Raw genomic sequence first — 283,800 nt, 5'->3', positions numbered from 1 at the left:
TTTTATATCGGACTAACAACCCATGATCTCATGGGTTGAAATGTGGATTACCGGCGGCTGTGATCTCATGGGTTGTCATTTCAGAGAGATTTCCTTACAAGATCCCTCAATTCGTTCAACAATGGCAGAACTTGTAACATACTTGAAGAGTTCTTTAAAAACTCTGGAATTTTCCAAAGCACCCAAAAGGCAAGATAAGAAATGGATGGAAACTAGCCAAGGAGAGAAGCAACCTAGAACTAAGGAGAAAATCCCTAATGGTGAGAGCAATCTCAACAAATGCTTGTCTTCAGAAGATGTGGGTGCTCCATCACTAGAGGCTTTCAAAAAGACAAAGCAACCCCAGAGGTGCTTTTTCAAGAGGGAACTGGACTTGCTGGTTTTTCTTCGAAGATGTTTCACTTCTCGTCCAAGAAACTTCTTCAGCTCTGACTGGATGGTGGGGAATGGAAGGATTCTGACCATCCAGTCAGAGCTGAAGAATCTTCTTGGGCGAGAAGCGAAACATCTTCAAAGAAAAACCAGAAAGTCCAGTTGCCTTTTGAAAAAGCACCTTTGGGACAACCATGTCCTGGATAGCTGAGAATCTCCATAAACAGATGAGACAACCATTTGTCTAAAATAGCATAGGGTCCCCTGCTTGAGCAGAGGGTTTGACTAGAACAGTGTTTCTCAACCTAGGCAACTTGAAGATGTCCGGACTTCAACTCCCAGAATCCCCCAGCCAGCATTCGCTGGCTGGGGAATTCTGGGAGTTGAAGTCCGGACATCTTCAAGTTGCCTAGGTTGAGAAACACTGGACTAGAAGACCTCCAAGGTCCCTTTCAACTCTATTAGTTATGTTCTCGATATATCTGCCTTGAAAGTAGCCCATATGAGGTTGTATAAAACCATCATCAGACGCTGCCTTCGGGAGATGCTTTATGGCACTTTGGCACTTTGTAGTGTGTTTCCCCGAAAATAAGACAGGGTCTTATTTTCTTTTGACCCCCCCCCGAAATAAGCACTTGGCCTTATTTTCGGGGAGGTCTTATTATTTTTGAGGTGCAGGAGGCGGTGACCGTGGCCACCTCATGGCTGCTGCTGTGTTACAATATTTTCGGGGGAGAGCTTATTTTAGCGCATGTGCTCAAAAGGGCTTATTACAAGGGAGGTCTTATTTTGGGGGGGAAACCGGGTATTATGTCATAAGATGCTTCCCGATCATTTTACGTCATCAATTTTTTTAAAAATTTTCCAAATTTCAATTCCACAGGAATCATAGGTCCATAGATTGTGGGTACATTCTGTAAGTTAGCCCACTTGAGGTATTTAGGTTCAAAAACTTTTACCCTCTGACGTACCCTTTCACCCGGTTAATGGTTACAGACCCGAGAGTTTTAGTAGCATATACCCTGTTTCCCCAAAAATAAGACCTTCCTGGATAATAATCCCAATCAGGCTTTTGAGTGCATGAGCTAAAATAAGCCCTCCTCCAAAAATAAGCCCTCTCCAAAAATATTGCAACACAGCAGCAGCCATGAAATGACCATACTCGCCACCTCCTGCACCTCAAAAATAATAAGACCCTAAAAATAAGGCCAAGTGCTTATTTTGGGGGTCAAAAGAAAATAAGACCCTGTCTTATTTCCAGGGAAACACGGTAGATTAGATGAGGCTTGGTGTGTGTGTCTCCCCCCCCCTGCACAGCACCTTGTAAATCCCCTCTGATCTCATCTGCCCATGAAAACATCTGCTAAAGAGGTTAAGTCCTTGTCAGAGGCAAACACATCTGGGAAGGGGGAGGGGAGGGAGAGCGAGAACACCAAAACGCACCAGCTTGAGGAGATTTCGTAGCATGCATGTCTTCTCTTCTCCGAGAGGAGATCATGGCACATACCATTAACATTGGGACAGAGGGGACCCATGCGGCTATGCCTATTTTTCTAGGTCCACCTGCAGAGTTACCGCTGGAGCGATAAACTGGGATGACGCTGGGAGCGCTTTAAGGATTAAAGAAGAGCAGTGTTTCCTTGCCAGCTGGCTTCCTATCAGGCTGGGGGCTTGAACTGCATTTCTAAGGCTGGGCTGTGTTGACTCTCTCCTGAGAAAAGCAGAATAGGGGTGGGATGGGGGAGGCTAAGCCTTGAAGAGGCCCCTCTTTCTTTGGTGGTGGAAGATTGGCAAGAGCAATGAAAGGGCTAATTGTTGCCCAACACGGATCCTTTCCGATTGGGCTACCCTCCTGGCCATTCACTGCCCTCCCCCACACCATTCAGCCTTTTAGGAATTCGTTTTGCCTTCCAAAGGGATCCGATATCTGCAAATTCCCCTCTTGCGGGCACTCCCAACAAAGATTGGGTGGACAAGTGGAATAATAATCCTGAGCAGCGGTCACCAACTGGTGGTCCGTGGACCTCTGGTGGTCCATGAGAAAATGTTGGCAGTCCGCAGAAAAATTATTTGCATTTTTAATATTGCATTAAATCAGGGGTCCTCAGGACTACGGCCTCTGGGATGGATACGTGCAATGAACGCTTGTGTTGCTCCAGAGAGCCTCCCACATCTGGGTCTTTTTGTGCGGGTCGGAGGGGGGGCAGAAATTCCAACTTGAGGTCTGCTTCAGTCTCCTGGTGTGGGGCTTTGGGAGAAGGCTGGAGGGAAGTGCCACTGGTAGAGAAGAGCTGGAGGGCCTCGTTCCAGTGGGACTGCATCATGGCCTGGAACTGGCTGACTATGTCAGCCCGCTGGTACTTGGCCTTGCACTCACGCGGATCTTCCTCTGCTTGGAAAGCCTATGCTCATAGTCCTCAGTGAGGTGTTTCTGCTGAGCCTCCTTCTCAGGATCTGTCCAATTTGAACTGAGGCAGCTGTACAGCCAACTCTTTCTCGTGGTGGCTGCTTAGCTCCAACAACTGCTTTCTGTTGGGGCCCTAAGGAGCCCGGGCGGGGAAGTAAGCAGTGGCTAGGAGGGGAGGGGCGAGTAGAGGCCGGTGAGGTGCCCCTCAACAAGAGTGACATTGAACTGGCCACGCCCACCCAGTCACATTACCACCTGGCCACGCCCACCCAGCTGGTCATTAGGCAAATCATATTAGTGGTCCACAGGATTTAAAATTATGAATTTAGTGGTCCCCGAGGTCCGAAAGATTGGTGACCCCCGATCCTGAGGATGGCTGCACAAGATGGGTCCCAAACTGTTTTGGAGAAATCTGGGGATTTCCCGACTCATTCTACATGTTCTCAAGGGAATTCTGGGACTTGTAGTCCTCTCGTGGTGAAGTTGCCAAGGTGGAGAAAAACTACTCTAAGCCATTAAACAGGGGCTCTGGATTTATCTTGCTGTGTAAACCCAACCATGCTAGCCTGCTGGTTATAAGGTTTACAGTGGTGGAAACCAGAGGTGGGTTCCTACCAGTTCGCACCTATTCGGTAGAACCGGTTCGTCAAATCTACCGAACCGGTTAGAAGAGGTTCCACCAGTGGACCCGGAAAGCAGGCCACACCTACAGAAGAGGTTCCAAGATTTTTTGAAACCCACCACTGGTCCTTGGATATGATTATTCTACACTACCATGCTCATATTTATAAAACTCAGGGCCTCTGTGAAAGGTAAGGATGACTATTGCGTTTGTGGTGCAATCAGAACATTGCGTGTGTTGAAGTTGTTTTAACGCAAACCAAAGACGCCTTTTAAAAAACAAGTTTACATCATATTCTTATCCATGCCAGTGCTGTGTGTGAGGTAATTTAAGGTGGTTCTGACAAGTGTCGTCGGCATCTTCATATCCGGTCACATGGGCGGCAAGCCACTCCCATCCGGTCACATGGGCGGCAAGCCAGTCCCATCCGGTCACATGGGCGGCAAGCCACTCCCATCCGGTCACATGGGCGGCAAGCCACTCCCACAAAGGAGGCCACACTCACAGAGTAGGTTTGAACAATTTTTGAAACCCACCACTGGTCCTTGGATATGATTATTCTACACTATCATGCCCATATTTATAAAACTCAGGGCCTCTGTGAAAGTAAGGATGACTACTGTGTTTGTGGTGCAATCAGAACATTGCGTGTGTTGAAGTTGTTTTAACACAAACCAAAGATGCCTTTTAAAAAACAAGTTTGCATCATATTCTTATGCACGCCAGTGCTGTGTGTGAGGTAATTTAAGGTGGTTCTGACAAGTGTCGTCGGCATCTTCATATCCGGTCACATGGGCGGCAAGCCACTCCCATCCGGTCACATGGGCAGCAAGGCACTCCCACAAAGGAGGCCACACCCACAGAATAGGTTCCAACAATTTTTGAAACCCACCACTGGTGGAAACCCAGGCTCCCATTGTCATTAACCATGGACCTTGTGGTGCTTTGAGCCAGTCATTGACTTCCCCTCTAGCCTGTAGCCCAGCTATTCTAGTTTGGAAAGTAGAATCTAATGTTTAATCATGTGAACCACCCAACTATGTCTTATTAGATATAATGGTGCCTGGGTGTTGCTAGAAAAATCACCAGAGAGGTTCCTATGCAATAACCCATAATAAGGTTTGTGGCTTAGTGTGCCAGTTGGAATGGCATACTAAGCCACAAACCTTATTATTAGCCACAAACTGGGAGAAATATCAGCAACCTCAGATATGCAGATGATGCCACTCTGATGGCAGAAAGTGAAGAGGAACTAAAGAGCCTCTTGATGCGGGTGAAGGAGGAGAGTGCAAAAGTTGGCTTGAAACTCAACCTTAAGAAAACTAAGATCATGGCATCCAAGCCTCTCAATTCCTGACAAATAGATGGGGAAGAAATGGAGGTAGTGACAGATTTTATTTTCCTGGGCTCCAAGATCACCGCAGTTGGGGACTGAGTCAAGAAATCAAAAGAGGCTTGCTCCTGGGGAGGAAAGCTATGGCAAATCTAGACAGCAGACTAAAAAGCAGAGACATCACCCTGCCAACAAAAGTGTGTATAGTGAAGGCTATGTTTTTTTTCAACTGCAATGTATGGCTGTGAAGGTTGGACCATAAGGAAGGCTGAGGGCCAAAGAATGGAGGCCTTTGAACTATGGTGCTGGAGAAGACTCCTGCGAGTCCCTCGGACTGCAAGGCGATCCAACTGGTCAGTCCTAGAGGAGATCAACCCTGACTGCTCTTTAGAAGGCCAGATCCTGAAGATGAAACTCAAAGACTTTGGCCACCTAATGAGAAGGAAGGACTCACTGGAGAAGAGCCTCCTGCTGGGAACGATTGAGGGCAAAAGAAGAAGGGGACAAAAGAGAATGAGGTGGCTGGATGGAGTCACTGAGCTTAAAATGGACTCCAGAGGATGGTAGAGGACAGGAAGACCTGTAGGAACATTGTCCATGGGGTCGCGATGGGTCGGACACAACTTCGCAACTAACAACAACAAATGCCAGTTGAGCTCAGCTGCTTGTGATTGCCTAAAAACCAGGATTAAGCCACAATTTAGGCTGATCTGGAACCAAGGAACTTGCAGCCGTCATAAATATGAACCAGTTGCCAAGCCTTTGAATTTTGATCAGGTGTTCTTCATGGAGATGCTGCAAAGGGCTTAACTGTGAAAAAACGCTCATAAGCCCTTTTTTCTGAGTGCTGTTGTAACTTTGAACGGGCACTAAATGAATTGTTGTAAATCGAGGACTGCATGGACTTGTATTGGCTTCCTGCAGTTTATACCCCCCCCCCACCACCAAACTCTTACTCAACCACCCGCAGCTGGAGACCCCAACTTAGCCGCTTGGCCCCTTCTCCGACCATTTCCCGCACAGCCCCCCGCCCTCAAAAAACAGGCGCTCCCACGTGGTGGGCGCCCAACTTCCCAAAGGACCGAAAGGATTCCGGGATTCCGTCCGCCCGAGGCTCCCAGCGGCGGGGCGGGGCAGAGCCGGGGGCGGAGCGCAGCGGCCGCCCGGAGCCACCGCTCGGCGTTTCTGCAGCCCGATTCCCTCCAGAGCGGGCGGCGGCGGAGGCACCATGGGCTGCGGGGCGTCGCTGGGCGCCTGGGCGCTGCTGCTGTTCACCTTGCATTTGGGTACGTCTGAATCCCGCGGATGGGAGCTGGGGTGAGGGGGGGGGGAGAGATCAGACCCGGACCGGGACGGGGGAAGGGGAAAGAGGGAGGGGAAGGGGAGAGGGAGAGGGAGGGGAAGAGGGAGAGGGACAGAGAAAGGGAGAGGGAGAAAGAGAGGGAGAGGGAAAGGGGGGAGGGAGAGGGGAAAAGAAAGGGAAAGGGGAAGGGAGAGGGAGAAAAAAGGGAAAGGGGAGAGGGAGAAAGGAAGGGGAAGGGGAGAGGGAAAAGGGAGAGGGAGAAAGAAAGGGAAAAGGGAGAGGGAGAAAGAAAGGGGAGAGGGGGAGGGAGAAAGAAAGGGAGAGGGAGAGAGAGAAAGGGAGAGAGAGGGGAAGAGAGAAAGGGGACAGGGGACGAGGACCGGGAAGGGGGAAGGGGAAGGGGAAAGAGGGAGGGGGGAAGGGGAGAGGGAGGGGAAGAGGGAGAGAGACAGAGAAAGGGAGAGGGAGAAAGAGAGGGAGAGGGAAAGGGGGAGGGAGAGGGGAAAAGAAAGGGAAAGGAAAGGGGAAGGGAGAGAGAGAAAAAAAGGGAAAGGGGAGAGGGAGAAAAAAAGGGAAAGGGGAGAGGGAGAAAGGAAGGGGAAGGGGAGAGGGAAAAGGGAGAGGGAGAAAGAAAGGGAAAAGGGAGAGGGAGAAAGAAAGGGGAGAGGGAGAGGGGGAGGGAGAAAGAAAGGGAGAGGGAGAGAGAGAAAGGGAGAGAGAGGGGAAGAGAGAAAGGGGGCAGGGGACGAGGACCGGGAAGGGGGGAAGAAGGGAGGGGAGGAGAAGGGAAAGGACCGGGACCGGGAGGCGATCTTGTCTCCGCGGGACGGCAGCCAGCGCGCAAAGCGGAGTTCCGAAGAGCCGCAAGGCTGCCCGGATCAAAGCAACCGGCGGGGCATCCATCCCAGGACTCGCACGTGGGGACGGCTGAGGTCCTCGTTCTTTGCCGGCTGGAGGCTTAACGGGCTGTTTGCGGCGCCCCCTGAATTGCAACCTCTGCTGGAAGCAGCTTCTCTTTCCCTGCACCGGGTGGGCCGAGGGATTCGTGCGTGGGGAAGGCGGCCGGGTCGACCCAGCCAAACCGGGGCTGTGCAAGGGTGGGCGGGCGGTGAGAAAAGGGGCGCTCGTAGGAAGCCGCAGGCGGCCCCCGAGCAGAGCTGGACCTCCGGCGAGGGGGCTTTTCCGAGGGCGTTGAAGCCCCCGCTTCCCCCCCCCCCCGGTGTGCCAGATCTGGAGGCCCCTGGCAAGTGCCGCCTGTGGATGATGGGGCTTGGAACTCTGCGCGTCTGGAAGACCCAGCGGGCGGGGGAAGGGGTCGGGGCTTTCAGCGCGTCTCTCTCCGTCCGTCTGAACCGTCAGAGCTTCGGGAGTGTCGTCCCCCCCCCCCTTGGCTGGAAGTTGCAACTGTCGGCAAGACTGAGGGTTAAAGCAACGGCTTCTTCTTTCTTTCCTTCCTTCTTTCTTTTTTTTCTTTCTTTCCTTCTTTCTTCCACCCTTCCACCCTTCCATCCTTCCTCTTTCTTACTTTCTTCCATCCTTCCTCTTCCTTCCTTCCCTCCTTCCCTCCTTCCTTCCTTCCCTCCTTCCTTCCTTCCTTCCTTCCCTGCCATTACAGAATGTTCTCCCCTCTCTCCAATGACTTTTCCTTGCTCTTTGGCAAGTCAACCTTTTCACCGTTCCAAAGATCCTGTAAGTTGAGGCAAGACACCCTTCTGCTGACTTTTCAAAACTCCTTCCCCAACTGAATCGGGGAGCCCTCCAGGGTGTAGGGGCTGGATCGACCGCACCCCTAACTGTGTCTAGTGGCACCGGCTGCCTTCTTCTTGCTGAAAATTAGGAGCTGTTTGCTTCGGCCCCTAATTTGCCTCTGTCTCTCTCTGTCTGTCTCTCTGTCTTTCTCTCTGTGTCTTTCTCTCTCACTTTCTCTCTCTCTCTGTCTGTCTGTCTGTCTCTCTCTTTCTCTCTGTCTGTCTGTCTTTCTCACACACTTTCTCTCTCTCTGTCTTTCTCTCTGTCTCTCTCTCTGTCTCTCTCTCTGTCTCTCTCTCTGTCTCTCCGTCTCTGTCTTTCTCTCTCTGTCTGTCTCTGTCTGTCTCTGTCTGTCTCTCTCTGTCTCTCTGTCTGTCTGTCTCTGTCTCTCTCTGTCTCTCTCTGTCTCTCTCTGTCTCTCTCTGTCTCTCTGTCTCTGTCTCTCTGTCTCTCTCTGTCTCTGTCTCTCTCTGTCTCTCTGTCTCTGTCTCTCTCTCTCTCTCTGTCTGTCTCTGTCTCTCTGCTTCTCTCTCTGTCTCTGTCTCTGTCTCTCTCTGTCTCTCTCTGTCTCTCTGTCTGTCTCTGTCTCTCTCTCCCTCCCTCTCTCTCTCTCTCTCTCTGGATGTTGCTTGCCAGCGGAAGAAGGAACCTCAACATGTCCTCTTCACAAACTCCTGCTCCTGTCTTTCCTTCTTTCTTAACACACACACACACACACACACACACACACACACACGCTTCCTCTTACCCCTTGCAAAACAAGGAAGACACAATTCCGCTTGATGCTTCCCACAGATGCTCTATTGGCTGTAGTCAGTCTCCTTCCCTACCCGACCCTCTTCACCCCCCCAATATCTGAGGGAAGAGATGCTCAAGATAAGGAGATTGTTTTCCCCCCACCCCACGCGCAATTTAAAAGCAAATGAGTTTTGTGCTAAAAGCTTGCTGCGGCTCAGAAAAGCTGGTTGCCTTTTAATAAAATGCATTACTGTCCTCTGAGAATGTCCTGAAGACTTCACAAAGATTCTCCCTTTGGGTCCAATCCTCTGCAGGATCCTTAAAAAAAAAAAAACAGATTCCGTGAATTTTTCCTCCTGCTGATGTTGGGGATGGCTCTTATCCAGCTGGGGAGATTTAGGTTCAGGGGATGGGATGTGAGGTTGCTCTTCTCCTTAATTCAGGGAAGGATGGGATGGCAGGAGGAGGAGGATTTCTTGCGTTTGAAAACAACTTTATGCTTGATGTTATTATTACATTTTTACTAGAAGATACGCTAAGAGGGGAAAAACGAACAGGATTGTTATGTTCAGTTGTTTAATATACTTTAATTCTAAGATTAAAGAATTAATATCAATGTCAATGATGTTGTAATTTTTTTTGCATATTAAGTTTTTTATTTTTCCATTTTCATAACATATAATCACATGTATACTATTACATAGCCAACATCATATTGTATTATTAAATGTTTACATCAATTCACCTTACCATCAACTCCCCAAAACAATTATTGGCTCTTCTGCTCTCCATGCACCCTATTTGTGCCTTATCTATCACTTTCTTCTCCCTCTCTCTTCTCCCTCCCTACCTCCTTTCTTCCCTCCGTCATCCTTCTCTTCTCTACTTCCCCTTCCTCTCTCCTCCTCCTCTCCCCCCTTTCCACTCCTCCTTTCTCTCCTCCTCTTTCCCCCTCCTCTCTCCTGTCCCTCTCTTTTTCCCTTACCTCTCTCCTATGTCACACTCTTCATCTCATTTACTTGGTATATTTCAGCTTCTGAACAAGCTCCATTTTATGTTGATGGTATTTATCATTCCTTTTCAATATACATATTTAATTTTAACGTATATCTTCTTCCTTCTTTTTTTTGATAAATAGAACAAAAAAGTATACATATATAGTCATTGTGCTTTTAACACACAACACACGCCTAGTTTTGGCCGAGATGTAGACCTGGTTACAATTCCCCACTATTCTCATCATTGTATTTATATAATTATACATCCTTACGCGCCCCCAATTTGTGATTCTGTCTTTAAATCTCATTAGTTTCCCATGTTGTAAATCTTGATGGTTATTGCATAGAGATATTTGTACCCAGACGACACACTGTTTAAGGAAAGAGGGAAGGTTCATATTTTTAAAAAAGTAAATAAAAACTTTTTAATTTAAAAAAAAGAAAAAGGAAAGAGGCAGGACAAGGCTTCGGGTGAGGTGCTGGGTCAGGTTCTGCTTGCCTCTGTATGGGGAAAAGGATGGCAGGAGAAATGTCAGAGAAAGGTTGCTATAGTTATATTCCAGATAAAACTTTTTCCCTTCTCTGGAGGGTGAGAAATGTGTTTAACTGGAAATTGGTCTGTGTAATACATTAGAGATCGACAGAACTACTTGTCTGCTGATACAGGTAGTCCTCAAGATACAACAATTTGCTGAGTGACCTTTCAAAGTTAATGATGGCACTGGGGAAAAAAGTTACTCGTGACCATTTTTTACACAACCGTTGTAGCATTCCTATGGTCTCTGATCAAAATTCAGATGCTTGGCAACTGATTCATATGTACGACAGCTGCAGAGTCGTGTGTGTGTGTGTGTGTGTGTGTGTGTGTGTGTGTGTGTGTGTGTGTGTTTTTGACGTAAACAGCTTTTGTGGCCTTCCAACCAGCAAGGTCAGATTCACTTAACAGCCATGTTCCTAACTCAACAACCGCAATGATTCAATTAACAACTGTGCCTTAGAAAAGTTGTGAAACGGGGCAAAACTCACTTAACCAATGTCTCACTTAGCGACATAAATTGTGGTTGTAAGTCAAGGACTACCTGTACAGCCAGTGTTGGGTGTTGCTGGAGGGCCACAGGTTTCCCAACTCCAGCTGGTACTTTTTAATTTATCCTTATCGATTGTGTTGTCTCCAATGTCCTTACAACCATCCTCATCACCAGTCCAGAAAGGGAGTGATTTGCACAGATGTCCCAAAGTTGTGTATGTGTTTCACCAAGCCCTCCATTTTCCTCTTTTACTCATGAAGTAGAGAAAAATACAAGCTGAATGCTAAATAAAGTGGGTGAGGAGAAGAGGCCAAGATCTGAAAAGGGTACCTTTTGGTAAGGAAACTGCAGGTATCCCAAGGTACATGATATTATTACCTTCTGTGGTACCCAGAAGAAACCCTTTTATTGTTCTGCTCTATTTCTATTTATTTCTACTTATTTTTCTGCTCTTTTAATAAGCTTCTTCTGCTTTACATTTTCTGGCCCCAGTTGAACTGGGTTTCCTTTTTGTCTTTCAATTATTATTAGAAGTAGTACGGCTTCATCAGAACATGACCGGCAATATTAAGATAAAATTAGCAATCGGTTAGATTGAAAATGTTTAATTTCCTGTTCCATTCAAAGTTTTTTTTAAAATCCAAAAGTGGGAAGGAACACCCAAGCCGTGTTGTTTTCCCATATGGAAACGTCTCTTATTTTTCCCCTGTCTTATTAAAAATCTGTTAAGAAAATTTTAAAAAACCCACGAATGAGCTCTTTAGAATCCTGATCAAGCCATTTTTCTGAAAGCCCTTATGGAATTGTAATTTCCTTCCTGTCTTGGTTTTGGGGGAAACTCATCCGTGCTTGTTTAATATCAGAGAAGATGCTCAAATCCTAATGGGTTGAAAAAAGCCTGCATTGGAACAAAGAGTCTGCCTTGCCTATGATTTGATGATAGAATTAGCATAATTAATCCTAATGCTTCTTATCTGATGCTATTGGTGGACTCAGAGTTGTGCATATCTGTGTCTCTGTGTGTGTGTGTGTATTTAAATTCTATCAATTTAAATAAGACATAAGGCTGGGTGATTGGCATTTCCTAGGGATCTGAATACAAAATGCCATGTGTTTCCCTCCAGTTTTCTCCAACCCGCTGTCTTCCAAATGATCTTGAAAACTCTTGCATTGCCTGTGATTAGGATAGGTTTGTTACACATGTAAAAGGGCCTTCTTAGGGAAAGATTGGTATAGTATGGTCCAGATAAAAACTTTTCTCTGTTGAGAAATATATCCAAATGGCAGTTTTGTATTGTTGTTGTTAGTTGTGAAGTCGTGTCTGACCCATCACGGCCCCAGGGGCAACGTTCCTCCAGGCCTTCCTCTCCTCTACCATCCTCAGGTGTCCATTTAAGCTCACATCGACTGCTTCGGTGACTCCATCCAGCCACCTCATTCTCTGTCGTCCCCTTCTTCTTTTGCCCTCAATCGTTCCCAGCATCAGGCTCTTCTCCAGTGAGTCCTTCCTCCTTCTCATTAGGTGGCCAAAGTCTTTGAGTTTCCTCTTCAGGATCCGGCCTTCTAAAGAGCAGTCAGGGTTGATCTCCTCTAGGACTGACCAGTTGGATCGTCTTGCAGTTTATATACATTTTGAACTTCCAGATTCCATGCAAAAGATTGCAATGGTGAACTCTCTTCCTACAGGCTTGCAAGATCCAACATAATAATCTGTTGTAAGTTCACCCATAGCACATGTATATTTATTTATTTAAATATATGTGTGTTCAATTTTGATTATATGGTTTATTGTTGGCTTGACACTTTTAGGTACAAACTAGCACAGGGTTCTATAGCTAATTAATAGAAACGGTGATTTCAATATGCACCAGTGGTGGGTTCCGGATCCTGGTACAACCGGTATGATGCAGTGGGGCTTGGCATCCACCACATGAATGTGTGCAGCACACATACACATGTGTGCAGCATGCCCATGCGTCCTTATCTCCTGCGACGCCTCCGCAACACTCCAGCTGCTCGCTGAAGCATTGCGCAGGTGCCGTATGCTCCGTGCGTGTGTGCGGAAGCGCCAAAGAGCTCAAATACAGGTAAGGAGGGTGGGCGGGCGGGCCCTCCAGAACACCGTACCAGAACGGTACCTGGTGCTCCCGGTACGCACCGGTACCCCCGTACCAGGGCGTACCGCTTGCAACCCACCACTGGCATGTACCCTTTTAAGAAGAGATTGGACATTTGTCTAAAATGGTATAGTTTCCTGCTTGAGCAGGAGGGTTAGACTAGAAGACCTCTAAGGTCCCTTCCAACTCTTTTATTCTTTATTCTGTATACGCATTGATAAGAGGGACAGAATTGGAGTTGCTTTGATTGACAAAGGCCTTTGGTGTTTTTTTTGTTTTTGCAATCACTGAGGCCCTAAGACAGTAAGTCTGTTATTTCCTAAATATACAGCTAAGTCAGCCATGTATCTCCAACAGCTATTTGAGGCGGTACTTATTGATATAGTATTAGACTTTTATGGGTAGTCCTTGACTTACAACAGCTCATTTAGTGACCATTGAAAGCTGCAATGGCACTGAAAGAAGTGACTTATGACCATTTTCGCACACTTATGACTGTGGCAGCATCCCCATGGCCACATGATTTACATTCAGATGATTATAGCAATAGCAATAGCAGTTAGACTTATATACCGCTTCATAGGGCTTTCAGCCCTCTCTAAGCAGTTTACAGAGTCAGCATATCGCCCCCAACAATCTGGGTCCTCATTTTACCCACCTCGGAAGGATGGAAGGCTGAGTCAACCCTGAGCCGGTGAGATTTGAACCGCTGAACTGCAGAACTGCAGTCAGCTGAAGTAGCCTGCAGTGCTGCATTTAACCACTGCGCCACCTCGGCTCTCTCCTGACTCACATTTATGATGATTGGAGAGTTGTCTGGTCCCCTTTTGCGACCTTCTGACAAGCAGAATCAGCAAGGGAACCAGATTCACTTAACAACTGGGTTATACATTTAAGAACTGCTTAACCACTGGGGTAAGAAAGGTCGTAAAAGGTGCCAAAATTCACTTAGCATGTGTCTCACTTAACAACATAAATTTGGGGGACAATTGTCATCATGCATTGAGTAGTACCTCTTTAAGATAAGATACGCGGTTTATCTTTCTGAGTCCTCAAGAGATGGCCATAGTTTGCCATGCAAGACAGCTACCTCAATTCAATTTGGGGCGGTCTTAACTCTGCATTATAATTAAGTCCCTATTACATTCAGTCTTGTTGTCTAAACAGAAATGTGCTTTGTGTGTGTGGGGGAAATGCTAAAGGTGGCTCAGTGGCTAAGATACCGATACCACTCACTATGGATTCGAACCGCCGAACTGCTGACCTTCCTGATCAACAAGAAGGTCAGCAGTTTGGCGGTTCGAATCCATAGTGCCGCATAACGGAGTGAGTGCCCGTTACTTGTCCCAGCTTCTGCCAACCTAGCAATGCAAAAGTATGTAAAAATGCAAGTAGAAAAATAGGAACCATCTTTGGTGGGAAGGGAACAGCGTTCCGTGCACCTTCGGTGTTTAATTATGCTGGTCACATGGCCACGAAGATGTCTTCAGACAGCGCTGGCCCTTTGGCTTTGTAACGGAGATGAGCATCGCCCCCTAGAGTCAGGAACGACTAGCACATATGTGCGAGGGGAAGCTTTACCTTTACCTTAGGGAATGCTAGCCAGCTGCTTTATGTACAGGCAAATCCTTTGTCTTTCTAGTCTGAAAGTGGGTGCTTTCCCTCCCTCTGAAGTCTTTTGTTGAGGGTGTATTTCAGTGATGGGACAGGTTCAAAGCAACAAAACAAATGAATTCAGCCCAGAATGTTGGGTAGCCTACTTTAGTAAAAATTTCCACATAAGGTTAAACCACATTGCAATTAGGGCATCGTGCAATCTCAGTTTTGATCATTTGAATATCAGGCTTTGTATGATGCATGAATTTGGGAATTCAGATTCCTCCTGGGTAGTTTTAACTTTCTTGTTGAAAAGTTGTCCTTGGTATTTAAGCTCAAAGGCAGTCTCTCTCCCAGAGCTTTCTAGGAGCTGTCCAGAGTTCTGAAGTCCTAGTTTTCTTTGTCTTTTAAAATCACCGTCTTGCATTCTAGCTTTTAGTGTCTTGGATAACAGAAGTGCTGGTGAATGCTTGCTTATACCCAGCTAAGTCACTAAGGGTTTTTATACATCAAACCTTTTTTTAAATGCCCTTTGAGTTAATTTTGACTTCTAATGACTGACTGAACTAGTCCTTGCCAGTTTTCTTGGCAACTTCTCAGAAGGTTTAGGTTTAGGTTTATTAGATTTATATGAAGTGGCTTGCCCTAATGCCATTGCCTACTTTGTAGGACTGAGAGCGAGTGACTGGCCCAAAGTAACTTAGCTGGCTTTGTACCTCTAGCAGGACTAAAACTCACAGTCTCCTGGTTTCTAGCCTAGAACCTCAATTCCTACATCAAACTGGTTCTCCATATGTCAAAACCACCATCTTAAATTTTACACATCGTTAAATAAGCAACCCTATCAAACAGTCTTAGGGTGCTATTCTCGGTTGTTCAGAAATCAAACCCGGCTATATATGCAAAATATTTAAACTAAGGAAAGCCAGAATGTACAACTAATTGCTTCTTTTCTGGCCCCCTAAAATAACTTATTTTATCAGAATTGGATTGCCCCTTTACAAATGCTCTTCGGGAAATACAGAAAATTGCCTTATCATTTTTGGAATAATCATTACCATTATCCAATGCCTAAACATTTCAATAGAAAGAGGTCAGGGGTGAAACAAGGGTTCCACCACAAAACCGCGGTAGACTAAAGCACGCTCGACGAAAGCGCGTACCTGACGTCATCACAGCGCGACGAAAACATCACGCTGTGAGCGGTAAAGTTAAAATTAACACTAAAACCTTACCCTAACCCACCCAAACCTAACCCTAACCCTAACCCTAACCCTAAACCTAACCCTAAACCTAACCCTTAACCTAACCCTAAACCTAACCCTAAACCTAACCCTTAACCTAACCCTAAACCTAACCCTTAACCTAACGCTAAACCTAACGCTAACCCTTAACCTAACCCTAAACCTAACCCTAATGCTTAACGTAACCCTAAACCTAACCCTAACCCTTAACCTAACCCTAACCCTAAACCTAACCCTTACCTTTACGTGAATCGGCTTGCTTTAAAAGCGCTTTTTAAAGCGCCCTTTTTTCTCCGTGGTCGTATTTGTCGCGCTGCTGATGACGTCAGGTACGCGCTTTAATCGGGCGTGCTTTAGTGGACCGCGGTTTTGTCGTGCCACGGAAACAAGTACCCTTTCGACATGAAGTACGTGCTTCACCTCTAGGCGATGATCGCTTGCTGTTGTATTAACTTAGCTAAAAATACAGAGCTTTGTACCAGCATAAATTTATCTCCAGTGCTGAGATTTAGAGAAAGATGAAAGTGCTTCAGGATGCTTTAGAATTCTTGAATAGCAATAGCTTTTGAAGCTATCCCGAAATATATATTTTAATTTTATGAGGTGTTTTGTCTCTAATTTTTCAACTTGCCACTCTGGCCTATAACGGCAAACACTGGCTCTGCTGGCTATTTGATGAATGCTGTCCTCTAAGACCTGATCCTCAGGGACGGGGTGGCTCAGTGACTAAGATGCTGAGCTTGTCGATCAGTAAGGTCGGCAGTTCGGCAGTTTGAATCCCTAGTGCCGCGTAACGGAGTGAACTCCCATTACTTGTCCCAGCTTCTGCCAACCTAGCAATTTGAAAGCATGTAAAACTGCAAGTAGAAAAATAGGGACTACCTTTGGTGGGAAGGTAACAGTGTTCTGTGTGCCTTCAGCATTTAGTCATGACCATGGAGACGTCTTCGGCAGTGGTGGCCCTTTGGCTTTGAAACTGAGATGAGCACTGCCCCCTAGAGTTGGGAACTATTAGCACATATGTGCGAGGGGAACCTTTATCTTTATCCTCTAAGATAGGGGTCTCCAACCTTAGCAACTTTAAGATTGATGGACTTCAACTGTGGTGGACTTCAAGCCTGGTGGACTTCAATTCTGTGAGTTGAAGTTCTCCAGGCTTAAAGTTGCCAAGGTTGGAGACCCCCGCTCTAAGACACATTCCAGGAAAGTTTAACTATGATTCCATCACCCCATCCTGCATGCTTCCCAGGGATTATGGGAATTATAGTCCTACACAATTATCAAGTTGTGAGCTTGGGAAAGCTATTGAAGATAACACAGTCTGAATATCTCAATTTCAACTTCATTGCAGTGCTGGTGGGGCAGCCCGTGAATGCGGCTGGCTGGAAGTGCAACACCATCTATAAGGGGTTTGCAGAGTGCCTGGTTAGCCTTGGAGACAGCATGGCTCAAAATGTTCAGAAGGATATGGAGGATGACACCATCCAGGATCAAGAGGAGTTGAACACCATCTGTAGGTGAGTGCAGGTTCCTCATTTCAGGCACCCATCAGTAGTAAAGTTATCATGGAGCTGCCTCAAAAGCTTGCGAGAAGATTCCTCGAGCTATTCATCCATCTGAATTGGTATTGCTGACTTCAGCTTTCCCAAGTCTGATACTTCAGCACAGAACTTTAAAAATAGGAACACTGGTTTTGAGAAAGAGACCAAGCAAACGCCTTGTTTTTCTCAGTTAGGAACTCAAAGGTCATCCATACGTCTAAGGAAGGTAACACTACCTTCCAAACATTGGACTTCAGGACCATCTGGGCCCTAGAACTGCAATGTTCAGTTTACCCACATCCACCTCTTAAAGATCAGGTTATAAGATTGGGTTAAAATATTGCCCAAGTGAAGGTTTATTATTTGTTGAATAAGCCTTCAACAGTTTCATATGTTGCAAAGCCATAACCATAGATTGCAAACTGCAAAGGATGATATGGCAAGCAAATCATTTTGTGGCTAAACATGATTTGGGAATCCAGCCCAAAACTCTTTGCATAATACTTAGTCAGCCAGGCAAAGTTAAGGAAACAATCTATCTACGGTATATATATATAAATGGCTGTGTGCGTGTATGTTCCAGCATAACTCTGGAATGCCTCGAGCAATTTCAACCAAACTTGGTATTCAGATGACTTACTCACTGGAAACAAATATTGTGGGGGTAAGACACCCCTAACACCTCTCGGGGGGGGGGGTGTTCTGTTAAGATACAGCCTGTTGTGCCTTAAAATGGCTTCTACTGTACTGCCATACAATGGACTCTACTGTACAGTGCAGTGGAGTTGCCATGGTAACAGCTTCACAGTACTCCACAAGGAGGCTCCCTCTGGTAAGGGGGAAAAGCCAACATTATAAATTACGTTTGGTATTTTCCCCCTATCAATAAATACCCGGGCAATGCGGGGTTATCGGCTAGTAGCTAATAACATATATGCACCAGAACAGCCACTTCCAAGGAACTGTTGGATTATATTGCTCCCTGAATGCAGACATGGTTTCTTTGAGTTTTCATGTGACACACTAAATCCCGTATGATCTGTCCCGGGTCCTGCATGGATTTACCCGAGGTTTGTTTTCCACCAGCAGCCCTACTGATAATTTTCATCTGACGCAAAATTGACTTAGATCTTGTTTCGGTAAATTTGAAGATTAAGATCCACCACTGAATTTCAAAGGTGGGCATGAGAGGCCATTTGTGGCCTTTTGAAAGGTTTTAATAATGGCAGCAGGTAAGGCATTTGCAAATTGCTCTGGTGTTGACACACGTTGATAGACATCCTACAACCCTCCTCGTATAGGTGGTGTCAGGGAAGAGGTGTGTGCATTTGTAGGAGTTGCCTCTTCATAATTAGGATGATGAAAATCCTGAGCAAGCATAATACTTCATGTTCTCCCAATGCAGTTTTAATACATCCCTGAAGATCAGATCAGAACACTAGAATGAAATACAGGGAAATGCCCTGCAAACTGAATTTTAGATGTCTATGCTAGTCTAGAGCCACTTTGCACCACAGTTACAGTAATGCAAATGATTCTTCTTACTGGTGTTCCAGTGGTGGGTTTCAAAAATTGTTCGAACCTACTCTGTGGATGTGGCCTCCTTTGTGGGAGTTGCTTGCCGCCCATGTGACCGGATATGAAGATGCCGATGACACTTGTCAGAACCACCTTCAATTACCTCACACACAGCACTGGCATGCATAAGAATATGATGTAAACTTGTTTTTTAAAAGGCATCTTTGGTTTGCGTTAAAACAACTTCAACACACGCAATGTTCTGATTGCACCACAAACACAGTAGTCATATTTACCTTTCACAGAGGCACTGAGTTTTATAAATATGAGCATGATAGTGTAGAATAATCATATCCAAGGACCAGTGGCGGGTTTCAAAAAATTTTGGAACCTCTTCTGTAGGTGTGGCCTGCTTTCTGGGTCCACTGGTGGAACCTCTTCTAACCGGTTCAGTAGATTTGACAAACCGGTTCTACCGAATTGGTGCAAACTGGTAGGAACCCACTTCTGTGGTGTTCCCTTTGTGACCTTCGCCAATGCTACTTTCTGGTGCTTGTAGTCATGTAGCCAAGGCTGTTTCTAACACTAGCCCCTTCTTGTGGGGGGGGAGGGGAACCCCAAACTAAAATAGAAGGGAATGTCGTGTAACCATTGACCCATACAAATAGAATCATGCTCCCACTTTGTTCTCTATGGCTTCAGCATAAATTGAGCTTAAAAGAGCCGAGGTGGCGCAGTGGTTAGAGTGCAGTACTGCATGCCACTTCAGCTGTCTGGTAGCTGCAGTTCAGCAGTTCAAATCTCACCAGCTCAAGGTTGACTCAGCTTTCCATCCTTGGTAAAATGAGGAGCCAGATTGTTGACTCTGTAAACGGCTTAGACAGGGCTGTAAAAGCACTATGAAGCGGTGTAGAAGTCTAAGTGCCATTGCTGTTAATCCTCACTGAGCCTTCTCTTCCTACAGGTCCTGGGATGACTTCCACATCTGTGCCACCAAGGTTTTGTCCAATTGCCCTGAAGAGGCAGCCAACATTTGGGAGTCCCTTCGGCAAGAGTCCCGAAAGATCCAGTTCCAAGGCAACCTACATGACCTCTGCAGCTCACGAGCCCAGCTGGCTGGTGATGGGAAGGCTTTACGCGTAGATGAGACCAACCAAGAGACCTTGCGGGGGGCAGCTCCCCTTCTCTGGCCCAGCCTCATGGGTAGATTGACTCTTGTAGCTCTCGTGGCTCTGGTACCCTTTGCTTAGTCTAGGAGCAGTGGAGAAGCCCATCCCTCCTCTATTGTCCACCACAGTATGGATGGACTGGGGACCTTGTTCTGCTTCTATCTAAGGAATATTGTCAAGCTTAGGGGTTGATGGCAATGCCTGGTATGCCCTGATTACAGGGCATCTGGTCTCTTATGTAGGAGGACAGGAGGTGATGGGGCTGGAAGCTGCCTAGGTCAAATCACATCAGGTGTATGTATTTAGTCCATTTATTCTCTCAACCTATGACTCAAGGCAGCACACAATCAAAACAACACTGTAATGTACATGTAATTAAATGCAATACAAATTACACTAGAGGCAATATAATAACTAAGCATAACTAACCTGGACAGGTCCAGAAGACCTCCTGACCCAATGTCTGGGGAGAAAACCTTACCAATGGTAGTGGGGCAAGTCATCTAGATCTTGGGGGAATACTATTCCATAGGGCAAGTGCAATAACAGTGAAGCAATGACATCCATCGGATGTCATTGCGTAAGTGATGGGAATTGGAGCATGCCAACTCTCTTCAATCTTACTGGAGATGCCAAAATAATCGGAGACAGGGGATCTCACAAAAATCCGGCTCTATCATGAAAAGCTTAAAAGTGATAACCAGCACCTTCAATTGTATCTAGAAGTTCACCAGCAACCAATACAGCTCACAAAGTCAGTGTGTTATTTGAGAATATAAGCTACATTCATGACTGTGTCCACTGCTGCGTTAAGGACCAGGGGTAGCTTCTACGTGATCTTCAAGAGTGGGTACCACGTGGGTTGCGTGGCAGAAATCCAGGCAGGAGGTAGCCAAGGCATGGCCATGAATAGGGCCTCCCAATTCAGGATTAGTTGCAATTGTTGCACAAATGAACAGACAAAAGAACCCCGAGCCATGGCTGCTACCGCCTGCTCTCTAAGCAGGAGTTGTGAGTTTGAGAGGTTTCCCCAAATCATGCAGAAGAAGAGTTGGAAAAGTCTCAAAAAAATCCATAGTCCCTTCATCCTACGAAGGTTGAACCTAAATCTGTTCCTCCCCATCCAAAACTCCCACAGAACTCCAGATACTGACCTGGAATCTAGGTGGCATGAAACACAACCTTTGAATGTGCTAAAGGTGCACCTTCTTTCCTTACACATATGAATCATGGAAGCTGCCTCCTAGTAGGAGTTGCAGGTTCCAATCTCAGGTCTCTATCTGGTCTCATCCCTCTATCTTCTCTGCTTCATGTTTCTCGCCCTCTTCTCCTTCGTCCTGGACTGGGCTATGAGACCCTCTCCCTTTTGTCATGTCCATATGGATTGGTGGAAGGCAAAGCTTTCCCTAGAAAGAGTAGGGATTAATTCCAGAACATGCTCCATGGCAAGCAGGTGTGGACTCACAACCATGACCCTACTCAAGAGAACTTTTCTCAAAGGTGCTCAAATGTGTTCCGGTGTCCCACAGTCCTTGTGTCCCATGTTCTTGGCAGTATCTCATTAGGAGAGTCAATCTGGGCCAGGTGAGATGACATGGAGGTGTCGTGATCCTCAACAGAGCTCAGCCACTTCAGTCTGTGCGCTAGTCACAGAGGTGAGTTCCTACCGGTTTGGACCGGTTCAGCCGAATAGATAGTAACTCAGCTGGACACGTGACCGAACTGGTTCTATCTTTGGCAGTGCCATCTTGATTTTTCTCTTCTGCACATGTGCAGAACAATCTTCATTGAAAAACGTAATTTCCCCCCTTTTTTAATGTTGTGAAGCGAGCGTGCTTCACAACATTAATATTTCGGCCGCCAAATCGTTAGTAATGCTGGCGGGAACCCACCCCTGACTAGTCAGTATGTGTGCCCTGACATCTGTTTGGTGGCTACTTCATTTGGGAGATTTCCCAGCTCATCTGTTCAAGAAGACAGCATCTGTACTTGTTTCTTCTTCTTCTTCTTTTGTGGAAAGCCATTATTTTACTTCTGCCCACTTGGTACTTTTATGTTTCCCGTTGGGTTCTCCCATCTTTGGCCATCGTGAAGGCAAAATGAATCCAGTGCTGTGTGTGTTTGTGCATTTTTTTTAAAAAAAGATTTTTTTTCCCCCAGACCTCCTCCCTCCCCACTGGACATAGCTAGTTGGGAGCCTCACCTGTATGGTTGATGACCGCAGAGCTTGTGGATTGAGCTTGCGACCAATCGGAGGGTGCATGCAACATTTGTAGCACTGCTGTTTGCAAGCCTAATTTTGACCATTCTGCATTCTCCGTTTCCTTGCTGACATGGGGTAATTATGAAACTATGGGTGAAATGGGATAGTCTTCACTGTTTTGTTGGCCAAAAAAAATCTTTTTGGGAAGAGCAGATGCAAAGGTATCTTGTCAGCCTGGCCTATCTTTCTTACAAAGACATGTCCATGTCTTGTCACTCCTCACTGGATTAGAGAGAAATCCTCAGCTCTTGTCCATTCATACCTGCTGTTTAAATGTGTATCTATATTTCTATTAAAAGGCATTTTTGCATTTCTTCTGTCTTGCTCTGGGTGTTGTCACCCGCCAGCAGAGCTGGCAGGAGATTGGGACAGTGAGGAGGTTGGGGAGTAACATGGGGCAATCCTGGAGTCTGGGGAAGGCTCTGATGAGGGCTCTTGTCGGAGGCAGAGAGGGGGCCAGGGCCATATGCCAGTTATAGCTGCCTTCAAAGTCAGACATCAGTGAGGCAGACAAACAGCTGCAGCCTGTTCCCAATGTGTGCACATGTGCAGAGTTCCCAGACAAAGGGATCAGCTAAAGAACAGGGGTCGACTTGGGAGTAAGGCCACAGGTGGACAATGAATGGCCCCTCCCAGAAGAAATAAAAGAGGACTAAAAGGGGGGTGCTGGAGACAATTAGTTTGGTTAATTGGTTCCTGACTCTCTGGGACTCCTTGCCAAGTTTTGCAGATATCAGCCTGGCAGCTTTCCAAGCCAGATAAGGTCTGTGACTGTAAATCCTCCCTTGAAAGACTTTGCTGGATGGGAATTAAAGGAATTCACAGTAAATTAATAAAAGGGTTTTTGTCGGGACAAGGAGTTTGCCTCATGCTCTTAGGAAGCATTGGTTAGAACACCAGGCTGCGCACCACACTTCATATACTTCACTTTGTGCACCACACTGCCAATCTTCATTTTTTGCTTAGGAGCATAGGAAAAAAAAATGCATTTTTCAAACATTAGAAAATTCAGCAAAGCTAGCACTGATCTCACGGTCAGTTTGCTTTCTCTCTTTTGCTCTTGACATAGTTGGTCATAAAGAAAGAAAGCCAGCAAAAAAAAAAAAAGTCAGAGCAGGAGATCTTATCCTTCCTCCTGTTTCCAATTTCATGATCTCAATGTTGTACTTACAACCAAAACCGCACCAGCCAATAACCCGAAGATATCAGCAAGCTTGGGGGAAGCCCAAAGTTTGCAACACACACAGAAAGAGGCTTTGAGTTGAGTGAAGAACTTTTAAGGGGGGAATGCAGCATGTAATCAGCATCCTTAGTTGGTAGATTCTGGAGAAAGAAGGAAAGTGCATCTCAGATAAGTTGCACAGGAAGTTGCTTCACTGTGAGTCCATCTAGTAGCAATAGCAATAGCAGTTAGACTTATATACTGCTTCATAGGGTTTTCAGCCCTCTCTAAGCGGTTTACAGAGTCAGCATATCGCCCCCACAGTCTGGGTCCTCATTTTACCCACCTCGGAAGGATGGAAGGCTGAGTCAACCCTGAGCCGGTGAGATTTGAACCGCTGAACTGCAGATAACAGTCAGCTGAAGTGGCCTGCAGTACTGCATTCTAACCACTGCGCCACCTCGGCTCTAGTAGTACCAAATCAAGCCCATCAAACCCTTAAGCCGTGGTGGCACAGTGGTTAGAATACAGTACTGCAGGCTACTTCTGCTGACTGCCGGCTGCCTGCAATTTGACAGTTCAAATCTCATCGGACTCAAGGTTGACTCAGCCTTCCATCCTTTCAAGGTGAGTAAAATGAGGAGCCAAAATTGTTGGGGACAATATGCTGACTCTGTAAGCTGCTTAAAGAGGGCTATAAAGCAGGTAAAGTGGTATATAAGTAAGCGCTATTGCTATCATGGTCTATATTATTTTCAAATAGCTCTCTGGTGGTGCAGTGGTTAGAATGCAGTATTGTAGGCTAACTCTGCCCACAGTCTGGAGTTTGATCCTGACGGGGCTCAAGGTTGACTCAGTTTTCCATCGTTCTGAGGTTGGTAAAATGAGGAGCCAGATAATTGGGGGCAATATGCTGATGTTGTAAACCGCTGTTTACAACAAGAACTATGGGGCGGTATATAAGTCTAGGTGCTATTGCTAGGCAGGACTCGTTCCAGAGGTGGTATTGAGCTGGATCTCTCTGGTTTGGGTGAACCAGTAGCGGTGGCTGCAGGAGGCTCCTCCCACCCACCCTGATGTTATGCGCAAGCACTGCACATGCGCAGAAGGTGGTGTGCACGTAAAGATGTGGTGTACACACACTTACATTTGCGGACCAGTAGGGAAGGCAAGTGAATCCTACAGCTGACTCATTCTCAGCTACATCTGAGTCTGAGGGACCCAAGGGAGCATGATCATGTATGGAACAGATTTCAGAATGGCATGTCCATCGTGGAAAACTCTACATTTTGTAAATTTGGATCTTGAGTCCTGAAGATCTTGTAGGTCACACATTTTAGCGAGTCTCATACGGTCAACATGATTTCCTGAGAAAGCTACTCTTCACGGTGGCCTAGAATAAGGACCTCCATTTGCTGAACTGTAAGTATGAGAACGCCGTAGACTTCCAGAAGGTCTTAAGCTGCACCTCCCACCTGTCATTTACGGTCAGAAATGAAGGGAGAGAAAGCAGCTTCTGGAGAAGCCGCTCACCCATGCGTTATGTAGGGCTTGGAGACACAGCAGCAGAACATCTGTGCTAAACTTCTTTTAAAAGGTCCTTGCCCCCTTTCTACTCTGGAATGCAGGGCGCGAAGAATGCCATTCTAGCACCAATTTGCAAGGGAAGGCAAAAGTTAACTCGCAGATGCCTTCCTCCGCACCCGAGTATTAACAGTTTGGCTTAATTTCTTGCCTGGTCCTGCCATTTCTCCCTTCCATAATTTAATTAATCTCCCTATTTGCTTAAAACCTTAACACCTGTCTTGGTCCAATTAAATCCATGCCTTTGGTCTGCAGCCATGCTGCTCATTTCCAAGCACCTTCTGGGTGTGAGAGGGTTTTCTTTTTTTTTATTTTTTGCTGGCATTGTTTGCCATCCGTTATAACAAGAATCTCAAGTTTTATTGTCACTGATGATGAGTTAGTTTGGAGGGCGTTGAGAGCCTCCAGGAAATAATCAAACCAAGTCGAAAGCATTTTTCTCTTTTTACCGCTCAGGATACCTGCTTAACTCTGTCGAGGGTAGATCTTATTTACAGAATGTTTCCCTTTCTAAGCGGATGGCTGCATTTCTCCCAGTAGAATATTGCAAAATTTATTGATGCGTTCAGATGTAAACACCTGAATTAGACAGAGCATATATACAGGTATTGTTGTAAACTTAAGAGCGAGCGTCATAAACCTGGTTGTGAGGTTTTAATGGAGCAGGGAGTAACTATTTGGGATGTGTATTTTTTTTTCATTCTCTTTCTTAATCGTAAAGTTGGCTTCCCTTGGATACACAATTAGAAAAGCAATCGAAAACACGGAGGGCTTGCCTATGGAACCTGGCTTGGGAATCAGCTGATTCTCTCCCCCCACTAGAAAACAATGCAAGCCTATTATTCTATTATCTATTATTGCAACAAGCCAAGCAATAAAAATATTGCGATGTGGTATCAGCAGTGAATTTAGAGTAGCCATTTAGAGAAATGGTTTCTTCTGCATCCTTGGGATGTTAATTCTTTCACCCTGATAATTTGGGCTAAGAGGCAGCTCCTTGTACCCTGTTTCCTCGAAAATAAGATCCAATTGGAAAATAAGCCCTAGCATGATTTTTAGGATGCTTGTAATATAAGCCCTACCCCCAAAATAAGCCCCAGTTCAGATTGTCAGCAGACGGAGGCATTTAGTATTGTATTCCCATCGAAATAAGATCTAATCAGAAAATAAGCCATAATGCGTCTTTTGGAGCAAAAATTAATATAAGGCCCAGTCTTATTTTTGGGGAAATACGGTAGTTCATCACATGGCAACTTTAAGACTTGTGGACTTCAACTCCCCAAATTCTTGGAGTTGAAGTCTACAGGTTTTACATTTGTCAAGTTTGGAGACCCCTGCTCTAGAGACAAATGCAAGGCACTTGCCTTCTTCTAAGCAAGCTTAGGTAGAGACAAGGTAGAGTTCTTCTCCCTTCTTCCACTTATGGAAATCATGCATAAAGACAGTTGGACTGCCAATGGCACAGCATCTGGGCCATTGGTACAAAATACTATATTTGCAATCCTAGCAGAGAAAAGCCCAGTGTTAAAAAAAAGTGATCCTTGCAATTGTATTCATGCTGTGCTTTGTGTAGACCTGAAGAATAGAATAGAATAGAATAGAATAGCAGAGTTGGAAGGGACGTTGGAGGTCTTCCATTCCAACCCCCTGCCTAGGCAGGAAACCCTATACCGTTTCAGATAAATGTCTATCCAACATCTTCTTAACGACTTCCAGTGTTGGGGCATTCACAATTTCTGATTAATAGTTCTGTCAGGAAATTTCTCCTCAGTTCTAATTTGCTTCTCTCCTAGATTAGTTTCCACCCATTGCTTCTTGTCCTACCCTCAGGTGCTTTGGAAAAGAGCTTGACTCCCTCTTCTTTGTGGCAGCCCCTGAGATATTGGAACACTGCTATCATGTCTCCCCTAGTCCTTCTTTTCATTAAACTAGACCTACCCAGTTCCTGCAACTATTCTTCATATGTTTTAGCCTCCAGTCCCCTAATCATCTTTGTTGCTCTTCTCTGCACTCTTTCTAGAGTCTCCACATCTTTTCTACATCATGACAACCAAAACTGAATGCAGGATTCCAAGTGTGGCCTTACCAAAGCATGATAAAGTGGTATTAACACTTCACATGATCTTGATTCTATCCCTCTGTTTATGCAGCCTAAAACATGAAGAACCACACTGGCAGTCCCAGAAACACCTACATAAGAGGCCAGACGCAGTGTGAGCATCCAGGTTGAGCCAAGAGGGGTTTCGTGTTGTTTGATTGCCTGGCAAACTGCCCACCAATCCTTGGCTGTCACCAGCTTGCAGTCTTTGGGTCCGAATGTGTGAGAAGTATGGACTTGGAGGATGATCCCTCTGGAGGCCATGAGCTCAGTGTTTGCTGAAAGCACAAACAAGATCTGGAGGCCTCCAAGGAGCTCAAAGCTTGCTTATTTCCATCTCTCGCTCTGTGCTGGCACGCTTCGGGGAGAAGGAGTCTCTTCCTTGTTAGGCCTTATTATAGAATCAGGTGTGTTGGGACAAGCAAGGGAGACGCAGGTTTTCTTCGCCGATAGTCACAGAGTAGTTTCAAAGCCTGGAAGCTCCAGGTTGCCTCTGTGTGTGCGTGTGTCAGTGGTGGGATTCAAATAATTTCACAACCAGTTCTCCAGTTGGGTAGGCGTGGCTGGGTGGTCATGTGACTGGGTAGGCGTGGCCAACATAACATCACTCACATCGAGGGGCGCTTCTCCTCGCCTGGCCTCTCGTGACTATGGGGATGATCATAAGGGTGAAAAATGGCCATACGTCACTTTTTTTTCAGTGCCATTGTTACTTTGGATGGTCACTAAGTGAACTGTTATAGGTCAGGGATTACCTGTACAAAACTACAAAAAAGCTTCTTTGCTTGCAAAAAGCTGCCCTAAAGAACCAATGATTAGATTAGAAATACCTGTAAGCCAGAGTTACAAATCAGGCAGGGTGCCAGAGAACCTTGAGGAATTGAAATAGATAAAATGCAATGATTTCTTCCAACAACCGGTTCTCCAGACTGCTTAGACAGTTAACAACTGGTTCTAGCGAATAGGTGCGAACCGGCTGAATCCTACCACTGTGTGTTTTGTGTGTGTGTGTGTGTGTGTGTGTGTGTGTGTGTGTGTGTGTGTGTCAGTGGTGGGTTTCAAAAATTGTTCGAACCTACTCTGTGGGTGTGGCCTCCTTTGTGGGAGTGGCTTGCCGCCCATGTGACCGGATAGGAGTGGCTTGCCGCCCATGTGTCCGGATATGAAGATGTCGACAACACTTGTCAAAACCACCTTAAATTACATCACAAACAGCACTGGCACGAATAAGAATATGATGTAAACTTGTTTTTTAAAAGGCATCTTTGGTTTGCGTTAAAACAACTTCAACACACACAATGTTCTGATTGCACCACAAATGCAGTAGTCATCCTTACCTTTCACAGAGGCACTGAGTTTTATAAATATGAGCATGATAGTGTAGAATAATCATATCCAAGGACCAGTGGTGGGTTTCAAAAATTTTGGAACCTCTTCTGTAGGTGTGGCCTGCTTTCCAGGTCCACTGGTGGAACCTCTTCTAACCGGTTCGGTAGATTTGACGAACCGGTTCTACCGAATAGGTGCGAACTGATAGGAACCCACCTCTGGGAGGGGTGTGTGTGTGTGTGTGTGCATCCGTGTGCATGTGTTTCTTTTAGCCAGCCCTGTCCCCCAAGTCCTGTTTTGGCTTCCAGGTTGGTGCAGGAGGCCTCCCAGACCCAAAACGGTGGTGGGTGGGCGCACACACGCCTTCCCCCACACCCCATTTTGGGCCTAGAAATCCTCCTGCACTAACGTGGAAGCAAAAAATGGGTGAAGGGGCAGGGTGCATGTGCAAGGCGGCGGGGGATCCCGGGAGTCATGCATGCATGCATGGGGGGGGGGGCGGGAGGCAGGAGGGGACCCACGCATGACACACAATGACAAAAAGGTTAGCCATCACTGACCTAAGCCCTGTCCTCTCAAAATAGAGCAGCTCCAGTGTTTCAAAGGTAGCCTGCAGACCAGATAATCTGCCTGTTCTTCACGTACCCGGCGGACGATCCTGTGTTTAAGAGTGAATTAATCTGAGGTCCCTGCAGGATTCAGCTAAGCTGCAAATATGGGTGAACAACAAAGGGTACAACAAGCTCACTGAAAAGTTCCTAGACGTATTTACTCATTCAGGCTGTTCTCACGTTTGCTTCGTATGAATTAACAACTGATGCGATCAGTCAGTTCTCCAAATGTGGCTTTCGGGCTGGTTTGAACGGTTGTTGACATTGGCATTTGGATGAAGGAACTCAGAGAAAACATGTCCCCGGCTCTTCTTCAGGAAGGAGAAATATCTGGGCGTTTACACATCATGAAAGAAAGAAAAGGAAGGAAAAAACATATTTAGAATAGAATAGAATAGGGTAGGGTAGGATAGGATAGGGTAGGGTAGGATGAATAGAATAGAATAGAATAAGGTAGAATAGGGTAGAATAAGGTAGGGTAGGGTAGGATGAATAGGATAGAATAGGGTAGAATAGGGAAGAATAGAATAAAGTAGGGTAGGGTAGGGTGAATAGAATAGGAAAAAATAGAGTAGAGTAGAGTAGAGTAGAATAGAATAGAATAGGAAAAAATAGAGATGAGTAGAGTAGAGTAGAGTAGAATAGAATAGAATAGAATAGAATAGAATAGAATAACAGTTGGAAGGGACCTTGAAGTTCTTCTAGACCAACCCCCTGCTCAGGCAGGAAACCCTACACCACTTCAGATGAATGGTTATCCAATATCTTCTTAAAAACGTCCAGTGTTGGAGCATTTACAACTTCTGGAGGCAAGCTGTTCCACTGATTAATAGTTCTAACTGTCAGGAAATATCTCCTTAGTTCTAGGTTGCTTCTCTCCTTGATTAGTTCCCAACCATTGCTTCTTGTCCTGCCCTCAGGTGCTTTGGAAAATAGCTTGACTTGATTCCCTCTTTTTTGGGGCAGCCCCTCAAATATTGGAACAGGAGGATGTTAAGATGGTCACCATAATAACAGAAAATCTGTGCAAACTTCGGGAAAGAATCCAGTGGCAGGAAAGGAAATAAGAGCTAATCACTGTGTACAGAATATCAGGGTCTGAAATGTGGTTTATAACACCTCCCATCGTGCCTATCTAGATCCAAGCTCCATTTTACTTTCTAAAATGAAAATTCATTTTAAATAAGAAAACCAAGAAGCACCAACTTCCAGCACAACTTTATTCCCAATCATGTCCTTACACCCCACATGAGACTTACATTCTTATAAAATAATATCAGCAATTGCAGCCTGGACTTTTCTTTGGAAAATCTACCTTCTTGCTCGGTTTTAAAAAAATCCTATTGGCTTGTCTCCAACGAAGCAGATACTCCAGGAGCAGCCAGGCTTCCATGTGGCAGCCATTTTGTCAGTGTACCCACTGGATCTCACTGTGACTCACTGAAGAAGAGCCTCATGCTGGGAAAAATTGAGGTCAAAAGAAGAAGGGGATGACAGAGAAGGAGGTGGCTGGATGGAACACCTTTCTTCAGTAGTGTGAAATTTCACCTGTAATCCTGCAGACTTAAAAGAAGTGCTGTTACATTGTATTAATGCCATTTGTCAGGTGGAAGCAACGACACAAGGAGATGATCAGTATTTATTGCTGCTCGCCTATCGATTGGAATCTTAACTAGATTGATCTACTCACTCCAGAACTACTACACAAACACTGTGGAAGTTTTAGAGAGAATCTCCTTTCAGCTGCTTCCTCCCCATTACCGATTCAAGGCTAGGTGACCAGGAACAAAGAATCAGGATCACATGATTGATAGTCTATGGTTCATGCCTATACACAGGAATCTACTCAACGAATGGTTAGCGCTATTTCGGTGCTAGGGTTAAGGCGGTCGAACTTAGTCCCTTTGTGGCTATATAGAGATTCTAGGCTGGTTTCTCTTTTGACTCCACCCCCAGATTCTGTCGTTCCTTCTCCTACATTCCCTCAACTCAGCTCTAGATTCCACCACATCTTAGATGATTTTAGATTGCAATGCTCTTCCCACTTTTAGTCTGCCAGTCTTTTCAATGGGCATAAAACTAATTCAGTGGCAGTTGAGGCTCTGCTCATCCCAATCTGCTGACTATCCCAAACGCCTGCCAGGCATTTGCTATGGTATCAGATCTCTTGATACATGCACACAACAACTCGTAATGCTTTCAATTCACCCTTATTGGTATCTGATACTTGTTGGGGGGAAGCAATATGTTTCTGCAGCATTACCCAAGTAAAAAAATCTTATAAGAACCTGACAAGTTGGAATTCTTGACAGTGTATTGCAGGAATGTCAAACTCAATTTTTTGGGGGGCCGCATCAGGGTTGTGTTTGACTTCGGGGGGGGGCATGGCCAGGCTGAACATGGCCATCTCAATGTCACTCATGTCAGAGGCCCTTTTGATAGCCTGAGTGCTTGCGGTCCTCCTGACCTCTGTTTTCACTGGCGGAGAGGCACTGCGGGCCGATCCTTCACTGTTTCCAGGGCAGCCCTGCAGGTCAGATCTAAGCACTCCGTGGGCTGGATCTTGCCCCAGGGCCCTGAGTTTGACACCCTTGGTGTATTGGATGTAGCATCTCTGGGCTGTAGGATCTTCTGGGTAGAATTTTGAGTAAAGAAAGAAGATGGTGATCAACTATTGTTGAGATTCCTAAATTCTGGATATTAAATCAAAGCTCAACTGATGCTGATGCCCTTGTTGCCTAGACAAACAGAATCTTATCTGGAGTCATGACGATCCTTTCCACTGCCTACTCATCGCTCTTCATAGTTGCTCCCTCTGCATTCCCATCAGACATTGTTGACCACTTATCTGAGAGCTCTCATGTTAGCTATTCTAGTAGTTCCGTTTCATTTGGATCCAGCTGTATATCGATATACTCAGAACGCACTGTGTCTGAAGCAGGAGGATTTGAGAGAGGCTATTATGCAGTAAGGATAGGGCAACCTGGGGTCTGACAGGGCTTAATTAAATCACAACAAAAGGGCCAAATGTATGCTTGTATAATGAATGCCAAGTGCACAACCTGAAGACACTGTGCTGCAACAAATATGCAGCTGCTCCCCTCAAATCATCTGCAGGAAGTTTAGAAAGGGGTGCTTTAGGAGCACAGAGATGAGAAAGTAAGAAACCTTTCACCGAATATATGCTTATCATCCCAAGCTGTAGTTTGTTAAAAACACACTTGATTGGATGTGTACAATGCACATAGTCAGCATCCCCAAAATATGTTTTCCATATACCAGCGTAAGAGTGAAGCTTGGAAGGAGTCCCAACTTGGTGGAACAGGAATATACGTGAATAAGGTTCAATTTGCTATTAGGGAGCTGTCCAAGGTGCTGAGGCTTGTTTACTCTTTGCTGATGTTATTGTTAACACCTTCATCTACACAAGAGCAACCATCACCCTGCCATCTTATTCATAGTTCTAGGCAATTTATAACTTCTCAAAGCAGCGGGAGTCACCAAAGCTCCTGAAACAAAACTACTCGAATCCAAATCATATTTTTCCTCTAGTTTCTTATGCCTTAACTTTTGAAACGGCAGTGAATGCAGAATCTGATGTATTTGGAATAAGCCAAATTTTAAATTTTCTAATTTTATCTTTGTGATAAATGCATGATGGACAGATTCCTTATTGGAATATTGTTCTGACCCCCCTTCCTCACTCGTTCACGGACGACAGTCAGACAGACTTAAAAGGAAATAACTTTATCAGTCCTGGCTCACGCTGGCTGCGAGCCCAAAAATAAACATAAATAAAGTCTCTGGCAAGAAGGTTATGCAGCAGAATGCAAAAACAAAGAGCTCTTACAGCAAAACCAGGTTTACAGAAAGAAAGCAAATCACTTCTCCAAGTGTCTCTTTGAATCAGGGTTACAGAAAGCAAATCACTTATCCAAGTGCCTCTCACAAACAAACCACGACCGATGAACGACGAACCACAAACGAACGACGAACGACGAAGGTTGACTTCTCTTTGGGGAAAGAGCCTCTTGTAATCCCAGACCAAAGGGAATGCAGGCGTAGTCCTACCATCCAGAGGTGGGTTGCTACCAGTTCGCACCAGTTCAGGCGAACTGGTAGTGGTATTTTGGCCTGGGTCACAGAATTGGCAATGACACAGGCTGGCCACGCCCCTGAACCGGTTCTCCTATCTCTGCTGCCATTGTCAGCAAGGTTTTTATTAGTTTTTAATGGTCCTTGTGCATTCACAGAACAATTTACATTGAAGTGCGCATGCGCAAAGCACACACAAAGCAAACCAACAGCAACGCCGGCAGCCACCCAGCCCTGCTACCACATATCTCATTTTCCTATTGCCCATTTATACTTATTCCTTCCGACTTTTCTTACTTAAATCCACACTACAGTAAGCGAAGTCTGTATTTGAATGAATAATTCAAATCGGGCCAGAAAAACAGGTCTCCGAAGAGCATCGTGTAGATGCTACAGAAATGAATCCCCTTCCTGGACCATTAAAAAAAAAAGAGAGAGAAAATCTCCCGTGACCTACTTTATCCTCTCTGCCTTTTCCTTAATTCTTAGAAATGGCTCCATTCCAGATTTTGCCCATCAAGGCAAATTAATTGGAGTCAATCCTAATTTGCTCTCTATTGCTGCTTAGGCAGAAGATTAAATGCTTTGTAGACATTATCCCTTTCTCTGTCCCCTTGTCTCTTCACTCAGGGGCAACCTCTTTCCGAACTGGAAAGGATTGTGGATGCTAGACTGGGGTGGGGTGGGGGGAGAGGGAGGATAAAGGAAGAGGATGATGCTCTGATTCAGAATTGGTAGTTGTGGGCAGAGGGTGGGGGAGATAGAGGCTGTGCCATGGCTATTATTCAGAGATTAGGCACCAGATGGTATAGAGTGTATTCCGGGCAGCTGTGTAAAAGCAGTTAGTAAACACTTCAAAAAGGTGAAGGCCAAGGCTGTGTGAATTACAAATTATACTTTGAATGTTGGAATGCTTTCTAGCACCACCAGGTCTTCGCAGGATAGCTAAATTCAAGGATGAATGTCAGTATCTCATATTTGCCCGTATATCAAGTTCACATCATCCAATGTTTATATATATATATATATATTTCTTATATTTATGCTGATAAATAAATAAAGGGAGACTAGTATAGATCTATTTCAAGCTATTTAGCTCTCATCTTTAGCTCCCTTTATTTATTTATCAGCATAAATATAAGAAATGTAACAAAAAGGCAACAGTAAAAAATATTGGGTTTCTGTCTGGATGGTCTCTTGTGACGAGCCGAAGACAGAGAGTGGAAGTGTGACCTTCCTCCCATATTTGGGCATACCAGGGGTTGTGACTTTAAATATGTGTGTGTGTGTGTGTGTGTGTGTGTGTGTGTGTTTATTTGTGCTGATAAATAAATAAAGGGAGACTAGTATAGATCTATTTCAAGCTATTTAGCTCTCATCAGCTAGCCATACCCTTACTGGGATTTGAACCTGGGTATGGCTAGCTGATGAGAGCTAAATAGCTTGAAATAGATCTATACTAGTTTCCCTTTATTTATTTATCAGCACAAATAAAAAAACACAAATATAACAAAGGCAACAGTAAAAATATTGGGTTTCTGTCGTGATGGACTCTTGTGACGAGCCGAAGGACAGATGATGGAAGCAGTTAGCTTCCTCCCATAATTGGGGCTTACCAGGGGTTGTAAAAAATCTAATAGATACCTTTCACCCTGGCTTCGCTGATAAACGGATAAGAGCCTGTGGCCTAATGGCTAAGATCTCTGCCTAGTATGCCTAGTGTGCAATATAGCCCAGGTTCAAATCCCAGTAAGGGTATGGCTAGCTGATGAGAGCTAAATAGCTTGAAATAGATCTATACTAGTCTCCCTTTATTTATTTATCAGCACAAATAAAAAAACATATATATATATATATATGTATAACCAATCTCGGTCAGACACTGGGTCAGAGGTTAAGTCTTCCGAGCTTTTGGCCTTGTGCTGGAGCCCATCCAGAATGATCAAGAGAAATTCCTGGAAGACGGGCCCCAACATGGCGTTCAGAAGACTAAAGCTTTGGTTCTGGTAACTGACACAGATTGGATCCTGGGACAGGAATATTCTCCTTCATTTGCAAGATATTTTTTTAAAAAAATAGAATCTCTAAATTCTGTGTTATTTTTGGTGCATGGGGAAACATTTGCCTGCGCTTGTTTATCACATCTGTAGTGTAATTTCCACCCAATGTAATGCATTTTTAACATACTTGTGGGAATCTGCCCAGTCTTGTATAGTTATTTTTTCTATTGTAGCCTTTTTTAAAAAAAGTAATTTTGCATTATAAAATTTGGAAAATATTATAGTTTGAATATGTTTATGGAGATACTCAGGCATCCTGTCCCAAAGGTGCTTTTTCAAAAGGCAACTGGGCTTTCTTTGTTTTTTCCTTGAAGATCTTTCGGTTTTCATCCAAGAAACTCTTCAGTTCAAAGTATTTTGAATAATACTAACACAAAATTCAGTGTGTATGTTAAATTATTTTCTTCCCATCCCTAGTGAAATTGAGAGGCCAGAGGTGACTGATTTATTCCCTTCTAATTTTCTGAGTCTTAAATAAAATCTCAGACTTCTAAATCTTTGTCACCTGCCTAGAAATTCCCAATCTGAATAGAATAGAATAGAATAGAATAGAATAGAATAGAATAGAATAGAGTAGAATAGAATTTTTTATTGGCCTAGTGTGGTTGGACACACAAAGAATTTGTCTTTGGTGCAGATGCTCTTAGTGTACATAAAGTAAAATAAAATACATTCACCAAGAATCATAATATACAACATTTCGTGATAGTCATAGGTTACTAATAAGCAATCAAATTGTACTAAGAATAAAGAAAACAATATAAATTGTAAAGATACAAGCAACATGGTTATAGTCATAAGTGGGAAGAGATAGGTAATAGGAAGGCAGAGAAGAATAATAGTAATACAGTTTTAGTAAATAATTTGACAGTGTTGTGGGAATTAGTTGTTTAGCAGAATGACAGCATTTGGGAAAAGCTATCCTTGTGTCTAGTTGTTCTGGTGTGCAGTGTCCTATAGCGTAAATTCAGAGTCTCATTTCTGGGCAAAGAAACTAGCAGCTGGACTTTATAAGAAGTCAATTTCAGGCACCAAGACTGAATGTACTTAATTATCATGTTTGCTAGGTTTATTGCGTGTTAACAACTGCTGCACATCATGGTCCTTTTGCTCTGGTTCTCCAGTTCTTATTACCTAATTTGAAGTCCAAGATACAAATCACTTACAGCCAAGTGTTACTGCAATATTAGCCAACTTGGTTGAATTTTTCTGTTTGGCTCAGTGGCTAAGATGCTGAGCTTATCGATCAGAAAGGTCGGCAGTTCGAACCCTTAACAGGTAACAGTGTTCCGTGCGCCTTCAGTGTTGAGTCATGCTGGCCACATGACCATGGAGACATCTTCGGACAGTGCTGGCTCTTCGCTTTTGAAACTGAGATGAGCACTGCCCCCCAGAGTTGGAAACGACTAGCACATATATGTGAGGGGAACCTTTAGCAATAGTTAGACTTATATACCGCTTCATAGGGCTTTCAGCCCTCTCTAAGCGGTTTACAGAGTCAGCATATTGCCCCCAACAACAATCTGGGTCCTCATTTTACCCACCTCGGAAGGATGGAAGGCTGAGTCAACCTTGAGCCTAGTGGGATTTGAACAGCCGAACTGCAGAACTGCAGTCAGCTGAAGTAGCCTGCAGTGCTGTATTTAACCACTGCGCCACCTCGGCTCCTTTACCTTTACCTATAATCGTTTACCAATCCCTTGAGCTGATACTCCTGGAGCTACTGATGGTTTGGCCCTGCTGAGGTTACTAGATAATTTGCTCCTGAGAGCTTAAGACTTTCCATAATTTATTTTCTGCAACATCTCTCACTATTCGGCCTTTGTGTTATGAGACAGCAGAAAAATCTACTTTTGCAGGACACTGGGGAGAAAAAGGAATAGGACGAGATTTTCCATCCTAATTATTTCTGGTAGCTCAGTTTGAGAAATAGATGTGGGGGAATATTCAGCTATTTCAGTGGGTGAAAGTGGGCCCTTGTGCAAGATAAGAGTCCTAGAAAACCTTTTAGAAGGATTGATGTATACATACCAACCTTATAAAAAAAGCCTTCTTTGGGTTATGTCTATCTGCATGTCTCTTTGTATGTCTGTGCAATACCATATAAAGGTAAAGGTTCCACATGTGTGCTAGTCGTTCCCGACTCTAGGGGGCGGTGCTAATCTCCATTTCAAAGCCAAAGAGTCAGCGCTGTCTGAAGACGTCTCCGTGGTCATGTGGCCGGCATGACTAAACGCTGAAGGTGCACGGAACACTGTTACCTTCCCACCAAAGGTGGTCTCTATTTTTCTACTTACATTTTTACATGCTTTCGAACTGCTAAGTTGGCAGAAGCTGGGACAAGTAACAGGAGCTCACTCCGTCATGTGGTGCTAGGGATTTAAACTGCCAAACTGCTGACGTTTCTGATTGACAAGCTCAGCGTCTTAGCCACTGAGCTAATGCATCCCTCCATACAGTTCTTAATTTACATTTTGGGGAGAAGCTCAGATTTAATATTTCACCTATTGTGTCCATGTTTGTGTTGGAATTCTTCAAGTTTTAATCTTTCTTCTTCTTCTACAAATGAGGATGAGGATTGAGATGGAAGGACTCTTATGACCATTGCACCAACCCTGTGGTTGTTTGATCAAAATACAGACACCTGACAAATGTGTCATATTTATGACGCTTGCAGTGTCCCGGGGTCCTGTTAATTGGGAAGCCAGAGTCACTTAACAGCCATGTTACTAATGTAACCATGATTCACTTAACAACTGTGGCAAGAAAGGGTTGTAAAATGGGGCAAAACTCACTTAACGAATGTCTCACTTATTTTTATTTATTTATTTGGTTCGGCAAACATGTACAAGATAACAGGTATAAGTATAAACATGGCCATGAACAAAAGAAATGAGTACAAATAAATGGGGACAGTAGGACAGGGAAGGTAGCCACGCTGGTGCGCTTATGAATGCCCCCTTTACGGGCCTCTTAGGAATGGGGTGAGGTCCACGGTGGACAGTTTGAGGTTGAAACTGTGGGGGTTTAGGGATGTAACAACAGAATCAGATAGAGCATTCCAAGATTTGACCATTCTGTTGCTGAAGTTGTATTTTCTGCAATCAAGTTTGGAGCAGTTTACCTTGAATTTGTATCTATCGTTTGCCTGTGTAGTATTGTGGTTGAAGCTGAAGTAGTCATTGACAGGTAGGACGTTGTAGCATACAATTTTGTGTACTAGACTTAGGTCAGACTGCAATAGAAATTTTGGGCTCAGTTGCAGTTGTAAATCAAGGACTACCTGTAAGAGAATTTCTGCCAACAAAGCGCTCTTGATCACCATTTCCTTTGAGGATGAACCTGTGGAAAAATCATTTGAGCTAGTAATAATCACACATTCAACCTTTTAGAATGGGTGCTCGTGGGTGGAGCTTAGCCCTTGTAATAAATCCGTGCTGGGAGCCCTTATTATAAAGATGTCCACAATCTGATCTGAACACGGAAATGTAGAACACTACAGAAAATGGAAAAAGGAAATATGCCACAAGAATATTCTTACACATTTACCTCTTCCTCTCCCCCCCCCAAAAAAGTCTGAGGGGGGCAGATGTGAGACTGGCAAAAAAATGATGTTTTGCAGTAAAGAATCTGGAACCAATCATTTTATTATAAGCTGCCTGGAGTCGCTCAGGAGAAGTGGGCAGTGCAGAAATGTGATGAATAAAGGAATAAATACTTTTTATAGAAGCATGCAATAAAAGCTTTCTACAGCATCAATAAGTATTCCCAGCCTTTTTTTTTTTTAAAGAAGATACGGTATCAGTGGGATTACAAACTGCTTTTTACTAATTATCATGGGAATATTGGAGTATATTAAAGGCATTTTTCCAGCGGTGCCACAGGAGGCTCTGAAGTTTACCATTTTCCATAAAGAAATTAACCGCATCAATTAACTGAAGGATGTCAAACTGGCATGTATGGAAAATAAAGCCTTCCTCTCAATCAAAAGGATTTTAACAAGGGATTTAAAGCAGGACAGGTGCCAACTTGATGCCAATGATCTTTGAAAGACAAATAAGACAGTCTACGTGTAAAAAAAAAAAAAAAAGGAGGTCTGTTAATTGGGCATTGTAGTTCAAAGAAATCAGAGGAAGGATTTCCATCATAAAGACTGCGTGGCCACAAAAATAATTATTTTAAAAGAGAGATTTATTGGGCTAATAAATGGCATTTTCCTAATATCACAGCATCCAAATTAATTTTTCCCCCACAGTTGTTTTTGTTTTCTACCTTTTTGTTGTCCATTCATTCATTCATTCGCTGCCTATTTCACATTCGTAGCTCTGGATGGTTTATAATTCAAATGTTTTAATTATTATTAAAACATAAATAATACCTCCCCAAAATAAAGGAACCATACAATAGCAGTAGCATTTAAGACTTACATACCGCTTCACAGTGCTTTACAGCCCTCTCTCTAAGTGGTTTACAATGTTAGCATATTGCCCCCAATAATCTGGGTCAAAGAAACAATACAAATGTTTAAAACAGTAAAAAAAAGTGTTCGTCCACTCATTCCAAAATTGCAAGGTTTCTTTTAAAAGGGAAGCAGAATCAGGTTTTCAAAAAGGCGTTTTAAACCAACGACCATCAAACGATGCAGAAAACTATTTTGCGGATGGATAAGGCAGGGCAAAAAAGAATGACAGCCCTCTACAGGCGGGGCTTAAGTTTCCCTAGCAACCGTCGCCAACTGTTCCTTCCTCTCTCTCTCTCTCTCTCTCTCTCTCTCTCTCTCTCTCTCTCTAAGGACCAGGGAAAGTCCCGCCCCCGCTCGGCTGGTCTGGTCCAATCACAGTAGAGGAAAGCGGCCTGTGGTACCTAGCGTTGTGTTCCCCGAGCGCGCGTGTTGATGACGTCATGACGGCCGCGCCAGGCCAGGCCAGAACCTCCTGTGGGCTTGGGCTGGACCCGGCGCCCCACCGGCCGCGGGTTGAGGTGAGTCCGTTCGGGACAGCCCGGCGAGTTCCGGTCCTCGCCCCGCTCCTCTTTCTCTGCCTGGCCTCGACGGGGCTGGGATAGGAGGCCTCGGTCCTCCCGGGCCTGCGCTTGTTTTCCACCTGGTCCGCATGCCAGGCCCGTTTTCGATCGCCCCCTGCGAGCGCGCCTGAGGAGTCTGGGCCTCCGTCAGGCTTCTTCTTCTCCCCCGGGCAGAGTTTGTCCATGCCAGGCAGCGAAGGGTCTGGGAAACGCAGCGCCGCCTTTGGACAGCTGGTTGCCCCCCAGCCCGTTGTTGTTTGGGGTCCCAGGACCCATAATTCCCAGCTGACATGTTATCCCAACCCATCTGGAAAGGAAATACTTAAGGAAGCTGAGATATGACGTGGTGTAGGGTTTCCTGCCTTAGCAGGGGGTTGGACTAGAAGACCTTCAAAGTCCCTTCCAACTCTGTTATTCTATATAGAGCTTCAGTGGGCTGGATAGGAAATATCAGTAAAGGAGAAAGATGAGGTCCCCACTGGGGGACAAAAAAGACTAGATTTGCTCTCTCTCTCTTTTTAGATATAGAAATCCTATATATTTTTATACAAAATGTTCTACAGGGGGCATCTACTCGCAGCAAGACTGACAAAAATGTTTAGTAACCTGTTTACAAAATGCTGGAAATGCAATCAGTCCCCAGGGACATACTATCACATGTGGTGGGGGTGCAGCAAAACAAGAAAATACTGGGAGAAATTATGTAATTGGCTGGAAGAGATAACTAAACAGAATATAGATTCGAAGCCGGAATGATATCTGTTGGGAATAATAACAGAGGGTTACAATAAAGGGACTTTATATTTAGCTTTGCATATACTAACAGCAGCAAGGATTATATTAGCCAAATACTGGAAAAATGAAAACACTCCACCAGACAATGAAGTAATTCGGAAAATTTTACAATGTGCTGAAATGGATAGGTTAACTTTTAAAATTAAGGATAAAGAAGACTTCAGAATATTACCTGACATGGAACAGTTTATATGAGTGGGTAGAGACAATGGGTAGGAATAAGGGGGGGGGGGAGAGACTATGAATGTATTAAAATAGAGATTGTTTTTAACTATATGTATGATAACCTATAAAATGTAAATAGGCCAAGATATAAGAAAACCCAGTTTTAAATTATTTGGTTATACTATTACAATTATATTTAATACCCCTGTTATCATATAATTATTACATTATCATATGTTAATATTTACCATGATTTTTTTAATTCTGCTCTTTGTGTAACTGACATATCCTGTATTCATTCATTCTCTCTCTCTCTCTCTCTCTCTCTCTCACACACACACACACAGATATCCTATATTTTAGTAATAGGCATCTGCCCCAAGCACCTCCCCCATCCTTTCATCTAGCCTGATCTTTTAAACAGCTAGCAGCAGCTGAAGTAGCCTGCAATATTGCACTCTAAACACTGTGCCACCTCAGCTCTGAAATGCTAATGCTTTCTAGTAATAGAAACCAGGTATTATCCGATTACAACATTTTTGATATTTCTAAAAAGTTCCTGATGTTTGAATTAAGCTGTAAATGCAGGAAAAATAACTGAGCCAACTCACTGACTATTTTTCTTTCTTTTCAGCATCATCTTGGAATATTGCAATGGTTGGAATTGTTCCAGGCATGGTTGCTGTGGTGCTATCCTGGGAGACCATATTGATGGATGACTAGTACCATTCAGTGATGGGCTGTGGGACTAGTAAAGTCCTTCCCGAGCCTCCCAAGGATGTTCAATTGGATCTTGTTAAAAAGGTCGATCCCTACACTGGTTATAAAACGGACATATATAAACATTTCATCAAAGGTGATGGAGATGCCATCAAGTCTGCTATTCCTTCTCCTCCGTGTCACACCAATCCGTATGTGGAACAGCAGGAGCCCCGCAAGAACAGAGTGGCAAAGTACCGTGCCAAATTTGATCCCCGAGTGACAGCCAAGTACGACATCAAAGCTCTGATTGGCCGGGGTAGCTTTAGTCGGGTGGTACGAGTGGAGCACAAAGCTACCAAGCAACCTTACGCAATCAAGTTGATAGAGACCAAATACCGCGAGGGGAGAGAAGTATGCGAATCGGAGCTGTGCGTGCTACGCCGAGTGCGGCACACCAACATCATCCAGCTCATCGAAGTTTTCGAGACTCAGGAGCGTGTCTACATGGTCATGGAGCTGGCCACCGGAGGTGAACTGTTCGATCGGATTATTGCCAAAGGGTCTTTCACGGAAAGAGATGCCACCCGAGTGCTACAGATGGTATTGGATGGGGTTAAATATTTGCATACATTGGGCATAACTCATAGAGACTTGAAGCCAGAGAACTTGCTCTACTATCACCCAGGTATGGACTCTAAAATCATGATCACCGATTTCGGGCTGGCGAGTGCTCGGAAGAAAGGAGATGACTGCTTAATGAAGACGACCTGTGGGACCCCGGAGTACATTGCCCCAGAGATCTTGATCAGGAAGCCTTACACTAACTCTGTGGACATGTGGGCGCTCGGGGTGATCTCGTACATCCTACTAAGTGGGACTATGCCTTTTGAGGATGATAACCGCACCCGCTTGTATCGGCAAATTCTGAAAGGAAAATACAGCTACTCGGGGGAGGTGAGTAAAGGGATGATGATGATGTGCTATGATGAGAACGTGACAGAAGAGAAATAAACACACACATACACACACTCCATGTAATTATAACTAATACTTCTAAGGGTGTGTGGCAGTGGCCTCATAACTGGACGTCCAATTCACCTATCCAGGCTATCGCCTCTGGCGTTGCTTCATGCACATCTAGGGAACCAGGGAATGCACATTGTGGGCAATCTTGCACAATATGTTTAATGGTTTGTATATCACCACCACACTCGCAACAAGGGGAATCTTTCCATCCCCACTGATACATGGAAAAGGCACTTCTTCCAGTATCAAACCTAATTAAAGGAAATAAAAGAATGGCAAAGGACTATAATGTTATTGCAGTGCCGTCTTCAATATTTGAATCACTTCTCAAAGAGGATAATCTGATTTTTGTGAATTACTCTGCTCTGAAAAGTGGATCTATTGTAGGAATATGCCTGTTGCTAGGGAATGGCCCAAAGTGCTGCAGTGTGACCTTACCAGAAGAATAGTGACAGAAGAAACTTTTAGCACTGCACAGCTGTAATAGCAATAGCGCTTATATACCACTTCACAGTGCTTTACAGCCCTCTCTAAGCGATTTATAGAATCAGCATATTGCCCCCAACAATAATGTTCTTAATACTCCACCAGTGAAATATGGATAAGTACTATTTCTTAATTTGACCTGTTGTTTCTCTATGTATGTTTTGCTGGGTTATGTCATGCAGACATCTTTTATAGATGACCTCCAGTTCCTCTTGAGAATGGTAACTTGAATTAATAATATATGTTGACTTGTAAATGCTTTTGATGAGACTTAAATCCTAATTCCATCAGATGTATATCAAAAAGGCAAAGCGGCAGTGTCTTGCCAAAACTGTTTGATTATTGAGTTTGTCTCTCTTAGATTCAAGAGCTGACTTTTCTCACTACCTGTATTTGCGCATAATAACAAGAACAACAACAAGAGGTGCATGACTTTGCAAACCTAAGTGGAGCCTCGGATTTCTTTACTGTCCATTTCCTTCTCTTCCGGCCTGAGAGTCAGAAGAGGAATTAAGTACAACTTAATTTAGCTGTCCACATTTCTTGTTTCTAAATCAAAACATGATTTAAAACAAAGGATTAGTTACTGGCTTTCTTAGCAGTGGGCAAAACATGATTCCTGTTTAATTCACAATAACCAGCCAAGAATGGAAGAAAGATAAACACAATCTATTAAGAGTCTTTCTTTTAGCATGCACAAAGCTGAATACCCCACCCCCCGTGTTCTCCCATATTTTCAAAGAATTGACTGCAGATTATACTAAATTCTGGTTTAGCGCTACATAAAATTAGGCATAACACTTAATATCTTTCAAAGGATTATTGTTTGCTTGTTCCCAGCATCTTTCCTATTTTGTGTTGCAGAGTTAACTTCAATGCACTTGTCCCAAAAGTGCTTTCTCAAGAGGCAGCTGGACTTTCCGGTTTTTTCTTTTTCTTCATTTTTTCTTTTTCTTTCTCTTTTTTTTTCTTAAAAGAAAAAAAAAACAGAAAGTCCAGTTGCTCTTGAAAAACCTTGACCTGGATGGCTGAGAATCTCCATGTGCACTTTTTGTGAGGAAAAAAAATCAGGAGGTTGAGTTCTTCTGTCAAAGAAGTATTTCAACAGCAGGGATCTTTCTCCTTTTCCACTCTTTCAAACCCAGTGCCTTTTCAAAACTGAGGCTGGGGCTCAATTTCGTAACTAAAATCGCTGAGAGGCCGTTGACAGCGAAAAGAAAGTCGACAAGAAAAATCTGACGCCAGCTACAGGTAGCCCTCGACTTAGGACCACAATTGAGCTGAACATTTCTGTTGCTAAGTGAGGCAGTTGCTTAGTGAATTTTGCCCCATGTTACGAACTTTCTTGCCACAGTCGTTAAAGGAATCCCTGGAGTTGTTAAGTATGAGTCAGTTGCCAAGCGGCCAAATTTTAATCACGTGGCCATGGGGAGGCTGCAACGGTCGTAAGGATGAGAAGTTTGTGACTTTGAATGGTCACTAAACGAACTGTTGTAAGTCGAGGACTACCTGTATTGCAGTTGCTGCCTGCCAGTACAGCAGCAGGTGTCTTCCTTATGTGGTTCCATTCTGTTTTCCAGAGGCTGTTAAGCGATCAATGGCCACGCTACTCTAATAACTCATTCAGGTTCTGCTGACTTCAACTGCTCTAATTATTATTCTTTGCCTCCTGGATGATGTATAGTTGATGACCAAGAAGGGAAATTTAATGCAGTTTGGAGAGACACTCAAAACACTTCTGATGATGTTAGCTTCCTGCGTTACAGGGCTGATCAGAGCAGGATCAGCTCAATTTATCTGTTAGGAACTAATTGTGTTTTTCCCTGCACTCTGCAGCTTCTTTGCTTTATCGGGGCTTATTTAAATAAGCAGAAGGCTTTGTTTTGCCGTATAAAATGAAAATAAAAATCGGGATACACAGCAGAAAACGCTCCTCCTGATGTGTCTGGTGATTCCAGATGAGAAGTCAAATGATTTGATATATCCCATTGTTCTGCTCACTTAAGGTTGATAAAGAAAAACTCCAGGTAAAAGTATCCCCCAAATTACCTGCCTGCATCTTTGACTAATTTATGAATAGGGCCACATCACAGGAAGCGATGGGAGAAGAAGGCATCCGTGTTTTACATTTTTTTACGTGCAGGTTTTAAATATGTACTTTTAAATTTTCATGTATTTCACACCTCAGAAGTAGCAGGACGTGATGCTGTTAATCTTCTCAAACCATCCGAGCAGCCGGTTTTTTGTTTTTATAGTTACACTTAGACCGTCCTTAGATTTTCCCCCAAAGCTCAGCAATAAATCTTTGTTTGGGAACTTGGATAGGTAGGTTGCTTGTATTGCAAAGTACAAGAAGCCCTAATGACAATAAGCTGCTGTACAATACTGAACCCTCTTTAAAATTCTTGAAAGAGTTTCTTTCTCCTATCTTTACATGGCAATAGACTTCTGCCCACTTGTTTCTCAGCCTTGCCTCCAGGGGTGGGCAATTTAGCAAGGGGTTCTCTGGCATGGCCTAGTCGGCCTCCTCCACCACAGTGGGGGGGAGGAACGTTTTTGTCCTCCCTGGGCTCTGGAGGCTTTATTTGAGCCTCCGGGAGGACAAAAAGGGTCTCCCCAAACTCCGGAAGCCCTCTGGAAATGGGCACATTTCTGGGCTTCCGAACTTCCAGTAGGCCTGTTTTTTGCCCTCCCCGAGTCTCCGCACACGCCCTGCGCTTACCTGCATCCAAAACGGGTTGCGTCGGGACTCCTGGGAGGAGTGGGGCAGGGTCGGCAGGGCCAGTCAGGGGTGGGATTTGGGGTTCTCCGAACTGCACATAATCTTAGCTAGAGGTTCTCCCGAACCCCTGCGAACCTCCAGCAGCCCATCCCTGGTTGCCTCCTATTTTGATAACATCAGCTCTAAGGTTTTGTTAGTTCCCGGCCCTCCCAGCTTCACAATTGCACAAAATGTTTTCAATACATGCAAACCCTCAATACGTTCTACCTGTTACCAAGGGCAGATGGAACTTTAGTAGCAAGCCTGCAGTTATTTCCACAGTTTCCTAATTGAAGCGCTCCCGTGCATTGCTCTGTTATGTCATCCTCCAGGATATTCCATTCTGTTCAGTCATTTCATTGTAGGTTTTTCCTTTTCTAATTAACGCAAAGTATTGTGTGGTTTTCTCACTAGAATGCAATTATGAGCTCCCCCCCCCCCCTTCTCATGTCTGCAGACCTTAAATTCCCTCTGTGCTTGGTCATATGCCCCTGTTGAAGCTCAGTGACTGCGGTGGTTCTAGCTGTCTTTTGTCTGTCTACTTCTCACTTGCAAAAGCAAAAGTTGGTTGACAAGCACGGATGGAGCCCAAGATTGTCTGGAAAGGCACTGTAATTTAGAAGACTATTAAGGTTAGAGAGGCCTGGTTTCAGATCTCAGGAAATATGAAACTCATTGGCCGACCTTGAAGAGTCCCTTCAAGTAGTCCTCGACAGGGATCAGAAAGGAAAATGCTACCCAGGCAATGGAAATGTTTATTGCTAAGATATGGAGCAACACACAGGCAGAACACAATTGAATTTGCACATGCAGGTAATCCTCAACTTACAACAGTTCATTTAGTGACTGCTCAAAATTAAATGGCACTGAATAAAGTGACATGACCATTTACATTCAGATACTTAGTAATTGACTCGTATTTATGATGATCGCAGTGTCCCGGAGTTATGTGATCTCCTTTTGCGACCTTCTGACAAGCAAAGTCAATGGGGAAACCAGAGTCACTTAACAACCAGGTTACTAATTGCAGTGATTCACTTAGCAAATGTGGCGAGAAAACCCGTAAAATGAAGCAAACTCACTTAACCAGTTTCCCACTTAGTGACATAAATTTTGGGCTCAATTGTGGTTGTAAGTTGAGGACTATCTGCATTAAACCTTGCCAGTTCCTTGACTCTTTTTTTACATAAATATTTTTATTGTACTTTTTTTTTGTAATACAATTCCAGTTTTGCAACGGCAATGTCCTGGCTGTATCCAGTCCTTTTTGAGTATGTATAGTTTTATACACCCTAGTTATAACCAATATTCTCTTAGTCATACATTTATAGTCTCTTTTAAATACATAATGTTGAATGTCATAGTTGTAGACATTATTTTCATAATTATCATTCTATATATATATTAATCTCTCTCCCCTCTCTACTTTCTTCTCCTCCCTCTCTCCCCTCTTCTCTCTTCTCTCTCCTCTTTTCCACTTCCCTCTCCTTTTCTCTCTCCTACTCCTCTTGTCCATTTCCTTCTCTCCTTTCCCCTGTCTACTTCTTCAGTTCCTTGGCTCTTATTTAATAATGATATTAAGAGGAAAATGCTGTGAATAATGCATTAAGCTTAGAAGGCGAAATAAAGCAAACACATTGGTCCTGCCTTTCCTTTTCATTCAGGATTTGTTTTTTCTGTATTGCTAAAAACTGAAAAGGGAAGAAAGCCTATCTGGAATGTTTCTCAGGGTAGAGACGAAGTAAAGCAAAATGCAGTTTGTAAACTTTCCCCCATCATTTGAAAGGTAGAGGATGCACCACCTGCCTGGAAGAGTGGCTGAAATTTGTCGTTTACATTTGTCAGCTTGCCTGGGAAAATGGTCCAACAGCGTCCCTCCCTCCCTGTTGCTTTGTGACTCACATCAGCTTTTAATTTCTAACGAATAGCACTTCCACTTGATACAAAGTTTAATGCACCTTGACGCAGAACACACTTCAGAAAGGTTTGATGCGGATGTTGCCTTGAACACACTGTGGTGCGTCACTGATGAAGTATTGACTTACTCGTTGGTGTAATGCACAAATGTTAAAATTTGTAGAAAAGATTAAATACTGTGAGGAAGGCTGCCTTAAACATCTTACATAAATTGTGCCCCTTTTGATAATTGTAGTCTTAAATTGTGAGACTGGATTAGGTTTTTTAGTATTCCAGTTTTCTTCTAGATCAGAAGTGGAGAATTCTGGCCCTTTTATGATTGGTGGACTTTCAGCTCTCAGAATTCCTGAGCAGTGTGTTTGGCTCAGGAATTCTGGGAATTGAAGTCCACAAGTCTTAAAAGTGTCCATGTTTCCCCATCTTTGTGCTAGATGCCTAAGGTGTCTTGGAGGTTTCCTCTCATTTTACATTAATAGCAACAACTCTGTTTATTATTAAGCCCAAATTCACTCTTTGAGATTTAATGATTGAGAATGGGGTGAAATCTGGGGCGCAGTGTTTAGAATGCAGAACTGCAGGCTACTTCTGCTGCCTGCCGGCTGCCTGCAATTTGGCAGTTCGAATCCCATCTCAGGCTCAAGGTTGACTCAGCCTCCCATCCTTCCGAGGTGGGTAAAATGAGGTCCCAGATGGTTGGGGGCAAGAGGCTGACTCTGTAAACCGCTTAGAGAGGGCTGTAAAGCAGGGGTGGGATTTTACCAGTTTGCGCCAGTTCGGGCAAACCGGATTGCGCCGATAATCAGATGGGGGCCACCCATCTCCCTGCGCTACTTTCCTACCTTCTCAGCTGATTCATGTGGCAGAGTGGATTGCCACGCCTCAGCTGTGTTACTCCCCAGCAGTAACGCAGAAGTGAAGATTTCTTTAAACTTTGCGCGCTCACACGCAAAGCACACCTTCACTGAAGTGGTTGTTAAACCGGCAGGATCCCACCACTGCTGTAAAGCGGTATATAAATCTAAGTGCTATGGCTACCTGTTCTAACCTGACTGCTTTCTCACAATGCCCCTTCCCCTGTAAGATACTTTTAATTCTGGATTGAGAAACAATTATTGCAGGTCTGGTTGGTTTCCAATTCCTAGCAGCCAGCAATCAGTGTGATGGAGTTGGCGTCCATCAGGAGTTGTAGGGCCTTTAATTTCTACCCCTCATCAGTGTTACAGATACTTAGCACCAAGGCTCAATTTTCAAGTGCATGCAAGAATGAAGAAACAAATCTTGGATGGAAAGGAGACTACAATATTCTTACTCTTTAAGAGGACCTTAAGAGCGGTCCTACCCTTTCTTAGAAGAGAAATCCATTTACCAAGGAATGTGTTTTTGCATCAGAGAGATTGAGCCAGTGATGGTGAGGCTTCATGTAACTTCAAGGGGCTCTGTTGAAAAGGCAGAGTGTTCTTCCTTTTTTATTTCATTTTTTTTTTAAAAAAAGAGAAATATTGAACGGAGTTTGAAATAAGATGCTTCCATCCCTGAGGTCAGCCTGACAAATGCACACTCTGAAACTCTCTTTTCTTTTCTCCCCCCTGTTCTTCGCTCTTTCCCCCTACCCTTAATGCAGCTGTCCAGCTGACAACTTAATGTACCTAGAGTTTGCTCCCTTTTGTGCTGATCTGATTGCCTCAGCTCTGTGGCCAGATGTGATGCAGTGGGCAGAAATGTTCACAGAAGTACAGATTCATTTGGCATTTGCTCTCTTTCAAAGTTGAAATGGCCACGGGCCTCTTTGCTTGCAACCTTGACTATACTGTAGCTAATCAGAAGCCTCGTACGCAAGATGTTGCGGTGAAAATAGAGAGGGGTGTGTTTGGGCTAATAACCTTTGTGGACTTGAATTTTGCCCACTGCGTATTGACCACGAGAACATAGACTATTTGATTGTGATTAAGGTCATTTATTTTATTTTCAACTGCTTAGATTCAGGTTGATGTACCTGGAAAAATAGACACAGACTGGATGGTGTCAGCAAAATTTCTCTACTTAATTTTTGTAGCGGTATGGTAGAATGCAGATTAGACTCAGGGAAGGAAGAGGAGAATGCCCAACCACTACAGAAAAGATATTCGTATTCTAAGAAAGTAGAAAGTGTGAAAAAACCCAACTCTTTCTTGATTGGGTTAGGTGTAAATTGAAGCCTAGAGAAGCTCTGACAGGCTTTCAGGATTCTGTTACAGAATTTGTTATCCACAATTCAAGAATGCTTGATGGACACATTGTCTCTTAAAATTTATGCATCGTAGAATCATAGGGCTGGAAGGGACCTTGGAGGTCTTCTAGACCAGTGGTCCCCAACCTTTTTATCGCTGTGGACCAGTCAGCCTTTGATAATTTTACCGTGGCCCGCTGAGCGCGCGCAGGGGTGGGGGGGCGTTGTTCGCGACGACACATTGATTGCGTACCTGCGCGGGGCTCTCTTCCCTGGAGCCTTTGCGCATGGCTCAGGAGCTTTTGCGCACGGCCCAGGAGGCTTTGCGCTGCAGCAATCATGTCCCCCGGCCGCTGCAGCGATCATGGCCCCCGGCCGCTGCAGCGATCATGGCCCCCGGCCACTGCGCGGCCCGGTGCCAGGTACTCCACGGCCCGGCACCGGTCCGCGGACCGGGGGTTGGGGACCACTGTTCTAGACGACCCTGTGCCCAAAACAGGACTCCTTATAAAATCCCAAATGGACGTTCACAGTTGGTCTCCCCATCTGATAAGTGTCTGCGAGTTTCTTTTTTTCCAACCTAGTGTCAAATTGTTCTTGAAGCTTGCAGCATTTATCTTTGAAAAATGTGAATATTGTGGCTTTCATTCAAATTTTGGACTCTTGGGAATATTTTGATGTACCGTATTTTTCGGAGTATAAGATGCACCTTCCCCCCACCAAAATAGGGTGAAAATTTGGGTGCGTCTTATACACTGAATGTAACCCCATTTACCCACCATCCCCAACCCTTTGGCCTCTGCCTCCCAGCAATTTACTTGTGGGAGCTTGCCAAGGCTTCAATAAGCTATAGCAATCCCTGCAGCCTATTAACAGCTGATAATGGAGAGAAATTGAAAGTGAAACTTGCTGTTTGCTCCATATGGCAAATTGCTGGGAGGCAGATTTTTTTCCCCTTGTGCTAACCAGGCTGTTTGCTGCAAGGAGGTAAATCAACAACTATAAATGCCTATAGAATGTTCAAATTATTAGACTTATTTTTTAAAGACTGCTTTATTATTGTTCTAGATAATTTAACAAAATGAAGAAGCTTTTTAAAATAAATGCTTGCTCTGAAGAGGCCCCGTGCTATTGTTTTAAAATGTGCTATTCTTTTAAATAGCAGAGAATAACTATACTTCCAAAAAGCACATCACTTTCAACAGCATCTGTACAAGTATAGTCTGAAATCTAACACTACGAACACTGTATATTGTCTGTACTGTTTGTTGCAAGGAGGCAAATTGCTGGGAGGCAGAGACAGATATTTTCCCCTTGTTTTCCTCCCCAAAATCGAGGTGCGTTTTGTACTTCGGAGCATCTTATACTCCGAAAAATACGGTATATGTTTCTAATAGCTTTTGTCATTTTTTCATTTGTATGAAGTATGTACTAAGTTTGTTGAAAAGCACTGGAGCAAGATGACCATGTCAAAAGTCATTTCATTACTCTTCCAGTATTTGGCAATGATTTCTTGGAGAAACAGGAGACAAAGAAAAAGGTGTCTTATAAAAATGAGTTCATGAAATGGCATATAGAACCACAAAAATAGATTTATCTCCCTCCCTCCCTCCATTCATATCTCTGTCTTGTCTGTGTCTATGTCTTTCTCTTTCTCTCTCTTTCTCTCTCTTTCCCTCTTTCTCTCCTTCTCTCTCTTTTCTTTCTCTTTCTTTCTCTTTCTTTCTCCTTTCTTTCTTTCTTTTCTTTCTTTCTTTCTTTCTTTCTTTCTTTCTTTCTTTCTTTCTTTCTTTCTTTCTTTCTTTCTTTCTTTCTTTCTTTATCTCCTTGATTGTTCCAGCATATCGACCATTTGTTCAGGGTCATCCTTTTGCATCTCCTTTGCCACACACCCCACCTCCAGTCCATCACACCTGGTACATAGGTTTCAGTCTACCCACCCTAGCTGGTGTCAATGGGTGATTTTGTCTCTTATCCCTTCCTTTCCTGGGAGAGTGCCAGGACTGGGTTTAGAGACATGTTTCCCAATTAAGGCTGTTTTGCTTTTTGGACTTGAATGCTTTTCTGGGGTATTGTTAGGCTTCTTCTGAAACCGATCAGTGTTGATTGGTAAAATTGTGCACGTAGCTGATTGTGCGGAGGAGGCTTCCAGTTGTTAGTTTTTAGGAACACCTGCTGCTGCTGTTGCATTCACTAGCTGGGATGTATAAATGCAAAATGAATGAGTTGTATTGACACAAGCCTGCAGATTACATAGCAAGTGCACAGAACTTCCATCCCTACAGTGGAAATCAATGTTTTGAGATACTTCAGGTGATCAATTTAGAAGTTATTTGGTAGCTGTTGGAAAATGAGCTTAGCAAAGACTAAGGAAGTTCCACGTTGTTACGAATTGGATCATAAATAGTACTGAAGGATTCATTCAGCTTCATCACTTTTTAGTGCGAGAAAACTGTATTTATACAATAAGGTAAAGGTAAATCGCATATATGTGCTAATCGTTCCTGACTGTAGGGGGTGGTGCTCATCTCTGTTTCAAAGCTGAAGAGCCAGCGCTGTCCAAAGACGTCTCCGTGGTCATGTGGCCGGCATGACTAAATGCCGAAGGCACACAGAACGCTGTTACCTTCCCACCAAAGGTGGTCCCTATTTTTCTACTTGCATTTTTACATGTTTTCAAAGTGCTAGGTTGGCAGAAGCTGGGACAAGTAACGGGAGCTCACTCCGTTATGTGGCACTAGGGATTCGAACCGCCGAACTGCCGACCTTTCTGATCGATAAGCTCAGCGTCTTAGCCCCTGCGCCACCGGATCCCTATTTATTTTTATTTGTACAATAAAAGAGACCAAATTTTATTTACTGATCCAAGTTATTATCTTTTCAGTTCCTGAGAAAGAGAAAAGAAATTTTGAAAACTTTCCAGGTTGAAAATATCTGCATGTTCTTCCATTGTGTGGGAAAAGGGTGATTACTGTAACTGTCCAACGTTTGTTACCAAGAAAATGAAACTGCTAGATGCATTGGGTCTTAAAAACAAATGCATTTAGTTGTAGAAACATCAAGGAATGCCCTGTGTCCTCTCCCCTAAGGAAGTTCATCTAATGAGACCAAGAAGAGGGGCCTTCTCTATGGTAGCTCCCTCCCTGTGGGACTTCATCCCCAAAGAAATAAGATTGACCCCCATTTTAGTCCTCTTTCACAGGGACTGGTTTTGCCCGTGGAACCCAGAGTGTGGTGGAGCCACTCAAGTGGCTTGTTTGATTGATTGTTGTCGCAGGGGTTGGGGTGAGGTAGTGGAGCTTATATCTCTTCATTATTTTTTATATAATTTTTTTTTTAATCTTTGAAAGCCACCCAAAATTTAAGGACGATGAGTTGGGTAGCCGTATAAATTTTCTTAAATAAATATCCTAATCTTTCCTCCCTTTTAATACATATGGTTGGAGAATCCTTTTGAGAAAATCTCATTTTGGTTTGTTTGGCTGTTAAAACATTCACAGACTAATAAGAGTGGCACACACACACACACACACACACACACACACACACACAGTACTGTGCAAAAGTTTTAGGCAGGTGTGAAAAAATGCTGTAAACGAAGAATGTTTTCAGAAATATAAATAATGATTGTTTATTTCTGTCAATTTTCAAAATGCAAAGTGAGCGAACAAAAGAAAAATCTAAATCAAATCAATATTTGGTGTGACCACCCCCCCTTTGCCTTCAAAACAGCAACAATTCTCATAGGTACACTTGAACAAAGTCTTTGAAGGAACTCGGCTGATAGGTTGTTCCAAACATCTTGGAGAACTAACCACAGATCTTCTGTGGATGTAGGCTTTCTCACATCCTTCTGTCTCTTCATGTAATCCCAGACACACTCCATGATGTTGAGATCAGGGCTCTGTGGGGGGCCGTGCCATCACTTCCAGTACTTCCTGTTCTTCTTTACGCTGAAGATAGTTCTTAATGACTTTGGCCATATGTTTGGGGGTTCCACCACAATACCGCGAAGCCCTTATCCGCGGAAACATAAGCGCGAACCCTAATCCGCGCCGTCCGAATCGCTAAAGCAAATGCGACCTTACCGCATTGACATAAGGGCGGAGGGCAAATCCGCGCCTTCCGAAGCACTCAGCACCCTAAACCTAACCCTAAACCTAACCCTAAACCTAACCCTAAATCTAACCCTAACCCTAGCCCTAAACCTAACCCTAAAGCAAACCCCTAAACCTAATCCTAACCTTAATTTAAATTATTAAATTTTCTGCCGCCGCGCTGTTTTAAAGTGCCCTTCTGTCGCCGCGCTTTTGTCGCCGCGCTTTTGACGCGCGGTGATGACGTCGCGGCTTTAGCGATGCGGTTTTATCACCGCTATTTTGACGAGCGCGGTTTTGTCGTGCCACGTGTTTGGGGTCGTTGTCCTGCTGCGGAATAAATTTGGGGCCAATCATACGCCTCCCTGATGGTACTGCATGATGGATATGTATCTGCCGGTATTTCTCAGCATTGAGAACACCATTAATCCTGACCAAATCTCCAACTCCATTTGCAGAAATGCAGCCCCAAACTTTCAAGAACCTCCACCATGCTTCACTGTTGGCTGCAGACACTCATTATTGTACTGCTCTCCAGCCCTTTGATGAACAAACTGCCTTCTGCTACAGCCAAAATTTTCAAATTCTGACTCATCAGTCCAGAACACCTGCTGCCATTTTTCTGCACCCCAGTTCCTATGTTTTCATGCATACTTTAGTCGCTTGGCCTTGTTCCCACGTCGGAGGTATGGCTTTTTGGCTACAATTCTTCCATGAAGACCACTTCTGGCCAGACTTCTCCAGACAGTAAATGGCTGTACCTGGGTCCCACTGGTTTCTGCCAGTTCTGAGCTGATGGCACTGCTGGACATCTTCCGATTTCGAAGGGCAACAAGCTTGATGTGTCTTTCATCTGCTGCACTAAGTTTCCTTGGCCGACCACGACTGCGTCTATGATCCTCAACGTTGTCCGTTTCTTTGTGCTTCTTCAAAATAGCTTGAACAGCACATCTTGAAACCCCAGTCTGCTTTGAAATCTTTGTCTGGGAGAGGCCTTATTAATGTAGTATAACTACCTTGTGTCTTGTTGCTGTGCTCAATCTTGCCATGACATGAAACTCATCTTGGTAGCAGAGTTTGGCTGTTCCTCATCCAGTTTTAAGCAGTTAGCAGTTATAGCAGTTAGACTTATATACCGCTTCATAGGGCTTTCAGCCCTCTCTAAGCGGTTTACAGAGTCAGCATATTGCCCCCAACAACAATCTGGGTCCTCATTTTTACCCACCTCGGAAGGAGGGAAGGCTGAGTCAACCCTGAGCCGGTGAGATTTGAACAGCCGAACTGCAGAACTGCAGTCAGCTGAAGTAGCCTGCAGTGCTGCATTTAACCACTGCCTCCTATACAGTTGTTTCTGTTTCAGTTCTTGACTGGATGTCAACCTATGTGTGACGTTGATGATCATTAGCACCTGTTTGGTATAATTGGTTGATCTTATACCTGATTATAATCCTACAAAATCAAGTGTACCTATGAGAATTGCTGCTGTTTTGAAGGCAAAGGGTGGTTACACCAAATATTGATTTGTTTTAGATTTTTCTTTTGTTCTCTCACTTTGTATTTTGAAAATTGACAGAAATAAACAATCATTATTTATATTTCTGAAAGCATTCTTTGTTTGCAGCATTTTTTCACACCTGCCTAAAACGTTTGCACAGTACTATATATTTTATATAAATATATATAAAACCCATTCTGGATGATGTTGCCAAGTGAATTATACTATAGATCAGGGGTCTCCAAACTTGGTGACTTTAAGACAAGTTTGGAGACCCCTGCTATAGATTGTTTCTTTAAATGATTGTGACAATTTTGGATGTTTAATGCGGCTACTCTACAGCATGGTCCTTTATTTATTTCCAAATATATGTATTGTTAAAAGTGAGCTGAGCAAAATGGATACGGGACTCATTAGAAGAGAGTGCCTGAGAAGCCCCTGTAAATATCTGCTATAGCTTCAAAATGCTCTGGGCAGTACATCACCCAATTTCTCCCTGTTTAGCTTGCTAAGTCTTTTGCTGACAACGGCCATTTCACTGGCAATCTGTTACTTAGCAGTACTTATTCCTTTTCTCCGGTGTGCAGAACAAGAATATTGCTTGTTTCAGTCGGCTCAATATATTTAAGCCTGTGCTTTCCCCAAAGGCCTGAGTCTATACTTGGGACTCCTTGAGCTGTCCAATCACACAAACTGAAATAGAGCAGCAATTTCTTGAAGCTCTACTCCAGGGGTGTCCATCTCAATTTCATTGAGGGCCGCATCGGGGGTGGGGGTGGGGAGAACTTGACATTACTCATGTCACGGGTGCCTTCAGCATTTTGGGTGCTCTACCAGCAAAATGGGCTCCTGAGCTCCTTTTTCCAGCTGCAATGATCTCCTGCAACCCTCTGCCAGTGAAAATGTCGCTTGGGGTTGCCGTGCATAGCTCTCCCAAGCTCTGTTTCCAGCTGTGACAGCTTCCTGCAGCCCTCTGCCAGTGAAAATGTCGCTTGGGGTTGCCGTGCATAGCCCTCCCAAGCTCTGTTTCCAGCTGTGACTGCCTCCTGCAACCCTCTGCCAGTGAAAATGTAGCTTGGGGTTGCTGTGCATAGCCCTCCCAAGCTCTGTTTCCGGCTGTGACTGCCTCCTGCAACCCTCTGCCAGTGAAAATGTCGCTTGGGGTTGCCGTGCATAGCCCTCCCAAGCTCTGTTTCCAGCTGTGTCAGCCTCCTGCAACCTTCTGCCAGTGAAAATGTAGCTTGGGATTGCTGTGCATAGCTCTCCCAAGCTCTGTTTCCAGCTGTGTCAGCCTCCTGCAACCCTCTGCCAGTGAAAATGTAGCTTGGGGTTGCCGTGCATAGCCCTCCCAAGCTCTGTTTCCGGCTGTGTCAGCCTCCTGCAACCTTCTGCCAGTGAAAATGTAGCTTGGGGTTGCCGTGCATAGCCCTCCCAAGCTCTGTTTCCAGCTGTGACAGCCTCCTGCAACCTTCTGCCGGTGAAAATGTAGCTTGGGGTTGCCGTGCATAGCCCTCCCAAGCTCTGTTTCCGGCTGTGACTGCCTCCTGCAACCCTCTGCCAGTGAAAATGTCGCTTGGGGTTGCCGTGCATAGCTCTCCCAAGCTCTGTTTCCGGCTGTGACTGATGTTTGATGTTGATGTTTATTGGTCTTGTATGCCGCCCACTCCCGAAGGACTCCGGTCGGCTTACAATAAACAAGGGAAGGGGATAAATAAACAAAACAACACTTTAAAATACACAACAGTCACAGTTTCCGTGGGGCTGGATATTTCGAAAGCTATTATTTTTTTATTTAGAAAATTTATACTGCCCCCCCCCTCACTCTCAGTGACTCCTGGCGGCTTACAAAAAAATAAAAACCCAACATACAACAATAAAAGCAATAACCCCCTGATATGTACACACACACACACCCTCCGCGACAGCAGTCAGTCACCTGATGGCCTTCATCCCTCTCTAGGTTCCTCAAACCCATTGGCCAAACCTTGCATTTTAAAGAAGATACATTAAAAAAAAAAAGACAGAAGAGTAAAATAGAAGTGAATTAACCAAGGATTTAGGGGTGTCATAGAGGTTAGAATTTCTAGGATATCATTCTCGGATTGTGACAAGTCCTACAAAACTTGGCAGCAATGCAAACAAACTCTGGCAGCAATCCAGCCTGCCAAGTTTGTTTCTTGTTAGTCCTTAACATTGACTTCTGCAGAAAGGCGTGGCACAAGCAGTCTCTTTTATAATCAGGAGAGGATCTTAATGAGCATCAGCTGAGCATAATCACCTCTTGTAATTACGCCGTTCTTGACGCCGAGTAGCCCTTCGACGGCGTGCATCCCAGAACAACTCACAGGTGTTTTCTGGATCACTCTTGTCTCCTCCCCACTGATCCAAGGCTCTGGCGCCACCTGGTGGCCAACCAGTCTCTCCTCGCCCTGCTCGGAGTCGGCACCCTGTCCAGGGTCCTCCACCTCCTCCAGGGCCGACTCATAAGACCCCTCGCTGTCGGAGTCTGGCGGCAGCTCCAACGGCTCCTGCCGGGCCACAACACATTCCATTGTTTTTGAAAAACTGGAAATAGTCCTTCAGGAAATCACTATGAAGCTTTAACCAAAGCATGACTATTGGGAACAATGACCAACCACAGTATAAATCACCAGGCAAAATAATTACTTTCAAGCCTCCTCTGTCCTTGGTGCTTGGGTTTGCTATTGGAGCGGTATCTCCACACAAAAGCCCACGAAGGAGGCTCTGAATGTCTATAGCAACAGCTATGGATTTTGTCTATTGCTGCAGTTACCTGCGGAGTCCCATTTAGCTCCAGCTCTATTGCTGCTGCTTGCTTGTTCTACTGGTTGAGCTTGGAACAATAAAGAGGAAGAAAGGAGTCAATCTGGGGGAAATTGGAATCCCAGCTGAATGGAACTTTATCTCAAATATACAAATACTGTAGCACATTTCTTTCCCTGCGGATTTTACCTGCTCCAGACTAAAATGGATTAAACCCGTGCAAGGTTGACGACTAGGTGCCATGCTACACCTAGCTAGGCAAGGATAAATTGGCACTGAATAACCTGTGGTTCTGCTTTTGGAACCAAAACCTTTGCCTTGGCAAAGGATTTGACGTCCTTTCGCGCTGCCGTTGTTAAGTGAATTAGAGCGGTTCGTAAGTTAGTAACCCGATTGTTAAGTGAATCTGGCTTCCCGCCTTGACTTTGCTTGTCAGAAGGTTGCAAAAGGGGAATCACGTGACCACAGGACACTGCAACCTTCATAAATATGAAGCAGTTGTCAAGCGTCCGAATGGGAGTCATGTGTGACCATGGAGATGCTGCAACAGTATCCGTGTGAAAAATGGTCTTAAGTCACTTTTTTCCAGTGTTGTTGTAACTTTGAACGGTCACTAAATGAAGAGTTGTAAGTTGAGGACTACCTGTATAATCCTTTCCAGTACAGTAGCTAAATGAATGTCAATACCAAGAACATTTTTGAATTCTATGCTTTAGATCAGGGGTCTCCAACCTTGGCAACTTTAAGACTTGTGGACTTCCAACTCCCAGAATTTCTCAGCCAGTTTTGTTGGCTGAGGAATTCTGAGAATTGAAGTCCACAAGTTTTAAAGTTGCCAAGTTTGGAGACCCTTGTTTTAGATCATCCAAGCAATCATTAGTGTTGGGTCTGACTTGGTTTAGGACTCAGTTGGGGGGGGGGAGATAAGCCCACCCTCTTTCCTGTCCATGAACTTGTTGTATACCAATCATCTTTTTTTCCTTGCTTTGACATTTAAGTGATACCCTAAGAATTGAGTTCAAACGCAGGTTTTTAACATTGCATCCAATGTAACTCTCCTTGAGCAAATACTGAAAAAAATTAATATAAAGAAGTAATATGAAGCTCATGAAATTGAGATTCTGCGGCCAGCATTCCACGTTATTCTCATTTCATCCTAGGAAATGAAAGTGATCATTTTAATGGATGGTAGGCAAAGAAGCTAGTAAGCTCGTTTCACTTCTAACCTTAATAGGGGTGTATATGTCTGTCTGTCTGTCTGTCTGTATATGTGTGTGTGTGTGTGTGTATGTATGTGTATATATATATATATATATATATATATATATATATATATATATATATATATATATATATATATATATATATATATATATATATATATCTTCAGAAGGGTAGCTTAATTAAATCAAGCCAAAGATACATACTGTACAGCAGGTGAAGCCTCCAGCAAAATAAACAGATCAATAAACCAATTTGTGTTTGCTGACTAGAAGAGATTTCTAATTACTAGTGCTCTCTGCTTACCATTTCAGAAGGTGGCAGAGTAATTGAAAGGATAAGAAATCCAATTCCTTGTTGTTGGAGAATTTGTTCCTGTTTAGCGCCCCTTAACTGAGCTGGTAATGCTGACTCACTTGTCAGATTGAAGGTGATAATTTATTGCTGCCTGTCTCAGTTCCCCATTCAGGAATTGCTTCACATTATGGTTAAAATAATACTGGTTGCTTAAATTGTTAAAACAACATTGAAACATTAACCTTGATTATTTGATGATGATAATTAGCATTTTTAAATTTAACATTCTAGCAGTATGTGAGCTTCACCTAACACCTATTTCTAACTACAAACACGGTCCTTTTTTTGTTTTTATTTTATTTAGGTACAAAATCTAGATCAGGGGTGTCAAACTCAAGGCCGAGGGGCCGATCCGGCCTGAAGGGTACTTAGATCCAGCCCGTGGGGCCCCCTTGGAAACAGTGAAGAACCGGCCCGTGGTGTTTCTGCCAGCAAAAACGGGCTCCCAAGTATGCAGCCCTCCTGAGCTCCGTTTTCACTGGGAGAGGGTTGCAGGAGGCAGTGGCAGCCGAAAACGGTGCTCAGGAGCCTGTTTCCGCTAGCAGAGTGCTCAGACCACCACCAGTGCCCCCAATAGGAGTGACATCAAGCTGGACATGCCCCCTGGACATGCCCCCCCCCCAGGGTCAGACACAACCCTGATGCAACCTCCAATGAAATCAAGTTTGACCCTCCTGATCTAGATGAAACCAATTATTTTGGATATCACTGAAATGCCCATAATACATTATTACTGTGATGCCCATTATAGTTAATCAAATGATAGATAATAGTTGTGCTTCAGCATAGGTTCTACACTAATGTGAAATTGCAGTAGCCTTTGTACTCCTTTTCCTCTTGGCATTGATTGTGCTGGAAACAAATTTGTGCTATAAATAAACAAAACCAGTTTCCAGCTCCAGTAGTATAAATTGGGTATGCATCTAATTAGCCAGTGAATTCTGTCTGGAGGGAACACTGAGAGACCACAGTAGATATTTAAAAAATCTGTCTAACCCTCTAATCTCAGGGGTTATTGAATATCCATTGATACTAAAGTGCAGGGGTGTCAAACTCATGATGTCATATTGTGGTCACGTGGCATATCACGACTTTTCCCCCTTTGCTAAACCAGGGGCGGGCGTGGCCAGATACCCATTACTTTGGTAGGGAAAATCCAATATAAAGTCAGAGTTGGAAGTCCACAGACAAAAGAATCTTTAGGCAGAGCAAATGATGGGGTGCTTGCAAGTGCAAAGGAGAAATCACCCTATTTAAAGAAAAACAAGTTTGTTTGCTTATTGCCAACTTTAATAGCAATAGCAATTAAATTTATATACTGCCCCATAGTGCTTTGGGCTGTTTACAATGTCAGCCTATTGCCCCCAAAATCCGGGTCCTCATTTTACTGACTTTGGAAGGATGGAAGGCTGAGTCAAGCTTGAACTGGTCAGGATCGAACTGCTGGCATTGGGCAGAATCAGCCTGCAATACTGCATTCCAACCACAATTTAATGTTTTCCCCATCCCTTTGTTTCTCCTTCATTTTCAGCCCTGGCCCAGCGTGTCCAATCTTGGTAAAGATTTCATTGACCGCCTGCTCACGGTGGACCCTGGCGACCGGATGACAGCACTTCAAGCCTTAAAGCATCCCTGGGTGGTGAGCATGGCGGCCTCTTCTTCCATGAAGAACCTGCACCGTTCCATCTCTCAGAACCTCCTCAAGAGGGCGTCGTCTCGTTGCCAAAGCACCAAATCAGCTCAGTCTACCCGTTCCAGCCGTTCCACCAAATCCAACAAGTCCCGCCGAGTGCGGGAGAGGGAACTGCGAGAACTGAATTTGCGGTACCAGCAACAGTACAATGGCTGACAGCTCCCCGAGAGACGATCTCGCTTCCTTCTTTTCGTCACTGGGGCAGGGGGCCCACGAAGTGCTCCAGCTGCCTTATTTCTTCTCTGAAAGTTCAGTCCCTGTGTCTGTCTTTCTGTTTGGAAAGAAATGGAGATTTGTGGGGACATTGACGCCTTGGGGGGAAAATGCCCTACCTGGGCAGGGTCAGTACAGTATCTCTGCTGTGGTGGGAAATGAGGAAAATCCGTTTTGGGCCTTCCCTGGGTCAAGTCCTGAGCTGATGGTCTGAAATACTGGAAACACGTGGAAAAGAAAATGCTTACTCCATTTTAAAATCCTTGCTATCACTGCTTATTTAATGACGAAAGTCAGTTGTTGTTGTTGTTGTTGGCACAGTGTCCAATGGTTGGGAGATTTAGAAGGCAGTCCTCTCTGCCAACTTACCTGGAGATAAGCTTGATTAAATTAAGGGGGCGACTTCTGTGTAGATACATAGAGAAGTACACACTAGGCTCACTTGCTTAAGATCTGGAATCACCTGGAGTTCAAAGCATTTCCGAGAGTGCACAAACGTACAATCAGTTTTCTTTACCAGCGTGACCTCTTGGACTGTGCTAAACAATTTTTTTTCTAGAGATTCTCTTAACATTTAATGTCTGTGTGTTGAGGGGGGATGTTCTCTGCATCTGGGCCAACATTTAGCTGGAAATGGCTTGGAATGAGTTTTGTTCTTCTTTCTTGCCTCTTTTGTGTTTTGTGGCATTGCTTTGAACTTCAATTTGTTTTTGTTTTTTTCCACTTAATGTTGGGATGAATTATTATAATCCCAGTTGTCATTCCAAGCCTGCCAAATTTGTAGGATGTGGTTCCGCGTTCCACATTCACAGAGACTGGAAGAACCTTAAGAACTTTGTCTTCCAACATCATACCCTACTATAGATGTCCTGTTACAATGACAGAATGAGCAGTAGAAATCTCTCATCAAATGTTGTGGTTGAAGTTTCACTGTTGTGTCTGCCCATAGAATGTGCAGAGAGTACAGTTTAGAATCGTTAACTTGTGTAGTTTAATGAGATCCACAAATATTCTACACCGCAAAGACCCCGAAGGATTAACCCACTTAAAAAAAAAAAATTGCACGGTTGCAAACGAAGAGTCCGGAACCAAAAGCAATAATCCTGCCATAGCCATTTTTAAAATAAAGTCAGGTGAGGCAATGCAAACGATTATAACAAGAAGATTTGCACATTATCAACGTGCATCTGCAAATTCATTAACCAACTTGAAGGAGAGTTGAATTCTTCTATCCTTGTTTAAGCCTGATATAATTATACAGCCAAAGGAAGTGTGGGAATTTTGACGACAGCATTAATCCTTATAATTTCAAACAGCGGGGAGAAAATGCATCTCCCTGCACATACAAAGCTAGCACATCAGGGAGTAGGAGGGAGCCTTCAGAGGCACTAAATCTTCATTAGCAAAAAAGATGATTTGCCAAACGTGGGGATTGATTCAAAGTGGTACCCCTCCCCTTCCCCTTGCATGGTGAAGTGGTCCAATGAATTCTGCTACCTCATTCTGGGCATAGGAAGACTCTTGTGAGAAGCCAAGGCTGCTCAAAAGACCATCTGGAGTTTCCGAGTAGTTGATCCTAGCTTTGAAAATAACCATCCAGAGCGATGCCTTTAATTCTCTATACTAAACCGTATTTAGTTGACCTAGTCCTCTTGATCATTTTCTGTCCTTCTTTCCAGTTTGGAATTGTGGCCAAGACAGCTATAAAAAAGTGCCTTTTTATCAGAAACCATCTCCTCATACCCTCTGGCAGATCCTGTTTAGAAATGTAACTGTCTCAAAACTAACACAGATGTCTTGAACGATAATTAGCTGGCAGTTTAAAGTTTAGCATTTCTTCACACTTGATATTTAAGGGCTTTTATCATGTTGGGCAGTTAAAATGACACTGAATTTTATGAGCCTTATGAGCCTAAAGATAAGTTTTACTCTAGTGAGTGATGATTCTAGAAGAGTCCCTGCAGCTTATTTTTTACATTCCCTTGAGCATGTGTTACTCTACTTTTGATTTCTCTCTACTCCTGTACTAAGCACACCTTGTGTAGAATTGGTTTCTCAGGCCAGGGTGCCATCTAGTGGTTCAGGATATTCTTGCCTGTCGGGTCAATTAGTTGCAAACATCTAATAACACATGACTTCATATCCTGTCATTGTTTACTGTACCATAATTGGCATACCTTGATTCATATTTTGATAGCCGTTGAGCCATACCAAATTTCCCATTGGCAGTTGTGCATCAAAGGTGCTTCTTCAAGAGGCCACTGGATAAAGAAAGCCCAGTTGCCTCTTGAAATAACACCTTTGGGACAACCATGACCAGGATGTCTGAGAATCTCCATAGACATTGGCCTTTGCGGATTTCTTTGACTCTTCAGAAGATTCTGAGGTCTGCGGTAGAGATTTCTTTAACTCTTCTTTGCTCCATTCCTTCTGGATAATAAGAAGAGGACAATTTGAGAGAGAGTCACCGCTTTTGACCCCCTGGTTGTCCATGGAGATCAGTACCATCTAAGCACAGAAGCAAAAAAAACTTCTATGAAGGATGGCTAACTGTAGTCCGCTGGCCTGCTATAATGATAAGCAAATCATTCACAAAGTGGAGTTTTTGTTTTTAAGTCTATGCCATAATTTCTAAGGCAAGAAAAAAAATATGTTTATCCTGGTTGCAGCATAACTGTTCATCCATGCTTCTTCCTCCTCTCCTGCTCCAGTTCATTTTGGGGCTTAGCTGCTGTTGATTTATGATATGTACGCAATAACGACCATTGAATATTCTCCTGACCTCGAGATTAGGTTGTGCCCAGTACCCATGCCCCCTTTTCTCACTCTTGGAAATACCTAAACTATTGTAAATATACTGGAACTTAGCAATACTGTGTTGAAAAGTACAATTAGTTTGAAATCCATCTGTGCCTTGGAGAGGAAGAATGGAAAGTTGGGGTTACGTTCTAACAATGGGACTCTGAAGATGTCATCTATATCGGCTGCTGTGGTGGAATACTTGGGCCCCAGAATCCTTGCTGCGGCCCCTATATCACCGGGCAGGGCTGGTTCAGTAGGCTTTGTTGCTGGGTCATCTCCAATCCCGTGGTGACCATCACCCCAGCTGGTCTGGCCCAGTGCATAAGGCTATGGGCCGAACTGCTCCGTGCTGAGTGAAAGGAGGTGGACACGCCACTCAGTGGCGCTGTGGCTTCTTGGCCCAGGAAGGTGAACGTAGGCTGGACCAAGATCCATCTGGGCTGCTCGGTGCCAAGGGCTTGAACGGCGCTGCCAACACTGAGTTGGCCAAACTGCTCCAGGAGACCAGGTAGCGTTTGGCTACGTGATGGTGGCAGGAATCCCCATTCCCTGGCGTTCTTGTGGGGCATCCGAGGATCGAGGCCTGTCCCGCTTAGCTTCCATCCATCTGGGGTTCCAACAGCATCACCCCAGTCATCATCTCCCAGAGTGGTGTAGTTCCCACAGCTTTGCCCTGCAGGGTCAGGTCCAGTTGCACGACCCGCTCAGATACCAGCACTTTGGGCCGGGCACCCAGCTGATGCTCCCTTTCTGCCGCTTCTGCTTCCAGCACCGCTCGGGAAGGGTGGTAGATGGTCTTGACATAAATGGCCGAACCATCTCCTGTGGCTCCCTCCGTGGTGCTCTAGATTAGAAGTCACTTCTGGCCCACATCTTGCCGTTAGAAATATATTCTTTTTATGTCTTGCATTTGAGCATCAGTGGGACCTTTTATGCCAGTCTCTTCCTGGCGCTTTCTAAGGGCTCGTTGGACTATAGCCATGCTTACCCAAGGGCTGGCATCAAGAAGTGTCATCGTATTACTGCCGAGTAGGAAGAAGCATGAGATCTTTTTCTAGGGCAGTGATTAAAAGAAGGCCGTCTGGAGCCAAGCATCTATGTATTCCACAGTGTCAAGATATTTAGCTTTTATGAGGCATTCTTATTGTCTGCCTTTAAACTGCCAACACTTTTTTTGAATCCAGGAACTCTTGCACTTTATCCTGTCCCGATAATTTAATATTTCCTATGAGCCACATTTTTCAACAGTTCCCATCATTTCATACGAAGCACAAATCCCAGTGCTTCCCAACATTTCCCCAAGAGTCACAAAACAGCGCTTGAATGTTTCTGGCTCTTTAACGACTTTTATTCTCCAGTGGAAGAGAATTCAAATATGGAGATGTTACTGTGACCGTATGGTAATTCACAAGCCAGTCAGAGCTGCGTTTCATGTGAAATTATTGCCAGCAAGAGACTCCTGTCCCAACCTTCCTCTGCTTACTAGCCCCATGGTGCACCAACATGGATTTCCCCGTGACTGGTGGAGAGGAGATGACAGGAGGTCATCTTAAGCAGTCCTTCTGTGTCTGCCATAATGCCTAGGTTGGCCTTTAAACGTTTGTCTCATAAATGACCAGGATTGTTGTCTGTGGAAGTTTCAGCTTTGATGAGTAAATAGGAGGTGAAAATGGAATTAAAGTAGTTTTGTGTTCTTCCGTGGTTTTGTAAACAGAATTCAGCAGCTGGAGAACGTCAAGAAAACGCATTTGGGGAATAGGATCAGTTGCATAAATCCACACCAGTCATTTTGCCAATACTTTCAAACAGTTGCCTTTATCTCAAGATGGGTTTAAGTGCCATATAAAGGCCTTTATTTAAACCACTCAGACATTATTCTTGGAAACCTAGGCCTACATTAGTTACAAGGAGTTCACAGTCCAAAGAACCTCTCTGCTGATGATGCACCCTTAGTAAGTCCAGACTGTTTCCCTTTCTCTCCGTGTTGTGTTACAAATAACTTTTGAAACACAGTGTGTCAAAGGAAGTCTGATGTAACACAAGGGACTCTTGTGTTCAAAGGAGGGGAAAAACCATTACAAATCTCAGCGACCATTTCTGAACTACTGGATGATTTTTTGGGCTTCATCTGATGTCACGGAGGCAGAAACAATGCTATAAAAAAATAGGAAATTCGCCCTTGTTCCCTGCTCTGCTTTTAATTTTTCTCGGTTTGGTTCAGCAAGCCACCTATTTCCAAACCATTTATCTTAGGGAGGAGGTCCTATAGATTAACTGAAATCCTAGATCCGTGATGGTGAATCTATGACACGCGTGGCCAAAGTGGCACATGAAGCCATGTCGCCTGGCACGCGCAGCCTTGCCTGTTTGTCTTCCGGGTTTTTGGTGTGTGTGCGCACACAACAATCAGCTGTCGTTCACATATGTGACAGTGCCAAAAAAAAACTCTGCATGCCGATGGTTGGGTGTGCAAACGCACACTGTTGGCTTTTCCGGAGCTTGTTCCCTTTGTGTATTTGTGGCGGTGCTCAAAACTGGCCTGCACTTGCATGCCAGCCAGCTGGTTGTTGGGTGTGGAAGTTTGGCTTTTCTGGCCCGTGGCCCTAACAAAAAGGTTTGCCTAGATGGACAGTTGCTGGCTAAGATACTGGTATTACAACTAGTTCTTGACTTACAACTCTTTGTTTAGTGACAATTAGAACAGTACTGAAAAGGATGGTTTATGACCATTCATAACAACATTATGATCAAAATTCAGGCACCTGGCCACCAGCATGTCTCATACGATCCCACCATTTGTGACCTTCCCAGCTGGCTTCCTACAAGCCAAGTCAACGGAGAAAAGCCGGGCTCCCTTCACGACCCACTGAACAATTGCAGTGGTTCGCTTAACAACGGCGGCAACGAAAGGTTGTGAAACCAGGCACAACTCACTTGACCACAGAAATTTAGGTTTTGGTTGTGGCTGTTAAGTCGAGGACCGTCCTGTAACTCTGTGTACAGATAGTGTGTCCAGTCATATCTCGTAGCAGCTCTACGGTGATGAGATTGTTCAGCAGTGAGGGACTAGCCGTTTCATTGAGGCCCATTAACAGTGTTTGTCCTCAATTAAGGCTAGAGAGGCTTTCTAAGAACCTCAGGGCTGTCTGGAACCCAACATGGAAAATGGTGTGTGTGTGTTTGTTTGTTTTTTAAATAAGATTGACAGGTTACTCCTTTCTGATAACTGTTTGGAGAGAAGGTACTTTTCAAATATTCTTTACTCCAGCAGCCCCCAACTATAACTTTCTGCCTTCCTGCCAATATCTGGTGTGCTGCGAATGTTGTCACTTTTGGCACTACGACGGCAAGTTTGTAGACTTCAACTCCCAGAATTCCCCAGTCAGCATGGTATTCTAGAAGTTGAAGTCCACTAGTCTTAAAGTTGAGGGAGTTGGATAGCCCTGCATTCCAGTGTCCTTTGGAAATCCTCCAAGGTAGGAATTAAGCAATTTTAGTCCGATACTTCTTCCTGTCACCATAACATCCAATTTGTCAAAAATAATTGTTTCTAGAAACTCCCTTACCACTTTTTCATAGATCAGCGACTTCCCTTCCCTACTTTGTTTCTCCCAAGTATTCATTACCTGTGATTTTTGTCTTTGGTGCCTTTTGGGGTTATTATTATTTTTTTTTTACACAATGGAATCTCTACTTTTTTAGAGGGCGATTTGATGCATGACAGTTAACCTGTAATGTTGAAATTAGTGTATGGAATTATTTATTTTGTGTATTCAGTCTATTTTTTAAAATTTGGAACTGTAACCTTTTTATTCAGTAAAATGTTGATCCTCACCGAGTAGTGAAGGATGGTTTATTTTATTTTATTTTATTTTATTGGTGGGGTATGGTTGTAATGTATGGCTGTGAAAGTTGGACCATAAGGAAGGCTGAGCGCCTAAGAATGGAGGCCTTTGAATTATGGTGCTGGAGAAGACTCCTGCGAGTCCCTTGGCCTGCAAAGTGATCAAACTGGTCAGTCCTAGAGGAGATCAACCCTGATTGCTCTTTAGAAGGCCAGATCCTGAAGATGAAACTCAAGTACTTTGGCCATCTAATGAGAAGGAAGGACTCACTGGAGAAGAGCTTCATGCTGGGAAAGATTGAGGGCAAAAGAAGACGGGGATGACAGAGAATGAGGTGGCTGGATGGAGTCACTGAAGATCTGGAGGAACATCCATGGGGTTGCGATGGGTCGTACACAACTTTGCAACTAGCAGCAACAACAATGGTTAAAATACATGCTCTAATGAATGGAAGGCTTTTTCAGGTGAGGCCCTGAACTCAAGTTAGTGGATGAGGATAAAAACAGTTGTTTGAAAGTGATTATAGATAATATTCGTTCCTATATTCAATATTTTCCCCCCCTAAACTTTGAAAGAGGTAAGGCTGGAACTGTTGCCGGCTTTTATGACTTTTAATATTGAGGTATCTTCTAATCAAAAAATTTTGAATATTTTTTTCTTTGAAATGAAAACTGACGTGTTTTTTCCCCAGATTTCAGTTGCAAGAATGTACGTTGATATATTTTCTACATTGGGGGGAGTCCCAGTGAGAGCGTTTGTCTTGTGTCTCCCAGGTGTGTCATCAGTGAGTGGCTACTACTTGGTCAATCCAGTTGCGGAATTTGGAGACTCGGGCATAGACAGCAGGAATAGAGACGTTGCAGCTGGAGTTTCCCCAGGAGACGATCCCAACCAGATACCAAGTTGGGCCGTTCTGGCATACCAGAGGGCCACCAGAATCACCCTAAAAGGAAAGAAAAGCAAATGCTTTTAAGAAAAATCTTTTTTTTTTAGCCTGGAGCCAGAAAAATTAGCCAATTTGGAGCCCAATTTGTCCCAAAGGTGCTTTTTCAAAAGGCGACTGGGCGGTGTCTTGGTTTTCCCTTGAAGACGTTTCACTTCTCATCCAAGAAGCTTCTTCAGTTCTTCCGTCAGAAGTGAAGAAGCTTCTTGGAGGAGAAACAAAAGGTCTTCAAAGAAAAAAGAAAGGAAGTCCAGCTTTTGAAAAAGCACCTTTGGGACAACCATGACCTGGGTGACAGAATCTCCAAAGACAGCCCAATATGTACTTGAATAACAGGTCTTTGGGGAAATCAAGGATTACAAGCTAGCCTGAAAAACTGAACTAGCAGCCTGGACGAAGACAGCAGTGGTCAACCATTTTTGTTGGGCTGTCAAGAAGATCACATAGTCATGTCCTTGATGCCACCAAGAGCTGACCTCAACCCAAAGGAGATTAATTTGACCTTAAAAAGCCCTTGGAAGCTCTTCATCAGGCTTCAGATCATGATTGCCACTCTGGTTTCCTTTATAATACAACAGCAGAGTTGGAAGCAGTGGTGGGTTTCAAAAATTGTTCGAACTTACTCTGTGGGTGTGGCCTCCTTTGTGGGAGTGGCTTGCTGCCCATGTGGCTGGATGGGAGTGGCTTGCCACCCATGTGACCAGATGGGCGTGGCTTGCCACCCATGTGACCGGATATGAAGATGCCAATGACACTTGTCAGAACCACCTTAAATTACCTCACACACAGCACTGGCATGCATAAGAATAGGATGTAAACTTGTTTTTTAAAAGGCATCTTTGGTTTGCGTTAAAACAACTTCAACACACGCAATGTTCTGATTGCACCACAAACGCAGTAGTCATCCTCACCTTTCTCAGAGGCCCTGAGTTTTATAAATATGAGCATGATAGTGGAGAATAATATCCAATGACCAAGGGTGGGTTTCAAATTTTTTTGGAACCTCTTCTGTAGGTGTGGCCTGCTTTCCGGGTCCACTGGTGGAACCTCTTCTAACCGGTTCGGTAGATTTGACGAACCGGTTCTACCGAATAGGTGTGAACTGATAGGAACCCACCTCTGGTTGGAAGGGACCTTGGAGGTCTTCTAGTCCAACCCCCTGCCTAGGCAGGAAACCTTACACTGTTTCAGACAAATGGCTATCCAACCTCTTCTTAAAGACTTCCAGTGTTGGGGCATTCACAACTGGGGGCAAGCTGTTCCACCGATAGTGGATAGAACCTTTGAGTGAGTGGAACTCTTAAGGCCTCCTCCAGTAGGGCCAAAGGTATGAAACACTTAAAGTATATTACTGGGTGCATTTCTCTACCTTACCAAAATAAGTCCATGGCTGGATACAAAGAACCTCTCTCACAGTTCAATACGCTGCAGAGGTGGTATTCAGTCAGTTCTCTCCGGTTCAGGCAAATCGCTAGTTGCGGCTGCGGGAGATTCCACCCACCCACCCTGATGTAATCCACGAGCACTGCGCATGTGGAGAAGGAGGTGTGCATGCACAGACGCGGCGCATGCGAGCTCACATTTGCGATCTGGTAGGGAAGGTACATGAATCCCACCACTGCCTTGATAAAACCCTTTTTATAGAGAAACTTACGTGGCAAGACGAGGAACCGGCTCCACCCGCACAGATCATAGAACTGGTGATAGGCCTGTAATGTTTTTCCTGGCATTCGTTTACTGGCACCAAGGGAAGAACAACTTGCTGCAATATGACTGCAGATTCATATGCTGGCAGAAAGAAAGAAAGAAAAAAAAATGGTGTAAGAGGAAGCAACCAGCTGGAATTGTCGGACTGAATGAAAGAAGGCAGGCTGGTGTCTTCGCTTTCTCGCTTGGGTTTTCTCAGCCCGCTTGATTCCCAAAGGGCCACTTACAAGTCAGTTTGTCCCGTCCCCAACCAGATGTGACACACTTTAAATCTGGGGAGAAAAGTTCTGTGGGAGAAGCGAGGCAGACCGGAGATACGTAGTCGTTCAGCTCCACTGGAGTAGACAGCTTCAATAGAGCGAGGTCATTATCTATATTGTAAGAATCCCAGTCAGGGTGGGTGATTACCTGAAAAACATCCGGGTTGATTGATTGATTTAGTTTATTTTAGTTTATTTGCCGCCCTTCTCCGGGAGGGACTCAGGGCGGCAAACAACTCGAAAGGGGAAAAGGGGATACAAACACAATACACGTAATTAAAATACACAAGAGTCATACAGCCATACAAGTCGAGAGGGGAGGGGAACTCATCAACCCCAGGCCTGCTGGCACAGCCAGGTTTTGACAGCTTTCCAGAAGGCCTGGAGAGAGGTGAGCGTCCGAGTCTCGGTGGGGAGTTCATTCCAAAGGGCCGGAGCTGCTACAGAGAAGGCCCTCCCCCGGGTGGTAGCCAGATGGCATTGGCTGGTAGACGGAACCCGGAGGAGGCCAACCCTGTGTGATCTAACGGGTCTATGGGAGGTAATTGGCAGCAGGCGGTCTCTCAAGTACCCAGGTCCAATACCATGAAGGGCTTTATAAGTTACGACTAGCACTTTGAAGCGTATCCAGAGACCGATTGGTAGCCAGTGCAGCTCGCGGTGGATAGGTGTAACGTGGATGTACCGAGGTGCACCCACAATCGCTCGTGCGGCTGCATTCTGGACGAGTTGTAGTCCAGGTTGGAGGAAGAAACCTTAAAAAATCATAGTCTCTGCTTGATTTTAAGATCTTAGAAGTCCATCGCTCCCTGCTAGGCCCTTGAGAGCTTTTCCCATCCCAAAACCAAGATGATCAACAATACGATTATGCAAGATTGATAACTGCTGGTATTTCTGAATGGAAATACTGGGGTTTCTCCATATCATCTTTAGCTCTTAAATCTAAAATCACAGATTGTGTGAGGGATACAATGAGGGATGCAATCAAGATCAAGTGAGCTACTAATACCACTCTATAAAGCCCTAGTAAGACCATACCTAGAGCACTGCCTCCACTTTTCATCATCACACTATACAAAAGATGTTGAGACTCTAGAATGAGTGCAGAGAACAGCAACCAGGATGATTAGGGGACTGGAGACTAAAACATATGAAGAACGGTTGCAGGAACTGGGCATGGCTAGGTTAGTGAAGAGAAGGACCAGGGAAGACATGATAGCAGTCTTCCAATTTTTGAGAGGCTGCCAGAGAGAGGAGGAGGGTCAAGCTATTTTCCAAAGCACCTGAAGGCCGGACAAGGAATAATGGATGGAAACTGACCAAGGAGAGATTCAACCTAGAAATTAGGGGAAACTTTCTGACAATGAGAACAGTCAACCAATGGAACAGAAGTTGCCCTTGGAAGTTGTGGGAACTTCATCACTTGAGGCTTTCAAGAAGAGATTGGACTTCCATTGGCTAGAAATGGTGTAGGGTCTCCTGCTTGACTGGAGGGGTGGGATTGGAGTAGATGACCTACTGGGTCCCTTCCAACTCTGTTAATCTAAGTGCTATCTTTTCCTTTGTTAAGATTTGTTAATTATTTCTCTAAAGGGAAATAATTAAGTAGTGAACCAATTAGGCCAACAAACCATGTCTTAGCAGAACTGTCTGTCATGACATCCACAACTGTGGGGCTGCATTGCCCTGTGGGATGAGCTTCAATAAAATAATTTTAAATGGTTTCCATTATAAACCGCGTAGGATTACTAGCTGATTGGGAAGTGGGACAAATAAAAAAGTAAAGATGGTGATCTTACTTCTATCCCCGATGCCTAAATGTGCTTTCCTTGCATGATGCACTCTTTGGTCATTTGGACATGGTCCCAAATAAGACACTCACCTCGATTATGGATCGCGATTGGACTGGCGCAGTATCATCCAATCTGTTTTGCATTCCAAAGTAAGCAAAATCTGACCCCGGTCTGGAGAAATAAAAACACAACTCATGTCTAATGTGCTATTGTGACATTTTTCTCTCTGATGCATACATGCAGCTAAACTGAACATTGAGGCATACTGTAAATCAATGCTTTAGTGCTGGGCATGAAAGAAATAAGGAAGGGTAGGGTAGGATAGGATAGGATAGAAAATGGAACAGAATAGAAAATAGAACAGAAATAGAATAGAATAGCATAGAAATCGAACAGGAATGGAATGGAGTAGAAAGAAATAGAAATAAAATTAGGAACAGAATAGAATAAATAAAAAAGTAGGAATAGAATAGTAGAGTAGAATAGAATTATTTATTGGCCAAATGTGATCAGACATAGAAGGAATTTACTTCCAATGCAAAAGCTCTCAGTATTCACACGTAAAACAACAAAGTTATAGATCATAGATCATAAATAGGCTATCAAAAATAAATAGCCCCTACCAATATTCAGATTCTTGAATCTCACATCATTTTGTTGATTCAGTAGTTCAGAAAGGGAGAGAATAGTTTGGAGATGCAGGTGGGAAAAGAGATGGTTAAATCAGATCAGGCCTTTTGATGGACAGAGCTCAAAGGCGAGAATTCTCTTTCACGTTTATGGGAGGCAGGGGTGTCCCCGGGAACTAAGACTTGGGGATTTTTAACTCTCAGCCTCTGATGATCCCAAGTAAGGATGAAACTGGTAACACGGTGCCTCTAGGACAGTGATCAATATAAGAAGAACATTACTTACTGCACAGTGCAGTGAGCAGCAGTAATAACCCAGTTTTCATTGATCAGGGAACCGCCACAAAAATGGTGACGTGAGCTAGTCTAGAGAAAGAAAAAAATATATCAAAATAGCACAGATTTGGAACGCACGAAAGATAAAATGCATCAAGAAAACAGAATGTTGAGCAACTTTATGCTCCTAATTTTTCCTTTGCTTCCCCTTTCATTTTTTTGAGGATATGAAATAAACAGATCAAGGGGGGGAAAACAATCTATAGTTCACCTTTTCCAAGTATAGACATGAATGAATTCAAAAGCCACGTCCTATTGGCAATTAATTTCGAGCATTCTTTTCACTTTGGATGCAAAAGTAGCAGCAAATAAACTCTAAATAAATCTGTCTTGAAAAAAAATCGTGCACACTCTTCTACCAGGAATCCAGAAAGAATATACAATACTAAAAGTTGCACGCATATAGTATTAGTTAATTTACAACAAAAAAAAAACATTTGTACAACAGAGAAAGGTAAGTAGTCTTTGATTTTCAAAAAAACAGTTTATTTACATTTTAAAATATCATTTTCATGAATTTTAGGAATTGGGAAAGGTGCAAATAAGTGCCTGCATACATTCTGAAGGTCAGCAAAAATGACATCACATTTTTAATTTTTTTTCAGAAATACACTACTGTGTTGTTAACGGCAACAAAATTTTAGTCACTTTTTCTGGGGCAGCTTCAAGTCCACCCTACCCTATTCTCAACTATGCACTATTATTATGTCTTAAAAGGGTAGCCTTATTATGCCAAACTCTGCTTGTCCAAGTGCTCATTTATTTTTATGAGTAACAGACTTACTAAAAACAGCCAGAGTTTAAACTAGGATTAATAGAGCTGCAGCGTCTTTTTCTCACTTCAAGGATCATTGTGAGAAATATACCTATTTAAGGTAAAGGCAAAAGTTCCCCTTGCACATATGTGCTAATCATTTCTGACTCTAGGGGGCAGTGCTCATCTCCATTTCAAAGCTGAAGAGCCAAAGAGTCCGAAGACGTCTCCGTGGTCATGTGGCCGGCATGACTAAACACTGAAGGCGCATGGAACATTGTTACCTTCTCACCAAAGGTGGTTCCTGTTTTTCTACTTGCATTTTTTACGTGCTTTCGAACTGCTGCTGTGTTTTCCCCAAAATAAGACAGGGTCTTTTGACCCCTAAAATAAGTGCTTGGTCTTATTTACGGGGAATTCTTATTATTTTTGAGGTGCAGGGAGCGGTGAGGATGGTCACCTCATAGGCTGCTGCTGTGTTGCAATATTTTTGGGGAGGGCTTATTTTGGGGAGAGGGCTTATTTGAGCACATGTGCTCAAAAGCCCGATTGGGTTTATTATCCGGGGCGGTCTTATTTTTGGGGAAACAGGGTAGGTTGGCAGAAGCTGGGACAAGTAACGGGCGCTCACTCCGTTACACGGCGCTAGGGATTAAAACATCTGCCACTACCTGGGATTGAACTCTCAATCTTATGAATGTAAGGCAAGTGTCTTCACCATTAGGCCACCACACCACTCTACCCTCTATCATAAACAATGTGCTTTAATTGTGCCCACATGTTGACTCAATTCAACCCGACAACAACTTGGTGCTCCATCCTCTATCTTCTTCCATTCCAGGGTCCTCAGCTTGCCTGCTGTGCCTAAAATGCAGTTCAGCATCTTGGATATAAGGACAATAGTACTTATCCCCACCACCACTATTGAGCTACCAGTGACCATGGTTGATGTCCTTACCTGCAGCGAGACTTGCCAGGGCCAAGAATTAGGAATGGCATCCACCCCGTTGATAACTCTCGCTGTATATTTCACATCAGGCTTAATGACTGGGATCCCACAGCCTACAAAAAGACAAAGAGGGTCAATCTGATAAGTATCTTAGATCTGGACTGAGTAGCCTTCCATGAAAGGCAAGAAGGTTGTGGAGGCTGGTTCAGATTTGTTCGTTCGCTGCTTATTCTTGACAAGCTCAGGGAAACCAGAAGCTACAAACAACTGGTTGGCTGTTACACTTTAGGCTACAGAATGGAGGCATTTTAAATTATCAAGTTGAGAAAGCCATAATTGGCCCTTGAGTGATACATGTGGCAGGGCCCACATTCTGAAATTTTCCTGGACAAAGTAGGGCCAAAGTAAATTTGATGTAACTCCGCTTGAATGCCCATTTCAATCTTCTAAGTCGGTGGTTCCCAAACTTGGCAACTTTAAGACTTGTGGACTTCAACTCCCAGAATTCTCCAGCTAGCTCTTCTGGCTGGAGAACTCTGGGAGTTGAAGTCCACAAGTCTTAAATTTGCCAAGTTTGGGAACCACTGTTCTAAGTGAACTATCCTCAACGTTGCTTTCTATACCTTTTTAATCATGTCCCTCTTTGTCTACATATAGAATGGAATAGAATTCTTTATTGGCCAAGTGGGATTGGACACACAAGGAATTCGTCTTTGGTGCAGATGCTCTCAGTGCACATAAAAAGACAAGATACGTTCGTCCAGAATCATAAGGTACAACGCTTAATGATAGTCATAGTCATAAGCAATCGGAGCAATCAATATCAATATAAATATAAGGCAACAAAGCAACCAAGTTACAGTCCTGCAGTCATCAGCGGGAGGAGATGGGTGGTAGGAACGATGAGAAGACTAATAGTAATAGTGATGCAGCCTTAGTGAATAGTTTGACAGTGGTGAGGGAATCATTTGTTTAGCAGAGTGATGAGGTTCAGGGAAAAACTGTTCTTGTGTCTAGTTGTTCTGGTTTGGAGTGCTCTGTAGCCTCGTTTTGAGGGTAGGAGTTGAAACAATTTATGTCCAGGATGCGAGGGGTCTGTAGATATTTTCACAGCCCTCTTTTTGACTCGTGCAGTACACAGGTCCTCAATGGAAGGCAGGTTGGCAGTAATTGTTTTTTCCTGCAGTTCTAATTATCCTCTGAAGTCTCGGTCTGTCAGAGCCGAGGTGGCGCAGTGGTTAAATGCAGCACTGCAGGCTACTTCAGCTGACTGCAGTTCTGCAGTTCGGCTGTTCAAATCTCACCGGCTCAGGGTTGACACAGCCTTCCCTCCTTCCGACGTGGGTAAAACGAGGACCCAGATTGTTGTTGGGGGCAATGTGCTGACTCTGTAAACCGCTTAGAGAGGGCTGAAAGACCTATGAAGCGGTATGTAAGTCTAACTGCTATTGCTATTCTTGGGTTGCAGAACCGAACCAGTCAGTTATAGAGGTGCAGATGACAGACTCAATAATTCCTCTGTGACATTATATAGCAGAGCAATTTTTGGGAAAAGGGGACTGCTGGAGTTGGAAAGTGAATCCCAAAGAAGGTGACAACAAGCTGCTTTAACTGCCAGAAAACGTCCTTGGCATCATTCACAGTTCCTCTGTGTTCTTCCTTTCCCATCCTGTTGCTCTTCTGTTTTGGTTTTTGCAAGGGAGGACAATTCAACCAAGCAGGTCTGTGAATTTAGCAATGTGTGTTGTGCGCTTGTGTGTAATATGTTGCAAGCAATGAACTTAAGCATGCTCCCCCCACCAGTCCCCATAGGAACTGCATGATCCCTCAGCCGTGATGAAAGAATAGGAAACAACCACCCAACCTAGAAAGGCAACACATGCTTTACTCACCACAGGCAACATCAAGGAGCACTAGGTAAGTAAGAGCCGTCCACAGGAAAGTCATTTTGGCTGCTACTCCCAGGAGGTTTAGGTCCCCGGGTGCTAGGTTTTTATTACTATGAGCCGTGGCGCTTCGCCAGGTGTGGTTGACTTCCCCTCCCCACGTCCTTGGATTGATGATAGCAGGAGCAGACTAAATTTAGCCTTGGTGGCATGGTGCAGGTGCCTTGTCAAGGACGTTTCACCAACAGTGCCACAGAGTTTGCAAACAACACCTGTTTCCCATAACGGTCTTTTTCTTTCAAGCTGAAAGCTCCGTGTTGGCCAGAAAAAACCATTGCTACCAACCTGCCTTCCACTGAGGACCTGTATACTGCATGAGTCAAAAAAAAAAAGGGCTGTGAAAATATTTACAGACCCCTCACATCCTGGACTTAAATTGTTTCAACTCCTACCCTCAAAACGACGCTACAGAGCCCGGCACACCAAGACAACTTTTTTCCCCCCAAATGTTAGTTTAGTTTAGTTTAGTTTTGGTTTATTTGTATGCTGCCCTTCTCCAGGAGGGACTCAGGGCGGCGAACAACTCAAAGGGGAAAGGGAACATAAACAACAGTACACATAATTAAAATACACGAAAATCACACAGCCATACCAGTCGAGAGGGGAGGGGAACTCATCAACCCCAGGCCTGCCGGCACAGCCAGGTTTTGACGGCTTTCCGGAAGGCCTGGAGAGAGGTGAGGGTCCGGATCTCTGCGGGGAGTTCATTCCAAAGGGCCGGAGCTGCTACAGAGAAGGCCCTCCCCCGGGTAGTAGCCAGATGGCATTGGCTGGTAGACGGAACCCGGAGGAGGCCGACCCTGTGCGATCTGACAGGTCTTTGGGAGGTAATTGGCAGCAGGCGGTCTCTCAAGTACCCAGGTCCAATACCATGAAGGGCTTTATAAGTTACGACTAGCACTTTGAAGCGTATCCGGAGACCGATCGGTAGCCAGTGCAGCTCGCGGAGGATAGGTGTAACGTGGGTGTACCGAGGTGCACCCACAATCGCTCGCGTGGCTGCATTCTGGACGAGTTGAAGTCTCCGAATACTCTTCAAAGGCTGCCCCATGTAGAGTGCAAACAACACCTGTTTCTCATAACGGTGAATGCCTTCACTCTGCTAAACAAATAATTCCCTCACCGCAGTCAAACCATTGACTAAGGCTGCATTACTATTACAATGTTTCCCCAAAAATAAGACAGGGTTTTATTTTCTTTTGACCCCCAAAATAAGTGCTTGGTCTTATTTTCAGGGAGGTCTTGTTATTTTTGAGGTGCAGGAGGGAGCGAGGGTGGTCACCTCATGGCTGCTGCTGTGTTGCGATATTTTCGGGGGAGGGTTTATTTTAGTCCATGTGCTCAAAAGCCCAATTGGGCTTATTATCCGGGGAGGTCTTATTTTGGGGAAAACAGGGTCCTATCACTCATCTCCCATTTATGACTGCATGACTGTAACTTTATTGATTGTTTCCTAGTATGATTTGATTACTTATTTGTACCCTATGACTATCATTAAGTGTTTTACCTTATGATTTGCGATGAATGTATCTTTTATTTTATGTACACTGAGAGCATAAGCACCAAAGACAATTCCATGCGTGTCCAATTATGCTTGGCCAATACAGAAATCTATTCTATTCTATTCTCTATATTCTATTCTATTCTATTCTACCATTTGTAGAGTTTCAGACTTAGGCTAATCACCACTGTCTTCTTTTCACCCAACCATTTCTACAGCCTTTCCCATGGGGTCTCCTTAACGTCTTATCACCCTTTCTCCAGGAAGTCTGGAGCCACTAACTGGGGGGCCCTTTCTGGGAACACTGTGCGTTGTTGCCTGTGATGTAGCTCCATACTATAGACCTGTTTTCCTGGCAATGCCACTGCAGACGTCAAAACAAAACTGTTACTCAACCTGGTAGGAATTGGGCCATAGGCAAGAATTCTCTGAAAGGAAGTGGACTGGAGAAAGCCTCTCTCTTTCTCTGTTGCAGAACCAATCAGGATGTCCCAGTCTGAGTAAAAAAAAAACTGACACTCTTTTTAAAAGAAACTGGCCCATGCCAAAGAGATCTTCCTCTTCTTGGGGATCTCATTGACACTGTGGGACTCCTGTGCATTTGTCCTGGAGCTGTTTTGCCTTCAGACAAGATTATATGGACCCAGGATGTCCCTTCATGCCACAGGGACACCAACCAACCAGATTATGGAAGGCCCAGAGGCTAAAGTGATTCCAATTGTGTTCCTGACGATGTGCTTCCTAATTGGGATCCCTGGCAATGGTCTCGTGATCTGGACCATCCTTTCCAAATTCCCCCAGCGCTCATTCACCATTGCCCTCATCCTGAACTTAGCGGTGGCCGACTTACTGGCTATACTGACGGTGCCTTTCTGGACGTACTATTTTGCCAAAAGCTGGGTTTTTGGGGACTTCATGTGCCGGTTCCTCATGTACCTTGTGTATTTGACCGTCTACACCAGCATCTTCTCCATCACCTTAATGAGCCTCCACCGCTTTGCTGCAGTGATCCTGCCACTCGCTTCCCAAAGATGGCGGAAGCCGACGGAGGTGCATGCAATCATGCTAGCCATTTGGTTGCTAGCGGGAGCTCTCTCCTGCCCATGCTTGATATTCTCATCCAAAGAGATGCCCAGAGGGAAGTGCACGGATGAATTTTACAACTCTGACAACCAGCACATTGCGGTTGATGTCGTGGAGACCCTGTTTGGCTTTGTGATCCCTTTTGCTGTGTTGGCAGTCTGTTACACTTACGTGGCGAGGAAGATTCGGACTCTGAAAAACCACAAGAAAATGAAAACCGGGAAGCTGATTGCTGCAGTCGTTGGAGCCTTCTTTGTTTGCTGGCTTCCTTACCACGTCTTAAACCTCATTACCGTCTCGGCATTGTTGTTGAAGCATGCCAAGCCCGAGGTCAGCCAGAACTTACTCAAGTCCATGAAAATTTTAACCAACGTTCATGGTGCGGTGGCCTTTTCCAGCAGCTGCATCAACCCTATTCTCTACGCCTTCGCAGCACGGAGTTTCCGCGGAGGGCTACGCGAGACAAATTTTGCAAAACTGTTCGAAAAACTGCGCAATGACACTGAGGAAAAATTAACAAAGGACAATACCGCTTCCATGCAGACTCTGTAGTTTGAGAAGAACCGAGAGCAAATCAGATAGCAAAACTCTTTATTTTCAGAGTGGAATGTAATTGTTGCATCTAGAAAGAACTATAGGGGAAGATTTCAGATAAAAGATTTTAGAGGATATAGAGAAACTGAGGTGAGAACAAAAGTCTTCAGAGAATTATTTTAGTTGGAAATATTGATAATTCCATGATGGCAATTTGGGGATTTTCTCCTGTGTGACTTGTTCAATTATTACTGTTTCATTTGTTTTTCCCAAGTAGTTATATTGCTCTACTCCTCTCCTCAGACCAGTCATACAGAAGGAATTAGTAATGTTTGCTTCTTATTGCTTATTGTATCCAGGTCTAAATTAACTATAGTTAGACCTTATTGGAATTTAAAAAGACACACAAGCATTAAACTTTAATTCATGATCCTGACTTATCTGCTTAATTAAGCTTGAATTAAGTTCTGACATCCATAAGAAAAGGTACCATGTTTTCCCCAAAATAAGACAGGGTCTTATTTTCATTCAATCCTTAAAATAAGCACTTGGCCTTATTTTTGGGGAGGTCTTAATATTTTTCAGGTACAGGAAGCAGCAAATGTGGTCACAATATTTTCTGGAGGGCTTATTTTTTGGGAAGGTTTATTTTAGCACATGCGCTCAAAAGCCCGATTGGGCTTATTATCTGGGGAGGTCTTATTTTAGGGGAAACAGGGAATTTTTAAATGGAAATACTGAAGTAAAACCTTCTAATCTTACTTCAAGGGTGTACCAATGAAAAGTTGAAGGAGAAACACATGGTTTTTCCCTTCCTGCTAAATCATGGATTATTTTTCCAGGGTTTGCCACCGTTAGCTGAATCATGCAATTTATTAAGTCCTGACGGTTGCTATACCAATCCCAAACCAAATTATAGTTTAGTGCAATGTATGAATTTCTTCAGTGGCTCAAACCATATTTTAATGTTGGACAGATCAAAGTGAGGTGAAGCACCTCCATGCCTTTGTTAAATTTCCCTTGAGTGGGAATATTACCACCAGAAAAGAATTTGATAAGGATTTGATAAGACACTTCCTGAAAATGTATGTTTTGTGGTCAAATTTCCTACTTTAGTTCGGCAATGCATCACTTCCTGTTGTGATTTCAAAAATTACACAGCAAGAATCTCTTTTTCTTGTTGGTGTTTTGGGGAACAGTGGGGGGTTAATAGAGAGGACTGACTCCTAGTTTTCTCGATGTTAATAGTTTCTGGAAACAAATCCCATTTCACTAAGTCTTTAAAATAGTTAATTAAAACATCTCGAGCCCAGTTCCAACTGCTGTTTGCTTTCTTCCTGCTTCTGAAGACAATTGATGCTCAGTATTTTATTTATGAGGGGTGCATTGTTTATTTATGAGCCAAGGTGGCGCAGTGGTTAAATGCAGCACTGCAGGCTGACTGCTAGATCAGCAGTTCAGCGGTTCAAATCTCACCGGCTCAGGGTTGACTCAGCCTTCCATCCTTCCGAGGTGGGTAAAATGAGGACCCAGATTTTGGGGGCAATATGCTGACTCTCTGTAAACCGCTTAGAGAGGCCTGAAAGGCCTATGAAGCGGTATATAAGTCTACTGCTATTGCTATTGCTATTGCTATTCTGTATTGTTTATTTATTCTGAAGGGATGTGGTGGCTCAGTGGCTAAGAACCTGAGCTTGTTGATCAGAAAGGTCAGCGTAATGGAGTGAGCTCCTGTTACTTGTCCCTAGTTTCTGCCAATCTAGCTGTTCAAAAGCATGTAAAAATGCAAGTAGAAAAACAGGAACCATCTTTGGTGGGAAGAAAACAGTGTTCCATGCGCCTTCAGGATTAAGTCATGCCAGTCACATGACAATGGAGATGTCTTCGGGCAGCACTGGTTCTTTGGCTTTGAAACGGAGATGAGCACCACCCTCTAGAGTCGGGAACGACTAGCACATATGTGCGAGGGGAGCCTTTACCTTTACCTTTATTGTTTATTCTACACAATTCCGCATCACTTGAACAATTAGAAAGAATGGACATAAAAAGCAGCTATTGAGTAACAGTGGGGCTGCAGCTGGCAATTAATAAGTGTCCAGAGTTATTTCCCACACTATATGGTATATTGCAAATATGACTTTGTCCCAGAAAATCCAATTGGCTACTGCGACTGGAAACAGAATGGAAAACAATTCAGTTACTATACGTCTGAAAAATATCTGTGCAAAAATCACATTAAGACTCTTCTGTTAAGCAGTAGGACATTATATCCCTTGGTTGTTTTCTCATAGGCATGTATTTGGCCAGTGGTGGGTTTCAAAAATTGTTCAAACCTACTCTGTGGGTGTGGCCTCCTTTGTGGGAGTTGCTTGCTGCCCATGTGACCGGATGGGAGTGGCTTGCCACCCATGTGACCAGATATGAAGATGCCAACGACACTTGTCAGAACCACCTTAAATTACCTCACACACAGCACTGGCATGCGTAAGAATATGATGTAAACTTGTTTTTTAAAAGGCATCTTTGGTTTGCGTTAAAACATTTTCAACACACGCAATGTTCTGATTGCACCACAAACACAGTAGTCATCCTTACCTTTCACAGAGGCACTGAGTTTTATAAATAGGAGCATGATAGTGTAGAATAATCATATCCAAGGACCAGTGGTGGGTTTCGAAAAATTTTGGAACCTCTTCTGTAGGTGTGGCCTGCTTTCCGGGTCCACTGGTGGAACCTCTTCTAACCGGTTCGGTAGATTTGATGAACCGGTTCTACCGAATAGGTGCGAACTGGTAGGAACCCACCTCTGTATTTGGCCATTAAAGAACACAGAACTAGTCTAGATTAGCCTTTGCTCTGATCCATTATGACAAGGTTCCAAGAAATAGTCCCATAGCAAGCAAAACTCTGAGGCCGATGAATTCCTCAAAGAATAGCTTTATTGGAGTTATCATAGTGACACAAATCTGGTGAAAACCAAGTCTGAAGGTTCCCGTGGTTTTCACCCAATTAAAAGAGAAAGTTTTCCCATAACCCCAATCAGTCACATGGTCCAAACAAGACACTGCCTGGCGACCTCACTCCTCCTTCCTCAGCCCAGGTGTGAGAATGTCCTTGGTTCCCAAGCGAAAGTATTTTATTTTGGCTACAAAACCCCAACTATCTCTAATCCCCCTTCCTTATCCCTCAGCTCCAGTGTGGCAACACTGAAATCGTCAGCGCGATTTCGACCTCGCGGTTTTCTTGACGCGGTTTCCTTGCCGCGGTTTCATCGGCGTGCTTTTGTCGGTGAACCGAAGCCTCCAAGATGGCTCCGGTCAGGTCAGCTTCAAGGTTGACACATTAAGCCACATCTTGTGACTTTCAGAATGTTCATGTACTGTATTGTCATCTCAGTTTAAATCATATATCCTTGACTTCGTGTGCCTATGCTTGTGAAGGCAGAGTTTCAAGTACATCCTAACTCAGTGTGTAGAAAACCTTAGTTCACAAGGAAAGATACCGTTCAGGTCAGTCCGTGACCCGACAAAAGCGCGCTCGACGAAACCGCAGCGACAAAATCATGTCATCAATGTGCCCACAACAGCACGCCCACAACTGTGTGCCGACAGAAGCGCGATTTAAGTTAAGGTAAGGGTTAGGTTTAGGGTTAGGTTCAGGGTTAGGTTCAGGATTAGGGTTAGGGTTAGGTTCCGGGTTAGGGTTAGGTTTAGGTTTAGGGTTAGGGTTAGGTTTAGAGCGTGCTTCTGTCGGTGTGCTGTTGTTGACGCGCTTCTGCGCTCATTCATCGGCACTATTTAGAACTCACAGTTTTGTCGCTGCAGTTTCGTCGGGTGCACTTTTGTCGAGCACGCATTTGTCGGGGAACCCAGGTCAGTCAAAAGAGGCAAAGATGTTTTGTGAACACAGTAACTCTTCCCCCTATTCATAATATTCAAGGTGATGATGGAACAGTGGTGGGATTCAACCAGTGTAACAACCAGTTCGCTGAGACTGCACTTCACCGAGCACGCACTCCGCCCACTCACAATTTGTTTTAAAACAGCTCTTAAACTTATCTTCTACTGCAGCCCCAGTGGGTAAAGCAGTTGAGGCGTGACAATTGCTCTGCTGCGCCCATCAGCTGGGCTTCAAACAAAGGGAATATAGGGCAGACTAGCGCAGGGGCGGTGGGCGGGGTCAACTGATGTCTGGAACTACTGGTTTGTGCAAGCCAGTCCGAACCGGCTGAATCGTCCCCCTGGTTGGGAACTCCCAAGGACTTCTCCTCCCCTCCCCAGTTTGAAAACTGACTCAGTTTGTGACAGTAGGTGTTTGGAAACAAGTATGACGTGTTGTTGAGTATGACTCAGAGAAACTCTTTTACTCTGCATGTCATCGATAAAAAGTGAAGCCTATCTCAAAGGTTTAATATAGTCAGGGCAAAAGCATTACAAGGAGGCTGAAGAAACGTTTCCCAACTCTGCATTATTAACAATTGCAGAAGACTTCCTTTCATGATATTCTTTCTTTCTCTTTCTTTCTTTCACAAGAGTCCCAGATCTGAGAATCAGTGTAGGCTAACGGCAGTTACGAGACTCGCTTCCTGAACTCTGGCAGGTGTTTTCTCACGGATGCCAGAAACGCTATTTATGTTCAACTCTGCCCAGTAAAGACGCAGAATTTCAGCACTGCAGTGCAAAGAACAGGGAGAGATAGTCACCTCTCAAAAAGAGATTTGGATTGTCCATTTCCCTTAAGGCCTGGGGTGATGGTGGTTTGCATGTTAATCTTTTAGTAAGATCTGGACTCGATGCTTTCTTGCCAGTGAAACGTTTTCCAGGATTGTAGCAATACGAGAGGTGGAACTCTCAATCCAAAATACCAGCTATAGGATCTTTTCCCTACTCAATTACATCAGGCCCCAAGCTTTGAACTTACCAATGTGCAGGTTTTATTTTAAGAGATAAAGATATCTCAGGGGTTGCCACAAAGAAGAGTCAAGCTATTCTCCAAAGCATGTGAAAGCAAGACAAGAAGCAACGGGTGGAAACTGATCAAGGAGAGAAGCAACTTAGAACTAAGGAGAAATTTCCTGGCAGTGAGAACAATTAATCCATGCAATAACTTGCCTCCAGAAGTTGCAAATGCTCCAACACTGGAAGTTTTTAAGAAGAATTTGGGCAACCATTTGTCTGAAATGGTGTAGGGCTTCCTGCCTGAGCAGAGGGTTGGACTAGAAGACCTCCAAGGCCCATTTCAATTCTGTTATTCTGTTCTGTTAAAGTTTTCCCCTGTTCAGTCATGTCTGACACTGTGGGACGATGCTCATCTCCGTTTCCTTAGCCAAGGGAGCCAGCGTTGTCCGAATACATTTCTATGGTCATGTGGCCAGCATGACTATACACCGAGGTGAATGCAGTGCTGTTAACTTCCTATCAAAGTGGTACCTATTTATCTACTCGCACATTTGCATGCTTTCGAACTGCTAGGTGGACAGGAACTGGGACAAGTAATGGGACATCACCCTGTTGCGTGATGCTTGGGTCTCGAACCTGAGCTGTCTGCTTTCCAAGCTCACTGTGTTTAATTGTTGAGCCATCATGCCCGCCTTAAGAGTTACAATAAGATAGACAATAACCCAGTGGTGGGATTCAAATAATTTAACAACTGGTTCTCTCTCCAAATGATTTCTTCCAACAACCAGTTCACCAAACTGTTCAGAAACTTAACAACTGGTTCTCCCGAAGCGGTGTGAACTGGCTGAATCCCACCACTGCAATAACCCAAACTAGGTTTATAAAAAATAACTGTAAAGGTAAAAGTTCCCCTCGCACATATGTGCTAGTCGTTCCCAACTCTAGGGGGCGGTGTTCATCTCCGTTTCAAAGCCGAAGAACCAGCGCTGTCCAAAGATGTCTCCGTGGTCATGTGGCCAGCATGACTAAATGCCAAAGGCGCACTGAACACTGTTACCTTCCCACCAAAGGTGGTTCCTCTTTTCTACTTGCATTTTTTACGTGCTAAGTTGGCAGAAGCTGGGACAAGTAATGGGAGCTCACTCCATTATGCGGCGCTAGGGATTCGAACCACTGAACTGCCGACCTTTCTGATCGACAAGCTCAGCTTCTTAGCCTCTGAGCAACTGCATGCCCTTAGAAATAACTTAAAGAGATACAATAACCTACACTGGCATTGTCCCTCCCAATCTCCATTTTGTGTGCAATGATTCCGAGTGACCAACTCAAAGATCTTTCATTGAGTAATTCTGGCAGCTTCAGCCTGGCTAGCTTTTTTTTCTTTGTTTGTTTGTTTGTTTTTAAACAAACTCTGCTTATTTCTATTACTGTTTTCCTTTCTTTGCTGCAGGGAGAAACTTTCCACAATCTCACACCTGTGAAATCTCTAATCAGACTGATTTGTCCTTCCATTCCTCCTCCCGTTGCAGAGCCCGAGGGAAGAGCCTTGGGGGTTGCAGCTGGGCGACGAGACTCCCAAATGGTTGTGCTTGGACTATGACCTTCCCTTGACAGGCAGCAACCTTTGTTGTTGTTGGGGGGGGGGGGGACTAGTATTGTCTGTACTGGCAGATAAGCTCATTTTGGGTGTGTTTTGGGATCTAGAATTTTTGGCTTATCCATGAGTACATTCAGTATCTGGTTTCCCACCATAAAATAACTGTAACGCGCTCTACATGGGGCTGCCCCTGAAGAGTGTTCGAAGACTTCAGTTAGTCCAGAATGCAGCCGCGCGAGCAATTGTGGGTGTACCTAGGGTGTACCTATCCTCCGCAAGCTGCACTGGCTTCCCATTGGTCTCCGGCAGTGGTGGGTTTCAAAAAATTTTGGAACCTACTCTGTGGGTGTGGCCTCCTTTGTGGGAGTGGCTTGCCAGCCATGTGATCTGGTGGGAGTGGCTTGCCGGCCATGTGTTTTCTTCTTTCTTTCTTTCTTTCTTTCTTTCTTTCTTTCTTTCTTTCTTTCTTTCTTTCTTTCTCTCTCTCTCTCTCTCTCTCTCTCTCACACACACACACACACACACACTCTTTCCTTCCTTTTGTCTCTCTGTCCCTTTTTTCTTTTTTTTCTTTTATCTCTCTCTCACTCTTTTTCTTTTTTCTTTTTTTCTTTATTTATTTCTTCCTTTCTTTCTCTCTCTCTCTCCTTCCTTTTGTCTCTCTGTCCCTTTTTTCTTTTATTTCTCTCTCACTCTTTTTCTTTCTTTTTTCTTTTTTTCTTTATTTATTTTTTCCTTTCTTTCTCTCTCTCTCTCTCTCTCTTTCCTTCCTTTTGTCTCTCTGTCCCTTTTTTCTTTTTTTCTTTTATCTCTTTCTCTCACTCTTTCTTTTTTCTTTTTTTCTTTATTTATTTATTCCTTTCTTTCTCTCTCTCTCTCTCTGTGTCAGTCTGTCTGTCTCTGTGTGTCTGTGTGTGTGTGGCAGTGGTGGGTTTCAAAAATTTTTTGGAACCTCTTCTGTAGGTGTGGCCTGCTTTCCAGGTCCACTGGTGGAACCTCTTCTAACCGGTTCGGTAGATTTGACGAACCGGTTCTACCGAATAGGTGCGAACTGGTAGGAACCCACCTCTGGTCTCCGGACACGCTTCAAGGTGCTAGTCGTTACTTTTAAAGCCCTACATGGTATCGGACCTGGCTACCTGAGAGACCGCCTCCTGCCAGTTGCCTCCCAGAGACCTATTAGATCGCACAGATTAGGCCTGCTCCGGATTCCATCTGCTGGTCAATGTCGGCTGGCGACTCCCCGGGGAAGGGCCTTCTCTGTAGCTGCTCCGGCCCTATGGAACAATCTCCCCATTGAGATCCGGACCCTCACTACCCTTCCGGCCTTCCGCAAAGCGACTAAGACCTGGCTGTTCCGGCAGGCCTGGGGCTGTTGATTTATCCAGCCCCATCTTAAGTTATAAATGTTGTCGAATTTTAATGTTGTCTGTATTCTTTGTATGTTCCCCCCCCCACTTCCCTTTTTTACCTGTAAGCCGCCCTGAGTCTTCCGAGATTGGGCGGCATACAAACCAAATAAATACAATACAATACAATACAATAAGATTGTTCTGGTTCTCAACTTTTAAGCCCCTGGTTGATTCAACGGCTTACTGCTCTATAGTAGATAGCACTAGCACAATAGCACTTAGAGTCAAGTGCTCAGAAAGGAACAGGTTCAGAAGAGAAAGGGGGGAAAGCCATCAAAATGAAAGGCCTGCTGACTTCGAGGAAGAAAAATAGCCCTCGACTTACAACAGTTCATTTAATGACCGCTGGAATGGCACTGGGAAACAGTGACTTAATGACCTTTTTTCACACTCACGACTGTTGGACCCCATGGTCTTGTGATCAAAATTCAGATGTTTGGCATTTGACTCATATTTACGACGGTTGCAGGGCCCTGGGGTCACGTTGATCCCCTTTTGCGACCTTCGGACAAGCAAAGTCAATGGGGAAGCCAAGATTCACTTAGCCACCGTGTGACTAGTTTAACAATTGAAGCAATTCACTTAACAACGGTGGCAAGGACGGTCGTAAAATACGGCAAAATGATCAAATGTCTCACTTAGCAACAGCAGTATGGGACTCAATTGAGGTTGTAAGTCGAGAACTGCCGTGTTTCTCTAAAAATAAGACCAGGTCTTATATTATTTTTTACTCCAAAAGACACATTCGGGCTTATTTTCTGGTTAGCTCTTATTTTGGGGGAAATACGGTACTAATTGCATCCGTCTGGCTGATGACCTTAACTGGGGCTTATTTTTGTGGTAGGCCTTATATTATGAGCATCGTGAAAAATCATGCTAGGGTTTATTTTCCTGTTGGGTCTTATTTTGGGGAAAACAGGGTATATACCACTTTACGGGGCTTTGTAGCCCTCTCTAGGAGATTTACAGAGACAGCCTCTTGCCCCAAACAATCTGGGTCCTCATTTGACCCACCTCGGAAGGATCAACCTTGAGCCTGGTGAGATTCGAACTGCCAAATTTACAGTCAGCCTATTTCCCCCAACAATCTGGGCCCTCATTTTACCCCCCTCGGAAGGATGGAAGGCTGAGTCAACCTTGAGCCTGGTGGGATTCAAACTGCCAAATTGCAGGCAGCCAGCAGTCAGCAGAAATATCCTGCAGTATTGCACACTAACCACTGCGGACCAAAGAAGGAAGGAAGGAAGGAAGGAAGGAAGGAAGGAAGGAAGGAAGGAAGGAAGGAAGGAAGGAAGGAAGGAAGGAAGGAAGGAAGAACAATAGCAATAGCACTTCGACATATACTGCTTCACAGACCTCTCTAAGTGGTTTACAGAATCAGCCTATTGCCCCCAACAATCTGGGTCCTCATTTTACCCACCTCAGAAGGATGGAAGGCTGAGTCAACCTTGAGCCTGGTGAGATTTGAACTACCAAACTGCAGGCAGCCGGGAGGCAGCAGAAGTAGCCTGCAGTACTGCGGCCCTCAATGAACACAATTTTGACACCCCTGGCGTAGGGTAAGTTTTCCACACCGTGCCAAGGTTGTCAACTGAACTCTGGGCAGGTCAGTGAATTCAGACAGGCAGGTGAGACAGTCGGCAGCAGGAGGAGGAACAGCTACAATTAGGAGTTCTCAGGCACACTTGGTCTTGCCAAGGCAAAGGGGCAGCTCTGGAGCAGGAACCAAGATATTGCTGAAAACGGGTTGGTAATTCTCCGGGAGAACTTGAGGATTCTGCACCATGATTCCCAGCACGTGATTGCAGATTTCTTTGGAAATGTCGCCCCGCAAGTAGAAGAACATGGAAATGTGGTCCTCGCTGGAGAAACAAGATGAAAAACAGGTCCCAGAAAGATAAGCGTGCTACATGTTTTTATACCCAGACACGAGAAAAGACTTCAAAACCAACATTATAATGGAAGCTTGTATGTGCCACAGTAAGAACAATTCACCAATGGAATAGAAGTTGCCTTCAGAAGTTGTGGGAGCTTCATCATGGAGACTTTCTACATTTAGGCAAGAAAAATGAAATGCAGTATAGGTGGTACCTTACTCAACAGTAGCAACTGTGAAAGGGATCTTGGACAACCATTTAAATGGAAGCCAGCAGTGTGCAGCAGCTGCCAAGAAAGCCAACACAGTTCTAGGCTACGTAAACAGAGGGATAGAATCAAGATCACGTGAAGTGTTAATATCACTTTATAAAGCCTTGGTAAGGCCACACTTGGAATACTGCATTCAGTTTTGGTTGCCACAATGTAGAAAAGATGTGGAGACTCTAGAAAGAGTGCAGAGAAGAGCAACAAAGATAATTAGGGGACTGGAGGTTAAAACATATGAAGAACGGTTGCAGGAACTGGGTATGTTTAGTTTAATAGAAAGAAGGACTAGGGGAGACATGATAGCAGTGTTCCAATATCTCAGGGGTTGCCACAAAGAAGAGGGAGTCAAACTATTCTCCAAGGCACCTGCGGGTAGAACAAGAAGCAATGGGTGGAAATCAATCAAGGAGAGAAGCAACTTAGAACTGAAGAGAAATTTCCTGACAAATCAGTAGAACAGCTTGCCTCCAGAAGTTGTGAATGCCCCAACACTGAGAATCTTAAGAAGATGTTGGATAGCCCCCTCAGTTATTTTTGTTAGGTATAATTACGGATTGTACAGTTGTAGAGATTAACCTGATTTTGCATTTAATAACCACAGCTAGACTGCTGGTGGCGCAATACTGGAAGAAGGAAGATTTGCCTACTATTCAAGAATGGACATTGAAAGTAACAAACCTAGCTGAGATGGCCAAAATATCTGCATATCTTAAGGACCATTCAAACGAGAGGTACAAACTGGAGTGGAAAAGATAGATTGACTATACTCAAAATAAATATGGGACTAAGAAATTCCACATAGTTTATGATTAGAGACCAGGAATTATAAATTGTCTAGAGCTAGTCCAGCAAGGAGGAGCTAAAGCTCAATTGAAAGATGTTATTAACTATCTTTTTTTTTTAAAGTATATTTTAGATTGTTTTTGTTAAAGATTTATACCCTGTATTGGTTCTGGGAAGTCGGGGGGGGGGGAGGTTGGGAGGGGTTGGGAGGGGAGAGTGGGGGGAAGGGAAGTAAATATTTGTAAAAGTTTTTTTTTTTAAATGCTCATTAAAAAAAAAGATGTTGGATAGCCATTTGTCTGAAATGGTATGTCTGGGGCACTTCATTCTCAGGGTTTCCTGCCTAGGCAGGGGGTTGGACTAGAAGACCTCCAAGGTCCCTTCCAACTCTGCTATTGTATTGTAAGAGACTTGACTGCCTTCTGTCAGAAATGGTGTAGGGTCTCCTGCTTGTGCAGGGGAGGATGGGTGGGTTGGACTAGATGGGATGCTTAGATCTGGCCTGCGGAGCCATCCTGGAAACAGCAAAGGACCAGCCCACAGTGTGTCTGCCAGAGAAAATGGAGCTCAGGAAGGCTGTGCGTGGCGCCCCTCCCCCGACCTCCATTTTCTCTGGCAGAGCCCTAGCAAAACACACTAACAGCCAAACAAAAGGGGAAATGTCTCCCCTTTTGCACTTGAGCATGCAAGAATGGAGAGGGGATGATAAAGGGAAAGAGGAAAGACAAAGAAAAAGAAGGGAAGATGGGAAGAGAGCAAGGAAGGAAAAATAAGGAAAGAGGGGAAGGAAGAAGAAAGGAGAATGAAGAGGGAAGGAAAAAGAAGAAAAGGAAGGGAGGGGGGAGGGAGAGAGGAGATTATAATGAGAATGAAGTGCCTCAGACATGAGTGATGTCGAGCTGGCCAAAGCCCCCCTATCCATCCCGTCCCTGAGGTCAAACACAAGGTAAAGGTTCCCCTCACACATATGTACTAGTGGTTCCTGACTGAAGGGGGTGGTGCTCATCTCCATTTCAAAGCCGAAGAGCCGAAGACATCTCCGTGGTCATGTAGCCGGCATGTCTAAGCACTGAAGGCGCACGGAACGCTGTTATCTTCCCACCAAAGATGGTCCCTATTTTTCTACTTGCATTTTTACATGCTTTCGAACTGCTAGGTTGGCAGAAGCTGGGACAAGTAATGGGAGCTCACTTCATTATGCAGCGCTAGGGATTCAAACCGCTGAACTGCTGACCTTTCTGGTTGACAAGCTCTGCGTCTTAGTCACACTACTGATGCCTAATTATCTCTCTTGTCCTAGTATACCAGTCCTGAGTATCTGGTGTCAAAAGAACGCTTATAGCAGTTTCTGAGTTTCTCGTTCAGTCAATGCAAAGGATGTTGCAATCAGATGATGGGAAATGGTGCCTTTTTTTCCACCACTTGGGTGTCCTACCTGATATCAGGATATTTTGACATGAATCCCAACACTTCCAGGCCAAGCATAGAAGGGTCCTTGACACTGAGGATCTGCTGCAGATCTGCAATGACTTTGAGGGAAAGTTTGTCCTCCTCCAAGCCCTGGGATGAAAAGAAGACCGTGTAGCTCAGAGCCAAAACCTTCACTTACTTTCAAAAGACAGCAAAACTCAACGCTGAAATCTCATACCCCCAAAACAGAAGTTTGAAAGGGATGTAGGGGAGAATTGCAAAAATGCAATCAAGCAAGACTGACAACAGTTGGCATAGACCAAAAGAAACTAGAACCAAGTTTCCATGCTCTAGAAACCGTCAACTAGAACAGTGTTTCTCAACCTTGGCCACTTGAAGATATCTGGACTTCAACTCCCAGAATTCCCCAGCCAGCATTCGCTGGCTGGGGAATTCTGGGAGTTGAAGTCCAGACATCTTCAAGTAGCCAAGGTTGAGAAACACTGAACTAGAATGTCTATGGAGATTCTCAATCATCCAGGTCATGGTTGTCCCAAAGGTGCTTTTTTTCAAAAGGCAACTGGACTTCTTTGGGTTTTCTTTGAAGACGTTTCGCTTCTCATCCAAGAAGCTTCTTCAGCTCTTGAGAAGACGCTGAAGAAGAAGCTAAAGAAGAAGCTGAAGAAGCTTTTTGGATGAGAAGCGAAACGTCTTCAAAGAAAAACCAGGAAGTCCAGTTGCCTCTTGAAAAAAAGCAGCTTTGGGACAGTCAACCAGAAATAAAATTGCACATGCTTATTTATTGGATCATCGAGTAAACAAACGTTCAGATACATTTGGAATCACAAATGTGATTCAATTACTTCTAGTTGCCTGATTTTTATACCATGGATATTTCATTGGGTTCCACCACAATACCGCGAAGCCCTTATCCGCGGAGACATAAGCGCGAACCCTAATCCACGCCGTCCAAATCGCTAAAGCAAATGCGACCTTAACGCACTGACATAAGGGCGGAGGGCAAATCCGTGCCTTCCGAAGCACTCAGCACCCTAAACCTAACCCTAAACCTAACCCTAAACCTAACCCTAAGCCTAAGCCTAAACCTAACCCTAACCCTAACCCTAACCCTAACCCTAAACCTAACCCTAAACCTAACCCTAAACCTAACCATAAACCTAACCCTAAACCTAACCCTAAACCTAACCCTAAACCTAACCCTAAACCTAACCCTAAACCTAACCCTTAACCTAACCCTAACCCTAAACCTAACCCTAAACCTAACCCTAAACCTAACCCTAAACCTAACCCTAAACCTAACCCTAAACCTAACCCTAAACCTAACCCTAACCCTAAACCTAACCCTAAACCTAACCCTAAACCTAACCCTAACCCTAAACCTAACCCTAAACCTAACCCTAAACCTAACCCTAAACCTAACCCTAACCCTAACCCTAACCCTAACCCTAACCCTAAACCTAACCCTAAACCTAACCCTAAACCTAACCCTAACCCTAACCCTAACCCTAACCCTAACCCTAACCCTAACCCTAACCCTAACCCTAACCCTAAAGCAAACCCATAAACCTAATCCTAACCTTAATTTAAATCGCCTTTCTGCCGCCACGCTGTTTTAAAGCGCCCTTCTGTCGCCGCGCTGTTGTCGTGGCGGTGATGACGCACGGTGATGACGTCGCGGCTTTAGCGACGCGGTTTTATCACCGCTATTTTGACGAGCGCGGTTTTGTCGTGCCACGATTTCATTGTAGTTTTTTTTGGTCTATGCCAACTGCTGCCAGTCTTCCTTGATTGTAGTGGCTACAAATCTTTTTTTTTTTTTTTTGCAATTCTCCCCCTACACCACGTCTGTTTTGTGGCTCTGCGATTGCAATGTTGAGTTTTAGTCTATTTTTAAAAGGGCATAATTAAACCGTGCAGAACTGAACCAAGAAAACATTTCTGCTTAGATTGCCCACACAGGTTGTGTAGTAGTCATTCTCCCTTGCCTTTGTTGGGGCCAAATTAGTCTGTCTTTCCCCAGAGATTCCCATCCCCCCCCTTTTTGCAAAATTTCTACCCAGCCTGTAGAGTTGTTTCCCCCTCCCCCCTCTCTTTCTCACCAGGGCACAGAAGAGTTCCTTCAGCTGAGAGGTATCCTGCAGCATCCTTGTGGACATTCTGGTTCTCTCCTCGGCCGATCGACACGTCATCCGTTTCTGCAAGAGGGACTTCACATATTGGCTCATGACCAGGTGTTCAGCTTCTGACAACAGGTACTAAGTGGGCATGAGAGGAGAATGGGGGAAAAAAAACAGGTGCAATGTTTCTGGATATCCAATTGGTGAATATGTGTCCTCCAGGGGTGGGCTTCAAAAATTTTAGCAACGGGTTCTCTGCCCAATTGCTGGGTGGGTGTGGACAGAGCGGGTGTGGCCTAGTTGGCCTCCTGTACCACGGTGGGGGCGTTTTTTCCCTCCCTGCGCTCCGGAGCCTTTGTTTGAGCCTCCGGGAGGGCAAAAACTGCCTCCCCAGGCTCTGGAGCCCCTCTGGAGATCTGGAAATGGGCCCAGAACTTCTGATAGGCCTGTTTTTCACTCTCCCCAAGCCTCCACACATGTCCTGCACTTACCTGCATCCAAAACGGGCTGTGTGGGGTCTCCTGGGAGGGGAGGGAAGGGGTGGGCGGGGCCAGCCAGGAGTGGGATTTGGGGGTTCTCCAAACTGCTTAGAATCTTAGCTAGAGGTTCTCCCTATGAATCCCCAGTAGCCCTCCCCCGGTGCCCTTACTAACTAACCTGGATTGTTCTGAGCTGAAATTTAGGAAACGCTGGTTTAGGGTCATGATTTGTGTGAAAAAAAAAGATTCTGTCTTCACTCTTGGCATTTCCAGATAGGACAACATGGGCACCTACAATGCTAAGATCAGGGGTAACCTTTGACTGAATTTTAGGTATCCCTCTGCACATCATCAATGATGTCTCTTTTCTGTAGAGCTTGGCTGAGAGAGAGAAGGGGATGTGAAAAATATAGGGCATACGGAAAAAAAAAAGATTATCTAAAAGCAGGAAGGAAAGAATCAGAGCTGGATTGCTGCCGGTTTGGCCCAGAACGGGCAAACTGGTAGTAGCGGCAGTGGGAGGCTCCGCCCACCTGCCCGGACGATTCTACACATGCGCAGAAGTGTTGCGCGTGCGCATACATGGGAGCGCACCCAAACCGGTAGTAACAAAATTGACAACCCACCACTGGAAAGAACGATTGAAAAAAGGCGATTTCCAGCTTCCCGCTGCCCCCTCCTCTGTACCTCACTGCTGGTTTTTATCCCCTCTGTCATACGGTATCTTACAGATTATCTTTGCCGGAATTCAATTTTGTATAGAAAAAGCCTTTCCACTTTAATTTGGAAGGATTAAAGGCAGCATTCAGTGACATCCTTGTTCCCCTTTCTCTCATTTGCAATGTCTAGACTCTCCTTCATTCAGAGCCGCGGTGGCGCAGTGGTTAGAGTGCAGTACTGCAGGCTACTGCTGCTGCCTGCCGGCTGCCTGCAATTTGGCAATTCAAATCTCATCAGGCTCAAGGTTGACTCAGCCTCCCATCCTTCCAAGGTGGGTAAAATGAGGACCCAGATTGTTGGGGGCAAGAGGCTGACTCTGTAAACCGCTTAGAGAGGGCTGTAAAAGCACTGTGAAGTGGTATGCAATTCTGCTATTGCTAGTACCCTCCGTCCCTCCCTTCTTTCCTTCCTGGCACAGGGGTTAGAATGCAATATTGCAGGTGGATTCTGCCCATAACCAGGAGTTCGATTCTCACAGGTTTCAAGGTTGACTCAGCCTTCCATCCTTCCGAGGTGGGTAAAATGAGGACCCAGATTGTTGGGGGCAAGAGGCTGACTCTGTAAAACCGCTTAGAAAGGGCTGTAAAAGCACTATGAAGGGGTATATAAGTGCTATTGCTATTTGCCTCTTGTCTTGCTAACTGACTGATCTGCCATCGGGCTTGTGATGATCTCAGGATGATGCTCACCCTGGGATTTCAGTAGTGGATAGATCTTCATCCCCATCCCTGATGTTCCCAGCGATGGCCAGGATCTTACCATGCTGACAGGTTTGTGAGTTCTGCCGAAATCTTCCGCATGCTTGTCAATCACCTCGCAGATGTTGTTCGTCAGCTGACAGTCATCCAGCAGCCACTGGTGGGAGGGCAACTGGGCCAAGAGTGGCTGGAACAGACCAGAAGAGACAACAAGTCTTCTCTCCTCTTAATTAGTTAAAGGAGCTCAGAACAGCATGCCAAGTAGCAAAAAGAGAGAGAAGATGCTGGTAGCTTTTAAATAAAAGTTAGTCTGCTGCTAGTCCTCAACTTCTGACCCCAACTGAGCCCAAAGTGTCTGTTGTTAAGGGAGACATCTGCTAACTGAGTTTTGTTCTATTTTATGACCTTTCACGCCACCGTTGCTAAGCAAATCATCGCGGTTGAGAAGTTAATGACCCGGTTGTTAAGTGAATCTGACTTCCCCCTTGATTTTGCTGATCAAAAGGTTGCAAAAGTGGACCACGTGACCTTGGGACACTGCAGCGGTCGTAAGTGTGAACCAGTTGCCAAGTATTGGAATTTGGACGTAAGTGTGAAAAATGGGCATAAGTCCACTTTTTTCTCACTGCCGTTGTAATTTTGAACGATCACTAAATGAACTGTTGTAAGTTGAGGACTACCTGTATTTGAGATTAATGCTACTGTGTTTCCCGAAAATAAGACACGGTCTTATTTACTTTTGACCCCCAAAATATGCACTTGCCTTTATTTTTGGGGAGGTCTTATTATTTTTGAGGTGCAGGAGGCGGCAAGCGTGGTCACCTCATGGCTGCTGCTGTGTTTAAATATTTTCAGGGAGGGCTTATTTTAGCGCATGCGCTCAAAGCCCGATTGGGCTTATTATCCGGGGAGGTTTTATTTTCAGGGAAACGGGGTCTCAATATGAGATGCAAGGCTATACAAGTAGACTCAAAAAGAGCAACCAGTACAGACAGATATAGAGGCCTGAAAAACCCAATTGGTTTGCTTTGATTTATATTATAATGGGGCTCAGAGGTTAAAGATGCTGAGCTTATCAGCTAGAAAGCTGGCAGCCAGAGGTTCGAGACCTGAGTGCCCCATGACAGGGTGAGATTTATTTATTTATTTATTTATTTATTTATTTATTTATTTATTTATTTATTTATTTATTTATTTATTTATTTATTTATTTATTTATTTATTTATTTATTTATTTATTTGGAGTTTTTATATGCCACCCAATCCCGAAGGACTCCGGGAGGCTTACAAGAAATATAAAAAAACACATAACGACAAAACAATTTAAAACAGACACCCCTCATACATTCATCCTAGTCGGGGCCGGACCTCAACAGTGAGGTCAACAGCCCCAGGCCTGTCGGAACAGCCAAGTTTTTAACGGCTTTCCTGAAGGCCACCAGAGTGCGTATGGTCCGGATTTCCAAGGGGAGCTGGTTCCAAAGAGTCGGAGCAGCCACCGAGAAGGCTCTCCTCCGAGGGCCCGCCAGCCGACATTGTTTGGCCGACGGCATCTGAAGGAGGCCCAATCTGTGGGATCTTACCGGCCACTGGCTTACTGCTCCAGCTCCTGCCTACCTAGCAGTTCAAACGCATGCAAATGCGAGAAGATAAATAGGTACCATTTTGGTGGGAAAGTAACAACTCTCTTCAGACAACGCTGGCTCTCTCCGCTAAGAAATGGAGATGAGCATTGCCCCCTAGAGTCAAAAACAACTGGACAGAGGGAAACTTTACATTATAACATGCATGGGAGTGACCGGATGAACTGTTTATATCAACATACAGCAGAGTTGGTATTTTGCCAGTTCGCCCTAGTTTGGGCGAACGGTAATGGTGGCGGGGGAGGTCTGCCTACACACTCAGGCATCCTCATGGATGTTCTGTGCATGCGCAGAAGGTTCTGCACATGTGCAGAAGCACTGCGCATGCATGAACCGAGCATGCGCATGTGCGCGCTCCCGGTTCCGATCCAGTATCAAATGTAAGAGGATTTCATGCCTGACATCCAGTGAAATACAGCTTTTGACCATTGGTTTGCTTCACCCTTATTAAGGGTGCAGCTTTCGCTTCTGAAGTGTTGGGGTATATTTGTATGAGGCAGCTGGAATCTGTTCTGTTTTCCAGCAGTTGTGCCAGATGTGTAGCAATCAGTAACCTGGTTCAGGTTGCAAGTTAAGCCATGAATCGTTTGATCATGGCATATCGAATGACCACTATTAGTTAGGTTCTCCAAGCACCCTAAGCCAGAACCAAACCCACCGCTGTGCGTGTGATCCCGAATGAGGAGTACCTTCAAGTCAGCCAGCATCTCCTCCAGTAGAAGTTGGCATGCCTTCTTCTGAGTCTTCTCTAAAGCCGCGTGTAGAGATGGCAGCATCCTGGCAGGCTCTTCGGGGGGCAACCCATTAGCACGCAAGGCTGAAATGGAGGAGCTGTCAGCAAAGAGAAGAGAAATAATTAAGAAAGAGCCTTCTGGCTGATGGCTAAGAAGGTGAAGAAAACAGGCCTGGACAATGGGGGAGGGAGGGAGGGAGGGAGAGAGAGACATGAGAGAGAGAAACAGAGAGAGAGAGAAACAGAAAAAGAGAGAAAGAGAGAAAGAAAGAAAGAAAGAAAGAAAGAAAGAAAGAAAGAAAGAAAGAAAAAGAAAGCGAGAGAGAGATGAGAGAGAAAAGAGAGACACACACAGAGAGAAAGGGAGATGAGAGAGATGAGAGAGAGAGAGGAGAGAGGAGAGAGAGAAAGAGAGAGATGGGAGAGAGAGAAAGAGAGAGATGACAGATGGAGAGAAACAGAAAAAGAGAGAAAGAGAAAGAAAGCAAGAGAGAGATGAGAGAGAAAAGAGATAGAAAGAGGGAGGAGAGACAAGAGAGAGAGAAACAGAGAGAAAGAGAGAGATGAGAGAGAGAAACAGAAAAAGAGAGAAAGAGAAAGAAAGAAAGAAAGTGTGAGAGAGATGAGAGAGAAACAGAGAGACAAAAAGAGAGAGAAAGAGAGAAAGAGAGAGGAGAGTGGGGAGGGAGAGAGAGAGGAGAGACAAGAAAGAGAGAAACAGAGAGAAAGAGAGAGATGAGAGATAGAGAGAAACAGAAAAAGAGAGAAAGAAAGTGTGAGAGAGATGAGAGAAAAGAGAGACAGAAAGAGAGAGAGAAAGAGAGAGAGAGGAGGGTGGGGAGGGAGGGAAAAAGAAAGAAAGAAAGAAAGAAAGAAAGAAAGAAAGAAAGAAAGAAAGAAAGAAAGAAAGAAAAGTACTGAGTACCAGAAACAGCCTTCAGGAATACCTGAGAGCCAAGCAGTTGTTGACAGTGGACAGCAATCTCGCTCTGTAGTACTTAGATGCTATGGGCTCTTGTTGATGTGCTCTGCAAAATTCCACCAGTTTCTCATACAGCCTGCAGGAAGGAAAGATACGTTTATCATGAGGGCTTTGCTCACCCAGAAGCCTTTGGTGCGTGCTAATCGTTCCTGACTCTAGGGGACAGTGCTCATCTCCATTTCAAAGCCAAAGAGCTAGCACTCTCCGAAGACGTCTCCGTGGTCATGTGGCCGGCATGACTAAATGCCGAAGGGGCACAGAACGCTGTTATATTCCCACCAAAGGTGGTTCCTATTTTTCTACTCGCATTTTTTAATGTGCTGCTGCTGTGGCCTAGAGGTGGAGCTCTCACCTTACAATCAGAAGGTTGTGAGTACGATCCTAGGTAGAGGCAGATGTAGGGTCTCCTGCTCGGGCAGGGGGTTGGACTAGATGACCTGCAAGGTCCCTTCCAACACTGTTAATCTGTTAGCTGCTAGGTTGGCGGAAGCTGGGACAAGTAACGGGAGTTTACTATGTTACGTGGCGCTTGAGATTTGAACCGCTGAACTTCCGACCTTCTGATCAACAAGCTCAGCATCTTAGCCGCTGAGCCACCGGGTGGTGAGGTTATAGGGGGAGTGAAATGATCCATGCAGTCGTCATACTTCCAGCTTGCAAGCCAACCCCTTTTCCCCACACTGATGTACAACCACCAATAAGCTGACGTAATGGTGGACAGGACCAAGATGGATCCAATTACGAACCAAGAAATTCCAGAAATGAACTTTCAACTTGATTCAGCTCAGATGTGCCTACTGGTTGGACCCAAAGATCCTTCTCCTACTGAGATGTTGAGGTTATAGAGGGCAGCGCCATCCTGGTTGTTTTTTTTTTTTTAATTAATTGGCATACAAGATGAAACTTACCTGCCCAAAAAGGCTTCCAACTCTCCCAAAGCCATTTCAAGGACTTTCTGCTGGAAAATACCAGAAATGAGCGATACCACTCTAACGTTTTCATCAAGCATCTGAGGAAAGAGAGAAAAGAAGAACAGATGGGGGGAATCAAACTCCTGATTTGGCTTCTACGATTAAAAATGTCTTCTTTGTTCAGTTAGATAAGTCTTCTCTCCTTGCCTCCCCAGTTCCTCCTAACCTTCATGACGATGGTAGGCAGAGTAGTCTGGAAGAAGCCTTGATAGTCGGATTCAGGTTCTTTTCCACAAAGCCATTCCTCAAACTCCATTTCTAGAGCCTTCTGCATCCATTCTGCAAAGCTATCCTACAGGAAGGAAACAAAATGGGATCAGGTAATCCCGAGCCCCTTTAGTAGGAGAAAAGAATTTGCCTGAAATCTTTCTCATAGTAGCCTACAGACCAGTGGTGGGTTTCAAAAATTGTTCGAACCTACTCTGTGGGTGTGGCCTCCTTTGTGGGAGTGGCTTGTCGCCCATGTGACCGGATATGAAGAGAAGAGAAATAAGACTTAAAGAGAGCAAGATAAAAGGCAGATCAAGAAATCACTAAAATGGGACCATTCAAAGAGTAAGAGATGATGGATAAGAAGGAAAATCTTAGTAGAAGAGAGGTATAATTCAGTGGTGGGTTTCAAAAATTGTTCGAACCTACTCTGTGGGTGTGGCCTCCTTTGTGGGAGTGGCTTGCTGCCCATGTGACTGGATGGGAGTGGCTTGCCACCCATGTGACCGGATATGAAGATGCCGACGACACTTGTCAGAACCACCTTAAATCACCTCACACACAGCACTGGCATGCATAAGAATAGGATGTAAACTTGTTTTTTAAAAGGCATCTTTGGTTTGCGTTAAAACAACCTCAACACACGCGATGTTCTGATTGCACCACAAACGCAGTAGTCATCCTTACCTTTCACAGAGGCACTGAGTTTTATAAATAGGAACATGATAGTGTAAAATAAGCATATCCAAGGACCAGTGGTGGGTTTCAAACATTTTTGGAACCTCTTCTGTAGGTGTGGCCTGCTTTCCGGGTCCACTGGTGGAACCTCTTCTAACCGGTTCGGTAGATTTGATGAACCGGTTCTAACCGGTTCTATCAAATAGGTGCGAACTGGTAGGAACCACTTCTGCTACAGACTCAAGTTCAATCACTCCTAAAGACATCCAGACCTCCTTCCGTGCCCACAGATGATTGGATTTTCCAAATCCTGACCCTGGTCTTCTAACTCACCTGCACTTTCCCCAGATAAGACTCTTCCAGAGAGCTTATTGTATCTGCTGGAAGCAGAGGGCCCAGGGTTGATATGTCCACTTCAGGAAGCAGATCTGGGTGAGCCATCATTTCAGAACTGTTTAAAAAAAAAAAGGAAGGGGGGAGTCAGGACCAAAAGGCAGAAGAAAGCTCTTAGCAGTCTCCTTCAACATTCCAGGCTAGATTGGTTATAGTAAACCATGAGTAAAATTCTAATATGCACCCATGTTGGATTCCTTCTACTGAGACCTTATGTGTATATATCAGAGGTGGTATTCAGCGGGTCCTGACCAGTTCTGGAGAACCGATAGCAGAAATTGTGAGTAGTTTGGAGAACCGGCAAATACCACCTCTGGCTGGCCCTGCCCCCATCTATTCTCTGCCTCCCGAGTCCCAGCTGATCGGGGATTTTGCAGTATCCTTTCCCTACCACATCCACCAAGCCATGCACACCAAGCCATGCCCACAGAACCAGTAGTAAAAAGAAATTGAATCCCACCACTGCTCCAGAGGTTGCTGAATGTTAACTCTTGAGACCCAGTCCACAGGGCCAATGGGGAAGAATGCTTGCAGTCACCCTTCAGCCTCGAAAAGACCATATTTCCCATCTATGATTCATGTGGGGATTCACTGATACTTCACCCATGCTCTGTTAAATCTCAACTGTGCTTCATAGCACAAGAAGCAACTTCCTCCCTTCCACCATTCGTATATATGGATGCTACAATCATCAATGAGCCTTGGTGGTGCAGTGGTTAGAATACAGTACTGCAAGCTACTTCTGCTGACTGCTGACTGCCTGCAATTTGGCAGTTCGAATCTTACCAGGCTCAAGGTTGACTCTGCCTTCCATCCTTCCGAGGTGGGTAAAATGAGGACCCAGTTTGTTGGGGGAAATACGCTAAATCTGTAAACCGCTTAGAGAGGGCTGTAAAAGCACTGTGAAGTGGTATGTAATTCTAAGTGCTATTGCTAGTACCCTCCCTCCCTTCTTTCCTTCCTGGCACAGGGGTTAGAATGCAACATTGCAGGTGGATTCTGCCCATAACCAGGAGTTCGATTCTCACAGGTCTCAAGGTTGACTCAGCCTTCCATCCTTCTGAGGTGGGTAAAATGAGGTCCCAGATTGTTGGGGCCAATAGGCTGACTCTGTAAACCACTTATAGAGGGCTATAAAGCACTGTGAAGCAGTATATAAGTAGTATTGCTATTGCTATCAATTTCACTTCTAGATCTTCTTCCTAAAATGGTTTTGGACTTCAGCACCACTAGCAACGGCACCCACCTTGGGTAGACATGGATTGCCCAGTGGAGGAGAGCAAAGATCTCTTGTTTGTCTAGGTCCCTGGTAAGAATACGATGCAGGTGATGGGTGAGGCCTTGGTGGAACATGGTGGTGAAGGTCGTGAGGATATTGTAATGAGGAGGGCAGCACTGGACCATCCAATCTTTCACGACGCGTAGTTCAGCCAGGATGCTACCCTGCAGAGATACCAAGTGGCTACTAAGCCCCTGGCCTTGAGTCTCCTTTGGCTCAGTCTGGAAAGAAGAAGCTACCACACTGTCTTGAATGACTTGGAAGAATTTCCTTCTCCAGTGTTTTGGGCGTCCTGGTGGGAGGAAGCCATGAGGTTGGGACCTCAGCAGGATGACGGCATCTATATTTTCTTCTCTCTCAATGATCCGTACGGCTGACACCAAAAGAGATGGGTCCTCCAACACCAGTTTTGTGGCTCGGGCAACTGTGCGCCACAGATGCTGGGCCAAGGCATCGTTCAGCTCCAGGAGACCTCTGAAGTAAGACTCAATGCTGGTCCGATTCAAGGGGCTGAGCAGGTTGCGGTTATGCACCTGGGACAGGATGCTATCTCGTAAATTTTCCAACTCCATGAGCCCAAGATGAGCTTTCAAGAGGTTCTGGCTTTCTAAGAGACCGAAGCCTTCCGAAATGAGTTGAGGTACTGCAGGGAAGAAGAGCAGAGGTGGTATTCAGCCAGTTCTGACAGGTTTCTGGAGAACCGGTAGCGGAAATTTTGAGTAGTTCGGAGAACCGGCTAATAGGCTGGCCTCGCTCCCGCTGCCTCCCAGCTGATCTTCTTTTGTTGCCCTGAACAGGAGAATGGAGCTGGAAAGCAGGTTACTGAGATGGGGAGGGAATGGGGATTTTGCAGTATCCTTCCCTTGACACGCCCACAAAGCCACGCCCACAGAACTGGTAGTAAAATGTTTTGAATCCCACCAATGGAGAAGAGTAAAGGAGAGGCAGGGATTGAGTTTAAGCTTTCCAAATTGAAACCTCTAAAAGGAAAGGAAATAAAGGTAATATTGAACAGTGGTTGGTCTACTGAACAGAGTATACTGTTTTCAAGGGCTACCCTTGAAAAGCGTTCGGAGACTGCAGTTAGTCCAGAATGCGGCCACGCGAGCGATATTGGGTGCACCGAGGTACACCCACGTTACACCTGTCCTCCGCGAGCTGCACTGGCTACCAGTTGGCCTCCGGACGCAATTCAAGGTGTTGGTTATTACCTTTAAAGCCCTACATGGCGTAGGGCCAGCGTACCTTCGAGACCGCCTACTGCCACTTACCTCCCAGCGGCCAGTAAGATCCCACAGATTGGGCCTCCTTCAGATGCTGTCAGCCAGACAGTGTCAGCTGGTGGGCCCCCGGAGGAGAGCCTTCTCTGTGGCTGCTCCGACTCTTTGGAATCAGCTACCCCCAGAGATCCGGATCATACCCACTCTCATGGCCTTCAGGAAAGCTGTTAAAACTTGGCTGTTCCAGCAGGCCTGGGGCTGTTGACCTCACTGTTGAGGTCCAGCCCTGATTAGAATGAATGTATGTGGTGTTGCGATTTTACACCATTTTTTTTCCTCGTTATGTGTTTGTTATGTGTCTTCCCCCCCCCCCTCTTTTTTGTAAGCCACCGGGAGTCCTTCGGGATTGGGCGGCATATAAATAATAACAACAATAATAATAATTGATAATTGATAATTGATAATTGATAATTGATAATTGATAATTGATAATTGATAATTGATAATTGATAATTGATAATTGATAATTGATAATTGATAATTGATAATTGATAATTGATAATTGATAATTGATAATAATAACTCCGTATATTACATATTACTTTCCTTACATATTACATATTACTCTACATATTACTTTCCTCAATCCCTTAGAATAGGGATATCCAACCTTGCCAACTTTTAAGACCTGTGAATTTCATCTGCCAGAATTCCCCAACCAGGCTGGTTGGGGAATTCTGGGAGATGAAATTCACAGGTCTGAAAGTTGCCAAGGTTGGTCACCCCTGCCTTAGAAGAAAAATGGGATGAACAATAAATCATCACCTAGTAAAGAGAAAATCGCAAACACAGTAATTAGCCGTTCCCTTAACTTGGCCACCGATTGTTGGTTTCATGCCCCCTCCTTCCATCCTCACTTTTTAACTGTGACGTTTCCTACAAAATGTTGTATTTTCTTCATGGCAGGCAATTAGAATTTCTTTTTGTAAATTATTATTTTTTAAATCAGCATATAGTTAAGTTGGCCCTTTAATTTCATGTTAGATTTCCACCTTTTTTTTTTTCAAACTTGATATAAAAACGGCAGATGAACATTGGGCTCCAGTGGAGAAATTCATTCTCGTACTTTCAAAATTGTACTTAAATTTGCACTGATCAAGACAGCAGTGAAAATAATTAAGAACAAAGAAGGAAAAAAACAGAAACCGTGCTGGTATAAAAATGACTTAGGAGTATATAAACTTCCATTCCTGGTTTGAGGCAAGCATTTAAAATATGCACATGCAAAATTTTGGAGGCTGAAATTTGGTCTTTGAATCAAGAGTCTCACTCTGGAAGATCGTTGGGGCTAAAAGAAGAATAAAATATCATGTTAAAGGTAAAGGTTTTCCTCGCACATGCGTGCTACTTGTTCCCGACTCTAGGAGTGCTTATCTCCGTTTCAAAGCCAAAGAGCCAGTGCTGTCCGAAGACATCTCCATGGTCATGTGGCTGGCATGACTAAATGCCAAAGGCGCATGGAATGCTGTTACCTTCCCACCAAAGGTGGATCCTATTTTCTACTTGCATTTTTACATGCTTTCCAACTACTAGGTGGGCAAAAGCTGGGACAAGTAACGGGAGCTCACTCCATTACACAATGCTAGAGATTCAAACCGCCAAACTGCTGACCTTTCTGATCAACAAGCTCAGCGTCTTAGCCACTGCACCACCGTGTCCCTTACAAATGTCATGTTACTGACATTTAATTGAAACCAAAGTAATAATAACATTCAGTTAGTAAGACTATTTCTTCTATTCTTAACATTTCCCCCTTTCTGAGACAAATGTATACATAATACAGGGACTATATCAGGAGTGGTATTATTTACTTTCCCTACCTGGTTCACAAATGTGAGCAAGCGTGCCCATGCATGTACTTTGTCTTTTGTGCTTGTGCTGTGATCATGTGTGCGGCTTGAAAATGTGCCTAAATAGAATGGCATAGAGCTGGGGCAGGTAGAAAAGTGCATGGGCCCACCCGCAATTTCCACTACCTGTTCAGGTGAACTGACCCGAACTGGCTGAATACCACTTCTGGACTATATGTGAAAGGAATTAAATCTAAGGTTTTTGTGGGGGCTAGGAAGAGATCCAGAGTATTATGCTTCTGCATTAAGGCTTTCCCCACCTGGCATGAATTTATTGCCTGGCATAAAATTTTGCAATGGGTTTTGGAAGCAAGATGGTGGGATCCCGCAGAGCCCAAGTCACCTGAGAAAAGCTGGGGCAACATCTGGACCACTGCCTCCAGCTGGTCATGTTCCGTGGCCAGTTCTCGTAGCTCCTGCAATCTCGCAAAAGAATCAATGCATGACGTGAGATCCTTCTGAATGGTCCCCAGGGCTTCCTCCACGTGTTGGACGTCAGTGAGGGCAGAATTCAGTTCCTTGAGGCCTGTGTTCATTCCTTCCAGATAGGACTGAGTGGTGGACTGGAGGCGAAGCCAGAAGTAAGTCCTCACGGGTAGTCCTCGACTTACAACACTTCATTTAGTAACCGTTCAAAGTTACAACGACACTGAAAAACAGTGACTCAGGGACATTTTTCACACAACTGTTGCAGTATCCCCATAGTCACAGTTCACTGACAAAAGGGCGCCCAACAAAAGCGCGCCCGACTAAATCACGGTGACAAAACTGCGAGTTCTAAACCGACGAATGAGCGCTAAAGCGCGCCGACAACAGCGTGCCGACAGAAGCGCACTCTAAACCTAACCCTAAACCTAACCCTAAACCTAACCCTAACCCTAACCCTAAACCTAAACCTAAACCTAAACCTGAACCTGACCCTAACCCTTACCTTAACTTAAATCAAGCTTCTATCGGTGCGCTGTTGTCGGTGTGCTGTTGTCGGCACGTTGATGACGTCGCGATTTTGTCGGCACGGTTTTGTCGTGCGCGCATTTGTCGGGTCACGCCTAGTCACGTGGTCACGATTCGGACACTGGGCAGCGGGTTCACACTTATGACAGTTGCAGTGTCCTGGGGGGTCACGTGGTCCCCTTATATGACCTTCTGACAAGTAAAATCAATGGGGAAGCCAGATTCACTGTGTTCACAACTGCAAGCGATTCACTTAACAACTCTTGACAAGGAAGATTGTAAAATGGGATTACATTCATTTAACAACTGTCTTGCTTACCAACAGAAATTTTGAGCTCAGTTATGGTCGTATGTCGAGGACTACCTGTACAGTTTATGGGGCATGTAAAAGACAGGCTTACATTTCGCCTCCTCCTCTTCCCCCCCTTTTGCCTCTATTTATTTGTTTATCAATTTTGTGTCACACCCATCATATTATGTGACTCCAGATGGTTTAATTTTAGAGTCCATGTTTATAAACTGCCAGGTTTTTTTTTTAAAGAGAAAGGTATATGTAAGCTCACTGTAGGTAAATAAATAAATGTGTTTGACGATTCAATCCCAAGAATAAAATTAAATGGATAAGGAGTTTGGGGGGGGGATTGTTGTGTGAGCACCCAGTTCCTGCCAGTATTAGAAAGTTTTGGAAAGATTCTCCATTAGAGAAATTCTCATCTTAATATAAAATTATGGGTAACTTCAAAAAGGATTCAAACAAACTGGAGCAGGCTTATTCCCAAAAAGGCAATAAATATTAGTTGGAATATAAGCTAATTCTAACTGGAAAGACTGACGGAATAAGCTATTCTTAGCCTGAAAGAAAATAAAACTCAATACAGATCTTATTTAGCAATTGCCTCGTTTATCAACTCTTTGCTGTTACAATGGGGATTTAAAAATAGTCTTATGATTAATCCTCACATTTGCGACTTTCACAGGTCTCTAAAGCAAGGGGAAGCTGAAGTAAGATCACCAATAAAACCAATTGTGATTTCATTTAGCAACGACTTTATTTAGCAACCGAATTGCTGGCTCCAAGTATGGTCACTATATAAGGACTCCAGAGGTGGGTTCCTACCAGTTTGCACCTATTTGGTAGAACCGGTTCGTCAAATCTACCAGAGGTTCCACCAGTGGACCCGGAAAGCAGGCCACACCTACAGGTTCCAAAAATTTTGAAACCCACCACTGCTACACACACACACACACACACACACACACACACACACACACACACACACAGACAAACAGACTGAGAGAGAGAGAGAGAGAAAGAGAAAGAAAGGAAGAAATAAATAAAGAAAAAAAGAAAAAAGAAAGAAAAAGTGAGAGAGAGATGAAAGAAAAAAGGGACAGAGAGACAAAAGGAAGGAAAGAGAGAGAGAGAGAGAAAGAAAGAAAGAAAAAGAAAGAAAGAAAGAAAGAAAGAAAGAAAGAAAGAAAGAAAGAAAGAAAGAAAGAAAACACATGGCCGGCAAGCCACTCCCACCAGGTCACATGGCCGGCAAGCCACTCCCACCAGGTCACATGGCCGGCAAGCCACTCCCACAAAGGAGGCCACACCCACAGAGTAGGTTCCAAAATTTGTTGAAACCCACCACTGAAGGACTCCCTGCCAGGGGTGGGTTGCTCCTGGCATTACTGCCGGTTGTAGCACTGATGAGGTTACCTATTTGGGTATGAAACGTCTGCAAGAAAACAAGCAAGCTCAGAGAGCACCAAGACCCCCACAGTCCTCCTCCTCCTCTGCACAAACCCAACTCCCTTCTAGCACTGATGAGGTTACCTAGTTGGGTAATGAATCGTCTGCAAGAAAACAAGCAAGCGCAGAGAGCACCAAGGACCTCAAGATTTGATGAAATTACCCTGCCACGCTTACCTACCTTGATGCGGGATTCGATGAACCTGTTACGCTGCATCTCCCGAACCTGGTACTGCGGAAGGCTATCCAGCTTGTCGGGTTGGTAAAACACCCCCGATGCCCACTTCAAGGCAGCCCCTCTTGCCAGCTTCTCTGCTTTTTCCAATTCTGGCCATTCTCCCACTAAGGCAAGAACAATGAAAGGAAGTAAAATCCCAGGCAGTGGAAATGCTTCATCTAAGGATGCAGAAAGGAAACGGGAAACGAATGCATAACTTTGCCAGCTGGTGGAACGTGGGCTCTGGCTTCCCCAGACTTGAAAGATCTCTCTGGGAGGGGCTCCTTGCTACACAGAGGAGGTTGGGGATTTTAGGGAGCTTTGAGGGAGAGGAAAGTGATTGTAGAATTGGAGTTATTCCCACTGTGGCAAAAAGGCAACGGAAGTGCAGCCTCTCAAAACCGTTCAGCCAAGTTGGTCCCCAAACAGAATGAAATGATAGACAGGAGCATGGACAGGGCCGGATTTTCCTATAGGCTAACTAGGCTTCAGCCTAGGGCCTCAAGATCAAGAGGGGCCTACATTCAAATTGTTAGCAAAATTAAAATTACACTATTCTAAAAACAGTGAACACTAAAACACTGAACCGAAAATAAGGAGAAATTCTACGCATATGACTAATAAACAAACATAAAAATGTATTGGTTAAGATCGTTCCAGCGATCTCTCCAGTTGGGGAGCCCGCCCACGTTCCCGGCACCGGCGGTTGGGCGAGAGGCATGGCCGCTCACATGTACCCGCCCCCTCAACGCGGAGCCCACCAGCGGCCAGGCAGGTGAGGGTGAAGGGGCCGAGCCGGGCAGCTGAGCGCAGCAGGGGAGGCGGCTGGCCTCGCTGCCTTTGCCGCAGAGCAGAGCCGCCCTCCATCGGGAGGCCAGCTATATATATTGATATATATTGATATATATCACAGTAATAATGTATTTTATTGTCTCTCATGTAATTTACAAACTTAAAAATGGGAGGTGAAAGGGCCTCATAAGTGGAATAGCCTAGGGCCTCTTTTCATCTAAATCCGGCCCTGAGCATGGAGGCCCCTGTGCTGTAGAACAGGGGTACTCAACCTATGGGCCACAGCCCACTAACAGCCCGTGGCCTATTGGCCACTGGGCCACATGATTGGCTTGTGTTAGCGTCGCTAAGTTGGGAAACTCTACTGAGGAATATCACGGAAGAAGCCCTATCAACATTGAATCATGAAGAAGTTGTGGGAGCTTCAATCCCTGGAAGCTTTCAAGAAGAGACTGGAATGCCCTCTGTCAGAAATGGGGTAGAGTTTCCTGTTTGGGCGGAGAGTTGGACTCGATGACCTACAAGGTCCCTTCCAACTCTGCTATTCTGTTAAAACGTGGTGTTACTACACCTTGGATTACACACCCGGCTCAGGCTGAGTTGTCCCTAAACCGACATTTTTAAAAGCGAGAGACGGAGGGGGATTTGTGGAACCTCGCCAAATTAAAGTAGGCTGGACTTTCTGCTCCAATATAAACCAGATTCCAGGTTTGACCTGGCTGCAAACCACAAAGCTTGGGAATTGAGTTCCTGCGTGGTCCCCCTCTAGGAATAAAATGAGCCTTTGGCTGCGACAGCTGCGGAAAGCTTGAAAGGAAGGAAGAGAGAGATGGACGACGTAAGTGGGTGGCTTACGTATTGGGCTGTTGCTTGGTAGAAAGGATTACATATCCCATGCTGTTGCCCCTAAAAATAAAAATATCCCCCCCCCTGCTTTCATTTCTTTCTTTTTTTAAGTTTTATTATTTTTTAGTTACAAAAATAAACATTCCATCTTTCCTTCTGCAGTGGGTCATCTGGGTACAAACATCTCTGTGCAACTTCTTTCCTCTTTTGCCACATCTTTCACCTTCATATTAACATTATTTCCCTAAGTTTCGTATTATAACATATTGAGCATTTAAACGTTATGAAACTCTCAATTCTTCTTAATATCTTCTAGTAATAATATATCAACGTTAAACATCATTATTCTCATCATACACATACTAACAGTTTTCATCTTCATTCCATCTCCATCTAAGTGTATTATCTACTTATTTTTTTTAGCTTTCTTCATTTCCAAACTCCTTTCCCCGCATCTCCAACCATTGGTAAAATACTTCCCAAATCATATAACATTCAGTTTGCTCTTTCTCCTTAATCCCCAGCCTTCGTTTCTCAATTGTTACCTCTGGGACGAGTGGAATTGCTCTCCTTGGCAGACATCCCCATGACTTCAATGCAGCAGGATCCCTCCAGCTCAAAGCTTAGGACTGGACGGGGCTGAGCAGAGGAAGGCGATCCAGTGAATAGCGTTTCCGTCAGTTAATACTCCTCACATCTCCTGGCGGGGGGTTGCTCTGTAACACTGAAGCCCAAACCCTCAGGATGTTGGAATAGGAAGGCGGGGAAAACAGCAAATCTACCGGTCAGTTTCATTCTTTGGGAACGCAGATGAAACAGCACAAAAGAGCTCAGTGCATCAAGGCCGCTGCTGGTGTTTGACCACAGCAAGAATCCGTGCATCCTGCTTGCCACGATCCAGAGAGTTTTCTTATTCTGCTCTGCCTGTAGATGCAGTTTCTTCGGGAACATTTTGTTTTTATTTTGAAACATTCAAGTCAACTAATGCATTATTCAAGAGGCTGCATGTTGGATGATGGCAACTCTGGAGCTGAGCTAATGCATCCATAGGGGGAAAAAATTGTAAATTTCCTTCAAAGGTGCTTTTTCAAAAAAAGGCAACTGGACTGTTATTGTTTTTTCCTGAAGGAAGTAAAAGAAGATGACATTTTGCTTCTCATTCATCAGTATAGACCGGAAGTCTTAAGTGATGAGTATTTGAGTCTCTCATCTGTACCTCTATTTTGTTCTGTTCTGTGCTGTTCTGTTTTACTCTACTTTACTCTATTATATTCTGCTCTATTCTATTCTAACTTTTTAAAAAAAGTTTTTTATTAAACACAAATTAAAACATTGGACATAGTGTAACCGTCCTTTCAGTGTCTTAGCCATACATACTAGAATATAAAGTTAAATATTATAACCACCATTCTCATTTACAATTGGTCTATTCAGTATTTACAAATATAAGGATATCGTATTTCCATCCACGTTGCTTTGTTCTTGTCTTATACATTTTCACTGTTATGATTTCATACATAATTCTAATCTCCATTCTATAAATCTTGGTCATTGCTTATTTTGAGACTTTCCTTTTTTTGTTCCATCCATCAATAAAATTTATCCCAGATCTTATAATATTCTGATTCGTCTTTGTTGTTTAATTCCCACATCAATTTATCCATTTCGGCACAAATCAGAATTTTCCTAATTACTTCCTCTTCTTGTACCTCTATTCTGTTCTGTTCTGTTCTGTTCTGTTCTGTTCTGTTCTACTCTACTCTACTCTACTCTACTCTACTCTACTCTACTCTACTCTACTCTACTCTACTTTAATCTACTCTCTATATTCTATTCTATATTCCGTTTCATTATTCTATTCCACTTCTATTCCATTATATTCCATTCCATTCCATTCAGCTTCTTGGATGAGAAGTGAAATTTTTTCTTATTCTTCCTTCAGGAAAAAAACAGTTCCAGTTGCCTTTTTGAAAAAGCACCATTGAGACAATTATGACCTGGATGACTGAGAATCTCCATAGACATGTAAATTTTGTCACGTTTTATCAAGTCATGGGATATGTGTCCCATGTGCTTTATCACCAAATATGCTTATTTCTTCTCAGACAGAATCATGATGTGCTCCTGAAAACCAAGTTGGTTTCCTTCTTTCCATTCTTGATAAAAATTTATTCATGTTCTTTTCTGAAAAATCCCCCAGGGATCATCAGTCACAGTAGATTCTAAACCAAAGATTTTAAAATGTCACAGCATTCGTCAATTACAAGGGTAGAGTGGTCGATGCCAAGTTTAGCCCAATGTAGAAGCATCCCATATATGCCTACTTTTTCAGGAATAAGCACATTTTCCTGGAAGCAGAGTGCTTTCCAATATATTTGTTCCCAGAATCTATATAACACTAAGGTTGCAAAAATTAACAGGGTAAAGAGGTGATACTTTATGTGGAACTATTACCGTACATAGCAATAATAATTTCCAAAGAGATTTCTAAAACATAGCAATATTTTTCAAATCCAATATCTTATTCCCTGAAGGTATTTGCATCACAGCAGAGAATACTCTTTGGAGTTTTGTATTTTCAGCTATCCCCAGAAATATGTTCTCCCTCTCCCTCTCTCTTTCTCTCTCCCCCTCCCTCCCTCTCCCCTTTTCACTCTCTCTCTGTCTGTCTCTCTCTGTCTGTCTCTCTCTCCCTCCCTCTCTCTTTTACTCTTCCCTATCTCTCCTTCTCTCTCTCTCTCTTTCTCTCTCCCCCTCCCTCCCTCTCCCCTTTTCACTCTCTCTCTGTGTGTCTCTCTGTCTCTGTCTCTCTCTCCCTCCCTCTCTCTTTTACTCTTCCCTATCTCTCCTTCTCTCTCTCTCTCTTTCTCTCTCCCCCTCCCTCCCTCTCCCCTTTTCACTCTCTCTCTGTCTGTCTCTCTCTGTCTGTCTCTCTCTCCCTCCCTCTCTCTTTTACTCTTCCCTATCTCTCCTTCTCTCTCTCTCTCTTTCTCTCTCCCCCTCCCTCCCTCTCCCCTTTTCACTCTCTCTCTGTGTGTCTCTCTGTCTCTGTCTCTCTCTCCCTCCCTCTCTCTTTTACTCTTCCCTATCTCTCCTTCTCTCTCTCTCTCTTTTTCTCTCCCTCCTTCCCTCCCTCTCCCCTTTTCACTCTCTCTCTGTCTGTCTCTCTCTGTCTCTGTCTCTCTCTCCCTCCCTCTCTCTTTTACTCTTCCCTATCTCTCCTTCTCTCTCTCTCTTTCTCTCTCCCCCTCCCTCCCTCTCCCCTTTTCACTCTCTCTCTGTCTGTCTCTCTCTGTCTCTGTCTCTCTCTCTCTCTCCCTCCCTCTCTCTTTTACTCTCCCCTATCTCTCTTTCTCTCTTTCTCTCTCTCTCCCTCCTTCCCTTCCTTTCTTTTTCTCTCTCCCATACACCCACACACATCCACACCCTGTTAGTATGCATGTTTTTCAATTATCAGTGTTCTCAGACATTAGCTGTTTCCGGCTGACTTGAAGATCAATAGTTCCAAGCCACGGAAGTCTGATTATCTGACTAGATAGCAGTGCAATTCAGTTGCCGTCTGAAACCTAATTCCCAGATAACTCTTAAGGCAGTGTGTGTGTGTGTGTGTGTGTGTGTGTGTGTGTGTGTGTGTGTTTTCAAACTTCATTTCATTGAGGACCGCAGCAGGGTTGTGTTTGATCAATGGGGTGGGGTGGGTGAGGCCAGGGTGGGCTCGATGTCACTTGTGTTGGGGGCGCCTGTGTTGGCCCAAGTGCCCTGCCAGCGAAAACAGATTCCCAAGCTCCGTTTTCAGCTGCGACAACCTCCTGCATCCCTCAGCCAGCAAAAAAACATGTAGCCCTCCTGGGCTCTGTTTTCACTGGTAGAGGCACTGCGGGCTGGTCCTTCGCTTTTTCCAGGGTGGCCTCGCGGGCCAGATCTAAGTACCCTGGGGGCCAGATCTGGGCCCCAGGCCTTGAGTTTGACACCCCTGCTCTAAGGCAGTGTTTTTCAACCTTGGCAACTTGAAGATGTCCGGACTTCAACTCCCAGAATTCCCCAGCCAGCGAATGCTGGCTGGGGAATTCTGGGAGTTGAAGTCCGGACATCTTCAAGTTGCCAAGGTTGAGAAACACTGCTCTAAGGCAATTCACAAGCTAATTATTTGGGTTGCATTTCAGGGTGTGAAACAGAGCTTTGAAATATAAGAACGGTCTGGAAAATAACGCAGGTATCCCTATGTAGAAGGGGCTTCCCTGAGATTATTCACATATCGTGTGGTTCTGTTTTGGAGCTTTATTAATTCGGATTGATTAAATTATTCTGAGAAAAAAAGCATTTTTGACTTATATCGTAATAGAATGCATGGGATTGCATATTGAATTGAATTGAATTGAATTGAATAGGTTTATTTATAGGCCGCCCTTTTCCCTGAGGGGACTCAGGGCGGCTAACAACTCGTAGGAAGGGGGATACAGACAATAACATATAACATTACATATAATTAAAAAGTAAACAACATTCATCCAGCATATCTGGTGTCTTGATAAAAAGGGAGGGAATGTGCAGAGGTTGAGCAGGGTTGACTGTCTCAAAGTCACCGAGCTGGCTTTGTGCTTAAAGTAGGACTAGAACTCAGGACTTCTGGGTCCTATATATTTTTACCACTACATTATTGCTTTATTTATTTTTGTATTTGTTGTTTTTATTTACAACTATTATTGTTTTTTTAAATTAATTGTACCTCAGTGGCTAAGACGCTGAGCTTGTCGATCAGAAAGGTCGGCAGTTCGAATCTCTATTACAGGTCTCCTACGTGAGCAGGGGATTGGACTAGATGACCTCCAAGGTCCCTTCCAACTCTGTTACTGTTTACTGTTATTTTTTTAATTAATTGTATTATTATTTTATTTTTTACACGCTTTGCAGTCCACATAGTCTTGCCAGCTATGCTGATCCGTCTGTGTGTGTGTGTGTGTGTGTGTGTGTGTGTGTGTGTGTGTGTGATGAGAACTGTAATACAAAGCAACTGTGCTGGCTGGGGATGATGGGAACTTTGCCAGCAGCCAGCTGCTCACGTCTCCCCGCTCAATAATTTGCAAAGAGGTTATGTTATGTTTTGATTATATGTTAATGAAAAATGAATTAATCATATAACATATAATATATAACCTATATTAATATAACATATAATAACATATAATGAAGACTATATATTAATGAAGAATATGTTAATAAATAACTATATGTTAATGTTGGGGCATGCATAACCGCACCAGTGTGCCTTCCGTCCCTGTCCTAATGTCTCCATTGATTTGTCCCCATTTCCTGTGTTCTTATTCATGTTTATTCTTAGTCCTGTTATCTTGTACATGAGTGAGAAACTAAGTAAACAAACAAACGAACAAATAAATAAGAATAGGTTGGAGAGGATATGGAAAACACTTTTTGAGACACATTATTTATTATTTTTTTAACACAGAAATGCAATCCCTTTTGATGTAAAGAAAACACTGCAGCAAGTTTTCCATAAAGAAAGCTGAAGTTGGCATTGTAAAAAAAAAAAAGAGAGAGAGAAGAATTTGCAATGAAGGGAGGGCTCCACCGTGTCTGTTCGTCTCCTGGCCTGTAGGCGTCGCTACACCCAGAGAGCATTCACCAGCCATCTCTGCCGGCGGAATGCCGCGCAAGAAAACCAACCAAGAAAAGCCGGCTGGAGGGGGGGCGGAGCTTGGAGAAGAGGGCGGGAAAGCCCCGCCCTTTCTTTCAAGATGGAGCGCCTTGGCTCCTCCCCCTCCCGTCATGCCCCGCGGCGGCCGGAAGCGGCGGCGGCGGCGGCAGAGTGGAGAGGGGGGCCGCGACGGAGTGAGCGCTGGGATCCGCACACCGGCGGCAGGTGTGAGCCGTCCGGATGGCGGAGTCCGGACCGCAGCCGCCGGGCGGCGCACCCAGCCGGCACGAGAAGAGCCTGGGGCTGCTCACCACCAAGTTCGTCTCGCTGCTGCAGGAGGCCAAGGACGGCGTGCTCGACTTGAAGCTGGTGAGCCGGGGGTCGGCTGGGGAGGTGAGAGGGGGGGTGAGGGCAGGACCCTCGCCTGGAGAAGCACAAGACACCCTCCTATCTCCCCCTCCCCGAGGAGAGGCAGCTTGCCCGCAGGTTTGCAAGTGTGTGTGTGGACTACAAAGCCCATCCGCCTGCTTGGGGGTGGGGGCTGGGGGAGAGGAGGGGGAAGGGCAGGATCCTCGCCTGGGGAAGCACAAAACCCCCCAAATCTCCCCCTCCTCGGGGAGAAGCAGTCGGCCCGCAGGTTTGCAGGTGTGTGTGGACTACAAAGGCCATCCGCATGCACCCGCAGGGGTGGGGGGCTGGCAGCTCTCTCAATGCCTTCCCCGGGCAGGAGAGCTTTGGGCAGCTTCAGCTTCCAGGGAGGGGACTGTCTCCCCCCCCCCCCATGTGGGTCTGGTTCCCCCCCCCCCCCCCCGCTGGTGGTCTTCTCTCCTTCCACCAGCTGCGAGGCGAGGACTGCAACACCCATCTGCGGCCGAGCCTGGGGAAAAGAGGCTGCAACCTGGGGTGCTAGGAGATTGCACAGCCAGGCGAGAGAGCAAAAGAGCATCCTCAGCCTGCTAAGCAGCATCCTTTGCCCTGCATGTGTGTGGCTTTCTTGTGTGTTGCACGTGTGTGCGGTCCCTGCACATGCTCCCTATTTGGTCACATTTGACACACGGCTTCTGTTTGAAGCATGACTCAGTCATTTTTTTGGGGGGGGTGCAGTTGGGGTCTTCCACCCCATCTCTCCCTCCAATGAGCTTCCTTCCTTCCTTCTGGCTTGCATCCTGTCTGTCCGTCCGTCCATCCATCCATCCATCCATTTATTTTTCCTTCCCTCCCTCCTTCCTTCCTTCTGGCTTGCATCCTATATCTGTCTCTCTGACTATCTATCTATCTATCTATCTATCTATCTATCTATCTATCTATCTATCTATCTATCTATCATCATCATCAACATCTATCTATCTATGTAATCTTTGTCATCTATCATCTCTGTATCTTATCTTTCTAATCTCTTATCTGTCTGGTTATCTATCTATCTATCTATCTATCTATCTATCTATCTATCTATCTATCCTTCCCTCCCTCCTTCCTTCTTTCCTTCCCATCTCCTTCCTTCCTTCCTTCCTTCCTTCCTTCCTTCCTTCCTTCCTTCTGGCTTGCTGTATGTCTGTCTATCTATCTATCTATCTATCCTTCCCTCTCCTTCCTTCTTCCTTTCTTTCCCATCTCCTTCCTTCCTTCCGGCTTGCAGTCTGTCTGTCTATCTATCTATCTTTCCCTCCCTCCCTCCTTCCTTCTTTCCTTCCCATCTCCTTCCTTCCTTCTCTCATCCAGCATCAGTAGGGCAAAGGGGGTGGGGGAGATGGCGTTCAGTTCTTTGTCCTTACTTTCCCTCCGTTCTGGCAGCTGGTGGGAGCCCTTTCTTCCCCTTTTCTCCCCCACCTCCCTTCCGCTACCTGCGTGCTTGCAAAGGCACGACCTCACCGCAGTGGCTGTGTTTTGTGTGCAGGGCTTTCTTAGGCATGCTTGGGAGGGTTTAGATTTCTGCAGAAGATTTGGGGTGGGGGGGGAAGAGTCCCAAACTTCTTGAAACTAAGGACAGTTGGTAGCAAGGCACAGCAGGGTTTTCCCCATACATAAGAAACCTAGAGCAAAGTCCCAGGCAGGAAGTTGCTTCTTGTGCTGTGAACCACAACTGAGGTTTAACAGAGCATGGGTGAAGTATCAATGAATCCCCATGTGAATCATAGATGGGAAATAAGGGTGACTCCGAGCATCCTTCCCCATTGGCCATGCGGATTGTGTCTCAAGAGTTAATGTTCAGCAGCATCTGGAGGGCTGCAGCTGTATAGTCCTCTGTTGGATAAATTAACAGCAGCAACCTATGGTTCCTACACAGAACGGATAGTTCTCGACTTTTGGATCATAGTATAGTCTTTATTCTCGTACAAAATAAATACAACGAAATTGGTTACACAATCACAATGGAGCTCATCATTTCTATTGCTAAGTGAGACAGCGAAGTGAATTTTGCTCCATTGGCAACCTTTCTTGCCACAATGAAGTGAATCACTGCAGTTCTTCAGTTAATGACACGGTTGTTAAATGAATCTGGGTCTCCCCCCCCTTGCTTGTAAGAAGGTTGTAAACCTCCTTTTTTGCAACCGTCACAAGTACGAACCAGTTGCCAAGCATTTGAATTTTGATCACGACCACGGGGATGTGGCAGTGGATAGACTTGTGAAAAATCCTCATAAGTCACTCTTTTTCAGTGCTGTTGTGACTTCAAACTGTACAACTGTTGTAAGTCATAGGACTATATGTATTTATTCCAAAAGGAGGCAGTGATTGGAAGTGTTGCTACAGCATTTATACATATCACAGCAGTACAATCTGAGGAGTTGTTTATTTAGAACAGAGGTGTCCAAACTTGGGAACTTTTGAGACTTGTGGACTTCAACTCCCAGAATTCCCCAGCCAGGTGGCTGGGGAATTCTGGGAGTTGAAGTCCACAAGTCTCAAAAGTTCCCAAATTTGGACATCCCTGATTTAGAAGTAAGCTCACCTACATTCAGTGGGATCTACCTTTAAGGAAGTATGGACAGGCTTTTGTCAAATCCAAAGAGAAGGAATGTTACTTCTCCTGCAGTGAAAACAATTCTTCGGCATCATAAAAATGCATAAATCCTGTACACGGGTATTTATCTGTGGGTCATTCTTGTTCAATTGAAAAAAAATGTGCTGTGAATAGCCATGTGCAGGATGGTGCTTTTATCTAATATATTGCAGACCCATTAAAAAATGGGTCAAAATTCACTGGCATAGCACTGCCGTTTCAGTATTTATCTATATAGGCAAAATGAAAGAGAAATGATTTAACCATGTCAAATAATGAAATAAATTTGCAGGAAACAAGAGCAGAGGCATGCAGTGGCCTAGAGGCGGAGCTCTCGCCTCACAAACAGGAGCCTGTGGGTTCAATCCTAGGTAGAGACAGATATTTCTCTCTCTGGGCACAATGAGAATATATCTGCTGAACAAAGCTCCGTGTTGGCGACAGGAAAGGCATCCGGGCAATAAACATTCGGCTAGCTCCATTCAGTTGCCTAGACTCCACCCTGCAAGGGATCATGGGGTCGTTAGATGATGATGATGCAGGACACAAATTAAAATGGAATGCAAACAAACAAATAAAGGGAAGGCCCAAGAAACAAGATTGTGAGCCATTCTTGATTAGCAACCATTGTTGATGAATTGACGAAGCGGTAAGCACATTAGCCTAATCTGAACAATAGTTAATTTTTGCATAAGGCGCTCTGTTTTTACAGTTGTAGCAGCCGCTTTGTACAGTGTTAGATTTGGTGATGAGTTTGACAGTTTCACCCCACAACAGTGGTGGGTTTCAAAAATTGTTCGAACCTACTCTGTGGTTGTGGCCTCCTTTGTGGGAGTGGCTTGCTGCCCATGTGACAGGGTGGGAGTGGCTTGCCACCCATGTGACCGGATATGAAGATGCCGATGACACTTGTCAGAACCACCTTAAATTACCTCACACACAGCACTGGCATGCATAAGAATATGATGTAAACTTGTTTTTTAAAAGGCATCTTTGGTTTGCGTTAAAACAACTTCAACACACGCAATGTTCTGATTGCACCACAAACGCAGTAGTCATCCTTACCTTTCACAGAGGCACTGAGTTTTATAAATAGGAGCATGATAGTGTAGATTAATCATATCCAAGGACCAATGGTGGGTTTCAAAAAATTTTGGAACCTCTTCTGCAGGTGTGGCCTGCTTTACGGGTCCACTGGTGGAACCTCTTCTAACCGGTTCGGTAGATTTGATGAACCGGTTCTACCGAATAGGTGTGAACTGGTAGGAACCCACCTCTGCCCCACAATAACCATTCATGAAAGAGTTTGGCACTTTTCAGTTTTAAAATAGACTGTCCTGAGCAATTGAGACGGAGTGCTTGAGAAAGTTCACAAACAGGGTGTGATGTAATTAACACAGCTTTTGTGTTGTGACGGTCCAGGTATTTTTTTTTATTTTTTTTTAACACCGTGGTACTTTTGAACTCACCTCTTTTTTGTTGGTTCGCCTTTGCAGGCAGCAGATACTCTGGCAGTGCGGCAAAAGAGACGGATTTATGATATTACAAACGTCCTCGAGGGCATCGGGCTAATCGAGAAGAAATCGAAGAACAGTATTCAGTGGAAGTGAGTAGGGGGAGACCGAAGCCCTGACACTAAACTTCCATTGGAACGGCTGCAGTTGCATCCATCGTTAAACAGTCGGACGGGTGAATCAGAACAATTTCTCTGAACAGCTGCAGGGTGTCTGTGAAGTTTCTCAGTTCCAAGTCATCCAAGTCATGGTTGTCTCAAAGGTGCTTTTTCAAAAGGCAACTGGACTTCCTTTGTTTTTTATTTGAAGACGTTTCACTTCTCATCCAAGAAGCTTTCCCAGTTCTGACTGACTGAATTGAGTCAGAACTGAAGAAGCTCCTTGGATGAGAAGAGAAAGGTCTTCCTCAAGGAAAAACCAAAGTCCAGTTGCCTTTTGAACAAGCACCTTTGAGACAGCTGGGGTGTGTGTGTGTTTCCCTGAAGCTAGCTTTGGAGGAACTTTATCAGTAACTCTCCTGAGTGAATGTAGATTACATACATACATACATACATACATACATACATACATACATACATGTTTCATGTTGTAACGGCCTGGGTGGTGGGTGAGGCTTCTTTGTTGGCTGGTTTCCAGATGTCTGGTAGGCGGGAAATATCGTCACCTTTATTCATGTTGTGGGGGTGATACCTCCCGCCTACCAGACATCTGGAAACCAGCCCTAGTCAACAAACGAGCCCCACCCACCACCCAGGCCGTTACAACACGAAACAACAACGGACACACAGCCAGCACCAATCTACTAATCATGATACAACCACACAACCAATCATTCCACTTACTGAAACAAAGCCAGCACACCACACACACACACACAGCAAGATTCATAGAAAGACGGGAGCTCCGCCCACGCTTTAAGCCCAAAACCCAGCCTGAAGATGGTGAGTGAGACCTTGCCGAAACATTGCCAAGACAATCTCAATTTTACACGGGAAAAGACCCGAATACAACAAGACCAGCATACCTACACCCGTGAAAACGCACACACACACCCTCTGGTCACGAACATAATTAGCTCCATAACTTGGGTCACAAATCAATTTAGTCATGGCCCAAACCTAATTTAGGAAATGTGGCGCTTATTTAAAAAAATGATGTGGAAGGGGAAATTGGCTGAGAAAAAAAAATCGATCTTCCAGGGATGAGAACTTTTTTAAAGTTCTTTTTTCTTTTTTTTTTCTAGCAAAATATTTTTTTTTAATTTTTTTCATTTTCATTTTCATACACTCACATATATACTGTGCGTAGCCAACACCATACAGCATTAAACAATAATCGCAGCAATTCCTCTTGTCAACAATACCCCAGAAAATAGAAACCCAATATACCTCTTCCACTCTCCATACACCTCTTTCTTCCACCCCCCTCCAACTTTCTATCCTCCCTCCATCATCCCCCTCGACCCTACTTCCCCTCTCCCTCTCCTCTCTCCCGATCCACTCCCTCCCTTCCTTCTCACCTTCCCTCCCACCCTCTCTCCCATAGGGATGAGAACTTTTGAGACTTTTACTACCGGATTTTCCCACCCACTCGGGGAAAATATGAGGCAGAAGAAGAACTCTGAAAAGGGTCTTTGAGTTCTCTCTTGGGTGCGTTAAATGTGTCACTTAATTCTCTCTGAAAAGATAGAACTAAAACAAAGAAAACCTGTAAAAGTTTCCTTCTGCAGGCAATGTGTGTGATTAAAATGGGCATTTGTCTCTGATATCGGATTCTTAATACGCTGTGGAAAAGGCCGATCCCTTGATTTCTCTTGTTTTCTTGGCAGAGGCGTGGGGCCTGGCTGTAATACCCGAGAAATTGCCCACAAGTTGATTGAGTTGAAAGCAGAGATTGAGGATCTAGAGCATCGGGAACGAGAACTGGAACAACAAAAGATGTGGGTGCAGCAAAGTATCAGAAATGTCACCGACGATGTACAGAACAAAGAATATCCTTGGAGTCTACTCTGATTCTTCCTGCTTTGGGGTTTCTTTGAAGCTAAAACGCAGGTCCTTTCTGATGATTCTGCTCTGGCCTAACTTTATGGTTCTTCCTCCCGGATATTTGAGACGGCAGTGCCCAGAATTCAGTCATGTTGCCTGGGAATTCTGGAGTTTGCAGTCTCAGAGTGAGAGCATCTCTCATCTTTATATCATTGACTAGCTGATAACCCGGCGTTGCCCGGATATTTATTTATAAGAGGAAAATGTCCGGACCAAACGTAATTTCTAATGTTGGATTTCCCTCCTTACCAGAGGGAGTACTGGTGAAGCCGTTACCATGGCAACTCCACTGCATTGTACAGTAGAAGCCATTTTAAGGCACAACAGGCTATATCTTAACAGAACACATACTCCCAAGGGGTTATAAGGGTGTCTTACCTCCATAATATTTTTTTTCCAGAGAGTAGGCCATCTATGTACCAAGTTTGGTTGAAATTGCTCAAGGCATTCCAGAGTTATGCTAGAACATATACAGACACGGAGCCATTATATATGGCTTTAAAGTGCCGGTGTGGCTTTCCGCCATAGAGCGGGACACGGGGCTTTGGGAGTGGCTTCGACAGGGGGGGGGGGTTGAAAGAAGGGGAAACCCGCAGCTAGGCAGTCCGCTCATATACGCGCGCTCCCGGCCACACACTTCCCCCTTTGCAAAAGCGGGGAAAGCAGAGCCAGACCCGAAGGCCCTTTGAGGGGGTTAAAGAGAAAGCGAGGGGCCGGAGAGGAGCGGGGTGCAGCGCTTCTTACCCGGTTTGGAGAGGCATGGATGGTGAAGTGGGGGGCTCCCAGCTTGGTCCTCCTCCCTCAGCGGCCTCTGAGTCAGGGCGGAAGGACGGCCGGAGAGACTCGAGCAAGCAAGCTGCACACAGCGCTCTGAGAAGCAGCGGCACAAGGGGCGCCCCCGCCGCCTTCCAGCCTCCCTCTGTCCGTCTCCTCCCAACTTGCGCAGCGAAAAGAGGGTTTAAAGGGACCGGCGGGCGGCGAAAGAGAAAGCTGTCACGTGACGACGAACCCGCTTGCCGCTCCAGTGTGCCTCCTTGGTTGCAAAAGCGGGGTGGTCCTCTAGGGGTGTGCAGAGTGCCGCCTTCATTAAACCCAAGTCGGGCCGAGTTTCCTTTTTTTTTTAACCGTGAGGCAGTTTAACGGGATGGAGTGGCTGCACTGAATCGTGAGGGCGCACACACGCCGCTGTCTTTAAAGCCATGCCGCTGCGCCGGCCATACAGCAGGACGTATCCCACTCTATGGCAGGGCGCGGCAGCATGGCTTTAAAAAATAAAAATAAAGTGCTAGCCTGCGCGCCAGCAGAGGCGGGTAAAACACACACAAACACAAATTAATTACAATAATACAAATTACAATTACTTATAAATTACAATAATTTTGAATCCCTCCCTCCGACCCACCTACCTTTTCCAGCTGTGTCACAAAGGATTTCAACTCTCCTCTTGTCTGCCATGATGAAAATGTAAAAAATGTAAAAAGAAAAAGGCAAGAGCTGCTGATCAGGGTGGGTCACCCCAATGGATGACTCTGCTTAACTGTTTAAAAGAAGCCTCTTAAAAAAACGCCCTCTGCAGGAGGAGGCGAGAGAACCCCGTGCCTCCTTTGCATAAGGAATTTTTCGCCTTTTAACCCTTGCTTAACTCTGCTCAAGTGATCATAAAGATTAGTCTAAGGAGGCATGTGGTTCTCTCGCCTCCTGCAGTTAAGCACTAAGCAGAGTGATCCACTGTGACTCTGGCAGCAACTACCACAACCTTTTTCCTTTTAAATTCTCTTTTCTTTTCATGATGACAGTGGTGAGGCTCTGCCTCCCCTGCCTGCACGTCCCTGATGTATGTATATATGTATAAATTGGCATTATATATATATATATATAATGCCAATTTGTATAGGACAATTTTTTTTATGCAAGCTATTTCTAATAGAAATGTTTCTAGGCAGGTAACCTAATTTGCACAGGATAACAGAAAAACAGCTAACGTCAAATTAGAAAAGGCCCTTTTATTCCGCTGTCCTAATAATGTGAAATAATAACACTCTTTGTGTTTCAAATTAGTATCCTTTTTCCTAGGATTGAGACTTTGGGGTGCATGCTACATGTTTGTTTGTGTGTGTCTATCTTAGAATGGCAGAGAACTACTGCCATTTTTCAACAGTCCAGGTTGTGAGTTCAATCCTAGGCAGCGACCGATGTTTTATCAAGGCACAGAGAGTAAATATCTGCTGTGAACTCTGCATAGGCCACTGGAAGAGCATCTGGCCAGTAAATGCTCAGCTCCGTTCAGTCGTCCTGACTCCATCCTGACAAAGGGGATTACAGGGCCGCAAAAAGAAGAAAAAATACTGGGGGGGGGAGGGGGGATAATCTTGCAGAGTTTCAGAGGCAGCTGGTTTTTCCCTTAACTTCAGGAACATTAGCGTATGTGACAGATGAGGATCTTTGCAAGTGCTTCCCAGGTAAGAATGGCGCGTCCCTTCATCCCTAAAACCTCTGCCTAATGTAATCCCACCCTTGCCACATCTTCATAAGAAGCTGGTCCTTCCCTGGATCAACGTACTTTTGATTTGCATTCTGGGTAGAGATGTGGGAGTGTGGGAGATGGGAAGAAACTTCCTGGCAATCAGGGACTGAAAACATCGTGCCCAGCTGGCGTGGAAGAACTGAGCAATGCACAATCTCGTGTTGCTCTCCGCTTGGCTCTGTTTCCTGAATGCAGCCTTTTGGTTTCTCGTTACAGGCGACACTCTGCTGGCCATCCGGGCTCCATCAGGAACCCAGCTAGAAGTTCCTGTCCCTGAGGTGGGTGTAGATGTTTGAAGATGCTAGCAGAGACCTCTCTTCAAGTCAGCTTCGATGATCAAGGGTAGAATAGAAATAGAATAGAATTCTTTATTGGCCAAGTGTGATTGGACACACAATGAATTTGTCATTGGTGCATTGGTACATAAAAGAAAACATATTTGACAGGTTACAAGCAAAAAATGAAGAGGAAGAAGCCCTCTGCAAAAAGTTACCAATCGAACATGGCATTCCAGAAACACTCAGTTGATAGTTAGATACAGTCAAGAGCAGTCTGATCTAGCTCACTTCCTGGGGAATCAAGATGCAAAAGGAAGACAAGAAAGTTAAGAGGGAAAAAATGGAGACTAGGAAGAAGAAAAACAGCAGTGAAAAAGAAATCAATTCAGTAATCCCAGCCACATGAAGGATTACTCCCAAGGGAATATTGCTGTGATAGAAATACGCTGTATTTTTCGGAGTATAAGATGCACGTTTTTCTCTCAAAATCTGGGTGCGTCTTACACACTGAATTCAGCATTTTTGACCTCCCGAAACTCCGCCCCCTTCACCAAAAGGCCATTCATAGCCTCTAGGATCCTTGCAGAGTGCTCCTGGGGGCTGGGGAGGGCAGAAATGAGCGAAAAACAGGCCTTTTTTTGCTCAATTTTGTCCCCCCCCCCAAGCCCTCAAGAGCACTCTATAAGCTTCCTAAAGGCTATGCATGCAATTTGTTTGACAAAACAAGGGCCCGTTTTCACAAAAATAGGCCATTTTTTGTTCAGTTTTGCTCCCTTCTGGAGCACTCTACAAGCCGCCTAAATGCTATTCATGCCTTAAAAAGAAACGGGCCTGTTTTCACGAAAAACGGGCCATTTTTGGGAGGACTGCAGAGTGCAAAAACTTTTTTTTAAAATTTGCCTCTTCAAACCTTGGTGCGTCTTATACTCCGAAAAAATACGGTATTTGGCTGGGAGGCAAGATTTCCCAGCAAGAGCAACATGAAGAGACATGGACTTCCCAACTCCCAGAGTTCCCCTGGCTGGAGAAGCATGAGAGTTGGAAGTCCTTGCATCTTAAAGTGGGGAAACCCTGGCCTAAGGGGGTCTTAGTGGATACAGTTCTGTGCAGACCACGTGTTCAAATTCCCTAGGGTCTCTAGTTAAAACAACGGCCTGCTCTAAGCAGGGGTCTGCAACCTTGGCAACTTATGGACTTCAACTCCCAGAGCTTTGCTGGCTGAGGAACTCTGGGAGTTGGAAGTCCATAAGTCTTAAAGTTGCCAAGGTTGCAGACCCCTGCTCTAAGGTGTCTGGAACTGTGTTAAGCTAACACACACACACACACACACAGAGACACCTATTCCACTTGACACTCTAGGCTACTTTAATCCACGGAGCATGTTGCTGAATGTGGGGCTCAACAAATTGTGAGGGCCCTCTCTTTTCATGGGGACAGAGAAGGTTTGGGGGGGGGGGTTGTCACCTGAACATGGAGAATACCTGGAGAAAGAATTCCATACTGACATCGATGGCTTCCTTTCAGTCTTGTGTGTTCCTCCGATTGTGATGACACCAGATAATGTTGTTGCACCAACATTGTCTTCATATACTTGCATCCATGCAACCTCTCTTTTTCTTCCTCTCTAGGGCTTAAACGGCCAGAGGAAATACCAGATCCACCTGAAGAGTAGCAACGCTTCCATTGATGTTCTTCTAGTGAACAAGGATGCCTGGAGTTCTCCTCCGGTGGTGCTTCCTGTCCCTCCCCCCGAAGATCTCATTCAGTGCCAGCCAATCACACCCTCCACAAAGCCATCCGTTGCCCCATCCCAAGAGACCTCTCTTCCCAGCGGTGCCCACCCTCCTGTATCTGTACCCAACAGCACGCAAGACCACAGATCCTCAGTGCCCAAATCGGCCACCGGGACAGGTGAGCTGTTCAAAGGGACGAGTGGAAAGCACAGAATTTGTTAAGTTTAAACGCACATTTTAAAGTGTGGACCGGTAGCTACGCTATTAGAGCCAAGGTGGCGCAGTGGTTAAATGCAGCACTGCAGGCTACTGCTAGATCAGCAGTTCAGCGGTTCAAATCTCACCGGCTCAGGGTTGACTCAGCCTTCCATCCTTCCGAGGTGGGTAAAATGAGGACCCAGATTGTTGGGGGCAATATGCTGACTCTCTGTAAACCGCTTAGAGAGGGCTGAAAGCCCTATGAAGCGGTATATAAGTCTACTGCTATTGCTATTGCTATTAACATTGGCTGACTCAGAAACTTTGGTTCCCAGGGCACCTCCAGAAGGTGAGGCTGATCATGGTTAAATTAGGTTAATTCTATAGAAACAGTCACAATGAAATCAAGGGCCAAATTTAGGAACCATGCCCTGTTTTCCTTGCCACTGTATAAACCAGTGGTAGTCAACCTGGTCCCTACCGCCCACTAGTGGGCGTTCCAGCTTTCATGGTGGGCGATAGGGGTTTGCTGTAACTCTGCTTTATAAATTTTATAAAGTAAAGTTACTTCCCTACTTTATAAATCACTATTACTGTGGAACCGGTGGGCAGTTAGAAAATTTTACTACTAACAGAGATACAAAAGTGGGCGGTAGGTATAAAAAGGTTGACTATCCCTGGTATAAACCTTTCATCCTCATTTGAATCTCTGCTGTAGCCAGAATCTGAGTTTAAAAAAAATCACATAATGGCATGTCCTTCCTTAGCAGGAAACAAGCACATTGAGCAAAAAGTTTGTTGTTGATACTTTCCTATCAAAATAATGGAATCTTCTCTATAAGGTCCCTTCCAACTCTGTGAATACAATAGAATAGAATAGGAAAGAAAAGAAACGAATAGAATTAGAATAGAATACAATATAGAGAATAGAATAGGAAAGAAAAGAATAGAATTATTTTCCAAAGCAGCAGAGGGCAGGACAAGAAACAATGGATGGAAACTAACCAAGGAGAGAAGCAACCTGGAATTAAGGAGAAACTTCCTAACAGTGAGGACAATTAACCAGTGGAACAACTTGCCTGCAGAAGTTGTGGGTGCTCCATCAATGGAAGTTTTTAAGAAGAGACTGGACAGTCACTTGTCTGAAATGGTATAGGGTCTCCTGCTTGAGCAGGGGGCTGGACTAGGACAGCGGTCACCAACTGGTAGTCCATGGACCACTGGTGGTCCGCAAGAAAATTTTGATGGTCCGAAGAAAAAATATGTGCATTTTTTTTATATTGCACTAAATACCATTTATCTTTAAAAAAAATCATATTGGTGGTTTGCGGGATTCACAATTATGAATTTAGTGGTCCTCGAGGTCTGGAAGGTTGGTGACCCCTGGATTAGGAGACTTCCTAGGTTCCAGCTCTATTCTGATTGGTTGAACTTGAAGTACTTTTCCTGACGGTTGCTATGAGCTTGCCAGCTGCTTTTCCCCAGCTGTGTGGAACCTGTCCGACACAACAGGCCATTGAGTGGCATGCATTTAAATAATAATTTATCTTTAGTTTAGTTTAGTTTATTTGTCTTGTATGCTGCCCACTCCCAAAGGACTCCGGGCGGCTCACAATAGACAAGGGAAGGGGGATAAATAGACAAAGACAACACTTTAAAAAACGCAACATTCACAATTTCCGTGGGGCTGGATGTTTCACAAGCCCCCCGGCCTGCTGGAGCAGCCAGGACTTGGTGGCTTTGCAGAAGGCCGGGAGGGTAGTAAGGGTCCGGATCTCCACAGGGAGGTCATTCCAGAGGGCTGGAGCTGCAACAGAGAAGGCTCTCCCCCGGGGAGTCGCCAGCCGACATTGGCTGGCAGATGGGATCCGGAGGAGACCTAACCTGTGAGATCTAATCGGTCTATGGGAGGTGATCGGCAGGAGGCGGTCTCTCAGGTACCCAGGTCCGATGCCATGTAGGGCTTTATAGGTAACGACCAGCACCTTGAAGCGGGTCCGGAGACTAATGGGTAGCCAGTGCAGCTCGCGGAGGATAGGTGTGACGTGGGTGTACCTGGGTGCACCCACAATCGCTCGCGCGGCTGCGTTCTGGACTAACTGAAGTCTTCGAACACTCTTCAAGGGCAGCCCCATGTAGAGCGCGCTACAGTAATCCAATCTTTCCGCCACCCTCTTTCCCATTGCAGAGACAGGCACCGCGAACGCAGAATCAAAAAGCAGTGGGGAGCTGGAGTCGCTTACCCCTTCGACTGTACCGGCCAGCCCGCCGGCTGGGCTTGATACGCAGCCTCTTCAATCCTCTGCCTTGCTGGACAGCAGTTCTGTCCTACCCAGCTCCTTTACCTCTTTTGAACCAATCAAATCCTTCCCCACAGAAAGTAAGTGCTCTGGGTTCTCAGCTATCGGGTGGGCGGTTGCGATGGATCAAAACAGACAGAAACGGTGGCTCTGACCCCTGCATCGTACTTCGATGGGCTGCTTTCCGTTCCAAAGTCGTTGGGTGTGCTTGACTTTGCTCCTTTGCTGGCTCCTTTTCTCAGAAGTCCTGATAAGAGGAAGTGATCAATAACCAGGAGAAACGAGCTGTGTAGATCCAGTGTTTCCCAACCAGGACGACTCTTAAGCTGTGTGGACTTCAACTCCCAGAATTCCCCAGCCAGCATGAATTCTGGGACTTGATGTCCACACAGCTTAAAAGTTGTAAAGTTGGGTGGGAAATAACTGGGGTAGACAGTGGAAATCTCAAGAGTGACATAAAAACAAGAACTCTTAGCAGACTGCGGTTTCTGGAATGGTATCTTGGCCTTTTTCCTACCTGGGCTCCCGAATACGTTGGAATTATTGCTTCCAGAATTCCTATTCCGATGGGGAATGGCAGCCCCAAAGGACTTCAGGTTGGAAACAGAGCTGGCCTGTGCCACAATAATTGCATTGGTCTTTAAGATGTGCAACGTTTGTTCTTTTTTTGTTTTCTTTTTCCAGTACTGGAATTTCCCAAAGAGCTTTCAGAAATGTTTGAGCCAACCAGAGGTGCGTTGCTAGTGTCCCTGTAGCAAACCTTGTTCGTGCTTTGCCTTTTTTTCTTTCTTTTGGAAGTTCAAAAAAAAAAGTCAGGCTATTTTAAGGCCCTCCCTTTGTAGAGTAGCAACAGAAGGAAGCACTTTTCTTGGCTTGCGTCTCCTGCGCTGGTTTTCTGCTTGTAAGGAAGACTTCTACCTGCTGAAAGATTATAAAACATTTAAACCTCTTACTGAACGGACATTTCATTTGGTTACCTGCGTAGACCAAATCCCCCGGGGGAAAGGAAGCAGTAGCTGCTAAATATGCATTGCTTTGATGTTGCTTGTGCAGGAGCCTGCAGAATCTGCCCAATTACTCACGTGACCCGTCAAAACCGCGGTCCACAAAAGCGCGATCGACGAAAGCGCGCATTTGACGTCATCACAGCGCGACGAAAAAAATTAAAAATTGAAATAACAATAAAATTAAAGCAAGCCGATTCACATAAAGGTAAGGGTTAGGGTTAGGGTTAGGTGTTAAGGTTAGGTTTAGAGCGTTAGGGTTACGTTAAATTTTACGTTAAAGGTTAGCGTTAGGTTTAGCGTTAGGTTAAGGGTTAAGTTTAGGGTTAGATTTAGGCTTAGGTTAAGGGTTAGGGTTAGGTTTGGGGGGGTTAGGGTAAGGTTTTCGCTTTATTTTTACATTTTTCCATCACAACGCGATGTTTTTGTCGCGCTGTGATGACGTCAAATGCGCGCTTTCGTCGTCCGCGGTTTTGTGGTGGAACCATTACTCATACGTAGTCAAGAGAGGAATGAATTATGAGGCAGAAGAATCTGGGCTGGAAGAATAACCCGTCAAATTTGGGGCACGGGGGATATTTTTCACGCATGTAAATGTCTTACGCATTCTTTTTCCTCTTCTTCTTCTTCCCATAGAGTGCGTGAATTCCGAGTTGCTTGAAGAGCTGATGTCATCTGAAGGTAGGACTGCATTTCTTCCAACTCCCAAGTTTAGAGTGGAGGCCCCATCAGATAGCAGAGAAGACTAGGGAACGCAGCTGTTACTGTGTTTCCCCGAAAATAAGACAGGGTCTTATTTTCTTTTGACCCCCGGAATAAGCGCTTGGCTTATTTTCAGGGAGGTCTTATTATTAAGGTGCAGGAGGCAGTAAGCATGGTCACCTCATGGCTGCTGCTGTGTTGCAATATTTTCAGGGAGGGCTTATTTTAGCGCATGTGCTCAGAAGCCAAATTGGGCTTATTACCCGGGGAGGGCTTATTTTCAGGGAAACAGGATAAACATCTGCATTGTTTTAGTTGAGCATGGCTGGCTGGGGAATTCTGGGAAACGCTCATTTTAAAAGTTGGCTGAGGTTAAGAAAGATTGGGCTAAAGAGGGTGGGATTGCCGAGTCGGAAGAGGGCCCGGCTTCCTAAGCTTCTCCTTTTCTCTCCCCGGTAGTGTTTGCTCCTTTACTCCGCCTCTCCCCGCCTCCCGGAGACCACGACTACATCTACAACTTGGACGAGAGCGAAGGGGTGTGCGATCTTTTCGACGTCCCGATTCTCAACCTCTGACTTTGACTGACGGGATGGACTTTGGGATACGGATTCTTCCCCCCCCCCAACCTTTTTTTTTTTTAAAGAAAGAAATCTGTCTCGGAACGTGGGAGGGGGGGAAACATGCCCCCAACTCTTCATTTTGGATTTTTTTTTTGTCTGCTAGTGCTTGAGTGAAACACAGCTGCTCTGATCTAGACCGAAAAACCAACGAGGAGGAGACACTCGTCTCCAGCTTTTTTTTTTTTTCCTTTCCTTTTCTTCCCTGGCTTATTTTAGTCCATTCCTTGTCCTTCCATGGATCCTGGATGGGCCTCCTCCTTCCCTCCCAGGCACCTGCTTTTGAACCTTGCCGAGCAGCAAAAGCGCTTCCTTGGGTCCGCCCCCTCCCTCCCCCTAGCCTGTTTTGGCATCCCTGCACTGCTGGGGGCACTTTGCATCCCCCCCCCCACCAATCTTTCCTTCTTCCTTTCTGGTTACCAACATTACAGCCGAATCGTAGCCAGGTGGTTTTGGGGAAAAATGCCACCTCTGGCTTCCCTTTTTTTTTTTGGCTCGTTTGTAGAATTCAAACGCCGGGGCGTTCTCTCTCTAGGCATCGTCTGCTTGTGGCATGATGGAATGCAAGCATCTCAGCCGCTCTCAGGATCGGTTCTAGTTTTTTTTTTTTAAATGTGCTTAGAAGTGGCATTTCAAGTAACCCTCCTGGTGCATCTCTTAACACAAAGCACGAAGCCCCTTTTCCCCTTTAGAGGGTGTGTGTGTGTGCGTGCGTGTGAGTGAGTGCGTGTTTTCAAGGTGCCAGTTTTGCACAGTCACTTTTCCCTCCAAAGAGTCAGAAGTGAGAAAGGATTTGTAAAAAGGGCGTGCGAAAACCAAGCCGGGGCTTCAAGCAGATGGCGCTCAGCGCAAAGCCCTCTTTTGCACAACCCATCCTGGGTTGTCGTCATCCCGTTCACCCTCCCCGTTTGCAGCTGTGCTGCTTCAGCAAAGGAAGAGCTGGCTGGGGGCTAATTGGGAGGCTCTCAAGATCCCACCCCCAAAAAACGTCTCCATCGGGACCCGCCGATGAAGGCGATTTAGTCACACCTAGTGAAGTGAGTCTCGATAGCGTGTCCTCCTCCCATAGCCGCTAGAATAGGGCTTTCCCGGATGCGCTGAGGATGCGGTTTCCCTTCGCGATACGCTAGCGGCATGACGTCGCCGGTCTTGTTGGCGCAGTCCTTCTCCTCTTTGGAATTCAACCATGATCTGCCCGTTTCCCGCATTCTCTCCAATACGCTCCGTCGGGATCCTTTCCTGATCCTTGGGATGTGGAAGCAGCCCTCACTTCCCCCTTCCTCCCCTCTGCACTTCCCAACATCCTCCCCCTTGAAAGCCATATCCTTTTCAACCCCCGTCGGCCTCCGGGTTACGCCGTGTGCAAACCCCGAAGGCTTTCGCGGGTGCTGCCCCAGTGACCGAAAGCCCACCTCCTGCCATGTGGCTGGTAGGGCGGGAAGGGTTTCGATCCGAAGGGGGGGAGCTCACGCTCTCACATCCCAGCCCTTGTAACGACCTGGCTGAAATTCTCTGTTCGATGGGGACTGAATGAAGTGTGCTGCTTAGAATTGCGGAAAGGTTCGTGTGAGCGGGCAGGCCTGATCCTGACCTCCCCTTCCCCCTGTAATCAGGGAATGTTTCTAATGTCATTAGGGAGACCTAGGCAAAGCTGCTTCCCCCCCCCCCACCCCCCTTTCCGGTATCTCAACCTTGACAGCTATTAAGATGGGCGGACTTCCGCTTCCGGAATTCCCTAGCTAGCCCTACTGCCTGGGGAATTCTGGGAGTTGAAGTCCCCCCCCCCTCCAATCTTCAAGCTATCAAGTTGAAAACACTGGGCTCTAAAGGATCCACAAAAGCGACTTTTGACTTTTTCTGGATAGGAAATAGATCTAGAGATTTTTCACCACTCCAGGAGCATCTTTCTCTGCCTCCAGGGACAGGACTGTCTCAAACAAACAAACGCTCTGGAGCCCCTGTTCACCTCTCCTGAAAGGACACAGTTTCCTCTTCTAGGATTTCTGAGCTGTTCGTCCAGCTCTTGTGTGGTCATCCCGGGCGAGCCATAGGAATTCCTTCCCTGCCTCCATTGCACCCCCTCCCTGCCTCTATCGTACGTGGTTTGGGCCTGCTCTTCAGCCGCCGAACCTTCGTTTCTCTTGGCTGTCGCCTCCTTACGCCCGTCTGACCCCTTAGGTGACATTCCCCCAAAGGATGCATGGAGGAAACGTTTTGGGGGTGTGTGGAAGGGAGAGAGAAATGAGTTTTGATTCATATAAAAAGATTATTTTTATACTTTTTTGCAGCAGAAGAAACTTGCCTGTAATATTTGTACAGTTTTTTTTTTCCTGAGTGAATAAACCAACTTTCCAAAGCTTCCGGCCTATCGTGTTGTCAAAAAGAGGGCATTTCATACCCTTCGTTGTACATCTGCCACCTTGTGATGCTAAGGGTTTGGACTACAAAATGCCCTGAGTGGAGATTGTTTTAAGAGTTGGCATCTGACTGCTGGGGTCTTCCTTTCAGGTAGATTCTTTGGGTCCCAGGTGGGTTTATTGTTAGTACTGGCAGGTGAAAGGCAGAAGTGCGATCCCACATAAGGACCACACAAAGATTTAAAAATGCCACCTGCTTGGATTGAAAACAACTACACAAGCCCTTAAAAAGGATTCCATAGTTGATCTACGTAGCACCAGATCTGGGGTCCAATTTGATGTACGATCAACAATAAACCAGCAACTACTACAAAACACAAATGAGGCTTTTACTACACGTATTGTCCCTGAGTGATGGAGAAGGAACAGTCATTGCATCCAGAACACATCAAATGGTGGAGATAGCAACAGGATAAATACCCTCACCCAAATAATGGTTTATTTTGGGGAGGGTATTCTTTCTGTGTCTCAGTCTTTCCCACTTGACTTGTTCTGCATGCAAGACTCTTGTAGTATATAATTGTAGTATAGTATAGAGCCGAGGTGGCGCAGTGGTTAAATGCAGCACTGCAGGCTACTTCAGCTGACTGCAGTTCTGCAGTTCGACTGTTCAAATCTCACCAGCTCAGGGTTGACTCAGCCTTCCATCCTTCCGAGGTGGGTAAAATGAGGACCCGGATTGTTGTTGGGGGCAATATGCTGACTCTGTAAACCGCTTAGAGAGGGCTGAAAGCCCCATGAAGCGGTATATAAGTCTAACTGCTATTGCTATTGCTATAACCTTTATTGTCATTGTACATCATGTATACAACGAAATTGGTTTTACCCTCACTGGTGCAATCCATGACAAAAATTACAAACAACATAAATAGTATAAAGAATAATCGCTATGCAAGTAATTAGAAAAAAGAAAAACTAATCCTACATTTCCACGTGCGCGGGGAGTGATTGTGGTTGTGTTTTAAGACTCTCAATAGAAAGTTATTTTTAATAACTGTTTGTTCGGCTGGCTATGCTTCAATGTCTTCTGCCTGATGGTAGAAGTGAGAAGAGACACTGCCCGGGGTGGGAATCATCCCTGAGTGTCTTCCTTACTCTGCTGAAGCAGGAGACTTGGTGATGTCAGAGGGCAACCAATGGTTTCTTGTGCTGAATTGATCATTCACCGTAATGCCTTCCTGTCTGCAGCAGTTAAATCAGCGTACCAACATAATGCAGGACGTGAGGCAGGGGTGGGTTTCAACCGGTTCGCGGCAGTCCCCGCGAACTGGTTGGTCGGCGAACCCAGAAGTAAGTAACTTCCGGCAACGGCGAAGGGCCCACCCGCCCGCTCGCGTTCCTTACCCGGTTTTGACAAGTTCGGCACTTCCACGCATGCGCAGGGCGCATACAGCGCCTGCGCGATCCTCCAGGAGCAGCTGGAGCATCGCACAGACACTAGTACGCATGCGTGCGCTGCGCGCATGCACGAGGACGCCGCCAGCCCCGTTCCAACCGAACCGGTTGGAACGGGGCGAGAAACCCACCCCTGACGTGAGGACACTTTCTATCATGGACCGATAGGAAGAACCAATCGTGTCTGGCTCCCATCACCAGGCACAATATTAACACCTCTACTAAAGGATCACAAATACATCGTAATTCCTCTCTTAACTCCTCTTTGTGATTTAGCAAAACCCAACATACCTTCGGTGGCAGTGATGCTGTTGAAGAGGAGGTATCCTCTCTCCCTTTGTTTTTGAATCGGGGATAAGTGTCTGCCTCACCGATGCCTCTGATTCCCATGTTCAGAAATGTTTTTTGATGGGCCTCGTTGACATCTAAAAGCCAGAACTGGAATTTGCTTCTCAAATGGCTGACTTCCTTAGTCATCTCCATGCTCATGGACAGCAGAGCCTCTCCTGAAGTGGAAATACCAGAACTGGCATTCACCAGCTTAGCCATCGTGGGAATATGAAAATGCTCCAGTGTGGGACTCACTGGGAAGACTGGAGAACCTCGAAGGATTGTGGCAAGAAGAGGAAAAGTTCTTTGCAAGGCATCTGAAGCCCTGCAAAGGGACTATCAATGGAGTCTGTGGAAAGTCTGTGACTGGCACACGGCAAGCCAGCTGTCCGTGTTGTTCCTCTGCCAGCCAGAAGCCACATCTGTTGGCCAGTCTAAATAGTTGCCAGGGATTGTTGCTCGGCCCCCTCTTCCTTCTGGCAAAGGGCCAAGAGTTGAATTGCCTTAAGGAGAAGGTGGGCATCGGAGTACAGTTCCAGGATGGGGCAGAATGGAGAATTTGTGGGGAAAGGAGAGGGGGGAGCTAGCCTGGGGAAGGGTCCACACCTCTTTGATGCAGCTGAAGAAGCAGCCATGAGCTCGCTGGACCGACTTTCCTTGGACAGTTCACGTAACCCGCTGAAAAAAAAGCCCAAGACCACAGATATCGCTGGCAGGACTAAAGCCCAGAATTTGCATTTCATTGAATTACAATTTCATTTTAATGTATGCCTATTAGCATACATTCAAAGTGACAATAAAGTTATTCTACTTCTGTTTTATTCTGTTCTCTTCTACTCGATTCCTTCTCTACTCTTATTCTATTCTACTCTATCCTACTCCTATTCTAATCTATATTTTCTTTTCTATTCCATTCTTTCCTATTCCATTCCATTCTACTCTACTCCTACTCCTGCTGCTACTCTACTCTTTATTCTATTCTACTCTACTTCTCCACTTTTATTCTACTCTACCCTACTCCTAATTCTATATTTTCTTTTCTATTCCATTCTTTCCTATTCCATTCCATTCTACTCTACTCCTACTCCTGCTGCTACTCTACTCTTTATTCTATTCTACTTTACTTCTCCACTCTTATTCTATTCTACTCTACTCTACCCCTATTCTATATTTTCTTTTCTATTCCATTCTTTCCTGTTCCATCCCATTCTACTCTACTACTCCTGCTGCTACTCTACTCTTTATTCTATTCTACTCTATTTTACTTCTCCACTCTTATTCTATTCTACTCTACTGTACCCTACTCCTATTCTATTCTACATTTTCTTTTCTTTCCTATTCCATTCAACTCTACTCCTACTCCTGCTGCTACTCCTACTCTACTTTTTATTCTATTCTACTCTACTCCTTCTCCACTCCTATTCTACCCTACTCCTATTCTATTCTATTCTATTCTACATTCCCTTCTTTCCTATTCCATCCCATCCTAATCCTACTGCCTTCCCTTCCATCGCATCGTGGCGGTCTCAGCCCCTTTTTTGGGAACCTCGCTGGCCGCCCCGGAGCTTCCTCCGCACGTGCCGAACGGGCGCAACAGGCTCTGGCCAAGGACCCAGCGCGTCTGGCGGACAGGCAGGTTCGGGCCAGCATCGCTCGGAGCGGATCTGGCGAGGGAGCGCCAAGGCGGAGGAGAGTGGGCGCCTTGGCGCTCCTCCGCCGGCCAGCCCGCCCGTCCGCCCTTCCCGCCTCCCTCTACCCAGGGGCGGAGACGGCCGTCCTCCTTCGAGGGCGGGCAGCCTGGCCGGCCACCGCCCCGGAACTGCCGGAGCGCCGAGCGGGAGAAGGACGGCGAGCCAAGCGGGGTGGCTGGGTGGGCAGAAGGCGGCGGCGGCGGCGGCTGATGCGGCGCCCGTTCCCTTCGCCCGTTCCCTCGCCTCTGCCCAGCCCCGCTTCGCCAACAGGCGCCCGCCCTGCTCTCCGCGCCCGCCGGCCTTGCGGGAGCCTCTTTCGGGCCGGGGCCGCGGCGGAGGCTGCTGCTGCTGCTTCCTCGCTTGGAAAGCGCTGCTGGCTTCCCAGCCCGAGTCCGGCCAAGGATGCCCGGAGGGAGCCCGAGCTAAGAAGCGGAGGCGGAGGGGAGCGGAGAGCTGCTGGCGGACGCGGAAGAGGACTGTGGGATCCGAGGGAAAGTTTAGGTAAGGGGGGTGGGCAAAAAAAAAAAAGCGAGATCGGGCAGACTTTGAAGTTTTTCGGCTCCTCCAGGCAAGGTCTGGCTTCCCTCCGAAGTTTTCCTCCTCTTTTCGTCCCGGTAAGACGGGGAGGAATCGAAAGCGGGCATCGGTTCTCTCTCTCTTTCTGTTTTTGCTAACTCAGCTTTCCTTCCCCGCGAAGCGCCCGGCTGCTCTCAAGTCACCCGTGGAGCCCTGCGAGGTAGCCTGGGCTGGAAACGTCCAAGGTGAGCGCTTGCAAGAACTAAAAGGTGAGCTAAAGGAGGTGTGTGTGTGTGTGTGTGTGAGAGAGAGAGAGAGAGAGAGAGAAAGACAGAGAAAAAGAGAGGGAGAGAGAAAGAGTTTTGAACAGGGTGAGGGTCAAAGGGATTGCATGCATTTTTTAATTTAAGTGCTGGATTTTAAAAAAAAAAGAGAGGTTTTTTAAAGTTAATTGAGATTTTTTTTAAAGTTAATTGAGATTAAGTTTGAGTAAATTGAGATCGACTAAGGGGTTTTGGGGTGTGTTTTGGGTGTGTAAGTTTTGAACAGGGTTGAGGGTCAAAGGGATTGCATGCATTTTTTAATTTAAGTGCTGGATTTAAAAAAAAATTGAGAGGTTTTTTAAAGTTAATTGAGATTTTTTAAAAAGTTAATTGAGATTAAGATTGAATTAATGGAGATCAACTAAGGGGTTTTGGGGTGTGTTTTGGGTGTGTAAGTTTTGAACAGGGTTGAGGGTCAAAGGGATTGCATGCATTTTTTAATTTAAGTGCTGGATTTTAAAGTTGATTGAGATTTTTAAAAAAATTTATTGAGATTTTTAAAAATTAGTTGAGATTTTTTTTAAGTTAATTGAGATTTTTTAAAAGTTAATTGAGATTTTTTAAAAGTTAATTGAGATTTTTTTAATTGAGATTTTTTTAAAGTTAATTGAGATTTTTTTTCAAGTTGAGATTGTTTTAAGTTAATTGAATTTTTTTAAAGATAATTGAGGTGTTTTTTTTAAGTATTCAGTGATGGCTGTAATATAAGATGGATGTACTGTACGGGATGGCAGGAAAGCAATCTCGAATACATTACTATATTTTTAGGGGAAGAATGGAATTTATAAATGTTAAAGGATAATGTATAACACTAATAATATTTATGAGAAATGTATATTTGTGAAATGTATGTATGCATGAGTAAGAAAAATAATAAACTTTTCCAAAAACGAAAAGTGTTCAGTGATGGCTCAGCCTTCCATAAGGCGCTGGGTGGAAGAATGCCAAGCACGCCAGCCAGTTCTCCATGGGATTAAGAGGAAGTGGCTTGAATCATCCAAATGACAAACTCTACTTTTAATCATTAAGCAAGGGTCTGTTCCTAGAATTAGATCTATTTGTGGGTTTCTACTTAACTCTCCACCCCTTCCGACTAATAAATCCTTCTCTGCAGTGGCGCCTGTCAGACAGATGTGATTTTGAGTGATTTTCCTCTTCCTCCTCCTCTCTCTCTTTTTTCGTTCCCACCTCAGTTGCATGCAAAGTTCTGGGAACAAGGGAGCAATGATGGTTTGCAAGTAAAGCTGTGGAGCATTTCGAATTTGATTCTTAAAAAAAGGCACCCCGATCACGTTTCGTCAGCAACTCTTTAAAGCAGCTGAGTCTTTTCCCAGGATTGGGCCTCTTATGTCAGGGAAGGCGCATTGACCATGCCTCTCGACCCCACTTCAACCATGCAAGGGGAGAGAAATCTCTAGAGATTCTCCGTCATCCAGGTCAGGGTTGTCCCAAAGGTGCTTTTTCAGGAGGCATCTGGACTTACTTGTTTTTCTTTAAAGACGTTTCGCTTCTTATCCAAGAAGCTAGCAATAGCAGTAGCAATAGCAGTTAGACTTATATACCGCTTCATAGGGCTTTCAGCCCTCTCTAAGCGGTTTACAGAGTCAGCATATTGCCCCCAACAACAATCCAGGTCCTCATTTTACCCACCTTGGAAGGATGGAAGGCTGAGTCAACCCTGAGCCGGTGAGATTTGAACAGCTGAACTGCAGAACTGCAGTCAGCTGAAGTAGCCTGCTTCTTCAGCTCTGACAGGATGGTGGGGAATAGAAACATATAAGCATATAAGCTTATTAAATTACGAATTACGAGAAGGATATACACTCCTTGCAGACAGCTGGTCATTTGCATCCTTCTAGAGAGTCATTGAGGCCACTTGGAGTTTTTCTGTGTCTTTAGGATCACCTGAGTGATGCTCCTGGTTCCTATAGTCTTCACTTTTTCCTCTGGAAATCCATTCCTTCTCCCACACCATTCAAAGGCTGTTGATCCCAAATTGTATAGCTAAAAGTCTGTAGAGAGTCTCAGTCATCCAGGGCAACGTTGTCGTGAAAGTGCTTTTTCGGGAGGCAACTGGACTTTCTTGTTTTTTCTTTTGAAGACGTTTCGCTTCTCATCCGAGAAGCTTCTTCAGCTCTGACTGGATGGTGGGGAATGGAAGGATGTATACTCCTTGCAGACAGCTGGTCATTTGCATCCTTTTAGAGGGTCCTTGAAGCACTTGGAGGTTTCAAAAGGTGTTCAACCCAAATTGAATCTGATGACTGAGAATCTCTACAGACTTTTTAGTATAGTATAGCCTTTATTGCAGTGGTGGGATACGACCGGTACACCCCAGTACGGGGGTACTGGTTCCTGCTGGGAGCACCAGGTACCGATCCGGTACAGTGCTCCGGAGGGTCCACCCACCTGCCCATCCTCCTTACCGGTATTTGAGCCGATCGGGGCTTACGCGCAAAGAGTGTACGGCGCCTGAGTGACGTTCCGCTGAGTAGCTGCAGCATCACTGGCGATCAGTACGCATGCGCACGCGGTGTGCGTGCTTGTGGTATACGCCCAGCCCCATTGAATCATCCTGGTTGCAACGGGATACGGAACCCATTGCTGCTTTATTGTCATTGTACATCATGTATGCAACAAAATTGTTATCAAATATCTTAAATTAAGATATAAAATATCTTAAGGGATGCAGCGACTCAGTGGCTAAGATGCTGAGCTTGTCGATTTGAAAGTTCGGCGGTTCGAATCCCTAGTGCCACATAACTGAGTGAGCTCCTGTTTCTTGTCCCAGCTTCTGCCAACCTAGCAGTTCGAAAGCACGTAAAAATGCAAGTAGAAAAATAGGGTCCACCTTTGGTGGGAAGGCAACAGTGTTCCGTGCGCCTTTGGCATTTAGTCATGCCAGCCACATGACCACGGAGACGTCTTCCGAAAGTGCTGGCTCTTCGGCTTTGAAACGGCGATGAGCATTGCCCCTTAGAGTCGGGAACAACTAGCACATAGGTGCAAGGGGAACCTTTACCTTTATCTTAGCAACACATTTTTCCTTTGCCTGGATAGCATATGTGATGAGGGATCTCTGCATGCTTTCGCAGGAAGGACCTCCCGGTCAACCCAGGGAAGGGCTGACCATGCCACCTTCCAAAGATGTGGTCAAAATCGCTGTGCAGATGATGGGGGCGATTCCCCAGCTCATCGAACTGAATCAGGTAAAGGATCCTGACATCCTTTTTTTAAAAAACCCATTTGGCACATGGAAGAGTTGTTGCCAGCTCAGAGGTGCCCAATTTTATTCTCCGTGCACCGGCTCAGCTTAAGGTTCAAATCATGTGGAAACCCTCAACATGCCATTTATGTTTAATTACAGGCTAAGCCTCTGTCAGCAGTTGTGAAAGAAGTCTGTGAAGTGTGAGTAGCTGTTCTTTTTATTTATTTTTTGCTTTTGCTTTTGTAGCAGATCAGCAGAAAAAGTCTGAGACTGATTCGTAGGGCAGTTTCGGACGGAAGCTGCTGCTGGCTGCCAGATGTTTGCAAAAACTGACTGCCTTTTCCCACGCCTGCTTTAAGTTATGGGAGATCTGCCTGCTTTCTGTTTCATTAATACACTTTAGCTTTCTTAAACTTGAATGTTGAACACATCTTCAAGTTGTCAAAGTTGAAAAGCATGGCTATATATCAACGAAGACCCCAAACTACTGATAGCAGCCATTTATCCAGATGTTTGCCCCTTCACCTCCTCTTCACTCCCTTTCACTCTTTCTTCCTCTCCATCTTCTCTTCCATCCTCCTGCTGGAATTAAAGGTCTGTACTTGTCCATATAATAAAAGAACAACAGAGTTGGAAGGCACCTTGGAGGTCTTCTAGTCCAATCCCCTGCTCAGGCAGGAAACCCTACACCATTTCAGCCAAATGGTTGTCCAGTCTCTTCTTCAAAACCTCCAGGACTGGAGCCCTCACAAGTTCTGGAGGCAAGTTGTTTTACTATGAGGGAATTTTCTCCTTAGTTCTAGGTTGCTTCTCTCCTTGATTAGTTTCCACCCATTGCTTCTTGTCCTGCCTTTAAGATGCTTTGGAGAATAGGTGACTCCCTGTCCTTTATGGAAACCCCTTAGATATAAGAACACTGCTATCATATCGTTCTTCGTATGTTTTAGACGTGTTTTAGATAAGAGAAGGTGATTTGTATCTGTGAAAGAATAGAATAGAATGAATAGAATTCTTTATTGTCCAAGCACAGGGGTGAAATTCAGCAGTTTCTGACATATTCTGGAGAACCGGTAGCAGAAATTTTGAGTAGTTCGGAGAACCGTCAAATACCACCTCTGGCTGACCCCGGAGTGGGGTCGGAATGGAGCTTTTGCAGTATCCTTCCCCCAGGAGTGGGGAGGAAATGGGGATTTGCAATATCCTTCCCCTGGAGTCGGGAGGGAATGGAGATTTTGCAGTATCCTTCCCCTGCCATGCCCACCAAGCCATGCCCACAGAACCGGTAGTAAAAAAAAAATGAATTTCATCACTGGCCAAATGTGATTGGACACCCAAGGAATTTGTCTTTGGTGCATATGCTCTCTCTGTAATAAAAGACAAGATACATTCATCATGAATCATAATGTACAAGACTTAATGATAGTCATAGGGTACAAATATGCAATCAAATCATACTAAGAAACAATATAAATCGTAAGGATACAAGCAACAAAGTTACAGTCCTGAAGTCATAAGTGGGAGGAGATGGGTGATAGGAACGATGAGAAGATTAATAGTAATAGTACTGCAGACTTAATAAATAGTTTGACAGTGTTGAGGGAATTATTTGTTTAGCAGAGTGATGGCGTTCGGGGGGAAAAACTGTTCTTGTCTAGCTCTTTTGCTAGGAGAGAAGAATCAATTTAAAGGAGAGAAGAATCAATTTTACAAATTGGAAACCCATGGTAAAAGAAATGAAGTTTAATTGGCAGTTAGTTCAATTAGTACGAAGAGTTATTTTGTCTTCACTATTCCCTGTTTTGGAGTGTGACTTCTGGTTTGTGCACACAGCCTTGTGTGCTGCCTGCACAACATGTTTATGGAGATAGGAAACCATCTCTAGGAACTGGTAAAGGCTGAGTAAGCTGTTGCACAGAATTTTACTCCCCCAGTCTGCGTATGCATGTGTATATACACAAATATAGGCATGTATAATTTCTCCTTAATTCCATCACCCCTCCCTTTTTTGTGAGGGTCATGTTCCTTTCAAGTAAGCACAAAGTTTGATTAAACCTTATAGAAAACTTAGTTGAGTAGCAGAGGAAACATTTGTATGATTCAGACAATTTATCTCCTTGAAGATCCAGTTTTTTTCCTGGGAGATTGAAACACCCAATTGTTGTTTTTGTTTTGGGGGGGGGGGATCTCTGTACCCTGGCAAAACTCCAATTGTTTGTCTCTAACATAGGTGGAACCTGAATAATTCCGAGCGCTATGCTCTGCAATACGTGGATGGCCAGCAAGCCTACATTACAGAACTGGTGAGTGGATTTGAGAATGAGTGGTGTTTTTAAAAAATGCCTGCTGTTCTGACCGAGGCTTCCCAAGAGCAGGAAGCAAACTCCTTGTCCCGACAAAAAACCCTTTTATTAATTGACTGTGAATTCTGCTCATTCACATCCAGCAAAGTCTTTCGAGGGAGGATTTATAGTCACAGACTTTATCTGGCGTGGAGAGCTGCCAGGATGATATCTGCAAAACTTGGCAAAGAGTCTCGGAGAGTCACAAACCAATGAAGCAAACTAATTGTTTCCTCCAAACTCCACTCCCCTTTCACTCCTCTTTTATTTCCTCGGGGAGGGGGGGGGCATTCATGGTCCACCTGTGGCTTCACTCCTAAGTCAACCCCTGTTCTTTAGCTGTTCCCTTCGTCTGGCAACTCTGTGCATGCACACACTGGGAACAGGCTCCAGCTGTTCATCTGCCTCATGCAGATGTCTGACTCTGAAGCAGCTGATAACTGTCATATGGCCCTGGCCCCCTCTCTGCCTCCGACACAGAGCCCTCATCAGAGCCTTCCCCAGACTCCAGGACTGGCCAATGTTCCTCCCCAACCTCCTCACTGTCTGAATCTGCTGCCAGCTTCGCTGGCCGCTGGGGGCCACAACACCTGCAAGGAAGGTTATAGCCTGGCCAGGAAAAAAAAAAGATGGACATTGAATGATTACCATAAGTAAAACGATTTTCCCTGCCTTTTATTTTTCAGTTCTCCTAGAAGGCTAGTTAAAATGTTGGCAAGATAGAAATTTGGAAGATTGATTTGAACTTTTTCCTCCCCAGTTCATCTTTGACTGCTTTTATTCAGTATTTTGAGATTTTGACTGCGCAATTTTTTTCTTGTGTTGTTTTGTTAGAACCGTGGAGAAATTAAGAATGGGAGCATCCTACAGTTGACAACTGCTCCGGTAGGTCCTACTGTAAACAGGAAAGCATTCCGAATTTTATCTTTGCTCAAGGACGTCTATTATAGAAGCTGTAGATTGCAAGCACGTGATTTCTGCATGCTTTCCCCCCATTATTTTCAATATATATTGGGCTTTTGTCATCTTGCAAATATTGCAGACTAATCATTAGAACAAAACGAGATAACCCCTTTGCATCCTGCTGGCTCCTCCATTTACGCACATCCTTAGGGTGATGATGCATTATTTTATTTTATTTTTTGCAAATACAGGAAACAAGAGAACGTTTTATCGTTGTGTTATAAAATACTTTCAGAGCGAACTTTCAGACGTTTGCTTCCCACTCGGAAGGTTGAGAGTTCAAGCCAAGGCAGTGACGAATGTTTCTCTATCTGGGCACAAAGAGAAAATATCTGTTGTGAACTCCATGTAGGTGTCAGGAAGGGCATCCAGCCAGTGAATGCTCAGCTCAATCGTCCTGATCCCACCCCGAAGCAAGACATCGTAAAACGAAGAGAAAAAAAAAAGGATACTTTCACATGAGGCGCTTATTGTAAAATCATGCAATTTCCTCCATTGATTTTCATTTTTTATTTTTAATGATTGGATAGAGAATGTTGATGGCCAAAGGCCATTAATTTCTTGTCACGGTAGCCCTTAACACATATTCCGACTGCTTCTTCCTTATTTGGAGGAAATTCATAGGAAAGTAAATAGTGACTTGCTAAAGAACGCTTTTAAAAAAAACCCACCCACATCCTGGATACTATTTTTACCTTCTATTTATATCAATACTTTTTGATTGCTTTTTCTTTTTGCTACTCTGGCTAAATTTCACAATCCTTGCTGTTTAAGGTTCCAGGGCTTAGCAGCAAAATATTCTTATGCCCATTTCAAAGGCGGATCACAGAAGCAGCAACGAGATGAGCTGCGGTTGTGTTCCTTTTGAGGTTTTGACACGGCTTTCCTCAATCTAGATCCCTCCAGATGTGTTTGTTGGGAATCTTAGGACTTGCCCTCCCTACACATCTGAAAAATGTGAACTCAGCAGCCGTTGCTTTGATATAACTTTTGCTGTTGCCTTGAGTCAATTCTTGGTTTCATTTAGTTATTTTTTTGGTGATGGTGGTGGGGGAAATCACCTTGATGCAAATGCATAACTTACCTAAGGTAAAGGTTCCCCTCGCACAGATGTGCTAGTCATTCCTGACTCTAGGGGGCGGTGCTCGTTTCCGTTTCAGAGCCAAAGAGCCAGCGCTGTCCGAAGACGTCTCCGTAGTCATGTGGCTGGCATGACTAAATGCTGTTCCCTTCCCACCAGAGGTGGTCCCTATTTTTCTACTTGCATTTTTTACATACTTTCGAACTGCTACGTTGGCAGAAGCTGCGACAAGTCACAGGAGCTCACCCCGTTACGCGGCACTAGGGGTTTGAACCGCCGGATTTTCAAATCGACAAGCTCGGCATCTTAGCCACTGAGCCACTGTGTCCTACCTTCCTACGATTCCCCCAAATGTGATGCAAATATATATATATACCGTAACTAGAGGCTGTGCTGAGATTGAGAGAGGAAAAAAGGAAGAGGATCTGTAGACACTTTATCAGCAGATAAGGCAGCTTGCTATGGACTTATCACACCCACCGGGATTTTCAGCCTGAGGGATGTGCAAACAAATTGGGAAAAAGAAATCCAGAAGCATCCGAGGAGACCTCCCTGGGCTTTCTGAGCTCACCAATAAAAGGAGGGCTGGGGGATTCCTATCTTGCTTCTCATGCTTTTTGTAATCGGAGGCTTATTTCTTGTTGTTTCAACTCATTTAAAGAATCCTCCTTCCTTGATTGTGCTCTGCAGTTAACCTGGCAGCGTGGATAAATGCTCTTTTAGTGGCATTAAATAATTGCCGTTCATTGGATCAACAAGGATTTGATTCTGTGGGAAGAGCTGAGTTACCCCTCTATCCATACATTATTTTAGAAAACCTTATAAAACGCCTTTGCTTTTTATATATCAGCATATCTCAAAGACCACTCAATTGAGAAATATAAACTGGAGTGGAGAAGATGGATTGACTATATTCAAAATAAATACAAGACTAAGAAATTCCAGATAGTTTGTGACTGAAGAAGCAAGGAATGATATAATCTGTTTAGAGTTAGCCTAACAAAAGAGGAGTTAAAGCTCACATGAAAGATGATACTAACTTTTTAAAAGTTTATTTTAGAAAATCTTTGTTAAAGATTTATACCCTGTATTTGTTCTGGGAAGTCGGGGGGGGGGAGGTTGAGGGGGGGGGTTGGGTTTGGTTGGGAGGGGGGAGGGGAGGTAAATATTTGTAAAAGCCTTTTTTTTTTCAAAAATTTTCAATTAAAAAAAAAAGCCTTTGCGTTCCCCCCCCCCCCCCACTCTATGCCATAAAATAGCCATCAGTATAGGTAGCCTGTTTCCCCCAAAATTAGACCCAACGGGAAAATAAACCCTAGGATGATTTTTCAAGATGCTGGTTATATATGCCCTACCCCCAAAATAAGCACCGATTAAGATCGTCAGCTGGACGGATGCAATTAGTGCCGCATTTTCCCGAAAATAAAATGTAACCAGAAAATAAGCCCGAATGCGTCTTTTGGAGCAAAATAATAATAATATAAGACCCAGTCTAATTTTGGGGGGAAACGCGGTAGTTCTCGACTTGCGACCACATCTGAGCCCCAAACTGGTGTTGCTAAGCGAGACAGTTGTTCAGTGCATTTTGCCGCAATTTACAACCGTCCTTGCCACCGTTGTTAAGCGAATCACTGCAATTGCTAAGTTAGTCACGCGGGTGGGTAAGTGGATCTTGGCTTCCCCATTGACTTTGCTTGTCAGAAGGTCGCATAAGGGGATCAACGTGACCCCCGGGCCCTGCAACCGTCGTAAATACGAGACAGATGCCAAAGGTCTGAATTTTGATCACAAGACCATAGGGAACCAACGATCGTGAGTGTGAAAAAAGGTCAGAGGTGGGTTCCTACCAGTTCACACCTATTCGGTAGAACCGGTTCGTCAAATCTACCAGAGGTTCTACCAGTGGACCCGGAAAGCAGGCCACACCTACAGAAGAGGTTCCAAAAATTTTGAAACCCACCACTGCTACAGAGAGAGAGAGAGAGAGAGAGAGAGACAGACAGACAGACTGACAGAGAGAGAGAGAGAGAGAGAGAGAAAGAAAGGAAGAAATAAATAAAGAAAAAAAGAAAAAAGAAAGAAAAAGAGTGAGAGAGAGATGAAAGAAAAAAGGGACAGAGAGACAAAAGGAAGGAAAGAAAGAGAGAAAGAAAGAAAGAAAGAAAGAAAACACATGGCTGGCAAGCCACTCCCATCAGGTCACATGGCCGGCAAGCCACTCCCACAAAGGAGGCCACACCCACAGAGTAGATTCCAAAATTTGTTGAAACCCACCACTGAAAAAGGTCATTAAGTCACTGTTTCCCAGTGCCATTCTAGTGGTCATTAAATGAACTGTTGTAAGTCGAGGGCTATTTTACTTCCTCAATGTGGGTGGGCCTTCCATTTTGATGGCTTTTTTCCCCCTTTCTCTTCTGAACCTGTGCCTTTCTGAGCAACATGACCAGAACTGAATGCAACAATATTCCAAGCGTGGCTAAATCATCCTCTTTGATTTCCCCCAAATATCCCCTGGCAGGATCAAGAGGCAGCAAAGCTGCATGGGGGTATTCAAAGCAACAGTGTGGACGTGAAGACCAATTCTTTGAAGAAGTTGGCAAGCCTGTCGCGGGATGTGGCCTTTGCCCAGGAGTTTATTAGCAGAAATGGCCTTAATCAGCTCTTCCTGATTGTGGAAGAAGATAATAAGTGAGTATCTTCAAGGCGGAAAGGTGCTTCACTGCTGCGTTTGGCATGAGTTTTCCTTTTCACCTCTTTCTAGGATATTTTCTGCAGCTCCTCAGGCAGTGGTAGTATTCAGCCGGTTCGTATCGGTTTAGGCCAGTGGTTCTCAACCATCCCAATGCCGCGACCCTTTAATACAGTTCCACATGTTGTGGTGACCCCCAACCATCAAATTGGTGTCTCGGTTCCTAAGACCATCGAAAATATGTGTTTTCCAATGGTCTTGGGCGACCCCTGTGAAAGGGTCGTTCGACCCTCAAAGGGTCCCGACCCACAGGTTGAGAACCACTGGTTTAGGCGAACTGGCAGTGGTGACCTGAGGTGGGGATGGGCCCGCTCTTGCCCTGGTTCTGTAATGTCCTTTTTAGCCACGTTTTCTAAGCCGCAGGCATGTGTGGAAGCCGCGTGCGCGAGCAAACGCCTGCATGGAAGGCGTGCACTCGCGTTTTTGGTGCACAGTGAACTGGGAGGTAAAATGTTGTTGACCCTTCCCCCTTGACTTGGGTTGTGAGCCGCCCTGAGTCCCCTCCAGGGAAAAGGGCGGCATAGAAATTTAATGAATTCAATTAAAATTAAAATTCAATTATGTGAAACGCCCTGAATGCGATTCCTGGAGCCAAGTGAACCGTGAAAATGGCTGCGATGTTAAGAACTCTGTTGGTTTTTAAGCTTTACCTCCATGGAGAACAGGTTGCACATTTCCCTCCCCCCAAAAATTGTGGCTTTGTCCACAATTTTCATGCTGGACCCCCCATTTTTTATTGAGTTCACCTGGCTCCAAAACCTCCAAGGTAACCTCGTTTTCAATGCCAATGCATGCCACCTGCACCAGCAAAACACATACATGGAAGGCACGGAACCTGTACATGCTCACATTTGAGAACCGGTGGCAAACTTAAGTAAATCCCACCGCTGGGTGCCACCGTCAGCCAATAATCCTTACGGATCAAGGGACTGCCCGTCCAATTGAGTTCCAGGAAGGAGGCGCCAATCCATTTGGGGGTTCGTGAAAATTGTGCATCTTAACTCTCTTCTCCACAAAGTTTCCTCCGTTTTCTCTTTATAACCTGAAGTTGTGAATGAATAATCATAAGTTTCAGGGATCCAACTCTCCCCTGTGACTAGAGTGAGTTATGCAAAAGGTACACACCAGTGGTGGGTTCCGGATCCCGTCGCAACCAATATGGTGCAATGGGGCCGGGCGTCCACCATATGCATGCACGCATGCGTACTTATCGCCCGCAACACTCCAGCTGCTCAGCGGAGTGTTGGGCAGGCGCTATACGCTCTGTGTGCACATGCGCAGAAGTCCCGATCGGCTCAAATACAGGTAAGGACGGCAGGCGGGCGAGTGCGCCCTCCGGAGCACCGTACTGGAACGGTACCTGGTGCTCCCAGCAGGCACCGGTATGCCCGTACCGAGGCATACCGGTCATATCCCACCACTGGTACACACTTATAATACAGCAAGCATTTCTCAACAACAATATTGTGATGGCCCTTGAGTTTTTCCTTAGAGTAGTCCGCCACATCTCTTTCTGCTTCCTTGGCCTTTTTTCCCTCCCCGGGGATGTTGGCTTTTATGGAGACATTTCCTTTTTCTTCTTCTTCTTCTCGTTTATCCCTTCTCTCTCCTCCCAGGTTCCTCTAATGCATCCTTCCTATGGTTTCTGGGTCTGAGTCTTCCACCCGCCCTTTGGCTCTTACCCTGTTTGCTGTCTGTTACTCCAGTACAGGGGAGGTTCTGGCGTATACCCTGAAGGCCTTTGTGGAGCTGATGGAACATGATTTTGTTTCCTGGGAGACCCTCAGCCCCACTTTCATCAAAAAGGTAAGGGTCACGGAAGCAGGTCCTGTTCTTCCAGAACATCTGGCTTCTAGATTTCTCTTCAGAAGATGGTCAGGATTTAGTGGAGGTGCAAAATCAAGTTTGGCAATGTGGACTTCACGGACGTTTCTTTTTGGGTTTATAAGATCCCTTTTCTCTTTCTCTCTTTGTCTCTGTCTCTGTGCGTCTTTCTTTGTCTCTTTCTCTCTGTCTGTCTCTGTCTCTCTCTCTCTCTCTCACACACACACACACACCTCCCTCTTCTTCCTATCTCTTCTTTCTTTTAAAATGAGTGAAGAGGAAGTTAGTGTATTACAAAACCCCTGTCTTAAGCATCAAATTTATTTTCAAGACTGTTTCCGAATCACACCTAGGAACAGTGGCTGATTACATCCATCTATCTGTGGATCTATCTTCTGATCTATCCAGTTAATCATATCTTATTGGTGTGTTTACAAAGTGAGTTGTAAATCTTAAGCATTTAGAAAAGCACCGTAAACGTGTCAAAGTAAGTAGCACAGGAAAGCTTTTTTAAAAGCTCCATCTTTCAGTGTAAAATGGGGCGCTTAAAGTCACGTTATGCAATGTGTGCCAAGGAATTTTACTTTAATTAACTATTATGTGTTGACCCCCCCCCCCTTTGAATTATCACTGTTGTGGTTTGGCTGACACAAAAGACGGAAAGACTTTGAGATGGGAAGTGATGTGGGAATCCTACAGGAAGATCACAGGCAGCTAAAGGATCCTTTAAGCATATCTTAGATCCACTTCCAGGAGTAGAGAAGCTTACTAACATTTCTTTAGCAAGGATCAGTGTGCCTAGTCAAGTTCTGGAATAATTAACTTGATGTTTTCCAGGATCAATTCAATGGAAGCCAAACAGAAACTGTGTATTTCCAGGAGCGATCTAATTTTCTAGATCACATCGTTTGCTGAGAATTTCACAGTATTCACAGACTCTGATGCTTAAGAATCAAGACTGTGGTGGCTTTAAAGCAAGAAAACCGATTTGTCACAACTGTTTGTCAGATGACTTCCTGCTTAGCTTATACAAAAGCTGCCCAAGGGATTTGACCAATAGGATAGGATAGGATAGGATAGATAATGGAATGGAATGGAATAGAATGAAATAGAATAGAATAGAATAGAATAGAATAGAATAGAATATAGAATAGAATAGATAATGGAATAGAATAGAATGAAATAGAATAGAGTAGGGAATGGAATAGAATAGAGTAGGGAATGGAATGGAATAAATAATGGAATGGAATAGAATAGAATGAAATAGATTAGATTAGGGAATGGAAGAGAATTGAATGGAATAGGATAGGATAGATAATGGAATGGAATAGAATAGAATGAAATAGAATAGAATAGGGAATGGAATAGAATAGAATAGAATAGATAATGGAATGGAATAGAATAGAATGAAATAGATTAGATTAGGGAATGGAAGAAAATTGAATTGAATAGAATAGAATAGATAATGGAATGGAATAGAATAGAATGAAATAGAATAGAATAGGGAGTGGAATGGAATAGAATAGGGAATGGAATGGAATAGAATAGGGAATGGAATAGAATAGAATAGAATGAAATAGAATAGAGTAGGGAATGGAATGGAATAGAATAGATAATGGAATGGAATAGAATAGAATGAAATAGAATAGAATGAAATAGATTAGATTAGGGAATGGAAGAGAATTGAATGGAATAGAATAGATAATGGAATTGAATGGAATGGAATACAATATAATGAAATAGAATAGATTAGGGAATGGAAGAGAATTGAATGGAATGGAATAGAATAGAATTCTTTATTGGCCAAATGTGATTGAACACACAAGGATTTTGTCTTTGGTGCAGATGCTCTCAGTGTACATAAGGAGAATAAAATACATTCATTAAGAATAAAAAGATACAACACTTGGTGATAGTCAAGGTTACTAAATAAGCAATCAAATGATATTAGTAAACAAATAAAAACAATATAAATTGAAAGATACAAGCAACATAATTATAACCATAAGAGGGGAAAAGACAGATACCAGAAGAATCATAGTAATACAGTCTTAGTAAATTGTTTGACAGTGTTGTGGGAATTAGTTGTTAAGCAGAGTGATGGCATTCAGGGAAAAACAGTCCTTGTGTCTAGTTGTTCTGGTGTGCAGTGCCCTACAGCGTTGTTTTGAGGGTGGGAGTTGAAACAATTTATGTCCAGGATGTGAGGGGTCCGTAGTTATTTTCACAGCAAATATGTCAATTTTGTAAAAAAAATGAGTAGATATCATTCACGATTGAGTGCCAGCCGTGGTAGAAAATTACAACTCTTATTGTTGCAAAGAAGGAAAGAATCAAAGCAACTAAGTGAACGAAGGTATCAATCCCTCTCAATTTGTCTTAATGATCTGTCATCTGTTCTTTGCTGTAGATTGTGAGTTACATCAATATCAGTCCCCTGGATGCTTCCATCCAGCAGATTTCCTTGGCCATCTTGGAGAACATGGTGCCCACCAGTCGGGCTCTTTTTGAGCTGGTCAAGCAACAAGTGACTTTGGATCGCCTCATTGCCCTCTTGCAAGTGTAAGCATTGGATGAACCGTAAGGAGTAGATTTCCAGCAGTCCAACCTCCAAAAAACCCCACAACCCACAAGATTCGCAAAGGGTCCTATTGTTTCCCAGCAGTGGGTCTCATCTGCAGTGGCAGAAGCGGGGGGAAGTCACAGACAAAAAGTTGCAGAATGAAATGCGGCATTTTAAGGCTGCAGCTGCGACGTTCTAGCATTCTGCCTGTAGAGAGGGACTGCTGATGGTGTATCCACATCTGTCAATCACCTGCAGTTGTTTTGGGATCATTGCCATCTCCCAGATGTGGGGTTTCCAACACCACACCACCACCATCCCCAAAAAAACCGCCATATTTTTCAGAGTATAAGATGCACTGGAGTATAAGACACAGCAAGATTTTGAAGAGGCAATTTTTTTAAAAAAAGTGTTTGCGCTCTGCAGACCTCCCCACAATGATCCGTTTTTCATGAAAACGGGCCTGTTTTTTGGTCAAAAAAAGGGCATGCATAGCCTTTAGGAGGCTTGTAGAATGCTCCTGGGAGCCTTGGGCGCAAAAACGAGCAAAAGCTAGCCCGTTTTTTGGCTCATTTCTGCCCTCCCAGCCCCCAGGAGCACTCCATAAGCCTCCTAAAGGCTCTGCACAGGCATTTTGGTGAAGGGGGCAGTGACAGAGCCGGCTGGCGGGGCCTTGGAGGAAGGCCTTCTCTGTGGCTGCTCCGACCCGAATCAGCTGCCCCCAGAGGTCCGGACCTCCCCCACCCTCATGGCCTTCAGAAAAGCTGTTAAAACCTGGCTGTTCTGGCAGGCCTGGGGCTGTTGACCTTATTATGTAGGGTCCAGCCCCAATTTGAATGTATGCGTGTTGGAGAATTTTTAAATTTTTTATTTCTATTTTTTGTTTGTTTTTCTTTTCTTGTTCTGTGTAAGCCGCCCAGAGTCCTCCCGGATTGGGCGGCCTATAAATCTAATAAATTAAATTAATTCTGGAGGCAAAAAAATGCTGTATTCAGTGTATAAGACACACCCAGATTTTCAGCCTTTTTTTTTTTTTTTTTTTGAGGGAAAAAGGTGTGTCTTACACTCTGAAAAATACGGTATTTGTGGGAGTTACATGCCCCAAAATTGGGATTTCCACCAGCTGCAGTGTGCTGATCCCTCTCTCAAGTGGGCGATGGTAACGTTAAGACCCTCCCAGCGTCATCATGCTGACTTGGGAAGTAAGGGAATCTCTTAGTGATCACGTTGAGAATCCTTGGTGAGGCTCATGGAGGTTATGGGGAAACCCAAGCCTTCCGGTAGCATCGCACTCGTGTCGGAAGCCCCACGGTGCTTTCAGGTTGAAAGGATTTGCTCCGCCATGGCGAACCTATGGCAAGCGTGCCACAGATGGCACGTGGACCCCTCCCCCCCCCATGGGCACATGAGCCGTCGCCCAGCTCAGCTCCAGCATGCATGCGCGGGCCTCCCACCCACCAGCTGACTTTCGGGATTCTGCACATACGGGAGATCCAAGCGCCTGCACGGATGGGGTCGGAGGGGTCATTCACACATGTCAGGTGTGGGGGACACTCTCCGTGCCTCATTTTTGGTCCCAGGAGGCTTCAGGGAGACCTGCGAGGCCCAGAACAGGGCCTGGGGAGTCAGGCACAAGTGCGAGGGTGTGTGTGTGTCACGCACATACACTGGGGGTAGCATATGGGGGTGTCATGCGTGCTTGCGCAGGGGGGACGGGGCGCATCATATTGTGGCTGTGGGCACACGTGTGTACGTGCGATTTTGGCACGCCAGGACAAAAAGGTTAGCCATCACTGGATTAGCTGGTGATACTGCCATTGCCCTGGGGACGCCTGGGGTGTGGCTTCCTTTCCTGTCCATGGCAGAAGCTGAAGTGAAGGACGGGAGCCCATTCCCACCCCACGGCAGTGCTTGGGTCTCAAACGCGGGATTGCTAACCTCAAACCCAGCTTCCTAACCTTGTGAGCCTCTGTGCTCCTCTAGCCTCCTGGTGTAAGATGTAGTCTAACCTCTGGCTTTCTCCCCCGCCTCTCTGTTTTAGAATGAACACACAGCTGCAGCTCAAAGCTATGGCGCTCCTGATTGCTCTCCTCCTCAATGCTGGCGAGGCAGAAAGAAGGGTAAAGCAGACTTTCTAAGTCTTCTATCTTTAGATTTACATTTGCCCATATTTGCATAAAGTCTGCCCAGCCAACCTGCTAGAGAAGGATGGCCTGGTAGAGAAGGTTGTAGGCTTGTCTCACTGCCTGCTTTCCATTTCTAGGAGATGATGGACTATCTAGGGGAGAAGAACCTCCGGCAATTTATCCACAAGGTGGGCATGGAGGTGGCATCTTCCGTTTCCGTCCCCCGTTTGCTTCTTCCCACCTTGGCTGCCAAGTCTTAACTTTCAGAGGGTCTCTGTGCTCGATCCTCACCTGCCGCTTCTGGGCGTAACGCTTTCACCTCCGTAGAGAGGCACGTTGGTCCTTGCTGCGCCCTACGTTAGGAAAGGAGATGCTTGCTCCCAAGGGGGATGATGGGGCAGAGTCATATTTGTGCCTCTCTTGGACTCCCCTTCAGAACATTGTCCACGCTTCGGACCCGATTGCGGATGAGATGGCTCACTACCTCTACGTCCTGCAGTCGCTCACACTCAACCTCCTGGAGCGTCGGATGAGGGCCCCCATGGACCCCTATTCCCAGGTCTCTTCCCTTGTCTTGAGTTCCCCTTCAGGGGTGGCTTGTTTGTTTGTTGGGTGCCTTGGGGGCAGCTGTCTTCCTCCTCTGCCGACTGGAACATCTGCTTATTTTCAATGTGCAGGAACAACGGGACCTGCTCCAGTCTTTGCGCCATGCTGCCTTTGTGTCCGAGAACGAGTCTTCCGCTGGCAGCTACAACACCGAGCGTCGACACTCGCTTTGTGCTAAAGAATTCCGCAAGCTGGGCTTTGTGGTGAGTTCTGCTCAGGCGCTTTGAAGCGGATTAGATGGAGGGGGCTTTTCATGGGGAAAAGCTTTCTTCCATCCATCCCTCCTTTCCTCTTTCTGTCTCCTTCCTTTGCTTCTTTTCCTCCCTCCCTCCCTTCTTTCCTTTCTTTTCCTTTCCTTACCTTCCTTCCATCCATCCATCCATCCTTTCCTCTTTGTCTCCTTCCTTTCCTTCCTTTTCTCCCTCCCTCCCCTTCCTTCCTTCTTTCCTTCCTTCCATCCATCCATCTATCCTTTTCTCTTTCTGTCTCCTTCCTTTCCTTCCTTCCTTCCCTCCCTCCCTTCTTTCCTTTCCTTCCATCCATCCATCCTTTCCTCTTTCTGTCTCCTTCCTTTCCTTCCTTCTTTTCCTCCCTCCCTCCCTCCCTCCCTTCTTTCCTTTCTTTTCCTTTCCTTCCTTCCTTCATTCCACCCATCCATCCTTTCCTCTTTGTCTCTTTCCTTTCCTTCCTTCCTTCCTTCCTTCCTTCCTTCCTTCCTTCCTTCCATCCATCCATCCATCCATCCATCCTTTCCTCTTTGTCTCCTTCCTTTCCTTCCTTCCTTTTCTCCCTCCCTCCTTCCCTTACTTCCTTCTTTCCTTCCATCCATCCATCCTTTTCTCTCTGCTTCCTTTCCTCCCTCCCTTCCTTCTTTCCTTCCTTCCATCCATCCATCCATCCATCCTTTCATCTTTGTCTCCTTCCTTTCCTTCCTTCCTTTCCTCCCTCCTTTCCCTCCCTCCCTCCCTCCTTCCGTCCATCCATCCATCTTTTCCTCTTTCTGTCTCCTTCCTTCCCTTCCTTCCTTTCCTTCCTCCCTCCTTCCCTTCCTTTCCTTTTCTTTCCTTCCTTCTTTCCTTCCTTCTTTGACATGTATGTTGCCCATTTTGCCTAGAGATGACTGAGTGGTTTACAAACATTAAAAGTCAGCAAAACAAATTAATAATAATAATAATAATAATAATAATAATAATAATAATAATAATAATATGCAATTAAAAGATGGGGGAAAGGGTGCAAGATGCACATGGAGGATGGTGGGATCTTCTCTTACTCTGTTAATCACCTCCAGTGTGAGGAACTCCAGCTACCAGTTCGCCTGAACTGGTCCAAACCGACTGAATCCCATCCCTGGGCCCCAGGCCACTGGCAGAGTCAGGTCTTCAGGTCCTTCTGGAAGACTAAAAGAGTGGGTGCGGATCTCGCCTTGTGGGGCACAACGTTCCAAAGAACAGGAGCCATGCCAGAAAAAGCTCTTCTCCTGGTCCCTGCCAGCCGAAATCCCTTGACTGATGGGGTCCGCAGCATGCCCCTTCTGCCAGTGTGGAAGGGCAGGCCAATCCCATTGGCGGGAGACGCTTTCTCAGATAGTCTGGACTCATGCCATGAAGGGCTTTCAAGGTAATAACCTTCTAGTGGCCAAGGGCTACAGAGTGGACAGATTTTGGTGCAAACATGAGTGGGGCTACAACGAATTAAGTACATGTTTTTTGGAAGTACTGTAGTAGTAGAAGAGGAGGCAGAACTGGAGGGCGGAGTAAAACATGTCATCGGTTTAGAGTCATTGCATTGCCGCAAGACACGCAAGCCCATTCCTTACCTAGCACCAATTTAGCACTGATCATTAGTTGACTAGATTCTTGTGTCTAGGTACCGTGTTTCCCCCCCAAAATAAGACAGGATCTTATTTTCTTTTGACCTCTGAAATAAGCACTTGGCCTTATTTTCGGGGAGGTCTTATTATTTTTGAGGTGCAGAAAGCGGCAAGCATGGTCACCTCATGGCTGCTCCTATGTTGCAATAGTTTCAGGGAGGGCTTATTTTGGGGGGAAGGCTTATTTTAGTGCATGCGCTCAAAATCCCGATTGGGCTTATTATCTGGGGAGGTCTTATTTTTTGGGGAAAAGGGTAGCAATAATAATAAACTCTTCTGTGCTAATAATCCTGATAATTTGCACCTGACAGTTATGGAGTTTATTGACGTCAAGGCGGTGGGAAACGGGAGTTGTATCCTGTATGAATTTTCCCACCTTGCTGACTAACCTTCTCTTTCAGAATAACAGTAACCCTGCGTTGGATTTGCACCGGACTCCTCCGGGGTTGCTTGCGCTGGACAGCATGGTCTATTTCTCCAGGCATTTCCCAAATGCGTACAGCAGGGTAAGACAAAGAGGTTTTCCTGCTAATGCAGCTCCTTTGCCTGAGTGTTGCTTGCTTCCTGGATTTCTTCTCTAACAATAAGAAGCTCTGGGAGTAACTAATAGGATTTGCACTCAGAGTAGCAATAGCACTTAGACTTCTGTACCGCTTTACAGCGCTTTTACAGCCTCTCTAAGCGGTTTACGGAGTCAGCCTATGGCCCCCCAACAATCTGCGTCCTCATTTTACCCACCTTGGAAGGATGAGTCAACCTTGAGTTGGTCAGGATCGAACTCCTGGCTGTGGGGCAGAGCCTGCAATACTGCATTCTAACCACTGTGCCACTACAACGTTTTCGTATTATGTCTGCTTTTTGCTTTGTATTCTGCCCTAAGCATTAGTCTTCTTTAACCTTTACATGCTCCGATGTATTGGACCCGGAACTCTCAGAATTCCTAGTCAGAGTGTTGCTCTTGGGAATCCTGGGAGTTGCAGTTTCAAGATAACTGGAAAGCTTCCTGATGGAGTAGGTTGAGGTTTTAAACTAGACCTTGGTTGGTCTTCATAATCTGACCTAGGCTTCCCAAGAGCATGAAGCCGACTCCTCATCCCGATAAAACCTCTTGTATTTAGATTAAAGGAAATTCCTCTCCAGCAAAGTCCTGGCCAACAGTCTTTCAAGAGATTTCACAACTACAGACCTTTATCAGGCTTGGGGAACTGCCAGGCTGATATCTTCCAAACACCACGCTGTAGCAGACAATACTTGGCAAGAAGTCAGGAACAGATCTTCACCCGAATGAATTGAACTAATTGTCTTCTGCAAACTTCCCTCCCCTTTCGCTCCTCTTTATTCCCTCTGGGAAGGGTCAATCACTGTCCATCTGTGGCTTTACTTCTGAGTTGACCCTTGTTTCTTAGCTGTTCCCTTCTCCTGGCAGCTCTACACATGTGCACACTGGGAACAGTCTCCAACTGTTCTTCTGCCCCACTGATATCCGACTCCAAAAGCAGCTGATAACTGTCGGACGGCCCTGGCCGCATCTCTGCAAAACTTGGCAAGGAGTCTTGGAGAGTCACAAACCAATGAAGCGAACTAATTGTCTCCTGCAAACTCCACTCCCCTTTCGCTCCTCTTTTATTTCCTCTGGGAGGGGCCATTCATCGTCTACCTGTGGCCTTACTTCCAAGTCTACCCCTGTTCTTTATCTGGCTTGTAGAGCGGACAGGCTGATAGCTGCAAAATTTGGCAAGGAGTCTCGGAGAATCATGAGCCAATTAAGCAAACTAATTGTCTCCTGCAAACTCCCCTCCCCTTTCGCTCTTCTTTTATTCTCTCTGGGAGGGGCCATTCATCATCCACCTGTGACCTTACTCCCAAGTCGACCCCTGTTCTTTAGCTGTTCCCTTCGCCTGGCAACTCTGCGCATGCGTACACTGGGAACAGGCTCCAGCTGTTTGTCTGCCTCACTGATGTCTGATTCTGAAGGCAGCTGATAACTGGCATATGGCTCTGTCCCCCTCTCTGCCTCCAACGCAGAGCCCTCATCAGAGCCTTCCCCAGACTCCAGGACTCACCCATGTTCCTCCCCAACCTCCTCACTGTCTGAGTCTGCCATCAGCCGTGCTAGCAGGCCACAACACTTGAGTTTTTTTTTTATGAGTTTTATTAGTATTTGTAGGCCGCCCTTTTCCCTGAGGGGACTCAGGGTGGCTCACATAAAACCGGGAAGGGGGAATACAGACATTAAGATAGAAACATATAATAAAATAGTAGGCAACATACATTCATCATTCGGGAGGGGTAACTATCCTTATCCCCAGGCCTGTCGGGCGAGCCAGTTCTTCAAGGCTATGCGGAAGGCTTGGACGGTGGAGAGGGTACGAATCTCCACGGGGAGCTCGTTCCAAAGGGTCGGGGCTACTGCTGAGAAGGCCCTCCTCCTTGTAGTTGCCAGCCGACACTGGCTGGCCGATGGAATGCGGAGGAGGCCTAATCTATGGGATCTTATTGGTCGCAGGGATGTAATTGGCAGAAGGCGGTCTCTCAAGTATCCAGATCCACTGCCATGTAGGGCTTTATGGGTGACTAATAACACCTTGAAGCGCATCCGGAGATCGACAGGTAGCCAGCGCAGCTCGCGGAGGATAGGTGTTATGCGGGTGAATCGAGGTGCACCCGCAATCACTCGCGCAGCTGCGTTCTGCACTAGCTGAAGCCGCCGGATGCTCTTCAAGGGCAGCCCCATGTAGAGCACATTGCAGTATTCCAGCCTAGAGGTCACAAGGGCCCGAGTGACTGTTGTGAGAGCCTCCCGATTCAGGTAGGGTCGCAACTGGCGCACCAGGCGAACCTGGGCGAATGCCCCCCTGGTCACAGCCGTTAAGTGGTGGTCAAATGACAGCTGTGGATCCAGGAGGACTCCCAAGTTGCGAACCCTCTCTGAGGGGTATAAAATTTGACCCCCCAGCCTGAGTGGTGGAATATTAGTCAAATCTTTGGGAGGAAAACACAACAGCCACTCGGTCTTTTCTGGGTTGAGCACAAGCTTGTTAACCCTCATCCAGTCCATAACGGCCTCAAGGCCCCGGCTCATCACGTCTACCGCTTCATTGAGTTGGCACGGGGCGGACAGATACAATTGAGTATCGTCCGCATATTGATGGTATCTAATCCCGTGCCTGCGGATGATCTCTCCCAGCGGTTTCATGTAGATGTTGAATAGCAGGGGGGATAAGACCGAGCCCTGAGGCACCCCATAATTTAGGGGCCTAGGGGACGATCTCTGCCCCCCCACTAACACCGACTGCGACCTGTCCGAGAGGTAGGAGGAGAACCACCGTAGCACGGTGCCTCCCACTCCCACCTCCCGCAGTCGTCGCAGAAGGATACCATGGTCGATGGTATCGAAAGCCGCTGAAAGGTCAAGGAGGACCAGGATGGAGGAATGTCCTTCATCTCTGGCTCTCCAGAGATCATCAATCAATGCGACCAAAGCGGTTTCTGTGCTGTAACCGGGTCTGAAGCCTGACTGGAAGGGGTCTAGATAGTTTGCTTCCTCCAAGGACCGTTGGAGCTGGAAGGCCACCACCTTCTCAACAACCTTCCCCAAGAAGGGAAGGTTGGAGACTGGACGATAGCTATTAAGAACAGCTGGATCCAAGGATGGTTTCTTCAGGAGGGGTCTCACCACCGCCGCTTTCAGTGCGGCGGGGAAGTTCCCCTCCCGAAGAGAGGCGGTTACAACCGCCTGGATCCAGCCTCGTGTCACCTCACTGCAGTTAGTAACCAGCCATGAGGGACACGGATCCAGAGCACAGGTGGAGGTACTTATAGCTCTCATGGCCTTGTCCACATCCCCGGGGGTAACGTCCTGAAACTCAACCCAGAGCTGTTCTACTAGGTCCCCCTGTGCCTCGGCTGGAACTGAGGGTGTGGAGTCCAAGTCCGACCGAAACCGAGCAATTTTGTCCGCTAAGAATTGGGCATACTCTTCAGCTCTGCCCTGCAAGGGTTCCCCCGCCTCCCTTTTGTTCAATAGGGAGCGGGTTATCCTAAACAGGGCGGCTGGGCGGGACTCAGCGGATGCAACCAGGGTGGCTATGTGAGATCGTTTTGCTGCCCTAAGTGCCCTGGTGTATTCTCTGGTGCAGGTGGTTACCATTGCTCGGTTCGATTCGGACTTATCGGACCTCCAACGGTGCTCTAGGCATCTCCTCCGGCGCTTCATCTCCCGGAGCTCCTCGGTGAACCAAGGGGGTCTCCGGGATCCGCCGCCTCGGAGGAGCCGCAGTGGCGCAATCCGGTCGAGGGCCTCCGACGCTGCCGAGTGCCACGCAGCAGCCAGAGTCTCCACCGGACTGTGGGCGAAAGTGTCAGGAATAACCCCAAGCTCTGTCTGGAACCTTGACGGTTCCATAAGGCGCCTGGGGCGGAACCACCTGGTCGGTTCCTCCTCCCTACAGTGGGGGTTTGGCCTCCGGAAGTCGAGCCTCAGTAGGCAGTGGTCTGACCACGATAGGGGTATGATGTCGCTCCCCCTCAGACCAAGATCACAAATCCACTGCTCCGAGAGAAATACAAGGTCAAGCATGTGACCCGCTGAATGGGTTGGGCCTCGAATTACTTGGGTCAAGCCCATGGCTGTCATGGAAGCCATGAACTCCTGCGCCCCATCAGAGTTTTCACCGAGCGACGGCAAATTAAAGTCCCCCAGGACCATCAACCTAGGGAACTCAATTGCCAGCTCGGCTACCTTCATGACATTTTACATCCAGCAGGTTCTAATATTGACCTTTTTTATCTTAGTTTATTCTTGAGAACAGCAGTCGAGAAGATAAACACGAATGTCCGTTTGCTCGGAGCAGCATCCAACTTTCCTTTATGCTGTGTGAGATTCTTCATGTAGGGGAGACATGTGAGTATTCGCTTCTAGTCATCCAGAATGTGTTGACACAGTGGTCCTACGAGGATCTTCTACAGCAGGTTTTTCCAACCTTGGCAACTTTAAAACTTCCCAAGAATTCTGGAAGTTGAAGTCCACAAGTCTTAAAGGGATAGCTTCCAGTGGTGGCTAAGGAATTCTGGGAGTTGAAGTCCACAAGACTTAAAGGGATAGCTTCCAGTGGTGGCTGAGGAATTCTGGGAGTTGAAGTCCACAAGACTTAAAGGGATAGTTTCCAGTGGTGGCTAAGGAATTCTGGGAGTTGAAGTCCACAAGTCTTAAAGTTGCCAAAGTTGGAAACTCCTGTTCTACAGTATGCCAAGAGAAGATGGGATAATAAGAGCAGGTCACCTGTTTCTCATCCCTGGAAAGTCATCCTGTTCCTGGGACTATTGCATAAAATAGAGGTTGGCAGGAAGTAATTTTGGATTTATTAGCTGGTTTTTTTTGTGTGTTATTGGACTTAGAAGAAGCCCTGATAGATTGGTAAGAATTGGATGGTGAAGTGCGTCTACTCTGCTCTCCATCTTTATGCACTGATCTGTTTTTAAAATTACATATTTTAATTCAAAATGGCTTTGTTATCTCACAGTTCAGCTACTATGGATTTTTGACACGTCTTTTTGTTGTGTTAGTTTTTGTAAGGGCTTTTGAAAATTGGATTCCTTCCCCCTCCAGGATAGCAGAAGCAAACATAACTTCTCCCATTCTAAATTATACTGTTTGTTTGAAATTAAAAACCATGGGGTGAAACAAGTAGTAGACATCTGTGTAAAAGAAAGAAGCAATAGCATTTAGATTTATATGCCACTTCATGGTGTTTTACAGCCCTCTCTAAGCAGTTTACAAAAATCAGCATATTGTCCTCAACAATCTGGGTCCTCATTTTATTGGACCTAAGAAACATGGAAGGCTGAGTCAACCTTGAACCGGTCAGGATTGAACTGCTGGCAGTCGGCAGTGAGTTAGCCTGCAATACTGGATTCTAACCACTGCGCCACCACGGCCCATTCAAGTATTCTGCTAATTCTCTTGTTGCAGGCTCAGAGACAGCCCAGGCTTTCTACCCCATGTTCTTTGGCCAAGAACACTTCTTTGATGAGGTTTTCTGTATTTGCATCCAGCTGTTGAACAAAACCTGGAAGGAGATGCGAGCTACTCAAGAGGATTTTGACAAGGTAAGACCCAGGTGGATTGCAGCGAGATTTCAAAGGGACCGTTTGGCTGATAGGTTCTTGAGCTGCACGGTTTTCAGTACAGGGGATTGAATGTTTTTCTTTACCTTTTTAAGTGGTGTGGTTGTCAGTCTGAACTGGGCTGAAAGATAGAGTGGTAGAATAATGGCATTCATTGGGGTCTCTGCCTGATCTCCTCGGATTAAATGCAGTCCTCTGCCACTCAAAACTGACAGTCTTTGCCCTATCATTTGCATGGTGGAACGATCTACATTATCCATTCATTCATCTTTGCCCCATCATTTGCATAATGGGAGGATCTACATCATTCACTCACTCACTCATTCATCTTTCCCCCTTCATTTGCATAATGAAAGGATCTACATCATTCATTCACTCACTCTGCCCCATCATTTGCATGGTGGAACAATCTACATTATTCATTCATTCAATCAATCAACCAACCAATCAATTTCTATAGCTACCCATCTCAATCCAATTGACTTTTTTGATAGAATAGAATTAGGAATTAGGAATTAGGAATTGGAATTGGAATTGGAATTGGAATAGGAACAGAGCAGAACAGAACAGAATTCTTTATTGGCCAATTGTGATTGGACACACAAGGAATTTGTCTCCAGTGTAGAATCTCTCAGTGTTCACACAAACAACAAAGTTAGGTAATAAATCATAAATCATAGCTACAATCATTAATCACAAGATACAAACAAGTGATAAATCATAAGGTACCAATAGGAGAAGATAGTAGGAGAGATGAGGAGGAGGAGGAGAAGAGCAGTATAACCTACTTTTGTCAATCCAATTGACTTTTTGTGATGAGAAATGGTGGTGCAGAAGACACACCTGTGTAGGTAACTCTATGGATCTTCCTCCAGGTCATGCAAGTGGTTCGGGAGCAGATCACACGAACCCTGGCCCTGAAGCCCACTTCGCTGGAGCTCTTCAAGAGTCGAGTGAACACCCTCAACTACAGTGAGATCCTGCGTCTCCGGCAGACAGAACGCATGCATCAAGAGGAAATTCTACCTGTCCCTGTCCTGTGAGTAAGGAGGCTTCCAGCTGTATCTCTAATATTGTGTGTGTGTGTGTGTGTGTGTGTGTGTGTGTGTGTGTGTGTGTATGCCTGTGCAAGAGAGAGGGGGAGAGAAAGACACCTCCCTAGAACATGTAAGACTGAGCTCTATTCAAGTATTGCTTCCCATCATGCAAAGAGGAATCACTTGAATTGCTTCCATGGACTTCCCCTTTTCAGAGATGGACACCTTGTCGTTGAGATGGAAGACTTCACTCAGTTGCAGGAAGGATTTTGTGCTGCGTCAAATATTGCTCTTTCTTCTTGGCTTGCTCTCTGTTTTTATTTTCCAACTAGCCAATAACCTGGCGTTTATTTATAGGGGGAAAGTGTCCAGACCAAACCTAATTTCTAATGTTGGATTTTCCCCCTTGTGGAGTACTGTGAAGCTGTTACCATGGCAACTTCCACTGTGCTGTACAGTAGAAACCATTTTAAGGCACAACAGGCTGTACCTTAACAAAACACACATCCTGAGGGGTTTTAGGGGTGTCTTACCACCACAATATTTTTCTCCAGAGAGTAAGTCATCTTGTGTACCACGTTTGGTTGAAATTGTTCAAGGCGTTCCAGTGGATAGATGCTGCCTTTTGATATGTCCCTGAGGTCCTTGCAAGGAAGGGCAATAAGATGCCTTTTAAATAAAAGAAACCGTGATCATTTTTATTTTCAAGAGAGCTTAATGCTGTGCCCTGGGTTGTGTACCTGTTACCTGAAACCTAGTGTGAAAATAAAGCAGCATAACATAGAAAACACTCCACTAAGACAAAAATCTTCAAGTGTAATAGCAATGCAAAATAATAATAATAAACAGCAATAAAACAGCCAGGTTCTAGAAATACGGTATTCATTACAATTTGAATTCTAATGGACTCGTTTTTAATCATCTGTATTTGTGTTTTTTCTTTGTGTGTTTATTTTCTTTGTGGTGTTTATTTTAAAAGGTAAGCTCACAGAGTATCCAGTGTGAACTGAAAGATTTTGGGGGGGGGCGTTAAGGTGAGGTAGAAATGCTAGAAATAAGTAATGTGCTTGGTAAAACAAGATGGCTGCCCTCCCAAGGAAGAAGAATGTTGTTTTCCTTCGACTTTTTGGCACCAAGTGCAAAGACTCTCTCTCTTTGTGGCCATGCTTGTTCTGAAATCTGGGAATTGGACTCTACTTTACCTGGGATACCAGTTTTAGAGAAAGTCCTTCAGGTAAAGAAAATTCTAATTCCATTGGAATGTCACTTTCGGACCTGACATAACTTAAACCTCTAAATCAGGGGTAGTCAACCTTTTTATACCTACCGCCCACTTTTGTATCTCTGTTAGCAGTAACATTTTCTAACCGCCCACCAGTTCCACAATAATGGTGATTTATAAAGCAGGGAAGTTACTTTATTTTATAAAATTTATAAAGCAGAGTTACAGCAAACTCCTATTGCCCACCATGAAAGCTGGAACGCCCACTAGTAGGGGGTAGGGACCAGGTTGACTACCACTGCTCTAAATAGAAATTTGGCTCTATTTATTGAGAAAGGTATAGTTTTAATAGAGATCAGCTGTACTGCAGTATAGCAAAGCCAGAACTGAGAATCACGCACGCAAATTCCTAAATTCTACTTTTCTCTCCCTTAACTATCACTTACTGCCCACCAACCAGGTTCAGGCAAGATGTTTTCATAATGGCATGTGACTCCTTCCTTTTTCCAGCTGGGTGACCTTGAGGCAGCCTCTCGAGGAGATAAAGCACTTACTTTCATTTCCCCAAGCATTCCGCCCTGCAGTGCATAGCAGCGAAGCATAAGCAAAGCAGAGGGCGGAAGCTGACAGTCACCAAGCCCACGTGACAAAAAGCTGTGCTCCATTTTCTGCTCCAGGGAATTGAAGGAGCGGCTGAAACCCGAACTCATCAAGTTGATCCAGCAGCAGAGACTCCTGCATCTTTGTGAAGGGACGCTTTTTCGCAAAATTAGTAGCCGCCGTCGGCAAGGTAAGGCACAAGTCCACAGGTTTGAGGGGGGGGCGGGTGGAAAAGAAACCTGTGCCTTGAATATGACCGAGGAAAGCAGGGTGTAAGTGCTTTGAGACTTGCGAGATTAAGTTCCGGTAACCTTAGAGTAGAGGTTGTGTTAGTACTTGTGGTTTGTGCTTCTTGTCTGGGCTAATTCAAAGGGCTCACATCAGTTTTGCGAGACTGAAAAGCAACTTTACCCCTAATTTGCTTTTGCTTTTAGAAAACTAAGGACGGATGTTTCTGAGATGCTTCCCGCACCCTTTTTTCTTCTGTGGGCTCAAATACCGTTTTTTGTGACACTTTTTTTCAGCCGTCATAGCTCAGAAGAGTCACTAAATGAACCGTTGTAAAGTCGAGGGCTGTCTATAGATCCCTCTTGGCCTCAAAAGCCCCCGATTCCTTTTCCAGACAAACAGTAAGATTTGGAAATACATGATTTCTAAGTCATTAAACGTCCCCGGGGGAATGAGAGAAACACCAACCATTTGGAATTCCTAATATTTTGCGTCATGAGTGCCATTCTCATTACTTGAGAATGATTGATATTGAAAGATGGAGGGAATCTATTATGGGCTTTGAATGTTTTTTCTTCTCTTTGGCAGATAAGCTCTGGTACTGCCGTCTTTCTCCCAACCATAAATTTCTCCATTATGGAGATGTGGAAGAAGGGGTCGAAAACCCACCAATTGAGAGTCTGCAGGAGAAAGGTGTGTCACAGTTTCCTCGTCATTTGTAGGCTTTTTTAAAATTATTTTTTATTTTTTATTAACAAACATGTAAAATACACACACACACACACACACAAAAAAAAACCCTAGACGTACACCACATTTACACAATACAATACGAACAGGAGCTTCCTGTTCTTTCTAATAGCAATTATTATCAATCGATATCGCTCACCTTATATTATTTCCCCTTCTATTGTATTTCATTTGGATTTCACCATTCTGAACCCTCTTATTTTACTCACAACTATTATTTTTTTGAGTTTTGTTATATTCCTTCATTGATTCTTGTTTCTTTCCTCCATCCACCTATACCATTTATCCCATATCTGGTAGAATTCTGATTCTTCTTTTCCCTGGATTTCTTTAGTTAGTTTGTCCATTTCAACACAATTCATAACCTTTCTTATTATTTCATCTTCGCTTGGAATTAATTTGTTTTTCCATTTCTGGGCAAAGGCAATCCTTGCCGCCGTAATTATATGTAGTATTAAATACTGGAATTCTTTTTTGTATTTCGCAGACATTATTCCTAATTAAAAAAACTTCAGGTTTCCATTCTATTTTAACCCCTGTTATTGCCTCCAGCCAATTTTTGACCCTTTTCCAAAAATTTTTAGCCTCCTCACAGGTCCACCATAAATGGTAATATGTTCCGTGTATTGATTCGCATTTCCAACATTTTGGGGAGGTATTTTGTTAAGATTTTAGCTAACCTTGTTGGTGCCAGGTGCCATCTGTAAAACATTTTGTACTGGTTTTCCTTGTATGCAACCTTTTGTAGGCTTATTTATCTCACCTTTGCTCCCAGGATGGAAAAGCAAGGCTACCTGGTTTCCCTGTGGCGCCCACAAAGAGGAAGTTGTGGAAAGATTGGGGTGCTAAGTTTGCTCCCAAATGCTTTCCTGATTTAAGATCTTGTCTTTTCCAGGTTTATCATTCTATGTGGCTAGTGCAGGGGTCGGCAACCTTAAACACTCCTTAAACCTTAAACATTTCTTAACAACCTTAAAAGCCACAAAGGTCCTAACTGGAAGCCCCCCCCCCCCCCGTTCAATTCTGCAGCAGGCTGGAAGTTTGGTTTCCCCTTCATAGGACATCCTTTTTCATCTACCTGTCCTAACCGAAAACCCTATCAATTGTGAAGCTGACCGGAAAACCCGCCCTTTGCCATAGAGTCTCCTCTTGGCACGCCCTGCTTCCCCCCCCCCCAAAAAAACTGGAAGCTCCTCTCAAAATTGTGGTGCCGATTGGAGACAGGGAGCCGCAGCAGAGGGATGAAAGACCCACATGCGGCTCCAGAGCCACAGTATCAGCTCCAGCCAGTGGTTTCATTAACCCTTCGGAACCTGACATGCAGGTTGCTGATTCCTAATCTAGTGAATTCCCCCCCCCCCTTTTTTAAATGGATTTGATTGTTTCCTCTTGGAAAGCAATAGCAATAGCACTAAGACATATAGTATATACCTCTTCACAGTGCTTTATAGCCCTCCCTAAGCAGTTTACAGAGCCACCCTATTGCCCCCAACAATCTGGGTCCTCATTTTACCCACTTCGGAAGGATGGATTTCTTAGATTTGAGGTTTTCATATTTCCTCATTGTTCTTCAAATCTTCTTCGATCTAGGTAGACTTTAACCTGCAAATTACTTTTCTCTCCAGTTTCTGTGGCTGACATGAAAGCGTTGCTGGTGGGCCGGGAATGCCCCCATACCAAGGAAAAGAGTTCGGGCAAGCAGAATAAGGTCAGCCAATGTCTCACCTGCGCTGGGAGGATCTCCTCCCTTGGCAAGGAGTCTCAGAGAGTCACGAACCAATGAAGCGAATTAAGTGTCTCCTGCAAACTCCACTCCCCTTTCGCTCCTCTTTTATTTCCTCTGGGAGGGGCTATTCACCGTCCACTTGTGGCCTTACTCCCAAGTCAACCCTTGTTCCTTAGCTGTTCCCTTCGTCTGGCAACTCTGCACATACACACATTGGAACAGGCTCCAGCTGTTTGTCTGCCTCACTGATGTCTGACTCTGAAGGCAGCTGATAACTGTCATACAGCTCTGGCCCCCTCTCTGCCTCCAATGCAGAGCCCTCCTCAGAGCCTTCCCCAGACTCCAGGACTGGCCCAGGTTCCTCCCCAACTTCCTCACTGTCCGAATCTTCTTCCAGCTGTGCTGGTGGGCCACAACACAGCCATTGGATAGAGTCCCTTTCTAGACCAAGGACTTTGGCTTAGCTTTGCATTGAGGTTGATTGTGATGATTGTTACTCCTGTTGTTTGATTTTTGCCCCTGCTAGTTTTTTTCTTTTTGGTGAAGGAAAGGTGGATAAGTAACTGTAATGAATAAAATGATGGAAGAGCTAGATCTTGCTCATTCTTTAGTGTCTATGGAGATTCTCAGTCATCCAGTCATGGTTGTCCCAGATGTGTTTTGTGAGAGGCAACTGGACTTTCTCGTTTTTCCTTGAAGACGTTTCTCTTCTCATCCAAGAAGTGTAATGGAGGGAGCTCCCGTTACTTGTCCCAGCTTCTGCCCACCTAGCAGATCGAAAGCATGTAAAAAATGCAAGTAGAAAAATAAGAACCACCTTTGGTGGGAAGGTATCAACGTTCCGTGCGCCTTCGGCATTTAGTCATGCTGGCCACATGACCAGGGAGATGTCTTCAGACAGTGATGACTCTTCGGCTTTGAAACAGAGATGAGCACCGCCCCTTAGAGTCAGGAACAACTAGCACATATGTGCAAGGGGAACCTTTATCTTATAGATTGAATACAAGCGTCTTTGGGCTCCCAAGCTCTCTGCGTGTTGCGTTTTTGCCCTCCCAGACCCCCAGAAGCACTCTGCAGGCCAAAAATGGGCACGGTTTGACAAAAATGGGCCATGCGGAGCACTGCAAAATGCTTCTGGAGGCCTGGGTGGGCGAAAACACGATACGTGGAGGCCAAAAACTATTTTTTTTTCTTATTTTCCTCCTATAAATTTAGGTGTGTCTTACAGTCCGAAAAATACGGTACTAAGACTGTGTCTGAGTTCCTGCCTCATATTGACTCCCTTAAAAAAAAACCAATTCCATTTTCAACCAGGCTTGTGTTTTGCTGATCCGGTTAATAAGTTTTGAATTGCCTTTCCTTCTGCCAGCAATAGTTCCTCCATTAACCATCCTGCTTTCTCTCCCCTCCCTCAGGATCTTCTTGACCTTGCATTTTCCATAAGTTATGATGTCGGAGAGCATCTGAATTTCATTGCCTCTACACGTTATGAGGTGAGCCACTGCAGGGAAACCGAACAGCCCAGCTGAGTTATCAAGAATGCCCCCAGGTTCTCTATGCCAAATGAGAAAATAGCTTTTGGGACATTCTGCGCCTGAAATAAAAGGCAGACACGTATCAACCTTCTGGGGAACTCATTCCTGTGGTTTAGTTTTGTCACGTTGCAAACTTTGAAGCTTATGAAGAGATGGGAATTTTATTTGTTTGTTCATTTATTTGCAAAATGTATTAGCTGCCTATCGTGCCACACGGTAACTCTGGGCGAATTACAATATTAAAAGATAAAACTGCATAATTTATAATAATAAATTACGCCTTACGGGCTGTTGGGCAACTATGCAGCTGATACCTATGGGGCCATCCCACCAGCACCACCATATCCATTCCCTGCAGAGACTGGACCAGGATATTTCCCAATAATTGGCCTTGTATTCCAACTCTCAGGCTGGGGGGTGAAATTATATGCCCCTCAGACAGGGTTCGCAATTTGGGAATCCTCCTGGATCCACAGCTGACTTTAGAACACCATTTGTCAGCTGTGACCAGGGGGACATTTGCCCAGGTTCACCTGGTGCACCAATTGCATCCCTACCTGAACCGGGAGGCACTCAGAACAGTCACTCATGCCCTTGTGACCTCAAGACTGGACTACTATAATGCGCTCTACATGGGGCAGCCCTTGAAGAGCATTCGGAGACTTCAGCTTGTCCAGAATGCAGCCGCACGAACGATTGTTGGTGCACCTTGGTACACCCACGTTACACCTATCCTCTGCGAGCTGCACTGGCTGCCTATTGGACTCTGGACGCGCTAGTCGTTACTTTTAAAGCCCTACATGGTATCGGACCTGGGTACTTGAGAGACCGCCTCCTGCCCATTACCTCCCTACGACCAATTAGATCCCACAGATTAGGCCTCCTCCGGATTCCATCAACTAGTCAGTGTCGACTGTCGACCCCCCGGGGGAGGGCCTTCTCTGTGGCTGCTCCGGCCCTCTGGAACGATCTCCCTGTGGAGATTCGGACCCTCACCACCCTTCAGGCTTTCCGCAAAGCCGTTAAAACCTGGCTGTTCCGGCAGGCCTGGGGCTGATGAGTTCCCAGCCCCACTCGAATTGTTGCGGCTGTTGATGAGTTTTTAAATTGTTTTCTGTATTTGTTTTGTCTTCTTTGTTTTTTGTACTCCCCCTTTTCCCTATTTGGTTTGTTAGCCGCCCCGAGTCCCTTCTGGGAATAGGGCGGCATACAAGTTTAATAAAATCAAAATAAAAAAATATACCACTCCAGCTAGTTCACAGCCGCACAACTATCTCAATACTACCTAATTAAAACTATTCTGGGAATATTCAGTCAAGGGAAAACTGTGGATGTAATTTATATTAGAAGAAAGTGTTCCATCCTTTCTATTTGCTGAAAATTGTATCTTCACCCATCAGCTTTGCTGTTTTGTTTTGTTTTTTAAAAAGATACGTTCTGGTTTCTGCTCCTGACTAGCGAGGTTTTGCCTCTGGCATTGAGGCCATGCTTGACTTGTTCGCTTTGGTATAATATGGAACTTGCTGATGATGGTTTGCCTGCTGTAGTTGAGAACTGGGCAGGATTTTTAAAGATGGGAAACAATGCGTTGTGTAAGGCCTGGCCCCCTCTCCCCTCTTATTCAAGAAAGTAAAGACTTGTGAAACTTGGCATTTCAAAGGGAACCTTTTATTGGAAAAGGATGATAGCAGGGCAGGTTCAAAGCAGGCTCTGAGGTCCCTCAGGGAGTACAATTAAGAATAAAGGAATTTGAGACCCCTCCCAACAGTCCGCTATGGATTCAACCAATCCGCAGATGTGAAGATGGTATTGTACCAGCCGCTCTGAGAAAGATAAGACAGCTTTCTCAGGGCCATCTTCCGGCTCTGCTGTCCACATGCCTCCCACCCTTACATTACCCGAGAGGCAGGGGTGGGTTTCTCGCCCCGTTCCAACCGGTTCGGGCGTACTAGCGTCTGCGCGATGCTCCAGCTGCTCCTGGACGATTACGCAGGCGCTGTATGCGTCCTGCGCATGCGTGGAAGCGCAGAACTCGTCAAAACCGGGTAAGGACCGCGGGCGGGCGGGCGCGCCCTTCGCTGTTCCCGGAAGTTACTTACTTCCGGGTTCGGCGACCAACCAGTTCGCAGGGACCGCCGCGAACTGGTTGAAACCTACCCCTGCCGAGAGGTGAGAAAAAGCCAAGCAGTGGAGGCGCCAGGCAACAGTTATAAATCAGGCGACAACTTGTGTGAGCCCGGCCACTGTAGCCCTGGTTCCAAACAAAAAAATGTCTTGATCTCCTTCAATGTATTAACTGAAGGGGGAGGGGGGGCGGGGGAACCGACAATATCTGATGAGAGTTATCCCTCTTTCCCCAGTTCTGCTTGTGGACCGATGGACTGAATGTGCTTCTCGGCCGGGAGATGGTCAGCGAAAGGATGCGGAGCGAACTGGATATCTTGCTGTCAATGGAGCTCAAGTTGCGATTGTTGGATCTGGAGAACATTGCCATTCCGGATGCCCCACCCGACATCCCAAAGCCTCCCAGCAACTTAAATTTCTGCTACGACTTTACCCATATCGAACAGTAAGGGTCTGTCCTTGCTGTCCTTACCACACAGTGCTTCCCCCCCACCCCACCCTCCTCAAGCAGGATCTGCACACACCACTCTACGAATGCACGGGTTCAGATCACCCGGAAAGCCGGATCAGAAAAACGTGGCATGGAAATTCCCTACTTTCACCCCACATTGTTCCAATTGCTTTCTCTGTTGTTATCTTTCGCCCAAGTAGCATTTACTGGCGACATCAAAGCCGGGCAAACCACAGGTAAACCAATGCTGTCCAAACCGCACCCTGTCAAAGCAGGGTTTGAAGATGAGCGGTGACCACGGATTGCCTAATTCAGACATCGCAACAAACGAAGCGAGGCCAAGAGGAAGGAGTGGGGCAGCTTGTGGTTTGCTCACAGCCTTCCCAACCAAGCCCTGGTTGAGGGTGCGTGTTTTTTTGTTTTTAAATCTAGAAAGTCAGTTCTTTGAATTAACGCTTCCGGATGCACAATTTTATGGGGCTTCCTTCCAACCGAGGTGCCATCAAAATCTGGAATGGGGAATAGCTTTGCCCGGGAGAGAGAGAGACAGAGAGAGAGAGAGAGGCTGACAGAGAGGGCTTAAGAATAGAAAGTGAGCACTGTGAAAAGGGGAACAGAGAACTGAATAGCCACCCACTCACTCACCACAATATTTGTTTCTATGAGCTACCGTGTTTCCCCGAAAATAAGACAGGGTCTTGTTTTCTTTTGACCCAGAAATAAGCACTTGGCCTTATGTTCGGGGAGGTCTTATTATTTTTGAGGTGCAGGAGGCAGCAAGCGTGGTCACCTCACGGCTGCTGCTGTGTTGTAATAGCAATAGCAATAGCAGTTAGACTTATATACCGCTTCATAGCGCTTTCAGCCCTCTCTAAGCGGTTTACAGAGTCAGCATACTGCCCCCAACAACAATCCGGGTTCTCATTTTACCCACCTCGGAAGGATGGAAGGCTGAGTCAACCCTGAGCCGGTGAGATTTGAACCGCTGAACTGCAGATAGCAGTCAGCTGAAGTGGCCTGCAGTACTGCACCCTAACCACTGCGCCACCTCGGTAATATTTTTTGGGGAGGTCTTATTTTCGAGGGAGGGTTTAATTTTAGCACATGCACTCAAAAACCCAATTGGGCTTATTATCCTGGGAGGTCTTATTTTTGGGGAAACAGGGTAGCACCTGTAACTGGTGTTCAAAAGTTGCCTGTAAGAAAAGACACACACCTGTACACCAAAAACAAAACAAAAAGAACCCACAAGGGAATTTACCTGCCACCTAGGTTGGCTTGTACTCTGCAGAGACCTCATTCTGCAATCTTTAGCATTATCCCTACTGTAAAGGGTAGCCTTATAGACTACCGTTTGCCCAACAACACTTCAGACACGATTAATGCCACAACCTGCCTCAACCATGCAATCACCTTAGCTTTTGCATACAGTACAAGCTAACAATCTCAGTTGCTGCCTGTGTGGGAGCTGAGGGAAAGGGTTGGTGGCTGTTAAGAGTTTGCAAAAGAGGCACAGTCCTATTTCTCATCAAGCCGAGCCTTGATCTCAATCCCAGTGAGAACAAGATGGCCATTGGCTTCAGCGGCCTGAAACCATAAGGCTTCCAAGGGCTGGTTGTGGAGGAAGAATGAGCTTTAAGTTGGTTTCAGTTTCAGAAATGGGTATCTGAATTCTCTCTCCTAGCTGTTTTCCCCCACTCCCCCAAGGTTTGTTTGGAGTTACTGTATTTTTTGGACTATAAGATGCACCTTTTTCCCTCAAAAGAGAGGCTGAAAATCTGGGTGCGTCTTATACACTGAATACAGCATTTTTTTGGCTCCCAAAACTCTGCCCCCTTTGCAAAAATAGCCATGCATAGCCTTTAGGAGGCTTCCAGAATGCTCCCGGGGGCTGGAGAGGGCAGAAATAGGCGAAAAACGGGCCGGTTTTTGCTTATTTGGGGGGGGGCACCCCCAAGGAACACTCTGAAAGCCTTCCAACGGCTATTCATGCCCTCTTTTTTGGAAAAAAAAAGGCCTTGTTTTCACAAAAAACGGGCCTTTTGGGGGAGGTCTGCAGAGTGCAAAAACTTTTTTTTTTTTAAATTTGTCTGTTCAAAATCTTGGTGCGTCTTATACTCCGAAAAATACGGTACACTTCCCCGGGGAATTGCACAAGGGAATTGGACATATGGAGTGGACGGATGGTGGTGGATTAGAGATGGTGGTGGATTTCCTCTGTTTTCCTTGTGTCTGTTCTCCACCCCTTCCTACTAAGCTTGTGTGGTTTCAATGCTGTCGAATGCCTTTTGGTACGTTTCGCACTTTACACTTGGCCCCTCTCGCTGTATAAGGATAGGAGGCAATCCGGTGGTGGCCCCAATCTTTCCAAGCAAAGGGGGATGTCATGTTCAAACCAGGAGCACAATTAGCTTTAAGGGATCCATTTAATATTTTTTTTACTCATGATAAGTTTGCAAGTACGATGTACGGTACGGGGGAAGAGATTCCCGACGATCTCTCTTTCAAAAACTTCTTTTTAGGGTACAGTATATTCCTTGCTACTTAACGGTCGGTACTGAAGCTTTTGGACAAGTGTCAATAGTCTTGATTCTGCCCCAACAATAGTTGGGATTCTGGATATGCCATGAAACATGCAATTTTTTTTTTAAATTGCTTTTCCTTATTCCTGTGGCCACCTTGTTCTGTGCCTAAGCTGGACACAGAACCTTTGGGGGTCTTAAAAGAGAAGAGTGGGGGGATAAGAGGTCGTTTTGCAACCCGCAAGGGATTAAACCTGACCATGGTTGGGCAGCTATGCAACTTTAAGACCTGTGGACTTCAACTCCCAGAATTCCAGAGGCAGCTGAAGTTAGAATTAGAACAACAGAATTGGAAGAGACCTTGGAGGTCTTCTAGTCCAATGCTCTGCTTAGGCAGGAGACCCTATAACCATTTCAGACAAATGGTTGTCCAAACTCTTCTTAAAAACTTCCAGTGTTGGAGCATTCACAACTTCGGGAGGCAGGTTGCTCCACTGATTAATTGTTCTGACTGTCAGGAAATTTCTCCTTAGTTCTAGGTTGCTTCTCTCCTTGATTAGTTTCCATCTGTTGTTTCTTGCCTTAACCTCGGGTGCTTTGGAGAATAGCTTGACTCCCTCTTCTTTTCTGGCAACCCCCAAGATATCGGAACACTGCTATCAGGTCAAGTTGGAGTTGAAGTCCACGGGTTATAAGGTTGCTTTATAGTAAGACAGTTTACGAAGCTCAGCCTGAACCTAAGATTTTCTTGATGGACCGAGGATTGGAGCTTTCCCCCTTTAACTGACCAAGGACAAAGGCTCTTCGGCATCACTCTGTAAATGACGGGACTGTGACTAAGGGAAAGGCTTCTTTTGGTAGAATAGTAGTGTAGCCTTTATTGTCACTGTACATCATGTGTACAACGAAACTGATTCCTTCATTTGTTTCCCTTAACCTATTCTGAAAGGAAATGTGGCAGTTCTTGACTTATTTTATGTACATTCGATATATGTGTGATGTATTTTTTTTCACTCTCCCCACAACAGATGTGGAGTTCATTGCACTGGATCAGAAAATTCATTTTTTTTTTAAATTTCTCCTTGTAGCTCTTTGCGTACGATTTAGTCTTGCACTGTGAAAACTCTTCATAGGTTACGAACAAACCTTGTCTGCTCCAATAGAGGTACTCCTTGACTTAAGACCCACAATTAAGGCCAAAATGTCTGATGCTGAGTGGAAACATTTAAGTGGAATTTTACCCCTTTTACGACCTTCCACGTTAAGTGGATCTTAGGGAGTTGCAAAGTTAGTTAACATGGTTGTTAAATGAATCTTCGACTGTCCCGTTCACTTTGTCAGAAAGTCACATAAGGGGAAATCACATAACTCGGGGACACTGCAATCATCATAACGACGTTTGCCAAGCATCCAAATTTTGATCACATGAACATGGGGGGGAGGGGGGGTGCCGCAATGGTCGTAGGTGTGAAAAACTGTCATAAATCACCTTTTCCAGTGCTGTTGTACCTTTGAAAGATCAATAAATGGCCTGTTGTAAGTTGAGGGTTACCTGTAAACCGTTGAAAAGGGATTCCTGGGCAATCCCCCCATTTTCTTCCTGCTCAGATGATTCTACTGTAATAAATTCACTGTGGTACTTACTACCTTGGGCATAGAGGACATTAATCATTAAAAAAAAGAGGAAGAACTACCTTTATGGCTTTGTTTGATTGCATATAGTTGCAGTTCCTGTATGGAGCACAGAAACCGGATGGAGTCGAAACCCAGCGAGAAGTTTGATCTCCCCCCCCCCCCCCCGTTAGAAAAAGAAACGATTGAGTAGTAACCTCTTACGCTACAATGGCAGATGGTTTGGGAATATTCTGTAGCCTAACATGATTTGGCTTGCCAGCAGAGCTGGTGGCAGACTCAGACAGTGAAGAGGTTGGGGTGGAACATGGGCCAGTCCTGGAGTCTGGGGAAGGCTCTGACGAGGGCTCTGTGTCGGAGGCAGAGAGAGGGCCAGGGCCTTCCAAGAGTTATCATCTGCCTTTGGAGCCAGAGATCAGTGGGGCAGAAGAACAGCTGGAGCCTGTTCCCGATGTGCGCAAGGGCAGAACTGCCAGGAGAAGGGAACAGTTAAGGAACAAGGGCCGACTCGGGAGTAAAGGCACAGGTGGACGGTGAATGGCCGCTCCCATAGAGAATAAACAGCGAAAGGTAAATGGCGTTGGCAGGAGACAATTATTTCGATTAATTTGTGTGAAGATTTGCTCATGATTCCTTGCCAAGTATTTTCTTGTACAGCAGTTGCGTTTGGAAGATATTGGCCTGGCAGCTCTCCAAGCCTGATAAGGTCTGTGGTTGTAAATTCACCCTTGAAAGACTATTTGCCGGGATTTTGCTGGAGGTGAACGAGAGGCATTCACATGAGCTTAATAAAAAAGGGGTTTTGTTGGGACAAGGAGCCTGCTTCGTGATTTGGTGAAGCCTAAGTGAGAACACAAGGGCCTTCTGTGGAGGATTATTGCTTGTGAAACAGAAAGAAATGTAAAAAAGACAAATTGACAAATTATCTTTACTGGGAATCAATAAATTATCTGTAGCAAAATAGCTGGCAAATAATTTTTAAGAGTACGTAAGTAAGTAAAATAAGCCTTGCAGGCATCAAGATCAAAATGGTTGAAACCTGAAGACAATTCTCTGCTCAACACTGACTTTTTCCATTAGATCATCATAAAAGTTTGGGGGATTTAAGGGGGAAAGTTACATCTTAATTCATTTTATGCCTCTGCGGGCATCATAGCAGGTGGTGTTTGGATATTACTATATCTGATAATATTAGAGCATCTCTAACATCATTAGATATAGTAATATACTAATACCATCTAATACGATGCCCACCATCCCTCTCTTTTGTAATCTCAGGTTTGGGTGGATTTACCTTATGGATCAAAACTCTGAAATCTGTTTAGTGCAGCCAGTGGAGTTACAGTGGCTCTCACAAACAGCTGCTTGCTAAGCAGAGTACATAATTCAGGACTGTTTGATCGGCAGAGAATCAAACTCAAACATCTTTTGGTGTACCTTCCGAGTTATATTCCCCCAAATGGTCATTAAAAAGAGAAGGGTTTTAAAGTTGTAATGGTCAAACGATGCCATAAACCTCCAGCAGATGTGTCCAAGGAAGATGAACAGCTGACAAGAGAGTGGGGGGGAGAGTGGCTCCGTTGGCTGTGGCGGAAACTGGGGAAGGGCAAAGTCAGGCTGGGCGGAAGAGGGGGAGAGGTAGAACAAGGGAGAGATGGTTCAGATGAAGACCAAGGCTCACCCCCTCCTCATCCTAGGGCACGCAGGGAAGAACGGAAAAGAGAGCAATGTGGGTTGCGTGGCTGACGAGAGAGGAAAGGGCCCCGATTCCCTTCACAAGGCACACCTGGGGATGGAGTTTAAAGGAGAGGCAAATGGGAGGGGCGGTTGCCGGGAATAATCCCTGAGTTCATTTGGTGTTCTGCTTTATCTGAATTCCTGGCATCCTCGCAACTGGTTTGATTTACTGCCGTACTACTTCACATCTGGAACTCCTTATCTTGCTTGCCCTGCCAGATTAATTACCTTATCTTGCCCTGTTGGATTTATAGTTGGAAGTTTTCTGCTTAAGACGTTTGGATTGGGGTATTTTCAGCCAAAGGCTGCTATAGGTTTGTCGAAGAACTTTTCTCCATGGTGGTGAGTTGAAAGGGACGTTGGGGGCACAGTTGGTGTTAATAAAGGGAGCAGAGGTGGGTTTCAAAAATTGTTGGAACCTACTCTGTGGATGTGGCCTCCTTTGTGGGAGTGGCTTGCTGCCCATGTGACCGGATATGAAATTATGAATTAGTACTTCGGTCGGTCCAAGTAGCTATTCAGAAACTCTGGCATTGAAGCATGCAAGTTTAAAGCTATCAAGTTACAAGATCCTTGCCAGTGGTGGGTTTCAAAAAATTTTGGAACCTCTTCTGTAGGTGTGGCCTGCTTTCCTGGTCCACTGGTGGAACCTCTTCTAACCAGTTCGGTAGATTTGACGAACCGGTTCTACTGAATAGGTGCGAACTGGTAAGAACCCACCTCTGAAAGGGAGTCATACCGGTTCTCTGGCTGTGTTGCCTTTGTGCCACACCCCGGGGTCATCGCAAGATGTGTGGGAGACCATTTATCACGTGGTTCACAATTTCCCTTCTTATTTTTGTGGCAGTGGGCTGTTAACTAGTAGGCCTTTTCTTTTTAACTCTTGTGGTGCACAAAGCTACCTTTCAGGCATGATTTGAACATGGATCCCAGTGCTGTTTTGTGGAAGGAGGCATCTGGCAGACCTCGGGCTATTCTGGATTATAACCTGCAGGGGGTCTGTGGATGGTGAAACCAAATACATAACTCTTAGCCAAGATGAGGGAGTTGGGTTTAATAGCCTGCTTTGTCCTTTGCCGCAAACTCCAAAGCACGGATAAGATGGCAGCCCTGTTTTATATATCTCTCTCTCACACACAGAAACACACACACCGCCCTCTCCAGGTACACAAAGTGAGTCCCGGGCTTAGGAAGACGAGATGGATGCTATCGGAAAAAGTTGCTTTTTTTCCCCACCCTGTTTGCAAGAAGAAGTCAGTGGGACCTCTCGCTGTGTCCGAACAGTCAAAGGATGCTTTGGTATCAGTGAGGAGGGCAGACTTTGAAAGCAGAGGCAAATCCAGGTTTCCTCCAAAATTGATAAAGGGACCTTTTAAGGATTGGCCGCTAAGAATGTACTTATTCCGTGTGCGTAGAGGGAATTCACAGCCTTTAGAAGGGACAAAAAAAACAAAAAAACAACAAAAAAAAAACCCCACCCTTCTCTGGCTATATCAAAGTTGGTATGAATAACAAGACTTGTCCTGCTGTCTTGTCGGGATTACCACTCCCAGCATTTACCTCGTTTCAAACTCTCGGAGCAAATAAATATCTTCCATTCTGCTTGTTAGAATACCGAAATTGCTGGCCTTGCTGAATAACTTCTGGAAAATAGTCTCGGGACCTGTCTTCACTACCACGGAAGGTGGGCTTTGCTTCCTGGATGGGGTATTAGGAGGCCGCAAGATCGCAATTCATTTTCAGCCAGCAGGCAAGAGGCCCTCCAGGCTGGCCTCCTGCCTTCCCACCTGGATGGAGAAAGGTTAACCAAGGTATGTAGGCTCACAACAACCCACAAGGGTTCCTCAAAGGGTGATGGAAAGGTCTGCTCCACCCACAAACCGTGACTGGATGCTGGTGTTGCTCTGAGGGGGAAGCTGCGACTGGAAGCGTTCCACGTCGGCCATGTTGATCTGGCTGCACATGGAGATATCCAAGGACTTCAGCAACTGGCACTTCCGACCGATGGACTTCAGGGTCCTAGAAAGGGGATACACCAATGGACGTTGGTCTCTGATGTTCTCCACCCACCTCCGTGAAGAAAGCTCTACTGTAACCTTGCCATCCCCGTCTCCTTTGTAAGATCATGTCTACAGTGAGGGACTCGTGGTTTGTATTCGCCAGAGAAAATGGGCAGGGCCCTTTGCAGGGGGAAAGGTTTCTCAACCAAATCTGGCAGGGATTTGGACAGTGAGGAGGTTGGGGAGGAACATGGGCCAGTCCTGGAGTCTGGGGAAGACCCTGATGAGGGCTCTGTGTCGGAGGCAGAGAGGGGGCCAGAGCCGTATGTGCCAGTTATCATCTGCCTTCAGAGTCAGACATCAGTGAGGCAGGCGAACAGCTGGGGCCTGTTCCCAGTGTGCGCATGCACATTGTTGCCAGGTGAAGGGAACAGCTAAGCAACAATGGTCAACTCAGGAGCAAACCCACAGGTGGACGGTGAATGGCCCCTCCCACAGGAAATAAAAGGAACGAAAGGGGAGTGGAGTTTGCAGGAGACAATTAGTTCATTCCTGTATTCTTGCCAAGTATTACGGCGTCTGAAAGATATCGGCCTGGCCACTCTCCAAGCCTGATAAAGGTTGGTAATTGTGAACAATCTTGAAAGAATGTGGGAGAGGAAAGTCTTTGCTGGAGAGGAATTCACTGTAAATTAAATAAAAGGGGTTTATCGGGACGAGGACTCGGCTTCGGGCTGCTGGGGAAACCTAGGCCAGAATACAGGGGTCTGCACCCACCCAGGCCCTGGACCGCTACTGGACTGCAGACCATCAGGAAGTGGGACACCAAAGTGGCAGGCCAACGCCTGAAGCTTCATTTGCACATACACAGGTTTTAGGTTAAGCGTGTGGAACTCTTCCCCTCAACCTATGGAGATACTCAGTCATCCAGATCATGGTTGTCCTAAAGGTGCTTTCTTTCAAGAGGCAACTGGACTTTCTGGTTTTCCGTTGAAGACGTTTCACTTCTCATCTAAGAAGAAGCTTCTTGGAGAAGCAAAATGCCTTGAAAAAAGCATTCCCCTCCGCTTGCCGAAACTACCGAAGCTGCTACCAATAGAACCAAAAAAGGTTGGGGACCCCCCCCCCCTGTTCTAAAGAATTTTAGAAGGTCAGCTGAGGAGCCTTTGGATTGGGAGGCCCCAAAGCATTCGGGGCTGACCCATCTCTTGCAAACTTCGCTCGCTTACCTGGGCGTCAGCTGGTTGCAGCCAGAAAGAACGAGATGCTGCAACCTGCACAAAGATTCAGCTGCCTCGGCAAAGCCTCCGTCTGTCAGGTTTGTGCAGTGGCTCAGCGCAAGGTGCTCCAAGCTCCGGCAGTTGCGTGCAACAGCGAGGAGGCTGGTGTCGGTGATGTTTGGCACGAGGCTGAGGGAGAGGTAGCGAAGATCTGGGAAGCTAATAACCTGGAGGGGAAGCGCAGAACCAAATCCTGCATGAGGAGCAAAGTGTACATCAGGCTGATAGGAAGTCACCCCTTTTCTCAATCTTGGCGACTTTAGCTGAGCTGCAGTGCCTCAGTGGTTAGAGTGCAGTATTGCAGGCTGCTTCCACTGACTGCCGGCCGACTGCAGTTTGGCAGTTCAAATCTCACCAGACCCAACAATTGGGGTCCTCATTTTACCAACCTCGGAAGGATGGAAGGCTGTCTCAACCTTGAGCCTGGTGAGATTCGAATTGCCGGGAGTCAGCAGAGGCAGCCTGCAGTACTGCATTCTAACCACTGCGCCACCACGGTCCTTGTCCCAAGATCTGCTTGCTCCAACCCAGGAGGCTCTGTACCTTGGCTATGCTCATGTCCGTCAGCTTCCCGCAGGCGGTCAGATCCAGCTCTTGCAGACGGGTCAAGGCGTTCAAAGAGGTTTGGCGCTGCTCTTGGGCCTTCTGTTGGTTGAGATGAATGACCATCATTTTATCCTGCTCCAGAAACTGGGGTGGGGGCAGGAAAAACCCCATGTTGCCAAAGTTCCTGCTGAACTTAGGGCCAGCATCTTTCTGTCAAAGCAAGGTCGGGAAGGGTGGGTAAAAGGAGCCGAAACCTTTCTCGGTTTCTCGGTTGCTTAGATGGCCAGGTCTCCTTCCCCCGCTCAGGTGTGCTCTAATGGCCATGATGGCTGGGGAAGTGGAAGTCCACGGATGTTGCAGACATCCAGAAAAGGACCGTAATGCTAGGCTTCCAAAACACGAAAAAGGAATTGGTGGTTTGCAGGCCGTTCCTGTGGCTATTTCAACCTCTCCTCACAGGACAACTTTCCCACCGTCACCGTGGAGGACAGCTCTTTCTCTCGGTTAGGTTATGTAAACATTTTGGGTGCTTGTGCTATCAGAACAAATGCTCACTGTTGTGGCCCGCCAGCAGCCAGAGGATCTGGTAGCAGATTCGGACAGTGAGGAGGTTGGAGGGGGGAGGGGGACATGGACCAGTCCTGGAGTCTGGGGAAGGCTCTGATGAGACGTGACCCGTCAAAAGCGCGGAGGACAAAATCGCGCTCGACGAAAGCGTGCATGTGATGTCATCACAGCGCGACGAAAAAAATTAAAAATTGAAATAAAATTAAAATTAAAGCAAGCCGATTCACATAAAGGTAAGGGTTAGGTTAAGGGTTAGGGTTAGGGTTAGGTTAAGGGTTAGGGTCAGGTTTAGAGCGTTAGCGTTAGGTTTAGCGTTAGGTTAAGGGTTAGCGTTAGGTTTTTCGTTACGTTAACGGTTAGGTTTAGGGTTAGATTTAGGGTTAGGTTAAGGGTTAGGGTTAGGGTTAGGTTTAGGGTTAGGTTTGGGGGGGTTAGGGGAAGGTTTCAGCTTTATTTTTACATTTTTCGATCACAGCACGATGTTTTCGTCGCACTGTGATGACGTCAAATGCGCGCTTTCGTCGAGCGCGATTTTGCCCTCCGCGATTTTGTGGTGGAACCCTGACGAGAGCTCTGCGTTGCTGGCAGAGATGGGACCAGTTATCAGCTGCCTTTGGAGTTGGACATCAGTGGGGCAGAAGAACAGCTGGAGCCTGTTCCCAAGTGTGTGCATGCGCAGAGCTGACAGGAGATGGGAATAGCTAAGGAACAAGGGTCGACTTGAGAGTAAGGCCACAGGTGGATGGTGAATGGCCTCTCCCATAGGGAATAAAGAGGAGCGAAAGGGGAGGAGAGTTTGCAGGAGACAATTAGTTCAATTCATTAGGGTGAAGATCTGTTCCTGACTTCTTGCCAAGTATCGTCTGCTACAGAGGGGCGTTTGAAAGATATTAGCCTGGCAGCTCTCCAAGCCTGATAAAGATCTGTAGTTGTGAAATCTCTTGAAAGACTGTTGGCCAGGACTTTGCTGGAGAGGAATTCACTTTAAACTAAATAAAAGGGGTTTTATCGGGACGGGGAGTCGGCTTCGGGGATGCCTAGATTAGGACACTCACCACTCAATAAGGTGCTTGGCCATTAGACAAAAAAAGTCTGTGTTTATGAGGTGAGATAGACCATTTAATCAATGGAACACTATGCCTCCAGAAGTTGTGAGTGCTCCATCACTGGAGGTGTTCAAGAAGAAACTGGACGTCTATTTGTCCGGGATGACATAAGGTTTCCTGCCTTGGGGTTGGGAGTGGAAGACCTCCAAGTTCCCTTCCAGCCCTATGACTCTATGATTGAGTATTTCTATGACTGATGTCCTCTCACCTCTTTGGCGCTTTCATGCTTCTTTCTGGGCTCCTCGATCCCCAACAAGCCCTCGTCGGTCAGTTCTTTACACCAAGCCAAGCGGAGGACAGTTAAGCGTAAAAGACTGGAAGTGATGGCTTGGACACTCCGGTTAGAAAGTGACACGCAAGACGACAGATCCAAAACCTGAAGGTTCTTGCTTAGAGCTTCGGCCAGAGAGAGCACAGTGCTGTCCTGCAGAAGAAGAAGAAAAGTTGATTGGCTTCATGTTCACTAGAGGGACCTCAGAGGGGGCATTGCTGTGTGTGAATTTTTACCTCAAGCTGGGAACATTCACATACAGGTAGTCCTTGATTTAGGGACTGGTCGAAGTCATGATGGATTCCAGCAAAGGCACTTAACAACCTGAATTTGAAATTCCAATGTCTCCCCCTGGTCCTCCCCTGCAGTCATTTGTCTTCAAGGTTTACATCAAACTTTAAACTGCCGGAAGGAAGCCACCTTCTTGGCTTCATCACTGGCCAAAAATAAGTCCTTATCAGTACATGTTTTTGGTAGTAGCCACTGTAGTAGTGGATTGGCTGCAATCTGTCTCTACATTCACCCTGCAGTCTGCATTACAGCTATTTAGAGCTCCCGTGGTTACAGGACCTAAATTTTCATCTTTCCCTCCCCAGAAACTAGTGTTTACTTCCAGTTTTCAACAAAATACACCACTGGTGAAATTCTTTTTTTTTTTTTACTACCGGTTCTGTGGGCATGGCTTGGAGGGCATGGCAGGGGAAGGATATTGCAAAATCTTCATTCCCTCTCCACTCCTGGGGGAAGGATACTGCAAAGTCTCCATTCCCTCCCCACTCCTGGGGCCAGCCAGAGGTGGTATTTGCTGGTTCTCCAAACTGCTCAAAATTTCTGCTATCGGTTTTCCAGAACCTGTCAGAACCTGATGAATTTCACCCCTGAAATACACCCAATGGCAAATAAAGTGTTTGCTTAATATGACATGTTGACTTGATGACTACCACAAAAATGGTCAAAATATTGGGGGATGATGGTTGTGCGATGACCTGCTTTACCCCGACATAAGCTAGGATTAAAATTGAGGGCTCCATTATGCTCTTATGTCTAGGACTACCTGGATTGCATTAAGCCAATTATTTAACCATGGTTTAGTGAAGAAAGCACTTAACACAAGATCCACATGTTATATTAAGCTAAAGCCAAAGCAGCTCCTTATGGCTTAGCACAGTGTGTGTGTGAACCAACGGTTGACTCATACCGCTGACCTCAAAGAAATCAAAGAACCATCACAGAACTTACCCTGACTAATGAACAAAAGGCAACCTTCAAAGATTTTAGCTTGGGAGGTCTTGTGTTTGTGCCAAAAGCTTTCACGAGCTCAGTGCAGCTGACCAGACTGCATTCAGACACATCCAAGCTCTGGAGATGCTTCAGGTGCGAGATTCCCTGGAAGCCAGCATCAGTCAGCCGCGGGAGCTTCCCCAGGCGCAGGCACTGGAGTGCGAAAAGCCGGGAGCTGATGGACAGGCCAGCCTGGTCCGAAAGCTCAGAGCAGCCGCTGAGGTCCAGGGTGGTCAGATGGGGTTGGTGCTGACACAGGACACTGACCGCCTCGTTGGTCAGATCCCGGCAAGCCTGCAAGATGAATTCCTGCAGCTGCAGGTTCCCCACTTGCACCAAGGTCCTCATTGCCTGGGTGTTAATGTTGGTGCCGCTCAAATCCAGAGACTTCACGCCAGCGGCTCGCCGGCCAAGAAAGTGTACGAGGTTGCGGAAAGACAACAGGGCCGAGGAGTTGTAGTTGTGGGAGCCGCTGTAGCTGTCGAACTCAAAGGTAAGGTGGCAGCGGGCCAGGGCCAGCTTGGCCAGCTGTGGACAACAGCTGATCAGACGGTTGAAAGTGAGATCGGACAAGTACCTTACGCTGGACATGTTCAGTTCCTGCAAATTGGCTAGCGCTTCTTGGGCTTGCAATAAGATCTCTTTTTTGGAGAGCAGGGTGCCGGACATGAAGATGCTGTTGCAACCGCTCAGGTCCAGGGCTACGAGGTTGGGGCAAGCCAAGAGGAGCTCCTCGAAGCTGGCTTCGGTCAGGCAGCTGCCGTTCAGGCAGAGGCTGCGCAGGTGGGGGCCCAGGTAGTTGGCGGTGCATTTGACGACGTCGCGGGAAGTGGTAGAGCTGTCCAAGTTGGCCATCTTGACGTTGTATACGTGCCTTTGGGCCAAACCCCGGATGGTGCCCAGGGAAGCGGAGGTAGCTGGGATGTTGTAGAGGACATTCTCCTAGAATTGAAGCAAAGCAGGGTCTGTCATGGAGACGTGCAAGCAGCCCTCGACTTACGACCATTCATTTAACCACAGGTTGAGCAAAGCCTGGGAAAAATGTGACTTACAAGCCCGTCCTTGAAGTCACAGCGGCTGCACCACTCCCCTATGGTCATGTGACCGCATTCCAGGCGCTTGGCAACCAGCTTGCATTTCCAACGGTTGCCATGGTAATGGCATCGTGATTGGCCGACTGTCCAAGTTGACTTCCAAACAAGCAAAATCAGTTGGGGAAAGCCGGATTCAGGGAAAAAACCCATGATTCGTTGAACGATTGCGAGATTTGTTTAACACATATGAAGATTTACTTGATAGTCATAATTAAGATGGCTATTAAAAAAACACCTGTCTACTCATGGGATGACTCATTTTACGACTGCAACAACTTGCAATGGAAAATTGCAATTCCCCATTGCGGGTTTTCAGTCAAGGATGGCCTACATTCCCAAGGAGGCCAATTTGATATACCGTACTTCCGAATCGATTGCCAATATCTTTTTGATGTTTGGAGTAACATTTTATAGAGGAAGAAGCGTGGTTTTTGGATCCCCTTCTTTTAAAGAAGGGAGTTTGAAAAGGAGATCTGGGAAGTGAAACACTCTTATTCCCATTCTTCACAATCATGTAAAACGAGCCAAGCTTCCCCACTGTAACGTAACATATTAACATATGTGGATATGCATATTAACACCCGCCACAGGGGTGGGCTTCAAAAATTTTAGCAAGGGGTTCTCTGCCTGGTTGCTGGGTGGACATGGCCCTGGTGGGCGTGGCCTAGTCAGCCTACTGCTACCATGGCAGGGTGGTGGTGGGTGTTTTTGCCCTCCCCGGGCTCCGGAGGCTTTCCTTGAGCCTCCGGGAGGGCAAAAACAGCCTCCCCAGGCTCCGGAGGCCCGTTTCCAGCCTTCCTGAATTTCTGATAGGCCTGTTTTTTGCCCTCCCGTGTGCGCCCTGCACTTACCTGCATCCCAAACAGGCTGAGTGGGGATTCCTGGGAGAGGCGGGGCAAGGTGGGCAGGGCCAGCCAAAAAGTGGGATTTGGGGGAATCTTAGCTAGAGATCCAGCAGCCCGCCCCTGCATACAGTCACTGGCAAATTGGAAGGCTGGGATGATGCTCCCAAATCAGTTTAAAAAATGCCCAATCCTGATACAAGTGAGATTTTCCAAAAAGGGGATTGCCTTTAGAAGGAATAGAAAGCATAGGCGAGTGTGTTGAAGCCCACAAAGGTTTTACCTGTCGCAGAGAGTCTAGGGCTGCAAAATACCAGGTTCGGTCAACCAAAGACGCCTCTTTTTGGTCAGAGATAGGTAGAAAATTCAAGATATAAGTGATGACCTATAAAGGAGAAAGCAGAGGCCAACTTAGTTGTTCAAACTGGGAAAAGAATCATTTTATCCAATGGGAAACGTCATCTAAAAGTTCTTTTTTTAAAAATGTTTTATGTGACGTTCAGAATCTGCTGAATTTCATCACTTTTTTTTTCAGTGCGGTTGTAACTTTGAACGGTCACTAAACAAACTGTTTGCAAGTCGAGGACTACCTGTATTCTTTCCAGAATTTAAAATGACACCAACTGAATCACTGCACAGAAGTCTTCAGATACGCCAACATTTTGACCATTTATTGCCATCAAGTCCAATGCTTTCTGATGCAAAGACAGCCTCTAATTTGCATCGACATTTTGACTAGTTGAACAATATGTTAACTGTTGAAAAAGGAAACATCCGATTCTCTTCTGCTTCGGCTTAATGTAGCACGAGTGAAGTTAATTTCAGATATTTGTCTGATGGGAAACCATGTGGCTTAGAAGAAGGAAGTCTTCTGCAAATCTTATTATCCACTTTTTCAGTTTCATTTGCTCATAAAATGCCAGGGGTTGCTGACCTTTACAAAGAGCCAGATGTGATAAAGCTTATAAAATAGTAAATAATTTACTGTAATTGTCTCTGCACAACAACACCATTGTACGTGTGAACAAGTGTTCTGAGAACAGCAGCTATTATCTATAAGAAAATAATTCAATTACAGTACTTGTTTGTTTTATCTGGATTGAAAAAAAAAGCCACCATATCTCCTTCTGGTTTGAGGTGGATGAGTTTTTATGCTTACCTACGTTGGGAGCAGTGGTGGGTTTCAAAAATTGTTCGAACCTACTCTGTGGGTGTGGCCTCCTTTGTGGGAGTGGCTTGCCGCCCATGTGACCGGATGGGAGTGGCTTGCTGCCCATGTGACCGGATATGAAGATGCCGACAACACTTGTCAGAACCACCTTCAATTACCTCACACACAGCACTGGCATGCATAAGAATATGATATAAACTTGTTTTTTTTAAAGGCATCTTTGGTTTGCGTTAAAACAACTTCAACACACGCAATGTTCTGATTGCACCACAAACGCAGGAGTCATCCTTACCTTTCACAGAGGCACTGAGTTTTATAGATATGAGCATGATAGTGTAGAATAATCCTATCCAAGGACCAGTGGTGGGTTTCAAAAAATTTTTGGAACCTCTTCTGTAGGCGTGGCCTGCTTTCTGGGTCCACTGGTGGAACCTCTTCTAACTGGTTTGGTAGATTTGACGAACCGGTTCTACCAAATAGGTGCGAATTGGTAGGAACCCACCTCTGGTTGGGGGTTTGCCATAAACCTATTCTGATCTAGATGAGATGTCACCATCAAAACGAACAAGTATTTTGAGAAAAAATTAAAGTACGCTATAAGTCACAGTTTACAAGTTACAGCCTACGTAACTTGGAACTACAGTTGGGCCCATGCAACTGGAAATGGCTGAATCAGACAATATCCAGTTTATTTTAGCACCATGCAATAAAAACCAGTCAGAATTTTTGTTAATATGGTGAATTATAGAAACAACTGAATGATCTGTTAGTCTATCTTCTATCTATCTAGTCTTAAATGAATGGGTTTATGAAGCTTTGAACAAAGAAATTAAAAAATAATAATGTTTAGCAGTGTTTTAAGTTCTATAAAATCATTTTCCGAAGCAACTTTTTCAAGGAGTGGCTTTCATCCCAGAAAATCTGTGTTTGTTTTAAAATAAAAAGACACATTTTCAAAAGCAGTTGTGCTCAAAAAGGCAACAAGTTATCTCAGTGGGAAATGAAAAAAGGGGTGGGTTTTTTGTTTTGTTTTTACATATATGCAGTGCAGTGGTGAAATTCAAAAATTTCCCCTACCGGTTCTGTGGCCGTGGCTTGGTGATCATGTGACTGGGTGGGCGTGGCTACACAACTGACTCACACACAATGTAAAAGCAGCTGGACTTAACACAAAATGACCACTGCAACAAGCAGGGACCTCACAGACAATCAGGCACAGCTGATAGGTAGTAAAAAAAATGCTTTAAAAAGTAAAAAAAAAAAAGTTCCCACGATTGCCACAGCTGATTGTCGGATAGCTGATCCTTGGAACTTTTTTTTTTTACTTTTTAAAGCATTTTTTTTACTACTAGCTTGGGCGAACCGGCCCAAACTGGTAGCATTTCACCCCTGATGCAGTGACATGTGTATTAAACATGTCACTGCATCATGTCACATGAGGGGAGTGCTACAATGCACTTCAGGAAATGAGGTCTGGATTGGGGTTGGTTTTCTTTCTTTAGAGCAGTTTCAGTTACGTGATGAGAGTCTGTGGCCAAACCTTTCAATGGCAAAATGATTATTTTCACGCTAAGTTCCTACAGCGACATCAGACAGTTTCAGATGGAGTAATTCAGTGTATCACCTCCATGCCTTCCTAATAGGATTTTATTACCCACTTCAACATTCCAGTTCCAGACAGTTGTGTATCTGTCCTAGAAATGTGGTCATAAGATCCTACTATTAGAGAAAACTGTTTTTTTTTTAAAATTAATGTGGCTATCAATCTTTACTCATTGCTTGACCCTGATGCCCTGTTTTGGGTCATCCAGTTACCTACGCCTTGTTGAATGTGAAAATTATCCTGTTGTTTAAACACGACATAAGCCAATTTTCATGTACAAACAGGGGGATTCTTTCATTTAAAAGGGTTTCCAATGCAAGAACAGAATAAACGAACCCGCAGCAGTAAATATCTATATCTAAACTATGATAACGATTGGAAGAATTTCACTCTGATCTAAGAAACTAAAAACAAAAATAGAAGGAAATATTAATAGCTCAGGATTGAATAGTACAGTCTTTGGTACTCTCTGAGTTTGATTGTTTTCTTGCAGACATTTCACTACCTAATTAGATAAAATCATTAACCTAGTGAGTGTGACTTACTCCCTGTTTATATATAGTATATTGCCTTGCCAGTGTTGGTAAGGATGTGGTTTTCTCCTTGGCCATTCTTTGAATAGGATATTCTCTTTTGCTTGACTGTTGGTCTGGTTTTAATCCCTGCTTATCTGGGTGTTGGTTGCTGGAGAGGATGTCTTCTGATCTTTTCATTTCCTTCTTAACTTTATTATCTCTTTTAAGTGGTCTATAAATGTGACTTGTCTCTTTGTGTTTATAAGTTGATTGAAGATTTGTTGCAGGAATTCACTAGTGATTTTGGATTTAGCTTGATCTAGGATTCTCATCACAGTTTCCCAACTTAAACTATGGTTGACTCCATGTGTTGTGAAATTAATTAATGAGTTTTCATTGTGTCTGGTGATTGCTGGTTGATTTTCAGAAAAGGGGAAAGGGGGGGGGTCAAGAAAAAGAATTGCACTTATTGCTCAAAATCCAGGCTTTCAAATTCTGCCTCAAAGTACCGTGAAAGTGTGAAGAAGTTCCGTGAGCGACTAACAATAACAAAATGTAATGTTTACTTGAATGCAGTCAATTTTGTATCATGTAGTTTTAACTCTTGATCAGGAATTCCAGGATATATTTTTTTCAAATATTTGAAAAAAAAAATTGAAGATCCTAGAAGTTTGAAAATCCATCCCCTCGGGCATAACACAATTTATTTGGTTTTGGTATACCACATTGTGTGAACCTACTCACTTGTTGAACTTGATGCGTTCCAGTTAGGATCAATTATTATACATCAATTATTTTTATTCCTCAGCAATTAAAAAAAGTAGTAGGAACTTGGTTACCCAGGGCAAGGAATCTCTTGTTAGCCCTGTGTTGGGTCTGCATAAAATAGAATAGAATAATAGAATTGGAAGGGACTTTGGAGGTCTTCTAGTCTAACCCCCTGCTTCAGCAGGAAACCCCACACCACTTCAGACAAATGGTTATCCAACATCTTCTTAAAACATTCAGTGTTGGGGCATTCACAACTTCTGCAGGCAAGTTGTTCCACTGATTAATTGTTCTAACTGTCAGGAAAGTTCTCCTTAGTTCCAAGTTGCTTCTCTCCTTGATTAGTTTCCACCCACAATTTCCTCTAAACCTTGCTATTTTCTTTTTGAAATCCTATGTGGGTCTCACACTTTCTGAATCACTTTTCAGGAACAGACGTCCTTGCTGCTAAAGAATTCCATCCGCCGGCCAGTGTCGACTGGCGACTACCCGGAGGAGAGCCTTCTCTGTGGCTGCTCCGACCCTCTGGAACGAACTCCCCGTGGAGATTCGGACCCTCACCACCCTCCAGGCTTTCCGCAAAGCCTTTAAAACCTGGCTGTTCCGACAGGCCTGGGGCTAAAGAGCTGTTGCCCCCGTCTCGAATGGTATGACTGTTGTGTGTTTTAAATTATGCATTGTTATGCTTTGTTTTTTTAAATTTTTTGTCTGTATCCCCCTTCCCTGGTTTGAGTTGTGAGCCGCCCTGAGTCCCCTTCGGGGGAAAAGGGCGGCATATAAATATAATAAACTGAACTGAACTGAACTAAAGAAGCAAGAATCTGAGTGGACCCAAGGTTATTTTAGAGCCTAGGAAGAGCAAATACACAGTTCCTCATTTAGTCAGCTCAAGATGCATCGTAAAGCATCTGTGCATAATTATCTCCTAAGCATTTTGTTCAGCACAATCACGTTTTCCTCCTTCAGGACTATGCACTGCAGTTTCCCCCCCAAGCATTAAAAAAAAAAATCAAAAACATTGCTTTATATAACAATCCCAGCCATGCCAGCCAATAATCCTCCTTGCTCCTTTTAAAGCACTATTTAGCTCCTTGCTCCTTTTAAAGCATTATTTAGCTGCAGCCCAGCTCCTCAGGTTTCATATCATAAAATACCTTATGCCACCAGACTTGAAATATTGGACTTAGACAACTTAGAACTTCGCCGCCTTTGGTCCCACCGAAGCGTAGCACATAAAATTATCTGCTACAATGTCCCACCTGTCAATGAATACTTTCAGCTTCAACCACAACAACACACACAATAGATACAAACATATGGTAAACCCTCCAAACTTGATTGCAGAAAATAAGACCTCAGCAACAGAGTGGTCAATGTCTGGCAGGCACTACCTGACTCTGTGGTTTCTTCCCCAAACCCCCAAAACTTTAACCTTAGACTGTCTTCTGTTGACCTCACCCCATTCCTAAGAGGTCTTGTATAAGTGCACCAACATGCCTACCATCCCAGTACTCCCTTGTATTTGTATTCATTTTATGTATTCATAGTCATGTTTATACTTATATATGTTATCTAAAACATGCTTGACAAAATAAATAAGAATAAATAGATAAATAAAATCCTGCAGCTGGAAAGGAGGACCCCCAAGCATCATCCAGTTAGTCCAACTTTGGGCAGCAACATCACGATCCAGGTGGCTGCCCTGCCTCTTCTTCCACCACCACTTCAAGGTAGGCTGTTTGGCTCCCCTGCGCATCTTTCACCGTTAGGAAGTTTTTTTCCTTTAGGGGGATGCAAAACGTAGGAACCTGCGAATTATGCACGCGGCTAAGATCAAAGAAGGAAAAGGATGATAACCCGGAGGATGACAAATAGGACATTTAAGGAACAACCGCGAAAAAATGCTAGCTCCTGACACGCGTTTGCAGACACGCCCGGATGCACCTACGCGGTTCAAGGACGAAGTTCAAAGAAGAAAAAGGATGAAGAGAAATAGGACATTTAAGGAGCAACCGCGAAAAAAATGATAGCGCCCGACACGCGTTTGCAGACACGTCTGGATGCAAACACGCGAGTCGAGTGCGGAGCGCAGTGCTGAGCAAACCTGGCAGGGCTCCACATGAGCAGCATACCCGCGTCCTTGGCCGCCCTTACCTCTACGGGCAGCCTGCAGGTGTCCATCGCCGGCCGGAGGTCATAAGATGAGCGAAAACACAGATGATGCGGAGCCGCCTCCAACGGCCGGCCCCGCCCACCAGCTCCTCCCCCGCGTTCCACGATCCCCAGGGCGACGGCGCGATGCTTGTCGGGAACTGTAGGCCTTCCAGAGGAAAGCGTTTCTGGACGGCGCTGATGTGACGCAAATGCCGCCGCGCCGGAAGCCTCGCTGGTGGTGAGTTGGTGGTGGACTTGCCTGCGTGCCCTGTAAGGCTGGCCGGGGAGTCGCCATGGCGGTGAGTCGGGCCTGGGGGGGACGGGATCAAGCAAGGGCGAGCGCGGGGGGGATAGTTAAATCAAGATCGAGGAATGGGATAATTTTTAATTTTATTTTTAAAATATGGCCTTTTATTCCCCCCCCTCCCAGCCCAAAGGAAAGGTAGGAACCAAAGGCAAAAAGCAGATATTTGAAGAAAACAAGGATACGCTCAAGTTCTACCTACGAATCATCCTGGGGGCGAATGTAAGTATGGGGCGCTGGATCTCGGGGGTGGAGGGGGGAGGAGATGAGCCAGGGCAGCCTGCTTATTTTTGCTCAGGGAAGAAGAACAGAACAGAATTCGTTATTGGCCAAGTGTGATTGGACACACAAGGAATTTGTCTTTGGTGCAGAAGCTCTCAGTGTAAATAAAAAGACAAGATACGTTCGTCAAGGATAATAAGGTACAACACTTAATGATAGTATAGGGTACAAATAAAAAATCAGGAAACAATCAATATCAATATCAATCATAAGATACAAGCAACAAAGTTACAGTCCTGCAGTCATATTGGGAGGAGATGGGTGATAGGAACGATGAGAAGACTAATAGTAATAGCAGCCTTAGTGAATAGTTTGACACTGGTGAAGGAATTATTTGTTTAGCAGAGTGATCGTGTTTGGGAAAAAACTGTCCTTGTGTCTAGTTATCTTGGTGTGCAGTGCACTATAGCGTCATTTTGAGGATAGGAGTTGAAACAATTTATGTCCAGGATGTGAGGGGTCTGTAAATATTTTACAGCCCTATTTTTGACTCGTGCAGGGTATAGGTCCTCAATGGAAGGCAGGTTGGCAGTAATTGTTTTTTCTGCAGTCAACCAAAACTGTTGTCATCATAACTGATATTATCCTAAAAGAGGACCTGACCTGGGGAGCTCACATTGCAGCGCTGGTCAAGAGGGCTCAGCAGACATTATATTACCTGACATTTCTCAGGAAACAACAACTGAATGAAAAACTGCTGGTGACCTTCTACTGCTGCACCATAGAGAGTATTTTAACTTACTGCGACTGTGTATGGCTTGCCAATTACACAATGGCAGATAGGACAGCGCTCCAGAAGGTTAAAGTCATTGCCCAGAGGATCATTGGTTGCCCTCTTCCCTCTTGGGAAGAGATTTATAGCTCCCACTGCCTTAAGAAAGTTCAAAGCATTCTTAAAGATCCATCTCATCCTGGGCACACCCCCACCCCCTTTTTAACTATTACCATCTGGCAGACGGTACAGGATAATAAAAACAAGGACAAACAGGCTGAAAAACAGCTTCAATCTCAGAGCGGTAACTATATTGAATTCTACTGTATAGTGCAATATTAATGCAATATCAGGGGCTTTCAATTCAATGGCATAGAATGTGAAGGATGTGCTTTTTTGTTTTATTTTTGTAGTTTTCTTATGTATGATGTACACAGAAGATGGCATTTAATTTTGTGGTATGGGGTGCAATGACAATATTAAACAAAATCTTTTTTTAAAAAAAATCTTAAAAGCTGCAGCTATAGCTTCCTTCCCCCCCCCCCCCAATTGGGGCAGCAATAACTGCTCAAGTCCCAGTCCACAAAATCCTATTTTTGAAGGTAAAAAGTGGAGTTGAAGTTTGATTGGGGGACTTAACAAGTATAGATGGAGCAATGGTGGTGTAGTAGTAATGCAGTCTACTTCTGCCTGCAATTTGGCAATTCGAATCCTCACCAGGCTCAAGGTTGATTCAACCTTCCATCCTACCGAGGTGGGTAAAATGAGATCCCAAAGTGTTGGCAGGATGCTGACTCTAAACCACTTAGAGAGGGCTGTAAAGCACTGTAAAGTGGTATATAAGTCTAAGTGCTATTGCTAGATTTTGTCAATCTTAGCAACTGGAACATGGGATCTTCAGTTCCCAGAATTCCCCGGCCAGCATTGCTGGGAGTTAGAACATAGAACATCATTGGAGTTGGAAGAGACTTGGAGATTGAAGTCCATACGTGTTAAAGTTGTCTAGTTTGAGAAATGGCTTTAAACAAAGAGCTCAATGTGTCTTCCTCTTTCGCTCTTATTCTGATATCGTTTCCTTCCAGGCCATTTACGGAATTGTCAACCTTGGGGTCTTCTACATAACAGCCACCATTTGGACGTGGGTGAGTTCTATATATTTTCAGACTGTCATTTCTTTAGAGTCAGGGACTGTCAATTTGTGTTGCACACCGAGAGTTTGGGGGGGGGGGGGATGGAAGGTTGATTCAGGAGTGTTCTTTGTATTTCACTCCTTTCTGCAAAGAAAGAAGTCTTTATCAACCTGTTTAAAATATTGGCTAGGAGAATAATCATATTCAACTGCCATCCTTCTGTCTTCACCAATCTTCCACAACTGAGATTCTGTATCATGTTTGTAAACTTGGGGGGAGGGGGTGTTCTGACCTAGGCTTTCTGAGAAAGCATAAATCACAATCTTAGTCCCCAAAACTCTCTTTTATTTATACTATAAATTATGGCCATTCACAGCCCACAAGGCTTCACAAACTATGTGAAGATTCTGACAGATGTCTGCTCGAGTTGCCACAATCTTTCAGGGGAATGTTGATAAACACCCACCTTATCTCCCTGGGAATGCTGTCAGAGACCTAATTGCCAAATGCAGAGCAAGGACAAATTTAGTACAGAGTCAAACAGAACTTTTCAAAGCTTGAACTGACCAGATGAACTAATTGCTTCCTGCAAAAGCTCACCTCCCGTTTGCTCCTCTTGTATGTCTTATGGGAGGGGCCAATCATCTCCAAGCCTTACTCCCAAGTCGACCCTGTTTTCTTAATTGTTCTTGCCTTCTGGCAGCTCTGCGCATGCGCACACTGGGAACAGGCTCCCGCTGTTCTTCTGCTTCACTGATGTCAGACTCTGGAGGCTCTGGAGGCAGCAAATAACTACCAGATGGCCTTGGTCCCATCTCTGCCTCTGACACAGAGCCCTCGTCTGACCCTTCCCCAGATTCCAGGACTGCCCTGTGTTCCTTTCCAATCTCCTCCCTGTCTGAATCTGCTGCCAGGTCTCTGGCCGCTGGTGGGCCACAACAGGAGGCTCCACATGTAATCATCAGTAAACCATTCTTCCATTACAGCTGTCTTAATCTTTAACAGAAGTGTTTGCATCCAGTTGTGCCCAGTAATCCTGGTTAAAAAGATTGCATCAGCTACAAAATATGTTTCTCTTCATGTCTATCTTTGCCAAGTACAAACCTTTGTGCGCTTCTCAAACTTTGTGTACTTAACTGAAGTGGTATCTCCAAAGTAGGAGTATCTCCGAAGATTTTTACTGATTTTACTGATTTTTTTTTTCCTGGCTGATTTTCATATCCTCCCTTTAGGTTGCCTTTGTGTTCAGCTTGATGGTCTATGGGGCCAGCTACCAATCCATGAGGTCAATGGCCAAGCCTACTTTTGGAGAGGGCGGCAGCCTCGCCGATGGCGGGATTGATCTGAATATGGAGCAGGGAATGGCAGAGTGAGTGTCAACACTACCTAAGTCCAGGTGAGCAGATCCTGCTGCCTGAGCGCATACGTAGTTTTCCTTCATAGCTGTTCTGACCTAGGCTTCCCCCAAAAGCCGAGTCCTGGTCCCAACCAAACCCCTTTTATTAAATGAATGTGGATTCCTCTCATTCACATTCATCAAGGCCTGGCAAAGAGTCTTTCAAAGGAGTATTTGTGACCACAGACCTTATCTATCTTGGAAAGCTGCCATGGAAATATTTTCCAATTGAGGTGCTGTGCCAGGAAAGACTGGGCACAGAGCCTCTGAGATTCAGGGACAGATCTTCACACTCCTGAAACAAATCTAACGAAGGAACGAACGAATTGTTCCCTGCAAAAGCCCACTCCCCTTTTATTTCCTATGGGAGAGGCCAATCACCTTCCACCTGTGGCTTTACTCCCAAGTCGACCCTGATTTCTGAGTTGTTCTTTTCTTCTGGCAGCTCTGCGCATGCGCACACTGGGAACAGGCTTTAGCTGTTCCTCTGCCTTACTGCTGTCTAGCTCCGTGGGCGCCTGATCACTGCCAGACGGCCTCGGCCCCGCCTCTGCCTCCGACGCAGAGCCCTCACTAGAGCCTTCCCCAGCCTCCAGGACTGGCCCATGCTCCTCCCCAACCTCCTCACTGTCCAACTCTGCTGCCACCTCTGCTGGCCACTGGCGGGCCACAACAATAGCCTCAATCAGTGGAGGGACACACTGGTCCCAAGGCCACCTGCATCTCCTTGTGTGTGAGACCTCCCCAAAACATATTTTTAATAGAATGTTAATTTTTAACATATAATTAATAAATTGATAACAGATGGATAATTGTGTTAACAATTGGGTTCTCGGTGTTCACTGAGCTTGGTTGTTTTCTTGCAGATGTCTCATTACTAATCGAGGTAACCTCATCAGTGTGCATGGGAGAGTGGTGTTCAGCAAACTCTGAACCTAAAGCAATCTGTTCCATTGCTGAATATCTTCTACTACTAAAACCACATCTTCTAATGTTCAGTTGTGATCAACATCCCTGCACTTTCTGCCTGTTAAGTCCAGTCCTGCCTCTTGGAATAAGCAGATGAGAAATCATCTGCATCTTCTGTGTAACTTCAGATATTTAATAATAACTCTCCAGTCTCTCTTTATAGGTAGTCCTCAACTTACGACCATAATTGGGAACCAGAACCTCCAGTGCTAAGTGAGGGTGATTGTTAAGTGACATGTGCCCGGTGTTATGACCCCTTTTTGTCAGGGTTGTTCAGCAAATCAAGGCAGTTGTTATGTGACTCATGTGATCATTAATGCAAATTCAGCTTCCCCCGTGGACTTTGCTTGACAGAAAACAGCTGGGAAGGCTGCAAGGGCCATCCCAGGCCATCTCCCTGGGCGTGACCTGTCAAAACCGCGCCCGATTAAACCGCGTCGCTGACGTCATCAACAGGGTGACAACAGCCAGCGCGGAGAAAGAAGGGCGCTTTAAATAGTGCTTTGAAAGCAAGCCGATTCAACTTAAGGTAAGGGTTAGGGTTAGGTTTAGGGTTAGGTTAAGGGTTAGGTTTAGGATTAGGTTTAGGGGGGTTAGGTTTAGGGGTTAATTTTAGGTTTAGGGTTTACAGCGTGCTTCTGTCTCCGCTCTGTTGTTGCCCTGTTGATGACGTCAGTGACGCGGTTTAGTCGGGCGCGGTTTAGTCGGGCACGGTTTTGTGGGTGAACCCTTCCTGGGATCCTACAGTTGTAAATGCATATCGGTTGCCAAGTGCCCAAATTTGGGTCACACAACTGTTGGGATGCAGTGATCATAAGTTTGAAGACAAACTGCAACTCACTTTTTTCAATGCCGTTGCAACTCAAAGAGTTACTAAACTTAGGATTGTAAGCGGACGACTGCCTGTAGTTTTCTCCAGATTCATCATTCCTTAATAGTCCCTAAACCATTCTTCCTAGGACTTTATTCAACACTGTTTGCTTTCAATTGTTAACAATAATAGAGCCAGGGTGGTTAGAGTGCAGTACTGCAGGCTACTTCTGCTGACTGCCAACTGCCTGCAATTTGGCAGTTCAAATCTTACCAGGCTCAAGGTTGACTCAGCCTTCCATCTTCCCGTGACCCGTCAAAACCGCGGTCCACTAAAGCGTGCCCGATCAAAGCGCGTACGTGACGTCATCAGCAGCGCGACAAATAAAATTAAAAATAAATTAAATTAAAATTAAAATAAAATTAAAGCAAGCCGATTCACATAAAGGTAAGGGTTAGAGTTAGGTTAAGGGTTAGGGTTAGGTTAAGGGTTAGGGTTAGATTTAGGGTTACATTAAGCGTTAGGATTAGGTTTAGGGTTAGGTTAAGGGTTAGCGTTAGGTTTAGCATTAGGTTAAGGGTTAGGTTTAGGGTTAGGTTAAGGGTTAGGTTTAGGGTTAGGTTTGGGGGGGTTAGGGTAAGGTTTTCGCGTTAATTTTAAATTTACCGCTCACAGCGTGCCGTTTTCGTCGCGCTGTGATGACGTCACGTACGCGCTTTCGTTGAGCGCGCTTTAGTCTACCGCGGATTTGTGGTGGAACCCCATCTTCCGAGGTGGGTAAAATGAGGACCCAGATTGTTGGGGGAAATACGCTGAATCTGTAAACCGCTTCACCAAGCCACACCCACAGAACCAGTAGTAAAAAAAAATTGAATCCCACCACTGCTCCAGATGTTGCTGAATGTTAACTCTTGAGACCCAGTCCACAAGGCCAATGGGGAAGGATGCTTGCAGTCACCCTTCAGCCTCGAAAAGACCATATTTCCCATCTATGATTCATGTGGGGATTCACTGATACTTCACCCATGCTCTGTTAAACCTCAACTATGGTTCATAGCACAAGAAGCAACTTCCTGCCCTTCCACCATTCGTATATGTGGATGCTACAATCATCAATGAGCCTTGGTGGTGCAGTGGTTAGAATACAGTACTGCAAGCTACTTCTGCTGACTCCCAGCAATTTGGCAGTTCGAATCTTACCAGGCTCAAGGTTGACTCAGCCTTCCATCCTTCCGAGGTGGGTAAAATGAGGACCCAGATTGTTGGGGGAGATAGGCTAACTCTGTCAACCGCTTAGAGAGGGCTGTGAAGCACTGTGAAGTGGTATATGTCTTAAGTGCTATTGCTATCTCAAACGGATCGCAATAATCCAGAAACTGGTCAGCAAATCCATGATTTCTTAGCATAACTTGAGGCCAAGCCTCTTCTCTGTCTTTTAACCAGACGGTTGTAGTGCTTTTCTCTCTCTTCCCAAGTCAATCCTGTTCAGGCACAGTCTACATTTTTGATCCTCCGTACCCTTTTTTAAGCCAGTCCTTTTCATTTCTGGAATGGAACGTTGGAGAACAATAGAAGACGCTGAGACTTTGATCTTCTGCTCTAATCAAAATCAGCCTTTTTTTCTTTCCACCCTCAGGCATCTGAAGGATATGATTTTGCTTACCGCCATTGTCCAAGTGCTCAGTTGTTTTTCCCTCTATATGTGGTACTTTTGGCTCTTGGTAAGTTTCTTTTCTTACTTATTTGTCCACAGTGCATTCTTCCTCTTTCCAGCTACTGTATTTTTCGGAATATAAAATGCTCCGGAATAAGCAGAAGCACCTTAGTTTTTGGGAAGGAAAATAAGAAAAAAAAAATCTGCCTCTGCCTACCAGCATCCATTGGTTTTTCCTCTGGCTACTGTCCTTAGCTTCAGCACATTAGCCTGATTCAGCATGAGCAGCTGATTGGCGGGTGGATCAGCCTCGGGGGATACCCCCAATCAGCTGTTCCCAGAGGTGAACTTTAGCAGCAGGTTCGCTGGTTGTGAAGACCCAGATTGTTGGGGGGGGGGGGCAATATGCTAACTCTGTAAACCACTTGAAGAGAGCTGTAAAACGGTATATAAGTCTAAATGCTATTGCTATTGCCACTGATTCAGCCTTCCATCCTTCAGAGGTGGGTAAAATGAGGACCCAGGTAGTTGGGGGCACGAGGCTGACTTTGTAAACCACTTAGGGCTGTAGAAGCACTGTAAAGCAGTATATAAGTCTAAATGCTATTGCTATTACCCCTGACTCAGCCTTCCATCCTTCCGAGGTGGGTAAAATGAGGACCCAGGTGGTTGGGGGCACGAGGCTGACTTTGTAAACCACTTAGGGCTGTAGAAGCACTGTAAAGCGGTATATAAGTCTAAATGCTATTGCTATGGCCCCTGACTCAGCCTTCCATCCTTCCGAGGTGGGTAAAATGAGGACCCAGATGGTTGGGGGCACGAGGCTGACTTTGTAAACCACTTAGGGCTGTAGAAGCACTGTAAAGCAGTATATAAGTCTAAATGCTATTGCTATTGCCCCTGACTCAGCCTTCCATCCTTCCGAGGTAGGTAAAATGAGGACCCAGATGGTTGGGGGCACGAGGCTGACTTTGTAAACCACTTAGGGCTGTAGAAACACTGTAAAGCGGTATATAAGTCTTATTGCGATTGCGAAATGGGATGTAATTCCTTAACTACCAAAACCTGAGCAGGGCTTTTTTTGCCTGATGCTCAGCTGTAGCAACTTTGCTTGCCGCATGCCTTAGTAGGATTCCCTGTTTTTTGTTCCCTCTTGCAGGCTCCGGGGCGAGCGCTCTATCTCCTTTGGGTTAACCTTCTGGGTCCTTGGCTCACCGCGGAATCACCGGCTGCCAACCAAGAGCCCAACGAGAAGAAACAGCGCCGGCAAGAACGCCGGCAGATGAAGCGGTTTTAAGCTGCGCTCCTGAGCGCAAATGTCAGGCCACCTCGGGGTCTGCTGTTTTATCAGGGATTTGAACCAATCGGAAAACATCAGGGGATTTTTTTTTTGCCTCCTCCTTTGTTCTTCCCCTGACACCTGTCCATCCTAAGGCTACATGCTTGCAATGGGAGGGGTCCGGGGGGGGGGAGACCCCCAGGCAAATTGTTTCACTTCTTTTTCCGCCTTAGGGCAGAGGGAGGGGGACCGCGGGGAGAGGGCTGCCGATGTGTAAATACCTTTCTCAAATGATGCTGTAATATGAATCGGACAATGAGGGTCTTTCAGTGTTGGAAGCCAGGACGCATTAAAGAGACAGCCGCACGCACAAAACGTTTGCCCTGCGAGGGCTTGCAGTTTGCGTGGGTTTCCTTTGGTCTTTTCACTGACTCTCCTGCTTTCATGATCGTTCCAGTTCAGACCATCTCCCCAATCACAACAAACCCTCTAGGCGTCACCAACTTTTCGGACCTCCGGGGACCACTAAATTCGTAATTTTCATAAGCACATGCACACCGGGGGAAGCTGCTCTTCCGTTTCCTGGTGCTCCCCGGCGCACACGCTCCTGTTTCGGCACTCGGTCGCCGAAAAGGTTCGCCAACACTGACCGACAGCAAACCCCACTTCCCTTTAGCGCTGATGACATTATCTAGCTTGGTAACGAAACGTCTTCAAGAAAATAATCCAACTCATAGAGCGTCAAGGATCCCACCTGAATTACAAATATTTTCTTTTGATCAGAAGTAGAGTAACTGGTGAAGAAATGATGAAAAGAAGCCAGCAGGCTGTGTCCATTGTTCAAAACCCCTTTTATTGTGGTTCTGGAAGTCTTCTCTAGCCACACATGCCAAAAATATGGGGGTGGGCGGGCAAAGTTGACTGTTGCATTGAAACAGGACATACCCCTTTAAAACATACAAAACATACTCATATAACTAGCCTTGACACTGCGCAGGATGGTCCAGATTTGCCATCAGTGATCTGACATCTATAGACTTAAAAAAGCTGCCCACCCATGTTTGCCAGTTCTCTCCCCCCCACTCCTTGCTTCCCTACGGAGGACCAGAAAAAGCAGGAAATGAGAATTTAGATTTGGCAAGAAGTCACATGGGAGATAGCATCTTGCTGCAGTCAAGAAGGGAAAATATTGGAAGTTTAACAAGGAGGAAGTTTATTCAATTAAAATGAACCTGATTTTTGATCTGTCAAGCCCAGTTTTGTGTTGTAAGAAGTTAGCACCCACCCCTCTCCTAGGAAGAAGATACTTTAGGAAATATTAAAAAAGGAAGAATATTTCTCCCTAAAAGGGGGGCAGAAACTCACCTCCCACCTTTGTCAATGGGCCATTAAAGCCTGAGCCAGTCTATTCTACATAACAAAAATCGATCTCCTTCAGGCAGAGCCATAATAGGAATTGACCAAAGCCCCTTCATTACATCATTCATCACCCAGCAAGGCTCAACCAAGTCTGGGACACAGACAACCTACAAAGTTATCCCTGTATGGCCCCATGGGAGTCTGACAACCAATCAGAATACAAGCTCAAATTCAAAAGCCCAGAGAGGGCATAAAATCCAGGAACTCTCAGCATCTCTTCCCTTTTTGCCCAGGATCTCAAGCCATGTGGTCCTGTCCACCATTAAACCATCTTTCCAAGCAGCTTCTGTGTTTCCAGTGTCTCTCCTCCCCACTTGCAACTGAACCCAGATGGACATTTCTTCCAACAGTGTATTCAACTAAAATACCCTCCTCTTTCCCCCTTAAGTTCACGTCGTCATATTTGTGTGTCTCTCCAGTTTATTGCGATGGCTTATCTGGGGTTTGTCTTGAATGGCTTCCAAGCTAGTCTAGAAAGGAAGTCTCTCCGTTCCCTTGTTTTCAAAATGTTTTTCACATTAGACTCCTTCCTGCATTCTGGATTTCTTCCAGTTGTTCTCTTCTGAGATGTGTTGCTGTTTGTCAGCCAAGCCGGTTTGCAAAAAAGGCCGAAAAGGGTGGGGACTTGGTGTAAAAAAAAAACCTGTATTCCTCAGCCTGCTGAAGTCGGATCCTGGATTGCGAAGTGAAAAATGCAGGTTTGAAGACCAAATCTTGCACTTTTTTTTTTTTTGAGGTATTTGCTGAGGAAGGTATCCGGGCAGAAATCCATCAGTTCGGATTATGTTGCCAGAACGGCAGTGGAAACTTTTCTATAATTTAACGTAAGTACAGTTTGTAAGAGCGTTGGGGATGTTGAGAGAGAAAATTCAACCTATTGCATTAAGTTAGAGGAAATGGCTTCTTTCGTAAACATTGAACATCTGGCATCCTTGTCAAGATTTTCTGCTTCTGGCTTCTATAACTTGCCTTTCAAAACGGGATATACTGTTAGAAACCTTTACTGTTGTATTTTGGTAGATATGATTCATACTTAGATTTTTACTAAACCAGGGAGCAATTTCTGGTATATGGGATGCTTAGCAACTGAACTAAATGAGAGGAGAATTCTTCAGTTTTGGATGGAAAGAGGCTACTTCCTGGAATCAAAGGCTGTGTTATGTTCAGAGATAAATGTTATTAAAAAAAAAATTAGAGTCTTCTAAAGCTGGAGTCAAAAGACTATTATCCTGTTCGTCTGAATTAGCAAGTCAAATGGGATGGCCCCAAAGGAGAAACATGAATTCCATTAGCGAAGCTGTCACTTGGAATGAGAAGTGAAAGTGGGACCGAACCTCGGCACCAAAAACCAGAAGCCACAGCTGCTGGGATTCTCAGATGACCATTCTAGGGACGAGAGCAGTTTTTCAACCAGTGTGGACATCTGCTGGCAAACCTTTGCATGCCATTTGGGGAATTCTGGGAGTTGGAAGTCTGCACATCTTCAATATATATATTCCAGTAGAGGGACACTTTTCAGCTTGACTGGCATGTTGAAGAAGAATAGAATAACAGAGTTGGGAGGGATCTTGGAGGTCTTCTAGTCTAACCCCCTGATCAGGCAGGAAACCCTGCACCACTTCAGACAAATGGTTATCCAACATCTTAAAAACTTTCAGTGTTAGAGCATTCACAACTTCTGGAGGCAATTGTTCTGATTAATTGTTCTACCTGTCAAGAGATTTCTCCTTAGTTCCAAGTTGCTTCTCGCCTTGATTAGTTTCCACCCATTGCTTCTTGTACTGCCTTCAGGTGCTTTGGAGAACAATTTGATTCCCTTTTCTTTGTGGCAACCGATGAGATATTGGAACACTGCTATCATGTTTCCCCTAGTCCTTTTCGTTAAACTAGACATACTCAATTCCAAGGGATGCGGTGACTCAGTGGCTAAGATGCTGAACTTGTCAATCAGAAAGGTTGGCAGTTTGAATCCCTAGCACTGCATAGCGGAGTGAGCTCCTGTTACTTGTCCCAGCTTCTGCCAAAGCACGTAAAAAATACAAGTTGAAAAATAGGGACCACCTTTGGTGGGAAGGTAACAGCGTTCCATGCGCCTTCGGCATTTAGTCAGGCTGGCCACATGACCACGGAGACGTCTTCGGACAGTGCTGGCTCTTCAGCTTTGAAATGGAGATGAGCACCGCCCCCTAGAGTTGGGAACGACTAGCACATATGTGCGAGGGGAACCTTTACCTTTATATTCCAGTATCCTTAGGAGAAATGTGGCAAGCAGAACCCCATCATGGCTGAGCATTCCAGTTTCATTGCATTTATTTTTTCCCCACATTTTAAAAATCTTATGGTTTGGGGATGCTGAGCTGCTCTTGATCCCAGCTGGGAGTGGCTCCTTTTATTTTTAAAATATATCTTCTCAGCCATCAAAGGAAGTTTCCTCACATCATATTCATATACAGGAATCTAAGGGCTTACAAGCCAGAACAATTAATGTCTCTTTTTCTTGCTCTCATCCTGGTTTGTATTTTGCAGCCGGCTTTGTTTCTTTTGTTTTTCTTGTATTCTTGCTTTTAAATGCTTTTAACAATTTGCAAGCGGGCCCAGTTATGGAGAAAATCTAATGTTGTGGTTGCAAGCAGTAGGAAATGTTCTGGATGGCACCAAATTGATCAATAAAAAAAAAAAAAACTACCCAGTCACTGAGACTTTTTGAAAGGCGTCACATACATTTAATAATTATTATCTATTATTATCTATTAATTATTATTATTATCATCATCCTTTAAAATGACCTGTCTATAATATCTTGATAAGGCCACACTTGGAATACTGCATGCAGTTTTGGCCACTGCCATGTAAAAAAAGATGTGGAGACTCTAGAAAGAGTGCAGAGAAGAGCAACAAACATGATTAGGGGACTGGAGACTAAAACATGAAGAACGGTTGCAGGAACTGGGCATGGCTAATCTAGTGAAAAGAAGGACTACGGGTGACATGATAACAGTGTTCCCATATATCAGCCACTTATCTAGAATAGAATAGAATAGAATAGAATAGAATAACAGAATTGGAAGAAACCTTGGAGGTCTTCTAGTCCAACCCCCTGCTTAGGCAGGAAACCCTACAGCACTTCAGACAAATGGATATCCAACCTCTTCTTAAAAACTTCCAGTGTTGGAGCATTCACAACTTCTGGAGGCAAATAGTTCCACTGATTAATTGTTCTCACTGTCAGGGTATGTCTAGTTTGATGAAAAGAAGGACCAGGGGAGACATGACAGCAGTCTTCCAATATCTCAGGGGTTGCCACAAAGAAGAGGCAGTCAAAGCACCTGAGGGCAGAACAAGAAGCAATGGGTGGAAATTAACCAAGGAGAGAAGCAAATTAGAACTAAGGAGAAATTTCCTGGCAGTTAGGACAATTAATCAGTGGAACAGCTTCCCTCCAGAAGCTGTGAATGCTGCAACACTGGGAGTTTTTAAGAAGAGGTTGGATAACCATTTGTCTTAAGTGCTGTAGGGTTTCCTGCCTAAGCAGGGGGTTGGACTAGAAGACCTCCAAGGTCCCTTCCAACTGTTATTCTATTCTATTCTAACCTGGGAAACGGATCAAGTCAACTACCAGGTATCAGGCATGAACAGTCAAAACAATGCTCAATCTGAATCTCCTTGTTGCCTCTTTCTCTTGGATCCCAGGGAGATAAAAGAAGGCTTTTTTATTATTTTGCTACTTTTGCTTCCAAAAGTTGTGAATGCTCCAACACTGGACGTTTTTAAGAAGATGTTAGATAACCATCTGTCTGAAGTGGTGTGGGGTTTCCTGCCTAGGCAGTGGGTTGGACTAGAAGACCTCTAAAGTCCCTTCCAACACTGTTATTCTATTCTGTCTGGTTATTTTGCGTTTATATATTATAAATTTAAGCCAGAATCAACCGATCCCTTTACAGCAATAGCAATTAAGACTTATATACCACTTTGCGGTACTTTACAGCCCTCTCTAAGATGTTTACAAATCCAGCATATTAACAGAGTTTGAAGGGACCTTGCAGGTCATCTAGTCCAACCCCTTGCCCAAGCAGGAGACTCTACATCTGCTTCTTGTCCCCAACAACGTCCTACCTGCTAATGACTACTTTTATTCAACTGCAGTAACACAAGGGCTATCAATAGATACAAACTAAATTAATACGTTCTAATCTTGACTGCAGGAAAAAACGATTTCAGCAATAGAGTAGTAAACGTGTGGAGCATCCTAACTGACCCTGTTGTTAATTCCTCTAACCTGATACTTTTTATCTTAAGCTGTCTACCATGGACCTTGTTTCTTAATAGGTCCCTAAGGGAGCATCTATAAGTGCACCAGCATGCCTACCATCCCTGTCCTACTGTCCCCATTTATATGTACTCCTTTTATGTGTTTATGGCTATGTTTTTGCTTATTTATATCCGTTTATTTGTGCCATTTGTTCGTCTGTTTTCATACTTGTTTCCTTATACTTGTTGACAAATAAAAATAAATAAATTAAAATAAATACAATTTGGGTCCTCATTAGCTCCATAAGAAGAGGAGAGAGGATTATGCCAGGTGCCTGTAATTAAATCAGGATTAAATCAGGTTTAAATTAAGATTTATACCTGCAAGAGGAAACACACAAACCTCTCCCACCTCTCAGTGTAGCCCGCGTGGGGCAAAGCCGCTCAAGCGCTTCCTGTCGAACCCAAGAAAGCGGAGTCCCGAGGGGGCGTGGCTTGGTGCGGGGAGGGGTTGAGGCGTGGCTGTGGGCGGAGAGGGGCGGAGCTGGCTCGCTCGCTGTCCCGGCGGTCGCCATGGAGACGGGCCCCGCGGCCTGACCCGCAACGAGGAGCCTTCGGTCCGCAGGGCCCAGCCTGAGGTAGCGGGCCCCTCCCGGCATGAGGCGGGTGCATGGCCGCCCCGAACCACCGCTGAGCTGGAGGGGGGAAGGTGAGACGAGGCCGGGCCGCCCCTCGCCCGCCTTGTGGGGGGGTATCGAGGGAGCCGTTGGAGGCGGGGAGACCCTCCTCCCAGCGGATCTTTCCTATGGTTTTCTCCCCCCAAAATGCTCTCCCCGCCCATCGTCCGCAGCACCCCGTCCTCTCTGGCTGGCTGCGGACGATGGGCCGGGCACCCAGGTTCCTGAGAAGAAGGACGTTCCCGTCTTAAGGAGAGAGCCGGGCGGTTCCCGGGGGTAGGAAAGGAGTAAAGGCCGGGTTGGGGAAGGGGCTTTTCGGGAGGAGGAGGAGGAGGAGGGAGATCCCGGCCAAGGATGGGGATCTTAATGGGGGACCCACGGGAGGGGGGTGTTAAAGCCTTCAGGGTGAGAACATAGAATAACAGAGTTGGAAGGGATCTCAAGAGGTCATCTAGTCCAACCCCCCTGTTCAGGCAAGAGACCCTCTATCACTTCAGACAAATAGTTTTCCCGTCTCTTTTTGAAAGCCTCTGGTGATGGAGCCCTCACAACTTCTGAAGGCAACTTCTGTTCCCTTGGTTGATAGCTCTCACCCTTAGGACATGTGTCCTTTAGTCCTCAGTTGGTTAGTTTCCATCCATTGTTTCTTGTTGTGCCTTTTGGGTGCTTTCGAAAATAAGATTGACCATCCTCCTTTTTTTTTCTTTTTTTTTTTGGAAGGAGCCTTTCAAATATTGAAATGGTGTTATTTCATTGGGCTATTTTATTGTGAGCTGGGAGCGCTGTTTTGTTGTCAGTTTTATTGGGAGATGTTTGGCAAAATTAATTAAATAAAAAAAAGGGAGGGGCATGGTTGAATTTGCTTTTTCAATCCTGTCGGCACTTCTCTAGATAAAAAGTGAAAGATAATTTTAAAAAGTATCATCACCAAAAAAGAAAATAGAAAGATCGCCAGTATTGTACAGCCGGGGCAATTTTTTTCCTGTGTCAATTTGAAACAATCTCAAAATTTCCACTGGAAAGAGCACATCAAATGGGTGACTTTCTTACCTTTCTGTAGTTGAAAAGATTGTGCCAGTTTGATGAAAGGTGGATGTCTCAGCTCTCTTCTCTCTGAGATCCTCTGTTTTTTTGCTGTAGAAATCCCTTTTTAAAACCGAAATGGCCTCCCTCTTTCAGCCGCCCCTTTCTCACTCTTGGCAACTTTAAGATGGGTGGACTTCAACCAGTCCACCGAAATCTATTAAGTGCCTGATGGGAGTTGTAATCCAGCGCAGGTCGCCCTCCACAGTCGAGCCCCACAATTCCCTTTGCTAAGCAAGGTACTTTGGGTGAGTTTTGCCTCGTGGTGCAAAACGTTCTTGCCACTTTTGTTCAGTGAATCACGGCAGAAGTTAAGCGAATCTGACTACACACACCCAACACCCATTGACTTTGCTTGTTGGAAGCTGGCTGGGAAGGTAAGAAATGGTGATCCCATGATGTTGGAACACTACAACCGTCCATCATAAATAGGAGCCAATTGCCAAGCATTTGAATTTTGACCGTGTGGCTTCAGGGATATTGCAATGGTTGTTAATTGTGAAAAAATAGTCCCAAGTCACTTTTACAGTGCCTTGATAACTTCAAGCGGTTATCTAAATGAATGGTTATAAGTCGAGGATTACCTGCAAATGGGAAGTAGGCTACCATGGAGTCTTCTTGGCTGAAAAAAAAAAAGCACTGGTGTTGATGGAATTTCCTTACTGGTCTCAATATGGCTTTTGTGGGAACTTTGCACTTAATACAGTATTTGGCTTGTGGATTCATAAGGATTCCTTGCTTAACAACCACTTGCTCAGGAACTTTGTTCTGACCGAGGCTTCCCAAGAGCATGAAGCAAACTCCTTGTCCCGACAAAAAACTCTTTTATTAATTTACTGTGAATTTTGCTCCTTCACATCCAGCAAAGTCTTTCAAGGGACGATTTACAGTCATAAACCTTATCTGGCTTGGAGAGTGGACAGGCTGATAGCTGCAAAACTTGGCAAGGAGTCTCGGAGAATCATGAGCCAATTAAGCAAACTAATTGTCTCCTGCAAACTCCCTTCCCCTTTCGCTCCTCTTTTATTTCCTCTGGGAGGGGCCATTCATCGTCTACCTGTGGCCTTACTTCCAAGTCTACCCCTGTTCTTTAGCTGTTCCCTTCTCCTGGAAGCTCTGCGCATGCGCACCCTGGGAACATGCTCCAGCTGTTTGTTTGCCTCATTGATGTCTGCCTCTGAAGGCAGCTGGTGATTGGCCTACAGCTCTGGCCCCCTCTCTGCCTCGGATGCAGAGCCCTCATCAGAGCCTTCCCCAGACTCCAGGACTGGACCATGTTCTTCCCCAACCTCCTCACTGTCCGAATCTGCTGCCAGCTCCACAACAGACTCCACTAAATGAGTGGGACTTACAATCAAGTCTATAATACATGCTCAAATGCATTCCCTTCCGAATAGGGAAAAACTCACCACTTTTTATGACACGTAGGCAGCTAATTTATCAGGGAGGAGCTTCCACATTTTCTTGGCCTGGCACAGAAATTGTTGTTCTGGAACGTACTTAACTGGAAATGCAGAAAACTAGATCAGTCCCCCCATTGTATGGACAATTCTTTATTGAAGTGGAAGGTGTTGCTTAGCCACAGGATCTCATTTTCAAATGAACAACAAAAGAAGCTAATCAAAAACAGCTTCTTTGCATGAAACTGCCATCAATCACGAAGAACTGAAACATGCGTGCGTAATGCTGGTTTCCTTTAGAAGAGCCTACTGTGTGCCAATCTGGCCACTGAAGTTTTTAACAGATTAACAGAGTTGGAAGGGGCCTTGTAGGTCATCTAATCCAACCCCCCTCCTCTCCCAGTTATTGGACAATATGCCCTTTTTAGGTTTTGTAGCCCAGTTTCAGTTTTTAGAATATTACAGTCCCCACCGTTTAGGAATAGTTTTTTTTTTTTTTACTTTTGCCTTTATTTGTATGCCGCCCTTTTCCCTAAGGGGACTCAGGGCGGCTCACAATTCAAAAGGGGAGGGGGAAACAACAAACAATAAACAATACAGCATATTAAAAAAAAAAAAAACTCAACAATCATACAATTCGAGTGGGGCTATAATCTTAACCCCAGGCCAGCCGGGACAGCCAGATCTTTACAGCAGCGCGGAAGGATTGGAGGGTGGTGAGGGTCCGAATCTCCACGGGGAGTTCGTTCCAAAGGGACGGAGCAGCCACCGAGAAGGCCCTCCTCCGGGTAGTTGCCAGTTTGCACTGGCTAGAAGATGGGATTCGGAGGAGGCCTAATCGATGCGATCGAGTCGGTCTGGTGGAGATAATTGGCAGTAGGCGGTCTAGGTAGGATTATTATAATGATAGCAATTTGCAGGCAATGAGTCAGTCCCGCAAACTATTCCTCGGTGGGTAAAGGTTATGTAGGACAAAGAGCCCTGTGATTGATGTGAGATTGTTTTCTATTCTGTTGGATTGTTTTGAAAGCAAATAACTTTTTTATGGTCTGAAGTGGAATTTAAGCTTTAGGCCAAGCAAATAGAGACACACTTTTTTTTCATATTCTCCAAAAGGTTTCAATTGTTCTGATTTCACTTATCTTTATTATTTTTGCCTGCAGAGAAAGAGACTGGACCTTATGAGAACACTTTAAGAACTACATGATTGGATTAAGGGAGGCCTGAACTGCAAGATTGAGGCAATTATCTTCAGGCTGGGGTAAGGGGAGCCCATATGATTTGTGGCACTTTTCCAGTCTTGCAAGTTTCAGTTAATCTAGATTTAAATTGTGATGTGATGTGTAATGTTTCCCTGGGCTTTCTGTTTGCGATGTATATCACATATACAGTATAGTGGCGTATTGAATCTTCTGTTTTTCATTCAGGAGTTTCTTAATGAAAACATACTGGATGTATTTAAACGAAAATCATTTTTGCCTGGCACACTTTGTCCTGCAAAGAGCCTAATGCTGCTTCTCTTTATGGTTATTTCTTAAAGTTTGAACATTAAAAATGGAGTTCATTTCAAAATGACTTTTGCCCCATCAGATAGGCTGTTGTATAGGGATGTTGTGGCTCAGTGGCTAAGATGCTGAGCTTGTCGATCAGAAAGGCAGTTTGGCGATTCGAATCCCTAGTGCCATGTAACGGAGTCAGCTCCAGTTACTGCCAGCTTTTGCCAACCTAGCAGTAAAAAACCATGTAAAAATGCAAGTAAAAAAATAGGAACCACCTTTGGTAGGAAGGTAACAGCATTCTGTGCACCTTCATCGTTTAGTTATGGCAGCCACATGACCACGGAGATGTCTTCAGACAGCGCTGGATCTTCAGCTTTGAAACAGAGATGAGCACTGCCCGCTAGAGTCGGGAACGACTAGCACATATGTGTGAGGGGAACTTTTACCTTTACCTATAGGCTGTTGTATTGTAATGAAAAAATTTCCCTACCTCCTCCAGTGCACATGCACACGACATGTAAAGTTGAGCCACTGGGGAATGTGGGAAACGCCACTTGAGGTACATATGTTCAGAGCAACAACTTCTGTACACTTCATTTTCAAAGGGTAATCTAGCAGCTGGCAGTTCTTGGCAATTTAGTTCTGGCCTAGTTCAGCCTCCCAGGACAGGCTGTGACAGTTTTTACTCTGGCCAATTGGGTTGCCTTTTCTAAAAAGCAAAACTATTTGGTGTCTAGTGTTGCATTGTGCTCCCTGTGATCTTTTGAGACTCTTTTCTGCACACATTGCTCCACTTGCAAAAAAGGTTTGTATTTTAAATATGCTTTCTGTAGCTTTTTCAGTGAAAATATGTTTTTTCTTACTCTCCCTCTTCTCCCCCGCAGATGAACATCTGCAATAAGCCACCTAACAAGACAGCGCCAGAGAAGACTTCTGAAACAACTTTTGAAGTTCAGTCGCAGCAAGCCAGGAGAAATGGCTGGAGTTGGCCTCCACACCCCTTCCAATTCGTTGCCTGGTTACTTTTCTTCTTCTTTGCGCTGGTTGGTTTTGGCATCCTTGTGCCTCTCCTGCCCCTTCGCTGGGTACCTGCTGGGTACATTGTATCCTTTATGTCTCGCAAATATAGTGGTACCAAATCCGTGAGGGCACAAATGGTGGAAAACGTTTCTTAAATGTTCCCTAAAACTTTCATTTAGGAAAGGTGGGAAAACATTGGTTCGTAGAAACCGCCAGTGCTTCTGTCACCTCCTCTCTGCTTCCCCCCCATTTTGTGCAGCTGTTGTTTTTAAGCGGTAGTTTCCCTTGTCATAATGAATCACCCGTGGTCCTCGACTTACAACAGTTCGTTTCATGACCGTTCAAAGTTACAACGGCACCTAAAAAAGTGACTTAAGACCGTTTTTCACACTTAACGACCGTTGCAGCAGCCCCATGGTCGCGTGATCAGAATTGGGATGTTTGGCAACTGACTCATATTTATGACTGTTGCTGTGTCCTGGGGGGGGTCATGCGATCAAATGTTGCGACCTTCTAATAAGCAAAGTCAAGGGGGAAGCCGGATTCAATTAACAGGCAGGTTGCTAACTTAACAACTGCAGTGATTCGTTTAACAAGTGTGGCAACAAAGGTCCTAAAAGGGGGCAAAACTCACTTAACAACTGTTTTGTTTAGCAACATAAATGTTGGGCTCAACTAAAGTCGTAAGTCGAGGACTATCCGTATACACAATGCTTCTTCTGTTAACAGTTCCTCTTGCCATCAGAATACCTTTCGTGACCTTTTCTCTCTCCTATGCATTTTCTGGGCTTCTGTGAAGAAGCCATAATTTGCATCTTTCAAGCTATCTGGCACCAGTTTTTCTTTTTCTTTTCTTTTTTTTAAACGAAAGGGTTTTTAACCTTGGTGGCATTTTTTTCTGTGGCTCCTTAAAATGTGAACGTCGATAAATCTCAGAGAGAGGAGCCTTAACTGCGCACACTTCAGTGTCCCGGCGTCTTCTTTCTCTGCCATGTAGTAGTTCACCTTGGCGCAGTTTCCATTGATCCGGCCGATGACAGTGTGCGAAAGAAGAATTACCAGGGGCCCCTGAGCGCCTTCAATCGCAGCCAGCACGCTCATGTCATTGAAAATCGTCACTGTCACATCTGTGATGTTGATGTGTGAGTTGCTTGTTTTGCCTTCTTTTTTATATGAGTTGTGAGTTAACTGCACCGATTCCGTTCCCAGGCAAACCATCAGGGCTAAAAACATGAGAGAAAACTTCCAAGTATTTTGCAGCTATCGGTATTGTGCCTTGATTTACTGCCACTGGACCGTAATAGAACTGGCTGGATTCACATGACATGCTGAACATAATGTGGCTTGTTTGGTTTTGGTTAAGTGTGTTATGTAAACACCGACAATGTGTTTTGTAAACTGTGACTTATGCCTTCGTCTGTTGTATGAACCAGTCAATTGTGTTTATTCAATAAGTCATGATTAAACAAACAGTTTAGCATAATAGATGACTCAACCATGACCTTGTGAATTGAATAACCACTTGGGGTCTTAAACAGTGCACACAGCAGTGCTCCCCCCCCTTCCCATCTCTGCATCTTATCCTCATCAATAATATACAGTAGCTACATCCATGAATTCTTAAATTAACACTTTATTCAGCTCTTTCTTATTAGATGCCAGGTAGCTAAATTGTGCTGGTCAGTATGGTTGACAAACTTTTGTAAGACTTGCTGTTCCCATAATAGATTATCATTCCTGCATTGATATTTTGATTACAAGATCAAGATGTTTGAAAAGTCTAACTCAGAAGGGGAGGAAGATGGAAGGAAGAAGGAGAGAAAGAGAGAAGGAGAGAGGGTAGGAAGGGGAAGAGGAAGAGAGGAGAGGAGAGGTAAGGGAAGAAGGAAGAGAAAGGAGGAAGGAAGGAAGTAGAGAATGGAGGGAGAAAAGAAAGGGAGAAGAAGGTGGTGTCAAAACAGGTGAGGGATGGTAAATAAAGCAACCCAAATGAAATATTATAATTCTATAAATGGAATGACAAATGCATAAGAACCATGAATGTAAAAACAAAGAATAATAACTGTGTGAATGTATACCTATAATTGTATATAGAGAACAAAAAATAAAAAAAAATTATATGGAAAAAAAAGAAGGGGAGACTTGGTAAATGAAAGCCAACAGTAAATAAAAGGACATTGTTCTCAAACTCCCATGTATTTTAGTAGAATTATTCTACATGTAAGAAGAGACTTAATTGGAAACAACATTCATTAGTTTGTTCTTTCCTCTCTTTTTTTGGTGCACATCTAATTTAGCACCTCAAATTAATCCGGGAAAGCAACTGCAGAGTATAATTAGCTCCATTTTTTTCTCTCTCCCTGTTTTATTATTAGGAGCTCCAGATCAAAACATTGCGGGTCCTGTAACAAATGTGTATGTGGCTTTGATCATCACTGCATGTGGCTCAACAACTGTGTGGGAGAGAGAAATTATTGGTATGGTCTTGTCTATCACACATTAGCCCATTAAGCAAAGCCTGGGAAGGTTCATTGAACAAATCTAGCACCTTTTAAAAATCTTTTTTTCAGCCTTCACAGTCTAAATACCTGTTTTCCATTTTCAAATTGCATGTTGTTATAGGGAATATACTTAAGATCATAGTTAGAAATATATAAAGTATTCACCTGCTATTTGGAAGAATATATAAAGTATACACTTACTATTTCAAAGAGCCGTCTAGAATCTTGGAGCATTGGGACTTTTATTCTAGGTGCTTGTTTTGATTCCTGCCTGAGATACATGGATGTCCTGCTGGTTATTTGGCCAGTAAAACTAAGTGTTGTATTCTTCGTCCAGTATTGAGATAAACTGTGTTGGATATGATAAAAATGATTAGTTACGTGTAGATTTCTCAAATTAGAGTTCCACTCTAGAATATGCTAAACTGTAGATGTCTCTGGCTTTTATGAGGGTCCTTACTCTCTTCTGCTGAGCTAGACAAGCAAAGAGGTATAGGAGAGTCAGGCAGGAGTGTGGTCCTCCTGCCAGGGTTCAGAATGCCACCGTTTCTTTGCCAGAGATTCTCATTGCTAAATGTGACAGCCATGCCTGAAAATTAATTTCTCTTGTGTTTCATTGTGAAGGTGGCTAAAGGGTCCTCTGTTTTCTTGACAGGCTGTTTCTGAACAGTGTAATATCTGCCATCCTGGGCCTTCTCCTAATCCTACTTGTTGCTTTCTATGTCTTTGTTCAATTCTTCCTTGATCCCATGAAGTTACGCACCGGACATCACTTTGAAGGTACCCTTCTACAACCTGCTTTGTGTCCTTTGATCTTCTTAGTCAGAAGCACCCATGTTGATAAGTATCTAAGTTATCAATTACTGTTCTATACTTGTTTCTTAAGAAAAGATATTCAATTATCTCAAATATCTAGATAATTGCCCAGTGGTTTGAGAGCCCATTCAAATGATTTCCACAATTACAGACTGATGAAGGTTCAGCTCCTCCTCTATTTTTTTGTCTGTTTTTGTTTTCTAGACTGGAAGAACCAAACAGATGTCTGGTTTGTGTTCCTTCCTGTTGCTCCACTTAAGACAAAAGCGCCTGCAATCTTGTCTTTGGCTGGTCTGCTGATAATTCTGGGGTTACTGACTCTGTTCCTGTTGGGCCACCTATTAGTCTTCCATATTTATCTGAGTAGGTACCACTTTTTTCTGGTTTTCCTTCTCACTTCAATTAAAATATTAAAATTAATATTAAATTAATACTAAAATTAATATTAAATCAATACTAAAATCAATATTAAAATCAATATTAAAATCAATATCAAAATTAATATTAAAATTAATATTAAAATTAGTACTAAAATTAATATTAAAATTAATACTAAAATTAATATTAAAATTAATATTACATTAAAAGAGGCCTGTGATGTCTACAGAATATCTACAGATATTCACATCCTGGACATAAATTGTTTCAACTTTTACCCTCAAAACGATGCTATAGGGCATTGCACACTAGAACAACTAGACACAAGGACAATTTTTCCCCAAATGCCATCACTCTGCTAAACAAATAATCCCCACAACACTGTCAAATTATTTACTAAGACTATATTACTATTCTTCTTCTCTTCCTTCCTATTTCCTATCTCATCCCACTTATGACGATAACCATGTTGCTGGTATCTTTAAATTTTATATTGTTTTATTTGCTTCCTAGTATGATTTGATTGCTTATTAGTAACCTATGACTATCACTAAGGGATGGCGAATCTTTTCGGCTCTGAGTGCCACAACCAGAATGTGTGTGTATGTGTGCCGGAGCTCTGGAAACCCAAAGACCAGCTGGCCTGCATGCGCATGATGATTTTGGGGCATTTTTCAGGCAATTTTTGGCCGTTTGGGGGGATTTTTTAAAGGTTGTTTTCCAGTGTTCCAGCATCAAGAAAGACCAGCTGGCCAGCGCGCACATACCTGTTTTTGGCCGGTTTTTGGGCCAAAAAAACCTGGCCCGAAAAACAGCCTGTTTTGGGGTTGTTTTTTGGGCCATTTTCAGTCTGTTTTCCAGCGCTCTGGCGCCCACAAAGACCAGCTGGCCAGCGCACATGTGCACGCTGGAAACCAGGAGGCGATGACCCACGTGCCCACAGAGAGGGCTCTGCATGCCACCTCTGACACACAGGCCATAGTTTTGCCATCACGGCCCTATACCATTTCAGACAAATGATTGTCCCTTCTTAAAAACCTCCAGTGTTGGAGCAACCCAAACTTCTGGAGAAAAGCCGTTCCACTGATTAATTGTTCTAATTGTCAGGACATTTCTCTTTAGTTCTAGGTTGGTTCTCTCCTTGATTCGTTTCTGTCCCATCATAGCATCTTACTTCATGTCTTGTTCTCTGGATTTTGAAGTGAATTAAATCTTCTCTCCATCTCTTTAGTGTGGCACCGAATGACCACCTATGAATATATTGTCCAGCAGCGTCCTCCACAAGAGGTGAAGGATCCTGAGAAAGAGCCAGAATTTTACCCTCCCCCAACAAGGCCCATTCAGGCAAGGCTGCAGCTTTTGTTTAAATAAAAATGTGATTTTTTTACATATCCAGCATGCAATATGTTCATAATATTTCTTTCTAACATTGCTTTAATTCTGTTATCTGTAACGTCTGGAGTTTATGTATTTTCCCCTGGTAGAAGACAAGAGTGAGGCTTACAGATTTCATGCTGTTATTATGAGAGCTAGTGCAAGAGGATAATCATTATTTTTTTGTATTATAGCAATACTATTATACGATCATAGTATCCATAGAGATAATTTCTTTGAATTTTGGTGATCTGTCCTGACTACATCTCAATAGAGCACAATGTGCTTCTTGGAATTCAAATTGGCCTTACGGTCTAAAACAGGAGTCGGCAGCCTCAAACACTCAGAGAGCCACTTGGACTCGTTTCCCACTGAAAAGAAAACACTGGGAGCCACAAAACCTTTTTGACATCCAAAATGAAGGATAACACTGCATATATCGTTTTTTACCTTTATGCTATGTATAAGAAAACTACAGTGCGTTGCATTTATGAAATCAATCATCTGCTACAGAGAAAATACATTTTTATTTCTGCATGCAACAAAACCATTTTGAACCCCCCCCCCCCCCAAAAAAAAAGATGGGTTGAAAAGCTCAGTAAATCACATGCTGGCGGGTGTCGCACATTGGCGGTTGTGACGGAGCTGCAGCAGAGGGATGAAAGAGCCACATGCGGCTCCAGGGTTACAGACCCCTGGCCTAGAATGTAATCCAGTTATTTGGACATGTCGAGATCTTCAGCACCCAGTGAGGGCATATAGCAATGCTGGCTCATTCTCTTTGTTAGGTGAACAGTTGAATAAGCTATTGCCAAATTGAACTGAATGCCAAATTCTTGACACCTAAGCAAAGCTATTCCTTAGCTAAAACTGACTGGCTAAACCACTCAGTGATTTGTGAAACTCTTGATATTGTTGCTCCTTCTTCAAACATTCCATTTTTATCAAGTGAAATAGAAACTTTAAACAGTGCAGTACTTTGTTTCTAGAAGCACAGAGGTAGTAGCATGCATGGACTTTGCTACACCCTGGAACCTACTAAAGGCTGAGATTAAGTGATTGGCTCAGGGCCTCCCCACCAACTGTGTATTTAAGCCATGTTTTCCACAGTCCAAGGCCAACACAATAAGCACCGTATCTTTCTAGCGCCTTTAAAGATCACATACAAATATGAAGTTGCTTCTTTAAAGTGTGGGGTGCATCTCCTCGGGGTCAGGAGCAAGTTGGAGGGGAAAGAGGTCATTTCCCCACCTCCCCCCAACCATCTGATAAGGGCTGCACAGGCAATGCTCCTCATTTTGTCTGTGCAAAGACTGCAGCAGGCCCTTACTAAAATAGCTTGTTTGTTTCAGGATATGCAGTTTTATGCAGGGAGTCTTGGATATACCAATCCTGAGATGCAGGTGGAGAATTCACCAGGATTACCACCTGGGAGAGAGTAAGTAGAATGAAGGCCAACTTTCTTGAATTTAAAGTGGGTGAGGTGTCTTGGATTGACAGCAAGTTTATATTAAATGTGATTTTCTTCACTTCTTAGGAATCAGAACAGCTTTCTTAACAGTAAATCCAAATGAGAATTTATATCTCTGTTTGGCTTTTGTTGATAAGAAGAGGAAATAAAACCAAATCAAGCAGCAACAGTAAGAGTAGAATTCAGCAGAAAATATTGCAATTAAAAACAACATTAAACGCCACAGCAAAGCAACATTGAGCGGCCTAGATTTTGCAAGGAAAAGGATTTATAGATTGATAATGTTTAGGGCTAAATCAAGAGTGGCCAAGTTCACGGTGTCTCTCTGATCCTCCACCACTTTTTATTTGGCCCACATACTTACTCCATTGGCCAATGGATCCTCTTCCTCCATTTGCCAGTTTTGAAAAAGCAATATAGCTGGGAAGGAAGGCAACCTGAAAACCAGCATTTTTTAATGAGGATTATTTGTACAACAGTAACAAAGAGAAGTCCGTTATTTGTACCAAAATGTTAACCATACCCAGCTGGGCAATCTTAAATAAGCAAGACCTTTGCAGACGTCACATCTTGGACTGTGGTCAAGATAAATACAGAATTCGAATTCTTTCTTGACCAAGTGGGATTAGACACACAATTTGTCTCCAGTGCATCCACTCTCAGTGTACATCACAACAATAGCGATAGGCCATTATCATCATCATTGTAAAAATACATTCATCATAGAACATTAGGTACAACCCTTAGTGATAGTCATGGATGCTAAATAAGCAATCAGCATAAATCATACTAGGATACTTATGGAACAATTTCAATCAGATACAAGCAACAAGTTATAGTCATAAGAAGATAAGGTGATAGGGAAGATGAGAATAATGGGGGTAATACTGTCTTTCTAGATAGTTTTGACAGTGTTGTGGGAATTAGTTGTTTAGCAGAGTGTTGGCATGTGGGGAAAATGGGGAATTGTAGAAACCGTGATAGGATTTTTCCCACTTCTGGTTTTTAAACAGAGTCCCTGTGAGTGTTTTGAAATACTTTTTCCTTAGAATTCTCTTCATTGGGCTAAGTTGCCATTTATGAACTGAGCTATCAGCTGACCTGCCCACTCTCTCTTGATTTCTATGTCTGTCTGCTCTTCATTCTTTTCCCAGCCCCTTTACGATCTCTCACATCAGATTACTGGGGGGAAGCAACTCATTGTTGCTAGGTGGTCAGATAAGCTAATAATATACAACCATCTTTATGGTCCACACTTAGAAGCTTTTCAGCTTGACTGGCATGTTGAAGAAGAATAGAATAACAGAGTTGGGAGGGATCTTGGAGGTCTTCTAGTCCAACCCCCTGCTCAGGCAGGAAACCTTACACCACTTCAGACAAATGGTTATCCAACATCTTAAAAACTTTCAGTGTTGGAGCATTCACAACTTCTGGAGGCAATTGTTCTGATTGATTGTTCTGTCAAGAGATTTCTCCTTAGTTCTAAGTTGCTTCTCTCCTTGATTAGTTTCCACCCATTGCTTCTTGTCCTGCCTCCAGGTGCTTTGGAGAACAGTTTGACTCCCTTTTCTTTGGGGCAACTGATGAAATATTGGAACACTGCTATCATGTCTCCCCTAGTCCTTTTCATTAAACTAGACGTACTCTCAATTCCAAGGGATGCGGTGACTCAGTGGCTAAGATGCTGAGCTTGTCGATCAGAAAGGTTGGCAGTTTGAATCCCTACCACCGCGTATTGGAATGAGCTCCCATTGTCCCAGTTTCTGCCAACCTAGCAGTTTGAAAGCTTGTAAAAATGCAAGTAGAAAAATAGGGACCACCTTGGGTGGGAAGGTAACAGCGTTCCGTGCGCCTTCAGCATTTAATCATGCTGGCCACGTGACCACTGAGATGTCTTTGGGCAGCCCTGGCTCTTCGGCTTTGAAACGGAGATGAGCACTGCCCCCTAGAGTCAGGAACGACTAGCACATATGTACGAGGGGAACCTTTACCTTTACCTTACCCAATTCCAGCAACCGTTCTCCATATGTTTTAGCCTCCAGTCCCATAATCCTCTTTGTTGCTCTACTCTGCATTCTTTCTAGAGTCTCCACATCTTTTTTACATCGTGGTGACCAAAACTGGATGCAGCATTCCAAGTGTGGTCTTACCAAGGCTTTATAAAGTGGTATTAACACTTCACGTGATCTTGATTCTATCCCTCTGTTTATGCAGCCTGGAACTGTGTTCTAAAGTCAATGCCCTTTCTTCTGTTTCAGCCTACCCAAGTTTTGTATCCACAATGATGGCATAGACAACAAGACCCTACCATCTTCTGAACTTCCAGATTTGCAGTCTGGAGACCAGCGACAGGTAAGAGAGGTGTGACTGAAGCTTAGCCTGAGTGGGTTACATTACACAGTGACGTACTTGATTGTACCCCCTTGTCATCAGCAATTAACAATCTCTGATGGCTTATTGCGTTTGGCATTTCCTATTCCTATTCCATGCATGTTTGTTTGTTTATTTGCAGAGTAGTTGTTACATGAGTTTTGGCTGTCAAAAATACAGAACTCTTTCTTTGTTGCCATTGTAAAAAATAAAGTTTTGGTGTTTTTAGCAATGTTACTATCCTTGAGTATTGTAGCAAAAGATACACACCGATTCTTTGCTCCTGTTAAGTCAAAACTATCTACCCATTTAAAAAAAAACTTTATTTCAGAAATAGGAGAAAAGATGAAACTGCATTTTAAAATCAGTTTCACAACACTAATTGCAGCTAATGGCTCCTTGGTCATTTTAAGACGTGAGGACTTTAATTCCCAGAATTCTCCCCTTCACTCTTGAGTTCTGGGAGCTAAAGTCCACACATCTTAAAATTGCTATGGTTAAAAAAACAGTGTCGATATTTATAGATCTTTATCTCACCCTCCCTTCCCCATGCCGACCTCAATAATCTAAGCTGGAAAATAGTGACTACTCCAAGTGAAGTTCTAGAACTGAGAAAACACTTGATTTGCTAACCTGTCACATTTTGCTGAACCCAAAGGTACTTTTTCAAGAGGCAGCTGGGCTTTCTTTGTTTTTCCTTGAGGACATTTCCCTTCTCATCCAAGAAGCTTCTTCAGTTCTTTCTGGGATGAGAAACAAAACCTCTTTTAAGGAAAAACAAAGGAAGTCCAATTGCCTCTTGAAAAAGCACCTTTGGGACAGCCAAGCCCTGGGTGACTGAGAATCTCCATAGACATTTTGCTGAACCTCATCACAGTTCAAGGGGTAAAGTCGTGTGTGGATGAAAATTGTCATTGAATTCATTCTGCAAAGCTCTCTGAGTGGCTAGATGGGATTTTAAGCTGTCTGCTTCATATTAAATTATCCTTGTAAGAATCCTATAAAGAAGAGTAGATGAGATAGTGTAACTAACCTTCATAGCTGGGTGGAAATTTGGCCCGGGTTTACCAACAACCATAATCAGTGTATTCTAGAGGTGGTACTCAGCAGGTTCTGACCAGTTCTGGAGAACTGGTAGCGTAAAGTAGATCAGGGAACTGGTAAATACCACCTCTGACTGGCCCCACCCCCATCTATTCCCTGCCTCCCGAGTCCCAGCTGATCGGGAAGGAATGGGGATTTTGCAGTATCCTTCCCCTGCCACGCCTAACCAAGCCACACCCACCAAGCCACACCACGCCCACTAAGCTACGCTCACAGAACCGGTAGTAACAATGTTTGAATCCCACCACTGGTGTAGTCGTATTGATTCTAAATGGATGCCGCTTTGCTTTATTGTGTAGCTTCATAAGAAGAAGAAGAAGAAGAAGCGGAAGAAGTTGCAGAAGGTTTCCTCTTCTGGGTTGGAAGAAAACTCCAAGGGGACACTTGCCCCATGGACCTCCTTCCCAGTTTTACAGTCAGGTAAGATCAGCAGCCCAGAGATTCCATCCTCAAGGTCTCCTTTTGGCCTAACGAGAATCCTGGAGATTTAAATATAAAGCTGCCAAATGACCTGTGAACAGCCCTTGGGTTCTTTTTTTACCACTCAACTATTTCTAATAGCTTCGCCTGGGTAGCAGAGCAATGGTACAAAACTCATTAACTTTTCCCTGGTTTCTTGCTGCCACTCGCACGATCTCCAACAAGCCCCATTGCTGTAGAACGGGGGTGGGTGGGTGTCAAACTTGATTTTATTGAGGGCCACATCAGGGTTGTGTTTGACCTTGGGGGCTTGGCTGGGTGTGGCCAGCTTGATGTCACTCGTGTCAGGGACATCTGCAGTGGCCTGAACACTCCGCCAGCAAAAACAGGCTCCCGAAAACCAGGTTGCTGAGCGCAGCCCCCCTGAGCTCCGTTTTCACTGGCAGAGGGCGGCAGGAGACCGCCATGGCCAAAAGTGGAGCGGCCCTCCCAGGTTCCATTTTTGCTGGCGGGGGCACCTTGGGCCAGTCCTTTGCTGTTTCCAGGGTGGCCCCATGGGACAGATCTAGGCACCCCGGGGGCCGGATTCAGCTTGCAGGCCTTGAGTTTGACACCCCTGCTGTAGAAGGAGGGAAGTGACCATTTCTGCTGCCCTCTCCTCCCTTTCTTCTTTTCAGAATCGTCCATCACTACCGCCCCCTCTTTAACCGCCTCAACTTCCAGCCTTCACCTCCTTGCACCGCCTGGTCCTCCTAAAGCAGCCGTATCTACCAGCAGCACGGGTCCAGTCCAAGCCGCAGGTCCTCCGGCCGATTACCACTCCGAGTCAGCGGAGTCCATGGAGGAGATCCCCGTGGCTCAGACCCGTCTGGGGAGCAGTGCCACGGGTCGAGCTTCCAAGAGCGGTTCTCGGCGCCTTCCTTTTCCCGCCGTCTACACGAAGGGCACAGGGGAGAAGCACCGGGACTCCGGGCACGGCACAAAAGGCAAGAGCTCTCAGCCAGGCAGGGCCCAGCGAGCGGAAGAGCTGGAACTGTCTCCGAAGATCCCCTCCGTCTTTGTGAGCAGAAGTAGCGGGGAACCTCCTGTCCCCAATCTCTGGTCTGGCGAGACTCCGTCTGAACCTTCTCACAGAAAATGTTCCAGCAAGAGGCACATCGAGGATCAGAAGTACCACGTTTGGGAGTCAAGCACTAGTTCCACAGCGGCCTAGATGCCTGGTAACCCGAGAGAGCTATATCAGCCGAGAGAGAAAGCAATAGTGTGTGGCCTGATCACTCTCCAAATATATTGGTGTTCATGGATTTAATCTCGAGTGATCTGTCTGGCTCTCTGGAGCAGGCTGGTATTTTGCTTATTATTATTAATGCCTTTTGTTCGGGTGGGGGGAGGGAAATTGGGGCAATTCCTTGCCTGTGGCAGTTGGTGAAGATAAGTGCTTTGCTTCCGGAGGGCAGCCAAAGGGTAGAGTTAGCCATCTCCCTAACAGGCGTATCCAGGGTTTGAAGATTTCGGGACCAAACTTCGTAGATGTTTAGTTTTGTCACCTGAGCTCTTATATAGACCTCGGCCGAGCCAACCTGCTTCCCTGGAGTTCTTTGGGAGTGCCAAAAGTAGCTCTCTTCTACCCCCTAAGCAGAGTAGGGAGTCGGAAAGAGCCTACTTTCCTCTGGGGAAGATTTCCTCTTAAGTGCTTGTGTCTGAAAGGAAGACACGGAAGGGGTTGTTCCCACGTAGAGACCCTTTGCCTTTGTTCTCTGCTGCTTTTTCTTGCCTTGCAACGCAAGACCTCAGGCTTGGGTTTTTTTTTTTTAAAAAGGCTGACGCGGAACCCGTGCGTAAATGTGGAGAGGGTCCGAGCCAGTTTCTTCCCTTGGGACAACTTCCCTTGAGAACCTCTTCGTTGGTAATCCAAAACCTTTGGGTGCATGATGGATCTCGGGTAAGAAGATGCACCACAAGGCCTCTCTTCGAGCCAGGAATGCAAGAAGGCAGTTGTCTGTTTCATGGCTCCTTGGACGTTTCGAGGTCCTTATTTTTTTTTACTTTTCAGGAGAGACCGCACTCGGTATCCCAAAAGTTCCAGGTCCTTCCCTAAACATCTAGTTAAAAAGGATTAAATAGCAATCAATGGGAAAGACCTTTGCCTGAGATTCTGAAGCTACACTACTGGTCAGAATATAAGACTAGATGGACACATGATCTGGCCTAACAGAAAGTAGCTTCCAACATTCATTTAGCAATATTATGGAGCGCTTTGAACAGCTCTGTTCTCAATAAATATTTTTTCTATGCTCTTTGCTAAATACTTCTCCTTTTTTTCCCCTGCCCTGCATTTGCTGATACAAGAAGCAGTTTTGTCATCATAAAGGGACTCGAGATGGCCCCATTTATTAGCCCCCGAGCATAGCATTCCATGTGTGGAACTCATGACATAATTATTTTGTGGGTTGAAGGGAATGTTTGCATCCTTCCTCAGATCAGGACACTTTTTCAACTGCTCCAGTTCTAACTGCAGTAATGATTCTGATGGACCCGTGTTTCTCAACCTTGGCAGCTTGTGTTCTGACCCAGGCTTCCTTAGAAAGCATGAAGCAGACTCTTGGTCCCAGCAAAACCTCTTTTATTTACACGACTCTGAATTCCTTTCATTCACAGTCAGCAAGGTTTGGCAAACAGTCTTTCAGAGGAATGTTTATCAACACGAACCTTATCTCGCTTGGAGAGCTGCCAGATAACTAGTTTTCAAACCCAGGGCAGGGCAACACTTGGCACAGAATCTCTTATAATCACAAACAGAACTTTCTGTTTGTGACTGACAGAAGCAATGAATTGTTTCCTGCAAAAGCCCCCTCCCCTTGTTTCCTATGGGAGGGGCCAGTCACTTCCCAGATGTGGCTTTACTCCCAAGTCGACGCTGCTTTCTTAGTTGTTCTTGTCTTCTGGCAGCTCTGCGCATTCTTGTCTTCTGGCAGCTCTGCGCATGCGCACACTGGGAACAGGCTCCAGCTGTTCTTCTGCCTCACTGCTATCCCTCTCTGTCTCCGATGCAGAGCCCTCGTCTGAGCTTTCCTCAATCCCCAGGACTGGCCCATATTTGGTATTTGGTATTTATTCGATTTGTAAGCCGCCCTATTCCCCGAAGGGACTCAGGGCGGCTGAACAAAAACCAAGGGAAGGGGAACAAATACAGAAAAGTAAGACAAAAACAGGACAGTGATACAAACAATTTAAAAAACACAGCAAGCACAGCAAATTCGAGTAGGGGGGGGGAACTCAACCCCAGGCTTGCTGGGACAGCCAGGTCTTAACGGCTGTCCGGAAGGCCTGAAGGGCGGTGAGGGTCCGAATCTCCACGGGGAAATATTCCTCCCCAACCTCCCCACTGTCCGACTCTGCTGCCAGCTCCACTGGCCACTGGCGGGCCACAGCAGCTTGAAGAGGTGTGGACATCAGTTCTCAAGATTCCCCTCCCAGTCAGTGTTGGCTGAGGAATTCTGGGAGTTGAAGTCCCCATGTCTTCAAGCTGCCAAGGTTGAGAAACACAGTCATAGACTGTCGGTAAAAAATCAGAAGCTGTTTTGGAAAGGACAGGGCTCAAGCCTTGTGCATGTTTTGGATGAAGGCATCAGTTTTAATCCCTGGGATTTTGAGCCAAAGGACCCTAGAGTTGGAAGAACACACACTCTCTCTCTCTCTCCCCCTCTCCCCCTCCATCTCTTTCTCTCCCTCCCTTTCTCTCTCTCCCTCCCTCCCTCTCTCTGCTTCCTGGAGAGTTACTGCATCTCAGAATAGATTTCGTCAAATTGGTACCAGGCAAGATTTCACGGGATCGGGACACTGGAAATCACCCGAGCAACTGAAACTGATTTCACAGCTGGAAATGTTTGTAATCCAGGACCTGTATTGACAGAGACCGATTCTAAGTGTGCAGAATATTAGCCACCAAAACAGTGGAATGTAATCTCTTGAGAGCCACTCTTGCTGCTTTTGGGAGCCTTGATATCAACCACTCTCCAGCCTCTACCCCTTCTGCTCAGGCAGGGGTCATTTAAGGCTTAAAAGCAGCTAAGCTATGAATGAGTTGGATGACTTTATGCTTGGAACAATGGGTAATTAAAATGGGTGTGGAGGGGCAGAGTTCATCAAGAACACGAGGTGGCAGATTTTAACCCTTTTATCATTTCTCTCTTGTGAGCAAGGTAGGAATCCAATCATGGACTCTTCCTGCCACTAGCTGTGTCTTCTGTTACAATGTCCACATGGCTAATTTATTGAACCTTCTCTCTGCTGGCGCTTAAAACCCTTTGGCTTCTAGAGGGCATAATCCGAATAGTTGCGTGACACACTTTGGGCATGATTGGCATGCATTAATCTTGGTAGCCATGGCACCCACATACTCTTGGCACCAGAGGTTACAGGAAGAGATCTGAGGTGGCACCAGAGGGGTGTGTGTGTGATCCTGGAATGTCTAGTCTACTGTAGTTGCTGGGTGGATGATGATGATGGAATAACTCTTGACGTTGTTAGGAGACCCATTAGAATACATATAATCCTCTCGGCCAGAGCAGAAAAACTCAAAAGTTTTAACACCTAAAGAAATATAGTAGAGAGGAACAATTTCCCACCTTGCTTCAGGCAGTGTGCCATTCAGGAAAAAAAGGGATAAATGCCACTGGAAACTTAAGATGGCCGTGTCTTGGGGTTGTTAGGAGTTGTTAGCCTTGTGATTGTCCTGTTGTGCAACTTTGGTTTAGCCTAGAGCCTGCCCTCGCAGTCAGTGGAACCAGCTCAGGGTCTCTTTTCTGCCCTCCTGCTGAGCTCAGCTGCCAAGCAGAATCCAGCAGCTGCCCCAAATGGTTACAGGAGGCCAGTCGAGTGTCCAGCAGAAGCGGCTGTCTTTTAAGGTCCCTGATAAACGTGTGCCTTTCCTTCGCACTAGCTAGCCTTGCTCCAAGAATCCTTTTTCTGTGACTTGCTTCTTCCTCAAGTGACTTTATATTTATTTACTAGCTCATAACCCGGCGTTGCCCAGGTATTTATTTATTCATAGGGGGAATATGTCTGGACCAAACATAATTTCTAATGTTGGATTTTCCCCCTTATCAGAGGGAGCCCCCTTGTGGAGTACTGTGAAGCTGTTACCATGGCAATTTCACTGCGCTGTACAGTAGAAGCCATTTTACGGCAGTACAGTAGAAGCCATTTTAAGTCACAACAGGCTGTATCATAACAGAGCACACACCCCAAGGGATGTTAGGGTTGTCTTACCCCCACAGTGTTTTGTTCCAGAGACTAAATCATCTGTGTACCAAGTTTGGTTGAAATTGCTTGAGGTGTTCCAGAGTTATGTTGGAAAAAACAAACACACACACACACACACACACACACACACACACACTTACTTGGTGGTGCTTGACTTATGACAATTCACTTAGTGACCGTTTGAAGTTACAACAGCACTGAAAAAAGTGACACGGCGATTTTTCACACTTTTGACCGTTGCATGGTCACGCGATTTATGTTTGGTAACTGACTCATATTTGTGACGGCCGCACTGCCCTGGGGTCACAGGATTCCCTTTTGCGACCTTCTGACAAGCAAAGTCACTGAGGAAGTCAGATTCACCGTCTAACTAAGTTAACAACTGCAGTGATTCACTTAACACTCGTGGCAAGAAAGGTAATTAAATGGGACCAAACTCGCTTGACAAATTTCTCACTTAGCAACATAAATTTTGGGATCAATTGTGGCCGTACGTTGAGGACTACCTGTAATTAACACCCCCCTCACCCCCGCAGCGATAACACACACTCAAATCAACCATTTAATGGGCTCCATCCCACTCTGGGTTTCTCAGGCTGCTGGCAAAACCTCGTCTTGAAGGCCTTACGAAAGAGTGTCAGAGTGGGGGCCAGTCTAATTTCTGGAGCGAGGATGTTCCAGAGGGAGGGAGCCACCATAGAGAAAGCCCTGTTCTGGGTCCCGCCAGATGTACTTCCTTAGAGGACGGGGCCCACAACATTCCTTGTCTCCTCGCTCTTGTAGTCTTTGCTTTGAAATACCTTGCCTGGCCTTGGTAGCTCAGCATGAGTAGGTAAAGGTAAAGGTTCACCTTAGTCATTCCCGACTCTAGGTGGCGGTGCTCATCTCCATTTCAAAGCCGAAGCGCCAGCGCTGTCCAAAGACGTCTCTGTGGTCATGTGGCCGGCATGACTATATGTTGAAGGTGCACTGAACGCTGTTACCTTCCCACTAAAGGTGGTCCCTATTTTTCTACTTGCATTTTTTACGTGCTTTGGAACTGCTAAGTCGGCAGAAGCTGGGACAAGTAGCGGGAGCTCACTCGGTTACATGGCACTAAGGATTCAAACCGCCGAACTGCGGACGTTTCTGATGGACCAGCTCAGCATCTTAGCCACTGAGCCACCACGTCCCTCCAGCATCTCGTTGGGGCCAATTAATTCCAGCTCTCTCAGCCAGGATGGGAAATGTTTAAAAATCCTTTTTTCCCCCCTTTCAACAACAAAAAACAAAACCCCGTTAAGGACATTGCAGTTAAGGATCTGGGTTGAGTTGAGGGCATCTTCACTTTGATTTCAGCAGCGGTTTTGCGCTCGTAATAAGTGGGGACTTTCCTCCCCCCTTACGGATTTTAGGACTGTGGATTTCCATCAGCTGACAGGGCCAAAGAATGAACAGAAAGTACACACAGCTTTTAAGTAACAAGTGTTGTAATCGTCAGCTTTGGGAACTTCCCCGTGACATTTTCTTTCACACCGAACAAGGAAGCTGTGTTTTGTTTTCTTTCGTTAGTTTGTATTTCAGTATCAGGCAGCACGCTGGCCGATGTAGGGCTGCCATCTGAGTTTCCTTTGTCCCTCTTCCAAATATTAGGATGTTTCTGACCAGCCTTTTCAACAAGGCCAGGGCATGATGCGTTTGGAGAGCCCCAGGCACACATCTGGATGATTCCCTCCAGAGGATTTCTCCTATTTTCCCTTCTTGACAAGTCAGTTGCAATTACATGTTTTCTGTCTTTATTTCTAAAAGAGGAAATTGCCTTGATACCCTTAGGACAGCGCAAAAAACTTATTCAGTGGGGAAGCAGCTTTGAGTCACTGGGCCCGGTACTATTGTCTGGAATATCCCAAGATGTATGGTTCATATAGTCCCGAAGATGATTGGGGGGCTGGAGGCTAAAACATATGAAGAACGGTTGCAGGAACTGGGTATGTCTAGTTTAATGAAAAGAAGGACTAGGGGAGACATGATAGCAGTCTTCCAATATCTCAGTGGTTGCCATAAAGAAGAGGGAGTCAAACGATTCTCCAAGGCACCTGGGGGTAGAACAAGAAGCAATGGGTGGAAACCAATCAAGGAGAGAAGCAACTTAGAACTGAAGAGAAATTTCCTGACAGAACAATTAATCAGTGGAACAGCTTGCCTCCAGAAGTTGTGAATGCTCCAACACTGGAAGTTTTTAAGAAGATGTTGGATAACCATTTGTCTGAAGTGGTGTAGGGTTTCCTGTCTAGCCAGGGGGCTGGACTAGAAGAACTCCAAGGTCCCTATTCTATTCTATTCTATTCTATTCTGGAATTTGATGGATAGCACAGTAGAAAGTGGCAGGGAGAAGAGCTGAGCTTTCCTTGAAAATGATTTGATGGTTATGTGACACAACGCTTGGACAAGGGATTTGAGTCATGTGTCGGCCACTGTGAGGACAAACATCTGGACTGGATGGGCCAGGAATCTGATCCAGCTGAGCACAACTTATGTCAGTGATGGTGAACCTATGGCACATGTGCAGGAAGTGGCACACAAGAGCCATCTCTCTGGGCATGCCAGCCATTGCCCATTGCTCTTCAAGGTTCTGGCGCACACTGGTACGCCAGCCGGCTGGTCTTCGCGCATGCGGGAGCACCAGAAACTGGAAGAACATCTCCCTGGCACACATGCATGTGCCAGGAAGCTGAGCTTCTGGTTTCTGGCGCACGCATGCCTACCAGCCAGCTGGTCTTCACACATCCATGAGCACCAGAACTCAGAAGCTCACCTTCCAGGCATGTGCGTGCATGCCGGGGAATTGCTCTTCCGGTTTCTGTGTGCACACTACCAAGCTCCTAGTTTCTGGCACTCCCCCTGTGCATGCACTCTCCTGTTTTGGCACTTGGTACCGAAAATGTTCGCCAACACTGGCTTCTGTTCTTACAGATGATGGAAGCTTCTAACGGTTAGCTGGTCCCTGCAGCCTGCTTGTCCACAAGCAATTAACGCCATATAATAAATCATCTCTGCCTCTTTAGAATGCTTTTCCCCTGATACAGAATTCTCAGTGTACACTTTCCAAATGGCTAATTGCGTTGGGCTGGGCTACTTCATGGATTACAAAGAGCGTGACAGTAGCACAAGCGATTCCTTTCAGAGGGTTGATGGCCATTGTACTTACCAAAGCTTGACTACCTTGTTTTAAGCAAATGGACCGCTCCTGAAATAGAAAAGTGACATAAGAGTTTGAGGCATGTTGCAGCATGTCCAGATAATGGGAGAATGCATGCTGATAACCTGGCTATGTCTTTATTCAGTTGCTGTGGTTACTGGATTATATATATATATAATATATACAGTATATATTGCACAAGTCTCCTTAGGTCATATTTATTGCACAAGTCTCCCAAGCCATTGTGTTTTGTAGCAACAGCAGTTGATCTAGAGCAGAGCCACCAATTGCTGGTCCATGAGAAAGTTTTGGTGGTCCGCAGAAAAGTTATTTGCATTTTTTATATTGCACTAAATCGGGAGTCCTCAAACTACGACCCCTAGGCCGGATATATGCAATGAACATTTGTGTTGCTGCAGAGAGTCTCCCTCTCTGGGGTCTTTTTTGTCGGATCGGAGGGGAGGGAGAAATTCTGACTTGGGGTCTGCTTCAGCCTCCTGGTGCGGGACTTTGGCCGAAGGCTGGAGGGAAATGCCACTGGTGGCAAGTGGCACTGCATCATGGCTTGGAACCGGCTGACCATTTCAGCCCGCTGAGCCTCCAGGCACCGGTACCTGGCCTTGCACTCCCGCAGGTCTTCCCTCTGCTTGGAAAGCCTATGCTTGTAGTCCTCATTGTCTCCTTCTCTGTCAGATCCAACTTGAACTGAGCTTGTTTGCCAACTCTTTCTCGTGGTGGCTGCTTCGCTCCAGCAACTGCTTCCTGTTGGGGCCCTAAGGGCAGACCAGGAGGGGCTGGGCGGGGAGGAGCGAGTAGAGGCTGGCGAGGCGCCCCTTGGCCTGAGTGACATCAAGTTGGCCACACCCACCCAGTCACATGACCACCTTGCCACGCCTACCCAGCCTGTCATTAGGCAGATCATATTAGTGGTCCACGGGATTTAAAATTATGAATTTAGTGGTCCCTGAGGTCCGAAAGGTTGGTAACCCCTGTTCTAGAGGAAGTTGCCAAATAAGAGCCCAGAATTTGTGACTCTGTGCAATGTGAAGCTACAGCTTCTATAATACCTAACCAGTTCCAAGACCAGCTGGGAGCAAAAGGAGTTTGCAGCCCAAGTTGTCAGCAACCCTTAATTAACACAGGCTCATTGCTTCTGGTGCTCAGTCCTAGTTGGATGAGGTCCATCTCTTACTCAGATTCCACTCTGAGCAACTTGCAGAAGGTGACAATTGGGTCACAGAATGACTAGCACTGAAAATCTTGGGGAGGGGTGGTGGTGGTGGAGGGTCCCTTCAGCGTTTCCCCATTGTGCAGCTGAAGGACAAAACCCATTTGCTTGTAGCTTATTCTACCAATTGAGCTGTGATGAATGGGTTGTTTCTAAGCCCAACGCGTTGACGGGAAATTCAATTTAAGAGAATGGCTTTTAGGGCGGTGTAAGCTGGCCATGTCTTCGCAAAGGCTGGCTTGTCAGCCAAGAACAAAAGTGGAAGGCTTGCCAAGCTATTTGAAAATGGACTTGGCTCAACTTATCAGCCAGATGTGCAGAGAAAGGCAAGATGGGAAATGGAGTTTTTCTTAAGGATGGAGGGTGAAGTCATTTAATGATGGGGGTGAATCTGGATATTGAGTGGACGGTTCGTGCCGAATTGCCCTCTTCAATATTCTTTGGGAAGGGAATCAAATCTTTTCTACCCTGTTTCCCTGAAAACAAGACCTCCCCGGATAATAAGCCAATTGGGCTTTTGAGCGCATGTGCTAAAATAAGCCCTCCCTGAAAATATTGCAACACAGCAGCAGCTAAGAGGTGACCATGCTCAACGCCTCCTGCACCTCAAAACAATAAGACCTACCCGAAAATAAGGCCAAGCGCTTATTTCGGGGGGGGAGGGGACAAACGAAAATAAGACTCTAATACAGTATGTTTCCTAAGAATTGCTTTCAACTTACTGTATTTTTCAGAGTATAAGACGCACCAAGGTTTTGAAGGGGCAAACCTCTCAAAAATGGCCCAATATTTTTTTTTTTGCAAAAATGACCTGTTTTTTGTAAAAAAAAAAAAGGGGGGGGGCATGCATAGCCTTTAGGAGGCTTATAGAATGTTCCTGGGGGTTGGGGGAGGGCAAAAACGAACAAAAAATGTCCCGTTTTTCATTCAATTTTGCCCTCCCTAGCACCCAGGAGCACTCTGGAAGCCTCCTAAAGGCTATGCATGGCCATTTTGTGAAGGGGGTGGGGTTTTGGGAGGCCAAAATGCTGTATTCAGTGTATAAGATGCACCCAGATTTTCACCCTTTTTTATTAGGGGAAAAGGTGCGTCTTATACTCCAAAAAATATGGTAAGTACCAGAGATTTAAGTTGAGTACTTAAAAGTTTGGACATCTACTTGAGTCGCTTTGGCCATTAATGTCTTCTGATCTGGAATGCCAAGGGCGTGACCCGACAAAAGCGCGAATGTCATAAGCACGCCGACAAAACCGCGGCACTAAAACCGCGATGTCAAAAGCGCGTCGACAACAGCGCGTCGACAACAGTGCGCCGACAACAGCGTGCCGACAGAAGCGCGATTTAAGTTAAGGTAAGGTTTAGGGTTAGGTTTAGGGTTAGGTTTAGGGTTTAGGGTTAGGGTTAGGGTTAGGTTACAGCGCGCTTCTGTCGGCGCGCTTCAGGGCTCATTCGTCGCTCCTTCGTCGCACGGTTTTGTCGGCGCGGTTTTGTCACCGCGGTTTAGTCAGGCGCGCTTTTGTCGTTCGCGCATTTGTGGTGGAACCTGCCAAGGGCCCCCCAGTTCTGCATTTTCCCAAACAGGAGGAAATACATTGCTTGGAAAAGAAGGGAAACATTTGTGCCAGTGTGTGTGTCCTAATAAAATAATTATGCAAGCATGTTCAGAGATCATTTCTGCAATTTAGATAGGAACACAAACATTTTATGCCTTTTATAAGTCGGGGAAACCAAAACCAGGTGACTTTTCCTGGCTGTCCTATTTGCTGTCCAAATGCTGATCTGTTGGTGAGCATCTTTATCTCTGAATCAGACCAAATCCTATTCAGTTTCCTTTCAATCGACAGAGACCTTGTAGTCAAATACACGGTCACCTCAGCCGGACAGGAGGACAGAGGCAGGTACCCAATAGCCTTTTGCTCAAGGAACAGCACTTCCTGGAGAGGGGGGGGGGCTAGGACAGAGGTCTTCATACTTGGCAACTTTAAGACTTGTAGACTTCAACTCCTGGCTGGAGAATTCTGGGAGTTGAAGTCCACAAGTCCTAAAGTTGCTTAGTTTGGGGACCCCTGGATTATGAGATCATTTAAAGGATATGATGATGACGACGATGATGATGATGATCAGAACTGGCTGGAGAATTCTGGGAGTTGAAGTCCACAAGCCTTAAAAGTTGCCAAGTCTGGCGACCCCTGGGCTAGGTGATCCTTCTGGGATCCAAGCAGTGGTGGGTTTCAAAAATTGTTCGAATCTACTCTGTGGGTGTGGAGGGGCTTGCTGCCCATGTGACTGGATGGGAGTGGCTTGCCACCCATGTGACCAGATATGAAGATGCCGACGACACTTGTCAGAACCACCTTAAATTACCTCACACACAGCACTGGCATGCATAAGAATATGATGTAAACTTGTTTTTAAAAGGCATCTTTGGTTTGCGTTAAAACAACTTCAACACACGCAATGTTCTGATTGTACCACAAACGCAGGAGTCATCCTTACCTTTCACAGAGGCACTGAGTTTTATAAATATGAGCATGGTAGTGTAGAATAATCATATCCAAGGACCAGTGGTGGGTTTAACATTTTTTTGGAGCCTCTTCTGTAGGTGTGGCCTGCTTTCCGGGTCCACTGGTGGAACCTCTTCTAACTGGTTCGGTAGATTTGACGAACCGGTTCTACCGAATAGGTGCGAACTGGTAGGAACCCACCTCTGGATCCAAGGGATGCTCCGAATGGGCTGGGTACAGGGGTCAAATCCAGCAAGATCTGACAGGTTCTGGAGAACCGGTAGCGGAAATTTTGAGTAGTTTGGAGAACCGGCAAATGCCACCTCTGGCTGGCCCCAGAGTGGGGTGGGAATGGAGATTTTGCAGCATCCTTCACCTGCCACACCCACCAAGCTACGCACACCGTGCCCACAGAACCGGTACCGAAAAGTTTGAATTTCACCACTGGCTGAGTCGGGTGGGGTGGGAGGGTGGATTGTCCCGGGTGCCGCCTCAGTTGCTAACCGCACAGGGCTGGCTGCTGTGGAAACCTTTTTGCTTTCACTACAGCCGAAAACATTTTTCTCCCCTCGCTGTGTTGTGCAGTGTGTTTATTCCGTTCTTGGCATGGCCTCCCAATGGCATGAAACAATGCAGCCGAGAAAGGCAGCGACGGCTCTACCATTCCCACCGTCTGTTGACCTCTCCCACCCCACCCCCAGCCCCCCCTCCGAGTTGGTTGCTTGCTTCTCTTCCTCTAAACACACACAAACACACAGGGAGAGCCTTCTCCAGCGCCTGAGCCCACGAGGCGGCAGCAGCAATGCTTTGATGTGGTAAGTTCCCCCGATACCATGGAGATTGTTTGGTTCTTCCCTCTAAACAAGACGTTTAAAAAAAAATTTTTTTTTTTTTTGCCCTTCCGTCGTTTTTGTCTTGCGGGCCATGCTGGAGATTCCTCATGGCCTAGGTCACAGATGACCTGCCGTGGCCTCACCGCTCTTTTTAGGCCTGTAGCTGGAAGGAAGGGCAGGGCCTCTAGGGAGAGAGAGAGAGAGAGTAGAAGATGAGAAGAAAAGGAAGTGGTGTGTTGATGGAGAACCAGGTTGAGCATTATAATGAGAAGTGGCTGTTAATTCTTGACACTTGGGCAGAGCCTTGTGAAGAGGGGAGCAGAATGATGAGTTGCAAGTCTCTCTCCTCCCCTCCCTGCCTCTCCCTCTCTCTCCCTCCCTCCCTCTTTTCTTCTTCCTCTCTCTCTTCCTCCTTCCCTCTCTTTTCCTTCCTCCCTCCGTCCTCCCTCTTCCTCTCTTCTTCCTCCTCTCTCTCCCTCCCCCATCTCTTCATTTCTCTCTCTCCCACCTTTGCCTCTCCCTCCCTCTCTTTTCCTCCCTCTCTCCCTCCCTCTCCCCTCACCCTCCCTTCCTCTCTCTTCATCTCTTCTCTCCTCCCTCTCCCTCCCTCCTCTCCCTTCCTCTCTTCCTCCCTCTCCCTCCCTTCCTCTCTCTTCCTCTCTTCTCTCCCTCGCCTCCCTTCCTCTCTTCCTCCCTCCCCTCCCTCTCTTTCTTCCTCTCTCTCTCCTCTCCCTCCTCTTCTCTCCCCTGCCTCCCCGACCTCTCTCTTTCTTCTTCCTCTCTCCCTCCCCCCTCTCTTCATTTCTCTCTCCCCCTCCCTCACCTCCCCCTCCCTCTCTTTTTCTCCCTCCCTCTCCCCCCTCTCTCACCCTCCCTTCCTCTCTCTTCATCTCTCTTCATCACTCTTCTCTCCCTCCCCTCCCTTTCTCTCTTCCTCCCTCTCTTTCTTCCTCTCTCTCTCTCCCTCCCCCCTCCCTCCTCTCGTCTCCCCTGCCTCCCCCTCCCTCTCTCGGGGCAAAAGAATGAGCTCCCATCTTCTCCTTCGCCACAAGAAGAGAGGGTGCTACCCAGATAGCCAAAATTCTGAAATTTCTGCTTAACCTCTCTCCACCCAAATCCGAGGTAGCTGACTTACCAGAAGGGAGAAATACCCAAAGTGCTATTCCTCTGATGCTTTAAAATGGCTCATAACCTCTTTCCCAAGATAACTTAGGTGCAATGCATAGGGATGTCACTTTACACAGAGGTTTTTCATCTTTTAAAGCTATGTTCCATCAGTCATCATGGAAAAGGCACAAAATACATTGATGAAACCTCCGCAAATCGCATTGCAACCTTTAGGTGATGTTCCATCAAGTCATTTCATGGCTCCTAACGGCCGGTTCCACCGCAAAACCGCGTTCGACTAAACCGCGTCCGACTAAACGGCGTAGCTGATGTCATCAACAGGGCAACAACAGCGCAGAGATAGAAGCACGCTGTAAACCCTAAACCTAAAATTAACCCCTAAACCTAACCCCCCTAAACCTAATCCTAAACCTAACCCTAAACCTAACCCATAACCTAACCCTAAACCTAACCCTTAACCTAATCCTAACCCTTAACCTAACCCTAACCCTAACCCTTAACCTAACCCTAAACCTAACCCTAAACCTAATCCTTAACCTAACCCTTAACCTAATCCTAACCCTTAACCTAACCCTAACCCTAACCCTAACCCTTAACCTAACCCTAAACCTAACCCTAAACCTAACCCTTACCTTAAGTTGAATCGGCTTGCTTTCAAAGCGCTATTTAAAGCGCCCTTCTTTCTCCGCGCTGGCTGTTGTCGCCCTGTTGATGACGTCAGCGACACGGTTTAATCGGGCGCGGTTTAGTCGAGCGCGGTTTTGACGGGTCACGCTAACGGACATCTATCGGTCCACATTTTGGACAGAAATGATCCGCTGGTTTGAAAGGTGGGTGGTCAAAGAGGCCATCTACATTAAGATTAAACAGCCCTTTCTCAACAGAGGGAGGAGGGAGATAAAACTACCCACCTCCTGTTTACAACACAGTCCTTTCAGAAATTCCAAGAAGGTCCCACGCCTAGTTGCACTATTCAGGTGATCCTAAGGGCATAGATAAACCTCCAAGTGGCCTCAATGACTCTCAACAACCAGATGACCTTTCCATCTTCCACTGCTCAGTCAGAACTGAAAAAGCTCCTTGGATGAGAAGTGAAACAGAGAAGGAAAAAACAAAGTCCAGTTGCCTCTTGGAAAAAAAGCATCTTTGGGACAACTGTGACCTGGATGACTGAGAATCTTCATTGTTGTTAGTTGCTAAGTCGTGTCTGACCCATCACAGCCCCAGGGACAACGTTCCTCCAGGCCTTCCTGTCCTCTACCATCTTCTGGAGTCCATTTAAGCTCACGCCGACTGTTTCAGTGACTCCAGCCACCATATTCTCTGTCGTCCCCTTCTTCTTTTGCCCTCAATGAAGAATTAGGCTCTTCTCCATTGAGTCCTTCCTTCTCATTAGGTGGCCAAAGTATTTGAGTTTCCCCTTCAGGATCTGGCCTTCTAAAGAGCAGTCAGGGTTGATCTCCTCTAGGACTGACTGGTTGGATTGCCTTGCAGTCCAAGGGCCTCACACAAGTCTTCTCCAACACCATAGTTCAAAGGCCTCCATTCTTTGGCACTCAGCCTTTCTTATAGTCCAACTTTCACAGCTACACATTGCAACTGGGAAAACCACAGCCTTGACTATATGCACTTTTGTGGCAGTGTTGCCATAGACAATTAGCAAACCACATAGTTCATCAATCGAGGCAAAACTCACTTAACAGCTGCCTTGCTTACCAATGGAAATTTGGGTGGAGGGGGGGCTCAATTGTGGTCATATGTCAGGGACTAAACTGCAAGTTTTTTTTTTCCCAGGCTGAAAGAGACTCTCCCTTACCTGAACCACCTTCAAGTTAAAAAACAACATGAAGAAAAACGTCTGTTCTGGATGCTTAAATGATCACACATTGAATTTGTCAAGCCGTGTCCCAAGATTTTTAGAAAATGTTCCCGGCCCAGCTGGGAAAAACACACACCGAAAGCATCCCGTTTCCCAGAAGGAAACGTGATGCAAAACAAACCCTTCTGTGTTTACAGAGAAACCAGGTGAAACTGAAGGGCCCATGAAGGAGATAGCAAAAGGTTTCCCCGAGCGAGGAAAAAGCCAGGAGCAATTAATTCCCTCCGAGTGCATGGGAAGCTCTCCGCTCCCATTCCGCTGCTGGATGATTTGTTGATTGTCACACCATTTGCCTAACAACAGGGTCATGCCCCCAAACAAAACGTTTACACAGCAGAGAGCTGGAAGGGAGAATGGCTGTGTTGAGAGCTTCAGGAACCTTCCTTCCAGCCTTGGTTACAAGGAAGCTGAGCCTGTGAAAACAGGGCAGGTGGCTTTAAATATCCCGTTCCACCCCAATTTTTGTTTCTCGCTAAATTCCCTCCCGTGGTTTCACTCAAGGCGGCCTCGGCCACTGGTGACTGATTTTTAATTTTTTTTAAAGAGGCTTAATCTTCAAAATAAGGACAGGCTTGCTTAACAGAATAACAGAGTTGGAAGGGACTTTGGAGGTTCAATAGTTCAATCAGAATAGAGCTGGAAGGGACCTTGGAGGTCTTCTAGTCCAACCCCCTGCTCAAGCAGGAGACCCTATACCATTTCAGATACCATTTCAGACAAGTGGCTGTCCAGACTTTTCTTTAAAAAACAACCTCTGAAGCACCTACAATTCTAAATGCAAGTTGTTCTACTGGTTAATTGTCCTCACTGTTAGGAAGTTTTCCCCTTAATTCCAAGTTGCTTCTCTCCTTGATTAGTTTGCATCGCTTGTTTCTTCTCGCCTTCTGCTGCTTTGGAAGATAAGTTGACACCCCCCCCTCTTCTTTGTGGCAGCCCTTCAAATATTGGAATACTGCTATAATGTCACCCCTAGTCCTTCTTTTCACTAGATTGGCCCTACCCAATTCCTGCAACCGTTCTTCATATGTTTTTGTCTCCAGGCCTTGAATCATCTTAGTAACTCTTCTCTGCATTTCCCCCAAAGTTTCAACGTATTTTTTTTTTGTAATGTAATGACCAAAACTGGATGTGGTATTCCAAGTGTGGTCGCGATAGCTCAGTGGCTAAGACGCTGAGCTTGTTGATCAGAAAGGTCGGCAGTTCGGCAGTTCGAATCCCTAGCGCCACGTAACAGAGTGAGCTTCCGTTACTTGTCCCAGCTTCTGCCAACCTAGCAGTTCGAAAGCATGTAAACATGCTAGTAGAAAAAAAGGGACCACCTTTGATGGGAAAGTAACAGCGTTCCGTGCGCCTTCGGCATTTAGTCATGCCGGCCACATGACCACAGAGACATCTGCGGACAGCGCTGGCTCTTCGGCTTTGAAATGGAGATGAGCACCGCCCCCTAGAGTCAGGAACGACTAGCACATATGAGCGAGGGGAACGTTTACCTTTAATACTTCATGTGATCTTGATTCTATGCCACTGTTTATATAACCAAGGGTTGTATTAGCTTTTATGGCTGATGCCACACACTGCTGGCTCATGTTTAAGTGGCTCATGTTAAGTGGCTGCTTCATGTCAAGGTCTTCTAGTCCAACCCACTACTCAAGCAGGAGACCCTACACCATTTCAGACATATGGCTGTCCAATCTCTTCTTCAAAGCCTCCCCTGATGGAGCACCCACAACTTGTGAAGGCAAGCTGTTCCGCTGGATATTGGTCTCACTGTTAAGAAATTTCTCCTTAGTTGAAAGAGCCAGCAGCAGAGTCTGGTGGAGCCCTTCCCTATGTCCAGGGGTGGACTGCTGGGGGTTTACAGGGGTTTGGGATGATGAAAGAAATGTCCTTCTGGGTTTGGCTCCAAGTGGGGGAAAAGACACTGGAGACATGGAGGCTGCTTGGAAAGATGGTTTATTGTTGGACAGGGCCACATGGCTTGAGCCCTGAACAGAAAAGGTGATCACATGCTTCAATGTTGGTGGAGAAGAAGAGAAGGGCTGAGGAAGGGGCTTGCTAGGCTTTTTATAACCTGTTTAGTCCCACCTCTCTGTTTCCTGTTCCTGTGTAAGAAATGTATTCTGATTGGTTGTCAGACTCCCATAGGGCCACGCAGGGGCAACTCTCTAGGCTGTGTTTTGAATCCAGGTTTGGTTGAGTTCTCAGATGCCATGTGGTCAGTTGGAGCCAATATTATCATGCTTTCCTGTAGCTGAGGTGGAGAAGTCTTTATTATGTAAAGTGGACTAACTTGGCCTTCTTAATGGCCCATTAACAAAGTGGGGATGGGCAGGAAGCTACAGGCAACTATTCTGTCTTTTAAAACATGTTTCTTTTCATATCCAGAGAAATATTCTGCCTTTTCAATATTTCCTAGGGTATTTCATTTTTCTGGGAGAGGGCTGGATGATAACTTCCCACAGGGAGAAACCCAAATCTAGCTAAGATATTACGCAGTTTGGAGAACCCCAAATCCCACTCCCAGCTGGCCCCGCCCACCCCACCCCTCCCAGGAGTCCCCGCAGAGCCTGTTTTGGATGTCGGTAAGGCAGGGCACACTTGGAGATTCGGGGAGGGTGAAAAACAGGCTTACCGGAAGTTCAGGAAGCCCGGAAATGAGCTTGGCCTCCAGTGGGCCGTTTTCACCCTCCTGGAGGCTCAAGGAAAACCTCTGGAACCCAGGGAGGACAAAAACATTCACCACGACCTGCCATGGTACAGGAGGCTGACTAGGCCATGCCCACCATGGCCACGCCCATCCAGCAAACCGGGCAGAGAACTCCTTGCTAACATTTTTGAAGCTCACCCCTGCCTATGCCAAAGGCAGTCACTTGTGTTGTTTTTTTTCTCTTTGACTTTTGTCAAAATCTTTTCCCAAAATAATTCGGGAAGTTTAGCGTGAGAATCCCTGCACTCAACCCAAGGACCTGAAAGATATGATAGAAAAGGACAAGTGATTTGAAGGGAGGGGGAAAAAAAGGGAATGTGAACATTTGTTAAGTAGTGACTTGCAGTAGTTCGGTGTCTAAGAGCATTTCTTGAATTTGTATGCAAACTGGAATCCGCTTAAGGCGCGAACTGCCTCCTGGAAGTTTGCAAAGCAATTTGCGCTCCAAATTTGTGCAGATGAAAGGGAACCTATTAGCAGTTGTCTATAATTTGTAATATAATTAGGATGAGCACATTATATAGCAATATAATTAGTTGCATTTTACTTCCTTGTCGTATATATTCCTGTTATGTGGGAATGTTCTTAGTTCTCAGAAACCGTTTTTATAACATGGAGAGAAAGAGGCCAGATGCTGATATCAGTTTACATTTCTTTGATTAAAAAAATATATATATCAAAATAGCCTCAATCAAGAATTTAAAAGCATTGATGTTCCATAAATAAAAATAGCCTTGTTGGCCAACAAATCTGACGATGTTATAGAAGCAGCTTCTGTTTGTAATTGTAACGCATCTCCTCCTCTCGAGTGTTTATTCTCCTGTTTTTAATGTAAACCACTCAGAAGCAGAAGTCAACTGCGGCAGGATAGAAATGTAATCGATCAGTCTTAATGCTTTGCTAGAGGGAGCGTCCATAATGCTCTGTTGTATTTATAATGGGGTCAGGAATGTATCTAGAAGGTAAAGGCAGATATCCGGGTGGGTGGGGGACATTCCTGCTTACAGCACTAAAAGTACATATATATTTATATTATTGAATGTTGCCTAGCATGTCTTTTCCTTCCTCCAGCTATCAGTTACAAGCATTTATGTGTCCCAGGAGAGTCAGCTGCCAAGGCTGGCTAGCTTTGTTTGTCTCCCTCCATAAATGCAAACTAGAATCCTTTTGCAACAGATCACGTTTACTCTTCCCTTTGCATCTTTGTTTAACCTTGAGTGGGGTGAGTGCCTGAGAGCAATGGTCACCAACCGGTGCTCCATGAGAAAATGTAGGTAGCCCACAGAAAAATTATTTGCATTTTTTATATTGCACTAAATCTGGGGTCCTCAAACTACGGCCCCCGAGATGGATACATGCAATGAATGTTTGCGTTGCTGCAGAGTCTCACCCCATTTGGGGTCTTTTTGTATGGGGCAGAAATTCCAACTTGGGGTCTGCTTCAACCTCCTGATAGGGGGCTTTGGGCGAAGGCTGGAGGGAAGCGCCACTGGTGGCGAAGAGCCGGAGGGTCTTGTTCCAGTGGGACAGCCTCATGGTCTGGAACTGGCTGACCATCTCAGCCTCCTGAGCCTCCAGGCACCAGTAAATGGCCTTGCACTCTCGCAGGTCTTCCCTCTGCTTGGACAGCCTATGCTCGTAGTCCTGAGTGAGGTGCTTCTGCTGGGCCTCCTTCTCGGTCAGAATTTGAACTGAGTCAGCTGTTTTACCAACTCTTTCTCGTGGTGGCTGCTTAGTTCCAACAACTGCTTCCTGTTGGGGCCTAAGGAGCCCGGGTAGGCAGAGAAGGAGAGGCTGGGAAGGGAGGAGCGAGTAGAAGCTGGCATGGCGCCTCTTGACGTGAGTGACATTCAGTTGGCCACACCCACCCAGTCACATGCCCACCTAGCCATGCCCACCCACCCAGTCACATGACCGCTTAGCCACGCCCACTTGTCCAGTCATTAGGCTGATCATATTAGTGGTCCGTGGGATTTAAAATTATGAATTTAGTGGTCCCTGAGGTCCGAAAGGATGGTGACCTCTGCCTTAAAGCTTATCCAATCCAACTTCCCATCCAGTGTAGTTTTATACAAGACAATCTCTTGTCCGTTTGGCAGAAGGTTGCTCTGTCTTTCCTCCACCCCATCCAGTGGAAAAGCTTTGCCTCCCTTCTTAGCTGTTTAGGGAGGTTTTCCGGAGGTTTGAACAAAAGCTATGCGCCGGCTAATTTTACCCAGTAATGCTAGTCCGCTTTTGAAGCCGAAGTAGAGAAATAATTGTACTCTACTGAATAGCCTCCAGGTAGCTTCCCTTATTCGTTTCAAGATTACACGCATGAAGCTCTTTCCATTGATTTATCTTTCTCTGCATGTGGGTGAGCACGAGCAGGCCAAGCCACAGGGTTTAATGTTGGCCTTGCATAGCCCTTTCGCATGATCAGTTGAAGCCCAACTGCAGAACTCTGTTGAGCATGGCTAGAGAAGCAACCTGCAATTAAGGAGAAACTTCCTAACAGTAAGGACAATTAACCAGTGCCTTCTGAAATCATGGGCACTCTAGGTTTGTAAGAAGAAATTGGACAGCCACTTATCTAGAATAGAACAGAATAGAATAGAATAACAGAGTTGGAAGAAACCTTGGAGGTCTTCTAGTCCAACCCCCTGCTTAGGCAGGAAACCCTACACCACTTCAGACAAATGGGTATCCAACATCTTCTTAAAAACTTCCAGTGTTGGAGCATTCACAACTTCTGGAGGCAAATAGTTCCACTGATTAATTGTTCTCACTGTCAGGGTATGTCTAGTTTGATGAAAAGAAGGACCAGGGGAGACATGACAGCAGTCTTCCAATATCTCAGGGGTTGCCACAAAGAAGAGGCAGTCAAAGCACCTGAGGGCAGAACAAGAAGCAATGGGTGGAAATTAACCAAGGAGAGAAGCAAATTAGAACTAAGGAGAAATTTCCTGGCAGTTAGGACAATTAATCAGTGGAACAGCTTCCCTCCAGAAGTTGTGAATGCTGGAGTTTTTAAGAAGAGATTGGATAACCATTTGTCTTAAGTGCTGTAGGGTTTCCTGCCTAAGCAGGGGGTTGGACTAGAAGACCTCCAAGGTCCCTTCCAACTGTTATTCTATTCTAACCTGGGAAACGGATCAAGTCAACTACCAGGTATCCGACATGAACAGTCAAACAATGCTCAATCTGAATCTCCTTGTTGCCTCTTTCTCTTGGATCCCAGGGAGATAAAAGAAGGCTTGCAGGCACCACAGTGTGAGTGTGGGTTTTTTAACGGCTGGATTCGCCTTTGTATTTGCCAGGATAAATGCTTCACAAAGACAGGAGGTGAGCGCTTTCGTATTTCTTCCAGTCTATGGAAAATCTATGTGGTCTAGGTAGGACGACACCTAATCAATCAATAACTATATATAACACGTTCAGCCCTCCTGACCTCTCGGCTGTCGTCCACAGCCACAAGAAGCTGCTTCTGCCATCTCTCCCTCCCTCCCTCCCTCCCTCCCTCCCTCCCTCCCTCCCTCCCTCCCTCCCTCCCTCTCTCTCCTTCTCCTTGCTAGACAACAGCAGTCAAGCCAGGCCTCCAAACCCCATATGCCACAGCACACAAAGCACACATTTAGTCCTTGGCATCCCTGCCCTTTCTTCCTTTTTTTGAAAACTAAGTTGTTGAGGCGGATGGGAAAGATCAGTCAGTGTGGGAATGATCCCACTAGCAAGGGAAACTAGCAAACCTCTCCAACGGTGCGTTCCTGTTGAGGTGATAGGAGGACCCCCAATCCAACCTATTAGGTATGGAAAGGATCCTATAGTAGGGGAAGCGCAAGGAGGTGGGGTTGTTGAGGTGTAAAAGTCTACTGTGGAGTAATGTAATGTAAGAATAGAATGGAATAGAACAGAATTCAGAATAGAATAGGAGTAGAGTAGGAACAGGATAGGATAGGATAGGATAGAATAGAATTCAGAATTCGAATAGAATAGATTTTAGAAATGGAATAGGAGTAGAGTAGGAATAGGATAGATTAGGTTAGGATAGGATAGAATAGAATTCAGAATTAGAATTAGAATAGAATAGAATAGAATTTAGAATTAGACAAGACTAGACTGCAGAATTCGAACAGAACAGGCCAACAGAGTTGGAAGGGACCTTTGATTGAACAGCCTCTGCCAAGCCTGCAGGAATTAAAGTCCCCCGCGCAACCTGCCCAGAGCCTCGAATCCAAGGTTCAGCGGGCTAAACCGAGTCTGGGGAGTGGGATAGGAGGGGGGTGCGCGAGGTCGCCTAGACGGATCCCTCCCGCTGCGCCTGCGCCTCTTCCATGATCCCCGCGGGGCCACATTCATCCCTCTGGCCTTACCCATAGACCACCCCCATCTTCGCTTGCAGTGCCACCACTGCCCGGAACCCGGGGCTTTGGCCGAGCGGAGGGGCGGTGCCTAGCCCGGCCCGGCCCTCCCCTCCCCCTCGCTGTTCTTCTGCTCTGCCTCCACCCTCTCCTCCCCCCCCCCAGCCGCTGTGTCACTCAGATCTCTATGGAGACGGGAATCAACAGCTGAGCCTCGCCCGGACGGTCGCGCAAGCCTTTTCCCCCCCAAAGCAGCGCGTTCTGCAAAAAGGCGCAGCGAGGTTGGAAGGCGAGCGGGGTAAGCAAGCTGGGAAAGCGAGGTGGGGTAGGGACGATTCCCAGGACGGGGTGGGGTGGGGGGTGCGCACCAGGCTTGCAGTCGGCGTCCTTCTGCTTTCCCACCGGTGTCGCTGCACAAGCCGCAGCTGGAGCCACGCGCCCTGCTCCATCCCTCCGCGGTGTGCAGCTCCAGCTCCGCGCATCCCTTCTCCAAGCTGCCCTCTCCAAGGACCCTCCCTCTTACTCTCTGTCTGGGCGCGCTTCCTTGCACATCAACCCCCTTGAAATCTCAGCCATAGATGGCCATGAGCAGGGGAACCCTCCCCCTCCCCTAGCCCGACGCCCTCCAGATGCTCCGGACCACATCCCACCCACCGCCACCTCCACTGATTTTGGGTGAAGGACCACTCGGGAGGGCGCCGGGTTGGAGACAGAGCGTCGAAGCTTCCCCTTTTTTTTGCGGGTTGCAGCGAAGACAACTCGGTGACGTCATGTTTTGCTCTGCACGGCTTTAATCTGGGATGCAGTCTGGTTTTTTCCACCAGGCTGTAGGGTAAATAATGCAAATATATATATATTCTCTGTTTCTCTCTGTCTCTGTCTGTCTCTGTCTGTCTCTCATCTATCATTTGTCTGTCTGCCTGTCTGCCTGTCTGCCTGCGTGCCTGCCTGCGTGCCTGCGTGCCTGCCTGTCTGCCTATCTGCCTATCTATCTATCTATCTATCTACCTACCTACCTACCTACCTACCTACCTACCTACCTACCTACCTACCTACCTATCTATCTATCTATCTATCTATCTATCTATTTATCTATCTATCTGTCTATCATTATATCTATCTATCTATCTATCTATCTTCTATCTATCGTCTATCTTTCTATCATCTATCTATCATCTATCTGTCTGTTTCTATCATCTATCATCTACCTACCTACCTACCTACCTATCTACCTACCTATCTATTTATCATCTATATCTATCATTATCTTTCTATCATCTTTCTATCATCTATCTATCTGTCTGTCTGTCTGTCTATCATCTCTATATCTATCTATCTATCTATCTATCTATCATCTATCTATCGTCTATCTTTCTATCATCTATCTTTCTATCATCTATCTTTCTATCATCTATCTATGTGTCTGTCTATCATCTATCATCTCTCTCTCTCTCTCTCTCTCTCTATCATCTATCTATCTATCTATCTATCTATCTATCTATCTATCTATCTATCTATCTATCTATCTCTATCTCTTCTCTTTCTGCGATCCTGATCACCGTGATTCCCGTGCAGGTCTGCTCTTAAGGCATCTCTAGATCCCGAGCATGGGCTTGGCTGAATGGGTTCTCCTTCATTGGTGGCTGGATGGCTCTTTCACTCCGTGCATCTGTCTGCTTATCCTAGTGGGTTGTTTAGGCGCGACGGCTAGGAATATCCTCTTTAGTCCCCGCTGATGTTTATTCGCCTTTGTGGTTGTTAATAGGACTGGGGAGAAAGCAAAAAAAATCTCATCTAGAGATGCACAGATTTTAATTGTAACAGTAGGAGATACGCAGAAGGGCTGCTTGGCTCAATCAGGCAGATGGTTCTTATGCTTTTTGTTTGAGTAAACATTTGAAAATAGATGGCTACCCTCTAACGGGGCAAGTTAACCTTAGCTGAGCTTTGCCTAGAGATTTCCACTGATACGTTTGATAGTTGCAACTTCAGAATCTTTTCATTCTGGATTTAGCAGTCTGTGTGAAGGATCCTGCTTTGCACTCCGGTTTATTGCGAACTAACACAACTACCATGTGAAGAACAGTTGCAGAATATTTGGCTAATATTTGGAAATTGAGATTTTGCAATACTCTAGAGAAAAGAAAGACTGGGGGGTGGTGGTGTCACAATAGCAGGATTCCAGGATTTGAGGGAGTGCCACAAAGAGGAGGGGAGGGGCGGTGTCAACTTATTCTCCAAAGCACCAGAAGGCAGGACAAGAAACAATGGATGGAAACTAATCAAGGAGAGAAGCAACCTAGGATTAAAGGAGAAACTTCATAGCAGTGAGGACAATTAACCAGTGAAAGAGCTTGCCATCAGAAGTTGTGGTTGTGCCATCACTCGAGGTTTTCAAGAAGGGACTGGACAACCACTTGAGCAGGGGGTTGGATTAGAAGACCTTAACATGAACTAGCCACATAATATGAGCCACTTAAACATGAGCCAGCAGTGTAAAGCAATAGCCACAAATGCTAATACAATCCTTGGTTGTTTAAACAGAGGCATAGAAGACCTCCAAGGTCCCTTCCAGCTCTATTCTAATCAACTATTCTAGCTTTCATCTTGTTTAGTGTTGATTATTAACCTAAGAAGCAGTCATGAGACTGGATCCACAGTTGATCCAAGAACTTCAGCAAGCCAATAGATTTGAGATGACCTTCTGTATATGGATCAGTGTTTCTCAAGCTCAGCAACTTCAGGAAAGGTGGACTTCAACTCCCAGAACCCCCCAGCCAGGATCTTCCACACCTTTTAAAGTTGGTGAGCTTGAGAAACACCGAGATGGACCATTGATATTCATTAGGGCCACCTTTTCTCCACCCTGGTCAAAGATGTTTGGCATTCACTTTTAGATCCTTGCAAAAATTGCAAGACAGACTATGTGAAAAGCCCTGGGTGCATTCTTTGGTATCTCCAGTTTAAAAGGACCAAGCAGCAAATGATTCCAAGGCTTGTCCCAAAGATGCTTTTTCAAAAGGCATCTGGATTTTCTTGTTGTTGTTTTTTTCCCTTGAAAACTTTTCACTTCTCATCCAAGAATTTTCTTCGGTTCACTGAATGGGAGAAGATTCTTGGTTTTCCCTTTGGGACAACCATGACCAGGATGACTGAGAATCTCCATAGATGGTGCCAAGTCTTCTTTGCACAAAACCTTACAAAACCCTTTATCAGAGTCAATGAACTGGAGGCAGAGGGTAATGATCTACTGATGTGCATTAAACCAGGGGTGAAATTCAGCAGGTTCTGACAGGTTCTGGAGAACCGGTAGCAGAAATTTTGGGTAGTTCGGAGAACTGGCAAATGCCACCTCTGGCTGGTCCTAGAGTGGGGTGAGAATGGAGATTTTGCAGTATCCTTCCCCTAGGAGGTGGGATGGGAATGGGGATTTTGCACTTTTCTCCCCATGGAGTGGGGTGGGAATGGAGATTTTGCAATATCCTTCCCCTGGAGTGGGATGGGATATGGAGATTTTGCAATATCCTTCCCCTGGAGTGGGATGGGATATGGAGATTTTGCAATATCCTTCCCCTGGAGTGGGGTGGGAATGGAGATTTTGCAATATCCTTCCCCTGGAGTGGGGTGGGAATGGAGATTTTGCAATATCCTTCCCCTGGAGTGGGATGGGATATGGAGATTTTGCAATATCCTTCCCCTGGAGTGGGATGGGATATGGAGATTTTGCAATATCCTTCCCCTGGAGTGGGGTGGGAATGGAGATTTTGCAATATCCTTCCCCTGGAGTGGGGTGGGAATGGAGATTTTGCAATATCCTTCCCCTGGAGTGGGGTGGGAATGGAGATTTTGCAATATCCTTCCCCTGGAGTGGGGTGGGAATGGAGATTTTGCAATATCCTTCCCCTGGAGTGGGATGGGATATGGAGATTTTGCAATATCCTTCCCCTGGAGTGGGATGGGATATGGAGATTTTGCAATATCCTTCCCCTGGAGTGGGGTGGGAATGGAGATTTTGCAATATCCTTCCCCTGGAGTGGGGTGGGAATGGAGATTTTGCAATATCCTTCCCCTGGAGTGGGGTGGGAATGGAGATTTTGCAATATCCTTCCCCTGGAGTGGGGTGGGAATGGAGATTTTGCAATATCCTTCCCCTGGAGTGGGATGGGATATGGAGATTTTGCAATATCCTTCCCCTGGAGTGGGATGGGATATGGAGATTTTGCAATATCCTTCCCCTGGAGGGGGGTGGGAATGGAGATTTTGCAATATCCTTCCCCTGGAGTGGGGTGGGAATGGAGATTTTGCAGGATCCTTCCTTAGGAGGTGGGAGGGAATGGGGATTTTGCACTTTCCTCCCCCTGGAGTGGATTAGGAATGGAGATTTTGAGTAGCCTTCCCCTGCCACACCCACCAAGCCACGTCCACAGAACCGGTAGTAAAAAAATTTGAATTTCACCACTGCACTAGACCTGTCGGGGGGTGGTCTAGTGCAGTTGTTCTGAGCATGCCTGTCGGCACTGATAACAAGTACAAAAAGGCTTTGTTTCTGCCCTAAATCAGGTCACTTACATATTTTCAGCATTTCCTTTCAACCTTCAATCCTGGCCATTGAAAACCAGCCCTGGTGATGAGGACAGACCCCCTTGTTCTGCAGTTTTGAATCATCCGCCATCTTGAGACATGATGGTATTATATCTGGCCAGCTCTCCAGAGCAGCGGTGGGAAGCCATATTCTTCTCTCCACTGCTGAACTGCGCCTTCCAGGAGTCCAGCCTGACCAATGGATCAGCCGGGCCATCCAGTTTAATAAGATCTGGTGGGGTGGGGGAGGCACACAGTCGTCCTTACTCGTGCTAGTGATCCTCACACCCGATCTGAGAAAATGGCTAGGAATGATAGCCGCTTCCTTTTTGGGTTTGCATTCTATATTCCTGGTCCTTGCAAGCAGAGATGGAGAGTCTAAGAGTCTTTCTTAAGCATCCCGCATTAAAAAAAAATGGGGCTTTGGTCTATTTGCACTTCAATCCGAGCAGGAGATACTTCATTGATTGGGAGATGCTTCCAGTCCATAATATGTGCTTCTGCTCCTTTTAATGAATGGGTCCAAGAGGGGGAAGAGACAGCTCTGTGTTGCAGCCCTTGGAAGTGAACAGGGCTGCAATTGTTTGGACTGTTATTCCCCCCTGAGATACGTTTAAGTGTTTACGGGTAGCTTTGTTCCCATCACAGATCTAAGGCAGTAAATACACATGAGCGGGGCAGATCTGTTCATATTCATTCTAGAAAAAGGTCATTAAAAAAATATGAGGTCCTCTCGGGTATCCCAAGGGGGTTAACAACCAAAGATTTCAGGATGCTCCCCAGCCCATTGAAAGGGGGGAGATTACTGCGTTGCAAATTTATAAAAGAGATGTCAAATACACACAGGCCAATGATCTCCCTACTATGGCCGTTCCCAACATAATGTGCATTGCACCTTTGCCCTCCAGAATTACTGGTAATTAGGGAGGGAGGGAGGGGGGGAGAGAGAGAGAGGAGGGAGGGAGGGAGGAAGAGACAGGGAGGGGAGGGAGGGAGGAAGAGATTGAAGGGAGGCAGGGAGGAAGAGAGAGAAGGAAGGGAGGAAGAGCAAGGGGGAGGAAGAAGGGAGGGAGGAAGAGAGAGAGAAAGAGGATAAGTATTTCTTGTATAATTGTATATGGTTATAGTTATGGTTATGGTTCTGGGCAGCCTACAGAAACATAAACATAGACAATCTAAAACGTAAACACTGCCATGATTAAGCATAGAAAATTCTGGATAAAAAAAAAAGATGTTTTGAGTTCTTTTTTTAGGTTTTAATGACAGCATTACCTCTCATGTCAGTTTATTCTGCAGTATACAGCTCAGCACACACAAATATCTATCTGCAGAACTTAATAGCTTTGGAGAGCCCCAGGGAGTAAGGCAGTTCTGCAAAATGGGTAGAGCTGCATACAGCTTCAACCAAAAATGTACTTTTCCTTTTCTGCATATGCGCAAGTGGTGTTTTTTAGAGGCTGTTCTCCACCCACCCACCCCGTTTTGCTTATTAAAATGACATGAAGCTTATTTTAAGATGTAAATTACAGATGTGTTTCTTTCCCCAAAGAGAAAAAAAAGCATACTGCCATTTTTTTGGCAGTCTAGGGGACGTTAAAAAAAATGACTCTGAGGTTGGAGAATGACTAGCCCCAAAAATACAATTCCCATGTAAAAGCCAATGTGTTTGTTAATTCTTGTAGCCTGCCCAATTGAAAGGAAGCCAGCGGGCAGGTCACAACAAGTTAAAATTGTAAATACACTCTACAACAGTTAAATAAAGCTAAATTAAAAAAAAACAACCAATAACCACTATCAATCTTCCCTCAAGTTGGAGAAGTTAACTAGGGATAAGTATCATTTGTTGCAACACATTTTAGAAGGCATTCAGAAGACCAACATTGCAGGCCAAAAATAAATAAACCGATCAAAATCCATGCAAAAGATTGAACACTTTAGGGACCAGACTAACAAACTAGAATTTGTTAATTTAGATTCCACGTGTGTTTTTAAGCTTTAGTTTAATACTAACTATGGTTTGCTTTGATGAACTAAAGCCCAGCAATGTATTTATTTTGCAAATGCAAAATTATGTAGTTACAATTTAGCAAATACAATGAAATGACTGCATAGTCGAAGGAGAAGTGAATGCCAACAGACGTACAAATGAAAGCCAATATTGAGCTCTTCTTAAATGTGGCTTGTTTGTGATCCATCTTTGGAATCTGAAACGTGGTTTGCATACTCCGTGACATGATAGTTAGTGCAAACATTGGGCTTGGCCTGATGTCTGAAATGAGCTAGCCTATTGGGCGGGGAAGCCCTGTTACTGCATGTTTGTTTATGTATCCAAGAAAACAAGCAACTAGCCCAACGGTGTGAATTAGGCAATCTGCTGAAAGAATCCTGCTTGTATAGTGAACACGGCTTGAGTCAACACCTTGAGCAATGGAGGAAAGGAAGGAGAGTTTGAAAGAAAGACAATAACTAGGAGCCACCATCCACAATGTAGCTGATTTACTGTTTCTAGTGCAGTCATCAGTCTGGGGATAGAATAGAATAGAATAGAAAATATAGAATAGAAATAGAAAGAATAGAATAGAATAGAGAATATGTAGAACAGAATAGAATAAAGAATACAGTAGAGCACAGAGAATAGAATGGAATGGAGTGTAATGAAACAGACTTCAATAGAATGTAGAGTAGGGTAGGGTAGAATAGAATCGAAATAGAAAGAATAGAATAGAATAGAGAATATGTAGAACAGAATAGAATAAAGAATACAGTAGAGCACAGAGAATAGAATGGAATGGAGTGTAATGAAACAGACTTCAATAGAATGTAGAGTAGGGTAGGGTAGAATAGAATCGAAATAGAAAGAATAGAATAGAATAGAGAATATGTAGAACAGAATAGATTAAAGAATAAAGAACAGAGAACAGAATGGAATGGAGTGTAATGAAACAGACTTCAATAGAATGTAGAGTAGGGTAGGGTAGAATAGAATCGAAATAGAAAGAATAGAATAGAATAGAGAATATGTAGAACAGAATAGAATAAAGAATACAGTAGAGCACAGAGAATAGAATGGAATGGAGTGTAATGAAACAGACTTCAATAGAATGTAGAGTAGGGTAGGGTAGAATAGAATCGAAATAGAAAGAATAGAATAGAATAGAGAATATGTAGAACAGAATAGATTAAAGAATAAAGAACAGAGAACAGAATGGAATGGAGTGTAATGAAACAGACTTCAATAGAATGTAGGGTAGAGTAGGGTAGAGTAGAGTAGGATAGGATAGGATAGAGTAGAATAGAATTATTTATTGGCCAAGTGTGATTGGACACACAAGGAATTTGTCTTTGGTGCAGATGCTCTCAGTGTACATAAAGAAAAGAAAAAAATAAATATATTCATCAAGACTCATAAGGTACAACATTTATTGATAGTCATAGGATACTAATAAGCAATCACATCATACTAGGAAACAATAAAACAATATAAATTGCAAAGATATAAGTCCTTCCATATTTAGGGAATTCATGCACAAACAGACATGCCATACAAATTCATGCATGCAGCTACTCTTTACACTTTATATCTTGCGTGTGAGCGAGAAGACTTTTAATTTTGTATCTTTATAATTTGTCTGGTTTTTTTTAGCTTGTCTGTTTTTGGAAACCACAGGTTGTTTTTTTTTCATGGAAATGAAAAGTGCTCAAGCATGCATTTGAACACGCATTCAAACATTGTGTTCGCTCCGTGCATTCCGACCCCGGACATTGAAATAAAAATTCAAACATTTTTGACTGGGAGATGCCCAGGATTGGTTAGAAGGTGGATGGCTCTGTCAATTTTTAAAAATCAATCAATCAATGCCCCCCCCCCCCATCGCCAGAGTCTGTGCGCGAGAAGAGACGCCAGAGGTCTTTATGAAATCTAGGTCTGGGATCTGTAACTGAGTTTGGTTGAGCCAGAATTCGTGCGGCGTTTATCTTCCTAAGTGCGCAGTGGAGCCATTCCGCATCTGCTGCCTTTGTGCCCGGTGTGTGTGTGTGTGTGTGTGTGTGTGTGTGTGTGTGTGAACGTCTTGGTTCATCTGTGTCAGTCTTTCACAATCTTCTCTCTCCCCAGCCTTGGAGCCGGTGGGGAAGCAGAGATAAGAATGAACGCATCAACACTCCTCCTGTCACACACATCCACACGTGTCTCTTTTTGCAGAATTCAGGACAACCCCCATCCTCCCTGCTTGCAACAGCATCCAAAGATCACAACCCACCCATAGCAACCGTCGCCGCGCAACACAAACTCTGGCCACACCGACAGCCAAACGCACCCGTCTGTTTTTGTTTAATGTCAGGGCTTGTAACTATGGTCTTGGATCTGGCAAAAGCCCAGGTTGGCTGGTGCCCTAACGGAGGAAAAGCAGGGTTACTAAGGGCATTGGGCTCAGGAGGAGCTATGGGCAGGGTGACCCAGAGCAGAGGAATTGCTGATTTCTTGCAAGGGAACGAGTACCTTGGATAACCTTCCTTCCTGCTTCCCTCTGGCTCTACAGTTGGGCTGAGGGAGGCAGCAGATCCGGGGCATGAACCTGTTCCTTATATAATGCCTTTTTTTTCCTGCCAAAAGTTTTATTTTTAAGCTCACTTAGATCATTGGGCTCCCTTTGGGTCACCGGCAAGAATTGAGGGTGAGGGGAGACCCGTTGCTATGCCACTCCCAGTTGGCCAAAGTCTCAGGGGAGCCGGAGAAGAGAGCTTCGCCCAGGACTCAGCGAGAAAATCGTCCTTTACCTAACCTAACCCTGGGCGTAACTCTTGAGTGGACTTTGCCCGTCCCTCCTGGAGAGGCCGACACCTGCTTGCTCAGCTTATAGGTTCCTGACATCCAATCTGGGGGCCAGAAGCGAGAATGAAATCACTCGTGTGGCAGTTAAACATGACAGAAGAAGGCCTGGCTCTTGGGGGCCGTTCAGAGTGAAGTGGCAACGCTGGAATTCTTTCTGGGTCTTTCGTTTTGGTAGCAGAGGTGGCCCATGGAGACCCTGGAAGGCTTTTCTCCTGAGCCCAGAGAGGAAAGGTTAATGCTTTTTTCTACCAATGGTTTTTGCCTCCTTCAGAGTCATCTGCCTCTCCATGATTAAGTCAAGCAGAAAAGCCATCAGTGCGCTGGAAGGGTGGTGGTTATGTGTGTGTGTAAAAGTGGATTAATGCACTGAGTTCGTTCTATCATCTAATCTATCTATCTATCTATCTATCTATCTATCTATCTATCTATCTATCTATCATCTATCTTTCTATCATCTATCATCTGTCTGTCTGTCTGTCTGTCTGTCTGTCTGTCTCTATCTCTCTATCTCTTCTGTCTCCGTGATTCTGTGATTCCTATGCAGGTCTGCTTTTAAGGCATCTCTCTCTCTCTCTCTCTCTCTCTCTCTCTTCTCTATCTATCCATCCATCCATCCATCCATCCATCCATCCATCCATCCATCCATCCATTCATATCTCTCTCTCTCTCTCTCTCTCTCTCTCTCTCTCTCTCTCTCTCTCTCTCTCTCTCTCTCTCTCTCTCTCTCTCTCTATCTATCTATCGTCTGTCTGTCTGTCTATCTGTATCTCTCTATCTCTTCTGTCTCCATGATTCTGATGGCTGTGATTCCTATGCAGGTCTGCTTTTAAACCCTCTCTATCTGTCTGTCTGTCTGTCTGTCTGTCTGTCTGTCTTTCTCTCTCTGTCTCTCTCTGTCTCCTATCTCTCTCTCTCTCTCTCTCTCTCTCTCTCTCTCTATCTATCTATCTATCTATCTATCTATCTATCTATCATCTATCCATCCATCCATCCATCCATCCATCCATCCATCTTCTTTCTCTCTCTCCCTCTATCCTTCCTATCTATCTATCTATCTATCATCTATCTATCTATCTATCTATCTATCTATCTATCTATCTATCTATCTATCTATCTATCCATCTATCTATCTCTCTCTATCTCTCCCTCTATCTATCTATCTCTCTATCCACACACACAGAGCTCTCAATTCAGCACCAGATGTGGCTCTTCAGTCCAGAATTAAAAGTACCGTTTGCATCATAGTAAATATCTGAGAACCATCCATTCATTATTATATGGTGGTTTTTCTACATAGGGTGGAAACACAAACGTTTGAGGCTTACACAATTTCTGACTTGGCTGAAGCCATTGAGTCAATGGCTTGACAAATGTTGCAGCCCTCACACTCGACACAATTTCTATGTAGAGGCATTCCAGGTTGCCTCCTTTTCAGTCCAATATTAGGTTGTTGTTGTTTTTTTACAATGTTGTTTTGATATTATTTATGGTTTTTTCCATATCTTACTTCTTTAGCCTAATTATAGCATATAAACATTATAAGTTATGTTTTTATTTTAATTGGTACTTAAAGAAGTAACATTACTGAGAAAGGGAAGCAGAAGGAAAAATAAATAAACAGAAAAGAGGTTCACAAGCATTATGAAACTACCATTTAAAAGCTTTAAACCATTGTTAAAATCAAGCTAATGTTCAATTATAGAAGATGATCATTGGTTTGATATAAATTATAAATCAAGATAGGGGTTATAATAATTTCTGTCTAAAAAAATATTAAGCAAATCGAAGTGTTGTGCTCTGATGTTAGAAGAAACCCAAACGTTATATACGGAATTAATTTTATAATTAAAAATTTGTTTCAAAATTCAAACGCATGGTGATTTTGGACAGCAGAGCATATAGCCCCAAGTTAATTTGCCATTCTTCTGTAGAAGAAATCATTTGCAATTTGCAACAAGAAGCAGCCTTTCAATCTAGTACCGTGGAACATTTTTGAATAATTTCTGCCTCTTTGTGCTTATTACTCATACTGTTTTTGATTGCTCTTTATATAACAACTTGGAACAGAACTGCATTTCCTTGCTTCGAGCTTCGAGGGTGGAAATGAGAAGGAAGCAGAATTAGGCTAAACTCGAAGAATAACGTCCTAACAAAACCAGAACGTTAATTCGAATGACAAGACAGATATCCTAAGGCTGTGATGGTGAACCCTATGGCACACGGAGCCCTCTCTGCGGGCACGCGAGCTGTTGCCCCAACTCAGCTCCACCCCGCATGCGTATGCACCTCCCGCCAACCTGCTGATTTTTGGGTCTCTGGTGTGCATGCACAGGAGCGTGCGGGGTGCATACGGAAGATATGTGTGCATGCATGGGGGTTGGGAGGAAGCGTGGGGGAGTGTTGCTCACCCCACGCTCCCGTTTTTGGTCCCAGGATGCTTCAAGGGAGACCTACTAGGCCCAAAACAGGCCGTGGAGGAGTTCTGCGTGCCCCTACCACGCCCCATTTTTTGTCCCAAGAGGCTGCAGGGAGGACTGCTAGGCCCAAAACCCGGGGGAGAGTTGTGCACACATGCACGGGAGTAGGGGGGAGCTGGGGCAGAGGCGCTGCATGGGGGATGTCATGTGCACATTGGATTATGGGTGTGAGCATGTGTGCGAACGGACGCTTTTGGCACACGACAATAAAAATGTTAATCATCACTGTCCTAAGGTGATAGGGATTCTTTTTAATGGCGATGCGTAAGGTGTGGGACCAGCAGTCTTCTGCCAGGAATTCAGGATTTACATTAAATAGAACCAGTAAATAATATTTCTCTGGCTCTGATAAGAAACTGTGTGTCAGCGTTCCAAATATCATGCAGAATTAAATCAGAGTCCAAGGCAGAGCTATCCTTAAAGTTCCAATTTAATAAGACAGACATGTTGGCAACGAACTGTGGAATCCCAAATCTAAAAGCTTCCTGGAATTCCACCCAGTGAAAGTTCATGATCTTATCCCCACACCCACAAATCCATCACATGGTCCAATTTTCTTCGGCCACCCTGGCATCTCCACCCTGCTGGTTCCAGTCAGGTGCAGAGGTGCAGAGACAAAATATGACCTTGGGCTTCTAGAAAAGAGTGACAACAACACATTCCACAATTCTACTCCTTTCTATTCCCCCCTCCCAATTACTACACTAATGAAACAGCATAGTGAAATAATAGAGAATGTGGCAGGCCAAAGATCCTAAAAAGGGAATATGACTGCAGGCCTGACACTGTGTTCTGTTGTCTAAAATGGATTAATGTTGGGTGTTTTCATATGCACAAAACCTCCAATTGTCTACCCGATACTGTTTTTGGCACCGGGATCAAACCTGATCCAATAGAATTATCGTATAATTAGAAAGCCCTCCAGCTATCCTTGGATAATATTTCAATTCAACAGTTTATTTGTTATCATACCTAATAATTAGCTATTTGCGTAACTAATTATTCAAACGCACACCATTTCTGTTGAGCTGGATTTCAGTGGAATAAATTGCAATCGCCACAGATAATAAAAAAAAGAAAAGAAATCAATCTAGATAGCTACCATGAATTGCTCTGGGAAGATCCACCTAAGGAGGATTGCAACCTTCTGCTAATTTGGGGGTTTCATAATTCCCTCCGGATCTCCACTGTTGACCTTTGAAATGAAACAAATAAAGGATTGACTAATGGGCTTTTAGCATGATGCCTCTGGATTCCATTCCCTCGAACATTTTGCAGAAGAGGAGTTACATAAACTGGTTTGAAGAAAGCCTCCAAGAGGAGGGAGGAGGTAACATCAGGTTTTTTTTTTTATAGGAAATCTGCATCCAGTCTAGGCCTCCTGGAGATCTTGGATTACAGCTTGCACAATATCCTTGTCCCCCGTGGACAAAATATTTTATTCTTAATTGTCTTGGGTTCCTATAGATTAGAAGAAATGTCCGTGGTTTAATTTTGTTCCCATTTAACTTTTCAATCATTATATAAGTAAAGGTAAAGGTTCCCCTCGCATATGCGTGCTAGTTGTTTCCAACGTAGTGGCTCAGTGGCTAAGATGCTGAGCTTGTCGATCAGAAAGATCAGCAGTTCAGCGGTTCAAATCCCTGGCAACGCATAATGAAGTGAGCCCCCATTACTTGTCCCACCTTCTGTCAACCTAGCAGTTCGAAAGCATGTAAAAATGCAAGTAGAAATCCAAGTAGACCTTTGGTGGGAAGGGAACAGCATTCCGTGCGCCTTCAGCCTTTAGACATGCCGGCCACGTGACCACGGAGACGTCTTCGGACAGCGCTGGCTCTTCGGCTTTGAAACGGAGATGAGCACCGTCCCCTAGAGTTGGGAACAACTAGCACATATGTGCGAGGGGAACCTTTACCTTTACCCTAAGTCTTAACCCAACATAGCCTGTGACTCAAGGTTGCCTTATCCTGGCCTTTAAGCCCAAGTGGGGTGGAACCGAAATCCATAAGCACCTGGAGATCATTGGGTTGCGTCTCTCTCTCCCAATATTCTGGATGTTAGTTCATATCCCCATCTGCAATCTGGATCTCAACCTGGGCCTGTTCCTGTGTTTTGAAAGGGCACCATGGCAGAGAGCACAGACATGGAATCCTTGCAGGAAAGCTTCCGGAAATTCGCCATCTATGGAGACACCAAAGCGACGGGGCAGGAAATGAATGGCAAGAACTGGGCCAAGCTGTGTAAAGATTGTAAGGTGATCGATGGAAAAGGCGTCACCGGCACAGAGGTGGACATTGTCTTCACCAAGGTGAAGTAAGTGTTGGCTTCTTTTGTTTTGAAAAGTTTTTTTAAAAAATTTTTGTTCTCTATATACAGTTATAGGTATACATTCACATAGTTTATTATTCTTTTTTACATTCCTCATTCTTATACATTTATCATTCCATTTACAGGGTTATAAACATACCATTTGGGTTGCTTTGTTTACCATCCCTCGCCTGTTTTGACACCATCTTCTTTCCCTTTCTTTACTCCCTCCCTCCCTTCTCTACTTTCTTCCCCTCTCCTTCTCCCTTCCATCTTCCTCTCCTCACCTCTATCTTCCTTCCCTCCTCTTCTTCTCCTCTCCTCTCCTCCTCTCTTCCCCTTCCTACCCCCTCTTCTTCTCCCTTCCATCTTCCTCTCCTCACCTCTATCTTCCTTCCCTCCTCTTCTTCTCCTCTCCTCTCCTCTCCTCCTCTCTTCCCCTTCCTTCCCTCTTTCCTTCTCCCTTCCATGTTCCTCTCCTTACCTCTATCTTCCTTCCCTCCTCTCTTCTCCTCTCCTCCTCTCTTCCCCTTCCTACTCTCTTTCCTTCTCCCTTCCATGTTCCTCTCCCCACCTCTATCTTCCTTCCCTCCTCTTCCTCTCCTCTCCTCCTCTCTTCCCCTTCCTACCCCCTCTCCTTCTCCCCTCCATCTTCCTCTCCTCACCTCTATCTTCCTTCCCTCCTCTTCCTCTCCTCTCCTCCTCTCTTCCCCTTCCTACCCCCTCTCCTTCTCCCCTCCATCTTCCTCTCCTCACCTCTATCTTCCTTCCCTCCTCTTCCTCTCCTCTCCTCCTCTCTTCCCCTTCCTACCCCCTCTCCTTCTCCCCTCCATCTTCCTCTCCTCACCTCTATCTTCCTTCCCTCCTCTTCCTCTCCTCTCCTCCTCTCTTCCCCTTCCTACTCCCTCTCCTTCTCCCCTCCATCTTCCTCTCCTCACCTCTATCTTCCTTCCCTCCTCTTATTCTCCTCTCCTCCTCTCTTCCCCTTCCTACCCCCTCTTCTTCTCCCTTCCATCTTCCTCTCCTCACCTCTATCTTCCTTCCCTCCTCTTCTTCTCCTCTCCTCTCCTCCTCTCTTCCCCTTCCTACCCTCTTTCCTTCTCCCTTCCATGTTCCTCTCCTTACCTCTATCTTCCTTCCCTCCTCTCTTCTCCTCTCCTCCTCTCTTCCCCTTCTGACCCTCTTTCCTTCTTCCTTCCATGTTCCTCTCCTCACCTCTATCTTCCTTCCCTCCTCTTCCTCTCCTCTCCTCCTCTCTTCCCCTTCCTACCCCCTCTTCTTCTCCCCTCCATCTTCCTCTCCTCACCTCTATCTTCCTTCCCTCCTCTTCTTCTCCTCTCCTCCTCTCTTCCCCTTCCTACCCCCTCTCCTTCTCCCCTCCATCTTCCTCTCCTCACCTCTATCTTCCTTCCCTCCTCTTCTTCTCCTCTCCTCCTCTCTTCCCCTTCCTACCCCCTCTTCTTCTCCCTTCCATCTTCCTCTCCTCACCTCTATCTTCCTTCCCTCCTCTTCTTCTCCTCTCCTCTCCTCCTCTCTTCCCCTTCCTACCCTCTTTCCTTCTCCCTTCCATGTTCCTCTCCTTACCTCTATCTTCCTTCCCTCCTCTCTTCTCCTCTCCTCCTCTCTTCCCCTTCTGACCCTCTTTCCTTCTTCCTTCCATGTTCCTCTCCTTACCTCTATCTTCCTTCCCTCCTCTTCTTCTCTCCTCTCCTCCTCTCTTCCCCTTCCTACTCTCTTTCCTTCTTCCTTCCATGTTCCTCTCCTCACCTCTATCTTCCTTCCCTCCTCTTCCTCTCCTCTCCTCCTCTCTTCCCCTTCCTACCCTCTTTCCTTCTTCCTTCCATGTTCCTCTCCTCACCTCTATCTTCCTTCCCTCTTCTTCCTCTCCTCTTCTCCTCTTTTCCTTTCTTTTTTATTGTTGCAGGTGTCTCTTCCCGCTCTTAATTTTTATTTTCATGGGGGGAGGGGGTATTTCCACGGACCCAAAACTAGTTAAATATAAGTGTTGGCTTCTTGATGGGGCTTCGTTTGTGAAACGGAGGAGCTCTGACACGGAGAGCTTTCCAACAAATGTAGAACATACCATTAAAGCATATTATCACTGCATTTTAATGTATGTATGCTACATTGGATTTTTTTCCCCTTCCAGGCCCTCTAGGCAGCATATCCTACAGCAGGGGTGTCAAACACAAGGGCAGCGGGCTGTATCCAGCCCACAAGTGTTTAGATCTGGCCTGTAGGGCTACCCTGGAAACAACAAAGGACCGGCCCGCAGTATCTCTGCCAGTGAAAATGGAGCTCGGGAAGGCTGTGCGCGAGACCCTCCCGAGCTCCGTTTTCGCTGGCAGAGTTGTGGGAAGCCATTGCAGCCAAAAGCAGAGTTCGGGAGGGACACGTGTGGCTCTCTTGAGTTGTTTTCGCTGGCAGAGGCTTTCAAGAGGCACCAGGAGCCACAAAGGTCCTAACTGGAAGCTCTTGTTCAATTCTGGAGCTGAAGTCTGGTCCACCCACTATAGAGTCTCCTCCTAGCATGGCATCCTTTTTCCTCTACCTGTCCTAACTGAAAGCCCTATCAATTGTGGAGCTGACCGGAAAACCCGCTCCTTGCCATAGAGTCTCCTCCTGGCGCGCCATGCTTCGCCATGGTCTCTCAAAATTATAGCGCCGACTGGCGACAGGGAGCCGCAACAGAGGGATAATAGAGCCACATGCGGCTCCAAAGCCACAGGTTGCTGACCCCTTGTCTTGGCAGTTGCCAGGAGCCAACAGTGACTTGAAGGCACACAAGCAAACCTGTGGACCACAACTCTTGCTAAGTTTTCTCGGGGCGGCAAAAACATGGCTCTTTAAAAAAGCATTTGGAGGATGTTGAGCTCAGGCCAGTCCCTTCTGGGTGTCCCTGAGACTGTTTGTGAGATGATCGGATTGTGTATTGTTTGAAGGTTTTGATGATTGCCCGTGACTCTCCGGAGCTTACAGCCATTGTGCAGCATAGTAATTCCGATAAATACAAATAGATCTCTGTCACACACACACACACCGGCACACACACAAATACACACATGCATACCTCACCCAGTTTCCCTGGCTGAATGCCACCTTGCACTTGGCACAGCTGAGGACCACATCTGTGCTTCTGAGAAGACCAAATTGTTCCCATTTGATCCAAAGTATTGGCAGAATGTCTTTTTGCTACTACTCCTTTGGCTCGGCCCCATTTGTTGTTTCAGAGGTTAAGTCCTTAGCTCTGGCAGAAAATGTAGCTTAGTCTGCCGGCCTTGTTTGTTTGTGAAGGAAAGGCCTTGATTACAGAAACAAATGGTTTAATTGGAGGGAGGAGAGAGAGAGATACAGAGAGAGATGTGTGTGTGTGAGAGAAAGAGATGAGAGAGAGAGCAAAAGAGCAAAAAAGAGATACAGTGAGAGAGAGGGAAAGAGAGAGAGAGAAAGAGAGGGAGAAAGAGAAAGAGAGAGAGGGAAAGAGAGAGGGGGAAAGAGAAAGGGAAAGAGAGAGAGGGAAAGAGAGAGAGGGAAAGAGAGAGAGAGAAAGAGAGGGAGAAAGAGAAAGAGAGAGAGGGAAAGAGAGAGGGGGAAAGAGAAAGGGAAAGAGAGAGAGGGAAAGAGAGAGAGGGAAAGAGAGAGAAGGAAAGAGAGAGGGAAAGAAAGAGAAAGAGAGAGGGAAAGAGAGAGAGAGAAAGAGAGAGGGGGAAAGAGAAAGAAAGAGAAAGGGGGGAAAGCGAGAGAAGGAAAGAGAGAAAGAGAGTGGCTTGCCGCCCATGTGACCGGATGGGAGTGGCTTGCCTCCCATGTGACCGGATATGAAGATGCCGACGACACTTGTCAGAACCACCTTAAATTACCTCACACACAGCACTGGCATGCATAAGAATAGGATGTAAACTTGCTTTTTAAAAGGCATCTTTGGTTTGCGTTAAAACAACTTCAACACACGCAATGTTCTGATTGCACCACAAACGCAGTAGTCATCCTTACCTTTCACAGAGGCCCTGAGTTCACAGAGGCCCAGGAGCCAAGGTGGCGCAGTGGTTAAAAGCAGCACTGCAGGCTACTGCTAGATCAGCAGGTCAGCGGTTCAAATCTCACCGGCTCAGGGTTGACTCAGCCTTCCATCCTTCCGAGGTGGGTAAAATGAGGACCCAGATTGTTGGGGGCAATATGCTGACTCTCTGTAAACCGCTTAGAGAGGCCTGAAAGGCCTATGAAGCGGTATATAAGTCTACTGCTATTGCTATTGCTATTGCTATTGAGTTTTATAAATATGAGCATGATAGTGTAGAATAATCATATCCAAGGACCAGTGGTGGGTTTCAAAAAATTTGGAACCTCTTCTGTAGGTGTGGCCTGCTTTCTGGGTCCACTGGTGGAACCTCTTCTAACCGGTTCGGTAGATTTGACGAACCGGTTCTACCGAATAGGTGCGAACTGGTAGGAACCCACCTCTGCTCCACACCCACAAGTCCATCCCATGGTCCAATCTTCCACTGCCACGCTGGCATTTCCACCCAATCCAGTTCTGGTCAGGTGCAGAGGTGCAGAGACCAAGGATGACCTTGGGCTTCTAGAAAGGAATTTTTTTATTTGAAAACAAACACATTCTACTCCTTACTATTCCCCCTCCCAATTCCCCACTATTGAAACAGTATAGAAAAATAATAAGAGAGTGTGGCAGGCCGAAGACGCTAAATGGAATATGACGGCAGACCTGACATTGGCTTTGTGGAAGGGGATTTTATGAAGCTTGGCTGCTCTCTTTTTTTTTTTAAATTCAATGTTACGCCTTTTATGGCTTTCATCTATTCAATTGTAACCGAGCCAGAGTCTTTTATGTGAAATGGGCATAAATCAAATCAATAAATGGGATTTGGAAGGGCAGGGAGATCCTCCCGAGAGTTATCTTGCCTCCAAAGAGAAATCAGTCACACTCCCAAGATACTATTTATATGCAGAGAAACCGGACCACAGGTTATAAAACACACGTCTCCAAAATAAAGACACAAACAAGCAGCATTGCCTTGAAGCCTACAGAAGATGATTGCAATTCCTGAGGAGTCACCAGCACAACCCCTTTCTCTGGATAAATGAAAACCCCATTTATTCTTTCCGCTGGGTCTGGGCATAAAAGGGCGGAGGGCAACCGACCAAAAGGGGGTCTTCTTTCCCTGCGAGTGGTTTGTGAGCTCTTTGTTCTCATTGTCTTACAGAGCAAAATCCTCCCGGGTCATCGGTTACGAGGAGTTCAAGCGGGCCTTGGAAGAACTGGCGCCAAAGCGGTTTAAGGATAAAAGTGGCGAGGAGGCTTTCAACTCCATCTGCCAACTGGTGGCAGGCAAAGAGCCAACCAACGTGGGCATCACTGTGAGTGTTGCTCCTGGGAGAAAGGGAGGGAGGGAGGGTGGAGAGGGAGAGAAGGAGGGTGGAGAGGAAGGGAGGGAGGGAGGGAAGGTGAGAGCTAGAGGGAGGGATGGAGGGAAGGAAGGGAGACAGAAAGAGGAAAGGAGGGAGGGAGGTAAGGAAGGAAGACAGAAAGAGGAAGGGATGGATGGATGGAAGACAGAAAGAAAGAGGAAGGGATGGAGGGATGGAAGAAGACCGAAAGAGGATAGGATGGATGAATGGAAGGAAGGAAGATAGAAAGAGGAAGGAATGGAGGGATGGAAGGAAACAGAAAGAGGATAGGATGGAGGGATGAATGGAAGGAAGGAAGATAGAAAGAGGAAGGGATGGAGGAATGGAAGGAAACAGAAAGAGGATAGGATGGAGGGATGAATGGAAGGAAGGAAGATAGAAAGAGGAATGAATGGAGGGATGGGAGGAGACAGAAAGAGGATAGGATGGATGGAAGAATGGAAGATAGAAGGAGGAAGGGATGGAGGGATGGGAGGAGACAGAAAGAGGATAGGATGGATGGATAAATGGAAGGAAGGAAGGAAGATAGAAAGAGGAATGGATGAAGGGAAGGCAGGAGACAGAAAGAGGAAGGGATGGATGGAGGGGTGGAAGCAGAGGTGGGTTCCTACCGGTTCGCATCAGTTCGGTAGAACCGGTTCGTCAAATCTACCGAACCGGTTAGAAGAGGTTCCACCAGTGGACCCGGAAAGCAGGCCACACCTACAGAAGAGGTTCCAAAAATTTTTGAAACCCACCACTGGGTGGAAGGCAGGAAGGAAGGAGACAGAAAGCGGAAGGGATGGAGGGAAGGAAGGATCCCGTAGAAGTCGAGCCATGAAAATTAGCCTATGCATTGCAGAACTAGGAGATGGGCAGATTCTAAGATGTGGAGGAATGTTAGGGTTGGTGATTTGCTGGAAATTTTGGGGATTTTAATTGTAACACAACTGAAGTGCATCCATGAAAACTTGACAGTGTGATAAATAAATACACAAATAAGGGGAGAGAGGCAGAATTATCAGGGTGGCCTATATTTTGTTGGCTAAAATCTACACGACTTGCTTTTTACAGAGGGTAAATCGTGAAGGAAATAGTCAAGATTTCCCTTTGTTTTCCTTTTTCCTCGATGGGAGGTTTTTCTTTAAATCCATGTTAGGTCTTGTAGAAGACACAGAATTGAGCACAGGATCATCCAATCCAACCCTCTGCGGGGTGCAGGAGAACCATCCCAGCCACCCAGGAGAGGCAGATGTCCAGCTTCTTTGAAAAAACTCCAGAGTTGGAGAACTCACAACTTTTCTTACGTTGTACAGATCAGGAAGTTTTTCAATGTACTGAAACAAAATATAAGGGGCCGAAGCTTACCAGTTGTGTGTGGTCTTCCTGTATCCCAGTGGTGGGAAACCACTCTTCCAATGTTTAGCAAATACAGTGTTTAACCATCTGAGCACCCGGGTGGTTGGGGCCAATAGGCTGACCAGGTCAACTTCCCAGAGAATGCTGTAAGGCATTATGAAGCATTATGATGGTGATGGCCAGAGGTGGTATTCTACCGGTTTGGACCGGTTCGCCCGAACTGGTAGCGGAAATCACTGGTGGCCCCGCCCACCCATCCCAGATCTATGCCATCCCGTTTAGGCCCTTTTTTCACCAACAGCCCATGCGCGGAAGGCTGAGCGCGCACATTCACATTTGCCGTGACCCGACAAATGCGCGCCCGACAAATGCACACCGACAAAACCACCGCGACAAAACAGCAAAGTCGAAAGCGCGCCCACTAAAGCGCACCGACAAAACCGCGCCCACAAAAGCATGATTAGGGTTTTTAGGTTAGGGTTAGGGTTAGGGTTAGGGTTAGGGTTAGGGTTAGGGTTAGGGTTAGGGTTAGGGTTAGGGTTAGGGTTAGGGTTAGGGTTAGGGTTAGGGTTGTTAACGTTGTTTTTGCGTTGTTTTCGATGGCACGCTTTTGTCGGTGCGCATTTGTCAACGTGCTTTAGTGGGCGCACTTTCGACTTCGCCGTTTTGTCGCGGCGGTTTTGTCAGCGCGCATTTGTTGGTGAACCACATTTGCAAAGCAGTAGGGGAGGTAAGTGAATGCCACCCCTGGTGATGGCAGTTGGGCGTTGGTCAATGATGGATCCTGAGCTCTGCCTTGTCTTTGTGATTCCTAGAAAGCCAAGAGTGTAGGGGCTGTGGAGCGGCTGACGGATACCTCCAAGTACACTGGATCCCACAAGGAACGCTTCGACGAGACCGGGAAGGGCAAAGGAAAGAGCGGGCGGGAGAACATCGTAGACAACAGCGGCTACGTATCGTCCTACAAGAACGCCGGCACCTACGACGCTAAAGTGAAGAAATAAAGCGCCGCTGTCGCAGCCTGCGCCGAAGAAGGGGGCGCCCCAGTGACATGCCCCTTGTATTGGGGGTGGGGTGGGGTTTTTTTTTAGCTGGGCCTGCTCCCGGGTTCTGAGTTGCAAAATGGAAGGGCTGCTGCTGTTCTCCATCTTGGCCTGGCCTTTTGCTTCCCATACCCCCCCAGAGTTGCATCTGTAACACCCCCTTGTTTCAGATTTTTATCCCAGGCTTCTCACCCTCAACGGCTTCTCAGGCTTCCCACCCACTCGCTCAGGGGAATCTTCAAGACTAAATATGGCTCTTGCTTAGGTTAGAACTTCTGCTTCTCACGTAGCAACTGTAAAAGGCGCCAGGGGTATGTGAGGTAAACCGAGCGGCTGCCTTCTTCCCCACAACTCACTGACCTCTGAGAAGGCCTTGAACACCTTGTCCGTGTGCACCAGTGCTAAAATCCTCTCACCTAGCCTGTAACCTGCCCTGACCATTTGGGTTGGACTGCAGCTCCCATTGTTCGTAGCCAGTTGTGCAGTGGTGGGATTCAAATTTTTTTTACTACCGGTTCTGTGGGTGTGGCTTTGTGGGAGTGGTGTGGCTTTCTGGGCGTGGCAGGGGAAAGATACTGCAAAATCCCCATTCCCTCCCCACCCCACTAACCTGCTTTCCAGCTCTGTTCTCCTGTGCAGGGCAACAGAAGAAGATCAGCGGAGAGGCAGCAGGGGCGCGGCCAGCCTATTTGCCAGTTCTCCAAACTACTCAAAATTTCCCCTACCGGTTCTCCAGAACTGGTCAGAACTGGCTGAATACCACCTCTGCAGTTGTGGCCCTCTTGTCTGGCATAATGGGAGTTGCAGTTCCGCATTTCTGAAGTGTGACTGGTTGGGGAATCCTGTCCTCTGGCATCATTTCACCGCTTTCGAGCTTTATAAGTCAAGCTGTATATGAATAAAGCACTACTAAATATATTCCTCAAATTACCAGAAGCGGCTGTCTTGTAGATCCTGTTCATCCCACACATCAGTGGGGGCTGATGTCTCTCTCTCTCTCTCTGTGTTGCTGAAGCATGCTTGGTTACACTAAACCATGGTTTGTTCAGCCATGTTTTTCCAATGAGCTCCTGTTGGCTGGGATAAGGGAATATATGAAGCTAACCTGACCCCCCCCCCCAAAAAAAACAGCCTGGGGCAGGGATAGTTAACCTTTTTGGTGCCAAGTGCCCAAAGCGCGCATGCGCCCCAAACCCCAAGACACAATGCGAGTGCGCCTCCCTGCGCATGCACCCTGCCCCACCCTCACCCATTTTTGGCTTACAGGTTGGTGCAGGAGGCCTTCCAGAGCCAAAAAGGACTGCGGGGGGCTGCACAGACATGCGCAACCCCCCAAAATGCAATGCAAACACCCTCAGTATATGCACTCCGCCCTCCACGCATGCGTGGCAGAGCCCCAAAGACCAGCTGACTGGCAGGAGGTCCGTACGCATGTGCGGTGAAGCTGGGGCAACGGCTGGCGTGGCCGCAGAGAGGGCTCTGGGTGCCATCTGTGGCACGCATGCCATAGGTTTGCCATCACGGGCCTAGGGTTCAGTGCACTCAACGTCTTTCATTCGTCCTCAAGGCCTTGGGCTCTGGCAATATTGGAAGGCCACAATTGGAGATGTGGGTTTTCACTGAATTATAATACAGCAAGATAAGCCAACTCAAGAGCCAAGATGGCGCAGTAGTTAGGGTGCAGTACTGCAGGCCACTTCAGCTGACTGTTATCTGCAGTTCAGCGGTTCTAATCTCACCGGCTCAAGGTTGACTCAGCCTTCCATCCTTCCGAGCTGGGTGAAATGAGGACCCAGACTGTGGGGGCGATATGCTGACTCTGTAAACCGCTTAGAGAGGGCTGAAAGCCCTATGAAGCGGTATATAAGTCTAACTGCTATTGCTATTGCTATTGCATTACACTCGGCCTTTCCCAGGATTGTCCCTGTTGGGGGACCCTGAGGTTGAGGCTGTCATCTTACACCTGCCTGGCACGTCTTGCCTGCCCCTTCCAAAAACAACTTAACTGGCATCTCTTTCTCTTGCTCTTGAGCAATTTCGGTGTCCTGGAGAAGGTAGAAAAACGTTGGGGCAGAGGTGGGTCCCTATCAATTCGGACCGGTTCGGCTGAGTAGGTAGTAACTCGGCCAGACATGCCCCCAAACTGGTCCTATCGGCAGTGCCATAGGCGCCGCCATCTTGTTTTTTGCTTTTTTTGCTAACGCGCATGCACGTGAAGTGTGTGCGCACCCACAGCGCACCCTTGAGCAAATCGACAGTAACAGAAGCCGGAATTCACCCCTGCGTTGGGACAGTTGTTTTGTTGCCAGCCTGGAATTCCTTGCCTTTCTGTGTGTGTGTGTGTGTGTGTGTGTGTGTGTGTGTGTGTCTGTCTGTCTGTCTGTCTGTCTGTCTTTTTTCCAGGCCTCTGGGGATTCTTAGTGGCATGGATGGCTCCCAGCTGTTGAATGTATGGCCTTGCTGCTATTTTTCTCACACACATCTGTCTCTGTTTCCCCCAGCACGTTTATTCTTCCTCCCGACCTCTTTTGGGTTTGTGTACGTGGGCACAGGGGACAGCCACAGGTGCATGGGACACGATTTCATGCGCAGCAACCCATCGTCGCCCACACGGGGGCAAAAGACATCATTTGCATCACTCCGACACACCTGATGTGGCTTGTAGGAAAACGCTTAGAGGCTTTGCCACTATTCTACTACACTAAGATTTCTCCGTTCTTCCTTCTAGAGCAGTGGGCCTCAAGCTTCCTAATGCCGCGACCCTTTAATACAGTTCCTCATGTTGTGGTGAACCCCAACCATAAAATTATTTTATGTTTTCCATATTTTTTCGAAAATGTATGTTTTCTAATGGTCTTGGGCGACCCACGTAAAAGAGTCGTTCGACCCACAAAGGGGTCACGACCCACAGGTTGAGAACCACTGTTCTAGGAGTTGTCAACTCAACTCTCTTTATCCGCCACTATTCTACTACATTAAGATTGCTCCGTTCTTCCTTCTAGGGGTCATCAACTCTCTTTATCCAGTGGAAAATGGCTGACTTTTAACCAATTCTTCCCCCTCAGAAGGATACCTGAGTTGGAGTCACACCTTCAACATAACCATATTGTAGTTTTAATGTCGAAGGAGATTCTCAGTCCTCCAGGTAACGGTTGTCCCAAAGGTGTGTTTCAACTGGACTTTCTTGTTTTTTCCTCGAAGACGTTTTGCTTCTCCTCCAAGGAGCTTTTTCAGTTCTTATTGACTGATGAAGGATCGAAGGATTTATATTCCTTGCAATCCTCTGGTTGTTAGGACTATAAATCCTTCCATACTCCACCAGTCAGTCAAAACTGAAGAAGCTTCTTGGATGAGAAGCAAAACATCTTCAAGGAAAAAATGAAGTCCAGTTGCCTTTTGAAAAAGCACTTTGGGACATATTATAGTATACTTGCTTTTTAGTACAGAGCAAGTAGAAAAATAGGGACCATATTTGGTGGGAAGGTAACAGCGTTCCATGCCTTCGGCATTTAGTCATGCTGGCCACTGACCACAGAGATGTCTTCGGACAGTGCTGGCTCTTCGGCTTTGAAACGGAGATGAGCACCGCCCCCTAGAGTCGGGAACGACTAGCACATATGTGTGAGGGGAACCTTTATTTTAGTCCGACCAAAACGTCACATCAGTCTATTTTAAAATGCAAAAACAATCATTTCAAATATGAAATAGATGTTTTGAATTCAATGTGTTTTGCATTCCATTATTAGATGTTCCTTCTGCAAGGCAAAATAAGCAAAAAAAAAAGTCCTGGAATTGTTTAGAAGCCGTATTAAAAAAAAAAAGAGGAATATCTATTACTGGCAACAACTGAAGGGCAAATAAACTAAGAATAATTTCTGAGTGAATAAATCCATAGCAAATTTCCTTTTCTTGTCATTGAAGCCATTGGCTATTTTTTTTTTTTTTTAAAAATCACTTTCCTAAAATATAACTTTACACCAAAAATCCTACTCAATCAACGTTGTTGCAACAAGCTGATTTTATAAATAAGTTGGCTTGTTGAGGTTTCCTTTCATAAAGGAAGAAAGCTTGCAGCTATACAAGATAACTGGGAAAGACGGAATAAACAGGAGTCTAGGGAAATGCCGTGTCACAATAAACCAAGGTTTCTTGAGATCTCCAATCACACTCATCTGTGACCCTAAATACAAGCAATTGGATGTGCATCTGGCTGGTTGCATTTTCTTCCTTAACTGTGTATGCTATAGATTTAAGGACTCCTTGTTGTGGCCTGCCATCAGAGCTGGCAGCAGATTTGGGCAGTGAGGAGGTTGGAGAGAAACATGGGCCAGGTTTTAAGGGCTTTGCGGAAGGCCTGGAGGGTGGTGAGGGTTCGAATCTCCACGGGGAGCTCGTTCCAGAGGGTCGGAGCAGCCACAGAGAAGGCTCTCCTCCGGGTAGTCGCCAGTCGGCATTGGCCGGCGGATGGAATTCGGAGGAGGCCTAATCTGTGGGATCTAGGTCACAGGTGAACAATGAATCCCCCCCCCCCCAGGGAAATAAAAGAGGAGTAAAAGGGGAGTAGATTTTGCAGGAGACAATTAGTTCGCTTCATTGGTTTGTAACTCTCCGAGACTCCTTGCCAAGTTTCGCAGATATCGGCCTGGCAGCTCTCCAAGCCAGATAAGGTCTGTGATTGTAAATACTCCCTGGAAAAACTTTGCTGGATGTGAATCAGCAGAATTCACAGTCAATTAATAAAAGGGGTTTTTTGTCGGGGCAAGGAGTTTGCTTCAGGCTCTCGGGACTCAATAGGACAAAGTCTGGGAGCCTCACTGCATAATTTATAAAATTATGTACAATAATTGTATACGATAAATGCACAAGGGAGGAATCTCTTAGAGAAGAGAGGGAGTGACCAGCCATTTAGCAAGCTCTTCTGTACCAAAACACAAAAGGAGACTGAATTTGCAGCCCACCAAACACACACACACACACACACACACACACACACACACACACACACACACACCTTAATGCAAGAATTAGCCTTTGGCAATTGCAGCTGGGCACAGCTGGTGAATTTTTGCACAAAGGACCACGGAGCAAGCTTTTTAAATTGCATGTGAAACAAGAACGATAACCAAGGGACCAATTTTCATGGGTTGTTAGAAATCAGTGAGGTACAGAGGGAGAAGAAGGACTGGCAGACAAGACCGCCCTCTACTGGTCAATAAACAAAGGTTATGATTAATGTACCTTGGTTCACACCCGGTGAAATTCTTTTTTTTTTTTTAACTACCGGTTCTGTGGGCATGGTTTGGTGGGTGTGGTGTGGCTTGGTGGATGTGGCTTGGTGGGCATGGCAGAGGAAAGATACTGCAAAACTCCATTCCCACCTCACTCTGAGGCTAGCCAAAGGTGGCATTTGCCAGTTCTCTGAACTACTTAAAATTTCCGCTACCGGTTCTCCAGAACTGTTCAGAACCTGCTAGATTTCAGCCCTGGTTGGAAGGTCTTCTAGTCCATACCCTGCTCAGGCAAGAAGCCCTATACCATTTCAGACAAATTGTCCAATCTCTTCTTAAAAACTCCCAGTTTTGGAGCATCCACAACTTCTGGAGGCAAGTTGTTCCATTGATTAATTGTTCTGACTGTCAGGAAATTTCTCCTTAGTTCTAAGTTGCTTCTCTCCTCGATTCGTTCCCATCTGTTGCTTCTTGTCCTACCTTCAGGTGCTTTGGAGAGTAGGTTGACCCCTTTGTCTTAAACACTGGAACACTTCTAGAGAGTGTGCAGTTAATAGTTCTAGCCGGATGAATTTGGGGAGAGAGAATCTCTCTTTCTAACATGGATCTTCTATGCAAGATGATGAGCATGTTGAGATTCTGGAATGACTCAAGAAGTCAGGTAAATGCAGAATCAGGAAGTCCTCGACTTATAACCAGGGGTGGGCTTCAAAATTTTTAGCAAGGGGTTCTCTGCCTGGATGCTGGGTGGGCGTGGCCATGGTGGGTGTGGCCTAGTCAGCCTCCTCCACCACATGGGGGGCCTTTTTGCCCTCCCCGGGCACCAGAGGCTTTCCTCGAGCATCTGGGAGGGCGAAAACTGGGCACCAGAGACCCCCTGGAGGCCTGAAATGGGCCCGTTTCCCAAACTTCCAGTAGGCTTATTTTTTCCCCTCCCCTCTGAGCCTCCGTGCATGCTCTGCACTTACTTGCATCCAAAACAGCCATGTGGGGACTCCGGGGAGGGGAAGGGTGGCATGTGTGGGGCCAGCCAGGAGTGGGATTTGGGGGTTCTCCGAACTGCACAGAATCTTAGCTAGAGGTTCCCCCGAACCCCTGCAAACCCCCAGCAGCCTACCCCTGCCAACAATTCGCTTACTGACCATTTGAAGTTCCATTCGAGGACTGTTTATACTGAGATAACTCTGAACTGAAAGCAGTTGCTCTGTGATTTCTTTTCTCACCACCAGATAGTGCCAGAGAACTGTCATTCATTTGGTTTCTTTAAGTTCATGGAAGATGCTTTAGAGGGCTAAAGAAAGGAGAAAAAAAATATCTTTGGCCTAAACCAAATGCTATCAGAAGTGAAGGATTTATTAATGCAGCAACTATTAATCCCTGAGGGAGATATAATGCAACCCTCGTGAACTATTTCTAAGGCAAGGAGAATTTGATTACTGAGTCCTAATGTTACCAATTGCAAAACTGGACATTTCTTATCATTAAGGAAATAGGAAAAATGATGACTTCAGCTTGGCTTCTCAGTCATTTCCATTCATTGGTTCTCGCTTTGTGCAACAAAGCTCCAGTTTTCACAATTGATAGACCTTCAGGTATCTAAAGACTCTGAAGTCTCCACTTTGTTTCTCAAGACTAAACATATCCAGCTCTTTGGCCCCTCCTTCCTTCCCACTTCACCACCGTCCTTTTAAAAATGCGGTACCCAGAAACATGCAATGATAGGTAAGCCTGATAGAAATGATAGGTAGATAATTGTAGGTAGGTAGGTAAGTAGGGAGAGGGAGGGAGGTGGAGAGAGAGAGAGAGAGAGGGAGGGAGGGAGGGAGGGATAGATAGATAGATGATAGATAGATAGATAGATAGATAGATGATAGATGATAGATAGATAGATAGATAGATAGATAGATAGATAGATAGATAGATAGATAGATATGATATGATATGATATGATATGATATGATATGATATGATATGATATGATATGATATGATATGATAGATGTTTTGGATGGATGGATGGATGGATGGATGGATGGATGGATGGATGGATGGACGGATAGATGATAGATAGATACATACATCAGAAGTACTGTAGATCAGAGAGATAGAGAGATAGATAGAGAGATAGATACATCAGAAGTACTGTAGCTCATAGATAGAGAGATAGAGAGATAGAGAAATAGAGAAATAGAGAGATAGAGCGATAGAGCGATAGAGAGATAGATAGATACATCAGAAGTACTGTAGATCATAGAGAGATAGAGAGATAGATACATCAGTACTGTAGATCATAGATAGAGAGATAGAGCGATAGAGAGAGAGAGAGAGAGATCAGAAGTACTGTAGATCATAGATAGATAGATAGATAGATGATAGATAGATAGATAGATGATAGATAGATAGATAGATAGATAGATAGATAGATAGATAGATATGATATGATATGATATGATATGATATGATAGATGTTTTGGATGGATGGATGGATGGATGGACGGACGGATAGATGATAGATAGATACATACATCAGAAGTACTGTAGATCAGAGAGATAGAGAGATAGAGAGAGATAGATACATCAGAAGTACTGTAGATCATAGATAGAGAGATAGAGAGACAGAGAAATAGAGAAATAGAGAGATAGAGCGATAGAGAGATAGAGAGATAGATACATCAGAAGTACTGTAGATCATAGATAGAGAGATAGAGAGATAGAGAAATAGAGAAATAGAGAAATAGAGAGATAGAGCGATAGAGAGATAGAGAGATAGAGAGATAGAGAGATAGATACATCAGAAGTACTGTAGATCATAGATAGATAGATAGATAGATAGATAGATAGATAGATAGATAGATAGATAGATAGATAGATAGATAGAGTTGGAAGAATATTCTGTTCCACTTCCAAGCTGGGAGGAAGGTACTGGAAACATGGAGGCAGATTGGAAAGATGGTTTAAAGATGAAGCAAAATCACATGGGTTTGTGGTTCTGGGCAGCTGACCACATGGAGTTGAGAGCCAGGGGTTTTTATACCTTCTCTTGAGCTTTGAACTTGAATTTCCTGTTCTTGTGCAAGGACATATTCTGTTGGCTGTTGTCAGATTCCCATGGTGTGATGTGCACATTCTAAGAGCTTGTCTGAGCTACGTTTGGTTGATGCAATGAAGGAGCTTGTTGGGCAATTCCTATTGTGGCTGAGGGCTAACCCTACCTTTGTTGCAGAACTTGCTGTAGGGAATTTGCTTATGAATAGAGCTATCTATTTCTGACTATATCTAGTGCCGACATCTGCTGTCGGTTATTAAGGAAGGGGGGGGGCTATTAAGTCCTGCCTCTAAAACACTTGTTTCTTCATTTTTCATTCAGGGAAATATAATATTCTGCCTTTTTAATATTTCCTAAAATATTTCATTCTTCTAGAAGGGTAGGTGCTACCTTTCTATGATAGATAGGTAGATATGATAGAAAGCCTGATAGAACAGAGTATTTGTATCTCAGGTGGAACTGCAGAGTCCTTGGTGCCCTCTGAACTTGGTGGTTTTCTTGCAGATCTTTCATTACTTGATTAGGTAAATCTTCAGTGCTTACACATGCAAAGGAGCCTCATCAGAAAAATACCTTTGCTTTTTTGCAACTCTGCACAGGATGGAGTGGAAGATTTTTTTTTTAAATGTACCACTTTGCTTGTTTATTATTAAACCTCTCTGCTGCTCAACTTGGCGAGATAACTCTGGGTGGCTTAAAGGTAAAGGTTCCCCTGGCATATATGTGCTAGTCGTTCTCGACTCTAGGGGGCCGTGCTCTTCTCTGTTTCAAAGCCGAAGAGCCAGTGCTGTTCAAAGACGTCTCCGTGGTCATGTGGCCAGTATGACTAAATGCTGAAGATGCCAGGGACGTGCAGTAAGGGGAGGCAGGGGAGGCAGAGCCTCACCACTGTCATCCTGGAAAAAAAAATTAAAAGGAAAAAGGTGAGCTAGTTGCTGCCAGAGTTACAGTGGATGATTCTACTTAGTGCTTAACTGCAGGAGGCGAGAGAACCACGTGCCTCCTTTAGTCTATCTTTATGATCACTTGAGCAGAGTTAAGCAAGGGTTAAAAGGCGAAAAATTCCTTATGCAAAGGAGGCACGGGGTTCTCTCGCCTCCTCCTGCAGAGGGCACTTTTTTTAGAGGCTTTTTTAAAACAGTTAAGCAGACTCATCCATTGGGGACTCTAGCAGCAACTAGCCCAGCCTGGCTTCAGCAGCTCTTGCCTTTTTCTTTTTACATTTTTTACATTTTCATCATGGCAGACAAGAGCAGAATTGAAATCCTCTATGACACAGCTGGAAAAGGTATGTGGGTTGGACGGAGGGAGTGGGGAGGAATTCAAAATTATTGTAATTTGTAAGTAATTTTTTATTGTAATTTGTGTGTGTGTGTGTGCGTGTGTGAGCGCGTGTGTTTGTTTCTTCACTTCACTCAATTTGAGAGAGAGTTTGAGAAGAGAGGGAAGGCGGAGAGGCAAGGAGGGCAGCTTGTTTGAGAAGAGGGGGTCAGCCCGCCAGCAGAGGCGGGTCTTTTACCCGCCTCTGCTGGCAGGCTGGTGCTTTCTTTCTTTTGCCTGCCGTGCCCCCTTCCCCCCCACCGGGAGCCCCATCCTGCTCCCCTCTCCCTTTCCCCCTCCTCCTCTCCCCTTTCTTCGCCGGCTGCTTCCTCGTCCCCCCGCCTCCTCCATCCCCGCTGCTGTGTCCGACAGAGGCGTCTCGTGTCTATGGCGGACATAACCGCGAGACACCTCTGTTGGGGACAGGGCGGGGAAGCTGCTTCTCACCGCCGCCACGCTCCGCTGCCTTGCACCCCGCCTCCTCCGTCTCCGCCGCTGTGTCCGACAGAGGCATCTCGCGTCTATGGCGGACATAAATGCGAGACACCTCTGTCGGGGACAGTGGTGGGGACACTGCTTCTCGCCGCCGCCACGCTCTTGCCTCACCAACCGTAAACCTCAACGCATGCCACTGGAAGGTGTATGGAGCACTTTTACCTTCCCACCAAAGGTGGTTCCTATTTTTCTACTTGCATTTTTTACATGCTTTCGAACTGCCAGGTTGGCAGAAGCTGGGACAAGTAATGGGAGCTCACTCTGTTAAGCGGTGCTAGGGATTCGAACCGCCAAACTGCCGACCTTTCTGATCGACAAGCTCAATGTCTTAGCCAGTGCGTCCCTTTTACCTGGGTGACTTACAGTCATATAATTAAAATGCAACATAAAACCTTAAAACAATACAAAAAAAATTATACCTTTAAAATTCAATTAACCAAGGTGGGAAATGTTTTACCTGGCCTATTGCAAACAACCCAAAATGGAAGATTTTCCTTAGGCCTAAATCTTGCCAGGCTGCAATTCTCAGGGAGGGGTGAAGGAGATGGAAACAGAATTCCCCCTCCCCCTTGCCCCCTGAAATGGAACAGTCTGGAACACAAATCATTGTATATACACCAACGTTTTCTATGCAAAAGGAAAATACCGAGATGACAACGGTACTTTCTTATTGCCTTTTCATTTCGTGAATATATTTTGATAAAGGCGTCACGAAGGTTTGAGCGTGATCACTTCCAACAGCCTTCTAATGGGGGTGGGGGGAAAGCCGAAACGATATTATTTGTTGTTGCTTAGATACTTACGTCCATCCTGCCCGGAAAGCTAAGGGGGGAAAAAACATTGAATGAAATATAATTTGGTTGTGTGACTGGATACGATTGGAAAAGCGTAGAATTTAGCAGCTTCTTCCTCGTCTGAAGATCTTTTAGTCATAGGCGTCTCATTAGAAGCGAAGACGTAAAATGCAAGAATCAATCTAATGAGAATGTGCTGTGCTCACTCACAATGTCTTTAGACCACAGTGACGAAAAGGCGTGTTCCTTCCATCCTGCCTGCACCCTGGGAGACATGCTAATGACATGTCTATTTATAGTGTGATGGAGCCACAAGTCAACTGTAAGTCAAGCCCTTCCTGGATGCCGAATGGGCCCTTCATCTTCTAGCATTGGCTGCCTCTCCTTCTCCGCCAGCCTTTCTTTGCGGGCAATTCTCCTCTCCCTTTTCTCCTCGGCTGACACGCCCCCACCCATTTGCCCTCCGCAATGGGTCACCACCCCTCCAATGCTTGAAAATAAAGCTTCTCTATGGATCAGGAGCAGTGGTGGGTTTCAAAAATTGTTCGAACCTACTATGTGGGTGTGGCCTCCTTTGTGGGAGTGGCTTGCCGCCCATGTGATCGGATGGGAGTGGCTTGCCGCCCATGTGACCGGATATGAAGAGGCCGACGACACTTGTCAGAACCACCTTAAATTAACTCACACACAGCACTGGCATGCATAAGAATATGATGTAAACTTGTTTTTTAAAAGGCATCTTTGGTTTGCGTTAAAACAACTTCAACACACACAATGTTCTGATTGCACCACAAACGCAGTAGTCATCCTTACCTTTCACAGAGGCACTGAGTTTTATAAATAGGAGCATGATAGTGTAGAATAATCATATCCAAGGACCAGTGGTGGGTTTCAAAAACTTTTGGAACCTCTTCTGCAGGTGTGGCCTGCTTTCCGGGTCCACTGGTGGAACCTCTTCTAACCGGTTCGGTAGATTTGACGAACCGGTTCTACCGAATAGATGCAAACTAGTAGGAACCCACCTCTGATCAGGAGGCAGTGTGCCACTTCCACCAGATGTGGGTTCCTACCGGTTTGGCCAAGTAGGTAGGAATTCGGCTGGCCACGCCCACGAACCATTTCTATTGGCGGCACCATCTTGTTTTTTGCTTTTGCGCATGCGCAGAAGCAAGTTTTTACTACTGCGCATATGCGCATCAAGCGCACACAAATGTGAAGCGTGCCCCTGAGTGAACCGGCAGTAACAGAAGCCAGAACCCACACCTG

The 283,800-nt window shown here is 45.3% G+C and overlaps 11 protein-coding genes across 16 annotated transcripts; 8 read left to right on the top strand and 3 right to left on the bottom strand.

Moving 5' to 3' along the window:
- The first annotated feature begins 5,892 nt into the window (after positions 1-5,892).
- On the top strand, positions 5,893-22,308 carry NRN1L (neuritin 1 like). Its single transcript, XM_014070555.2, has 3 exons — positions 5,893-6,020; positions 16,859-17,024; positions 19,531-22,308. Exons 1-3 carry the CDS (start codon positions 5,963-5,965, stop codon positions 19,814-19,816), a joined length of 510 nt encoding a protein of 169 aa, XP_013926030.1. The 5' UTR covers positions 5,893-5,962; the 3' UTR covers positions 19,817-22,308.
- Positions 22,309-39,839: 17,531 nt separating this feature from the next.
- Positions 39,840-62,776, top strand: PSKH1 (protein serine kinase H1). The gene is made up of 3 exons (XM_087729532.1): positions 39,840-39,917; positions 41,554-42,575; positions 61,503-62,776. The coding sequence occupies exons 2-3, from the start codon at positions 41,655-41,657 to the stop codon at positions 61,818-61,820; spliced, it is 1,239 nt and encodes a 412-aa protein (XP_087585658.1). The 5' UTR covers positions 39,840-39,917; positions 41,554-41,654; the 3' UTR covers positions 61,821-62,776.
- A 6,340-nt stretch (positions 62,777-69,116) lies between these two features.
- CTRL (chymotrypsin like) lies at positions 69,117-77,870 on the bottom strand. Its single transcript, XM_087728598.1, has 7 exons — positions 77,788-77,870; positions 75,905-76,008; positions 74,143-74,222; positions 73,317-73,398; positions 71,402-71,582; positions 71,122-71,255; positions 69,117-69,467 (listed from the first exon to the last, which is right to left on the bottom strand). Exons 1-7 carry the CDS (start codon positions 77,840-77,842, stop codon positions 69,306-69,308), a joined length of 798 nt encoding a protein of 265 aa, XP_087584724.1. The 5' UTR covers positions 77,843-77,870; the 3' UTR covers positions 69,117-69,305.
- Positions 77,871-79,954: 2,084 nt separating this feature from the next.
- Positions 79,955-80,977, top strand: LOC148042782 (leukotriene B4 receptor 1-like). The gene has a single exon (XM_087728763.1). The coding sequence runs from the start codon at positions 79,991-79,993 to the stop codon at positions 80,975-80,977; it is 987 nt and encodes a 328-aa protein (XP_087584889.1). The 5' UTR covers positions 79,955-79,990.
- Positions 80,978-89,936: 8,959 nt separating this feature from the next.
- On the bottom strand, positions 89,937-112,673 carry EXOC3L1 (exocyst complex component 3 like 1). Its single transcript, XM_087728709.1, has 13 exons — positions 112,354-112,673; positions 110,135-110,295; positions 107,602-107,821; positions 104,096-104,771; positions 102,790-102,907; positions 101,735-101,860; positions 101,506-101,606; positions 100,563-100,673; positions 99,572-99,713; positions 97,301-97,426; positions 95,325-95,480; positions 93,230-93,354; positions 89,937-90,728 (listed from the first exon to the last, which is right to left on the bottom strand). Exons 1-13 carry the CDS (start codon positions 112,394-112,396, stop codon positions 90,542-90,544), a joined length of 2,292 nt encoding a protein of 763 aa, XP_087584835.1. The 5' UTR covers positions 112,397-112,673; the 3' UTR covers positions 89,937-90,541.
- Positions 112,674-117,607: 4,934 nt separating this feature from the next.
- Positions 117,608-135,323, top strand: E2F4 (E2F transcription factor 4). Of its 2 annotated transcripts, XM_087728609.1 has the most exons (10): positions 117,608-117,830; positions 121,959-122,068; positions 123,805-123,968; positions 126,439-126,480; positions 126,762-126,823; positions 128,452-128,734; positions 130,943-131,134; positions 131,739-131,786; positions 132,695-132,739; positions 133,220-135,323. In XM_087728609.1, the coding sequence occupies exons 1-10, from the start codon at positions 117,702-117,704 to the stop codon at positions 133,333-133,335; spliced, it is 1,191 nt and encodes a 396-aa protein (XP_087584735.1). In that variant the 5' UTR covers positions 117,608-117,701; the 3' UTR covers positions 133,336-135,323. The 2 variants fall into 2 exon arrangements, with proteins under 2 accessions (XP_087584735.1, XP_087584736.1); XM_087728610.1 differs by lacking the exon at positions 131,739-131,786.
- A 4,029-nt stretch (positions 135,324-139,352) lies between these two features.
- Positions 139,353-178,770, top strand: ELMO3 (engulfment and cell motility 3). Of its 2 annotated transcripts, none has more exons than XM_087729126.1 (22): positions 139,353-139,711; positions 139,908-139,971; positions 143,145-143,258; positions 143,417-143,457; positions 145,485-145,557; positions 146,431-146,481; positions 150,159-150,328; positions 152,096-152,195; positions 154,624-154,775; positions 156,818-156,896; positions 157,040-157,090; positions 157,339-157,461; positions 157,580-157,711; positions 159,783-159,887; positions 164,176-164,284; positions 165,353-165,489; positions 166,383-166,546; positions 168,444-168,556; positions 169,183-169,287; positions 170,970-171,052; positions 172,486-172,563; positions 174,966-178,770. In XM_087729126.1, the coding sequence occupies exons 3-22, from the start codon at positions 143,181-143,183 to the stop codon at positions 175,176-175,178; spliced, it is 2,157 nt and encodes a 718-aa protein (XP_087585252.1). In that variant the 5' UTR covers positions 139,353-139,711; positions 139,908-139,971; positions 143,145-143,180; the 3' UTR covers positions 175,179-178,770. The 2 variants fall into 2 exon arrangements, with proteins under 2 accessions (XP_087585252.1, XP_087585251.1); XM_087729125.1 differs by having other exon boundaries at positions 139,908-139,995.
- A 1,367-nt stretch (positions 178,771-180,137) lies between these two features.
- On the bottom strand, positions 180,138-196,361 carry LOC106552604 (uncharacterized). 2 transcript variants are annotated; one of them, XM_014070920.2, is made up of 7 exons: positions 196,270-196,361; positions 190,342-190,443; positions 188,081-189,064; positions 186,779-186,994; positions 184,895-185,107; positions 184,301-184,518; positions 180,138-183,090 (listed from the first exon to the last, which is right to left on the bottom strand). In XM_014070920.2, the coding sequence occupies exons 1-7, from the start codon at positions 196,294-196,296 to the stop codon at positions 182,916-182,918; spliced, it is 1,935 nt and encodes a 644-aa protein (XP_013926395.2). In that variant the 5' UTR covers positions 196,297-196,361; the 3' UTR covers positions 180,138-182,915. The 2 variants fall into 2 exon arrangements, with proteins under 2 accessions (XP_013926395.2, XP_013926396.2); XM_014070921.2 differs by having other exon boundaries at positions 184,895-184,996.
- Positions 196,362-196,444: 83 nt separating this feature from the next.
- Positions 196,445-205,233, top strand: TMEM208 (transmembrane protein 208). Its single transcript, XM_014070922.2, has 6 exons — positions 196,445-196,568; positions 196,700-196,795; positions 198,650-198,709; positions 199,930-200,066; positions 203,510-203,594; positions 204,687-205,233. The coding sequence occupies exons 1-6, from the start codon at positions 196,563-196,565 to the stop codon at positions 204,822-204,824; spliced, it is 522 nt and encodes a 173-aa protein (XP_013926397.2). The 5' UTR covers positions 196,445-196,562; the 3' UTR covers positions 204,825-205,233.
- A 131-nt stretch (positions 205,234-205,364) lies between these two features.
- ZDHHC1 (zDHHC palmitoyltransferase 1) lies at positions 205,365-228,883 on the top strand. Of its 3 annotated transcripts, none has more exons than XM_014070918.2 (12): positions 205,365-207,049; positions 214,797-214,894; positions 216,017-216,235; positions 217,119-217,294; positions 218,528-218,629; positions 219,309-219,433; positions 219,674-219,832; positions 221,079-221,191; positions 222,574-222,659; positions 224,951-225,044; positions 226,466-226,586; positions 227,264-228,883. In XM_014070918.2, the coding sequence occupies exons 3-12, from the start codon at positions 216,017-216,019 to the stop codon at positions 227,797-227,799; spliced, it is 1,731 nt and encodes a 576-aa protein (XP_013926393.2). In that variant the 5' UTR covers positions 205,365-207,049; positions 214,797-214,894; the 3' UTR covers positions 227,800-228,883. The 3 variants fall into 3 exon arrangements, with proteins under 3 accessions (XP_013926393.2, XP_013926392.2, XP_087585472.1); XM_014070917.2 differs by lacking the exon at positions 205,365-207,049 and adding an exon at positions 211,028-211,182; XM_087729346.1 differs by lacking the exon at positions 205,365-207,049 and adding an exon at positions 211,093-211,111.
- A 20,921-nt stretch (positions 228,884-249,804) lies between these two features.
- On the top strand, positions 249,805-272,588 carry TPPP3 (tubulin polymerization promoting protein family member 3). Its single transcript, XM_087728582.1, has 4 exons — positions 249,805-249,946; positions 263,657-263,850; positions 269,067-269,220; positions 271,425-272,588. The coding sequence occupies exons 2-4, from the start codon at positions 263,663-263,665 to the stop codon at positions 271,611-271,613; spliced, it is 531 nt and encodes a 176-aa protein (XP_087584708.1). The 5' UTR covers positions 249,805-249,946; positions 263,657-263,662; the 3' UTR covers positions 271,614-272,588.
- Positions 272,589-283,800: the final 11,212 nt, after the last annotated feature.

This window comes from Thamnophis sirtalis, unplaced genomic scaffold (genome assembly GCF_051295495.1).
Source record: "Thamnophis sirtalis isolate CommonGarterSnake01/CBP01778 unplaced genomic scaffold, rThaSir2_p1.2 scaffold_14, whole genome shotgun sequence".
Lineage (NCBI taxonomy): Eukaryota > Metazoa > Chordata > Lepidosauria > Squamata > Natricidae > Thamnophis > Thamnophis sirtalis.
This window is presented reverse-complemented; position numbering and strand designations above follow the sequence as displayed.

Bases quoted from the DNA above. Each gene is read 5' to 3' on its own strand.
- NRN1L (XM_014070555.2), top strand. From the start codon at position 5,963: ATGGGCTGCGGGGCGTCGCTGGGCGCCTGGGCGCTGCTGCTGTTCACC. The intron at 6,021-16,858 runs GTACGTCTGAAT...ACTTCATTGCAG, and splicing joins GCTGTTCACCTTGCATTTGG to TGCTGGTGGGGCAGCCCGTG. The intron at 17,025-19,530 runs GTGAGTGCAGGT...CTCTTCCTACAG, and splicing joins GAGTTGAACACCATCTGTAG to GTCCTGGGATGACTTCCACA.
- PSKH1 (XM_087729532.1), top strand. From the start codon at position 41,655: ATGGGCTGTGGGACTAGTAAAGTCCTTCCCGAGCCTCCCAAGGATGTT. The intron at 42,576-61,502 runs GTGAGTAAAGGG...CTTCATTTTCAG, and splicing joins AATACAGCTACTCGGGGGAG to CCCTGGCCCAGCGTGTCCAA.
- CTRL (XM_087728598.1), bottom strand. From the start codon at position 77,842: ATGACTTTCCTGTGGACGGCTCTTACTTACCTAGTGCTCCTTGATGTT. The intron at 74,223-75,904 runs GTAAGGACATCA...TTCTTTCTCTAG, and splicing joins CCTGGCAAGTCTCGCTGCAG to ACTAGCTCACGTCACCATTT. The intron at 73,399-74,142 runs GTAAGTAATGTT...TTATTTCTCCAG, and splicing joins GCTGCTCACTGCACTGTGCA to ACCGGGGTCAGATTTTGCTT.
- LOC148042782 (XM_087728763.1), top strand. From the start codon at position 79,991: ATGTCCCTTCATGCCACAGGGACACCAACCAACCAGATTATGGAAGGC.
- EXOC3L1 (XM_087728709.1), bottom strand. From the start codon at position 112,396: ATGGGGATGTCTGCCAAGGAGAGCAATTCCACTCGTCCCAGAG. The intron at 95,481-97,300 runs GTAAGATCCTGG...ATGCCCACTTAG, and splicing joins CTCACAAACCTGTCAGCATG to TACCTGTTGTCAGAAGCTGA. The intron at 93,355-95,324 runs GTGAGAAAGAGA...TTTTCATCCCAG, and splicing joins AGGAACTCTTCTGTGCCCTG to GGCTTGGAGGAGGACAAACT.
- E2F4 (XM_087728609.1), top strand. From the start codon at position 117,702: ATGGCGGAGTCCGGACCGCAGCCGCCGGGCGGCGCACCCAGCCGGCAC. The intron at 122,069-123,804 runs GTGAGTAGGGGG...TTTTCTTGGCAG, and splicing joins AAGAACAGTATTCAGTGGAA to AGGCGTGGGGCCTGGCTGTA. The intron at 126,824-128,451 runs GTGGGTGTAGAT...CTTCCTCTCTAG, and splicing joins TAGAAGTTCCTGTCCCTGAG to GGCTTAAACGGCCAGAGGAA.
- ELMO3 (XM_087729126.1), top strand. From the start codon at position 143,181: ATGCCACCTTCCAAAGATGTGGTCAAAATCGCTGTGCAGATGATGGGG. The intron at 152,196-154,623 runs GTAAGGGTCACG...TCTTTGCTGTAG, and splicing joins GCCCCACTTTCATCAAAAAG to ATTGTGAGTTACATCAATAT. The intron at 171,053-172,485 runs GTCAGCCAATGT...CCCCTCCCTCAG, and splicing joins GTTCGGGCAAGCAGAATAAG to GATCTTCTTGACCTTGCATT.
- LOC106552604 (XM_014070920.2), bottom strand. From the start codon at position 196,296: ATGGACACCTGCAGGCTGCCCGTAGAG. The intron at 186,995-188,080 runs GTAAGTTCTGTG...CTTCTTCTGCAG, and splicing joins CCTTTTGTTCATTAGTCAGG to GACAGCACTGTGCTCTCTCT. The intron at 185,108-186,778 runs GTGAGAGGACAT...TTGCTTTGACAG, and splicing joins AGCATGAAAGCGCCAAAGAG to AAAGATGCTGGCCCTAAGTT.
- TMEM208 (XM_014070922.2), top strand. The intron at 198,710-199,929 runs GTGAGTTCTATA...TCCTCCCTTTAG, and splicing joins CAGCCACCATTTGGACGTGG to GTTGCCTTTGTGTTCAGCTT. The intron at 200,067-203,509 runs GTGAGTGTCAAC...TTCCACCCTCAG, and splicing joins ATGGAGCAGGGAATGGCAGA to GCATCTGAAGGATATGATTT.
- ZDHHC1 (XM_014070918.2), top strand. From the start codon at position 216,017: ATGAACATCTGCAATAAGCCACCTAACAAGACAGCGCCAGAGAAGACT. The intron at 216,236-217,118 runs GTATCCTTTATG...CGCACACTTCAG, and splicing joins GGGTACCTGCTGGGTACATT to TGTCCCGGCGTCTTCTTTCT. The intron at 222,660-224,950 runs GTAAGTAGAATG...CTTCTGTTTCAG, and splicing joins GGATTACCACCTGGGAGAGA to CCTACCCAAGTTTTGTATCC.
- TPPP3 (XM_087728582.1), top strand. From the start codon at position 263,663: ATGGCAGAGAGCACAGACATGGAATCCTTGCAGGAAAGCTTCCGGAAA. The intron at 263,851-269,066 runs GTAAGTGTTGGC...ATTGTCTTACAG, and splicing joins ATTGTCTTCACCAAGGTGAA to AGCAAAATCCTCCCGGGTCA. The intron at 269,221-271,424 runs GTGAGTGTTGCT...TGTGATTCCTAG, and splicing joins CAACCAACGTGGGCATCACT to AAAGCCAAGAGTGTAGGGGC.